Source organism: Excalfactoria chinensis, chromosome 18 (genome assembly GCF_039878825.1).
Source record: "Excalfactoria chinensis isolate bCotChi1 chromosome 18, bCotChi1.hap2, whole genome shotgun sequence".
In the NCBI taxonomy this organism is placed as follows: domain Eukaryota; kingdom Metazoa; phylum Chordata; class Aves; order Galliformes; family Phasianidae; genus Excalfactoria; species Excalfactoria chinensis.
In genome coordinates this window covers 6,403,804-6,682,087 of record NC_092842.1, presented here as the reverse complement: position 1 = coordinate 6,682,087, position 278,284 = coordinate 6,403,804, and the positions used below count along the sequence as shown (strand labels likewise).

The 278,284-nt window shown below is 49.2% G+C and overlaps 13 protein-coding genes across 30 annotated transcripts; 2 read left to right on the top strand and 11 right to left on the bottom strand.

Moving 5' to 3' along the window:
- Window positions 1-8,763: 8,763 nt before the first annotated feature.
- LHX3 (LIM homeobox 3) lies at window positions 8,764-15,451 on the bottom strand. Of its 2 annotated transcripts, XM_072352872.1 has the most exons (6): window positions 15,332-15,451; window positions 12,867-13,038; window positions 12,487-12,689; window positions 12,182-12,333; window positions 11,923-12,094; window positions 8,764-10,369 (listed from the first exon to the last, which is right to left on the bottom strand). In XM_072352872.1, the coding sequence occupies exons 1-6, from the start codon at window positions 15,399-15,401 to the stop codon at window positions 9,951-9,953; spliced, it is 1,188 nt and encodes a 395-aa protein (XP_072208973.1). In that variant the 5' UTR covers window positions 15,402-15,451; the 3' UTR covers window positions 8,764-9,950. The 2 variants fall into 2 exon arrangements, with proteins under 2 accessions (XP_072208973.1, XP_072208972.1); XM_072352871.1 differs by having other exon boundaries at window positions 9,951-10,369; window positions 12,182-12,689; window positions 15,332-15,425.
- Window positions 15,452-17,016: 1,565 nt separating this feature from the next.
- Window positions 17,017-37,963, bottom strand: QSOX2 (quiescin sulfhydryl oxidase 2). Of its 2 annotated transcripts, none has more exons than XM_072352806.1 (12): window positions 37,719-37,963; window positions 34,306-34,406; window positions 33,972-34,020; window positions 33,040-33,148; window positions 32,752-32,842; window positions 31,058-31,203; window positions 29,980-30,123; window positions 28,272-28,401; window positions 25,930-26,052; window positions 24,778-24,928; window positions 21,915-22,103; window positions 17,017-19,926 (listed from the first exon to the last, which is right to left on the bottom strand). In XM_072352806.1, the coding sequence occupies exons 1-12, from the start codon at window positions 37,948-37,950 to the stop codon at window positions 19,376-19,378; spliced, it is 2,016 nt and encodes a 671-aa protein (XP_072208907.1). In that variant the 5' UTR covers window positions 37,951-37,963; the 3' UTR covers window positions 17,017-19,375. The 2 variants fall into 2 exon arrangements, with proteins under 2 accessions (XP_072208907.1, XP_072208908.1); XM_072352807.1 differs by having other exon boundaries at window positions 33,040-33,145.
- A 2,146-nt stretch (window positions 37,964-40,109) lies between these two features.
- On the bottom strand, window positions 40,110-42,822 carry LOC140260485 (centrosome-associated protein 350-like). The gene is made up of 4 exons (XM_072352899.1): window positions 42,342-42,822; window positions 41,549-41,692; window positions 41,008-41,133; window positions 40,110-40,731 (listed from the first exon to the last, which is right to left on the bottom strand). The coding sequence occupies exons 1-4, from the start codon at window positions 42,717-42,719 to the stop codon at window positions 40,576-40,578; spliced, it is 804 nt and encodes a 267-aa protein (XP_072209000.1). The 5' UTR covers window positions 42,720-42,822; the 3' UTR covers window positions 40,110-40,575.
- Window positions 42,823-48,825: 6,003 nt separating this feature from the next.
- CCDC187 (coiled-coil domain containing 187) lies at window positions 48,826-67,290 on the bottom strand. Its single transcript, XM_072352805.1, has 14 exons — window positions 67,278-67,290; window positions 60,149-60,259; window positions 59,762-59,865; window positions 59,496-59,629; window positions 58,726-58,853; window positions 58,429-58,616; window positions 57,825-57,912; window positions 57,453-57,599; window positions 56,893-57,056; window positions 54,722-54,906; window positions 53,182-53,303; window positions 52,884-53,011; window positions 52,438-52,517; window positions 48,826-52,030 (listed from the first exon to the last, which is right to left on the bottom strand). The coding sequence occupies exons 4-14, from the start codon at window positions 59,617-59,619 to the stop codon at window positions 50,169-50,171; spliced, it is 3,216 nt and encodes a 1,071-aa protein (XP_072208906.1). The 5' UTR covers window positions 59,620-59,629; window positions 59,762-59,865; window positions 60,149-60,259; window positions 67,278-67,290; the 3' UTR covers window positions 48,826-50,168.
- A 30,435-nt stretch (window positions 67,291-97,725) lies between these two features.
- Window positions 97,726-146,284, top strand: GPSM1 (G protein signaling modulator 1). Of its 3 annotated transcripts, XM_072353043.1 has the most exons (15): window positions 97,726-98,099; window positions 112,809-113,030; window positions 113,470-113,605; window positions 113,907-114,049; window positions 114,915-115,038; window positions 115,897-116,012; window positions 116,252-116,407; window positions 117,514-117,622; window positions 120,157-120,283; window positions 130,218-130,288; window positions 131,877-132,056; window positions 143,926-144,097; window positions 145,189-145,397; window positions 145,504-145,714; window positions 146,154-146,284. In XM_072353043.1, exons 1-14 carry the CDS (start codon window positions 98,041-98,043, stop codon window positions 145,690-145,692), a joined length of 2,013 nt encoding a protein of 670 aa, XP_072209144.1. In that variant the 5' UTR covers window positions 97,726-98,040; the 3' UTR covers window positions 145,693-145,714; window positions 146,154-146,284. The 3 variants fall into 3 exon arrangements, with proteins under 3 accessions (XP_072209144.1, XP_072209145.1, XP_072209146.1); XM_072353044.1 differs by lacking the exon at window positions 146,154-146,284 and having other exon boundaries at window positions 143,926-144,085; window positions 145,504-145,702; XM_072353045.1 differs by lacking the exons at window positions 97,726-98,099; window positions 112,809-113,030; window positions 113,470-113,605; ... (5 more) ...; window positions 120,157-120,283; window positions 146,154-146,284 and adding an exon at window positions 127,977-128,429 and having other exon boundaries at window positions 143,926-144,085; window positions 145,504-145,702.
- On the bottom strand, window positions 146,019-153,370 carry DNLZ (DNL-type zinc finger). 3 transcript variants are annotated; one of them, XR_011905571.1, is made up of 6 exons: window positions 153,143-153,370; window positions 152,926-153,065; window positions 152,062-152,214; window positions 149,935-150,038; window positions 147,225-147,337; window positions 146,019-146,147 (listed from the first exon to the last, which is right to left on the bottom strand). XR_011905571.1 is itself a non-coding variant. In XM_072353051.1 (3 exons), exons 1-3 carry the CDS (start codon window positions 153,368-153,370, stop codon window positions 152,513-152,515), a joined length of 570 nt encoding a protein of 189 aa, XP_072209152.1. In that variant the 3' UTR covers window positions 152,423-152,512. The 3 variants fall into 3 exon arrangements, 2 of the variants coding, with proteins under 2 accessions (XP_072209152.1, XP_072209153.1); XM_072353051.1 differs by lacking the exons at window positions 146,019-146,147; window positions 147,225-147,337; window positions 149,935-150,038; window positions 152,062-152,214 and adding an exon at window positions 152,423-152,714; XM_072353052.1 differs by lacking the exons at window positions 146,019-146,147; window positions 147,225-147,337; window positions 149,935-150,038; window positions 152,062-152,214 and adding an exon at window positions 152,423-152,681.
- Window positions 153,371-153,409: 39 nt separating this feature from the next.
- CARD9 (caspase recruitment domain family member 9) lies at window positions 153,410-161,399 on the bottom strand. 4 transcript variants are annotated; one of them, XM_072353046.1, is made up of 13 exons: window positions 160,501-161,399; window positions 159,489-159,708; window positions 159,021-159,158; window positions 158,573-158,898; window positions 157,951-158,130; window positions 157,620-157,769; window positions 157,046-157,171; window positions 156,742-156,933; window positions 156,185-156,226; window positions 155,538-155,583; window positions 154,118-154,188; window positions 153,665-153,747; window positions 153,410-153,544 (listed from the first exon to the last, which is right to left on the bottom strand). In XM_072353046.1, exons 2-13 carry the CDS (start codon window positions 159,670-159,672, stop codon window positions 153,448-153,450), a joined length of 1,635 nt encoding a protein of 544 aa, XP_072209147.1. In that variant the 5' UTR covers window positions 159,673-159,708; window positions 160,501-161,399; the 3' UTR covers window positions 153,410-153,447. The 4 variants fall into 4 exon arrangements, with proteins under 4 accessions (XP_072209147.1, XP_072209150.1, XP_072209149.1 ...); XM_072353049.1 differs by having other exon boundaries at window positions 157,635-157,769; XM_072353048.1 differs by having other exon boundaries at window positions 157,620-157,766.
- Window positions 161,400-161,535: 136 nt separating this feature from the next.
- Window positions 161,536-176,790, bottom strand: SNAPC4 (small nuclear RNA activating complex polypeptide 4). 2 transcript variants are annotated; one of them, XM_072353040.1, is made up of 23 exons: window positions 176,635-176,790; window positions 176,279-176,319; window positions 175,645-175,803; window positions 174,980-175,105; window positions 174,438-174,516; window positions 173,793-173,874; window positions 172,876-172,980; window positions 172,193-172,265; window positions 171,714-171,878; window positions 171,343-171,490; window positions 170,539-170,645; window positions 170,171-170,265; window positions 169,334-169,428; window positions 168,220-168,305; window positions 167,311-167,700; window positions 166,770-166,859; window positions 166,322-166,565; window positions 166,145-166,215; window positions 165,762-165,836; window positions 165,492-165,519; window positions 163,036-165,059; window positions 162,572-162,704; window positions 161,536-162,015 (listed from the first exon to the last, which is right to left on the bottom strand). In XM_072353040.1, the coding sequence occupies exons 1-22, from the start codon at window positions 176,771-176,773 to the stop codon at window positions 162,576-162,578; spliced, it is 4,551 nt and encodes a 1,516-aa protein (XP_072209141.1). In that variant the 5' UTR covers window positions 176,774-176,790; the 3' UTR covers window positions 161,536-162,015; window positions 162,572-162,575. The 2 variants fall into 2 exon arrangements, with proteins under 2 accessions (XP_072209141.1, XP_072209143.1); XM_072353042.1 differs by having other exon boundaries at window positions 175,645-175,800.
- A 344-nt stretch (window positions 176,791-177,134) lies between these two features.
- Window positions 177,135-178,701, bottom strand: ENTR1 (endosome associated trafficking regulator 1). Its single transcript, XM_072353050.1, has 6 exons — window positions 178,335-178,701; window positions 178,090-178,163; window positions 177,821-177,932; window positions 177,649-177,711; window positions 177,399-177,538; window positions 177,135-177,261 (listed from the first exon to the last, which is right to left on the bottom strand). The coding sequence occupies exons 1-6, from the start codon at window positions 178,677-178,679 to the stop codon at window positions 177,168-177,170; spliced, it is 828 nt and encodes a 275-aa protein (XP_072209151.1). The 5' UTR covers window positions 178,680-178,701; the 3' UTR covers window positions 177,135-177,167.
- A 38-nt stretch (window positions 178,702-178,739) lies between these two features.
- PMPCA (peptidase, mitochondrial processing subunit alpha) lies at window positions 178,740-184,438 on the top strand. Its single transcript, XM_072353039.1, has 13 exons — window positions 178,740-178,885; window positions 178,965-179,167; window positions 179,251-179,330; window positions 179,576-179,658; window positions 179,923-180,017; window positions 180,158-180,258; window positions 180,443-180,706; window positions 180,876-180,968; window positions 181,177-181,295; window positions 181,741-181,831; window positions 182,075-182,137; window positions 182,425-182,569; window positions 182,891-184,438. The coding sequence occupies exons 1-13, from the start codon at window positions 178,833-178,835 to the stop codon at window positions 183,058-183,060; spliced, it is 1,560 nt and encodes a 519-aa protein (XP_072209140.1). The 5' UTR covers window positions 178,740-178,832; the 3' UTR covers window positions 183,061-184,438.
- A 111-nt stretch (window positions 184,439-184,549) lies between these two features.
- Window positions 184,550-193,740, bottom strand: INPP5E (inositol polyphosphate-5-phosphatase E). The gene is made up of 11 exons (XM_072353038.1): window positions 193,601-193,740; window positions 191,991-193,018; window positions 190,969-191,092; window positions 190,282-190,379; window positions 189,640-189,764; window positions 189,366-189,485; window positions 188,892-188,999; window positions 188,055-188,216; window positions 187,380-187,495; window positions 186,806-186,942; window positions 184,550-186,125 (listed from the first exon to the last, which is right to left on the bottom strand). Exons 2-11 carry the CDS (start codon window positions 192,836-192,838, stop codon window positions 185,993-185,995), a joined length of 1,971 nt encoding a protein of 656 aa, XP_072209139.1. The 5' UTR covers window positions 192,839-193,018; window positions 193,601-193,740; the 3' UTR covers window positions 184,550-185,992.
- An 81-nt stretch (window positions 193,741-193,821) lies between these two features.
- On the bottom strand, window positions 193,822-219,583 carry SEC16A (SEC16 homolog A, endoplasmic reticulum export factor). 7 transcript variants are annotated; one of them, XR_011905570.1, is made up of 33 exons: window positions 218,910-219,582; window positions 212,703-216,536; window positions 212,168-212,313; window positions 210,081-210,166; window positions 209,307-209,442; window positions 208,617-208,815; window positions 207,468-207,645; window positions 206,659-206,801; window positions 206,437-206,498; window positions 206,092-206,230; window positions 205,602-205,844; window positions 205,200-205,297; window positions 204,651-204,732; window positions 204,346-204,463; window positions 204,011-204,122; window positions 203,631-203,736; window positions 203,259-203,399; window positions 203,037-203,150; window positions 202,173-202,377; window positions 201,758-202,006; window positions 201,280-201,368; window positions 200,726-200,773; window positions 200,382-200,540; window positions 199,687-199,764; window positions 199,473-199,529; window positions 199,073-199,184; window positions 198,601-198,738; window positions 198,019-198,119; window positions 197,537-197,611; window positions 196,800-196,859; window positions 195,880-195,954; window positions 193,935-195,491; window positions 193,822-193,843 (listed from the first exon to the last, which is right to left on the bottom strand). XR_011905570.1 is itself a non-coding variant. In XM_072353037.1 (33 exons), the coding sequence occupies exons 2-33, from the start codon at window positions 216,459-216,461 to the stop codon at window positions 195,423-195,425; spliced, it is 6,609 nt and encodes a 2,202-aa protein (XP_072209138.1). In that variant the 5' UTR covers window positions 216,462-216,536; window positions 218,910-219,578; the 3' UTR covers window positions 193,882-195,422. The 7 variants fall into 7 exon arrangements, 6 of the variants coding, with proteins under 6 accessions (XP_072209136.1, XP_072209138.1, XP_072209134.1 ...); XM_072353037.1 differs by lacking the exon at window positions 193,822-193,843 and having other exon boundaries at window positions 193,882-195,491; window positions 212,703-213,185; window positions 213,954-216,536; window positions 218,910-219,578; XM_072353033.1 differs by lacking the exons at window positions 193,822-193,843; window positions 196,800-196,859 and adding an exon at window positions 196,670-196,708 and having other exon boundaries at window positions 193,882-195,491; window positions 218,910-219,583.
- A 4,754-nt stretch (window positions 219,584-224,337) lies between these two features.
- On the bottom strand, window positions 224,338-257,891 carry NOTCH1 (notch receptor 1). 2 transcript variants are annotated; one of them, XM_072352670.1, is made up of 34 exons: window positions 257,687-257,891; window positions 256,184-256,265; window positions 244,576-244,838; window positions 243,765-244,103; window positions 241,292-241,414; window positions 240,928-241,161; window positions 240,665-240,820; window positions 240,397-240,582; window positions 239,931-240,044; window positions 239,196-239,309; window positions 238,044-238,277; window positions 237,636-237,746; window positions 236,768-236,960; window positions 236,536-236,681; window positions 236,222-236,335; window positions 235,325-235,444; window positions 235,071-235,223; window positions 234,506-234,734; window positions 234,185-234,386; window positions 233,932-234,085; window positions 233,612-233,796; window positions 233,346-233,478; window positions 232,775-233,032; window positions 232,582-232,694; window positions 231,601-232,172; window positions 230,438-230,866; window positions 229,491-229,639; window positions 228,654-228,870; window positions 228,219-228,309; window positions 227,840-228,005; window positions 226,781-227,076; window positions 226,368-226,515; window positions 226,180-226,277; window positions 224,338-225,942 (listed from the first exon to the last, which is right to left on the bottom strand). In XM_072352670.1, exons 1-34 carry the CDS (start codon window positions 257,742-257,744, stop codon window positions 224,479-224,481), a joined length of 7,644 nt encoding a protein of 2,547 aa, XP_072208771.1. In that variant the 5' UTR covers window positions 257,745-257,891; the 3' UTR covers window positions 224,338-224,478. The 2 variants fall into 2 exon arrangements, with proteins under 2 accessions (XP_072208771.1, XP_072208772.1); XM_072352671.1 differs by having other exon boundaries at window positions 232,775-232,894; window positions 257,687-257,884.
- Window positions 257,892-278,284: the final 20,393 nt, after the last annotated feature.

The following is a 278,284-nucleotide window of genomic DNA, read 5'->3' as shown; positions in this document are numbered from 1 at the left end:
TACCATCACTATTAATGTTCCTATTGCAAATACCAGGAGATTCATACATCTCCTCATTTCAACCAGCAGAGTACTTAGTTCAGTGAAAAAAAAGTGAATGGCATAACAGAAGTTACTTCATTAAACCCTATATCCACCCCAAGGTACCCGCAGTTAGTGCCACCTTTTGCTGGAAATCCTAAAGATCTTTCAGCAAAAGATTACACAGAAGTTTATATCCATGTTCCAAGAGAGCAGGCTTACCATTCCTTACACTCAGCAGTTCCCATCTTCCTCACCCAGTTTTTGGAGGAGAAAGCAGACAAGCCTTCCTGTCTGAAAGGTGCAGAGCTACCCTGTGGGCAAGCAGCATCCCTGTAATTGCATCCCCTGTTTCCTCGGGCCCCAGTCTACTTGGTGCAGAAGCACACGCATATCTGCACATGAGCCTGCAGGACATCAGGGAGAGAGAAATCCTACATCCTCTCCATGCCCCCCCGTGACACATGGTAGGGGAGCAGACTCCTGGACCCTGACACCTCTGTGGGACCTGCAGCAAGGGGGAAGCCCAGTAATGGGAGCATCTCTGCTTGTTCCTGTGGGGTCACATCTCAGCACTGACTGAGAGTTCTGTCACCCCACACCAGATCAGAACCATCCCCAGCAGCCCAAGCATACAGGAACAGAATGCAAAAGTCTATGGAATTCAGAGCTGACAAACACCACAGCTGCATGTTTGCATGCAAACAACATGCCTGTTCGCATCCTCCTTAACATCATTACCAGATAGTTGCAGGTGTGCTTGGTGCTGCAGTACCTGAGAAGGAAATGGCGATTTCTACTTTCTGTTTTACCCATTGGCATCACCATTCTGTTTTTATATATCGGAAAGGTGCTGCTTTAACTGCCTCCTGGGCTTTCCAGAACCAACGTTGTTCACCCACCCATCTTGTTTCTCCCTTAAGAGCTGGCATTGCTGCTCCTGCCCCTAATTGCTAAGGGTGATGCTTTATTCCTGCTCCTGAATACAGGCGTCAGCCCCATCTGGGCACTAACACTGCTGCAGAGATGGAGCACGTCTTTTCACATCCTCTATTCTTCCTCCTTTCCCCCCTCCTCCTCATTTATCATCCCCTGCCCACACCCTTCCTGCAAGCAGAACCCCATCAGAGCAGGGCATGAGCCCACAGGGGCTTGCACAAAGACCTCCCTCAGCCCAGGCAATGGGAGCTTTGCCCATAGAACACGATTGTTTGCAGTCTGCTGTGGGCCAATAAATCAGTTTGAATTTTCGTGGTTTTTAAGTCCTTTTTCCTCTTTTTTTTTTTTTTTTTGGCAACCTCTCTTCGTCCTTTGGGATGTTCTGCCTTTGTTACCAACACCACCTTTTGTACTGCAACCAGTGAGAAGCAAAACTCACTTCACATTATTTCACCACTTTTAAATCCAATCTCCCGCACGCACTATTAATTTACATTTAATCAGAACTACTGCACGTGAAATAATTACCCATTGATTATAAGGGACATATTTATTGAAGACAAATCATACCTAGTGTATTACACGGCTGTTAATCCTCATCTGGCAGGCTTTAAGTAATTAGTTGGTGGTTACTGCAAAGAGGCAGCAAGGTGTTAGGCTGCAGGGTTGCTCTCAGGAGGAGATGCATCGAACCAAGCAAAGCAAAGCGCTCCATGACTCTCAGCAGCTGCTCCCTGCTGTGTCCCAGCAAAAAGCACAGCAGCACCAGGTAGAGCTGCCCTCAACAAAGCTCTGAGCTCACTGCCTGGAGGCTCCCCACAATGTTCCACATAGGAGCTGTGGGTCTGTGTGGCCAGGGCTGGCTGGGTCACCACTGCAGCCTGATGGACCACATGCACCACGTTCTGCAGCAGGGAGGGTTTGGCTTTGCTGCTGCAAATCAAAAGAATGCCATGGATTTGTGGCCTATCATCTTTGGCAGCCTCCTTTAAACTGCTTATTTTAAAACAGGATAAACAGGGGATTAATAACCTTGCAGAACACAGAGAGTCTGGTTCCCTCCAGGGCAAAGGGAGTAGGGAAGCCTCTGCAGCATCCCCACATCCATCCCACAGCTGGGTGTGGGCTTTGCCCCAGCCCCAGAGCCCTGCATACCCACCCCCGATATGCTGTGCCCCCCTCAGATCCCAAAATATTCCACATGCTCAGGATGTGCCCCATTCAGTTATAGCAGCTGAGCAGTGCTGACAGCTGACTGTCCCCTGCTCTGCAGGAATTGGGGGGGGAGATTTGGGGGAACCAATCTGAATATTTTATGAACCTTCAAAATAACTCATTTCAAGGTCAAGTCCTGCTTCAATACAGAGGTCTGAAGACTTTGTTCCCTGCACCCCCAATCTAAATGCACCCCCCCAATAGAAATGCTGGTTCAGAACACACTCCTGAGTTTGGTCTGTCATTAATAGCATCATTTCACCCACTAAGTGAGCACACGGGCGTTTGCTAACAAGTAACCACACTGCACAGCACAAGGGGGTCATGTAGTGCAAGTCCCCACATTGCTTACTTATTTCAGGGCAGATTTTCCACCTGCCATCAGCAGAGAGCCCCGCAGTGCTCATGGGCAGGGTGTGTGAGGAGGAGCAAGAAGAATCCTTTCACACTTCTCCTGCAAGACCTGGCTGACTCCAAAATGCCACATTTTCAGCAAAGCAGCAGCACACCTAATAAATCACATCTGCACGCTGCTTTATTCAAAGGCACTGACAGTTTAGGATTGACGACACCCAGGGCAACCTAGTGTCAAGCACTCCTAATGAAAACTATCCCATTTTGCTCCAGTAGTAGCAGCTGCCAACAGACATAATCTACTGGCATATGGAGAAGGCCATGCTAATCCCTGCAAGGTCATTAACAAGAGGGTGAAAATTACATGCAAAGCACCAGCTGTGGCATCCCCTGCTCCCTCACACTTGATGTAGCAGGGGCAACAGAGGTGAAAAATGCAAGCACATCTCTGCAGGCCAAGTGTTTCTATTAAGAGCACAGCTATTTTTCCCTGTCCCCAAACCAAGGTTCAGTGCTGCTGAAATTCTTCTTGTGCAGAAGAGCAGAAAGCCTTCAATAAGCCAAACTTGGGGTCCGGCCCACCTTCCCCCCAGCAGGAGAACTGCAGCCAAACAGCCCATCCCCGTGGGCTCACCTTGCACTGATGTTCTGTACCACTCACACACACAAGCTCTGCTTCCATCAATCCAAACTCCCTCCCAGGGAGCATTTCCCCCCTCATATTTACTTGGGAACTCAAGAGCTGGTCTTGTCTTTTTGTTAAATCACACCCACCTTTTTGTAAGCAATAAATCATAAAGTCTGTCAGCCACCTCCCAGCAAACAACAGCCTAAAACAAATCTTTTCCAATCTAAATCCCAGCCCGTGGAACGATCAATCCCATAAACCCCGTGATTGTTAACGTTACTTTGGGTAATGTTTAAAAACATTAATTTCAAAAAATGTAATAGGAAAAAAGCTCTTCAAATGGGCACAAAGATAAATGGTCGCCAGCAGCGTGACCTTTCTCCATACCACGGTGACATTGAAGCATTTTAAAGTTATTTACATTTTCATTCTTCCTTGGAAAAATGTTGACAGGGCTTTCACGGGCAGTAATGGATCCTCTGCAACATCTGTGGAAAGCACAACGGCATCGAGAGCCCTTCCTCAATTCCTCTTCCCTGCCTCGTGCAAAACAGCCTTAATTAATGAAGGAGAGGTGACTTCAGAGCACGGCTCCTCATTAGCACGGCGCTGATGGGTGGTGACGCAGCTCCCCAGAACACCGCTAATGCAGCCTGCAGCACTTCTCAGCACCAGCGCCTCCCTGCACCAAACACGTGTGCTTTCAGCCCCACTTCTCAGTGCTGGATTTGACCCCCAGGCTTGCAATCATCACAGCACTGTGGGTTTGTGAGAGCTGCGAAGTGCCCGAGGTAACCCCCAGCCTTGCAGAACTGTGGCTGTGTAACACGTCCATCCACAGCAGAGGAATCTGAGTGATGCTGCACAGCAGCGTGATGGTACACAGGTAGCACAGGGCAGGCACAGCATGCAGCTCACATCCCCCAGGATCCCACAACCACCTGTGCCCCAGACACACCTCCCTGCCCTCTCCACAGCCCTCAGCAAAGGAAGCACGGCCCCATCAAGGCACAGCAATGTGATCTCCACTTGCCTCAATGCAATATTCATGGTGAGAAGCGTGCCAGCCGTGCAGCACAGGAGTGATCGCCTTCCAGCTGTGCTGTGCCTGCAGGGCAACGCAGCCTCAGCCCAACTGCAGCACCTCAAAGCCCCATGAGCACACAGATGCAGCAGCACCTCACACCTGACCTCTGCCTTCTGCATGGAAGGGTAACAGAAATACCCCCATCTGATCACAGTGTATCCAATTAGTGCCCCTCTGAGTTAATGAGATGCTTCAATGAACACAAGGGATTCTTTTTCCTGAAAACGGTGATTTTCCTGCTGGCAAATCTACTGATAAAACCCTGCACAGATCTGTTTCAATGCATCTGGGCTTCTGCTGCCTCTCCATACCACCCCATTGTGGCAAGGCTGGCCCTGGTGTTGCAGTGCGGCTAACATTGGCATCCCACAATTAGCAGGCAGTATATTAACCCGTGCAAATAAATGAGCCTGGTCCTCCAGTCCAGAAAAACACTTGGGGGACCAATTCTTTATTTCTGAGTGTATGATTAGTACAAATTAAAACCAGAGTAAGTTTTAATTTTGCCATATTGCTCAGCTTCATCAAAATGCCCTCGATCCCCAGAGCCAAATCCCAGCAAGAACACAACGAGGGGATGCTTCAGCTACAATCATCAGGGTAGGCCAGGAAAATTAATTCTGGAGCTCATGGCAGGAACTAACACAGCAAGGAGGGTGCAGGCAGAAAACAAAACTGAAAAGGCTGAGCAGCAAGGAATAGAGAAGGAGATGTTCACGTTAAATATTGGGCCTATTCTAAATAATAAACTCAACAGCTGCTGCCCTACCACCAGCCCTGAGGTCACCCAAGTTTTGGTTGGTTGGGTTTCAGTTAGGAAAAGCTGCATGTTGGAACTCAGCCCCATCCATCCCCCTTATCCATCCCCACAAACAGTCCATGTACAGCTCACGACCCACACAAATACCAGGGCAGCCTCTTTGGGAGCCCAAGCATTGCATCTCGGAGGTGAAATCGGTCCCATCCCAAGGATATGGGACAACCCCAAACCAGCCCCACAGCACTGACCTGCAGCACAGGGGAGATCTCAACCCTGAGTCCACCAAGGTTGAGCCTAGGGGAGCAGGAGCAGTACGTGAGAGCAGCAAGGATGTGGTCCTGGAGAAAGGGCCTGCAGCTCTGCACCAGCAGCCAGCAAATGCTCCCTCAGGCCCCTCCTGGGAGCACAGGTGGCTCTGGTTGAGGCTGCTCCCTCTTTGCAGCCCTCACAGGTGGCAATAAGCCACACACCCTGAGCAGGATGTGGGCTGGGGTCTCATTGCTCTGTGCTGCCTTGTGCCTCTGTGCAGTGCCCATGATCCACAGAGGGGATCCTGGCACTGCTGGCAAGCATTCTCCCAGTGTGTCATTTCCATAGATTGAGAGCAGCATCCTCCTCCAACCAAACAGAAGGCATTCCTGAATTAATTTAGATTTCCCGCTGCCTTGTTAGGCCAGCTGGATACGGCACGCTTCATCTCCTCTGCAAACAGTGCCTCTGTCCCTATGGGACACTCAGCACTTTATAAACCTGTCAAGCCCTTAAAGCCAATGGCCGTGAGGCTCTGCAGTTCAACGCAGTGAGATGTGGGGCCGCACCAGCACCAGCCCACCCTGCAGAGGGGAAGCAGTACGGGTAGTTTGTGAGTGAGGGGATGCACTTTTGTGCCGCGGTTTCATCGGAGAGCAAAAAGATTAATAATATGCAACGCATGATTTATTTTGGAGCATCCAAGCTGCTGCAAACTGTGGTGCTTCGAGAGCATATGTATATACATGGGAAAGAGGAGATTGGTCCCAGAGCCATTTGCATTTGCTGCACTCCCTCCTGTTGTTCGAAGGACTCATCCTGGAGACAGCTGGAGTACCTGCAGCTCTGTGGAAATCAGAGCCTCCTGGTGCAGCACACCTGATCCAGCTGGGTTCCGTTTGCAAAATATGCTGTTCTGCCAATCCTGTACCCCCCCCCCCCCTCCAACACACCCAATTTATTTTTCCTTCTCTTCCTGCGTGCTCCTGAAGATATTTTTTTGCACCTCCTGTATCAGTTCAGCCCTTGGGGCTGAGTGCTCCCTGTGACCCTCATCACTCCCATGAGGGTCCCCATCACCCCCCATATCCCCAGGCTCTGTCCCTTCCCTGTGCCCACCCCAGGCACAAGGATGCAGTGATGGGGATGGAGCTGTGCTAGCTGTGTCCCAGCCGGGGCCGCACGCTCAGCCCAGCAGCCGGCATCTGATGGTGTCAATGCCTGTTGGGTCCCCAAGGGATGCTAATGTGACTGCAGCAGGTCCCGGCTATTCTCTGCAGCCCGGCATGTTGTTGCTTCATTAAATGCCAAATTGTTACATTAATTCTAACTGCCCTGTAGAGATGTAGCTGTCAGGAATGATTTACTCGCCTCCAGCTGACTTGGGGACTTTTCACAAGCTCCGGCAGAGGAACAGGAGGAGGGCAGGGGATGAGCAGCAGCGGGACGGCGTGCAGCCGGGCAGGGGTTGCAGTGCCTGCAGCATCGCTGGGGGGACAGAGATGCCCACGGCACAGTGGGAAAATAACAGAGCTAAAAACATTATAAAGGTCTGGAGACCCGCTGTGCCTGAGCTGGGGGCTGCTGGCAGCTGGAGCTGAGTGCTCAACCACAGAGTTATTTTGTGGACAGCACTGTGTCACAGCTGTGTTGGAGCTCTGTCATCACTGTTCCCGGTTCTGCTGCCGCTGCCCGAGGGATGGATTGTGCATATATGTCAAAAACTCTCCCTGGTTGGTCAGGATTAAGAGGGAGCCGCATGTCTGTGTTCTGCCACTCTTTGCCTGGGCTCAGAGCAAGAATCCCAGTGCTTCACACCCAGCACACCCACCGTGTAGGAAGAGACCAGGGACCTATGGGGTCGTTCCCTCTCCACCCCTAGTTGGAAGTGACCCAACCCCTCATTCAAAATGGAAAGAGAAAGAAGGTACGAAAGCTGGTTGTGTTGAAGTCCGTTTAAACCCAGAAGCCTCTTGTGTTTGAGTGTTGGATTACTTTCCATCGCTGGGCTGCAAAACATTGCGCACAAAAGCAGAGTGTCCTTCCCACACCCTAAATCAACACCAGCCCTGCAGACACACACCCCCATTTGGGAGGCTCAGCACAAAACGCACTCCCACATGGGGAGATAATAAAGATGTCAGAAAGAACAAAATAAGCATAATTTAAACTCCTTTGCTTATTATTATTTTTTTCCCCAGCATATTTGTGCTCGCTTGATTTTCCTGTCAGCTTTTAACAAAGCCATTTGTGCTGTAATGTTGTTTCGGGGTGTAAATCCTGCATGTCTGAGAGCTTCCTGCACAGGTTTGGGACACAAGGACCCATCAGAGGTGAACGTGCCATTTAAAAACAAGAATTCACACACTAGATTTTCCTCTCTGGCAGCACAAAAACTGCTTCCTCCTGCAATGCACTCACACCAACCAGCAGAGCTGCTGGAGCTCACCTGCAAAGTGAGCGATGCGAACCACTCTTCCTGATTCCAGTCGGGTTTTATGAGCTGTCACTCCATTCGTGCTGTTGCTTTTATTTCCTTCTTTCCAAATTGCTTTTCTTTTTAATGAGAAAAAAATAAAACTAGAAAGCCTTTCTCTTAATGGCATCTCTGAGTCTCAGCCTGGAGAGGGGAGGCTGAGATGCAGCGTGGCAGAACTGGCATCACTTCCCTTCCCCAATCCAGACATGCACGGGGAGCAGCAGCGCTCAGCCTTTGCTGTGAGGGAAAATACGAACAAGTCTTGGTCTTGTAATAACACCATTCCCCCCGAGGTAAACTCCATTTCTGCCTTTGCTTTCATTTCCTTCTTTCAATAATCACCCTTAATAGGAATTTGTTATTAATAATTGAATGGCCCAAATGTATTGCATTGAAACAATTGGCCCAGGTTGGAAGGGGTGCCTCTGAACCACAGGGCAATGGAACCGAAAGCAAAGAATTCTTGAAAATAAGAGCTCTTCTCTGCATGAGTGAGGTTTTGGCATCTGATTTACAAAGCTCCGTCATTTTCTAATTAATCCATGAGTTTCAGTGTGCCTTGTCCCTGCGGTGGCACTGTGAGTCGGCAGCAACAGTTGTCTGTGTGTTACTTGGCTCTGGTGCAGGAAGGGGAGAACCTCCGGGGTCCAGACCCAACTGGAGCCCAATGGGCCACGGGAGGCACTGCTCCCCACACCTGAAATGGCCCAGGAGTTGAGGCTCACGGGTATGGCACCAAGAGCTGAAACTCAGATGCTCGGGAACCTCATGGTGCTGCAGCCTGAGACAAAGCTGCCCTTGCCTTACACATTTCCACCTGTGCAACAAACACTGAAAGATAACAACAAGCCATCCAAACCAGCCTGAGCACAACCAAGGGCTGGGCATGCACTGAGCAGTGCTGCTCGGCTTTCCCAACCACTGCAGCCCCAAAGCTCCCAGTTCTGTTTCTGCTTCCCAGAGCATTTTTACACCAGTTGCATTGCAACTGAATCAAGACTTCAACTTTTGAGAGCTTTGATTTTTATTTTCAGGTATAGCATTTATTGATATAGATGTGTTGGATGTGAATTTAGCAAAAGACAATTTAAAGTTGAGCTGACAAATTTATTTGCAGCCTTGGAGTATTCGATCATCAGAGAGAATGCGAGAAGATAAATAAAAGACACGGGACAGTCACATCATCTACAGATAATTCCATCATTTGTACAGGTAACGATACACACATTGCTTTGCCTTTCCTCACGATCCGCTCATGCTCTGTCTGCAGAGATACACAGATGCCTCCAACAGAGAAGAGCTGCTGGGAAGGCGCGCACTCATTGCAAAGCACAGCTGGAGCCGACCCAGCGATGCGACCCCAAAGAGACCCAGAGGGCATTTGGCAACAGCAGGGGGAGCGGAGACACTGCAGAAAAAGGCTGCAAAGGGATCTTAAAGAAGAGCAAAAGATTCACAACCCAGAGCTGCCGGGCTTCCCGGGCCAGAAAACCACCTCTTGCCATCACGATTAAGGTGGAGGTATTTGGTAATAAATACATCTATTCACTGTTTAATGCTTACATGGAAGAATGAAACTAGCAGTCTATAAATCAAAAAGATGCGAAGCGGAATCAACGGGTGGTCTTCACTTTACAAAGGAAAAGGGTTGATGGTGAGTGATTGGCATATGAAAGAGCATCTTGTTTTAGAGAAGCGGAGGTGAATTGAAAAGAAAGCAGAACAAACCGCTTCAAAAAATCTGCTGGAAGAACAGAGATGTTTGCTACCATGGGGTTCTGAAGTGATTCTCTATTAACATTTCTCCTATAGAAATATAGACATGGTCACACCTTTCACCGCGGATGAGGACTTTATGTTCTCTTCAGGTTTTCGGTGTGGGTGGGTGGTGAAAGAAGTCCTCGCTTTGGAGGATGCACCGACAGCAGAAAGCAAAACACCTCCTATCGAATCTGTAAAGCACAACTCTCGGTGCTCAGTAAGGACACCATCACCAGGTTTGTGGGATGCTCCTCATGCTCACCTCTGTGCCACGTCTCCCTTTGCCCACTGTCCACTGCAGACCCACCACCAGCTCGCCCTCTGCAAGCACATCCACGCAGCCATGCCATCCTGCTCGCACAGCACTCAGCACGTCCGTCCTTTTTTCCCCATGGGCAGATGACATTTGCCAGTGATGAGTCCTTTCCCTTCCCACTGCACGGCGGTGGATCCTCTATCAAAACTGAGCGTGGTCGACTTCATCCAGCCAGGAAGCCGGGCTGGCAGGGAAATCCGGGTATCCCCCACTGCTGCCGGTGGAGAGGTCAGAGCTGGGCCCATTCCCAGCCAGGACCCTCATGGACTGGGGCACCCCCTGTCCGCCTTGTCCCATAATGCCCAAACCGCTGTCGGGGTAAACCAAGCTGGAGATTAAAGGCTGGTGGCCTGGCAGTGCTTGCAATGAAGCCGGTGACTGGGGAATCCCATAGGGGCTGTTGGATCGCAGGTCGTGGTACTGGTCCTGAGCCGGGATGCCGCTGTGATCCAGAGCAAAGCCCCCGTTGGTCCCAGCCTGCCTCCCCAGGGCCGGGGACGCCTCGCTGAGATTGCTGTAAATCCCATTGGAGTGGCTCATCTCAGACATGGAAGGCTCATCTGAAAGGGAAACGGACTGGTTTTACTGGGGGAGCGATGGCCGCAACTGGCAGCACACACAGGAGCTCCTGTGAGCCCTGGGTACACACAAGTGAGATGGATGGGAACCGAGCAGCCATGCACTTCCTAGTTGTAATTCCTTATTATTCCCTATTATTCCTACCCTTGTTGATGAGTCTCCAAAGAAAGCCAAGGGATTGTTTTTTCTGAGTACAAATGTCTAATACATTTTGGGTCTAAAAAAACAGGCACGAAAAGCAGACATTCAAATATAGGACTGATGTTTTAAAGCAATCCTTTACAGAGGAACATGAGTTTAAGATCTTTCCATCCTTTTGGTCCCTCCTTTCTATTTGAATTTCGCTCTCATTTCTAGGAGCTACCTGAGCATTCGATCCAAGGAAAAACTGTGCATTGCTCAGAAGACAATGAATTAGATCTCAGCAGTGTTTGTTTCCACGGGAATGGGATGAGGAGGAGGAAGGCTTAAAAACACTTCTGAAAAATGGAAGTATTTTGTAAATTACCAGCAAAAAAATGGTTTGCTTTCGTTTGGGGCCTTATGGGCAGCGAGAGCCGTTCCGTTGCCTTGGATACAAATCTGCTTTGGCACCGAGCTATCAATAATTGTTCGACAATTTTTAGTTATTATTTATAGTACATTCATATTTAATGACACCGAGGCGCAGTGTGTGTGCACAGGCTGGAAAATCAAACAGGTTTTAGGAACACGGCAGAGAGCAGAAACACAAAGCTGTGTGCCTATAAGCATCCGTGCATTGCGGGTAGATTTCTTTGTCAGTAGTTTTGTATTTCAGCTTCTCTCCCGTATCCCTACAAACGATGTCCACGCACACAAGTCTGAGCTCCGCGGGGATGCGGTGCAGGTGCCGTCAGTGCGGATGGTTTGGCGCTGCCGTCCCCGTGCACCCACCCCAGCTCAGGGCTGCGGCCCGGCAGTGAGCGGCCGCGGGGCTGAGGAGCACAAAGCTGCGAGCTCCGGGGTTTATCTGCAGAGACGACTGCCCCAAAAACGGGACCCTGTAATGCAGAAATCTCCCAACACGAAGCAGTTCCTTTTTCACAGCAGGGAGGTAACAGCTCCCACAAGACTGGGAAGTAATTAACAGCAACTACGCAAATCAAACGATTCTAAATAGGATAATGCAACAACGGCCAAACTAAGAGGAACCGATGTGCTTTCCCTCGTAGTTCAGTAAGACTCTGAGTCTTGTATTTCTAACAGTCCCTTGAGAAGGCTGCATGCAGGGGCTGCTCCTACAGCCCAGCGCTGCCCATGGAGCTTTCCCTGCTCCGTCTGGGATCTGTCACAGGATTTTCCCGTGCCATTTCTCAGCTCACGGCTGTCCCCGGCGCAGCGGCTCTGGCTGTGCCAGGGCGATCCCTCCCCTCCGCCCTCCTCCTCTCGCACTTGTTTTCCCTTATTATATTACAGCTAAAAATAATTAATGTGGCCCCGATGGGGCGAAGCGAGCCCTGCCGGGGCCGCAGCTCAGCCGGCAGCCCTCGGCACAGCCCCGCCGGGCACAGACCTGTGAAGGAGACCTCGGCGTCGCTGTCGGGCCCCTCCTCCTGGATGCTGTCCTTGTCGGACTTGGAGGTCCCCCGGGACCGCTTCATGTTCCTGAAGTACTGCCCCCAGCGCTGCCTCCCCGCGTCCTTCTTCAGCCGCTTCTCCTTGGCCCTGCGGTTCTGGAACCAGACCTGCAAGGAGAGCACGGGGCAGTTCGCAGTGAGCGGAGCCGACCCGATCCCAGCCGCCTCCCGGGGGTGGGAGCAGAGCGGTCTCACCTGCACCACTCTCATATCCAACCCCGTCTCTGACGAGAGCTGCTCCCGGACGTGCCGCGCCGGCTTGGGCGAGTTGTTGTAGGCATTTTTGAGGGTCTCCAGCTGCTTGGCCGTGATGGTGGTGCGGGGCCTCTTGGCCGTGGACTCGGCCTCTGCCGGCACGGTGCGGGTTAGCTCGGAGCTCCCCGTGGGGACCCGCGTCCCCCGCCCTCCCTCCTGCCCAACCCTAAGCACGAGCGGAGCCCTGAGGGCAGAGCGGCCCGGAGCCGCCTCTCTCTTCCCCGGGGGCGAAGGGCGCACGGTACCTCTCTGCTTGGCCGTCTCGTAGTCAGCCTTGCACACCAGCCTGCTGTCCTCCATCAGGTAGAACTCATCTCCGGTGGCCAGCTGCCGCTTGCAGACGATGCAGGCGAAGCAGTGCAGGTGGTACACGAAGTCCTGTGCCCGGCGCACCACCTGGGTCGGGGGGATGCCCTGCTGGCAGGCGGCACACTTCGTTCCGAAGCGCCTGAGTGGGGCGACAGGCGGCGGCCGCTGAGCGCGGAGAGCCCCGCGGGATGAGCCCGAGAGCGGCCGCTGTCCGCGGTGCTGAACCCCGGGACGGAGCCGCTGTCCGCGGTGCTGAACGTCCCCCCCGTTCCCCTCCACCCCCCGGTTCCCCTCCGCCGCCCCCCTACCCACGCACTTGAAGAAATCCTCCTTGCAGTACACGCCGTCCCCGCGGCTGAAGCACTTCTCGGCCAGCTGCGTCTGGCAGTCGGAACATTTCAAGCACTTGCTGTGCCAGTGTCTGTCCAGGACCTTGAGGATGAACCTGTCCACGATGTGCTGATTGCAGCCGGCGCACAGCGGGATCTCTGCGGGAAGCAGCCCCCCATCAGCTGCCGCTCCGACGGTCCCACTGCCACCCACCGGCGCCCGATCCCCCCCGGCCCGGCATTCCCGGCGCTGCCCCCGTCTGAAACCCCGGGGTTGTCCTGGGGAACAGCGTGGTAAACATTCTTTTTCATTCAAATTCGTTTGTGCGGCGTTGTGAGAGCCTCTCCCAGCGGCACGGAGCGCAGAGAACCCCACCCCGAGCTGCGCACAGCCCAGGAAAACACGAAGGGAAGCGATAGGAAGGGACTTCAGCCCCAGCCGAGCTGCCCGCACCAATTCTCGCGGTTATTCCATCTCTCTCTGGGGGAACAAACTGCCCAAAATAATGAAAATTCTACTGAAATAAAACCAAAAAGCCAAAAGCACAGCAGGAGTGTTTCATCATCCTGCAGGTATCAGAAGAGGTGATCTTTGGAAAGAGATGATACAGAGATAGGGAAACACAGAGAGACAAAAATGAACAAGTAAGTAGGTTAGAAAGTGAAAACCCACAGATATATGGACATAAATATACGGATATTGGCAGGTATAGAGAGAGAGGTAGAAATGTAGATGCAGAGACACAGAAATACGGATTTATCAGCACAGACACAGATGTAGAGATACACAGACACAGCTGCGTCAGATACGGATAAATACAGACATATGGGTAACTGTATGCGAAGGTAACTGTAGAGACATGGAGAGAAGTACGGCTGTGGGTAGGAGCGGAGGTTCAGGTGATATCGTTATGGCTAGAATCCTCTCCTCTACACTTATCCGCGTCCAAAATAACGACACCCGCAGCGGTAGCGATAACGGCAGCGGCGACAGCCGACCCCGAGTTGCCCCCAGAGCCGAGCACCGGCACCGGCACCGCGGCCCGGAGCAGACACGGGGCTGCGAGAGCCCGGCTGCTCTTACTCTGCATCGCGGCTCCGCTCGCTCAGATGGGACACCGCTCCGGCGGCTCAACCGCAGCTCTCCCTCCGCCTGCCCTCCCCGCGCCCTCAGCCCTCCGTTATCCCGCTGCCGCCCCGGGATTGAACCCCCCCGGGATGGTTATTTGCAGCCATCGGCCGTTCCCTCCCGCAGCGCGCAGCCTGGAAGGGGATTAAGTAGAGCGCCCCGCGATGCGCTGCACGGAGCTGCGGGTGGGAACGGCCGCCGTGCCCGGAAACGAAATCCGAGCGGGGCCGCCCCGACGGGGCTGAGGGATGGCGGGGACCGCGCTGGGCCCGGGGGTCGCATCGGGGGAGAACTGGAGAGGGGGGGAAGCGGCGATCGGTGCCCGGAATTCGTTGTGCGCTGCAAACGGCCGCGAGTTGCTGGGAAAAGGGATGGAGCAAAGGATAAAAAAGAAAAAAAAATAGGAAAGAAAACGAAAGTGAAAACAATTATTCAGTAATAAAAGCACGACGGACTCAGCCCCGCAGCTCCCCGCGCGGCCTCCCGGTGCCCCTCTCTCCCCGGAGCCGCGGGGCTATTTGCGGGCGCCGCGTCCTGCGGGGAATCGGCGTTTTGGTCTCATTGCTCCCATCGGGAATTCGCTCCGGGCTGTTTCTGTTCGTTAACTGCCGCTAAGAGGAGCCGCCTCCCGGGGTTTGGGGGTCAACGGCGCAATTCCCGAGGTGAGCAGAGCGCGGAGAGACGACGGGGAGAGGCGCAGAGACACGCGGGGCGCGGAGCGGGACGAGGGGCAGCGGATCGACGGCGGGGAGCTTCGGCAGCGCCGGCAACTCGAGCCCGTCCCCCTCCGCCTCGTCCCCTCCTCGCTTTCGTTTAAATCCCCCGCACCGACGGTTCTCTCCCGCACCGACAGCGCCGGCGTTTCGCCATTCGTTACATTGGGAAGAAAGGAAAAAAAAGGAATTACGGGGAGATTTTTCATAGGGGGAACGGAAAAGCTCGGAGCCAACGGGGGTGGCGCAGGGGGTGCCCGCAGCCGGGCAGCAGCTCCCCAACTCGCCCCGCCGTCGTTGAGAGCGGAGCGGCGGCGGCCTCGGGACAGAATCCGCCGCTCCGGGTCCTGGCCGCGCGCTCAGCCCGGCACGGCCGCGGAGTTTCTCCCTCGGCAGCGGGCGGAGGGATCCCGGCCACACCGACGGCATCGACGGACAGAAACGGGCAGCGGGAACGGGGCGCCAACGGGGTCGGACGGGAGAGGAAGGAGGCAGAGGCCGTCGGGCCGCCCGCCCTTCCCTCAGCCGGCTCCGAGCTCGGTGCCACGGGAGCACCCGGAACCATCGGCGGCGCCTCCGCCGGGGGACGCGGAGCTCCGCGCCGTCTCACCTGGGCTCCGCGGGAAGGGGCAGAGCTCCGCTGCCTTCTCCGAGCCGGCGCGGACCCTTTCCAGCAGCATCGCGGACGCGCCGTGGGTACGGGATGTCCGAGGTGCGCGGGTGGCTGCGGAGGAGTGGCGGAGCGCTGCGGGGAGCGGCGCGGGGCTGGACCGCGCCCGGGGCGGAGCGGGGCCGACGGGGGGGCGGGCCGGGGGCGGCACCGAGCCGTCGGGCCGGGCCGCAGCTGGGCCGCGGTTCAGCGAGGGGCGATTTAGCATCACAAAAGCGATGTGGAAAGCGGGGTAAGGATCGTTCCCCACGTCCCACGCGTGACTCGAGGCCCCGAAAAGCCCCCGCGGGGACACCGCGCTGCGGGTGGAGGTCAGCGGAGGCGCCGTCGGGGGGAAGTCCGGCCCCCCCAGCCCCGGTTCCGTTAGTTCCAGTGGCGCGGAGCCACCGGCACGGCCCGTGGGGAGCCGTCACTGTCCGCTAATTAGTTAATGAGCGTGAAGAAGTAGAAGGGAGAGCGTCCGACCCACAGCAGTCAGCGTCCTGCGGCTTGAAGAGGTTGACTGTGTTAAATGAGGATGAAGCAGCCGTGGACTTGGGCACGGACTGGTGTGTCCACACGTGTAAGGGCTGCACACAGCAGTGCAGGGATGTCAGTGGAGCCGAGTTATGTGGCTGTGAGTGCAGCCGTGTGCACACAGTTGTGCGCACTGTGTGCATCCGTGCAAGGCACGTGTTAGACAACATATCCTTTGGGTGTGCACCCGTGTGTCTGCATTGGTGTGGACGTGCTGCGTTCTGATAACACTTACGTGTGTAGGTGTGTGTCTGTCCCTGTTCCATGGTGTACAGCCCCACAACTGCACACACGCCGCCCGTCCCAGCTGATAATTGTGGTTGTTACTGTGAGACCACTAATCCCCCAAATCCCTTTACCTCCTGCTCGCAGGGGATTACAAATTAATAAAAGCAGCTTAGGGGCGGGAGCCTCCAAACACACACATATGTTCCTGGCCGAGGGCTGCACGGCGACTTTCACCTGCCCAACGGGGACAGCGGGCACCGGGCTCAGCCACACACCAACACCCAGCACTGCTGAGTGGGTGGGGATGGATCCCATCCCATGGGACAGCTCTGAGCTGTAGGGCTGGAAACTGCTGCAGGGAGATGCTGCAGAGAGCAGGAAGGAGCTCCTTGCACCGGTGGAGCTGTGCTGGGTTATAACAGTGCCCCCAGCACCAGAGCACTTTGGCTGTGCCCAGGGCCACGAGCAGCTCCCGGGGGCAGGCAGTGACCCACGCAGCCTCTCTTAAGCTCGGGTTTCTAAGTGGATTTTATGTCTGATCCTCTAAGGAAGCGGTTGAAAAGCCTGTGAGCTTGTGGGCGCTGTGAGGCAGCCGTTCTCCATATGTAAGGGCAGGGCAGCAGCCCACATCCCACCCATTTCAACACCCATCTGAAACAAGGGCAGCACAGCCATTAACTTTGGGCAGTGAGGAGGGGACAGCCCTACCCAGACCCAGAGGTGAACGTCTGCATCCATCCTTCGTAGGAGAAACAACAGACTAACATGATCCCAATTGATTGCCCACATAAAGCAACCGGCATGCATTGAAATGGATGCGCATCCAAGCTGTGTCTGCACTGGAGTTGAACTAAAGATCCCCCAAACAAGGACTGAAAGCTCCAACTGCAGCACTTTGCCCAAACGTTTGTATTTGTAACAAGCACATCAGCTTCAGTTTGGTACAAAAGAGTCACTTTTCCTTCTTAAGAGTTGAAAAACATCCCCCAGCAGAACAGACACGACAACGTCCAAGTTTCTGAATCGAAATAAATAGAACATTTAAATTACTGGATTGTTACATCCAATATACCCAACATCAGATATACAGCGCACAGATAGAAAATACACCTGGAAGCTTTTGTTCCACTCATAGAACCCAGTCAGCTCTGAGCAATAACAGGACGGAGAACAGAGCTGGAAACTGTAAACCCGAGAGCTCCCAAATAACGTCAGCAGGGCTCTTCAGCACTCGACCTTTTCCTTCTCTCTCTATGCAGGTCCAGTATTTCCTCTTCACAAACATTAGAGAGCAAAGAAGGCTCCATGAATTACGAAGGGCCAGAAATCCTGATGGGAAACGGCTGCTCCAAGGCTGGTGTGAAGCACAGCTGGAAATGGCCTTACACCAAGTTGGTACACAGCACAGAAATAGAAGCCCCACGAATAAGGAGGTAGTGGGGTGAAGCACTGCAAGCAAAGAGATGCTGTGTGACAGCAGCACCACGCACCCCCCAGATGTAACACGTGCATACAACCAAAGGGCACAGAGGGACAACTTCAGTCATAACAACGATAGCAAATAAGAACAAGTAAACCAAGGTTGACACAACTGAGCCCAAAACTCAACAAAACCTTTCCAGATGAGGGCAGTGAAAGCAGCTCAGGTGAAAGCCTGCATCAGTTTGCTGGTAAGACCAAGTGGGAGCACCAGCACAGGTAAGGAACGCCTCCATGTTGTGCTTCTATGCTAAGAAACAAAAAGCTCCACTGCAGATCTGTGTGTCTGTTCACTTTGTCATGAAAGTTACTGGTATGTGCCCAGCCCACCTCCTTCCAACAGCACTTTTGCTGCTGATCTGATGGCAGAAGTTGTTTTGACACCAAAAGGAGCCGTTCATCTGGCTCCATCCCATGGCTGGAGTTTGAAGCTGCATAAAAACCGGACTGAAAAGATCCAGTTCGTAAATAAGCAGATTGAGTTATGAAAAATTACCTCTTTAGTGCTGAGCTCGAAGCTTTTGATGCTGGGATGTACCATGGAAAGAGGCTGACACACACGGTACTAATACAGAATGAACTGGCCAGGGACTTCTCACCCCTCGTGTAACAGAAATGCTACTGAACACTCAATTAAATTGAAAGTTGGAAATGTAGAATTGAAAGGAAAAGCCTTTTTATATAACATAATTAATCTGTAGAACTCGCTGCCATGAGAAAACATTGAGGCCAAAACCTATTAGGATTAACTAAAGATTAGGTAATGGATAACTAGAACACGCTCAATTACATTGGATAGGATTATAAACTTCACTATCCTGAACATGAATTATCCTCCACAGATCAGAAAGGAACTCCTACTCTGAACAGTAATTTTATAACCATTTTCATGTCTTCTTCTCATAGCTGCCAGCCAGGATCCCTGTCAGATCTGTACAGGTTATCACCATACTCCATATCCAGCAATGGAAGAGCTCTTGGACTTGCCTACAGTAGAAACCCTCCCTGACACACACAGCAGAGCTCTCAGCACAAGAACAACAGAAGTATTTCTAGATGGAGGCATTTGCTCCGTCATGCTGACACAAACAGCCCGCTTCCTTCACTAAGAATGGTGTTTCCTTTCATTGCAATCCACCAGAACTGACACCTGGCTACCAGCACATTCAGTACCGAGCTGCTCCTCCAGCTCAGAAATGAGTCATCCAATGCTCTGTTCATACATCCAGACGTGGTGCACATAAAACATCGGGTCTCAGTTGGCTGCTGCTTATACCTGAACACCATTAAATGGATGATGGCATCAGTAAACACAATCAGGGAATGGAAGACTCAGTTGAAGGTGTAATACTTTCTACTCTTTGTATGCAGTGTGAGTAATACTTGAGGAAGTCATGGAGGCTTAGAATTGATTTAAAGTAGACCTCCTAACCTACCCCGGTACCTATGCTGGTTGCACAATGCCATGTTTCCTCTGCAAACGAGTAAATGATGGAAGTTGTGGAAAAGTCCTCACTGAAAAATGCAACACTTCCTTCATTGGGTATTTGATGGCAGCACTGGGTGTCTCAGAGTGAAAGATTGGGGTTCTTACAGCAAGCGCCATATATTAAGCTAGAACACTTGTGGAATGACTGGGGAAGAAAGGGCTTTAAAACAAGGAATATTGTATATAAAATCCCTGATCATAAATATTAAAGCTGTATCTGGTACTGAACAGCCACGTACAACAAAAAACAGCTTGGCTTCCAAGGTGAGTTTCTATACAGACGAGCGATAATACTTCACCTTCCAGCGTTTCGATCTCATTCGGAAAAAAAAGTACATGATCATCAAAAATAAGGACGACGCCACATAGAGGACGACACACAGACTCATGTCTATGTTGGAAAATCCGATCCCTAAGAAGATCACAGACTGCCTGCTCTCCTGATGGTTAACAGACTCAAATGCACTTTTACCGCTGGCCCTGGCAGGTCCGTGGTTCCCTATGAGCTTATTGAACAGCTTCGATTCTGAATCTCTTCTGTGCTCTTGGTTCAGGGCTGCATCTTCTCTATTTCCACCTGGTTTCTCCAGCAGGCTTTTGTCTTTCTCCTCCCTTGCATCTTTTAGTTCAGCGTCGCTGGACTCAGTCTGGCTCTCAGTGTATCTATAAAGGATGTTTTCACTGCTGTAGTGCTGCTTCATGAACTGCAGGACCTGAGCCTCGTTCCAGCTGTGTAACCCTTTGATTTCCTCGTGACACGCAGGACAGAGGTCTGGAGTTGGCCATTGAACTTTGGGAAATTTGGGGTCTTCTGTTAAATCACCTAATTGAGAGGAGGGAAAAAATACATCAGAAATGAATGAGCGAGGCAGGCTGAACTGCCAGACAGCTCAGCACAAACTGCAGTGTGTATTTCACCCTACGGGGAGGCTGGCAAACAGGCACCAAAAAACCCACCACAGCACACTAACGTTTGTATTAAACTAAAGGCAAACTAAGCAATTCATGGCTTTCCTGACGGGTGAATCCACTGATCCAAAGCACCGCTTCCTCCTTTTCCTCTTCTCTCAATAAAAGATGCACCATTCACATTCCAATACAACAGGATGCCACGAGTGCTGTGGTGTTGGAAGGCAGGAGAACATCCCCAGCTGGGCCTTTCGGGGTTAATTTGAGTTATGGTTTGAAACAAATGCTCTTTTGCACTGGATGCTCTTTAATCTTCCAGCCTGGTTTGCAGTAAGCTGTTACAAATATTCGTCTCTGCTATTCAAATGGGAGAGCACAGGTCTGCCTTTCTGATGCCTTACAGTATAAAAATCACCCCATAATCACTTGGTTTCAGTAGAGAAAACTAAACAAAAAACAACTTATGCTAAGATTACCAACACAAAACTCAGTGCATTTCGTGCTCCCCTGCCAAAAAGAAGGCGCACTGTACCAGGAATTCGGCAGGGCAGAGCTACATACAATCTCATAACACACACCTGAACTCCAGGCCAAGGTGCCTCCATTGACCATTCAAACATTGTTTCTCACTGAGAGCTACGTCTATTGCCAGAAATACAGGGGCAGCTTTTAGGGATTAGAAGAAGTTTCTGCCCCAAAGAGAAATTTTAGCAAACTTCGAATGCAGTATTTGACACTGTTGTTTATTCCAGTACATTTACACTTCTAAAAGGGTATTTCAACCAGCTGCTGCATCATTTAAATCGAAATCCATGTGGGTTCTCCAGTGACTGAATGCTCTAAAGAAGCACGTTGCTCCAAGTCAGCATGAAGTGGCTCCCCATGTTCTGCCTGGCAACAGTAGCAAACGTTAAGGGATGATTTCTTTTTAATACCTCCTCATATGTTTCTTTCTTCTTGGAGAAAGGAGACCAACCGCTTGGACTCACATCAGTATTTAATACTTTATAAATCTTGGGAATTCACCTAACCACGATATAAACACCAAGTAGCATATTTAAATTGTAACTAATGCTATATTACACAGATCCATAACAGTAGGCGAGGATTAAGTGCAAAGAGAAACTAATTTTCCTTAGTGCTTTAGCTATTTGATATCCCCACAACAGAACAGATTAAATACAACCCAGTATTTTAGCTGTATTTTCAGTCCAATTGAAAACAGCAATCGAGGTGGAGGTCGAAAACAGAAGAATATCAAATGGCAACGTTATTTTATTTGGTTGTTGATCTGATCATAGTTTAGGCTTCTCTTATCCTGAGAAAGCCTCCTCTTCAATTATCACCCTCTCCTCTATAGCACCTTTCCAGAACAAAATGAAGATGAGGTTTAACATCTGCTTAAACTGCAATGGAAAGGAAGTTAATTATTTTTATCCACTAAGTAGCTGAACTGCATTGCTCCTTTTGGGAAAGGCTTTGTTTTGTACTCAGCATCTCATCAAGCAACAGGTGACATCTCAGAAGGATCACTATCATTGCGTGTCATAAGAGATAAACTATTACTGGAGTGTATCTCAAGTGTATTTATTGCACAGTCATGAAAACGTTACCAGGCTGGTCTTTAGAGTTAAAGCTGACTGAGATGCTGTAAGTCTTATTCTGCACACAAACAGCTGTTAACCCTGTACACCAACACACCTACAGAGCTTGTCTTAAGTCAGTACTTAATAGAGGAACATTAAGCTGAGGCAACAGTTGCTGTAGGTTTGAACCCATGTTACAGAGTACTATTTGCACGCCTATTTGTACCCATACAAACCACACTGTATAAAATGCCACAGCCTTGCCTTCCAGACACAGCAACCTTGTGTGGATTTTCCTAAGCAAGGCCTTCCGTACCTGCAAGTCTGTTGTTGACTACATTGTGTTTCTCCCAGAGCCACAGAACAGCCTTGTCCAAGGTTTGCACCGAGTCCATGGATTCCTTCGCCATCTCCTCAAAGTGCTGAGCACAAGCCTTGCATCCGAAGAAGTGATGGATGTATCTCTGCATGACCTCAAGTACTACCCGAGGATTGTCTTCAAGACCTAGAAAGACAGATGAGAGAACATTTAGCACCACTGGGACAAACACAGCTTCAATGCATGCTATGCACAATGCACCTGAAAGGGAAGCACAGCAAAAGGCAACGCTGCTCCCTTCTCAGCCCACAGACACAAACACCTCCAGATGCACAGAACCAGCCACCTTTCTCATTCACACATGTTATCATCAGCACCAAAACTAAACGCCTGTCAGATGAAGCAGCAGGTGATGCAGCGTCACAGGTTGGGTGAGTACCGCCTGCTGCAGCTGAACACACACACCTGGAGGGGATTCACAGCTAAAGGTTTGTAGATGACATGGTAAAGGGTTCCAGTGCTTCTGTCCCATTCTGGCACTGAATAACAGAGGCTGACAGCACACGTGCTCTCTGTACATGCTCAGAAAGAAAAAATCCTTAGCAAAACCTGTTTGAAACTGTCAGAGTATTTATCTATTGCCTATGTAAGAGACGCATGGAGACTGCCATAGCACACCTTTACTTAGAGCAGAGCTGTCATTCAAACCAATGAAAAGCAAGCAATCTCTGCTCAGACATCCCATATCTGTGATTGAATAGGCACGTATAAATAAAAGCCAGGAGATTACAGCAGATTAAATTACAATATTACAAGAAAGGCTAAAAAGCGTTTTGGAGAGTCAAAGTGTTTTATCACACACATTGACTATGAATTTAGGAATACAATCATTAAGAAATAACTACTAGCAAACAATCTCTTCACATAAGACAGATTCAATTACAAACTTCATTGTATCTGTTTGCCTGTGTAACGTTACACTCTTGAAGTTTCCTTCAAAATTCATTTTCCAGAGAGGGCTTTCAAGTTTAACAGGAAATGAAAAGATTCAGACATATAGTTAATAGTCCACAAGCAAGTCTTATCCACACCAACAGATACATTCATTGAGAACTCCTCCATACAACGAAGGATGCCCAGGATGAGATTTCTGCGATGATTTTTATCCGCCTTCTGAAGTGAACAATTTTGCTACCAAAGCTCCTTTTGGGTTCCCTGATGTTCATCTCGTTGCAGCTTCAAATTACACAGTTCTACATTAAAACACACTGAATTTTAAGCAATAAAAGCATTCTATCAAGAAAACCACGGTAAGTTTATGCTGGCTGCTGCCAGAATCTGCAAGGAGCGGAAACTATCAAGAAAAACCCAGCTGGTTTAAAAAGGAAACAAACAATTGCAAAATGGCTCATTTTGGTTGTTTTTCTTTTATCAGCCCAGAGATGAATCTTCTATTAACATCTGCCATGTATCATCGTGTAATCCTCCTTTTCTCTTTCCTCCCAAACTACAGCAATTCAGGGTAACCCTAATCTTTAAAGTGGACAAGAACCATAAAACCCTACCTGTGGTGGGAAGGATTAGGGAGTACATCATGCTTTTTAGTAGATGGGATTTAAACAAGCAATAAGGAGAGGAAAACCTCCCAAGACATAATCCGACAGTCTCAGACTGACCCAATTCTTTTGCCATAAGAAGTGATCATCACATATCTGCCCCGATTTAAATCGATGGTTAAGTGTGCCTAAGAGTTCCCAGGTTCTGCAGTGTATTTTTAACTTCAGACTGCCCAGAGCTTGGAACATGAAAGCAATGCAAGACGTCATTTTGTAGATCTAGATATTAGGGATGTTTTTCAATTCAAACAGAACAGCTTCAGCAGTTCACCCCAGAAAGGGGCAATTCGACTTTTGCATGATGCTGCTGCGCAGCTAATACACCATGCGGCACAAAAAAGAGATTCAGCCTATTGTCCTACAAATAACAAACAAAACAAGGCAAAATGAGAAGGGAAAAAACACTCCAGGATGATGAGATTAGCTATTCAAAGTATGCCTGTTTTGCAGGGCATTCAACATTAAGCACTGAGTATTTCACTGTGATTGCAAGCTATGCTGGATAGACATGTGCATCCGTATTTAATGTACAACTGACAACTGGAAAACTGTAAACTATGGCTACCGTGGCCTGGCAGCCCTCCATCTAGTGCTCTTTACAGAAGACATTAAAAGCCTTGAAATTAAACAACAAAAACTAAATGGAACAATAAGCAAACAATGCACTGTCCTGACAAGAAGAGAATCAGATGAAGAGCAATATTTCAGCATTATTATCTTCTTCCATTGTGCTAAGAAGACAGCATCTATCTGTGCAGAACATTTCTTAAATAGGAACCAGCATCAGAACATTAACACTCTATGAAAGAAACTACAGCAGGTCTGGCTAATGGCTGTCCAGCTTTTATCGCTGCTAAGCTCATGGTTTCAACTCCTCAAATGTACAGTGCAACCTCATAGCCTGAATCGTCTTCCACCTTTTTCAGGTGCTTCAGAATTTCTTCCTTTGAAATGCTCCCCCTCCTTCCTGTTTGATTGCTCCCTTCCCCAGGGTCACAGATTTTTCTACTATATTTACCATATTTCTAAGCAAGGACAAACTGACACGCATTCTTTCAAAGCCTTCCCACTGCAAGAAAGCTACGCTCTGACCCCTGCTGGCAAAAGCCTGCAAACTGAGCCTGCAAAGATAACTGTCCACAGGAAGAAGATTGCTCGAATCCACCGCTTATTTTCTTGCCTAGCAGAACTGCTGTGTGTGTTTCTGTCTCACCCGTCAAGAACCTCACAGAACTGCTGCTTACCTGTGCTTATCAAAGCTGTTGGGCGCAGCGCAGCTTGCACGGTCAGGGTATGAAACAGCTTCCAAAGGGAACAAGTGTAGCCTCTGAGCTCTGGCCTGCTGCCCTGACAGCCAACCCACTCTGTTCTCTTAGTGAGAAATATCCCAGAAATCTGAAAAGAATCCATATTTAAGATATAAACAGCTCTGGGACCAAAGTTAACTTCAACATTTGTGGAAATGATACTGAACCCTGAAGCCCATTATTTAACTCACCCGTCTTGCAAACACATGACGTGACATACAGTACACAGTCAGTGATGTTAAACCTGCCAAGATGCACATCAGGGATGTCTGATTAGTCTGCCAGGATACCTTAAGCAGCTTAACTTCTAGAGACTTCTTTTTTTTTAAGCACAGTATGCAAACAACACACACATACTGTTGTCAGCTGTGTTACAGCTTCTGTGAGCACAATAAAAACGGCATCACTCACAGCAAGATCTATGGAATTTACAGCAGTAACATCTTAAGAGGATCAGACGTAAAATTAATGTTCATTTCTTCTTAAAATTACTATTAAATATGAAAGTCTTGCATGGGATTTCATTCCAGTGATTCATCTCTGATTCCTAAAACACGTCTGCTTTCCACATTCCAGACAGAAATGCCACTTTATAAGAAGAAAGGCTCAGATTAACTTCTATGCAAAGACAGCTCCACCACAGTGCTTTGCGTTATCAAACTGAGATGGGATTCCTGGCAAAGGCCGTAAGAAGTCAGGAAATTAAGTAGGAATAATGAAGAATAATTTACTCTTCAGTGGGTAAATTTCCCACCTTCTAAACTAAAGAGAACTCTGCTGATAGCAGGCATAGCAAGTACAGCCAGTTCAACAACGTCTGCTCTCCCATGGTTTGAAGCTGACACTGGGGAAGGTAGCAACTGCTTGCTCATAAAACCATGCCAGGATTGTCTGCTGCAATTCTCATTCCAATTTCTTCATCTGGATTTTTTTTTTTTCCCCTGGCAATGATTTCACTTTATTTCCATTTTAACCTTCTTATAACTCCATTACGGCTGAGGGACCATCAGTAAGCGATGCCTTAGATTTATATAGAATCTTATCCTTTACTAATGCTGTATTTTACACTGGAAACTAGTAACAGCTTACCCGCATTTTGTTGTTGACCAGATCTAGAATAGCATCATAAGGGATTTTGTCTAATGGAAGGCTCACCAGCCACTCCTGCAAGGTCTCTAACAACTTCACCACAGGCTGACGGCCAGGAAAAAGCTGAGGATATTAAAAAGAAACGAGAATATAATAATATTTTAAAGCACAACTTTCATTAGCAGCCTGACAGCTTTACGTCGGCCTAAATGTGTTTTTCTTGTCATCGAAATGCATCGATTAAGTTTAATAGGCAAGATTTTCTTTTGCTGCGTGCAAACACTTGTTCTGTTTATTAGTAAATCAGTTTGCCAGTTATCTCACAGTGACACAAAATTTAACACGTTGTGTCTGCAAGATGTTAACCAGCATGAGGATACTCCATTTCAAAGGGAACAACTTTGGACAGATTACACTGAATTTTCTATGATGATAATTCAGCTTAACATACAGCTTAGGGAGCATAAGACCTAGGAAAGGCCGAGATCCTTTCTCACCCTTTGAATATAAACTGCAGCAACTGGTTCTTATTCTGTTTTTTTAACTTTTGATGATGGCAGCTATCTAGAAAAATAACTTTCCTTTACATACATGCAAAAGTGATTTCCAAAATGGTTTGGAAATGGTGATTACCTTAACTTGCAAGTTAAAGTAGTCAAGCTCGAGGAACTGTAAATCAGTGGTCCTATCATTATTAGACACTAGAAATGCTTGATTGATTGTTGTATTTACTACAGAATTGAGTACCTTTCCAGAGGAAGGGGAAACAAAGTCCCTGTATCTGCTGTCTTAAACACATTTCATGTGTTTTATAGATGTCAGAAGGTGCTCTGCACATACAGGTCCTTTTGCAGCCACTGTCCAACTATACAACTAAAACAGCATACTTCTGTACTACAGACAGCATCTATAATCCCATTTACTCCAATAGGAATCCCAAAATATCACACATTACTATCTAAAAGGCAAAAGCTGCAGTCTCTGGTAGATATATTGCATGGAAGAAGAAAAAAATAAAATCTAATTCTACAATAATGAAGATTTCCCTTGGGGGGGGGGGGGGGGGGGGGGGGGGAACAACACAGAGATCATAATATCTCTGAGTTTACAATTTATCATCATTTTCAATGCTGTTAAACAGAAGGATAGGATAAAAAAAATGTTAGAAGTCCTGATTCACAAAGCTGTTGTTATGGATTGATTGCTGGGCACTTGGTCAAAAAGGAAAGCAAGACACAGAGTTTAACTTTGAAATCCAATGCTGTGAGCCTGCAGAAAGATGCACATAATTATGGTACCAATCCTGCAGACTTAGCATTCTGACTGCCTCAAATGTAAACAGCCCACCTGTAAACATGTGGGAATTGTGAATGAGAACCGAGAAAAAAGCTTTTCACAACAAAAGAATGCAAATAAAGGACAGGAGCCCCCACATATATAATGGCAATCTGGAGATGAGCATGCAACAGCATTCCCCATTTATGCACTAATAGCCAGGGAAGCAAATGACATAAGCTGGCCAGGAGCCATCAGGAAGAACAGAGGATGTTTTAGGGATAATATGATGGAAAGATTACCACCACACTTTCTTAAAGAAATGAGGCCAGCTAGAGATTTCTGACCTCTGATGGCCGCAGGGGGGCAAGAAACCGTCTGATTGATACACCCAGATAGCTGGAAATAGACCATACAGCCCTTATTATTCCCTTAAGCAGGAATTGGTTCAGGTATTTTAAATAAAGCTAAGTGTTAGCTGTTTAGTAAGTAGATGCAGAGAGAGTCTGCTCATTTCAAAAGGCTGATATTTACAAAGTGAAATTCCTTTCTTTTTATTTTCCAAGTTGCATTGCATACATTGCTTTTATTGCAGGTGTAATGCGTGAGCATCTTCAATTCTGAAGCACTCAACTTCAATCACATTCAAAATTTAGACTGAAGTTAGAAATCTCTAATAGAGCACTATTTGTCAAGCGTGGAATAACAACATTTAAAAATGGAAAATAATACTTTTACTGAGTTAAATTAGCTATTTATCCCAAAGATCTGAGAAACAGACTGCATTTATAGCACTCATTCAATATGCTGCAGACTGCTTAACCTTTATTCAAATTTGATCCTTCTGAGAGGAAATTAAAATGCATTTCAGCTCTTTAAGGATATCGGAACAGCGCAGAGTAACTCAAAAACAACATTTAAAGAAATTCACAAAGCTCGTTTTTAAGCTAGAGGGAAAGCACGTATTTAAATACATTCTGAAAGACATTTTGAGGGGCTTACATCACAATAAATTTTATGTTAGCCATTTTTTTTCCCTAAAATAATCAAGGGGAAGAAGCACATACCTTGGCAGAGATGGTAACAAAATCCTTGAAGGTCTTTAGCTCAGCTCCCTCAAGCATCTTGTGTGTAGCAAGCTCTACCCGGAACAGGTAATGCAATCCAGATTCAAGGTCAGCCATGTACAGCTTCGATCTGAAACACACATATAACATTATGACAGGGGTCTTTCACTCATTTTCTCATCAGTCACGAAGGTAAAACTGATATATAGTAGGTGACATTAAAACCTCTACATTTGCCACTTCAGTGATTGCAGCATATCCTGCAGCACGCACAGGGACATACAGCAGTTGCTTTGGGTGCTGGGAATGGTGAGCATCAAGTTCATTGAGACCCACTGCACTCTCATGAAGTAGTTCTATGTCACTCGGTTCTGAGATGAGACACGTGAAGCAAAACCACACTTAAGCTTTTTGTCTCCCAGCAGTGAAATTACAAACCTGACATTGTCAGCAAGGAAACAGCTGATATAAAGAAATTACAGCTTATGCATGGGGTAAAACACCCCATCTTCCAACGTTCTCAGAGCCCAACCTTTACACTGTATCCTGCAGAGCAATGTAACTGAACAAAGAGAAGTTCACATAGAATTCTTTTGTAAGAGCTCAACAAGATCATTATTTCCAAACCAAAAATGAACAATCATTCAAGAAATCATCTGCCTCCATCTAAAATTACACACATGAAATAACACCTATTAAAATACAAGACAGACTATATTCTTAACAACTCAAACTACAAACTTATTTTGACATATCTCCTTAGTTAATAATGTACTTACTTAAACTGGGGGGGCGGAGGGGAAAGAAAAGCTGCTGACTTGAAGTTTCTTAGAGATCCATATGTGGTTCTCCCAGAAAAAGCCCATTTGGAAGATACTTGAACTGGAGATTCATATCAACAGATTTTGGCTTGCTGGGAAGCAGCTACATTTAACTAAGCTGTTTTAATAACGCAATGTTTTATGTAAAATATTTTACGATAGTCATTGGAGGAAGATGACACTAATAGTGTCCAAAAAAGGAAAATAAGTACAAAATGAAAGCACTCAGTCCTGTATCTTTTCCATCTAAAGATGCTGAAGGATTATCTCTCTGTAAAGCCTTTGTATCCTTCTCTCAAGCAGAGAATGGGGCAAAGAGGGTAAAGATAAAACCTCATCAGATTTGGTTTGACAAACATCTTTCACAGTGACTTGAGCATTTTCAACTGTACTTGCATTTGTTGAGCATTTTCAGTGGGCACTGCTTAATTTCCAGTACACACAGAGAATAATTGTTTTTGTGCTATAGCCTGTTGCTTTACTGTTTTATTTTTTTCAGGGAATTGATTGAAACATTGCTCACAAGCAGAGAAACGTTACCTGCATTTAGCAGAAGCTGCAACCTTGGTGCTGAAAATGAACTAATTCAGTGTTGTCTCAACATACTGAGAAACAGATCAAGCTGAAGTGACGCACTGCTTTAGCTTTGGTGCCATTATTTTTCCAGTATTAAGCATAAATGCCTTAAATTGTATTCTGCAAAATAATGAATATTACGAAGTGTGATCAACCTATTCAAATCAAGCTACATCAGCCAGGATGGAAAGAAACACCATTTTCATCTGCACTAGAATTATATAATGAAAGGGCAGCCTCCTACGTGGCATAAAGAAACTGCAAGTGAGTTTTAATAATCAAACACTGATCTGGAAATCAGCATTGCTTACTTATCAAACTCCTTCCACGGCTTGATCTCTGCGCTCTCCTCTTTGTTTCCTTTAACAGGCAGCTCAAGTGGTGAAAGAAGTTTCTTTCTTACACCCGGCAACGACTTCAAATATGAAGAAAAGACTGACCGTAGGGGCTTCAGACTGTGTATAAATGGACAAAATTCAGATTATTTTTCATCTTGGATTAATCAAACATGCAAAGCAAATTAGTATACTTATAACATAGTCACTTTGTTTTCCTTTTTACAGCTCCGGTACGTGTTCTAATTTTGATAAATAGTGATCAATTTAGCAATTATTTTTTGTCACTATTCCTATTAGTGGTTTGAAATTCCACATGAAATAAGAACATCACGTTCATCAAAATATCAGCTTGCCTCACATAGACAATGTTCACACAAAGCAAGTATTCTGACTTAAAAGCAAGCTTGTCAGGCCTTTGATGCACTGCTAATTATTTTCATTCTCATTCCAAAGCGTTTTCCTTTCAGATACACCATAGTAATAGGCATAAAAACTACAAAGAGCCAACAATGGTAAGCAAGCTAATATCAAGTCTCTTATAATATTATATATAAATCAATATTAAATGTTTTATTAGGAACAGTGCACAACTATCAGCATATGCAACTCCAAATAACAAGCAGTTGCCTATTTTCAGTCAGAAACACCGTAAAACAGTCTATTTCAAAGTAAGTTTCACCAATGAATAACCCTGTTACTGCAGTCAAGCATCCCAAGGGTCATAATTAGCTGCCACAGAACTCTTTCATATCCCTTCATGTCATTTCTACTGGCATAATCCATCTCTGTGCATTATAAGCATTCATAAAGAGTGAACTGGTCAATGAGACCACTAAATACAATTACCCAACAACTGCTGAAGAGTGCTGAAGACTGACAACTTTCAAACACAAAGGAATCAAGTACAGTATACATGCCAAGACACAATGCCATTGTACATGTGCAAAAATGCTTATAAAATAATTTACTTTGTATAAAGGGAAGCTATAAAAAACAGTTGCTATAGCTTAAGTGAAACCTTTTATGTTCCCTTAAGACAGAAACTACTTACCTGTTAACTAACCCATGCGATCCATTAGGATGCATCAGGTAGCACGAAGGGACTGAGGTAATCCCAAGTTTCTCCAGGAAAGACTTATCAGAATTCAGTGCTCTCTTTACAACAATGTTTTCATACTGGATCAAATCTAAGATAACCTGGATAACAAAAAGATAACACAAATTAAATACATTGTTGGTGGAATCTTGTAGGGCAAGACAGGTAAGTAAGTAAAGTGCATCAACCCTTAAGCTGTTCACCAAGAAAGTGCATCTGTGAGTATTCTGTGGTCACCAACAATATCAGATGAAGATTTACCCTGGAAGTTATTTACTCTTACCCTCAGTTCTTTGTTTGGTCTATTCTGATATCTTTCTTGTCAATTCTAACATCTGAAGAACACATGAGAATGAACCATGAAATGTCCTCAAACCTCAAAACAGAGCAGGGAATATTCCAAAGGTAACAATAGATAAGTTTTGTGCTACACACGCAAGGTAAGTTTCCACTACATTTTTCCTTTTTGGGTGCATATTGTCTTTGCTACATTTCACCTCACTTTCAAACTTGTGATTTAAAAGACCTCTCTTTTAATCAGTGATAAAAGAATGGCCTTTATTTCTTTAGCTGTTGCAACTTCTATTAGGTTTGTCTATATTGTCTAACACTGAAAAACTGAGAGTAATGTTGCTTTCTATTTTATCAAGCTATTTTATAAATACGGATTTCTATAAAACATTAGCAAATATTTAGCCTTCTGAAATCAGATTCTATTCTCCTTACTCTCCAATCTGCTTTCCCTGCAAAGGGGAAATAGTGTTAAAAATCAGTGAGACCAAATACTGGAGAACTTCATAATAATTACCTCCTTTTTGGTACTGCCTACATAATTTAGCAATTATTTTTGTCACTATTCCTATTAGTGGTTTGAAATTCCACATGAAATAAGAACATCACGTTCATCAAAATATCAGAAACCAAGTGTCTGGAAGCAGTCTGCTTCTCCAAGTGATTCTTGTTTTTGGCAGTGCACCTTCCTCCACTTATACAACTCAGTCATCTTGGCATCAAATCTAATTAGAAACATTTCACAGACTCCGGATGTTTCTGCACAGATTATACCTAGATAATTATGTGGTTTATTTACTTATTCTAGATCTTGGCAGCAAGAGAAAAGTAACAGTTCTAGGCAAACAGCAGGCTCGTTAAGTGGTGAAATGATGCCAAATCAAATACTTTATTAGGGGGGAGGAAGGAAAGATCAAAAGACTTTCACTTCCTCAGAGCTGTGAAAACAATTGCATGCTATCATTTAAATTAGAACTACTAATATTATGGATGTGTTTTTTTTTTTTCTAGTAGTAACAAAAAACATCTAACAATATTTGTGTTGGGATTTTCCTACTCTTGAAACAAAAGAATTGTGCTAACAATGAAAGAGATAAATTAATCTTCCTCTCAAGTGGGAACAGAAGAAGTTAACATGACACAACACACTCATTTGTAAATGAGTTCTTTTGTATAATTAAATACAACAGCCTTATGTAATCACTTCACTTTATGATATCTCAAAAAACACGACCTGACTTTTACCCACCCTTCAATTCAGTCCTAGAATCACAAGTTTTCTTGCTTGACTAACATAAAACTCAGCTGTTTTATAACAACACTCTTTCACACTCACTATGTCATAAATCATGCATTACCTCTCGTCCAGTGTAGGAGTTATTACTTTCAACCACAACGGCAGTATAATGAGGGGTTTTCTTGTCAAAGAGAGAAGTAACATCACTGGACCTTGTAAGAAAAGACAAAGCATTTAGCACAGGAGAATGCAATAAGCTCACTGTTATCAACAGAAATTCCTTTTACTATCTTGCAGTAGTACTGATAACAACGATAAAAAGCTTACTCCATATTTAATAAGACTATCTATGTTATATTGGATTAACACAGCAGGCATACATTAGCTGCACTTTAAACAAGGCACTTACGAAACTGGATCCAATGGTGGGCAAGCAGGAGGTCTTGACTCTTGGGAATGGTTCTGCAAGAAGTCAATCATCATCTGGCGAACTGTTTGCAGCTCACGATCTGCTCCTGCTGAATCCAAAGGTACAAATACACACAGTGCTTCAGACAACTGAGAGCAAACACTTCATGTGCAGGCTTACATACGTTCTCATACTTTCCTGCAGTGTTTTTTTGTTTGTTTGTTTCACATTCAGACTGGGTAAAGGCAGCACTGTTTTCTGGCTGATGAACAGGTATTAAGGGTTTAATTATAAGATTGCAATTTCACGTTGAAATGAGAACTTAAGAACTGTAAACCCATCCCAAAATTCATAAAATGTCAAGACTTACAAACCTCTTTTCAATCAGGATATTCATGATGGATTACAAACTGCAAATGTGCAGCATTCATACCAAATGGGACAGGTGACCTTACAAAGCTACATAACATAAGGGAATAACTGTGAGATTATGTTATCAGCTTTAAAAGGAGCAAAGCAAAATGCAGGAGCTCTCACAAATGTCAGAAGTAACAGGTACAACTACAGTCTAATTCTACACAAAGGGTTAATGGTGCAGGTGGTCCTTCTTCTGACCTTTGGCCTTTTAAATGTTAATCCATTAGAAAAGACAACATTACTTTTGTCCTCAGACAAACCACCTCAAGCTGTGATCCTGTCAGACACAGGGATAAGCCTGCTTCCAGTTAGTTGACATCTGAGTAGGAGCTCCCCGAATGAAATTCAGGATGCCTGGAAATTGACTGACAGTTCAAAAGGCACCAAAGCCAGGACTGAGTAAACTGCATCTCAAACTGCAGAGATGTGGGCTGGTTTTGTCCTTTGGGACTTTCCTTCCCCCCCCCCCCCACCTCAAACAAGGGCAACTTACACTTACAGTAGGATATTCCCACCTTTGTAATTCTCTCCAGTTGTAAACTGCTTCGTAAACGCTTTGAAGAACTATGGGGGAAGAAGGGCAAAAAAAGACAAGTATTACTGACTTTAAAAGGTCACTATTAAAGACAAAAGCTCAGGATTCACACAATCGTTTTTAGTTTTTCTACTATTACAAAACATTTCTATCTCTGTTGGTGAAATAGCTTTTACTCCTAGCCTATGAGCTCCGAAGATGTGGGAAGAGCATCACAATTTCTAGTAAATACTCTTAGCAAACACGTTTATGGTTTTAATTAAAATAAAACACGCGTCATTTACCTGAGACAATAAATACATCATGGCACTTACCCTAAAAGTCGGGTAGAAGTGAATCCCATACTCCTTGCATGTCTCGTAGTTCTCTTCTTCCCCGCAATCCAGCACACCAATTCTAATTGCAGACTCCCAGTCTGAAAACAAAAATGAGAAGAATGAAAATCACCGATCATTGAAACAACTAAATCCTCCCTGGATGGCCAGGCTTCTGTTTGCATTGAGCAGTATTCTCAATACATCTGAACAAGAAGAATCTCAATGTGTAATGTGACAATTATAGGACTAAAGACTTTTTTCTAATTGAGTCCAAGAAGATGAAATAGGGTCCAACCCAACAGAAGGTACCAACTCAGTTCCACGGCTTTTCCTATCAGCTAAGCCCATAAGATAAGCATGTGGAGAACATTTAAATGAATAAAACAAATCCAATAGTTTATCACATTTGATGCTGGTATCACAGTTAATCTTCACACAGGCTTCACTGCTCACTGAACTCGCAGTGTTCTCAGAGGCCTCCAGATTTGCCCAACAGATTCACCCCAACACTCACATTTTGCCCCCTGAAAGCTGTCTTTACTTTTTAGTGTTCCTTGGGTATCCACTGGATATGCTTCTAAAATACCCGAGTTTTAACAGGAGTGCTACAGAGTTGGGTTGCCACATCACTAAATTTCCTAATTTCCTTTATAAATGTTTCATAGGAGTAACCACAAGAGTTGAAGTATTTCCATAAATGCACCTACATAACTTCAATAAAAGCTTTCAATTCATTCATAGCTTTTTCCTTCTCGTTTTGCCAGCTATGCTCTGCTGCAGCAATCACTTTAAAGAAGAACTGCTCCAAGAGACTCCTTATGCAGTTACTTTTTAAAGCTAAGCTGAATCAAAACAGCTGTGGGCAGAATTTGAAGACACACCATAACTCCCAAGGATCAATAACATATAAAATAAGCACTGAAATTAAATTTGCTTTTATAGCAAAGAGCCCAAAAGCTTCATCAAGTTCAAGATCTGATTGGATGCCTGGCTGGCTGTTGAAATTTAGCTTGACCTTTCCTTGTCTTTGAAGGAGGATGGGGCAGCTGAGTGGGAATTTCAGTTGTGCTGAACGTGCCAACAGCCCAACAGGCACCACAGTAACTACAAGCATCCTTGAGCAGATGGGCACATATTCACACCAACACAAAAGGCAACAGCAGTCCATTTTATCAAATAAAATGCAAAACAAACAACAACAACAAAAAGTTTGGCTTCTGGGTATCTATCTCATTCAACTTTCACCACTCCTCCTTTTTCCACCTGCCTTCTTCCTCCACCACATGATGAATAGAAGCACTATGAATCTAATGCAAATGGCTCACTTATAACAATGAAAATGCATCTCTGGCCAAACGCTTGGGTTAAAGAGCACCAGCTGGGGTGTGTGCTGCTCAGCATTTGCCTTTGCTTAGCAAGGAGCTCCTTGTTTCTAAGAGATGTGAAAACTGCTGCAGCACGCAGCCTATATTGGCAATGCAGCATAGATGTGCTTCAAAGAAAACGCTGCTGAGTTTGGGATCTCCAAGGGCTTGTTACTTCTGCACAGAAAACCACTACATGTAATTCCAGCCCGCAGACATCCCGGTGGGTAGACTCAACCATCTTTTAAGACACCAGAAGTAAACTGTAATAAGGCTAAATGTGTGGTTAGGGACGCAGCAGCGACAACTCTGAGCCTATACTGAGAGAAAGCATCGCCACAAAAACTGCAAACAAAGCAGTTCCTCATTTTCAGAAGCATCATCTTTAAGCTTGCAACGAGGTTGCTGAGGTTGAAGAGACGAGAAATGAAAAGCTCTCAGATGAAGCCACCAAGGGAAAGCATGAGTTTTCTCAGTCCTCCACTAAAACCCATCCATTCCCATTCTGAAGTGGAAACATTCTGCTGCCAAATAACGCCAGGCAGCAATTTGCATTTGCTGATATGGCCAACGTCCACAGACCTGAAAATCCACTTTTCAAATGGAAGTCTTTATGAAGACTTGGACCAAGTAACTTGGTCCTCGACTGGTTATAGCAATAAAGTACACATCATCATAACTGCAGAGAAGTAAGAAGTACCTGAAGTCATTAAAAATTGCAATTGTTGTCCACAAATGTATCACACAACTGCAGTGAAACACAAACATGCCTTCATTTTTGCCTTCGTGATCTCCACTGCAGTGCTTGCACACCTCCGGGCTCTTTCATGTCTTTAGCACAAGATCTAATACTATTTTGGCCACAAGGCAACGCAATTACAAGGTGAAAACATTATGCAAGCTTATGTAAAGAAACAAAAAATGAGCTACAGATTATACAAACAAGAAAAGCCATGAAAATGACAAGTGCCTGAATTGCTATGAAAGCAGGGCAGCTCTGTTTGTTGCTCTTTCAGTTGCTGATCAGTCCAACACACAACAAACTCCCCAGGGCCTTACTCTGGGCAGGTTCATTTCTGTGCATCTAAAACCATGCACATTTAACACTGACCTACGTTGTGTGTTCATCATTGCCAATGCTTCTCACATCCAAGGCTGCCAGAGAAGCCAGAGCTCCTCAATGCCTCTCAAACAGAAACCACATGCACGCACCTGAACCACTGCCTCCACCACGATATCTTGAGTAAAACACCACATTGGAGTTGGAAAGCCTTTAACACACCCACATTAAGAGCAATTTCTCCCCAAATTCTGCCTCAGGTCTCCTCCCCATCACAGCTACAAACACCTCCATGCTCTGTAAGCTCCTTGTATCAGACCCACAAACAGAACACTGCAGCACGTGCCAATAAACCCATGAGCAGATTTAGACACAGCAGTGTGAGTGTCCCTCTGCTGACACAGAGGCCAAGGATCCATTTAAAAGAACTGTACGATAACTACAAAAACATCTCTGTGTTATCTCCCGGCCATTCTTTTATCACTTCCAACCCGCTCCTGCTCTCTTGGCCTTCCATGATCCAACACTGAACGCACTCAGCATCTCCAGCACTGCAGCATTTATGTGCTTTCTGCTCAGAACAGATTGATTTCCTTAAAGCAACCAGAAGATCTCAGAGAGCTGACAGACAGAAGGCATCTCGGTGCACCCCCATCACCCAGCAGTGCCACCTGAGCAACCAAGGCAGGCTGTGGGTCGGAAGGGGCTGCACAGGGGGGCATTTAGGTGTTCAGTTCCTCCAGATCACTGACTCTGGATCCACACCGCTGCTCCCCGCAGCTCCTCACAGCTCACCCCCCCGGCGGGATGCGGTACGGGCAGTGCCCGCGGCCCTACAGCAGATGAGAGGCGCCCCACGTCCGGAGGCCCCTCCGTAACCCCGCAGCCCAACCCAGGCCCCGCAGCCCACGCCGGAGGAGACCCCGGCGGTCTGGCCTCACAACGGGTGCCCGTAGTGCAGACCCCGGGCAGGGCCGGGCCCTCACCTTTGACGTCCCCAGCCAGGGCCCGCCAGGTGGGTGCGAAGGCGATGCAGTGTCCGCAGGACGAGCTGTAGAACTGCACCACCCACGCGGCCGAGGAGTTGAGCAGCGCCCGCTTCACGGTACCGGCCGCCAACACGCTCAGCGGGTCCTCCCCGGCCCGGTACAGCCGCGCCGCCACCCCCGCCGCCAGCAGCGCCAGCAACGCCAGCGGCCCGCAGCCGCACGCCGCCATGTTGGGACGCCGGGCGAGGGGGGCGGGGCGGCGCGGGGCGGGGCGGCGCCATAGCAACGGACGGGCGGGGGGACGCGGCCTAGCGGAGGGCCCGACCTTCAGCCTGCCAAAGAGGAAAGAAATGGATCCAAATCCTCGTGTTTTAAGGTACACCGGGGCAGTTTCAGGGGTTAAAATCTAGGATAGGACCGTTGATGGCTGCCCACAGCAGAGGGATTGAAGGCAGATGATCTTTCAGGTCCTTTACAAGCCGTTCTGTGGCTCTATGGCTGTGCAGGAGGGGGAATCCCACACACCGTACAAATCATGTGAGAACCAGCAGATCGGGCCACATTTCCCTGTTTTTTTGCCCAATTCTCTGTCATTTTGCCCAATTCTCTGTCATTTTGCCCATCGCCATCTGAAGGAGTTCAGTCACATATCCTTCCCATCCACATGCACTGCTCTGAGTCATTTCTTTCCTTGCATCACACTCCGCTGTGGTTTTTTGTCTCTAAGCAGTAAGAGGAGATGGCTACAACAGTGCAACCCAGCGATATGAAAGGAAAGGAAAACCTCCTCATAGGATACAAAAGAAAAACCTCATAGGTGCTTAATTGGGATTTAAAAAGCTTCAGGTGCTTTAGGGCACTTTCTATTTAGAAATAACTTCCAAAAGTGCAAAGATGAAAGAGGTGGATTATGGCAAAATTAAACGTGGGGTTTAACTGAGAAATAATCATTTTCTATGAAAGATAATGACTCCTCTTGAGGCCAGTATCGAGATTTATTGACCCAGGAGGTTAATATCGATCAAAACCAAGGCAAACAAAATATTAGACCTTGAAGTAGAGTCATCTTGATATTGAAGTCTTGCCGCTGACTGAACGGGTCAATATATCTGGGTGCCAGAATCTAAGGCTTGGAACAGATAATGGCAGGGGATATTAAATATATCTGACATGTTCTGTGTGTACACTTTTTATTCTCATCAGCAGTTGTTACTTTATGGCTGTGTCCTTCTCTATATAGCTATCTTGCAAGGGTTCAAGCTTCACTCGCAAACCTAATTGCAAATAGAACGGTTATCTTTCTCAAGCGTAACATGTAGCAGTCTGAAATTAAACAGGCTCTCCATCTATTCATTCACACATATAAATGATATTTTTAATAGCTTTCATTCCCAGCACACAACAAGTGAGCCCAATGCTGCTGCTGCAAAACTATAGTGAAAATAAGCTGAAAAATTGTAGTGCTTCAATATATAGATCTGTCATTGTATCCAGTAATTTGCCTGCGAGTCCAGGGGGGAGAAGAAAAAAACAACACCATTGAATTAAATTATACCATAAACTGACAAGAAGAAAACACTAATCTTAGAACAAATAACTTATCTGGATTAATTAATCAATGAGGATAAGGGGAGGGGGGGAGGGGGCTGGGGAAATTCTCACCCAGGAAGGAAGATCTCATTTAGTTTTGCATCTCAGCAGTGTCATCAGCCCTAGGACTGCAAATCAGGAAAGTCAAGGGCCCAAATAGAGAGCCAAGCCTGGTTAAGAGATTCAGTGACCAAGTCTTTATCCTCACCAAGTACTGCAGGCTGTATTAAAGAGTTGGTTTGGTATGAATTTATATAGCAGACTGTTAGGAAAACGTACCACAGGGAACATGAAAATAGTTTACAGCTTAAGTTCAGAAGTTAATGTGCTTGGGACAGAAATAATCCTTTCTGTTGATAAGGCAACTGCCATTACTGTGCTTTTTAATGTCCTTAAGAGCTATTTGCAAAACAAGAAAACTACTCCCATTCACTAATGAGAGCAGCAGTTTATACAGCATAATCTGAAATCAAAGTAGAGCGTCAGTAAAAATGAGTTGCATTATTTTGTTTATTCAGAAAGCAATTCAGTGTGAATACAGTTAAACCATTGGTACTTGAAAACAGAAACAAAGTGCATTTCAATTGGACTGCAAATATCATGATTTTAAACATAAACCTTCACAGGATGTAAAAACTGGTGCACTCTCACCTCTGTAACAGTGCTGAGCCCACCAGGAAGAGTTTTAGACTCTTTCCCCTGTTAGAAAAGTTTATTGCAAGAGATCAACAACGATTTACTTCCTGTAAGATTTAATTCCATCCGCACCCTGATTTTCTGAAGGCAGACAGCATTGATTTTCTGAACATCTTTCTTAAAATGTGATTCATCCATCATCATTCACAACCAGAACACGATAGTAAAGATAAGATCATTTACACACAAATTGTTTTTGAACCCTGTCTGTATAATCATAGACTCCCATACAATTTTAAACCCACGAGGAGCTCTTAAAATGCATAGGTGAATAAAGTGCTACGTTGATCAAAAAAAGCCAGAAGAATACAATTGTCACCTAGATCGTGGATCACCTATCATCATAACACCACTCTAAGAAGATTATTGAGCTTAATCAGCATTCCCAAAGCTCAGAACTTAAGAAGAATATGTTAGGTAGTATTTTTTTACTTGCATCCTTTCATTGTAAATGTGAACCTGTAACTTAGGCCACGCTTATATTGTGTGAAATTGAAATGAAAATTATCAATCATGCATCTCTTGCCTTAAAAATCAGGGATTAAAACTCCACCATGAGGGCAAACTTCTAATCACTGGCTTTGCTCAAATAAATCTTGTTGAGAACTCTGACTGTATCAAGGATCAAGCTATCAAATATGTCTTCGGCCATGCTCATCTTCACAGTTAATTCATCATCACCGTAGTAAGTCCATTGAGATTCTTCTTTGTGGAGTTCCTGAACCTAAAATATAACATGGATATGAATGTTTACTGCAAGAACATGGTCAGTTCTGGGAGACACCAAGGAGCTGTGCCCGATCCAACAATTTTACATATACAATATCCACTTAAAACAGTCGCAAGAAATGAAAATACTGGATGATTATCACAGATGTAATGAAAAGGATGCCAACGACTTCTGTGAGCTCCAAAGTTGCTTTAAGTAAACACAACAAAACAACATTTCTGGTTTCAGTCCAGAGAAAATGAACAGGTCTTTGTTGAGAGGTCTGCTTACCAGAATGAGATCTACTCTGTCTCTCTTGCAGTTTCCATACTTAGTCATATTAAGGAATTTTCTTTTCCTTTCTAAGTTATTCCTTTCCAGGTTCATTATTTTAATGACTTCCCCCTGCACAAATGTCTGAAAGATAAGAAAGGAGTAAAAGAATTGTTCTCATGAGAGATCTATCACTATGAAATGTTGGAAACGCATGAAGGGCCAATGTGGAGATCCAGCATCGAATCTAGAAATGCCCCAGATTTCAAGGGGCTGATTTAGAAGCAGCTGATTGATACTGACCAAACAACACATCTTCAACATGAGATGACTTCAGAGGTTGCACCCAAGATTGTTGTAACCATGGACATTCAGAAGCCTGGCTGTCATTCCTCTCGAGAGCCCCACACACTTGGAAGATTTGGACTAGCTAATTAGCACAGTCTGTATTTATTGAGATATTTCAGTGGTGCTGCTGTAACTCTCCCAACTTTGCCACTGTGTCAACGTCTGCTCTCTTTACTCTCATTACTCTACAATTTACATTTCCAGAATTTACCTTAACCTCATCGACATCTGTGCTTCTGCAGCGACACCTCAAACAGCAAGATCTCAAGTTTTCTTTCAACCATGGAAAGGTATTTGGATGTGCAGCTACTCGATATTCCGCACGTAGGAGCTCGTGAGTCAAATCAAATATAACCTGTAACAATCAAAAACACAGAACCAAACTGAGTAGCAAATGATACTCTTTCCAAGATTTTCTTAGTGTCTGACAAAAGATAGAAGGCTGCTGACAGCTCAGTGCAAAGTTTGTGATGTCACTTACATCACAGATTTTCCTCTAGCTGTTATGATGATCTAACAAGTATGTAAGCCATTACAGTAGCAGGTCTCAGGCAGTAACGTGTGATCATTCACTAAGTACAGATGAGTTATACGTGAGGCCCTGATAGGACCCATCAATCTTGCATACAGACATAGGTCCACAATATTCAGTAATCCCAGAGTGCTAAGGAACATGAGGATCTGTCCAAACTCAGAACAGGACTTTAGAGGCAGTACTCTTGGACTCTAGATTGCAGCTTTCCAAGGAGTTTGTCTTGTCCTGACAGACCCAAATCTTATCCAGGGTCTTTACAACAGAAGAGCTCTTGCAAAAGGCTTGTATCACAGCAAGGAAGCCTATCCTGGAAGAATTACTTTGCAGTTCATTAACAGAAGCGATATATTTTGCAATAGCTTCATCAGTGTTCCTGTACTCTATTTAGTATTAGCAGCAAGAATAATAGCAGATACTAGCTAATACAATTCAGCCTACAGAACACTGGAAAAGATGCTTAATAAAATACCTGATTATACATCCTCTTGCTTTCTGTTTCCAAATCATTCCCTGGTAAGTCATTACACTCAAACTCCCTCGGCACATTGGTTCTTGTAAAATTTGAGTAAACGTTTTCTGGAGTCCATAGTTCTTCTACAGCACATGCAGACAAGTTTTTAACATATGAAGTATAGTGTGGTACCACAAGGGGAACTTCTATAGTTTTCTTCCAAGGAGCTGAGTGCCAGTGATCCAACAAGTACTGCTTTTGTGTTTGTCTTTCTGGAGCACGTTCATTAGAGTTTGACTGATCAAAGTCTTTAGAGCTTCCAAAAACACCAGCATCAAGGAGTCTTATAAGAAACTTTAGTGGGAAGAAAAAGAAAAACAAGGTGATGTACTCCATACTTTTCCACAGTTTTTAGAGGTATTGAAATCACTAGCAACTGATTTAGAGCTACACTTAGAACTCAGGAATCACATGCTCTTATGGGCTCAAATAAAGACTTACTGATTGTATTGGTTTTAAATGTACAGATGGAAACAAAATGTACAGAAGGTATATAAGTGAATGAGTAAAGGGAAAACTCACCAACGGTGGTGCCTTGACCGAAGCAGCTGAGGCAGTCCTCCCTGGTGAGCGATCTCCAAGAGATACTGCTCCAGTGGGAGTCAGCCCTTAAATGAAGTCTCAGAGGGGATGGAGTCAAGCTCCACCCCTTCCGGGAGCACAGCTACATCACTCTCACCTGTGCTCCCACAGCTGACCCCATACTTGCCTCAGCTGATTAATCAGAGGTTCAGGCTGTGATTACCAATCTCCCATACACTCCACCCCTTCACAGCGTGAACCAATGATTAGGTGAGTTTTCCCTTATCACAGAGACCCAACGCGACGCTGATACAATTTCCCGTCGCACCGAATGCTGATGTTATTCAAATGATGATTGGATGGGTATTCACGATCTTCCGTGGGCCAGTGCTTGATAGATGTTACTGGAGACAAGCCATCTCGAGGTGCAGGTCCATTTGCGTTTCATCAGTCCACACAAATTGTTCTCTGATGGTCCTAGAGGCTTAGAATCTTAGGGAGAGTAATACAGATGTTTCAAGGGTACCAGGAGAGGAAGGTCTGCCCTCCAGGGCAAGATACAGGCCGTATTCTTGTCTTGGGTCAATACTTCTGCTCGCACCGGATTATGTCCCGGCCTCCGATACCATACCCTCTGGCCAGATATCTGTGGCTGTATAACTATATCTGGCACCAGAGGAGGAGTCCTGATCTGCCATAGGGACATGATGGGTGTCCCTTTAGCAATAAAGACCGGAGTATTGACCACGATGTCAGTAGGCCATGTACCTATCACCGAGGGGGTAACTGAACCTCCCACCTCCAATAGTCTCCCCCAAGGTGCAAGTAGGCCACACCACTTAGGTCCTACTTGCACCTTCCAGGGCCAATTTATCTTATGGATTCCTGGTTTTAGATTCTCAGGGGCAGGGAGCAGAAGATTATTGTCATTACCAACCTGCGGTTTTACCTCATTATCAGCACCTGTAATTTGAATCCTAAGAGGGGAGGCCCATATAGTGTGTAACATTTTCAGAGCACTGGGTCTGCCATCCCGAGGTCTTTCGTTCAAGTCCCGCAGGGTTTCGTATAATCTTTTTGTCCACCCCTGCAGGGACTGAGAGTCTGTCTTCAGGGCAGCCTTAAGAATACCATTGTAGCGTTCAATAAGGCCTGCCCCTGTTGGATTATATGGCAGATGGAATCGCCATTCAATGTTGTTCTCTTCTGCCCAGCGCTGTATCATCGCTCCAGTAAAGTGAGTCCCTTGGTCGCTCTCGATGACTTGAGGTGTCCCATATGCAGACATCAGTTTAGTGAGTGCCTTAATTGTATATGCTTGATTTGCCTTTGGTACGGGATAGGCTTGCAGCAGTCCACTTACAGTATCAACGCAGGTCAGGGCATATCTCGCCCCCTCAGACCGAGGGAGGGGCCCAATGTAATCAACCTGCCATCTCTGAAGAGGACTATATCCTCTAGCAATGTGGGATGTTGTTTCAGGCAACGGCCTTGGTCTCATCTTCGAGCAAGCGTCACAGTCCTGACATGCTTGGACGATATCAGATAGCTGTACAGGCAGTCCCCATGCTTTAGCAGCTGCCCACATTATCTTTTGTCCAGCATGCCGTAGCTTCTGATGTAACCATCGGGCAATATTTTCGGATTGTGAATTCCCAATCCATCGAACTCGGGCCAGTGTGTCCGCTTCATCGTTTCCTGGTGACTGCAGGGGTTGATGACCAGAGACATGGTAGACACATACCGTCCTGTGTTTGACTGTATTCCAAATGTCTACCCACATGTCTTTCCCCCAGATCGGTCGGGCGTGGATAGTCCATTCCTGGGTAGCCCACTGCGTAATCCACAGAGTAAGCCCCCGGTACACGGCCCAACTATCCGTACAGATGTTCAGGATGCCATCACCAGGTTCTTTAGTTATAACCATCCACACGGCTCGTAATTCTGCCCATTGGCTGCTCTGACCATCCCCCTCATCAAACCAGATTGTCTCAGTAGAGGGATGGTATGCTATAGCTCGCCACTTGCTCGGGTTGCCTCTGCTGGACCCATCCGTATACCAGGCATCTTCAGGAATAGGATATCTTCCTTCCTGAACAGGGCTCTTCTCTGGTGGAGCGACAATTGGTTCTTTCGGCGTATCACTGCGATATGTCACTGGGCCTAGGATCTTCTGTAATTCCTCCTTGAGTGGAGACGAAGACAGGCTGCTTCTTTGACTTAGATAGGCGACCCATCGTGCTACCGTCTGTGCTTGGGCCACCCCTGTCTTAGGAAGGTGAGTTAGATCTCTTACCCACCCCTGGATCGGTAATGTAGTTTTAACTATAACCTCTGCTGTTTGCGTTATTGGCTCTACCGCTTGTAACGCTGAATAGGCAGCCAATAACTGTTTTTCAATCATGCTGTATCTTTCTTCTGCTCCGTGCCAAACCTGAGACCAGAATCCAATGGGGGTTCGAACAGAACTCTGGCGTTGCCACAGGCCCCAGCCAAAACCATCCTGGGTAACATGAACGTCTAGTTCAGCTGGGAGGGTCGGATCAAATATACCCAATGCCTGGGCTTGTTTAACTGCCAGCTTTGCCTGTTGGAAAGCATCTTGTTCTACCTTCCCCCAGTTCCACGATTGACCCTTCTTGGTAAGCTTATACAATGGCCTCAATAACTGAGCTAAGTGAGGTATAAAGGAGCGCCAATACCCCAATATACCTAAGAACTCTTGTAGCTGTTTCGATGTTGTAGGGACTGGGAACGCTTGGACTTTATCCACTACTGCACTGGGTAGTACTTTGGTTTTTCCGGACCAAATTACTCCCAGGAATTTTACAGATAGCCCCGGACCTTGCACCTTCTGTGGGTTTATAGCCCACCCTCTCTTTTGCAGATAAGCTATCAATAAATCTGCTGCTTGTCTCACCGCCTCTAATGAATCGGACGTTAACAGGAGGTCATCAATATAATGATATAAATTTACATTATGTGGCTTCTGCCACTTAGCCAGATCACGCGCCACCAAATTATGACAAAAAGTAGGTGAATGCACGTACCCTTGCGGCAGAACCTGAAAAGTCCACTGCCTGCCTTCCCATGTGAATGCAAACTGGTCTTGTGATTCTTCACTAATCGGAATACTGAAGAATGCATTCGCTAAGTCTAGGACACAGTGATACGTTTTAATTTCTCTACTTAGTGTGTCCATTAGGGAGGCAATATTGGGTACGGCTGCATGAACGGGCGGCGTGACCTTGTTTAATTCCCTGTAATCTACTGTCATCCTCCATGTTCCATCCGATTTTCGCACTGGCCATATTGGGGAGTTGTACGGGCTATGTGCAGGCCTTATAATACCCACTCTTTCTAATTCCTGCACTGTTTTTGTTATTTCATCCTGCCCACCTGGGAGTCTGTACTGTTTTACATTAGTAATCCGACGTGGCTTGGGCAGACAAATAGGCTCATGTTTTGCATGGCCTCTCAATATTGTCTGAATTGCCCGGATACTAATGCATCTCTGCCGCAACCGGAACTCTCCCACTGTTGTGTGGAGAGCCAGACCCCACAAGATATCAATTCCCAATATGTACTCCGGAATTGGGGCAATAGATACCTTGTACTCCCGTGGTGGGAGGCGCCCGACCCCCAATTTTACCCACGTTTGGGTGACTGGAACGGTCTGTCCCCCAAAGCCTCCAATCATTACTTTGTTCCCTCTGAATTTTGTTGGATCTCCATAAATTATAGATGTTTCCGCCCCCGTATCAACGAGGGCCATAACCTTCTGCACATTTTCTCGGGACCAATATATTGTCAATTCCACATAGGGCCTCCGGTCCCGTCTAGAGGCCCTAGGGTGACTGACGTCCCTCATCACGCCATAAACTGGGCCAGATTCAGGTCTTTTACCTCTGATGCCTCTGGTACTGTGACCCGAGGCACCTGAGGTGGCCTCTTTTTCCTATTTGGCACGATAAAGTCTTCTAGATTCCAAACTGTTGTTGGTCGTCGTTCTATAAGCCTTATCCCCGGTCTTTTGGGGCGGTTTTGAAATTTTTGTTCATCCTTCAGCTGTTTCCACAACTGAAGCAGAACGTGATTGGGCTGCCCATCAATTTTGGCAAATTGAACACCTGCTCGGAGTAGATCATTAAACATTTGTTTTCGGGACACCCTAATGGGTCCCGCCCGAGGGGTTCGTGGAGCCGATCTCCTGGCTCGGGCTATTGGAAAAACTTCAGGATCTTCAATTACTCTAATATTGCGCTTGGTTCTTAGGCGCTCCGTTTCCCCCAGGTCCGCTACCAATTGGGCAGCATGTTGGACTGCTGCCTCTGCGGCCACTAGAGGATTCAATATAGAAACCAATGTTCCATACATATGTGAGGGAGCCTGTTGTAAGATTAGGTCCCTCATTCCCGCGGAAAACTTCACCATGTCCGGACTAACAGATACATCTTCATAGACAGCCTCTCGCATGCCTAGTTCCCGGATATAATTTTGTAGGTCTTCCATAGAAGACCACATTCCTGTATGTATTGGCATGTCTGTTTTATTTGACCATACCATACGGCAGGCAGCCATTATCCAATCTACGATCGAATGATTCTCTTCAGGGAACTGGGACCCTGAGTACAATCTCTGCCTCAGGGCAGGATGGACTGTTATGGTTGCTAGTTTAGATACCTCGGAGCCGTTAACTATTACACTTTCTGCTCCCGAGTCCCATAATCGTAACAGCCAGGCTGGGACACTTTCCCTTGGTCTTTGCCTGAAGCGCTGTACTAGATCCATAAGTTCGGTGGGCGTATATGGACGTGCTGTTACGTGTAAATAGGAGTCAGCAGGGGTCCATTGATCAGGAGGCACCCCTGCTGGTCGCTCCTGGACTTTTTTTGTTTTTTGGGTTACCATAGGACGGACTTCTAATAAGTCCGTCTTAAGTGGCTCTTCTAGGTCAGATTTAGTGACCTTAGTTTGATCCGATGTTTCAGGATCCTTACTATCATCCATTGTAATGTATCTAATTTGGGGGGTGTTTGAAAAAAATGATGAATTTTTCCCCGTTAATAGATTAATTTCGCCCTCCAATTTTTCAATGCGGGCTTTTAATAATTGATTTTCATGTTCAATCTTATCTGATTTAACCTCTGCCTGATTTAAAGCATTCAATAAAGGCCAAGCAGCCATGGATGCAGCCATTTGCCTTTCTTTGGTTGTCAAAATATCTTTTTGCAACCCCTGAAAGTATTCAGTTAGATGGTAAGGGGACATATTGCCCGTTACCCGTAAGGGCCCCCATTGTTCGATAATCGTCGCTAATTGAAAATATGGGGATGCCTCAAACCCTGGTATTTGTCCAGGGAGGATTTTCCCTAAGGGGGTGATCTTCTCCCCCTTGAACCAACTAAACACATTCCACAGGAAAGACATTTTTTTTTTTCCGATATTCGCAGGCTCCTGCCTGGCTCGCCAAATGTATTGGTTTTAAATGTACAGATGGAAACAAAATGTACAGAAGGTATATAAGTGAATGAGTAAAGGGAAAACTCACCAACGGTGGTGCCTTGACCGAAGCAGCTGAGGCAGTCCTCCCTGGTGAGCGATCTCCAAGAGATACTGCTCCAGTGGGAGTCAGCCCTTAAATGAAGTCTCAGAGGGGATGGAGTCAAGCTCCACCCCTTCCGGGAGCACAGCTACATCACTCTCACCTGTGCTCCCACAGCTGACCCCATACTTGCCTCAGCTGATTAATCAGAGGTTCAGGCTGTGATTACCAATCTCCCATACACTGATGTGTCAGAGGAAAAAAATATATTTTAATGGTATCTGGTAGAATTCAGAATTAGATTTACGTATTTGAATTCTATGAAAGTTTTTGATGTATATATGTATACTCATTTAACACATTTTTGTCCTGAAGTGGGTCTGCTTTTCCTACCCACTCCTCAAACCAAGGCTTGATGTTTTTAAAGCTTTCTCTTATAGTGTTTCCTGATGAGCTACTTGGGAAGTGGAAAATAAACAGGCTGGAAACAGAAGCAGCAGGCATCCAAAGTGCCATTTCACTGGGGTTCCAGGTTACCCAGGAGGCTGAAGAAATGAAAGAATACTGCATATATGCCATCCACCACCCGCAAAGGTCTTTAAATGAGGAATGGTTCAGTTCCATATGTTGACATAATGAAACTTTTGACATAAAACAACCTGGCAACAGAAATGCTTGCAAGCATAGACCCAATTTCAGGTTCAACACTTCAGGCGACAAACTTTTCTGACTCTACTTACAGACAAAGTAGTTGGAGAAGCCTCTGAAGATGAAGGAAATCTCTTCTCAGTTTTTATTCCTTGTTTTCTTTTAAACTTCTTATATTCCTTAACTGCATCATCTACAAATTTATACACAATTCTTTCTGCTACTGTGTGACAGCCATGAGTGCTAAGCATATTGAAATTGTGCAGTAAAAGATCAGCAACCTCTGCTGATTGCTCAGTTAAGCTAGCAACTGGATTTTCTTTGATAAGAAATTGTTTCTGACTGTCTCCTTCTTTTAGGCCTTTGATATAATTCATCACATCGTCTTCAAAGGCACTTCTGTATTTGTGTTGAGCTGTTTCAGAGAATGCAATTAACGCATCAAATAGAAATTTCTTACTGAGTTCAGCTGCGATATCATCAGTGAGTTTATTTCTTTTCTGATCCTCTACCAAGCAGCAAACATTTTTGCTTGTGTTTATCCCATCTGCATGGGTAATCTTATTTTCCTTTGGAGGCACATCTGCAAGCATCCCTTCTTTTATTTGTATCTTATCTGTTTTTTCTTTATCTGATCCCCAGCACATTAAATTGTTTTGAGGATGATATTCATCACATTTACAGTGGTCAGAATGTGGAAATGTTTGACTTTTTCCAGACTGCAAGACTATATACAGCCTAGACTGCTTTCCTGACACTTCTGATCCTCCTGCACTTTTTGTATCTTCAGCTTTCTGCTCTGTTACCCCTGCACCCTGTTCATCAGCTTCAGGGTATTCATCGTCCCTTTTGAAGGATTCATCATCATAGGAGTCTGAGTCTTCATCCCCAGTGGAACTGGAACCACTTTTGTTAACCTCCAAGAGGTGTGAAATCTCACCAGGTCTGACAAAGATACCACAGTGCTGTGCACACTCAAAATACTTCACCCCTTTGTAAGTTCCAGCATGGTCACCTTCAGCTTTGTCCAGTGCAACACCAGCCCAATGGCCACTATCAAAATGAGTCCGTCATTTGAACATCAGAGTTCCAGGTTGGGTCTGCTTTACTAATACTCTATCTCCAATTTCAAATGCTGATAATGGGTCATCACTGTCCTCCTCAGCTGCAGGTAGCCTTACATATGTTTTGCATTGTTTCATCACAGAAGCAGGATTTTCACTGGCCTGACTAGAAGAAATGGAATTTGACACAGGCAGAAGCTCCAAAGACTGTAAAGGCGTCTCCTGCTCTCCTTCCTGGTATTCTGACAAGTGCTCCTTTGCACAGGAAATCTCTTCTTCAACTAAACTTAGTTCTGAAAGGTTACCTTCCTGAGTTGAAAACATATCAACTGGCTCTCTATTGAGCAAAGGATATTCTTCAGACACAGCGTTATCAGGTAATGGGGGGAATGCATCAATTTTCAGTGATATATCTTCATTCATACACTGTCCAGTCTCTGGGTCTGTCATTTGTTCTGGTGGAGATGGGAAATCATCTATACTGAAGCTAGAATCATCATTTTTCACTGTATCTACACCCAGAGGGGGAGGAGGAAGGTCTTCACTTGGAAATGACAAATCCTTTTTATTAGAGGATGGCAAGTCAGCACTTCCATAGGACAACACTTCATCAACAGGAGACAGTATTTCTGACAAGGTAGGCTCATCAGCTGGATGGAGACCCTCATCGCTAATAAAAACTGTATAATCTTCACTTCTGAAAGAATTCTCAGATTGAAACAGTTGCTTTTCTGAGGAAATGGAAGAAAACTCTCCATTCCCCAGTCCCTTTGTGGCTTGCCTGTTAGTTTTTGAGCTCTTGTGAGTTCCTGGCGCCAACCTCTGCAAAGACCCAAAGGAGGTGGTTTCTGTATGGACTTCCTCAGAAATTCCCTGTGTGGACAAGGGCAGAGATACAATCTTATTGAGTTTTTCAGATATGTCTCTCTCATTCAAAAGCTGTGCATGATCATTTTGCACTGTTGCATGTCTGAACGAAGAACATGCTGCTAATTTATCATCTGCATCATCTTTACCAGGTGGAAGAGAGACAGTGCTACCGAACTGGTTAGCAGCCACATCTAAAGGTTTCAAGGAATCCACTAGCGGAAGACTTTGATTCCCTAATAAATGGTTAATTCCATCATTCCTTTTGGATTTGTTAGCTATAGAATTAGGATTGTGCTGTTCGTAGATTTGAAATAGGTAAATATCATCACTGCAAAAAGAGCTGGCAGCTGCATTTTTTGAGTTTTCTGAGGCTTCCACGCGTGGCTTATCCATTCCCTTGGTGGGTTTATCAAACTGAAAGGAATCCAGTGATGGTGTTTTGGAGGTATTTGCTTTGTCTGTTGAAAGGAAAGAAAGCAAATGACCAGTGAGCCCATGAGCTGAAGCCTCTTCAGGGTGTTTCTGGAAGATCTGAAAGCACGATGAAATCTCTGTGCTGCTGTCATCCTTGGACACACCACGTTCATTATGTTTGTCACTATGTGATGTTTCCCTCCCAGAATCTATTGGTGTCTCTTTTGGAGCATTAGGAACAGCATCATAGACTAATTCTTCTGGAACACCGACATCAGTGTCCTCTGCATTTTGCTCCTCTAATTCAAACTCTGAAGTAGAGCTTTCTGAAACATCAATCCAAACTGCAGACACTTTCTGAAAGTCTGGGAGAGAACAGTCAGATCTGGCACTTTCAGAGCCTGGAGAGAAGCTGTTTGACTTGAACAGTGACTCAGTAGAACCTAATCCTTTGGGAAATGCTTTCCACTGTAGTTCTTCATCAGAGGTTTCTTGAGAATTATGGTCCAAAGGCTTCACACACTGACTGCCATCCACCTGGTGGATCTCACAAGGGGCAGGTGTTTCCACTTCATGTGGAGCATCTAAAAATAAATAAATAAAAATCAAGAAAACATTTTTATTTTATAGAAGAGGTTGCTGGATCCAAATCCATTTAATACCCAGCAGTAAATTGCATTCAAAAATCAACAGCATCACATTCTCAGTCAACCTGAGAATTATTTTAATATCATAAAGATAAGTCAGGAGTATCAAATAAAGATGAAGAAATCAGTAGCAAACAAGCAAATACAATAGTGTCCAAGGTACTTGATCAGACGAGTTGAATGCAAAGTTTTTGTTATGATCTCTATTATTTTAGCCCAAAGAGGAACTTCACTGCCTGGTACAAGAAGTAGACCATTGTTCTCTATGGACAACCTCAAGAAAGAACTGTTACGAAGATTATGATAAATAACCACGGAAGTCCTATGGGAGAAAAGGCACTTACCTTCTGAAAAAGGGATTTCAGAAGGTGCTTTTTCAGCTACACGCACAATCTGTGATTCTCTTTCAGAATCTGGGCTAACCCTGAAAATACAACATCATAACTGAATTAAAACTGAAATTATGAAGTGCGTGGCATTCAGATGTTCAACAATGTTAGTGTAATAACACTATGTTTCTTTGGGTGTATTTCCTACTCATACTCATCACAATGCTAAGTACGGCACCTTGTTTTCAATTGTTACTTCAGATGTTTCTGTGAAAACCAAAGCATTCTGTAGACACATTTTCTGAAGTTGTTTTCAACATTCATTCAATTGACTCAAGAAGAATTAAATGTTCAAAGAACAGAACCAACTATGAGCATCAAACCCAAACAAGGCAACATTCGACACATCAGTAATAAGTAGAAGGTAGAACAAGAGGTCTTGATATTGACAGAGACGGTACCTTTGCTCAGCTAATGAACTTTCTTTCCTTAACTCAGTTTCCATTACTGTAGATTCACTTGACATTGGTGCTGATCTTTTTTCACCATCTTGGTCATCAAAAGAAAGATCCTTCTTATTTGTCCCAGCCTGAAGAGGCAATGATAAAATAAGATAAAAGCACTGAATGTATGCAAGAAAACTGAAGCTGAGCTCCAAGTGGGACATCTCCATGACAGGGAATACTGTGGAATTCCTCTCTTGAAAAAATCATGCAAAGATAAAAAGACAGGTAAGAAAAACTTAAGCTTGACACGTGCCTGAAATGGACTACACAAGTCTTGTTCTTTTCTAGAAGTTCCGCCATTTCTCTGCTCCCTGGGTGCTTTCTCCACTGTCACAGAATCATTCTCTTGATCTTCTAAGAATGAGGCATCACCACCTGAAATTTACAGGTTACTCAGCACAGAAGGGTTCCTTCATCTCAACCACGCAAAGTAGCCATGGCTACAAGAGACTAAGGCTTGCTACTAGAGTTTATGTCGAAGCTTTCCCACTCAAATTCCATGTTGTAGAACAGCACAAGTCTCACACCAAATATGAAAATGAAGTCAAAACACTAATGATGAAGCTGCGATCTCTTCAAGTCCATGGAAAAGTCCTTACCTCAGGAACAGGATTTACTTCAATTGGTTTCCCACATGCTAAGAATCTAGCAACAATGCAACATCTGCAAAATCTCCGACATTAAGAGCACTGTTACTAATTCTTAGTTACACAAACCTATAGTCTCACTCACTACAATATCTACAAGGAAACGTAGAATACAGTTAATTAGAAACAAACTAACCAATTTTCTGTGCAATATTTCATATAATACAGAGACTACACATACCCAAACTCTATAAATTACAGAACTGACTCACGGAAATAAAACTGGTTGTTATATATATGTTGTACTGATAGAAGATATATGAACTGAGGATAAAACCTGGAAACAAAAATAACTCCACAACGTGCTGTCAAAGTCCATCTCCAACTGATCTATGTTCTTTTGAAATGAACATTCTTAAATCATTTTAAACGTGCCTCAATAGAAAGTAATTGTTAATGGCATAATCAGAATAAGTTATGATTTTGTTCGGAGGAAGCACTGTAACCATATCTCATGATAAACCTTAGAGAGATCTCCACCATCTTAGCCAGTAGTGATTTATGCATTGGGTACAGTGAGCAAGACGCTTAGGTAATAAAGGAGAAGATTCTCTCTCTGTCTCGAATAAAGTTTGATTGAAGTGTTTGAAACAGATGGGACATAATAGCATTAAGTATGATTTACCAGTTTCTTGAAGAACGTTTTCTGCCTGGACCCAGCATAAGGTACACAGAGCACAAAGCATCCCCAAGAGCCTTTCACAGTGAACATAGATTGTTTGCCTTATTTTTATTCTGGCCCTACACACTCCTTGTCACCCCCAACAGAAGCTGAAAGGGGCAATGACCTTATTCATCCAACCACCCCTTACTTATCTTCAAGTCACGTAGCAGAAACTTTAATTCTCACTTCCAGAAATTTTTACAGTCACTCTTTCTATGCACAACCATCACCCCAACAAGACTATTTACACCTTCATACACTTTCTTCTTGCTAATCCTTAACAGATCCTTGTACCAAAACCCACACTGGAGGCAATCAAGGAACAGATAAGCATTACAAGTTCTCTCTCATGGGCTACTCAGCTTTACAGTCCTCTTCTAAATAGATCATTTGAACCGCTCCAGGTTTCAACTTTTACCTTCCATAACTTAATTTGACTAAGTTTTCACAACTGGCTACAGAAGTCTTCTTTCATTGGGTACCTGTGTCTGCGGTATGCTTGATCGTACAGACCATGCCTGCAGTTTGACTGGTGGCATCGCACACTTTCTTGGCTTCTGTTCCAGACACATCAGGACCTCGTGCACCCACGGACTGCTGCAAACTCAGGGGCTCCTCTGTCTGTTCCTGGTATTGTAGCAGTGTTTTCTCATTCCTGGTAGAAAAGCTGAAAACAGTTAAACAAAGAATTCATGACTGGGTGTTGTTTTTGTGTTCCCAAGTTAATCACAATATGCCTATGCAAAGTTGATGAAGACATGCATAAGTATTTCTGATAGCCCGTGATGGTACCTGTACTGGTAGTATGCACTTGCACACATATGCTTATTTCTACTTCCCCCTCCCTCTCACAGTACTATATTTTATACATCATATGAGAACTGGAAAAGACTAGAAAAGAAATCATCAGCTCTGAAAATGCAAAAACATGACTATGAAGTATTTAAGGACATGAAAGCGAGTATCCTAATTTGGCAGATGCATTCTCAGTCCTTAGCCAAATGCTTGTCTGCTTACAATAATTCATAACTGTAAGCTCTGTATCCCTTGTTTCCAGTATTTCACACCCACTAATGAAAACCCCAAACTATCAGCTTTTCTGCAGGCTAGCAATTCATTTATAACTTTAGTTCACTTTATTTTTTAATAGCATTTCCCAACCCCTTCCGCTCCCTGACAGCCTTGCTTATTAACTATCTTCCTGGTCAGGATAAAATATTAACATACCTGTGGGCAGATAGCATCATTACCACTCTACACTCTAATGTGGGAAACAGATCTATACACAGTGATGCAGCAGACAGAGTTTGGGCACACTGAGCACTACCAGGCCCTGTCTGCCCCAGACTTATGCTAATATTCACTGTTCTCCTATGGGCAGGCTTGTCAGTAATAAGAAGTGAAAGCACAGCCAAGAAACCTTTTAAAGATCCCTGTGACTTGTAATCAATAACACCATGAGTTATGGATCAATTCCACGATGGGATTTATTTGAAAGCCTTTCCCTGTGGGCAGTGTAAGAAAATGCATAGCTCTGGCTTGCCAGTCCTTGCAGGGTCTGGGGAACACCAAACAAAAGGGTTTCCCTATTGTCTTCAGTCACTTCTCCTTCTGAAGCAGGCTATATGTTTATTCACCTGAAGCACATAGACAACAGCCATTCTGAGCAGTGTGAACACTGCTAAGTCCTAATCTGCTCTGCTCAGCACCTTCACTCAGGGCAAAGCAAACTGGGGTGTTGGGGTTATGGCACCTGGGGAACAGAAGGTCAGTGCTTTCTCAGAACAGCCTCCCTGAACTCCCAAATTATATGTGAATGTGGGTATTCTACTGACACCTCTAAGAGTCAGCTTATGAGCAGCAGTAAGCCCCATGTAGTACAAAAGCCTTCTGTAGTTAAATCCCAAGTGAAAGACAAACCTGCTCTGAGGGGTTAAGTGATACATAACCTTAGAGTGGATGACAAAGGAGTGATTTTCACCAATTAAATCAATACGCTTCTACTTACTTCACAGGGGTATTTTGAAGTTTAATTAATACATAGTTGCAAAGTGCTTTAAGCTTGTAGTTAGAAGTCATCATGAAAATGTGAGTTATCAGACACTGTGTGGCATCATTAAAAAATATCCAGGTTATTAATGCTACAGAAATTGACTGGCCTAGATCTGCTGTCAAAGCTGCAGTTGTTCCTGTCACTGCAGAGATGGGCCTCAGTCCCACAGAACTGCTTAGCAGTTCATAACACAGGTATTCCTAGGGAAAATACATCGTACCTGAAAAGCTTAGCAAGTGGTATATAGCCTTTATATCTCTCCAGATATGGATCCATACCTCAGTTTACTTGGAACTGTTCCTATACCTTACAGTAAGCTGGTACTTGCCCCAGTGAGCTTACCATTTTAGATACGAGATGGCAGACTGAACAAACAGAGGACACACAAAATAATCAATGAGGCAATATCGGTCAGAATGTTAAGCAGGGATATTGATGCATCAACTGCTCGACCACGGAGGTTTTCAAAACTTATCATTATAAAACGCCCTCCTGGGAGCATTTAAACCTCACACAATTATCTGGGCTATAACTGCTCCTGTCTTCCCCACTGGATTGGTTTTTGTCTTCAGCTATCACTGTGGGATGGGTTTTACTTACCCATCATATTTCTTGTTTTGTTTGTTCTTTAGCTGGACACAATCCTGTTTATCCCCAGGCACATCAGGCCTTGTATGTTCTGCCAAGGAGGAACCTAACATAGCATTAGAAATCTGACTCTTCTTTGGCTTAATTACTTCTTCAGTTTCTGAATGCCTGGAAAGCTGAAAGGAAAAGGACTGTATAAGTTTTCACCTCGATATTTGTTGCAGTGTCAGCTCTGACTTCAATATTATCCATCCACATAAAACAAGCAACCAAAAAGAGCACTGAGACTTCTATTAACAGCCTCATTAGGACTGCAAAAGTAATCAACAGGCTATGAATGAGTTTAATAGAGACAATCTCATGTGAGAACTGAATGGTCTGAAGATGCTGAAGTCCTGTTCAGATCCAGGTAGGAACCACTTATATGAGAATCTTTACTTTAGATTCAATTCTAATAATGAAGAACACCTGTTTATTAAGAGAATAAGCACGTGTCCGGCACACAAGTCCAAGCCTAGCACTACCTGCACCCTCACAATTTAAAGCTATCACTCATTAAGTGACTTGATAACCTTTTTCTTCCCAGTCAGATGATGCAGCTCTTTCTGGAGTTTTGCTGTTGACTGCTGTATCATTAAGATTTCTCTTTGCTGCTTTAATAAGAGCTTCCTTTCTTGATGGGCCGCCCTGTAGATATTTTGCAGGTGCTGTATTTCTACCTACATAAAGCAGAAAAAGAAAACAGCATGAGAGAGCTAAGGATAAGTTTTAAAAAGCACCATAACGTAGGAAACAAAACAGAACAAATGCACATGAAATAACACCAACAACCTTTTCCCTTTAATAATACAAAAAAGCAATATTAAATCTTGCTCTGATCACCTCCCAGTGTTGCATGAAGCAGAAGGGGATGCAATGAGCCCCAGCTGCTCTTGCAGCATTACCTGCTCCTGTTTCAGCTCCGTTAGGACTTTGCGCTGCTTCTCAGCCACAGCAGAGGCTCCTTCAGCATCTTGCAGGAGTTCCAGACAGCTGAGAGGACAGGTACCACGGTCAGATGGACAGTTTAATGCCATGAACGTAACAGTTTCAAGGCTGTCATACACAGAAGCAATATTCCTCTCCAAATAGCTGTGCAGCTGCAGTAGCCATGGAAGGCCCTGCAGAAGGTCCTGCTAGGCTGTGAGGGCACATCACCATGGATGGCCTGTCCACACAAGGAAACCAGACTGCCCTGGGGGTCAGAGGAGAGGGACACCCACACCAGAGGAGCTCACACCTGCAGCAGTGCCTCAAACTCAGCCTGGGCAGCACCGGGGACACCTCACACTGCTGGGAGGCTACAGCTGTCACTTCTGCCATGCTCTGAAGAGAATAAAACTGGGCAGGTCCTCTCCTGTTTCTTTACCACACTCAGTCCATAAGAAAGGGGTTTGATATTTGCTCTCCTTTCCCCAGAGGAGGAAGCATTCTGAGCTGCACCCCTACATGACAGCACAGGACCCTCCCTCAGGGCAGGCCCATAGCATGATGCCCAACTTCCCTCACCGCCTTTGGTGGCTCAGCCAGGCCAGTTCTGCTCTGGCTTTATCCCGCAGAGCTCTCCTGCGCAGCTCCAGAAGGGCAGCCTGGTGGCGGGCACGCAGCTCCTCTCCCCTCAAGCACTGCTCTGCCATGGCCAGGCTGAAGCAACAGAAAGAGCTGGAGCGTCCATAGTGCCGGCCAACATCACTCCACTGGGGACAGAGCAGAGCACCACGATTACAGAGGAAGTGCCATGTGGGGATTGAGCATACAACAAAACAAGACCTGAGCCCAGTAGGGTGGAAGCAGAGCTGGTGTTACCTGGCTGTCCTGGTCACTGCTCTCCCTGGAGCCATCTGCTGTGCAGGGCTCCCCAGGGGGCAGCTCTATTGGAGCTGACTGCAGGTTCAGGTCGTGCAATGGCTCCCCATCCTCTGCTGGCAGAGATCCTGAAGAGAGGAAGAATTCAAGTCATCATAAATAGAATATCTAACAAATAGAGAAATAGAGCCACGTGACTTGTTTCTAAACATGACACTTTGAGCACAGCAAACAAAGATTAGAGCTGTATGCTTCCACTACACTGCCTCACACCTGCATGAGGTAGCATCCACTCCTGAATTCAGGTTGTAAGGTAACCACCCCATCCTGCACTGCTGGGATCACCAAGCAGGCACTGGGACCTCTCTGCTCAGTTCCCTTTGCACTCTGACATTTGAGCATCAGTCCCCAAACAGTCTGTTGGGGATTACAGTGTCTGTCCATTCACAGGAGCAAACTCTGACCATTAACCTCACTTTCAACTGAAATCAGGGCAAAGAGGTAAAAAGAAAAGAGAGGCCTGTATGTAGGGTAAGTAACTGTAAGATCTCAAGATTATTTTCTTCAGGATGGCCAGGAGTACGCATGGAGATTGCTATGATTTAGATACATATAATGATACAAATATTTACACCCTCAGAATCAGCTGGGAAATTAGTGACATTTGTGATTAATGGCCCCAACTCTTGAATTCTACAGTATATTATAAGCCGTACTAGAAAAGATTGTTGTTTACACAATAGCACCAAATCCTTCAACTCAGAGCTCACCTCCATGAAGGGCTGAGCCATATGAACTCTTTCCTCCCAGAGATTTTCTTTGTCCCACAGCTTTGGAGCCCACTGGGTTGTGATCTCTCTCCATAGTCAATGGAAATTGTTTGATTGAGTTCATCTCTTCATTACTGAAGGCAGGAGAGGAAGGACATTTTTCCTTGTTGTGATTAAACAGAAAGTTTCAACCCCCAGCTTTCAACCCTCAGAGGAGGCACACGATGGCACCACCGCAGGGCTGCACTGCACACAGTGTCCCATACCTGCCAGCTGTGCTTCCACCTGCAGACTCACATCCCACCCATGTTTGCTCTGCGTGGTCCAGCTTTGGCACAGGGGAATCACTGCCTTTAGAACTACTGCACAGCTGCAGGAACAGAAAAGGTCCAGAGATATGGGTGATTCTATTTGGAAGGCAGAACTTTTTATCCTTCTCCCCTTCTCCTCTTGGATACAGGTATATGTATGTCAATAATAACTCCTGAAGAGCTGTAGGACCAATAAGATGGGTTCCACTGAAAGTGAAATAACTAAGTACGGAGGGTAGGGAGCATCACTCATCCTCACAGCTTATAAAACATAACAAAAATAACACAGAGATTTGTTTGGCTTAATCCAAAAGCAGCAGCACAGGAACTGGAATCACTCACCTTCAAGTCATTCTGAAGCAGGTCACTCAAAAACCTTTGACTTTCCCAAAGCTCCAGCTTGGCTTTCTTACTCAGCACCGTCAGCCACTGCTTCTGCTGGAGCTGATGTGCCTATGGTAGGAAATGTGTCATGGTTTTGTGCTGTCAATATTCTACATCATGACATCATGTGCGGTATGAACTGTTTTGGTGGTATAAGAAAGTGTAACAGAGGGTATGTGGAAGTGTAACAGAGGGTATGTGGAAGTGTAACAGAGGGTATGTGGAAGTGTAACAGAGGGTATGTGGAAGTGTAACAGAGGGTATGTGGAAGTGTAACAAAGGGTATGTGGAAGTGTAACAGAGGGTATGTGGAAGTGTAATAGAGGGTATGTGGAAGTGTAACAGAGGGTATGTGGAAGTGTAACAGAGGGTATGTGGAAGTGTAACAGAGGGTATGCGGAAGTGTGGAAAGTTCATGCTCCAGATCTGTGGAATGGCAGCATCCCGAGTACTCAGCCCTTGGAGGAAACTACATATCCCAGGGGACAACGCGGCCAGAGATGAATCACCAGAGGAGGAGGACACACATATAATCTCGCTCCCAGGCTGGAACGTCCCTCTTTTCGCCCTGTCTTTCGCTTTGGAGCGCTCCATCCCTGCCGTCTCGCTCTATCAGCAACGTTCCAGCCTGTCGCCTAGAGATTGCAGTAGGCCCCCGGTTCTCCGGGACTCTTTTTCTCTCTTTCTTTTTCTCTGCCTTGTTTGATATAGTAGTTGTAGTTATATTGTATCATATTGTGTCTCGTATTTAGTAAAATAATTTCTTTCCTTAGATTGCTGCCGTTGTTTTTGTTCATTTCTCCCCTTCTAGGGGCAGCAGCCTCTATCACGGATAAATCTAGATAACCCGATTACATTATCTTGGTGGAGAATGCGGGCAATCTGATTCGATTAGATCTGCTGCTTTTTTAGCTTCCACAACAACTCTCTTTTTGCTCTCTAAAAGCTTTGTTACAGGAGTGTTATTTTTTCATAGCTGCTCACTGAGAGCGTGACCTTGAAATTCCAGACGAACTGTCAACAGTCTGAGCTAGCTGCTCACTCTGAGCATTACTATCTTGCTTTTGTAAAGAAAACAAAGAGATTTCTTGCTCTCTCAGAGCACAGCTAGTTAGCTCTGACTTTCACAGGGCCTGCTAGCTACTATCAGCTATGAACCCACTCTTCATTCCAGTCGCTCTGTTTAGGGGATTGAAAGCAATCATGATCCTCTCAACATATTGTCCATACGTGCTTTCTTTTTGCGGAATTCTGTATCTATATAACCTAATAAGAACCGTGATGGAGACACCTGCCTGGTACTTATATGCAGTGTGGTATAATTTAATTGTCGGCACATACATTCCAGATGGAATAGCTAATTTAACAGACACCACGATGTTCAATCCAGTGTACAGGCTGTACTCTCAGATTGTCGTACGCTTTTCAACAGCCGAGGTAATATTAATTCTTGGTCTCATACTCATGTTCATGTTATCAATATCAGTGAATGTATATGTATTCCTATACATTCATTCTATGCAGAAGTCTCCTCCAAAACCAGAGAATGCTGACTGGCAGGGAATATGGAAAGGTTTAGGAAAGATCTTAGAAGCGTGGGGACCCGCAGTGTCGTGGGATTTCACTATTGAACACCTGAGGGACCCTGAGAAATTAAGTGAGTACTTGGGTCAGAAATCTAAGGAGGTAAACATTATTTGGGGTTTGGCTTACGCATACCGTGCTCTGTATAATACTATTCTGGAGAGAGAGAGTTTCCGATCTGAGATTCAGACCAACAAAGATAATATCCAGGTCGACTCTAATCAGTCACGGGAGGCATCAGTAGCAATATCAGTTGCCCCTGTGGAAGGCAAGAAATGGAGACGGGTGTCCACGCGTCTAGAACGAAGAGAAGGAGGAGCAGAAGAAGAGGAAGCAGAAGAAGGTACCTCGTCTGGATCGGCACCGAGAAAGGCAAAAAGAAAGACTAAGAGGTGTGAAGAAGAGGCTGATGAGGAGGAAATTGTTTATCGTCGACCTCTAAAGCTGACTGAGATCCAAGGCTCAAGAAAGGAGTTCATACGGCGTCAAAACGAAGGTATCCTTGCCTGGTTGCTTCGCTGCTGGGACAACGGGGCCCACAGCCTGTCACTAGATGGTAATGAGGCACGCCAGCTAGGAAACATTTCCGGAGACACAGCTATCGACAGAGAGATTAGCAGATGTTCAGATGAAGATGCCACCCTCTGGGAGCGACTCTTAGCAGCTGTGAAAGTAAGGCACCCCTACAAGGCAGCTTTGAAGCTTAACGTTATTAAATGGGATACAATCCAAAGTGGTATCCAGTACCTGAGGGAAATGGCCATGGTGGAACTGTTGTACAACCCTGCGAATTTAAACGAACGTGATCCTGAGAATGTGAAGACCGATCCTGACATATGGCAGAAACTTACAAGTACAGCACCAGAGAAATACGCGTCATCACTGGCAACAACGTGTAAAGAATATGTGGACCACAACAGAAGGCCCGAAGTTAGTGAACTGATTAGGACACTTCAATACTTCGAACATCAGTTGTCCCCACTGTACACCGCCACTATTTCTGCCATCTCACAAGTAAAAGACCGGCTGGATGAGATGCACGAGAAACTATTTCCATTGACCAATCGTGACAAACCCATACAGGTATCAGCAGTGTCCAATGAAGATCAGAACGATCAAGGAAGTCTACTAAAGGAACTGATCAAACTAATTAAAGGTGATGAACACTACTCCTCACCTGTAAGATCAGAAGTCTCGGCAATTAGACGCACACGCTTCCCAGCTCGAGCAAGGAATAACAGTACAATTCCACCACGTGTTTCCATGTGGCGCTACCTACGTGACTGTGGAGAGGACATGAGGAAGTGGCATAACCAGCCTACTTCTGTACTGCGAGCACGGGTGAGAGAACTACAGAATAGACCAACCACCAGTAGAGCTGCTCCGGTTATCACAGGTAACCAATAGAGGGGCCCTACCCTCAGTCAGGGGAGGGACAGGGATAATAGAATTTATTGGACTGTGTGGATTCGATGGCCTGACACATCGGAACCACAGGAATATAAGGCACTGGTGGATACTGGCGCACAGTGCACTCTAATGCCCTCCAGTCATGAAGGGACAGAACCAATCCATATTTCTGGAGTGACTGGGGGCTCTCAAGAGTTGACTGTGTTAGAAGCCGAAATAAGTCTCACTGGTAAAGACTGGCAGAAACATCCTATTGTGACTGGTCCAGGGGCTCCATGTATACTGGGTATTGATTACCTCAAAAGGGGGCATTTCAAGGATCCTAAGGGCTATCGATGGGCCTTTGGAATAGCTGCTGTAGATACAGACAATATTAAGCAGCTGTCTGTTTTGCCTGGCCTGTCAGAGGACCCGTCTGTTGTGGGGCTGCTACGAGTGAAAGAACAGCAAGTACCAATTGCTATAAAGACAGTACATAGACGGCAGTACCGCACTAACAGGGATTCCTTGCTCCCCATTCACGATTTGATTCGTCAGCTGGAGAATCAGGGAGTGATCAGTAGAACTCATTCCCCTTTTAACAGCCCCATATGGCCAGTGCGTAAAGCCAGTGGAGAATGGAGGCTAACTGTAGACTACCGTGGCCTGAATGAGGTAACACCTCCACTGAGTGCTGCTGTGCCAGACATGTTGGAACTCCAATACGAGCTGGAGTCAAAAGCAGCCAAATGGTATGCCACCATTGACATTGCTAATGCCTTCTTCTCCATTCCTTTGGCTGCAGAATGTAGGCCACAGTTTGCCTTCACCTGGAGGGGTATTCAGTATACTTGGAACCGTTTGCCCCAGGGGTGGAAACACAGTCCAACCATTTGCCATGGACTGGTCCAAACTGTGCTGGAACAAGGTGGTGCTCCCGAACACCTGCAGTATATTGATGACATTATTGTGTGGGGCAATACAGCAGAGGAAGTTTTTACAAAAGGAAAGCAAATAATTCACATTCTTCTACAAGCCGGCTTTGCTATTAAGCGAAGCAAAGTAAAAGGGCCTGCCCAGGAAATTCAGTTCCTAGGTATCAAGTGGCAGGATGGACGTCGTCACATCCCAGCAGATGTGATCGACAAAATCACTGCCATGTCTCCACCAACTAACAAGAAAGAGACACAGTCTTTCCTGGGTGTGGTGGGCTTTTGGAGGATGCACGTTCCAAACTACAGCCTCATTGTAAGCCCCCTTTATCACGTAACGCGGAAAAAGAACAATTTCACATGGGGCCCTGAACAACAGCAGGCTTTTGAGCAGATAAAACAAGAGATAGCCCGTGCCGTGGCCTTGGGGCCAGTACGGACGGGACAGGATGTAAAGAACATCCTCTACACTGCTGCTGGAGAGAAAGGTCCCACTTGGAGTTTGTGGCAAAGAGCCTCAGGAGAGACCCGAGGCCGACCCCTGGGATTTTGGAGTCGAGCGTATAAGGGGTCTGAAGAGTGCTACACTCCAACTGAGAAGGAGATCTTAGCCGCATATGAGGGGGTTCGGGCTGCTTCCGAAGTAGTTGGAACTGAAACACAACTCCTCCTGGCACCTCGACTGCCAGTGCTGAACTGGATGTTCAAAGGGGAGGTTCCTTCCACCCATCATGCTACCGATGTCACCTGGAGCAAGTGGATTACCTTGATTACACATCGAGCAAGAATGGGGAACCTCAATCGTCCAGGAATTTTAGAGGTAATCATGGACTGGCCTGAAGGTAAAAGGTTTGGAACATCACCAGCAGAAGAGGTGTCACGCGCCAAAGAGGCCCCACCATACAATGAACTTCCGGAAAACGAAAAGAATTTTGCCCTGTTCACTGATGGATCGTGCCGCCTTGTTGGGAAACATCGCAGATGGAAGGCTGCTGTGTGGAGCCCTACACGACAAGTTGCAGAGGCCACAGAAGGAAGAGGAGAATCGAGCCAATTCGCAGAGGTAAAGGCTGTCCAGCTGGCCCTAGACATTGCTGAGCGGGAGAGATGGCCAGTGCTTTACCTCTATACTGACTCATGGATGGTGGCCAATGCCTTATGGGGATGGCTGCAGCAATGGGAACGAAACAACTGGCAGCGGAAGGGTAAACCTGTTTGGGCCGCTGAACTATGGAAGGACATCGCTGCCCGAACAAAGAATATGGCCCTAAAGGTGCGTCATGTAGATGCCCACGTGCCCAAGAGTCGAGCAACAGAGGAACAACAAAATAACCACCAAGTAGATCAAGCAGCCAGAATTGAGGTGGCTCAAATTGACTTGGACTGGCAGAATAAGGGCGAACTATTTCTAGCTCGATGGGCCCATGAGACCTCGGGCCATCAAGGAAGAGACGCAACATATAAGTGGGCCAGAGACCGAGGGGTGGACTTAACTATGGACACTATTGCGCAAATTATTCATGATTGTGAAACGTGTGCTATAATCAAACAAGCCAAGAGGATGAAACCTCTCTGGGAGGAAGGGCGATGGCAGAAGTATAAATATGGGGAGGCGTGGCAGGTTGATTATATCACCTTGCCACGATCTCGCAGTGGTAAATGCTATGTGCTTACCATGGTAGAGGCAACCACTGGGTGGCTTGAAACATATCCAGTACCCCATGCCACCGCTCGAAACACCATATTGGGTCTTGAGAAACAAGTCCTGTGGCGGCATGGCACCCCAGAAAGAATTGAATCTGATAATGGGACACATTTCAAAAATTCACTTATAAATACTTGGGCTAAAGAGCACGGCATTGAATGGATTTATCATATTCCCTACCATGCACCAGCCTCTGGTAAAATTGAACGATATAATGGGTTATTAAAAACGATGTTGAAAGCAATGGGTGGTGGAACATTTAAGCACTGGGAGAAGCACCTGGCAGAAGCCACTTGGTTGGTCAATACTAGAGGATCTGTCAATCGCGATGGTCCTAGCCGATCTAGTCCCCTACACACCATAGAAGGAGATAAAGTCCCTGTTGTGCATGTGAAGAGCATGTTGGGAAAAGCTGTTTGGGTCCTTCCAGCCTCTGGAAATGGCAAACCTGTCCGTGGAACTGTTTTTGCCCAGGGACCTGGGTGCACCTGGTGGGTGATGCAGAAGGATGGGGATGTTCAGTGTGTACCACAGGGCAAATTGATGCTGGGGGAGTGCAGTCAGTAATTCCATGTATCTGTGTAACCATGATGTAATAATGTAGAATAAGGGGTGGAATGTCATGGTTTTGTGCTGTCAATATTCTACATCATGACATCATGTGCGGTATGAACTGTTTTGGTGGTATAAGAAAGTGTAACAGAGGCTATGTGGAAGTGTAACAGAGGGTATGTGGAAGTGTAACAGAGGGTATGTGGAAGTGTAACAGAGGGTATGTGGAAGTGTAACAAAGGGTATGTGGAAGTGTAACAGAGGGTATGTGGAAGTGTAATAGAGGGTATGTGGAAGTGTAACAGAGGGTATGTGGAAGTGTAACAGAGGGTATGTGGAAGTGTAACAGAGGGTATGCGGAAGTGTGGAAAGTTCATGCTCCAGATCTGTGGAATGGCAGCATCCCGAGTACTCAGCCCTTGGAGGAAACTACATATCCCAGGGGACAACGCGGCCAGAGATGAATCACCAGAGGAGGAGGACACACATATAATCTCGCTCCCAGGCTGGAACGTCCCTCTTTTCGCCCTGTCTTTCGCTTTGGAGCGCTCCATCCCTGCCGTCTCGCTCTATCAGCAACGTTCCAGCCTGTCGCCTAGAGATTGCAGTAGGCCCCCGGTTCTCCGGGACTCTTTTTCTCTCTTTCTTTTTCTCTGCCTTGTTTGATATAGTAGTTGTAGTTATATTGTATCATATTGTGTCTCGTATTTAGTAAAATAATTTCTTTCCTTAGATTGCTGCCGTTGTTTTTGTTCATTTCTCCCCTTCTAGGGGCAGCAGCCTCTATCACGGATAAATCTAGATAACCCGATTACAAAATGACACACCGTACATGATATTTTTGACTGAGTCACATGGCTCCTCAGAGCTGGGTGCCAAAGGGCAGCAAACTCCGAGAGAGCAGCACAGCTATCGTGCCACCAACCCCTGCTGTATCCTGCACACCCTTTGGAAGGCAGCCCAAACACTCCTCTTTGCCTCAGCTAGCACAAAGCAAGGCATTTGTGACCACCAGCACTGCTATATCATTATCAAACAGTGAATTAAGCTTTGCACATCCCTCTTTCAGCCACACAGGTTTTATAAACCTGCTGCAGAACCAGCTGATGCCCATTACAGCCTGAACGCACCTGGGTCTTTGGGTAGCCAGCAACTTTTATTCTATTCTTTAACCTCCTATAGCAGCACTGAAATTGTTTGGGTTGCTTACTGTACCTTCAGTTTGTGAGCCAGCAGGAGGGAAGTTTGTTTTAAGTTGTGCAGATGGTTCCCGTGTTTCTCTTTCAGTTCTGCACAGCCAGGGTCTGCCTCACCTGCAGAAACTTACACAGCAGACAGTAATGGTCACCATATTTTAATTGAAAATGAATACATAAATAAACAAAAATCCACGCTCTATTTAATAAGTGCCAGCAGAAGAAAGTATCAGAATTTAGGAGTGGGAGGCAGCAGAAGGAGATTGCTTTGGATTCCAATGGGATGCCGCCCTGAATATGCATTCCTATGCTCTCAAAGTCCATAGGGATTTGCCAGGTGCTCTGCCAGGAGGGGTGCCTTGCTGGGTCACAGCTGGGCACAGAACACCTTGTGAGCAGTCAGGATATGTTCAGCAGGGTGCCAAGGCATCGAACTCCCGGCTCCATTGTGTTTCAGGCACGGCTGTGCTTCTCAAAACATTCCTGAGTTGTAACGCATGGACATAAACAGGGCTGCTGAAAGGGAGAGGGTGATACGTACATTGTTCAGACCTGTGCTTTCCCTTTGAATCCTTCCTGGACCTATAATTGGAAGAATCCCAAACCTCACATCTGCCTTTATTCTCAGACCAGATTCTCTGCATATATTTAAGAAGGAGACCATCCGTACCTCCATCCTGTCAAGAAATCTGTTAGCAGACGGTCCTGCAAGCACAGGAAAGGGGGGAAGGGGTCTGATTCAGGGGGGTTGTGCCAGGAAGCAGAAGGACTGAGGCGCTGTTCCCATTCTAAACAACGCTCTGGTCTGAAGTCCAGAGGGTGTGTTTTTGCCACTCTGCTCCTTTGCTGCACCAACTGGTTAGACCCACTGGTTAGAAAAGAAGAAAAGCTTCCCAACCTGGTGATCTGTGAGGGAGCTCTAACAGCATCACGCGTGCCCTCCATCCTGCAGCCTCTCCCTGTGCAGGGCTGCAGCCTCGAAGTCTCTCGTTTGCCACGGGGGAGAAAAGCTTTTGCTTCTATGTGGGGAAAACAACCCTTGTTCCAGGTGCGCCTGTTTCCCTGCTGCTTCCTTATTGTGACTCTCTTGTCTGTCTTTTCCAGTATAGATGATGTAATGTTTACCAGTGATATGTTCTAGGCCGCCTTGGGCTTCTCAGATGAATTGTTAAGCTTATGCAAACAGGTTGAGTGTTTACTCTGAGCTGTGCCACTGTCACAGCAACCAGAGTCATAAATGAATTGAAGTGTGGGTCATAAATAGAAATAGGTTTGACTTGGAAACATCAGATAAAATCTGTATCCCTGTTCAGATTGCCTGAATCCAAATGACCCCATATCCAAGGATAAACCCACAACATGCAGGGTTCAGTTTTGATTCTGTGTATCTCCCAGTTCTGGGTGGTTATTTGAAAGGGCAAAATCACATAGTATGGTTCAGCAGCCACACGGCTAACAGAAGGTTTGTTCTTCAACAATGATTGGTTTTACTTCACACTTCCCATTCTGGGGGTCTGACTCACAGCTACCAAAGACAAAGCTCATCATGAGGGTGGCCCCTTCAATGCAGAGAAATAAGGTGATGTCATACCAAACCAAAGAAATAAGGGAAGGCACAGAGCGGATCTATCGGTGCAAACTTGTCTGAGTAGCTTTCAATCCCAGCGTGTGAAGGATGGGAATCTATTGGGGCACTGTTTAAAACTGGAAAGTATTCTCCATTGGTGCTTCAGTCTGAATGATGTTATCAATGTTCTGTTCACAGACTGACCACTGGGATCAATCTCAAGGTGAACACAAAGTATTTTCTGAGATGTTTTCACTCCTCTTGGACATCATTTTCCTAACAGAGGCTGTTGCCAGATGCATACATTGTGTTACAGAGTCCTGTGTTAAAGAAAATACCATCTGGCTAAACTTCACGTCCTCTTCCATTATGATGAATGGCATTTTACTGCATATCCAGATAGCTTCAATGTACATACACTCTGCCTTTAAAAAGGAGGGGGAAAAAAAAGCTATTTATTAAATCAATTTCCGCTGCACCTGCAGAATCTCAGCAAAGCCCTGTAGAATCTCTGTGACATGTAATTAGAAAAGCTGGGCTAAAAGTCTCATTTTTTCTAATCACTTGAAGCTGGGCAGAAGCACTTACTGCTGCGCTGCTCAAGGACAGCTTTTCCTCTTTCTGCCCATGTCAGCAATCAGTCCAAAACTGTTATTACCAAACTACTTCCATGCTACTTCAGATAGAAGCACAACTTTTACTTCATCGTTGCTGGATGTCTCTGGAGGTGGGATGACTGTGGTCCTGAAAGGGTGCTGTGTAATGGAGACACAGACCCAGCAGTAAGAGACCCACTTGCTACCCAAGGCAGGGCAATCTTTCTTTATCATCACTGCATTGACATATTATTTGATGGTCCCTTTGGGCATGGAGTGGGTGAAGTGCTGCCCAGGCTTTTCAATACTCCATTGCTGTGCAGAAACTGAGCTGTAGTCATAACAGGTGAGCAGAGATACGAAGGTTTTCAGACTCCTGCTCACAAATAAGACATGCAGCACCAAGTAGGACAGCTGTTCACCCTTCCTTTAGCAAGACCTGAGCCAAGAGCAATCCCTAAGTAAGAGACTCTAATCTTGAGAGCTACACTTATTTACCCAGGAAAATCAATGCACTCATCTGCATCCTTGAGTACCTTGGAGAATCTGTACTTTCACATCTGCAGTTTCTTCTCTCTTCTATAAATACGTCTGGTTTGCCACTTGTCCCTCAGGAGTTGCTGCTTGCTGGACTAAGGGATTAATGTGGCTGGTGCCACTCCTGTCCTCTGCACGTTTTGTGCTTAGATCTAAATCCTCTAGTGCATGGGGTTGGCCAGAGTTCAGCTTCCAGCCAGATGTTGCAGCACATGGCCATACGTCACCCTGCTATTGACCCATCCGTGTGTGGCATCTCACATACAGAGCAAGTGAGCAGCCCTGCCACAGGCTAGCAAGAGATGGGCCTGAACCTGGACCTAACCAGCACACTGCCTTTCTGTTAAATGCTCCTTCTACTTCTTATCTATTATATTAAATTCCCTTGACCTACTGCATGTCCAGCATGGGTAACAAAGCCCCAGACACAGGACCCTTAAAGCAAGAAACATACACACCCACATGCTTTGTGGCAACGTTTTACAGGTGGCTTTACAGGTGGAGCTCACCCAAGCTTCGTGAACCACAAAAAGCTGTGCATATTTTGAAGCAAAACACGGAGAGCTCTCTTATCTCTGAGCCATCAATCAGGGGACAATTGGCTGAAAGCACGCTGCGACACTTCTGTGCTGATGGCATTAACTTCATCCTGCCTCCCTCTCCCGCAAACAAGAAGGCAGCTCCCTCTAGTGATACGAGACAGCACTTGGATCAGCAGCTAAGGGGAAAAGATGGTACAGACGAACATAAACCTTTTGTGATCCGGGTTAAGATTATGCGTTTTAAGAACGATGGGCACCACTCCATTGGTTTCCCAGTGCCAACTGCTGTCAATCGGTAGCTATGAGGAAGATGGAGCACTCATAAAAGACTTGTTTAATGGCAATTCTCAGCTTATATCTTGCTTCTTGGATACGTAACAGAAAGAAATGAGGGCCTGGCGTGCTGAAGTGGGCTTTCCCATTCATAATCCATGTGCAGATGGCATTTATAGTTTTGGGTTTCATATTGGTCATGCTCAAAAAGAAAATGCAAGAGTTCAGGACAGGTTCACTGGCTCTGCTCAAGCAATGAACAGTTACTAATGTTTTGTGACCATCAGTTTCATGTATCCTATTATATCTGAAAATGCTAGTTGTCCTTTTACAGAACGTGTTCACAGCAGAGAAAAAGCAATGTCTTTGGCACAGCAATTAGTAGCTAGGTGATGCCCGTGCTTTTTAAATGTAAATATTGATACTCTGAGCTCAGTTGTATAATTACGCATCATTACGCTGCGTGTGCACGGCAACTTCTGTGTCCTGTGAGAGAGAACAGAAGCAACTGCTGTGTGATGCATGACAGCAGACAATGCAGCCCTGCGTCTGAATACCCTTTTCCAGATATGAGTGGGGATCAGACCCACCGGTGACCCATATTTCAGGAGGACATTGTTTGCAGAATGACAGTTCTGTGCCTCAGCTGTAGCAACACGGCCATCGTGGGGCTGTGGGCTCACGGTCAGACCTGGTGCTGAGCTCACTGTCAGCTCCTATGGACACCCGGAGAAGGTGGAGGTGTCTCCTGGCGCAGGCAGCAGGCAGCTGCTCCCATTGTGCAGGGGCAGCAGCAGGCAGAGGGCTGTCTGTCTGCCATAGCTTCCAGAACTGGGCCTTTCCTTATTAGTAGTAAATAAATACAATGTCTTTCGTTGACAAATACTTTGGACAATGCACTTCTGTCCAACCCTGTGAGGAACCCGTGTGGTCCCCAGAGACCAGAGAGAAGCGCAGCAAACAATGCTGGCTTCCCCACCAACCTCAAAATCCAATATTACTTATAAAATGTTGTGGGGAAAACAATGAAGAATCCTTAATAAGAGCAAAGGCTTTTTGTAAGTACCCTCTTTGAGGAAAGGTTATCTGATCTTGTTCTTTTGTCTCAGAAAAGCCCTTAAAACAATGCACCATCTGCTGCTGTTTGTTGCAAGCAAGCAGGGATCTCTCCAGCCAGAGCAGGCCTGCGTGCTGCTGTTTGCTGCTTAACCCTTTCAGCAACAAACTTCCCCTTGTTTCTATGCAAATATTTGCTGTGAGCAGAAGCGGCTCTTTGCACCCATCCTTCCCTTGGCCATCCTTGCATCACTCTTAAGCACACGTCCTCACCCAGCCTGCATCCTTTGCTAACCCCCTGTAAGTGCTCTGTGTTGCACAAGGCGGATAACACCCCATGCTTATCCAATGTATTAATTATGGAGCATTAATTGCAAAGCATCCTTCAGATGCAGCGGCAAGGGGATGGAGATGGCTCAGATATGAGGGAGGGGGGAGAGACAGCAAAGAATAACCACACACCCACCCCATGGGAAGCATCCCCTTACCACAGTGCTGCTCAGCGCTGCCTCGAGCTCTGCAGAGTAGCAGTGTGTGGCTGCCTGCTGTCCTCAGGCTCTCCATGCAGGGATGGTGTTGGGCAGCTGCCCCTGGATCCTGCAATCCTGGAACGGCCTCACACCTCTGAGCTGCAGGGTCTGCCTGCAGGCTGCGTGGAGGTAGCAGTTACTGAGAGAGTTTTTGAGGTCAGGCACGGGTATAAGCATCTGCTCAACCCAAGAATGGTTTATTTCATTGCAGCAAAGCTCCCATTTACCTCATTTTGTTAAACAGAAACAAAAGACCCACAGAAAAGTCACAGCTGCCCACGTGCACCACCACCCTTCTTGCACCTCGGTATTGTCAGGAAAGCCAGGAGCACTCATTGCCTGACCTAGGGACTGCTCTGCAAGAGATGGCTTTTCAGAACCAGCTTTGCAGTTCTGAAGCTTTATTTACTAGGGTTGCATTGTACGTCACACACCGTTGTTGGCACCTGGTTGCACAATCCAGCTCTGAAACTTGGCAGAGGTTTCCAAAATCTCTTCAGAAACTCAACATAATACTCTGATCCAGAGTGCATGGGACCAGTGCTGAGCATGGCATGGCCCACCTGAGACCTGCCAGTGCGACGTGTATCTCCATATTCCAGCACAGTGGTCCTGACCACACACTCAGCTGCCTGCCTTCATTTTTATCTGTATCTATCTGAGCTGAACTAAAAAGATTAGGAAGGAACGAAGGTGTGAAAACGGGCATTTATTGATCGAGCTTCAGCTTGAAAAGCAGGTGGGAGACACACTGAAATGGTGACAGATGTTTTCTTTTTTGATACAGAACAAAAATGATTGTGGAATATATATTTTTTTCTTTCTAATCAGCAATCAGCTTAGGGAAATCTCATTTCATTTTTCTTGTTAATAAGCTTTTCTTTGTTTGTCATGACCCAGAAACTGCTGAAACGATTAGTGCAGCCTCCACTAGCATGCCTTGGATGTGGTCTGTGGGAAGTGGGAGCAAAGGGGGGTGAGGGAGAAAGAGAAGAGGCAAAAGGGATTTCTTACAAAGCAGTTCTAGCATTGGTCGGGTAAATACGCTGAGTAGTGATTCTGCCTCTTTGTTGTGTTAGTTTTACAGTCAGTGCCACTTTTTCCTTTGGCTGTTGATAAACGTCTGCTTCTGTCTGGGAAGGCTGTTACTGGGCTCTGAACCCAGCCCTGCTGCACACCTCTGCTAACATCACTTTGTACAAGAAGAGACCACACACCCAACAGTCCCTTTCCTCTAAACACAACCAAGCTCTTCAGAGGGCATAAATCATCCATAAATCACCCCAGATCCCAGGTGAGGCTCTTTGGATCAACAGCACCCAAAGCAATGCAGGAGGAGCTGGCACCTGGCAGCCCCCCACCCTGGGACACAGCACCTCTGCCTGCCCCCTGCTTGCTCTGCCTCGGATCATGAGGCTGCCCACAGCACTACAATAAATGAACTTACAGCAAAAGTGCTACGATCTCTTTGGCTCCCCAAGAAAGAGACAAGAGATCCACTCCTATAGGTAACCGAATCAAACTAAGGCTGAAATCGCATCAGCATTTTGTGGCAGTTTGGAGAATTCCCATCAGTGAGTCATTTGCATCAGCAACAAATCTCCGTCAGCCGCCTCTGCAGACTGCAGAGCAGCCGTGCATGAAATGGGAACGTTTCTTATGGAAAGATGCACCTGTGGGACTGCTTGCATGAATATGAATCACTGTTTTCACAGCTCTAATGAAACATGTAAACACAAAACCGTGCTGTTGCAACCAGCTCTGGTAAGGTCATGTTCAGGAGCAGTGATTTTGTAACGCTGGATGTTTTGTATTTGTGAATGAGGCTGGCAAGCAGTTTTGAACAGGTGGCTTTGTTTAGCTGAACTCTTGAAGGGGAATATACATGCCAATCCACAGTGGCACATAACGTTAGGGCAGCGAGCAACAGCAGAAGTCAGAACACAGATCCAATTCAACTGCTGTTACTCTCACATTTCTAACCTAGCCCTTGGTGATGTGCACACAGGGATTTACCAGTGGTTAAGAAAACACCAGCTGAGTGAGGAGCACTGTGAATCACCTACTGGTGTCCCATTGTTCCTCTCCCTGGAGCCTCACATCATCACATACAGGGGTTCAGACCCGGCCATGGGCTGCTGCAATTGGCTCAGTCCCACCTGCAGGGAGCGATGTGCTGGGCAGAGCTGGGCCATCCCCACAGCACAGCACCTCCTCCTCCCCTCCCAGAGGGGAGATGGGATGCAGTGACCAGTCTGCTGCACAGATGTCCTTTTGGGTAATGCCTGTCCAGGTCATATTTAATCTCTGAGGGTTCGGGGGATTTATTCTCCAAGGAAGACCTCTCTGCAGGGGCTGTGTGGCCCTGCTGGGTCTCTGCCATTCTCTATCAGCCAGACAGGGCATGATCCGACCTGTGGGTAGCGATCACTCTGAGCTAACAGGTCCCATTCCTAAACCAGAGACACCCCACCTGGGGCAGCCACACAGCCAGCACTTCACTACCTAAGAATACCCAATACATCCCAGCAAAGCGTTCTGTGTCTACTGCCATTTACATTAAACATTTAATTAACGTCTGCCAACTAAAAATAGCCGCTGTTAATGTAGTCCTTCCTCCAAACTTCCTGCTTGGAAACACATTTTCCATAATTGCTATGCTTTGCCTTGTGCTCTGTTGGAGGAAACCCGGTGCGTGTGAGGAGGTGTTGCTGCACATACACACAAGCTGTGGAGCTGCTGCAAGCAGATTGTTTCGCCCACTTTTGGAGCAAAGTGAGGGAAAACAATTACTGTAAATGACTTTATAGTATTCAATTGATTAAATCACTCTTTAATCCCCTGCAAGAAGGAGATCAGTGAAGATTTAACTAGGTACTCATAAAGATAATCAATTTATTGTTCTGTCGATGCCATATGGTGAAATAGGGAGGTTTGCAGCTTACCGGGCTGTGGAGGGAGGTGAGATCTACGTGTTACCTTTCAGAAACCTTCCTGTTAAAAATCCTTTGTAATTACTCAGGAACATTCACAGAGCAGAGCTGTGCCATGTGCTCTGTGTGCTCTCTATGTTGCAACAGTATAAAGCAGTCAGAACTGTATTTAACCTACTTCAAGCATCACCCTCAGCATCAGCTCTGCGGAGGCATCTTATAGCATCACAGGGATCTTTCTGAGCTGTTCCCCTCTCCTGATGTACCACTTGGTTGAGGTAGGGGCTCTGCTGAGCTCAGCCAGCTTTACTGGGTGTAATAATGCAGGAGCACAATGCTGTGCTGCCAGGAGCTGGGAGCCCCAAGCCACTGGATGGGCTCAAGCCAAGTGCACTGCTGCACTTCTTGCAGCTTCACCTTCAGTGTCATAGAGAGCCAGGTGAGCACACAGAATAAAATCTGATGGGAGTGAGTGCCCAACATCTGCATCTGGGGGAAAACTTCTGTAAGGGAGATCCATCTCTTGGAGGAAAAAAAAGGAAAAAAGACTGAGACTTTCCTATCAATCTTCCAGCCCTCTGAAAACAGGTGGGTCCCTCTTTCAGTATATCTTGTGTCAAAATCTGCCTACTTGGCAATTCTCTGGGCGAGGAGGAAGGAGCAGTCTGGCTCCAAGCTGAATTGGTGCCATTCATTTTAGCTGTGTGTATGCATGGTGCATTTAGCAGAGAATAATACATCCAAATTTGTTTACCTTCTAGCAAGGAATCCGTGAGATGGAGAGGCTGGGCTGGATATTGGCTTTTCATGCAATAGGCTCATGTCCACTTTGGAGCTTTTATTCACTGGAAAACCTTTTAAAAAGACAAATGAAAGCATTTAATAAACATGCTCTTTGTAGAAATGAAATGTCTACACTTTGGCATCAATTCTCTGCCTGCTTACGTGGGAGCACTTAACTTCCATATAGCTCTTCTTATCCACAGATTTCTAAGTACATGGGTTAGGCTTCCAGTTCCTTTCTTAGTGCAGGGAAAGCCAGGCACCAGAAGGTGAAGTGACGTGTCCAAAATCAGTGGCAAAACCAGATGAAATAATGAGATGGCCATACAGGTGAAGCTATGAAGACCCACTTCCCAGGGGCTGTCCCAAAACTCAACACTATGATGAACGTTCACAGCCATGAGAGCTCTGGGCCATGGTGCCAAGAGTCTCCCTGGCTCATTTTACTGACATTATTTACCTTCCAGTGTGCTGCTCAAGCTCTTCCCAGCACTGGGATGTCTCTGCCTTATATCATGGGTGATCCACGGCCACTCTTTGCTCACAGCACTCCCACCAGATAAAGAAGCCATTTTCTTCTCTCTGTCCAAGTCTGCTGTTCCCTCAGTGCTATCCACAAGGCCAGCCCTGCCCGGTCCATGACATTCCCTGTCAGATGGCACATGTAACTTATCAAGGCCAGGGGCTCCCAGCAGCATCTGTACAGTCATTGTCCCATCCTGCTCATCTTTGGATGCCTCTGGCTCTGGGACAGAACATTCATTGAAAAGGTCCCAGGTTGTCTCTGCTGATACTTTACCAGCAGAATCTTTACCACTGCTTGTTGCACTCAGCCTCTTAGTTGCCATCTCAATCTTTTCTGCAAGCTCCTTGGATAGGTTGTGTATGGCTGTCACTCGGTCCCGTTTATTTCTGTATGGAGAAAGGCCAGAAGTTGAGTCCTTGAAGTCTGGTTTTGTGTCTTTCTGAGGAGGGGAAAAGCTTAGAGGAGTATCCAGAGCCGGGGGGGAGCAGTCCCTCAAGTCCTGACATTTCAGAGGACTGGGAAGCCAGGATTCAGACGCCAGCAGTGCTGCAGAAGGCAATGCCTCTCTGTTCTTAAGTGACTGAATGGTTTCTAGAAGCTGATTCCTGTTTAAAGAGAAAGGAGAAATGTCAGGACAAAAACCCCCCAAAAAACCCAAACAGAAACATCAGCTTTTTGCACTAAGCAGTATCCTCAGCTTCAAAAAAGAAAAAGAAACAGATTTCTCTGTCTATAGATACATCTGTCAAGAGACAGACTGAGAGCAAAGCACAAAGTGCTGACGAATAAGGGACAAGTTGGAGTCCTGCCTGGGGCTGACAAGGAATAGCAATGTAAGAACACAGATCATAGAAGCAGGCTGCAGTGTTTGCCTGGACCTGCAGAGCCTCAGCACCTGCCTGCCCTGGTGCCCAGAAGCCCTCCCTGCTGGCAGAAGCTGGTTGTGCATTGCTCAAACATTGCTGGTTAAACCTGAGCACGCAGAGCTCTGTAACCACTTTGGGCCTGGAGCAACAAGAATGAGAAGGTGAGATATGACATGGGGACTCGTCCATTGCCCTGCTTTTATAGTTTGCAGCAGAGCACTGTGGTCAGTGCACAGAGCTTGCTGGGCTGGCTTTCTGGAGTGCTGTCAGTGCTGAGTACCTGTCTCTGGGATCTCGATGTAGTGCAGTATGAGATGATTTTTCCACCCAGGCCATGAAACTGCGCTGCAGGGTTCCACCACTGGTTTGTTCCTGAAACAAGAGTGACTATTCCTGTAAGCACTGCATAGCCAGGCAACACCAGAGTAGCGGTTGGCTTTTGTTCCACTTAATAATAGGCTCATTTAACTAGAAAAGCACACAAGGCAAACAACAAACCTGCTCTTTTTTTGATGCAGCAGTGGAGATTTCCAGGCTTTTGACCCCAAAGTCACGGGTTCCAGCCTTGCTAATGAGCACAACAGCTCTTACCAGAATTAAAACTTAATTGCTCTGTTTTTCCAGATAAAATTTTATCTCCCTGACACTTCAAAGCACGTGCATGAAGTGCTTCACCTCCTACAAGGTGCTGCAGTGATCAGGGTTGAAGGGCTTTCAATCCACCACTCCTCCATGACTTACTTGCTCAAGGGTGCTCTGAGGACTTCCTTTGGCAGCAGCTGCTCCCCTGAAGAGCTTGCACATCTGCTCAGAGCACATTTTCTTTCCAAAAGCTTCTCTCTGTTTCCTGTACACTTCTTGCAGTCTCTTACTCCTCATTTCCATTGCCTGCCTTGCAGACTTTTTCTCTTCCAGCCTTTTTTTCTTTCTCTCCTCATTCTTCCTACACATAAACTCCTGAACAGCCTCACGGCTGTAGGGATGAGGGTTTTTAAGGTTTACCCTCCTCTTTGGAGGCTGTTGCAGGTTTTCTTTCTCAGACCCTTTCTGCACAGGGGTCTGCCTCTGAGGAGATGTGCTTTTCCCTCTGTGGATGCTTCCAGAGCTGCTGGCTTTGGCTTCAGCTGTTATTGATGCAGCTCTTCTCTTCCCTGCACTAGAGGCAGAGGGAGTCGTGTCCTGAGGTCCAGGTGAAGGCAGATGGTACCGCTGCAGAACCTTTCCCTTCATGGTATCTCCCAGGAGCCCACTCTGCCTGCAGTCATGGTGGGACTGGCTTTGCAAAGGGAGGCTCCTGAGTATTTGCTTTGCACCTTTGGTCGGTGCACTGCTGCTCCTTCCAGCAGGGCCGTGGTGGGGAGATGCACAGCTTTGGAATTCAGGGCTTTTCCCCACAGGTTCGTTGTTCTTTTCTCTGGAACTGTTCTCCATTGCTGGCATTGCAATGTCTGGCCCTGTGGATGATTTGGAAAGAGCAGCGGTTATTCCTTTGGTGGTGAGACAGCTCCTGCATCTGTGTGCATCTCACAGCACGCTTCCTACCATGGGGCTCAGGACTGCTGTAAAATCCTTGGTGTTGCAGAGAGAAAGCAAATCTCTGCTGATTTTGGCAGTGTCCAGTTATACAAATGATGTAGACTGCAGCCCTTGGAGTGTGTATAGAATATAATATACAAGGGCAATGAAACTCTCTCTTAAACCTCTTACACTTGCTTAGAATGACCTTGGAACCATTTATTCCACAACCAGCCAACCACATTTTTGTTTGTGTGCCAAAAAAACAAGCAGGGTAGCAGAGAGGACAACTGTACCGTAGGCATTTCCAGTGCTCTGCTCTTCAGCTTTGCTTCTCAGCTTTGGAAATGCAGGCGGTGGACCAAGCAGTTTCCTGGCTAACTTCTGACCTTCCCTCCATGCAGAAACACCAGGGAGCTTTGAACCTGAAACAGACATGAATGTTTGGGAGCATCGTTCTGTGCTGGTGGCCGCTGGTAGCTGCTGCATGCTGGGTTCTGGTGGACCCGAGAGCTGGAAGGATGTGATTGTCTGTAATTACATCCAAATCACTGGAGCAAACAAATTTGTTTTCAAACTGGTGAGAATCAGCAGGATGCAGCGTGGAGAATCAATGAATGACACGGGACAAGGGACCATGTAGATATAATGCAAAAATAAACGATGCAGCACGCAGCACAAACAAATTATTCTTGCCTAATAGGTGGTGTCACATAATAGGCAACATTTATCACCCCTTTACTTCATAATTTCAGGTTGCATTCACAGCATGCCAACACTCGCACTGCCACGATTATGTATTTATTGCAAACACTCCTCAAGCAGAAGGTGACTGAATGGAAAGCTATTTGATATCTGCATGGAAGCTCCCTCCCCCCTTAAGTTCTTCCCTGCTAAAATATTCGAGCCTCTTTATAAAGGAAAGATTTGACACTGAAACAGTTACCAGCCTCAGTTCAAAGATGCGGATCAGTACTCAGCAGGAGCCATAAAATCAATTGACTGAGTCTGCTCTCCTCAACACACACATCCATGTCTGGAGCTGTCAGAGCAGAGCACCTCTGAGAGCCATTTCCCAGACAGGAGGCACTCTTGGAGGCTGACTGCTTAGCAGGGCTGTCCTTCCTTACAGCTGTCAGGTGGGCACATGGCTGCAGTGATGGTGCTGAGCTCTGTGCTGTGGGCACTGACACAGTCACTGTCCAGCAGGTACCCACTGGGGCTCATCCCATTCTGCAGCCTGTGAGTGCAGCCCAAGACACAGGGATGATGTTTGCCATCTCCTCTGCGGGGCTGAAGGCACTTCCTATGAGCACATGGAGCCTCCTAGGGGGATTACCCAGCAGATCTGTGAAGTTCTGACAGCACAAAGCATGGGTGGAACTGCCAGAATCTGTTGGGCTTGGAGGGCTGAAATGCATCTGTATTTTTAAAGAAACACCTCTCTGTATTACTTTACTTTCTTGTGCAGCAGTATTAAAATGCAGGAGAGGCATTTATTTATTGCATCATCATAGTCCATGGAATCCTCAGAGTTGGAAGGGATCTTTAAAGATCACCCAGTCCCACTTCCCTGCAATGAACAGGGACATAGAATCATAGAATGGCCTGGGTTGCAAAGGCCCACAGTGCTCATCCAGTTCCAACCCCCTGCTGTGTGCAGGTCACCAACCAGCAGCCCAGGTGGCCCAGAGCCACATCCAGCCTGGCCTTGAATGCCTGCAGGGATGGGGCATCCACAGCCTCCTTGGGCAACCTGTTCCAGTGCGTCACCACCCTCTGGGTGGAAAACTTCCTCCTAAGATCCAACCTAAACCTCCCCTGTCTCAGTCTAAAGCCATCCCCCCTTGACCTATCACTTCCCACCCTCAGAAACAGCTGTACATGCACAGTTCAATCAGGTTGCCCAGCAGACAAATGCATTTATAGCTCTAACAGCACGCATTGCTCTTAACAACCTGCCCTGCACCTCAGTCTGAGATCTTCCTTATCTATGCAGTGTTTTACCAAAACTCACAGCAAAGTTTGAGACCGGCTTGACTTGCTGATGAGATCTCTTACCAGAAGGAAACCTTTTCATTTAAATATTCTCCAGCATTGGCTTTTTTTTCCCTCTCTACCTACGAACAGATGAATATTTTATAGCTGTTGTGACTTAATTTTTTGTTAACTACAGCAAATTTCTAATTCATCAGATTCCGGAGTACTTTGGCTCTGACCTCTGACCCCTCATTCATCTCCCGTCGCTCTGCCTTGGCTCTTCCACTGACAGAAACTAATAGCCAATAAAGGCACCGTGACACTGGCAGTTACAATGATGAATGTTTCACGTGGCACGGCCTTATTATGACCCACTCTCAGAGGAAGACCAAGCCATTTTTCAAACTATCCATTAAAACAAAAAAAAAAAAGAAAGGAGGGAGAAGGGAATTATTCTATATTTCATGCATTTTAAATAGGGCCTTGGTAGCAGAGTGCATGGTGCAGCCGTACTCGTCATTTCATCTATATGGCGTGAGATAACTTGGATCTTTTTGCCTTCTGGTTGCCAGAAGTTATATATCTGTCCACCCATGCAGCACCCACGGCACTTGTACTGTTTGCCCACCAAGCTGGGCCATTCCCACTGCAGGATGATAGCACTAAGGAGGGAGCATTGCACCAACAGCTCAAATCTGTGTTGGTAACACCCTTCAAGGTAAGCCATGAAGGAGCACGTGGTAACCTCACTCCTGCTGCTATTGTAGGAGGGCTGCGTTCCCTGTGTTCTCCCAGCCCCTGAGCTGCAGAATGTGCCTGTTAATGGCACTCTGAGTTCAGCTGGGAGCTCAGTGGGCGACAGACTGTTCTTCCCACCGAGGACACGCGGCTTATTTTCTATTTCTGGTTATTTTTAATCCTAGCAGGTCTGGAATTCAGCTGCGGCAGAGCAATGGTGTGACAGACACTTGAAGGTCACTAAGGCTGTTCTTAGATGACACCTGTGGGCATCGGTGAGACCAACAGAGAGCCTGGGGAGGGCACATGGCAGCGACTGCCAAACGTTACCCAAGAGCCAATGACAGAATGAGGCAGCAGACAGCCCTGTGTGATCCCCCCAAGGCCTCAGCATGCTTCATGTGCAGCCAACCCACAAACAAAGCCCTGCATCCCTGTGCTGCCTATAATCACCTTCTGCCTCCTTGGACTCACTTCTTTCTGTTCCATCTATGGTTCTGTTCCTTGCCTTCTATAACCAGGCTCTGCTCCTTGGCTGCTGCTTCCAGGACTTGTCACTGTTTTAGTAACCAGATCCGGACTTTGGCAGGTGTGCATGCAGGTGCTGTTATCTCTGCTCCATCAATCTGTGTCATTTCCTGTGTGTTTCTTTCTTACCTTCACGCACTGCTGTTCTCTCCAGAGAAGAGGACCTGGGCAAGGGCTGCTTCTGGCTCTGTGTTTGAGTCCCCCGTGCTGAGCCACTCTTTCTTTGGTCTTCAACCAGGAGGAAAAAAGGGAGACAAGAATTTGTGTGAAGCTTAAGTTAGAAGTCAGTCTGGCAAAGCAGCTGTGCCATTATTTTCAGTGGCAGGGCACAAACGGAGCAGCTGAACAAGCTGCATGTGAACTGATGCTCACACAGTGGGGCTGTGAATCTGCTGCCTCCAAGGCTGCTGCAGTTGGTCACGTTTAACCCTGCCCTGATACATCCCTGACAGTTACGTTCATGGATGTGGTTGAAAACAAAACAAACCTGCCTTCCTGCTGAGCACCCTGAGCAGGCTGAGCAGGGCTCAAAGCACCACTTCTGTCAGCTGGGAGACAGCACAGCATGAAGGTGTGCTCCCAAAGGTGAGCTCTGCTGAATGCTCCCATCCATCAATGGAAAAAGTGGGATGGAGCAGATCTGAGGGAAACACCCCTGGAAGCTGGTGCTGTGTGACAGGGATGGCAGTGCCCAATGAATTAACTCTAATGCTATTAGAGCAATAAGATTTATTATGCACAGCTTTTCAGCTCCTCTTCCCTAGTCTGGCAGAGCCTCAGTAATCCCATTGCCTGAAGCTTGCTGAGTGGGTGTGCAATGGGGTGGACTCCAGTACAGGGCCATGCTGGATCCCATCACTGCACACAGCACCCTGAGAGCTATGCTCACACTAACCCAACAAGACAGCTGCAGGTGAGTGATACTTCAGGCCCAAACTTAGCAGCAAAGCAGGATAAGGAATTCTAATGGTATCTGCTTTTAGATCCATGCTAGTTCCACTGAATGAACTGTTAAATCCTCGGTAATGCCTCTGAGCTACACAATTCCTGCTTTAAGTACCTGTGATGCCTCTCTGCACTGCTGTGCTATTATTTCCCATGTGCTTATGCCACTCACGTTGTGCTTTCAACCTGGCAAGACAGGAAGCTCAACGCAACCAGTTCAGATGAGAGCACAGCCTTCCATGGGCTGAGAACCACTAAAGGTTGGAAAAGACCTCTAAGTCCCACAGCCAGCCCATCCCCACTGTGCTCACTCAGCTTCTCCTGCAGTTTTGGCTGTGCCACCCCGTGCCTTGTGCCACTGACCTCTGGGACATGGAGCAGAACGGACAGGCACCCTGCACACCTTCCTCTTCAGGGGTCTGTCCTGAAGCAGCTCCCAAGCATGAGATGCAGTCAGGCACTTCTGGTCCTTAGAAGCTGCTCGCTGGTTTTGTTTCTGCTCCTGGATTTTCTTCTTGAGCTGCTCTAATTTCTTCCAGGATGACTTTCTCTGCAGCTCCTCCAGCTTTTGGTTGCAGGGGCTGCTGGCTGATGTGAGGTAGTGCACAGGGAGCAGGACAGCCATGGGCACAGGGGCTGAGATCTGACTGCTCCCTGCCAGCGGGCAATGCATGTGATGCAGGGAGCAGCGATGTTTCCCCTTTTGTAACTCACGATCTCCTGAATCTGCCCACTCTCCAAAATCCTCCCTCGGGATGTGCTCAATGGGCCATGTCTCATTTGCAGCCCCCATCCTGGCTGGTGCTGTGGGTGGGCATCCTTCAGGGGCCAGTGGGGCCATGGGTGAGCTGGGGCTGGCAGCACAGCTCCTATGGAAGCAGGGCTGGAACCTGCCAGGGGACAGAGCAGCACAGTTCCTCTTTCTTAAAGAAAAACAAGCCTGAATAGGCACAAAATCACACAGAATCACAAAGGAAGGATCTCCAAGATCATGCAGTCCAACCATCCACCTACCACCAATATCTCCCCATTAAACCATGTCCCTTAGTACAACCTGTAAACACGGGGTATTATTATGTGATACACATGGGTGGCAGTTGAGCTCCCAGAAGGCATTCTGCTGGTGATGTTGGATTGTTCATAGCAGCAGCATTTTGTCTGCTACCAGGAGTCTGGCAAATGAAGGTTAAATTGGGAAGTGCAAAGAGAACAGTGGTCTGTTGAGTTACTATGAGCATGAACTAAGGCAGACAGACTATTGCAGGGAGCTGATGGAAGGGCTGCTTCCACTGACAGAGTGCTCAGCATTTCTTGGGGTGGATGATCTGGTGACCTTTTTATTTCTTTAATAATAAATTGTAAGGTGCCAAACAAGTCCTGCACCCCGGGATTTTAAACCCATTTCTGTGTGCCTCTTGCCGCCCCATCCCCACATGCTGCTCACTGAGGTCATTACTCACCTGCAGCACACAGGAAGCTCACTGCTCTTTTCCTCCTTCAGGGCTGTTCCATCTCTGTTTCTCTCTTCACCTACAGTGTAACAGTGTTATGTCAATATTAGGAAATCAAAGCAGTTCACTTTCTTGGGAGGCTTCTCCCTTTGGATGCCTTCACTCATTCAAACAGTTTCAAAGGAAGAAACAGGATCCATGTGCAAACCAAACCCACAAGCCCCAGCCAAGCTCAGAGCGGATCAGCCCATCGTTTAGTTTTAAGAGTCTTTGTGGAATGTGGGTAAACTTCCTGCTTTTTTGTCTTATCCCATTTTGTCAATGGGGAAAAGAACCTTGGAGGTGCAAGCAGCTTTTGCTTTGCTGCAGCTGGTGGGCAGCTGCTCTGCATCCTTTGCTCAGCAAAGTGGGGCTCCTCGTGCCCTGTGCAGCTCTAGCAGACAGCAGGGAAGGCACCCTTCCCTCAGCACCTCCCTCCAGCCCCAAGCTGCCCCCAGACTCTCCGCTTTCCCAATAAGCCAGAACTCACCAAAGCTTTCTCCATGCCAAAGCTTTCTCCTGGCTGCCCGCGGGTTGGCACAGCTCCTCGTTTGATGACAAAATTTGTTTTCAATCCTTTGTAGCTGTGAAAAGACAGATTTTTGCCTTTGAAAGGAGACATATGTTTTTTGTTCGTGGTTGCCTTTTGCTGGCATACAATCCTCTGATTAATTTTGCAGCTCCTAGTTACTGGGTAAGCACTGGCATGCCCGTGCATGTTCCAAGTGGTGCTTCCTGCAGTTAGAAAGAATGCGGCTGATGGGGAAGGTAAGAGGTGAAATCACCTTTCTCTACATTGTCTTCCTGTGTGTCTGCCTCGGGTCTTTACCAGCAATCATCTGCTGAGTTTAAGAAGCAGCTTAAGCTCGAAGTCACTGCTGCCAACAGTGAATTCAACAGCATGATACCAGCGTCAGGTCTGGGCTGTGCAACCAGCACGGTGCTGGGATGATGTTATCTGCTCATCCACTCCGTGACTATGATTGCAGCCGATGGGAATGTTATGGTGATCCTTACTGAGAGGACAGCAGGGCAGGGAGAACACAGAGGATGTCGCAGCTCAGTGGGTGTCAGCTGCTGCTCTGCTCAGGGCTGCACCACAAGCAAAGCAAACCTTTCTCTGTTCTTGTCGTTCCTGTGACAGGGCTGTGTGAAATTTGGTAAGACGCCCCGCTTTGCTCCTTATCCCCTCACACGGCGGGTGACGGAAGAGGTTGTACACTCATTGCAAAGGGACAAACCAAGCAGCACATTTACATTGCTTTCAATTACACTACATGAGAACTGGGGTGCACAGGGATGTGGCAGAGAGCACCACAAACAACAGCTAATGTACCCTGGGCCACACTTACCACTGCTTTGGCTTTCCAAAGGCTGTTCCAAGCCAGGGTCACATCTGTGAAAACAAGATAAACCATGTTTTAGCATCCTTTTGCATCTGCCTTCACTATAGACAACCTCTCCTCATGCTCAGCTCCGTGTGGATTGCAGAGCTGCTCCTGGAGCGCCGTGTCTGGGCTGTGTGTGCATGTCATGTTCTCAGGGTGTGCTGAGCGCTGTCAGAGCTGATGCTCTTGAAGCCATGCTACACCTTATTCAGCAAAGCTGGTATTTGCTGGTAGTTCTTGTCTTCAGGATGAGGAGAGCTCCCAGAGCAGCTCTCACGGTTAGAAAGCAGCAGGAAATAAGGAGCTGTGTGTTGTTCCAAGAGATACAAGCACAGATTTATAACCGTCCAGCACTTGTGAACTGCAAAGCATTGCTCCCTTGTGTGTGCAGACATGCAGATTAAAGGAAAACCTTTCAATAAGCAAGAAATCCTTGGTATGAAATAAAGTTATCCAAGGCTGTGACTATGACTGTGGAACACAGAGGCGTGTTACCCACATACCAGACAGAGCAATGGAGCCTCCAGGTGCAGAGCTGCTGTCCATCCCTCAGCTGTGCTATAGTCCTGCTTGCTTGAGATCCACACCTGCAATAATCACCCCAAAGGACCAGTCAGTGCTCTCCTTTGAGGTCTTCATTACACCCGTATGTATTTTCACTCATCCTGCTTAACACTTACCTTTCGTAGCCTCGTCCATGCACAGAACAGTGTCCCCTTAGGAGCTGTGGAAACGCACCTAGAGGAGCACATCAGAGGGGATCTGTGGAAGAGCTGGAGCTGCTCTGCAGCACCAAATCCCCGCAGCCACTTCCAAAGGGAGTTGCGAGCCCAGCACCGAGCATCCCATCCTCTGCTGCTTCCCGGAGCTGAGACACAAGCGGGCACCTGCGGGGTCAGGCCGGCCCCTGCCTTGCCCACGAGCTCTGGGTGGCACAGGGCCGTCCTCAGGAGCTCCGCACCCTGCCGGCACCGCCGCACCTTTGTTTGGGCTCTGGGCACGCGGCCACAACGGCGGCAGCGCAGGGAGAGACCGCCGGGATCGGTGGGGAAAACAAAGAGCAACGCGGGGAGCCCTGGGCTGATTTCAGTTGGCAATTTGTGGAGAGAAGCCAGCGGCTTTCCTGGCACAGCCCTGCGTGCTCCCCGGGGCGATGCGACGGGGAAAGGTTCTGGTTCTTTAGTGTCACGGTTGTTAAAGTTTCAGCGCTTGGAATCCGAGGACGAGCGATGCGCTTGGAGCTGCTCTCTCCTCACGTTTCAGTTCGTGCAGCAAACAGCAGAGGGCAAACTCCGACCGCAGAAAGGAGACGCAGCTCAGAGCTGGGATGCTGCTGGGGGTTCGGGGTTGGGGTTATGCCAGGACAACCCAGGAGAGCAGCGCTGATACCTGGGCAAAGCCAGCCCGGGGTGGGTGGCAGCAGGAACGCCCTTTGCTCCTGCAGTGATCGCTCTGCTCTTCCTTCTGTATTCAGCCTTCATGCAGAACAGCTCCCGGCTCTACATGCTGTTGGTGCCGTGATAGAAGGCACATGGATGTGATAATGAAGACAAGCAAACAAGGGTAAAATCATTTCTTGTTTCTCTACAGCAGTAAGCATCGATTGCTGCTATCAGGGGTTGAATTTCCATCAGCACTCTGAGGAAAGAAGTCGTATCTTTGGGTCCTACCTCGCTGCAGAGCAGAGCAGACTGATGTTCTGTTCCATCAGCATGTTGGTTTGTATTGAATCTGACTCTTGTTTCTGGGTAATGCCCTCAGTTATTTCTCCGTGCTTTAGAATTGTACAGATGTGCTTGAAGCAGCAGTGTCGTATAGTAAGGGTTCATTATTACTGGAAAGTGCTCAGATGGTGAGGCAAGATACTGACACCACATCCTTTCATCTGCATGGATCTCTGTGGTCTCTAGAGAAGTTCTCTTGAAGAAGCAGACTGCTAATCTAATGAATGTCACTGCAGTCTGTGCTCAGATATTACCGACATTTCAGCTTTTCATGTCTAACCAAATGAGGAATTCCTGAGCTGCAGACTGGAGTCACAAAGCTCCCACTTTGAGCTGTTCCAAGCCAACATTTTGGCCTGATTAGAGGTTGCAGTGCTAGGAATGCAGAGCTTGTCCAACAGGGAGCCACAGCTACTCGGGTGTGCCGATAAGAGCCGTAATTGCAGGGTTCACGGGCAGACATCGTTCTGAGTATACGTGTGCAGGGAGAGCAGACAGAACAGCAACATGAAACCTTGGCAGCAGGAGGGCAGCTTTCAACAGAGGTTTGGGAAGAGGGGAAGCTGGCAGTGAGTGGGAAAGCCCTGAGTCTGCTTGGGTTGGGGGCCCTGTGTGGGGCAGCAGCACAGTGCTGGGCAGTGCTGTGTCTGAATTTGCTCAGGTCGGGCTGGCACTGCTTCTTCTCAGCAAGCTGTTGGAGCTGACAAGAGCCAGAAGAAGACAGATTGCCTGCGTGTTGTGCTGCACATCTTGGAGTGTTAGACCACAAATCTGCTGTGAGCTGAGGAAGTGAAACCTCCATACCCTCGGGCCAAATCCCACTTCTGCAGAGTGTGAAGCTCCGGGGCAGGAGCCAAGTAGGAGCCCAGGTGGAGAGGAGCAGATTGTCTTGGGTTTGTATTCCAGGTCTGTGTGAGCACAATGAATCGGTCCTGTATGGCTCTGTCCTGAGGACTGCACAGCTGCTGTCAGATGTAACGGAGGCAGAATTAGGCCCCGTGTTTTCACTCATGTGGCATTCATGATGCATCAGCCCTCAGACACCAAACTGCTCTTGCAGGTGTTCTCAGACTGTCACCCACCAGTTGCAGCGGACTGCAGGATGTCGTGAACCTGATGGGATTTCTACAGAGATCAGGAGAGGGTTTTGCAGGATGGGATATGGGGACGTTTCACATCACTATGAACCCAGCGAGGGAGATGCTGAACTCCCCCTGCGTGTTGTTGTCCCACAGAAGGCAGTCTTTGCACTTCCCCCATCACAGCTCACTCCTGCTCTCAACAGGTACATTGACAGGCACTGCTCAGGAAATACTTAAACCAATAACCCACAAGGCCAAGCAGAATTGAGGAAGTGAGCATTTCTGTGAACCAAAACCCAAAATTCCTCCCAAGTCTCTGTGGTTTAAACTGCTGCATATCACACACAAACAGTTTTGCCCACCAAAGATACCCCAGAGGTCCCATAACTTCATCCAGAGAAGAGGAAAGAAAACTGAACCTTTTTCTTTCCTGGCTCCTGACTGAAGAGCTCATATTGTCAACCACTTCTCACAGACATTCTCAGTTAGCAAACAATCACGGCTCAAATGTAGGCTTTGATTGCAAGCCGATGTGACATGAATGTTGCAGTAAGCATATGGTGGGAAGAGGCAGCTGATGGAAAACTGTGCGCTATCCTGAATCTGACAGCTATGGGCTGCATCCATTGAAGCCCATGACAAAACACTGGCCGGATTTAAATGGGACGTGGATAAAGGTGCTCAATAAATAGGGGTCTGATTTGAAGCTGCAAAGAACTCAGGCCTTACTACTGTGCACTGAAGTCATTTGTGAAGGTTATTTCTCAAACCAGCAGGAAAATAGGCCTGAGATAAGAGGGCTGCCCCATCGATGATGCCGTGCTGGCTCCTGAGATAAGATACACATTGTTTCTTCAGCAGGTGATGCCGTGGGATAGCAGCACTCATGCACAATGCTCAGAGATATTTGGGGATGAGCCCAAACCTGGCTGCAGAATTTCTGCTGATATCACTGAATCATCTCTTCCAATCCTCGCAGCTCGTTCTGCTTCCCATCTAGTTAGCAATAAGCAGATACGTTTCCCATGGGCTGTGCCATGCATTCAGGTCACACTGAGTGCTGTGCAGTCAAGTGCCAGATGCAGTGGGAGGTTACCATGGGGCTGTCCAAGCCCGGGGAGGAATGCACTGCAATAGAGACTCTGCCTTTCTTTGCAGTGATTACAGCCAGAAACACAAGGGAATGTCAAGCTCGTGTTTTCCTGCTGATGCCCTGAAATAATAAGTATAACACCTGTCAGCCAAGAACTGTGTCTTCAGAAAATCTGGGGTTTATGTTGCATGTCAAATGATGTCTGGAAAGGGGCAGGTGTTCTCTTGATGTGATTATATATAAATATATACACATCATACAGTTATCAGTGAGAAGTGTGCTAAGGTAGAAATAGGTATCATGGACTATTTTTTCTTCCTATCCATAGGAGATGTGAATGGAATCAGAAGCAGAGGATGGGAAGGCTGCCTGCACTGTGCAGCGGAATGTGGGAGACCACACGATTGCCTTGGAAACCAGCTATAGTAAATGGAGCTCTTCAGCTGCAGGGGAGGATTTCTACCACCAGGCTGGGAGCAGGCAATTGAAATCAACCATCCGCAGGTAAATTGGCACATTTCTCTGCACATCATTGTCTCCATGTGATTTAAAAGGGAAAAAAGAAGGGTGGGTGGTAGGGAAGAACTGCAGGATTAAGAAGTTAGAAAAACCCACAAAAGCTGATGCAGAGATTCTCATGGTTCAGGGCAGGGGCTGGTCCTGGTGTGAAGGGAGCAGGCATGCATTCCCTATGCAATGAAGAGGAGCAATTGATGCAAGGATGCTGCAGACCCGTCTCAGAATTGAACACTGCCTCTGTCTGATCCTGCTTCCACCTGAGGACAATGGTTAAATACAACTCACCTGGGGGATGCAGGGCTATCCAGCTGCTATGGAACTGCAGAGATGTAGGGCGTGTGTCTTGTTACCATCTCTAATAGTGACACTGAATCTCCTGACTCCCCGGGTGACCGGATTTGAGTATGCAGTTCAGTATGCAGCCAGGTGTATTTGTGGCATTAAACATCACATGCCAAAGATCGTACGCTCCATAATTGTGCTTTGCTGCACTCCACTTTTTGTTCTAAAGTTACTTTGTTCTGCTTCAGCCTTTCAGCAAAGTACTGAAGAGCCACCAAGAGCAGCAAGATTTCAGCCTCCTCCTTTGGGAGAAGCTTCATGCTGAAAACCCCAGCAGTCCAACCAAAACACAAAGCTGAGATCCAGGTCCTCCTGTCCCACATTTGTCACTGCCTGTGTCTTTGTGAGAGTGCTGCCCACACAGCAGATGCTGCCAACCAGAGCTCCTGTTTCCCTTTTGCAGGGTGTCCTTGTTGTACAACCACTGCCATGCAGCACAGCTGCTCTGCCATTGGGATGCCATGACAGTGGAGTGCAGGAAGCTGAAAAAGCAGAAGAGCTTTATATATCCCATTCATTACAATCCCTGAGGTCACTGACTCTGCTCATAAATTCACCAGGTTTCCCTTCGATTATGTTTGGTTTACTGCTAAGTGCCAATCCAAAATATTGCCAGCAGGGAAGCAAGCAGAGGGATAAGCTAACACAGCAGATTGCCTTTTGCTGCCTTCTGCTCCGCCAAGCCAGTTCGCCCACAGATTTGCCACTGTTTCATTGCTGCTATCCCCTGGGATGGTGCAGTCATTTAGCCCAACATCTTTTGTGACTGTGATCAGTTTTTGGGCATATCTTTTTCCTTCTCTTTGGGTAATAACGTAAATCAGCAAAAATGTAGCCTTATTGTTGAGAAGATTAATCTATGCAGAGATAAGTGCAAGGGAAAATAGATACAAGCTGCATACTCATCTCCAGTGGGAATCAAACATGGCATATTTGAAGGCTAAATTCACAGTAATAGATCTCTTTGTGCAGGTAGAGAAGCTGACCCCAAGGAATCACTGTTAGCACGCAGCAAAGTTGCTGGGTGTGTTACCATTGGTAATGGCCTTCTCTGATTCTCTGATTGCCTTCACTTAGAGGCTGAACCAATGCTGAACTCCTGCAAGTGATGGATTTGTATTGCTGAGCCGATGAGACCAAGGAGCACCATCACTGAGGGTTGGTGGGAACACTTGGACTTGTTTCATTGTGCTGTGTGGTAGAAAGGTGATGTGTTTCTAGGCACCTAACCTCAGGCAGGTGAAATGTGCTCTCCTGCATCAAACTTGGACTGGAAGAGCTCCTGGATGTGATGTGTGTGTTTCTATGACAACATTGTTTAACAGCTCTTGAGTGAAAACCAAAAGCAGCAGCCAGGAGGTGGGCACATGTCCTGAGGAGCAACACCATTCTCTTGGCTCCCATTGCTTTTCTGAGGACAGGTAAGGGAAGGGCTGCATTGCTCTCCACCACTCCCATTCTCTCACCCAGAATCACTGCTCTGCTCCTTTCCTGGCAGCCAGCACAGCCTCCAGGCTGCACTCTGCAGAGGGCAACTTGAACATTCATATTCATTTGGTCCCTTAGGCCACGCAGGCTGCTAATCACACTGTGTGATCAATACTTCAGTGCAAGACACAATAAAAACAAGAGCAGCATGTCAGCCACGGTGCTGAGATTTGCCAGCCTGGGAAAAATATCAGATATCAATAGATAGAACTAATTGATATGTCAAATGAAAGGAGTCGCTTTACAGATGACTGAGCCAGGTTGTCTAATTACAACCCTGACATGCAGCAAATGCTTTCACCCAGTGAATGCTGCATCAGACCCAAAAACTTGCGTCTAAACAGCAGCATATCTGAACTCTTGTTCTGGATACCAGCTAATAGAGAATGCAATGGGTTCCTGATAGGGTGGTGGTCTTATTTGATTACCTACATTTCAGCATCACACCTTATCACTAGTCTGTGGTGGCATCCCCAGCACGGAGAGCCTTATCACTGCCTCTTCATTTTAGCACATGCATCCTCATCTTTCTTCATCTGGGCTGTCCATGTGCTGATGTTGGGCTGTGGGCCACACATGCTCCAAAGTGTCCCTCTCTACAGAGCAAACCACCCCCATCTCTCCCATTGGTTCTTAACTGTTATCCGAAATTTCTTCAGGTAATGGATACAAGCAGTGGGTAATATTGCACTGAGCATAAATCTTTTAGAACGCAGCAGAAATTCCTCTGCTGGATAATTACTTTTGGATGCATGCTACCCAGTGTTCCATCCATTTAATACAAGCCACATTGATTTTGTTAAGCACTATTTTTAACAGAATGTCATGCAAGATTAAGCCATCTGCTTTGAAGAAGTCTACATTTATTATTTCAGCCAGATTACCTTTCTGAACTGAATTCATAGTCTCTTTTCTTGTTTGATGAGCAGCAGTTCTGTGGAGCAATGGATTGATGAATGGCCCTTCCTGTTGTGTCCTGTATCGTATCATAGAATGGGTTGGGTTGAAAAAGACCACAGTGCTCATCCAGTTCCAACCCCCTGCTGTGTGCAGGGTCACCAACCAGGCTGCCCAGAGCCACATCCAGCATGGACTTGAACGCCTGCAGGGATGGGGCATCCACAGCCTCCTTGGGCAACCTGTTTCTGTGTGAGTGGATCAGTATCAGGCTAACAGGCTAGGAGGGGAGATAGTGGTGGTAGATGGATGGCTGGACCAGATGATCTCGGATGTCTTTTCCAACCTTAATGATTCTGTGGTGTCAGTATCAGACTAAGAGGTTTAGTGGGGCAATACTGGCAGTGGATGGATGGCTGAGGAGGTCTTTTCCAACCCTGGTGATTCCATGATTCCATATGTGGGTCATCTGTCACCCTTCTAAAATACTTCAGTTCACATTTAGTCTCCTTTCAGGCCTTTGAATCCTCTCTTGTGCTTTGATTCACATGGAAATCAGCAATACTGGTGCAGAGAGTGTGCTGTGCACCAGTTATCATTCCTAAAATGGGAATGATTACTCCAAGAAATTGTTTCTTTAATAGCAGCATTAAGGCTGTGGCTTCAGCTCTGAGCACAGCGTGCTTCCTGCCATGAGATGCTACTCAGGGGCTGCAGTGGTTGGTGACACAGCACCATCAGCCATCCCCCTCCACTGCTTCCATCCCTTGTTACCACCCATTGGCTGCTTAAGCAGAAAGAAGCGCTGTCAGTTATGTGAGAAGGTTTGGAAGTTTGGCCAAGCAATGCAACTGAAGCACAAATACTGACAATCTGTTCTAAAAACAAACCCAAACACACTTGTACTTGATGCCACTGCCAGCTGTTACTGTTTAAAAAGGAAAGAAAGCCCCCATCAAAGGTGAAAATCTGGGCTTTCAAGCAGAACAAAAGATCACTTCTGATTTGGAATTACTTCCCAGCATTCCAGAGGGAGAAACTGTTTGTTGACAACTGGAAACTGGAACTGGTAAAACAATTCCTTTGCCATCACTGTAACCACCAGCCGATGGTAATAGGAGCCCTGGGTTATGTGCCCAAGCCATACAGCTCTGATCCAGTGCCTCCAAGAAAAGCCTCCTGCTGCTGTTGTTCAGGTTCTGTTGCCTCAAGGCCAGTTTCAGAGGAAGAAAGGAGTGCAAAGACCCTTGAAAACCATAATTCTTTTCCAGATCAGCTGTTCTTCCTTTTCTCTTCCCCCAGATTGGTAGCTGGGCATATGTTTCCATTACTTCTATTTCATACAAGGGTGATGCTGCACTGGAACTGCCCAACACTGCACTACCCATCAACTTCCAGCCCCACATCCTCATGGTGCTGCAGACATAAATGTTGATCTTAATGGAATCCTGTTCATTATACATTTGCCTCTCACCTCCCCCTACACTTCTGCTTGCATTAGGAGCCTGCTCACAGAAGGATGCTTCATCTGGGGCATGCTGGGGGGGTACAGCGATATTAAAGGTGCCGCTCATTAGTGTGTAAGTAATTGATGACCCTCCTCTTGATGCGATGACTGGGGTCTCTTTGCCCCAGTGCTTTTCTCATTGAGACCCTACATCTTCAGAACTACTGCCTCGCTGTCAAACCTGTTGAAGTGGAGTTAGGGGTTAGCAGTCTGGCCATGGGGAAAGAGGCAGAAAACTCCCACGTGCTGTGATCCACCTGTGCTTCCTTCACAAGGAGCCACCCCCAAAAGGGTGTGAGAAACAGAGAGCGCAGCCTGCTCTTCTTTGGAGGCAGCCTTTAAAGGAACCAAGAACATGACAAACTTTTTTTTTCTGGAAAAAGAAAAAAAAAAAAAGCTGAGTAATGGCAAAGTGCTCCCAGAATGTGCCCGTCTGAATTAGAAAGAAGAAAAGACATTTGGGGGTGATGGCATTTAATTACAGCTGTTGCTAACAAGAGCTGCCGATGAGGTTGCAGCAGTTCAGCAGTGACTTCAGCTTGGGTCTGCCTGCGTTGGGAGTATGAATCACGGTGCTCTTCTTACACATAAACCCCAGCAGAGGCCACCAGCAAGCTGCTTCCTGAGCAGCAGGAAAGCTGCCAGTTAATTAAGGGCGATGTGAGTGCCTCGGAGGAAAGGCTGGCTGAGCGGCGTGTCTGTGTGATGAAGACATCAAGGCGGTGTGGGGATGTTCCTGATGATCCATATATGCTCTGCACAGCCTGCTCGGTACCATCCCGCTGCCATTCCCTTTGCTTTCTGTGGCATGGCTGTCCCTGCCGAGCAGCAGAACAGAAGTTAGAGCTCCTCAGTGTTGGTATAGCTTTGGATATCAGTGATCTTCCCCATGATCTATCCTTCCTTTTTGCTGCTCTTGGCAGAAGCTCTGGTTTATATTTAAACGTTGTCACTCCGCTTCCTCTCCATCTCATCCAAACTGAACAAACCCATTTCTTCCACCTTTTTCTCATAGGTCACACATGTCATTCCCAACACACGGTGCCATGTGGATGCCATTCACCAGATGAATTATTGGCATCTATCTGCATGCAGGTAAGCTGTGTTGTGGCTTAGGCCCAAGAACTCCCAGTGAGCTTCTTGGCATGGCCACATTGGATTAACCAAACCCAACCCACAGCAAAGTGATTGAACTGCTTCATCAAATGAATTCAAACCTATAGTGACCCATCTGCTGCTTCTACTCAAAGAGAAAGAAATGGATGTTCAGATGATGAATTATCCATCCAAATCCATGAATGCTGAGGCCAAAGGGGACCATTATGCTCGTCTCAGTCTGACCTCCATCCCGACCCAGGCTGTGGAATCTGCCCCAGTGATCCCTGTGCCATTAACATGTGGGTGTTTGCTCAGAGCTCTGCAGAATGCCGTACATCTGACTCCAGCCCAAGCTGGCATCCACCCTCCTTTCTTTCTCTCCCCTCTCCAGCATTGTTTCTCACAAGGGCAATTGCTCCATCTGCCTACAGTCACTGACTGAGCAGTGCCGAGGCCATGCAACAAAGCACCCTCTGTCTCCTGCACTGCAGCCAGAGGCAAAAGCAGCTGCCTTTGGTTTTCATCTTTTGCATTGGTACTCTTTGCTGGAAGAGGGGAACGTGGGGAGGCACCAACAGCCCTCTGGAAATACCAAAGCCTTGGGTTTGTTCATTTGCATGGGCTCACAAGCAGCTGCTTGTGCCAGGAGGTGTCATCCTCCTGGGTAAGAACAGGCCAATGTGTGGCACAGAACCCCAGCCCGGCCTGCAGATTTGCCTGTGGCCCCTCCAGCAAGGTGTGTATCAGCTGCTTTCTTCCTTTTTGCTGAGGAGAATGGTGTGCATCATGGTGTCCATGAGGAGAGCACACTCAGCAGGGTGCTTGCAGACCTCACTGCTCTGCTTGGCCTGCAGAGTGAAGACCATCGCAAAGTTCAGGGCAGATGCAGGTTTGTTTACAAGGATTGTTTTGGATTTAAGCACCCAATTAATTAGCTCTCTTTGCTAGCAGGGTGTTATTGATGGCGCTATCCCCCAAGCAGGATGTTCGTGTGCTCTCAGAGGGGCTTTTGTGCAGGTCCCTGGGGTGGAACACTGCAGCACGCAGGATGTGGCTCTGACTTGCTTCTGACCACAGGGGCTGGTGGGGCTGCTGGGAATGGACAATAAGCTGCTGGAGCCAGCCAAAACCACAGTGTATGCCTGCACTTATTTAGGGAGCCCACAATGATAATGATATTTAATTTGGTGTTGCTGGATAAGCAGCACTAGTTTACAGACTGGCTCCTGCTGAGCAATTCACTCACTAAGTTTTATGGGAGTACTGCAGGCCTTAGAAAACAGAGAGAGCTGGATGTAGAGTTTGATGGTGACCTGCATCCTTCTCTGGGTACCTGAGTGACCGTAACCAGCAAAGGCCCCAGTGTTTAGCAGGACAGAGCCAAACAGAGCAGAGGACTCCAACTCCTTGCTCCACATCAGTTGCTCACAGCTTCCTGCTGCCAGCACCATGGGGCAGCTCCAGCTGAAGGCTCATTGGGAAGAGGCAGCTCTGCTCTGCCTGTCCTACCTGGTGGCCTCAGCGTGCAGCTCAGCCCAGGTGCTGCCTCTCAGCGTAACGACCTCCGGGTGTGGGCACTTACAGTGCTTAAACTGAGCAAGCCCAGATGTACTTCATCACGGAATTAAGTACACGGTGTAGATCATTAATGATGCTCTGTCCATCGAGAGGGGCTGGCTGTACCTCTGGACACCGCACCCATTAGCTGAGGGCGGTTCCGCACGCTGCTCTGCTCGGCCCGGTCCCACCGCTCCGCTCCCGGGGCAGAAGCAGCGTGGATCCCGCGGGCCGGAGGAAGGGGAGGAGGCGGCCGAGCCTCTGCCCGCCGCGGGCTGACATCAGCCGGAGGAGGGGCCTGCCCGCGAGTTTCTTGGCTCGGCGCATCACTTCCCGCTGCTGCCATACTCCGGTGCCCGGTGCCGGGCTGCGGCTCGGCGGGGCCGGCGCCCATGGCGGGTGCGCCCGGAGGGGACAGCCCGGGCTCCGCCGCCCGCCGGCTCTATTCGAGGTGAGCGGGGCTGGGTGTGGGGCTCGGGGAGGGGAGCGTGGCCCCGGCAGCCTCAATCCCACACCCACCGCTCCCTGAGCTCCGCGGCCGCAGGGACCGGAGAGGAGGGGGGGGGGGGGGGAGGACGGGAAGGAGGCAGTGGGTGTTCCGGGGCGTTGGGTGCGGGAAGGGAAGGAGCCCCGGCTGTGGGAAGCTGTTGCATGCTTGAGGAGGCTGACGGAACAGCGTGAAAGGCTTAAGGGAGAAAAGCCGCTTTGGGGTGTGGGGGTCGCTCGGTGTGAGGCGTGGTGGGGGCTGGGGCTCTGGGGAGGGGGCTGTGGGTTCCCATGGCACCAAAGCGCCGTGCTCTGTTCTAAGGGCAGTGATGCTCAGACCTTGCCCACGGTGGGCATTTGCACTGCAGGCTCTCGCAGGGACTCAGCTCCCAGCACTTTGGGTGCTGCCCGAATTCGCACAGCTTCGGGCTGTCTGCTGCTCATGTATAGGCCGTGTATCTCCTGTCCTTTTCATCCGGCCCAAGAATCAAGAAGTCTGAATGGAAGTCAGTTGGAGGCCCCCCAGCACTGCCTGCAGCATCACTTACCCTGCTTGTGCTCACCGTGTTTTATTTCTCCTCTCGTAGCCAGAAGCAGGGGCAATGCAATATCTGGACTATAGGGGGGAGGAAAGATCACTTGGGCTGCATGCAGCACTCCAGCACCTTGTCAGCTCTTTTCCCTGCTTTGCAATAATTTTCAGCACAACTGTTGGCTTCTGCAGTGTTTACCAACTTCTCTTGATTGTGTTGTAAACAGTCTCCATCTCACTCATTAATGTCACTACAGCTGTATCTGACCTGAATACGCAGTGGGCAATTAGAGTGCTCTCTCAAAGCACTGGGGATCCTTCTGTTCAAGATGACGTTCTCAGAGGTGGAAGGATTGTTGGCTTCGTGGTGTGGAGGGCAGGGGGTTACAGCAGGGTGAGCCCAAGCTTGTAAGGCAAATCAGGGGGGAAGAATTCCACCTGTGGAATGGACTTTGCTCTGGAATGGCTCCTGTTCATTTTGCACAGGTGTCCAAAGAATCACATGGAATATTCACATTGTTTTCTGGCTGCTGAAACCTTGTGGAAACTTTGTGGAATCCATTCTTCTGTAGCGTTGAAAGCAAGGCTGCGTTCTGTTTATTCAAAGGAAAAGAAAGCGATACAAAACTTGCGGGCTTTGTCTTCAGATACAATTGGAGGCACTGCAAGACTGTCTGCAGGCCCTGGCAGTCTCTAGTGTTGGGAACAGCAGCATGGAAATGCTGGTTTTCTTTTGTCAACTTATGCAGTCAGTCTCAGAAGATGACCCCCCCCCAAACACCAGGATAGCATTTCTAAAATAGCTGTGCTGCATAATGGGTGACCTGAGCAAAAAAAAACCCATGTGATAGCTTAGCATGTGGTTTTGGTTTTGTTGATGTCTGCTTGGGGACACTGAACAACTCATAGCGTTGCTGTTTGTGAGCAGTGCTGTCATCCTGAGTTGGAGCTGTGCAGTATGCTTGTTCTCTGCTGCAGGGGGGGTTGTTGCTGCCCCAGCCTTGGGCAGGAAGTTGAGGCTTGGGTTTAATGCGTGTTCTTGCAAGACCTTGGCCATCCCATTGATTCTGCTGCCTCTCACCCTGCAGGACTCGGGGAGAGGAGCTCCTTCTGGTGCTACATGTTTTGGGAGAGGGATGTGCCTTCTGTCTGCACAGTGCCCAGCACAGTGTGATCTTCCTTTTATTCTGGCCTCTAGGTGCTGCTGTGATATGGACAGACATTGTCTTGGGGGGGAACGGAGATGGGACTTGACTCCACAGCTAAGCTTGCATTCCCTCTCTCAAGGCCAGCAATGGGAATGTCCCAGATGTTGGGTTTGTTCCTGATGTAGCATAAAACAGCACTGTTAGTGTGCTGCAGCTACGTGCTGTTTGTGCTATCCCTGGAACACATGCAAGCACATCTCAGGCCTTGTCTCCATGTATTCTGGCCTCCCAGCCCTGCTGCCCTCCCTCTCCAGCAGATCCAACCTTCTGCCACCAGAGAATAGAAAGTTCTGTTTTGTTCTGGTGTGGCTCAGGTTTGTTTCTGTGTACATTTTGCACTTTAGGGGACGTCCAAACTTGCATTCTGCTTTCCTGAAGAACAAGTTTGAAGTTGGGTCTTACAGCCAGAAGCCCTTGGCAGCAAGTTCCTTCAGGTGGAGGGATGTCTTATTTAACTCTTGATGCTGTCTTGCTTTAGGAACAGTTCTATCTACGAGCTGCCCTTTGGCTGTACCTTGTTCCCTGGTGCCATGTGCCACTGAGCAGCTCCCAGAGCTGCAAGCAACATCCGTGTGACAAGAACACACCAACCCAAGCAGTGAAACAAAAATGCCTCCTGTGTGGGCTGCAGGGCCCGGCCACAAAATGGGGCTTGCTGGGTCCTGAGCTATTGATACATACGTATATAGAGTCAGCAGGAAAGCTTTCCCACTTGCTGAGCTTTTCCCTCCTTTCGGATACTTTTAGTTAAATGTTACTCAGTAGAGCTGATTTTCAGAGCAGGCTTAGCAACAAAGTGGCGTAAGTGGGATCTTTTTCCCTTCCTGCAAAGTAAGCAGGCGTGATCCTGCAGGAAGGACACTGGCATCCAGAGCCAGCTCTGCCTGTCGTCCAGTGCAATGAACCAGTGTGTAACAAACACAGCCTGACAGGTACCCCCCCCCCACCCCCCTTTCAGTGCTGCTGTGGGTGAAGGAACAGGGAAAGGCACTGCAGCTGCTCTAACAATGCCCAGTAATGTTGTGCAACCACCTAGGGAAGGAAGTGAAAAATTATCATTACAATGCAGTTTCAAGGGCACTATTAAATGAGCAAGTCGTAGCCTTGTACTTAGCTGGCATGTCCAGGGGTGGAGTGATGGGGCAGTAATGGCCTGGCAGCAACTGCAGCCTTGACTCACCCCCAGGAGTAGGGTGAGATCTTAGAGATGCTGCTTTAAGTCACTGAGCCCCCAGAGGGTGGGTACCCAAACCCCAAAGCAGCATTGTGTCTGCATCCCATATGTGCCTGGTTGCTCCCTGCCTTGTGGAAGCCTGGGAATGAGGAGGTGCTGAAGTATCTCATTGGTACCCAATTGCTTTTATGAATTCAGGTGGAAATGATAATAGGACCCCTCTGCAAGGCCACAGGTGTTGGAGCAGTAGCACGAAGCCTGAATGAGCTACTTGGAAGGCAGTGCTGCTATCTGATCATCTTCAGGGTAGAAATCTGTAGCTTCAAGTCTTCCACACCAGTTTTCATCCAATGTGAGCAGTTTGCCCAGGGATGATGGGCTGTGCAGCCCCAGGCCTCTCCCTTCTTATGAGAGCGGGAAGGATGGAGCTCAAGTAGTTTCCTCTGCTGTGAGCTGGGAGGTCTGTACAGCTGCAGGAGCTGCTGGAATGTCTGACAGCTGATGGTCTCATCTCCTTTCCTGCTCCTCTCTACCCTTCATGTTCCTCTGGGACTTTGGGGCTGATGCATCAGCTCTGGATACTGTAGGAGAAAGGTTAAGGAAATAGGTATTTCCCCCATTTTTAAGCCTATGTTCATACTAATAACAGAACTCCATATAGGAGCCATTTCACATTGAGCCCTGGCTCCACATGAGAGCAGATGTTCTTACTTGGGAACTGCTTTTAAAAATGTATGGATGGAACGTGGTGCTGTCAGTCGATGCGCACAATTTGCTCCCTGAGCTGCAGCAAACGCCGGCTGCGCTGTGCCCATGGGAGATGTGCAGTGCTGCACACAGGGGCTGCTCCCGTGGGAGCAAACACTGCCTCGAGCTATGCAGGATTCTGCTGCTGAGCCAAGAGGGGAGCTGGGGCAGCTTGTTGATTTGTGGCCTTGCTTGTGCTGTGTGCCCTGGTCAGCCTGCAAAGGGATTTCTTTTGCAGTGGGACTAGATTGCAGCAGAGCTGGGGCAGTGAGATGGACTTGGCTGTGGGGTTTGTGAGTGCTGTGCCAACACAGGGAGCTGTGGCTCACAGCTGGGGCAGGTGAGCACCGTGTGTGTGCTTTGCTGACCATAGGGCTGCACCTGCTTGGTGCCCAGCAGCTCTGCTGTGATCCATGCTGCAGCATTGGAGAGCATGAAGAACAGCCTTATCTGTGAGTATCTATTTGTGTGAGAGGAGAGCTGGAAAATGACAATGTTCATCTCTCTGGGACTGTTAATTACTGTCATCTGTTGTATGGTAGTGGCCAATGTCCTGTGCTGCTGTACCGGAGTGAGTGGGCTCTGGGAGGGCTGCATCCATCCCAGGCTTTTGCAGTGCTTAGCAAACGTGAGTATTGCACTGAAGCCTTCCTAGGAAGTTCTGCTGCTGTTTGCAAGGGTGTGAATTTGCACATCCTTTGGGGTGAAGGAGAATGCAGGTGGCAAAGCTGGGAGCTGGGGAGCGTCCTGACTCCCACTCTTCCCCTCCAGTGCTTCCTCACCAAGGTCAGTGAACTTCATTGTGGGTTGGAAGCACTGGGTTGGTGTCTGAGCAAGCTGTGCAGTGCAGCCTTGTGCTGCACGATGTGACAATGGAGCTGCTGTTCTGCTTAATGCGGAGGGCAGAGCAGGATGTTGTGCAGGAGGAGGAGGTTGTGTGCCTGGAGCACTAAATATCAGGCTCTGCTCATGTGCAAGGTGTGCCCAGCAAATGTGCTGGGAATGCTGCACCCTATGAGCTGTACCAGAGGGAAGGAGCAGCAGGGTGTGGTCTGGTGGCCCTGGCTCTATGCACTGTGGAGGTGGAGGGAAAATGTGTGTTCTCAACACCCTGGGAAGGACTCTGTTGCTGCTGAGCTCTTGTGAAGTTATTACAGTTGATGCTGTGTTGGAAATCAACCCCTTCCAAAGCAGCCGTCTGCAGGGGCTGTAGTGTGCAAATGGCAATAGAGATCATATATTGCTGAAAGAACACTGATGCCATCAGAAGTGCCATGTTTACGGCCAGGCTTTCTGCAGTGTGAGAGCAGAAATATGTCTCATTGACTAAACAAATGAACATCTCTTTGAGTGTATTTCTCTCTTTTCCAACAAAGCAGTGCTCCTGGTTGCAGGGAGGAGCAGTGTACTTAGGGCAACCCTTGGGCTGGCTTCTCATGGCAAATGAATTGGGATTTGCACATTAAGTGCAGGTGGATGTCCTGGAACTGTAAGAACCATGTGAGCCTCAAGGCATTTCCTGGCCTGCTTGTCCCTCTGAGTATCCAAGCTCCTGCTCTGATCTAAATAATAAACCATATGAGCTCACAGTACCGTGCCCAGAATTTTAAGGCTGCAGCCCTTGGCCAGTGTTCATACTGACTGCTTCCATCAGGGCTGTGATCCAGGGCAAACCAGTGTGAAGAGGTGAGTGATTGGAAGCTGTGGTTTGGTGCTTTGCTGGAGAAACAGTCTGTTGTATCATCTGCACGTATCCCTTTTATGTGCGCTGCTGCAGAACGTGTGCTTCCTTCCATAACACTCTTCTTGGGTGAGAAGTTGTCCTCAGCTGTGGCACCAAGCCCTGATGTCCTGTCCTCATGTAGGGCTGTGCTCCTGCAGCTTTGGGAAGGGCAGTGAATGTGTGCAGCATCAGCAGCAGACAACTGAGTCATCCGCCGGGGTTGCTGGCTCTCCCTACGCCTGTTGCCTGAGGCGAACATGGCACAGAGACAGGAGATGTAAATATGCACACGTACACACACATTGCCTGCATGGGAGAGAAAAGTAACAGCTCAAAATGGGATTGGAATTTAAAATTGGAAATATAACTGAGCAAAGCTGTGTGTGCTGGAGGCTGTGGCTGTTCCTGAATGCTCCTGGAAGCTGCTCAGACCTGGTGCTGTTCCTACATGTGAACCTGATGCAGTGAGGTGAGGAGCTCTTGTCATACCTATGTCCTCCCATTGCTGCTGCCTGCATTCCTAGGGTGCGTTTCCTCATGCTGCCTGCTGCTGTGCCTTGTCTTTATCTCTCTGCCAGGTGAAGATGTCTCTGCAGAAGCAGATTCTGCTGAGAGCATTATTGAGAAGCCGGTATAAAATGAGCTCCCTTGTTTTGGGCAAGTGTGTAACCCTGGTGTTATCTCCCCTCTTTAGCAGCATAAGGGGAGAGAGGAGCAGTGAGTTCCTCAGCGCTACAGGGCAGACAGCATGCTGCATAGAGCCATTGCAGTACCTGGCAGGTTGCAAGAAAAGGCTTAACACAAAATAGGTCTGTGGAGGGGAATCTGCTGCCCATTCCTCCTTCTGGCTCCTCAGCTGTTTTCTTCTATCAGGCAGGTAATAAATGGTAGAATATTAAACCTATGGCTTTTTCCATTCTATGTACATGGTAAGAAATACTCGCCACGCATTGTGACTATGCGGCAGCAGGGAGGAAATATGGGAGAGGGAGAAAATGGAAATGGACGTTAAAGGCACGAGGAGCACAGCCTTAGGAAGGCTGGTTTGGAAAGGGGATTCTGCCTCTCACCCAGCAGGCATGGCTGTAGTGCACAGCAGAACAGCACAGTAAGTGGATCAGCTGCTTCTCTGAGCTGTTACTCTGAAGAACATCACTGGCAATTGACCTTTCAGAACACTGTTCCTTTAATTTGGATTCTTCTGCTGCTGGCAGCTTCTTGTCTGGGGTTCTGGCTGTGCTGAGCCCAAAGCAGCATCCCATCTCAGTGCTTTGGGCAGGGTGAGTGATGCTCATTATTTCGTGATAGTAAGGAGGAAATTATTGGGGGAAACTACTAATGGGCTTGCCACATCCAAGAAACAATGTGTTCGTACAAATCCCTGCTATGGAAAGGCAGTACCAAGGTCTATATCTTGGTTGTGAAGCTGAGCCGTGCTTTGATCTGTGAGGCAAACTCCCAGCATTATGTGCCCACACACTGTTAACACAAGGTTATTGGGTTGGCACCGGTACTGCTTTGCTGGAGCAGAACCTCATGCAGAGTCTGGCCATGAGCAGATAATTGCCTCTTGTTCCATACAGCTGTTCATTGCAGTGCTGCCAAGAGTTTCCAAGGCAGGTGCTATCTGTGAAGCTGTGCTAGGACAGAAGTGCTAGAAATCCTGGGGAATGCAGCAGAGAGTGATGCTGAAAGATGCTCTGGAAGGAGGAGCACCAGCTTGCAGAGTGCTGGAGCTGCAGAGTATCCCACAGAGCCAAGAGACACTGATGCACAGTGCTAGACAGTGGGTCTGTTCCGCTCGGGTTGGCAAAGCAGTGTGCAATTCTCACCCTGCGTGTGAGCTGTGCTGCTGTGAGGCTTGGCTGGCTGGAAGTGCTGCCATGCTTTGCCTTACGGGCATGTAGATTAAGCTGATGGTGCATGTGGGTTTTCCATAATGTCACCAAGAATCCCAAAGAGCTTTTGCTGTGGTTCTGCTGAGTCTGGGTTTGCACTGAGGGGCTGTAGGAGATGTCTAGGGATGCTGGTGGGGGCTGTGTGGCTCCCTGGTGGATATCAGAGCTCTCAGGTGAACTGCTTCCTTTCCAGACATGTGGATGTTGTGTTTAGGAAACCTAAGGGGTTCCCGTGATAGTAAAACAGCCATGGGGAGCAGCAACGTTGGGGTTGCTTCCTCTTTGGATGCACCATTCTCAGTTACTGTGCTTCTACTGATTGCTCTTTGGTAGGCTCTGCAGAGGAGGGCTGTGTCTGTGCTGTTCCTACCATTAAGGTCACATTAAACCCCTTCCTGTGGGAGTGCTGGTGCTCCTGAGGTCTCTGGATGAGCTCTGATTGCTCAGCATCAGCCTGGCTCACAGCCTGGTGGCTCTGGGATCCTTCCAAATGCAGCCTCCAAGGCCTTTCCTGGTGCAAAGTGCTTGGCCAGAGGCTGAAAGGAGCCAGAGAGACAGAGGGGAACAGAACCAGTTGGCTGTAGGTTGCTGAGGATTCAGTGGAAAAAGCACACTGTGAACTTTGCTATCATTACCTGTTACCCTGCACCACAATGCTCCATTTGCAGGCTGGCAGCTTACGTGGGTCTGCAGGCAGCTGTTGGAGCAGGGCAGGTGTAAGCAGGCTGAGGCTGCCTGTATGTGAGGGGCTGTGGGCTGCAGGCGGGGACTGGCAGGCAGGGGTTAAGCCACATGGTGATCCCTTTCCTTGCTGGCACTTGGCAGCATCTCTTCACTGTGCAGTGGTTTTCCTGGGGCTGTACTCCAAGGCAGGAGAGCTGGCAGCTGAGAGGAAGGAGAAGCCATTTTCAGTGCCAAACTTGGTGTGAACACAGCCTTGTGTGTCAGTGGGTGAAAGAAGTTGAGCAGCACAGGAAGAACAGAGTAAGCGGGTCAGCTGTCCTCATTGTATTGCTGCTGATGAGTCAACTGCTTGTAAACATAGTTGGTTTTGATGCATGCTGTAATTGGAACTCTGTGTTTTGTAGCAAGGAGCAGCATGCTGATTTAAATCACAGTGTATATTTTAGCGAGAGGAAGAGCTGACCCAACTGCCAAAGCAATGTTATAATGAAAAGCCATTCAGAATGCACGTCCTCTTTTGCCCTCTGGTTTCTGGAAGTGACTGAAGGAAGTAGCACTCTGCTTCTGGAGAAATCATCCCCTGAGTGTTGTTTTGTTGCTGCGTGACGGATTAATTTCAGTGATGGCACCAGTGCTGTGCAAGGGAGCTTCATGCTCGTGGAGAGCTCAGCCAGCCTCCCTGATTGTGCTGAGAGCAGTGAGCTTGTCTGATACACACAGTGACCACATTGCACATCCTGCTGCAGCAGGGCTCTTCCTGAGAGGGAGCTCTCCTACACTGTCCCCCTTCCAAGATGCTTTGCTTGGTCTGTGCCTTTCCACAGGCCTCTTTGGTTTGGGAGTTAAAACGTTTTTTAATGGATTGATGTCCCGCCTGGTGCCTCCTGAGCTGTAATTCCCTTAGTCCCTGTGAAGCTTTTACACCTTAAGTGTGTTGAGTCTGGGTAGCAGCGAAACCATTAACCAGGATTAACTGAAAAATCACATTTGCACCTCAATCCCAACTGAGCCATCTCCAGTGCCACCAGTTAATTACATTCCATTTTGATCCTTTGGATGCTTGAGTGATTTTTAGAGTACCAGAGCCTGAACTTGTGCCTATTGCTCAATAGGGATTTCAGTACTCGTGCTATGGAATGACTGCACTTTATTCAGTTCCTGCTGCAGGAGTCGCTGTGCTGGGCTATTCCATGTGGTCACCACCTGCAAATCCCTTTACTGCATTGAGCCTTGGACTCTGGACCTTGCATTCCTTTCTCCCCTGCCCATCCTCGTGGGTTTGATGTTGGATGGGCACTGCTGGGGTTGGGAGGTACTGGGAGCACTGGGCTTCTGAGCAGGCAGTGAGGGGGGTGGATGCAAATAGTTGCTGATGATGTGGCTTGTTGGAGCCACTATGAATTGAAATGGGGTTTTATTCAGCTCTACTAATCAGAGGGTGAATGCAGCTAAATACAGCTGTCTTCCTTGCTGTCATTTGGTATTTATTAGCAAATATGCAGTGGAATTGAATTCCTTGTAAGTACTTTGCAGCTAATGGTAGGTGGCAATTAACTGAAATGAGTACTGTTGAGCACGGATGCTACCATCAGCAAGTGGAAGAGGAGGTATGGAGCCAGCACATGGCCCCAGCAGCTTCCAGAGCACCCTGTTGTTTTCCCCTTTGGATTCCCTTTATTGAGACTGCAGTGAAAATAGCTTCTCATGTGCCTCAGTCTGCCTGCTTCTGCCATGGGTAGCTTGGGCCTGTGCTGTTCTGTGGGTGAGCAGGGAGAGAACAAATAGGAGTTATCCATGCAGTGTCTGGCAAGGGAAAAGCAAAGGTTTGGGAAGAGGGTGGTTGGGGTACTGCACTGTAGCTCCAAGAGTAGTGTTCCCCCATCTGGGGACGTGGATCATCACAGCAATCCTAAAGATAGAGCTGTTTTGACAGCAAAGGTGGTCACCGTTAATGGCACTGGTAGCACCTGATACTGTTCTGCTTTGCTTCTTGCTTGGCAGTGTTCTCAGCATTCCTTGGCCCCTTGCTGCCTCCTCTGTACTGAAGGTGTTGCTCTATGAGTCCTTCTGCCTTGCCTGTGCATCCCTTGTAAAGGAACATCTTTTGCTTTCTGTTCTTTCAGTATCTTGCCAGGCAGCCAGAAGGCAATCTGTTCTGTACTGTCATTAGCTGCTGTCTGGCAGTGATGGATGACCCTGTGAGATCTTGTTGTTAACAGCAATATCAGCCCTTCCTGTTCTTCTCATCTCTTCCTTCCTTCAGATCATAGCTGTCCTCCTGAGAAGAAGTTAAGGCAGAGGGAGGGGGCCCTTCTGCTTGCTGTGTGTGCCAGCCATGATGCCTGGTCCTATCATAGCAATGCACAGCTGTTGCAGTGATGGGGCTGAGCAGTGTGCAGTGCTGTGCCTTTTGTGTCCCCCTGCAGAATACAGTGCAGATGGCAAAACTCATCTGTGGCCAAACTGCATTATGTTTGGCCTCCCGTGGCTTCTGATAAGTGCAGTCATTTTGTAGTTGTTTCTTAGATGCCTGCGTTGCCCCATGTTAGATGTCTTTTGCATAAGGAGCCAGGCGCTCCCAGAGCTGCCCTGGCTGCAGCCCTGTGGCTGTGTGCATAGCCCACATGCAGTGCAGCTATAGGACCTGCTTGGTGCTGTTGGTGGGACCCTCCCCGGTGCACACAGCACTGTTCTGATCCCTACATTACAGTCAGGGTCTTTAAAACTCTCCTGACCTGTCTGGATTTGACATGTTCACTCAGCCCCATGCATTCAGGGAAAATCAAAGAGCTTGTGCTCTTGCTGTGAGCTGGGAAGGCTACCAGGCACTCCTGAATGCCCATGGACTGGGATGTGTTCTGTCACCAGGGAGTCCTGCCTGTCTGGAAGAAGGTATAGATCTCTGCATGTACTTTGTATTTAGTGCAGAGGCAAGGCTGCTCCTTTGGGCTTCATTGTCCTTCTGTTTTTCTCCCCCATACTGTGCTATTAGTAAAGAGTTTGCGTGCACTGGAATTGCATTTACAAGCCTTGACGTCTTAGCTGTGGAAGGAAGAAAAGCAGCTCGTGTTCTGCAGAGTCACCTCTGAACCACGCCATATGGCCCAGCCCAGCGCCTTCATCTTCTCAGCAGCAATTTGCTGGCTCAGGAAGGAGTGAATCTTCTTTGCTGGAATTAAGGATGAGCAGTAGGTGCTTGCTGAGGTGGTACAGGCCCAGGCACTCTGTCTGGGTGTCAGCACAGGGTGAGGGGATAGAGGGCTATGCCTTCTCGTATGGGGATGTTTAGGAGCCCAACCAACTGGACTGGTGTGTGGTGTATGGGATCTGCCTTCTGCTTGGTCTCAGCATCTGGGAGCTGCTCAGACCATTTCTGGAGCTGATGGACGAAGCATCTTCAGAGTCTAAGCTGAGTCGCACAGCAGCTCAACAGATGTCCCTGTCCTGGAGCAGCTCTGAGCTCCTCTCCTGACAAGCAGAGATGTGCAGCACCAGGAGCTCTGGCTGCAGCAGTGATATGGGCAGGAGGAGCTGATGCAGTCGCAGAGGCAAGGTGCTGTGGGAAGAAACCAGTTCCAAAAGGAGATGGGCGCTTGCCTTGGAGCTGATAATCTCTTGGGCTCATCCAGAGTCCTTCTTATGGCAGTGCTGAACATGTGAATAAGACAGGATTCTTTTGTTTCTGGATTTTTAGCTGTGGACTCACCTCTCTTATACATGAAACCAGCAGATGATGAAGGATGTTCTTCCTCTTAGAGAGAAGAGGACATTACTTTCTCTAGGTCTTCCATAGCAAAAGCAGCACTCTTTTTCCCCTCCCATTGAGGACAACATACAGGAGTGGGAAGAAATGAAGCATAAGTGAAGCTCTGGACTCCATCAGCTTGCTGGTAACACTGCCCAAGTGGACGGTGTGAAAACTGGAGTGCGGTGCATGTCGTGTGAATGTGAAGATGCCATCAGCATCTTCCAAACCCCAGCTTCCCCTGGTGAGATCTGCAGTGAGAGTTGTCTGCAGGACCGTGCCTGGAGGCCCTCAGCCCTGTTCCCTCCTCCTGCCTGTGGGTTTGGAGCTCTGGGTTTATGTCCAGAAAATGCGTAAGCTGCAGAAGAAGAGGTAGGAAAGGGCTTGGGGGCTTTGTGGGAGGAAATGGGGCTCCCATTCATCTCAGTTTATACAAGGCTGGTTCAGATTGGCTCACTTCAGTGGCAGATGCCCCTCTTCTACTGAAATTGCCCTTGTTGTTTCATACAGTTCAGCTTTGGCCGATGGAAGCTGCTGGGCATGCAGTGGTTGGATGTGTGAGGCTGTTTGTTGCTGAACCTTTAGTTGTTTCCTGTGCCCTTTATGTTGTGTTTCTGAGCGCTTTTAAAGCCTGCTGTGACCGAATTACACACCGCGTTGCTTCCTGGAATTAGCCCTGGCTGTGGGAAAGGCAGGCGTGTTGCAGGAGTGGGTTGTATTTCTGTTTAGCATTGCTGTCTTCAGCTCCTGTCCCTTCACATGGCAGCAGAGGCTTGGCTGAGCATGGAACAGCCTGCCATCCCTCCCTGATGTGCTGAGGTCCCGAACTGAGCAGTGATGCTAATTAGACAAGGCAGATATGCTGCTGAGCAGCCTGTTCAAGGGCAAACAGATTTCCATTAGGCTGCTTGCACTGGAGGGCTGTGTCACTGCAGTGTGCCTGAGCACCAGGGGAAGCTCCTGGTGAGTGTGAGTGTGCACAGGTGTGTGTGTGTGTGTGTCAGGGCAGGGTTAAAGCATTCTGTGTGCTTCTGCCAATGCTTCCACCTGCAAATGGAGGCTTAACAGGGTGCTGCTTTTGGAGTGCTCATCTGGGCTCTGTTGTTGTAGGGTGGGGAACCATCGTTGTTCAGATCACACAGCAGCTGTGCTTGGTCCATGACTGCAACGCCATGAATTAGGCAAGCTGTTCTCCAGCTCAGTTTTTAGACTATGTTGGGTGAACTCAAGCTGCTAAAGACAGCCTGGTTTTATTGGGACAAGCTCTGGTTGTTGAAATGTGAAACAAAATTATGCAGAGTCTGCTTCTGTCTGCAGCCTCCCAGCTGGAAGCCAACCTCAGTTCCTGTGACAGTGGCTCCATTCCCCCCATTTCAAGCCCTTTCAAGTTTCTTCTCTAAGTTGCCTGAATTTAGTTTTGCTCATTTATGTGTTCTTTTTCTTTCTCCAGTCCCAAACCTTCTTGGGGACTGTTGCCAGATGTCTGTCAGCTCCTGACAGGGACAACAGATGCCTGCTCTAGTGATCTGCAAACCACACAGCTTGCCACGATCCCGCAATGGGCCCCTTGAACTCAACACTCTGCAGCAGAAGCTCATTCTTACTAATTTTCTTGTGGCTTGGCTCAGTGTTCTGTGGAGAGGAGTTAAACATTTTTAGTACCAGCAGTCAAACATTTTCCTTTTTCCTGTATCAAACAGGGCTTCATGCATGGAGCAATGCTGTGCTGGCACTGTAAGCAGCCTTCTTGCACAAGCAAAATAGCCCCTTGGGTGCGGGCTGTAGAGCTGTATTGGCTGAGGTGGGAGCTCTCAGGGGTTGTGAAACAGCTTCTTTCTCCCCGCTGTTATTTGGTGGCTTTGGGGACCAAAGAGCAGTGAGATGGGAGGGGTTGCAGGGCTGGGCCTGGATGTGTTGTGAGTGTTATTTTGGGGGAGGCATCTCCCAGGGCTCCACTGGGCTGCAGCTGTACCATGCATGTTGTTCTCAATCATGACTGAACTCCCTGCAGTGCTGTTTTGCTGAGAATAGAAGTCTCCTTTGGGTGTTTATCATCTTCTGTCTGACTGTGGCTTTTCTGACTCGGGATGGGTGAGCTGTGATTTCTCAGAGCAGACACCTGCCTTTGACCCACGTGGCTCTGAGTTTCTAAAATACATGAAGCAGAAAGGGGAAAAAAAAGAAAGCCAAAAGGAGTGAAGAGAAGGCTCTGAGCAGAGACGCAGGAACACACTGCATCCATCCCCTTGTCATGGAGGGGCTGGCTTTCCAAACACAAGCTCTCATACTTGTGCCCTGTCCTGGTGGGCTCAAGGCTGCTCTGAGCTCCTGGGGGTGGCTGTGATGTAGGACTCAGTGGGGAGCAGGGCGTTCCTTCCCATTGAGGCAGTGGCAGCAGCCTTGCTCCTCTGTGCTCACAGCCCAATGTGCGCTGCTGCCAAAGGTGTTGAGAAACAGGAGGGAGAGCAGCTTGCCTGCAGGCTGATGTGCAGAGTGCTTGTGGAAAAAGTGACAGGCAGAGCTAATGGAAAGCAGCCCAGTTACTCAGCCAGGGAGCTCTGTGCAGCCCAGGATTGCTCTGGTATCCAATGAGGAGGTGTTGGGCTTTGGCTGCCCTTACTGTTCCCCTGGGGAAGCAGCACAGGCACGAACAGCCCAAGTGTGAGGCTTCTGTGCTGTGCATGCCCTGTGGAAGAAGAGCAGATGCCATGCTATGTTCAGGATGCCAGCACGCAATGTGGGCAACGGGAGGCGTGAGTTCCTTGTCCTGCTTCCAACCACGAACCCAAGGGCTGCTTGTGGTTGCTCACAGGTGCAGTCTGTAGCTCTGGGTGCTTCTGTCTCCCATGCAGGAGTTTTTCCTGATGTAGTGAGTAATTAAATGTATGCTGAGCTGCCTTTTTAATCACTGCATGGTGACGTGGGCACACTGGATCTAAAGGTGGGCATCTTGCTTTTGACAGAATGGAGGCATCCTGCCTGGAGTTGGCCCTGGAAGGAGAACGTCTGTGTAAGGCAGGGGACTTCAAAGCCGGGGCAGCGTTCTTTGAAGCAGCAGTGCAGGTGGGGACAGAGGACCTGAAGACTCTCAGTGCCATCTACAGTCAGCTGGGCAATGCCTATTTCTACCTAAAGGAGTACTCCAAGGCCCTGGAGTACCATAAGCATGACCTCACACTGGCCAGGTGAGTGTGTTGGCTGTTCATCCTTTGCTCATATGAACAAAGGAAAGTTCTGTGGCATCTGAGCCCAACAGGATGAGGGAATCTGCCCTAAAAATTGAGCATCCAAGGTAGCTCTGAGGTGTGGAGTTCACCATCACATAAAGAATGCAGGAGGCAGAGGAAGGGATATGGAGGAGGGTGGCTGGAGCAAAAGAACAGGGCAGTGTGTGGTTCTTCCCTCCCCAGGCACTCATGGGAAGCACACCTGGAGCCATTAGAAGTCTCCAACTGAGAAAGCAGAACAGTGAACAAGAGAGTCATGAGAAGCTGGGGACACCTGGATGTGGTGTCCATGCCATGTGGTGTTTGCTTGCTGTAACTTGAATTCTGCCTCCAGCAGTTGGTGAATAAATGAATGTCAGCTCTTTAATACCTTTCCCTTTGTTGGGTCATCTTGTAGGACCATTGGGGACCGCATTGGAGAAGCCAAGGCAAGTGGCAACCTTGGGAATACATTGAAAATACTTGGGCAGTTTGATGAAGCTGTTGTTTGTTGCCAGAGACACCTGGATATTTCTCAGGAGCAGGGAGACAAGGTAACTGCTCCATGGCATCCAGCAGGAAACTCTTCCTGTCATGAAACTTAATCCACCCTCAAGCCACAGTAAATGATGATGCAGTTGATGTGGGCCCTGGTAGGAGCTGGGATGTCAGGTTCTCCCTTCTGACCCCATCTGATGCTGCTGATGGGAAAAGCTGACACGGCAGTGAGGGTGGTAAAGGAGAATGTGGGCTCCCTGGTGGCTTTGGCTGAGCATCTCTGCCCAGCAATGGAAAGGGCCATTTTAGGGATGGGGAGGGTAATGCCTTGCTGCATCTTTCTCTTCCCTCTTTTAGATATGTGAAGCCAGAGCACTCTATAACATAGGAAACGTTTACCATGCAAAGGGAAAGCATTTATCTTGGAACATGGCCCAAGATCCGGGCTGCCTGCCTCAAGAAGTCAAGGAGACGCTACAGAAAGCTTCAGAATACTATGAGTAAGTATTCGAGTATGGCCACCCCTTTGTGCTGCAGGGAACTGGCATCAGTCACTGATAAAGTGCTGTTACCAAGTAGGAATGTTCCTCCAACTGTGAGGGGCCAAGTTATGCTAATGAATTCATCTCAAGGAAGGCAAGGGAAGGGCTGCATGCTTTTACAGAGCTTGAGCTAAACTTTTCCTACTACTGCCTCAATAAAAGCCTTTGCAGCTTGACTTTGCATGCATTGAAGTGCAATAGTCTGGGAGGAGAGCTCCTGCGGCCCCTGCTGCTCTCTGCTGGCCTTGGTGGGAATGGATCCCTGCGCATCTCTTGCTATGGCCACAAACAGAGCTGCTGCTCCCAGAGGATGAGGCTTTTCCTTTGAAGCAGTTTCCCCTTGGAAGGGATCTGTAGTTCATCCTGCTGTAACGACCTTCCCTTTCTTAAACAGTTGTAGAGTTCACTCTGATGTCCAGCACAGGAAGGTTATTGCCCAGCTTGCTTTTAGCCCAGTCGTTTTCTCTTACTACTCCAGCTTTGTTTCAGTAACACAGGTGTTTTTTTGAATAGCTTTTTTTTAATGAAGAGAACACCAAGATCTTGCATCAATCTCCTCACCTCTGAGGATGTGTTAATGCTGATGTGTGGCTCACTAGCCTTTCCCCAGTGAGTGATGCATGTTGCACAGGCAGTGATTAGATTTGTGCCAGCTGGGAGCTCTGTGTGCTGGGAGGAACCATAACAAGGGAATATGGATCTTTCCCTACCCCCAGGTTCATTCCTGCCCCGCTGGGGATAATATCTCTTCTCTGATGCTCGTAGCAACCCTTGTGCTGTGGGGTGACTGTGGGAGGACAAATATTGCTCTGCTTCCTTGCAGGAGGAACCTGTCCCTGGTGAAGGAGCTGGGGGACAGAGCTGCACAGGGCCGTGCTTATGGCAACCTTGGCAACACACAGTACCTGCTTGGCAACTTCAGCGAAGCCATTGCCTTCCACAAAGAGGTGGGAAAGCACGTGGGGATCTTCCTGGGGGAGGGGAGGGCCAATAGGGAGCAGCCTTTCTGCTCAGCTGTGGGGGGCACAGGACCCCCACGTGTGTCAGTCTCTGCCTTAATGTGCTGAGCCCTAATGTGTCTGTGCCCTAATGTGCAGAAATAATGCCTTTCTGCATTCCTCATTGGCACCTGATGATCGGTGTAAGGGAAGGGTGCTGTTGGCTTGGAAACCAAAGGAGATTTCTAAGGGCAATTAGCAGCTGGGCCGAGGAAAGGCTTTTCTGTGCTTAATTTGTGCCAGTCTAAACTTTAATAAATGCAAGCCATGAACTTAATTAAGCTGCTGAAAGAGCTGCTGATCAGGAGTAATTGTTGTTTGTAGAGCACAGCTACTTTCTGGGAAGCTTTTCAGAGGGGTGAGACCACAGTCCCTGCCCCGATTCAAATGCAATTCAGTTTCTTGTTGAGAGCTGACACTGTTTCTTTCTAAGTGAAGGGTGCTGAGGGGCAGTCAGGCCCTGCCAGAGCTACTCTGGTTTTGTTTGAGAAGGTGTTGGGGGCAGCAGTGCTGTGAGAGAATGTACATGAAAAGGCCTGAACAACTCCGTGCAGCCGCTTCTTGCAGCCAAAAAGAACATGCTGGGGAGGCAGTTGCAGGAGGATGCGTCTCTGCTCTGTGTCCTCCCTGATGCTGAGTTGCAGAAGACGGAGAGTTCCTGCTGCATCCAGCCCTGATATGCACATGCACCGCTGCATTTCTGGGTGTAAACTCTTACAAAACAAGAAGCTAATCTCCCAGCAAAGTTGCTGTGTAACAGAAGTCTGGCGGTGCCAGCCTGTACTCATTCATCTGTGTCTGCTGCAGCGCCTGGCTATTGCTAAGGAGTTTGGGGACAAAGCAGCTGAGAGGAGAGCATACAGCAACCTGGGCAATGCACACATCTTCCTTGGGAGATTTGACATCTCTGCTGAATACTACAAGTAAGTGCCAGGAGCTGAGGCAGACCCGGGGCAAATGCTCCCTGCAAAACCCCAAGGGAATCATAGGCCTATGGGGAGGTGATAGGACCTGGTGCCAACTGCTCGTGTGATGCTTGGCAGCAGCAAGAGATACCACCAGCTTCCAGCTCCAATGCCATGTACACCAAAGCTATGACTGTCCTGTCGCCCTGGGGAGCTGCCCTGCAATGACCAGCTCTCTTATCTCCCCACCTGTCCAGGAAGACACTCCAACTCTCCAGACAACTCAAAGACCAAGCAGTAGAAGCCCAGGCTTGCTACAGTCTTGGAAACACATACACGCTGCTCCAAGACTATGAGAAAGCAATTGAGTACCATCTAAAGCACCTGGTGATAGCACAGGAGCTGGGAGACAGGTAAGGGAATGCCCTCAGGGGTGGTTTCTCTGTTCTTGGGCTCTGAGCACTGTCCTGTCTCAGTTATCTATCACTGTGCATTGCTGGAGATGAGGAATAGCAATGTGTAATAATGAAGGCCTTCAGCAGTCTCTCAGGAAGTGATCTTTGGTCCTATCCATTGGTCAGGGGAGAAAGAATGATGTGAATGAGACCTTTACCCCACCCCACTGAAACCCAGAGATCGGGTCCTTATGGCTGTGCCTTCTTGCTCAGCATCACTTCCAGCAGCTCTGGGAAGTATCCTCCACTAGATGGAGCAGAGACACACGAATGGGAGCACTGTGGTAATGTCAGGGCTTTAATATCTGCCTGGGGAAGATCTAATCCCACCCAAGGGTGAATCATGCTGTGGGGGTGCAGCCTGTGGGCTCCTGCATTTCTGGGAACACGCCCCGTGAGCAGAAGGCATTGAACTGGGTGACAAGAGAAGTGTTTAAATGCTGATCAACCCGCCCCAACCTCTGAGGAGGGAGTTGCAGTCACGCTGAACCTCCCCCCGCGCCCCCATGTGCTTTTTTTATCCCTTCACCCCCCACATCTGCACGTTGGCAGAGCTGAGCAGGCTGTGCTGAGCAGTTGGGCTGTGCAAGCAGGTGCTGGAAACAGACACCTGTGTGCAGGGTGAGGGCTGCCCAGTGACATGCTGGTATCCAGCAGGGGGACGTTGCATCCCTGCAGCGTTTTCCCCTTGCTGGATGATGGCTGTCCTCTTGATGCCTTGTGTATCCCCAGAGAGGAATCCATGCAGAGCAGATGGGAGCTCTCACTTCTGCTCTGACTGATGCTTGCATGTGACATCAAACTGTTCTGGGTCCTTGCCACACCACCTAGCTTTTGGCTGCTATGGGTACAGCCCCATTTCTCAAACTATGGCTTATCCCCTGACCTTACTGCCTTTAGTGTAAGGGATTAAGCTGCACAGTGTGTTTCATTTTCTCAGGAGGATATTGTGTGGGTGAAAGCAGAGCTGGCTCAAGGTGCCCCTGAGGAGTCTGTGAAAGGGCTGCTGGGCTGGGCTGGGCTCTGCCCAGGATTTCTGTGGTCAACAGCTTCCTGTCTTGCAGGGTGGGAGAGGGAAGGGCCTGCTGGAGTCTCGGAAATGCCTACATCTCCCTGGGAAGCCATGAACAAGCTTTGCACTTTGCAAGGAAGCATCTTGAAATCTCCCAAGAGGTAAGAGAAGGTAGCTCAGGTCAGAGGGAACCAGTAATTCCTTGTGAGAGGAAGACCTCTTCTTCTATCTAAACTGATTTTGGGTGTAGTTCTTCTCTAGCTACAGCTGCTCTGCAAAGTGCCTCCCTATCTACTGCTTCAGTGCTGTCCTGCAGGGCTTGGTTGGAAAATATCCTTGCCATGGGAGGCACCCAGGCTTCTGTCTTGTTAGTGCTGGTACAGCTCCTGCACCTTGCTCTCACCTGATCCTCCTGGGGGAGGAAGGACCAGGGGAGCAGCTCTCCAACCTGCTGGCCGGGATGCTGAACACCCAGCCTGCTGGTGGGGCCGAGCAGCTGAGCTGTGAGATCCTGACTGCCAGGCATTTTGTGGTTGCAGCTCAGGTCTGTTTTCCTAGTGGGTTGCTACCTGGCTGAGCAATGCCAGCATCTCCCCAGAGGCTGCAGCAGGTGAGGGGGTTCCAGCTTTGCGTGGTGAACTTGAGGATTGTGCAGATGCAACTGACTGCTGATGCTGGATGAGTGCAGCCTCTTGCTAACCCTACACCACTGCCATACAGTGGGGCTCTGTGCATGCAGCTGATTTCCACAGGAGTGCCTGCACAGCTACAGCTCTCCTGGTACATAAACAGAAGGTGTTTGCAGAAACAAGAAGGCACTGTTTGCTTTCCAGTGTGTTACGTGGAAGTCAGCTGTGGCCTCTTTAGTGTTCCCCAGGTGAAAAAATTGACCTTTTGGAGCACTAATTGAAATTGCTGTATGTAAGTGCTCTGTGTGCACTCCTGTCTATGAGATTGGTTGAACAGTGGGGTAGGGCTGACATAGCAACCTAATGAAGTACTTAATTATACTTATCAGACCTGCAGGAGAAATACTGTTCTTTGGCCCTGAACATCTTAGGACAAATGAGCTCTTCCAGTTCCAGCCTGCCAGGACAGGCTGTGTGTGTGGGGGGGCTGAGGTTGTGTGGTGGTGGGAGGGAGAGGAGTCCTGGGAGAGCAGGAGGGCTGATGGTGCTGCTCTCATCCTAATGTGATGGCTGTATGGCAGGTGGCAATAAACCCCTCACATCTTTAATTATGGAGTAGGGCAGGGGCCATGGCTGTTTACAGGGAGGGCCTGCATTAGCTTCTAGCAGCGAGTGATGCTCTTGTAAAGCTGATTCATTTTTGCCTTGGGAACTGAGTTAGCTGCCTGTGCTGCTGTGTGGTGAGCATCAGCACTTTGCCCATAGAAAAAGGCAGGTTAAACTTCTACCTGCTAATACTTAAAACTCATTTCCCATCACCATTTTCCCCCTCCTGCCCTGAAATGGTGACATTTGAATCCAAAGGAGGTCTGTGCTGAATAACCACATGGGAAGCTGCTGCGAGGAGACCCGAGGTTGTGCAAAATTCCTTCTTAAGCAGCTGGAGAGGAAGATGAGAAGTCTTGGAAGCTGCCCCAGCTCTCAGGTGCTGCTCAGCAGTGCCCTCCTCACACCTGTCTGTGGTGGGGGTGATGGGGGAGCAAAGACAGCCAAGGTGAGGGCAGAGAGCTTCTGCTATGGCATGTGAGACAGCTGCCCTGACAGTCATACTGACAGTGATGGGGCCCTGGAGAGACTTTGGAGCAAGTGGAAATCAGGGAAGTACTTAATAGAGCATCAAGGACTGTGTGACCCAACCAGGACGTGGTAATTTCTCTGGAGATGATGTCAAGAGAAAATCTCTTGTAATTGGCAGGGGATTTATGCCTGATGATAAGCTGTTTGATCTGCCTCCCTTTAATGGTGCTCAGGGCTTTGTCATAAATAATGTGGGGATTTATGGTTCTGTTCTAAGACGATTCACACTGTGGTCTATCTCAGAGGACCACAAAAGAGCTGTTGCAAGGCATTTAATGGGGACTCGGGCTTCTCCAAGGAAGCGGCCAAAGGTTCTCTGTAACAGAGGCAGCTGTTTCTCTAAAGATTAGCAGCTGCTTCTGAGTGACCCCTCTGTGTTGGCTGCTGATACGCAGTGCAGTCGTTTTCATGCCTGGTTAACCTTTGAGGCATGCTCAGCTGCTTGTCCTGTGTGTCTCTGTATTAAGTAGCACAAGCCACTGGAAAGATCTATTCCTGAATATTCAACTTCAGCTCCTTCGTGCTGTTAAGAGATGGCAATCTGAACTGTCTCAATTTTAGTACTAAGCCAGTCTCAGTTTTCCTTCCTTCCCATCCCCGCCATCCACCCGAGCAGGTGGAAATTACCCAGTCACTTCAGAAGGGCACAAGCAGCATGGCACTGTGTGGACACATCCATGTCCTGGAGCTCTGTGTGGGTTGGATCCCTCCTGGATTCACATCCACAGGGCTCTGAGTGGAGGAGTTCTGTACCATCTCAGTGGACACCCAGTCCTTGAGTGTTTGGGGTTGAAAAGTGGCCTGGGATGGTGCCCCAGGATGCATCCTCTGTGTGTTTGCTGTGGTATGAGCCTGGCTGCACTCTGCTAGAGGCTACTGGCTTACAGCACGCTGCCTTTTAACCATTGCCTTGTTGGCTTCACCCACAGATTGGGGATCGGACCGGAGAGCTGACAGCACAGGTGAACATGGCCCAGCTCAGGGCAGCCCTCGGCTTGGGCCCTGGTGATGAGGATGTGGGCATGGCTCATCCTTACTCTGGCTACGAGGCACAAGGTGAGCATCTGGGCCACGTGAGGAGCGGGATGGTGCATGGGGAGCTGGGGATGTGTGCAAATGCATGACATAAGGGGAAATAGGAATACCAGAAAAGAGACTGCAGTATGTTTGCAGGATGAAGCAAGTGAAGAGCATGTTGTTTCACAGCAGAACCATTCATTATTACATATGGGTGGTGTGAAATCCTTGCTCTGACCGAGGCCCATGGGCAGCATCTTATTCCCCCACTCCTGCTCTGTGCCTGCCATAAGCTGTGAGGACAGGGAAGGATCCACCCCGAATTGTGCACAGAGTGAGTTAATGGAATTAATCTGCATTGGGAATGATCTTGCACACGCCAAGCAGCAAACCTCTTTTGTTTCTTGTAGAGCTCTGCAGAGCCCTTTTAGCTGATGTGACTGATAGAACAAGCTTTCAAAAGGTGACTGGCAGGGATTTTTGGCTGCTGTCATCCTGATTAGCACCCAAGGAATCAGACTACAGCAGGAGCTGAAGGCAGGTTGTGAGCGTTGGCATGCTGGGTGCTGCTCCCACCTGCAGGGATGCTGAAGCTGGAAGCTACAAGACTTGGGGATGGCACACAAAATGGCCTCTATTCACTGCTCTGGGCAATTCTGCCCCTGCTTCCCAGCGTGGATGAGTCTTCACTGTTAGCCTGACATGTCCCCAGCTTGGGGACCCTCTGTCTGTCCTGCAGCTGCCACCATAGGGTGTCTGGAGGTGCCTGGCACGGAAGCTGGTTGCTCTGTAACTGTGGACAGGTTTATTAATTCAGACAATCGAAGTGACACCCTGGGAGGTGCAGGCTGATTAAATATGACCTTGTTAGTGCAGATGCTTTCTGAGATGTTGTGTTCTATTTCCTGGTGGGAGAGCTGGCTCAGGGAAGGTGATGGGATGCTGCCTGTAAGCTTTTGCTTTGTGTATTGATCTTGAAGATGTAGCTGCTAAGCCGGCGCTAAAGCTTTTCCTGAGATATGGAACTGGGAGGAAAGGAGCCAGCGTGCCCTGCCATCCTCCAGCAGAGCAAGGCTGGAGTCAGAGGTGGGGAAAGCTGTGTGCTCCAGCCCAGGTGAGATATATGAGCTTCAGGTTGGCTTCTGAGCAGTCTCTGCCTTTGGATGTTGTGGTGAGGAGAGGCTGCTTTTTGTTTTTTTTTCCCTTCACGTTATTTTCACAGCTTAAGGATATAAAATGACTGCGTATTCATAAGGATGCTGAGTGGGTTGGGTAGGACGGGCACGCTGTGAAGTGCACAAATTTCATCGAACAGGTAGAATAAAGTTTTGTAGCAAGTCTCAGTTATGGGGAAATCTGTGCAGCTGAGAAGCCCTGAGCCAAACCATTGGGATGCTGTGTCCATCATGAGTTGCTTGCTTCCAAGCCTTGGGTCTGTGCTTTACTGGGGGCATGGCTGGGGGGTGGGGGAGAAGGAACGTTTAGTGTTTTCCTCTGCTGTTCTGGCTCCTCTTGTTGAGTTCATTGTGATTTAATTAATGTTCTGAGTGCAATTGGACATAGGAAGACAAAGCTGGAGGCCGGGGAAGTGGGACAGTGCTACAAAAGTCTTGTGAAAGCATCGACCTTGCGGAGAAATGCAAACACACAGAGCTTAAAGCAACAAACGGAGGGGAGCTGTGGAGTAGCTAAAACACGAGGCAAACAAACAGGGGTTGTCTGAGTCTGCAAATGCCAAATATGTGGCCATGAGAAGTGCTCTTGCCCTCTTTCACACGCTGCAAGTAAAGAATTGACTCCTGATAGGACTTTGCTGTTGCAGAGAAGGGAGCTTGCTGTGTCTGTGAGGGATTTGTGTTGTAGAGGTCAAGGTCAGTGTGAAGAGCGAGATGTGCTGCCTGGTGCTGGGAGGTGCCCTGTGGAGTTGGCTGCTTTCTCTGCCCCATACACTGCTGCTCTGCAGGGCATGAGCTGTGCCTGGTGAACCTGCAGCACTCCACCCAACCCTTTCCTTGAGCATCCTGCTGGCAGTGCCACCAGGGTTAGCTCATATCCCCTGTGTGCACTGCAACAAGCATGACCTGGCAGTGTTCCTTGGCAGCTCCCTGCTCTGGAGGCTGGCACCTGCTGGATGTAGGGAAGGGACTTGCTGTTGCAGAAGGGGTGAGAGCAGCCCTGGCCAGGCAGTGAGTGCAGGAGTGTTCTCAGTGCTGCTTCAAAGAGAAAACCAACTCGGGACCATTTTTTCCTCTGTGCTCAGCAGCATATCAGCATCAGCTGTCATCCGATGGCAGCAGCAGTGCTAGGAGACACTGAGCAACACCTCTGCTGGCAGCTGCTGTGGGTGGGAGGATGCGGGTGTTCCAGGAGGTGTTGGCATGTAGCTGCTTTCAGAGTTCCTGGCATGGTTGCTGTGCTGGTTGCAGTATGCAGCTGCTGCTGTCCAGCTGTGCATGGTGAGCTCTGAGGGCAGGGAAGAGCCCAGCTGTGAGCCAGGCTTCTCCTACTCTGCACATTCTCTGCTGAAAGAAAGGTTGGACACAAGGCTGCTCTGCTGGGTTGCGCTTGGGTTTCAGGAGCCTCTGTGCTGGGCTCTGCTCATCCCTGTCTGATGAGCTTCAGGTTGTATATAGATGAGCAGCTTGGGCAGGCACAAACCATCTCCTTCCTGGACAGTGACCAGATCTGTGTGGCTTTGAATGTGGGTCTTTTCATCCTCAGTGCAATTCTGAGCTTCTTCACAGGAATCTTTGAACCCTCAAATAAATTGGGGATAGGAAAAAAAAAATATCTGCTTTTATGTTTTCCCAGTCTTGTTTGCTTGCTTGCTTTAAATATCTTTGAAGGATCTAACAAGCATTTAGGGCTGCTGAGATGGGTTGGTCAGCCCAGGCTTGTGCTGATGCAGAGCAGGAAGGAGGCAATGCTGCTCTCCTGTGCCTCAGGCTGGGATGCTGTGCCACAGCCTTCCTTCTATGTGGCTTGCTCAGCCCTGCTGTCAGGCAGTGTGCTGGGGGACAGTCAGGTTTGGTCCTCAGAGGCAGAATGCAGTGTGGCCTGGGAGGTGTTTTTCTGTGCTCAGGCAACTAGCTGCTCTGTGGAGCCTTAGCTGGTGAGTTCAGGTTTGTACTTGGTCTGCTCCGGGATGTGGATGCTCACTCCCACCAAGGCAGCTGCAGGAAGGTGTCCAGAGGGCTCTGAGTGCTGCAGCAGTCCTTGGTTGGGGGGGAGAGGGGGGTGTTTAAGGGAGAAGGGACAGCAGGAGTGCTGCCTGAACAGGGAAGGGGGCTCTTGGATGGAGACTAAAGGATAATGATCCCTCAGATGTCTTGTGATGAGTCTTTTCTAATTTCTCTGAGTAACCTCTGCTGTTACAGCTGCTAAATCACTCCAGCAGCGCTGACGGGGGGTGATGAACCTCTGAGTCACTTGGATCTGAATCAAGTTATTTAGCACTCGACTCAGACCATCCCAGCATTAGTTTTATGGGGTTTAAAAATATATGTTCTTCTCAAAGTTTGAGTAGTGTTTAGTCCTGTAAATTTGCTTTGTACGTGAGCCTCCTTCCCAGTGTCAGTGTGAAGTGCAGCTTTGGTGTTAAGTTCAGTGCTCAGACTTCTCAGCTCAGAGCAGAGGAAATGCTCCAGGCTTGGAGGAAAGGATGTTGTGCTAATGGAACTCAGGTGCTTGTTTCATCTTGGTGCCAGGGGAGGCAGGGAAGGAGGAGCACGGAAGGAGCCTGTTCTGGAATCCTTTGGCAGAAGAGGTACAACGTGGCCTTTGGCAAAGCAGTCTGTTAAATCAAGGCACCTCTTGTGAGAGAGTGACTTCATGGAAGCAGTCTGCTCCTTTCTGCAGCCCCAATGGGAGCTGGGAGCCTGATGTCCCCTCTGGCTGCTGTTCCAGCCCTGCTGTGCCTGCTTCCAGCATCAAGGTTCCCCAGGCAGTTTTCTTTGGTAGCCAACACATAGGAAATAGCTATGGTTATGAGAACTCTAACAGTGCACTGTTACCCTTAGGATCATGATACCCCTGCTTGGTTCTACCCCTGCTTGCACTGCAAGCAAGTTCTTCCTCACCCAACTAAAATTACTTCTCATCTTTAACGGTCTTTGTGTGCTTGAATGTGGATTGCTTTACCACTTCACAGGGAAAGGCCAGAGCCTCTGGCCCCTCAGGCTGCAGAGCTTTGCATAGCACAGAGACTTGGGAGCTTATAGGAGACAACCAGAGCTCACAAATGTAAATTCCTCTGTGGCCGAATGTGTCCCAGTAGATAGAAAGCACTGCAGGCTGGTAGCTGATGCACGAGAGCAAACAGGAGGGAAGGATGAAGGATGTGGCCTCTTTTTCTGTAGGATTTTGTGGCCTTTGATCACTGCATGACTCCAGTGTATATCATTCTTTCTCTTGCCCTGTAGGACACAGCTACTGTAATTGGGCTTGTTTGGCTGCTGGAGGTGTTGCCTCTGTTAATTGCTGCATGTCGCTTTCTAGCTCAGACTAGGCTTCTTTCTGATCTCTGCTTGTTCAATGTGAGCTGGTAACTGAACATCAGAGGTTATGAGGCTCTGCTACATACTGGCAGAGAAGGTCTTGCACATAGAAGAACACCAGGTGTTCTTGCCAAGCCTATCCTGGCTGGTCTTGAATTGGCCCCAAGGTTACATGCCTCCTCCCATCCTGCCCTAGTGGGTTCAGTTTATCTCCCAGATAATCCTTCTGTCCTCACAATGCTTAATCTATGAAGCCTTGCCTGGGGGAGGCCATGGTTACACAAGGCCACCTCTAGCACAGCTCCAAGCTTCCCGCAAGCTCCAAAGCTTGTATTTGACTTCATTGGGTGCGCTGAGTATCCTGCATGTACAGGCAGAGATGCTTCATTATTTGGCCTGAACTGCCAATGCTTTCTTTGCAGAAAGCCAAGTTCCAGCCTCACTCAGAGAATAAACACCCATTGAGGATGGGTGTGAGGGGGGGAACTGGACTTGAGGATGTGATCAACGTGACAGCAATCAGTGAGAGTTTATAAGGCTGTGAGATGTAGGATGACCTTATCCTTATCCTGCAATGCCCACCCTGACTGCACTCCATGGAGCTCCTGGGTGCCACGTAGATATGCAGTGCTGCTGCCATACAGGGGTTCAGCTGTCAGATGGGATCCTGGAGGCTGTCAGGTTTGGATGCCACGTATGTCAAATGCCTTCCACCAAATGAGGAGGGTGAGCATCGTGATTCAAAAGTAACTTCTTGTTCGTGCCTATTGTGTGTACATATGCATTTTTATGATGGAAGAGTTTCCCCTTTTGGGGGTGGGGATGCTGCTGTAAAACTGTTATTCTGGAGAAGATTTTTGTTGTGCTCAGGATCTTGTGTGGAGGGTTGATATTTGCTCAGCTGTGTGCTGGTCCGAGTGCCAATGAACACAGCACTGCAGAGCAAACACCGGAGCCCAGTCTTCCCAGCAGAAGTTGTTTTGTTTCTGTCCTTTGGCTTCCAGCTTTGCTACTGAGGGCTGAGAATGCAGGATCTTGTGTGTGTCCAAAGCATTTCTGAGGAAGTCTGATGTGACAACGTGCTGTGACCTTCCTGCTGCTCTCCCTGGCCCTTAGATATGGGTTGGCTTTGTCCTTTTCGGGTCCTTTCTCTTACAAGCTGTACGTGTTCATGGCTGTTGTCAATCACAGAGCTAGTCGGCAGGGAGAGAAGGATTGTTTCAGCCATCTCACCATGTCTTCGGCCATAGAAGAAGCCATAAATGTTGGGATTTTCCTGGTCCTTTCCAATTCAGAAGGTGGGTGGATGAGCAGATTCTCCTCCTCCATACACAAAAGTGCCAGCATTTTATGGCCCAGTCATCGTAAATAACTGATACTACTTGCTTTCTCTATTTAGAGGAAAGCACTGTTCTATCCCAGTAACATCAACAGGGAAAACAAATGCCAGCATTTATCACGCAAGTGCTGGCACTAATAGAGGTCAAGTGGATTTATAGTACTAGAACCCATTATGTATTTGAAGACTAATTAAAGCCCTAAATGAGATGCCTGTTCTGCTGGATGCTTTTTGATTTTTTTCCCTTGCTGCTGTGGTTTTTATCCTCCTCTTTCCTCTATGGAGAGCACTGGCTGTAATAATGGAGCACTAGCTCAACGGAGATGTCAGATTAGGTGTCAGCAGTGTAAGATTTGAGATGCTCTGTACTCACTGAGATTGCTGGGTTGTATCCCTGCAGTTGTGGCTGAGGTTTACGGAGCTGTCTTTCTCCCCCAGCTGACTGCTTGGCTGGTCTAATTGAATCAGGTTTAACAATATTTGGAGCTGTCTGACAGAACCGAGGATTCTGAAATGCTGGGGTCTGTGCAAATGTGGGAGGGCAAACAGTCTGGTCTAGAGTTGGTATCTCAGTTGGTTTGAGCGTAGAGAGAAATGGCCTTTTCAAGTGCTCTGTGGGCTAACTGCTGCCCCTGAGCTGCCATGGGGCTACATCCCTGACCTGCTGTGTGCACTGCTCAGCCATGAGAGCCAGAGGAGGGGGGGGAGAGCAGAGCAGTGCTGGCCATGTAACCTTTCCCCAGCAGTTTTCTGTGGAGTTCACTGTCAGTTTTAATTCAGGTACAGTCACCCGGAGGGAGACAGTGTGTTCCAGGCCTACAAATAGAACTGTCGGTTGCTCTGTGCTTGGGAGCTTGCTTTGTCTATGGATCTCTCTCCAGGCTGGGGAGGGGGAAGAGCCTAGGAGTCCTCAAAGCACATGTCAACTTGATGAGAGCTCCTGGCAGGGCTCCTTGAGCTGCTGCTACACATGTTGTGCTCGATCTTGTCAATGCTGAGGTCTCAAGAGTGCCAGCAGGATGCAGAGACTGCCCATGCAGGAACAGAACTGCCCCCTCTGTCTGCCTAGTTTTACCCTAATGCAGTTCTGCATGGGGTGATCCATGGCTGTTCTATGATAAAACACTTCCTTGAGTTCTCTGTTGCTACATCCTGCATGGTAGCAAGGTACTGTGAGAGAGATTCTTGCTGTGTGAGCTTGTCCCCTTGGGAGGAACCCAGCTGGTCCTCCCAGTGCCTCATTGCCCTATGGGGACCGGAACCCCATGGAGCGATGTGCTGAGCCTATCAGAAGCTCTTGCAGAAGAGGCTGGTGTGATCTTTCCCCTACATGTGATGGTGAAGCCCTAGAAATCCTGAGAAGCAGAATTGCCCTATGCTGTTCAGCTTTATCAGCACAAGGACAGCAGGGGCTGTGCACTGCCCAGCTTCTGGCTCTGAAAAATGATTGGAAATAAAGTATGCTGCATCTGTGTCATCACAGGTAACACAAGGGTGGGGGTCCCTGCAGAGCATGGATGTGAAAAAGAAGTATCTGGAGGTGAATAAACTGGGTTAGAAAAGCAGGGAGTAGCTGTGAGATGAGGGATGTGAGGGAGCCAGGAGACACAAGGGTGTCTCAGTTGCATCCTTGTGCTCTCTTGCAGTCAGATTCCCCTGGGCTTCGTTGCTCCTTCCCAGGTTGGGGGGAGGCTGCTTCCAGTTTTAAAACAGAGGAATGTGGAAACGGTTGAACAGCCCAGGAACTGATCTGCAAGAGCAGAAAATGAGTGTGAAAAAAATAGAAACCCAACCTTCTTGCTGGACTGTTGAGATCACAGGAGGCTGGTGGGGGGGAAGGGTGAGATTTGGGAGGGGGAAATAAGAATTTAAAAAGCAACAACATCCCCTGAGTGCTGAGAAGGACAACATCTGAGGAGCTGCAGGGAAAACAAGCCATGAATGCAGGCAGTCAGCAGCTGTGCTCAGCTGATGTTCACAAGAAGGTTTCAGCTCGCTCTTATTAGAGACCTCAGCAAACCTTAAAGACAGAGAGAGCATTTAGAAATGCCCCTGAGGTTTTCAGTTACTCTGCAGTCGGCTTGGTAAACATGCCAATAAATACTGGAGAGAGAAAAGCTTACAGAGGAACAGACACGGGTTTTCAGCTGCTCAGTCTGCTGCGTCCACCAGTGTCGGTTGGTGCTGGAGAGGAGGATGGGGATGTCTGTATGGCAGTAGGGCTGTGGGCCCTGCTGGGAGAAGGGACTTTGGAGGAGGCTGGAGCAGCACATGCAATCTGGGGCTGTCTGGGGAACCATCCTGCCTGGGGACAGCAAGCTGATGGGACCACTTCTATTGCAGTATGCTTGTAAGTATGGGACTCCCTCTGCTCTGCTGGAAGGTGGGTGTGCGTGGGCTCTGGAGTGATAGGGAAAATGGAACTGGGTGCGTTTGGGGCCCCTCTTGGCCTCGTAGCTGGTTGTGTTTTGTTCAGGAAGCAGATAGTTGAGTTGGGATGCTTGGAGTTGGCTTTGTAGTTAGTTACTCTCTTGGCTCAGCTGGATACGAGGTCTGTGCAGTAGCAGAGGAACATCAGCATCGAAATAACTGGAAAAGATGAATTGTTTTGTGTGCCCTAATTGCTGGGCAGTCTGACTACGTATATTTAGTTAACAAAGGGGGAAGGCAGGTTTTCTCAGATCAGAGACTGATGGTTGCTATTGTGATTGATTGATGCTATTGTGAATTGTACCAAAGCACCTGAGGATGGAGGTGTATATTAACAACTCTTCAGGCCATTAGAAGGGACACGTGTTTATCTAATCAGGCACATGCTGCTTCTCCAGGGCTTTCCTGGAAGCAGTCATTAGAAGCTGCTCTGACGCACACTGGCTTCCAGGTGCCAACCTCACCTCTTGGGCATCACTATCAAACCTACGTGTGCCATCTGACTTAGCTTACTTTGCTCTCCTGGCAATACAGGAGGAGACCGCTCCATCCTGTTGGTGCCCATGGGTGAGGATGGGGTGTTGTGCATCCCACCGAGGACCTCAGCTTTAGCAAAGATGTGGGAAGCTTAGTTAACGTAAGCCAAGGGCTGAAACAAAAGCAGTAAGGTAGTTTTGTGTTCTTTACACACAGCAGGCTGGGCTGTTTAGACGTTGGTGGGAAACCAAGGGACCCTTGGGCTCGATGAATTTGCTGTTGCAGGAACTGCTTGCAGCTCAGTGGTTTCCGTTCTCAGGGCTCTGCACGAGGATGGCTTTCAACTCACGTGTGCTCCTCACCCTACTCCAGGACTTGGGACCCTCCCCAAGCTTGGGAGTTGTCGTGGGACCTCGAGTCCAGTGTTTCTCTTCCTGCTGTGCTTGTTGTTGCTGATGTGGGGCATCGCACGGCTCTCAGCTAAATCAAACCCTCAGCAAAGACTGGGGACAGAAGGCAGAGAGGGTAGAAGCTTTCCCAGCTGTGTTAAAAGCATCCCAGTGCTGCTCGCTTTGTGCTGGTGGTGAAGGGAGGGCAGCTGGGGGGAGCATGGAGGGAGACTTGCAGCTAATGGGAGTCTGAAGAACACAGGTCTGGTTTGAAGCCCCTCTGTTACCATTAGGGTATCGCAATTAAGGTAATTATATGAAATATCATGCATCACAAATGCTTTCAAATTCTACGACTTGTCGAGGCAAAGTTTTCATCTTCTTGATGACTAGGCCCACGAAAGGTTGCTCTTTCACTTAGTTTTCTAGCCCTTGTGACTGCAGAGGAAGGCTCTGAGCTGTGTCCCAGTCGCATTCTTTAAGCTGAAAACGTGAAGATAAGGCAACAATCCCACACATTATGTTTTTGGTATGATTTTTCTCAATGCCAGTCCCATGACTTCTCTGAGGTGGGGGCTGTAACTCTGGGGTTGCAGAGCTGGGACCCACGGTCACAGTGTGGCCCCGATGCAGGTTTGTACAGCTCTGGCTGTTGTTGACTTTGCTGTGATAGCACTTTGACCAAGATTCATAACAACAGGGAGAAAACACACTTGAATCTCAAGGACAATGCAGCTGCAGCATCCCATCTGTCCAACTTCAGAGCAGCAGGAGCTGAGGGGCTGCCCTGCTTTGAATCTTATCTGTGACACCTCCTGATGTGAGTGTGCGTTGTTTTGCAGGAGCCAGGCCCAAGAGAGTCCAAAGAAACAGCATGGACAGCTTAGACCTGCTGAAGTTCCCTTCTGAAAAGGTGAGCAAAGCATTCTGCCTGGCCCTGGGGACTGAGTGTGGGTAGCAATCCATGGTGGCTTGCTGAGGGAAGGACACAATTAGAGAGTGTTACTGGAATCAATGGGGTTAACCATTAAACCAAGGGGGTTTCTAGAGAGCTTGGAGGAGAGGCACTTCACAATCGAAAGCTGAAAAAGGCTGTTCTGAACTTTATTTATTAAAAAAAGTCCTCTATCAAAGAGGATAAGGGGAGCAGTTTGGCCCCTATAGTGGCTGGTGGCGCATCTCAGCATGTTATTAACCCAGCAGAGCGCTCTGCTCAGTGCAGGGAGGAAGGAGAGGTCAGAAGTGGGAGCTGTGCCTTGCAGGAGGCAGAGGATTTTGTTTAAAGGGGCTCTGAGGACTTTTCCTGCTCCAGTGCACTGCTGGAAATGTCAGCTTTGAGCAGAGCAGTGCTCTCTTTCTCTCCCCAGAGTCAAGGCTGCTTATACAGACAGCTGCGGGCACTGAGCCTTCCCACCTATGGGGCTCATTTACATCCCTCAGAAAATCCTGCACGGAGATGCTGGGGCTGCCCAGGGTTGCTGTTGGTTTGCTGTATGGCTTCATCAAGCTTGCCTTAGGGGAGGGGTCTAGGTGGGCTCTGTGCTCAGCCTTTGGGTTGAAGAGCATCACAAGGACAGCAGTGCCAGAGTGATGCTCAGTTGTGTGTCCCAACACAGCAGTTGGTTTTGCTGATGTGTGGTTTGCTGCTAATGCTGTAACAGCTGAGCATCCTTCAAGGCAGGGGGGTGGGTGGGCTTCAAGGGTCCTGGGGGGGAGCAAATGGGAGCTGTGGGTTGGAGCACAGGAGCCCAGAGCCCAATGGGCAGTGACAGTGTTGCTGTGTGCCCTGCTATAGCCAGCTCTGCTCCTTGTTTTGATCTTTGCTTTCGGCTCCCAGCCATCAGTCCTTATTTATTCCTCTTTTCACCAAGCTAAAAATCTCTTTATCACATGCTGGCTTTCACCCCGAAGGTGCTTACATGCTGTAATTGAGTCATTTATCCTTTTGGCATGAAGGAAGAGGTTTGAAGCCTCTATCCACGGTAGCAAAGCAGCTTCTGTGCTGCCACTTTAGTGCCTGCTTTTCAAGGTGTGGACACCAGCCAGGCTGCAGTCGGTCCTATTGATAACATCTAAAGAACTGAAACTCTCCTTACTCATTCTCACTATTCCTGTTTGTACTGTAAGGAGTGGAAAACTCCTTTTGGCTGCAGGACCCTGTGCTGACCCACTGGTGTGCTGTGTGACCTCAGGTCCTTTGGGGATCTCTGCCTTTCCAGTGTCCATGCCTTTATCCCCATCCCTGTTTTCTGGTTCTTTTTAAGGGGAGACTGCTTCTGTCTCAGCTCTCCCTGTGGAGGAGTTGACTGTTGTGTGTGGTTTGGGTGATGCTTCCCCTCTACTCATTAAAACCATCCTCTGTGACGATACAAAATATACCAGCTCACGCAGTCTAAATTACATTAACTCCTTGTTTCTGTCCATCTCCTGCGTTCTGAATCTTAGGGCAGCAGCTCTTGAGACGAGCAATTTGTACAATGACTATTTCTTGCTTTCCCAAGGACCAGAATGGGGACAGCCATCACGTGGGAGACCTGAAGATCTCAGGAAAAGAGCTCTTGTCTTTACCTGCGAGGTCAAAGAAATACCGGGAGCACCAGCTGGGTTTGGAGAGAAGGCCCCAGGGAACGTGCACATCAGCCCTGGATAGCAGTCAAGTCCGAGTGCAAGTGCCACAGTCGGTAGGAAGAAGTGCTTTTCTCCCTTAATACTCATTTAGGAGCTTCTTAGGACATTGTCATCCCTTCCTCCTTTCCATGTTAGGGTAGGGATGGTGGTGCGGCTATTAGGTGGGAAGCAGAGCCTCCATGGGTGTGCTTAGTGTGCACAGCATGCCTTAATTAGTCAGTGATTGGGGTGAGACGATGGCAGATCCTTGCCTAGGAGCTTCTGTCTGGAAAGAAGTTGATGGAAGCGTGCTTCCAAAAGGGCAGGAGCTGGTCATGATGATGATGATTTAGGGGTTATGGGCATGCAACAAGTCCTGTGGTTGGTGGTGAGCAGCTCTGACTCAGGCTGTGCTTGGTTCCCTGAAGCTGATGGGCATCTGAGTCCTGGAAAGCTCTTACTGTGCCTTTTCTGATGTCTTTAGCCCAAACAACTGAGCTGTTTGTTGGGCTGCTGTGTTCTGGTTGTGTTGGTGTTCATGCTGTGGTGCTGGCAAACGCAATGCACTGGGGAGGTTTCCTGCAGCTGTGTTGGTTTTGTTCTCAGTTTTGGAGATGGGAATCACACCCACAAACAGTGACACATTTCTGGGTCCCGGCAGGGGGCTCAGAGACGTTTGGACTTGGTGAGAAGCCCTGAGCCCTCAGCTCACTGCTGCTGGGGGTGTGTTGTCACAGCAAAGACTTGCTGGTGGGATGGGATCTCCTGCTTTATACTGAGGCTGTAATGCACCACTACAGATCCGTAATCGCTCCATTGAATCCAGGTGGAATCAACCCAAGCCAGGAGAGAGGTTCTTTCCTTGGTGCTTAAGAAAAGAACACAATGCAATATTTTTATCTTAGGTAAGAAAGGGTCTGAGCTTCAGAGCTTGGGATGAAGCCTGCCTGTAGACAGGGGATGTTTGAATACAGCTCCTTGTTCCCATACTGTGGGCTACAGGTAGAACATGTCCTGATCCGTGCAGTCACGCACATCCCTTTCTGGCCACAGACAGTCCTGGTTTTCTGTTCTGTTTTCTGACCACTGGAGACAGGTTTTTTTACACCAATTGCTTCTTTTAGGCTTCTCTGAGCTGCTGTTTCATTCCCAACAGTGTCGGTGGAAATGGTCTAATAGGAAAAGCATTTCCTGCTGCTCACCGGAGCAAACAACGATGGTTGGGAAGGAAAACAAAGCTCATCTGAGCCAGAAAGGAGACAGCAGCACGAGGGCATCCGAGGGAATACAAAGGCAGAAAAAAAGCAGCCTGCTTCTGCCAGAAATAGCCTTGTATTTTTAACTCGGACACTCAGCCAGAAAACAAACAAAAGCTGTGCTCCAGCAAGAGTAAAGCAAGGAGTGTTCCTGAAGTGTGTGGTGTGAGCACATAGGGCTCTGTGTGGAGGAAGGGCCCTCGGGATGCTGCCAGCCACCAGCAAGCTGTCACCATACTTGCAGGGGTTTGGTGAATGGCAAGGAGGGCAGGGAAGGGCTCACCGAGGTGCCCAGGCTTTGCAGTGCCTCAGCTCTCTGTGCTTGCCCTGGATTTGTGGGTTGAGTCCCCAGAAGTGTTTTTAGTTCAGCCTCCAAGCATTCCTGGTGGACAAACAGCAGGGGAGTGAACTGGAGATAGGCAGAGCAGCAGGGAATAACAGCATCTCCCTCCTCACAGACACTAAACGTTCCCATTTTGTTCCAGGAGAGAATAGATCAGGCACTCAGCCGTGCAGTTGGCTGGAGGTGATGGGCAACTGTCTGTCTTGTGCTTTGGAGAATGACCATCTTGGTAACTAACAGACCACAGCCTGTGTCCCATAAAAATAACAGTGTGTTGTGTTAGGCTGGGCTTGTTCTCAGGCGGTACCTGTACCAAAGGGGGAAAGTGGAGGTGTGCAAAACCCTTTTCCTGGTGGCTTCTGAAATGCCCTTGGACATCCAGGAGAACTGCATGGGGACAAGGAAGGGAAGAACACCGCATCCATATGTGCACAGCCCCAAAGGCCAGGCTGCAGGGCTGAGACTGCTGTTGGAGGGTTTATCCCACTTTGGGTGTTTGGGTTCTGGACTCTTCAGTGCCACATCTGTGCCATGTCCCCATCCCAACCCTACTAAAGCTTTGATGTGCAGAGCCCCACTGGGACACAGCTTGTGCCTCAGACCCTGCCCTGCCACACACACAGTGCCCTCCAGAAAGGATGGTGGCTGTGTAGTGTGCTCTGGGTTACTTGTCCTGTTTGGTTTCAGTGATGCCAGTCTGGCTTTGTAGTGCGGTCCAGACCTTCAAACCTTTCAAGTCAACATCTTGCATTTGGCTTTTGTCCCATTGCTGGATGGGAGCGTGGGTGGGCTTTGTTGAAAAGCTGTTTCCACGTGTTGCCTTTTTAAATGAAATTGCAGCAAACCCCACCCAAGAGCAAAGAGAGGCCGGAACCAAACTCAGACCCTTTCTCTTGCTCTCCCTCCCACAGAGCTGGCTTTGGTCAGGCTGTTCAGACAGCAGTCCCCTCCTATTCCTCATTTTGTTGAATGCTCAAAGAAAAATGTCTTTAATCCATTGGTTAACAGCAAGTCCTCTATTAGCAGTGTGTCCCAATGGCCCATCTGGGTGTATGGGATGCAGCTGTACCTGCACTCAGAAGACAGGAGCTCAGAACAAACCTCCCAGGCCCTGAACAGTTCTCTCTATTGGTCCTGCTCACCTCCTCCTCCCCTACTGTAGGATGGAGCCCTGCTGCTCCCCTTGCCAACCCCAGGAGCTTACAGAGGCGTGATATGGCTGTGAAGTTGTTTGAGCTTTAGATGGCAGGAGCTGTGGTGTTGTTATTAGCATCAGTGATGATGATGCTAATTACTGAACTGCTGGGAAACTCCCCATGGGAGGAGGCAGGGAAAAGTGGAAGGGGAGGAGAGGCGTTTGGGATGGAGAGGAGCCTGGCCCCCACTGGCAGAACTGCCAGGCCCTGGGAGCAGGGCTCAGTCTGATGGCAGAGCTGTGGTGATGCTGGAATGGGTGGGAGAAGCCATGACCCAGGTGCTGCGTAAGGTAGGATGTGGGTGGGGGGGTCCCTCTGTGGGCTCACATCCTTCTGTTGGGGGTGGGAGGGTCCTGGGCACAGAGGGGCTTCATCACTATTGGGAAGTGATGCAAGGACCCTGCTTGCCTGTCTGCATCAGGGCTGATGTGGGGTCTGATAGGATACCTGGAGCTGTAGGTCTCTGCAGGCTGTGGTGTGGGAGCAGCTGTGGGGTGAGCCTCACATGGTTGTGTTTTCCCTCTGTTGCAGCAGCAGTCTGTGTATCAGGGTTCGGTCCTTGTGCCCGTAGCTGGGTGGCCAGGCTTGAGATTTTCTGTTGGGTTTCGCTGTGCTTAAAGCAACATCAAAGCAGAGGGTTTTGCACAACGTGAAGCTTGCAGACATCAAAGGCTTGGTCATAACATAACCCTTTCCTCCTCGGGGGAGAAGGTCCTAATGCACTGGTTCCCATTGGATCACCCCCACCCACTGCCCTCCTTGGGGATCAGTGGTTCAGAAATGGTGCTGCTCATCCTCCCCTGGTCTCCCCAGTGGAGTGCATTGGCCCTTCCTGGCTCCTAAACCACCCCAACCCTCCTCCATTTAGAGTCAATGACAGAGGAGCTGTGTGCGATGAGGGCTTGCAGAGATGGGCTGCTGCATTTAGACACAGAGCGCAGTATCTCCAAACGTTCCTCAGGACAAATGTTTTTATAAGACCTGCTTTCTGCTTACAGAGGGAAGCCACCATAAAAGAAGGGGGGAATGTTGAAGCTGACACCCCTGCAGGCAGGATGCCAGAGTTCCTCCACGTTGTTGTCTCTCTTGATATCCTGCTTGGTTGATGGATCATGGGAGTGATGCTCAGAGCAGGTGCTGTCTGTTGATCCTCCCTATGGACAGCAAGAGCTTGGTCCCTATGCTGCCCATCCAGAGCTTGATGTGGGTGCCCCATGCTTGGCTGCTGCTTGGCTCTCTGTGGATCTTCCCTCTCTTTTAAGATGATGTAATGATCTGATTGATGTGTAAACTACCTCCATGCCAACCCACGCCCTCCTTTATCTCCCAGCCTTTTGTTTAGCTGCGTGGTATAATTATGCCATTATGGCTGGTCAGACTTTCTGGTGTGAATGTGCTCCAAGAAAGCTGGAGCTGGGGAGGGGTGGGTGGCTGCTGTGATGTGTAGGGCTGTTCCTGTGGCACCCGAAGGCCGCTGTGCTGGTTTCAGTCCTGCTGGATCCCACCGAGCTGTGTCACCATCAGGCTGTTCCTGTTTGCTTAGTGAGATGTCCAGCAGCACTTGGTAAGGGTGCAGACCTGGGAGTGGTGTTTTGCAGGGCTGTGGCCTGGTGGGCACTGAGAGCCTTCCAGGGATGCAGGCTGCTCTGAGGAGCAGCAGCAATCGGGTTGCGTCATCTTAAAACATGAGTCCAACCCTTCCGACCACACGTCTGTGTGAGGCTCTTTGTTAAGCACTGGGGCCCTTCTTCTCCTCAGCTCCTTTTGTTGGGATGGTTGCACACAGAAGCCCCAAGTGCTGTCCTACATCAAGGGCTGCAGCAGGGACAGCAGAGCTGAAGCTGTGTGGGTTTTCCACTGCAGAGTCCTGAGGTGCTGCTCCTTGATGGGACTTTGGTGCAGAGAAATAAGCAGGCAGATACAAAACCACTGCAGAGGAGTTGCATGGGGTGGAGGGGGGGAGGCAGCAGTGTTTTCTGGCATGCTCTGCCTCTGCTGCATTCGTTGCCTCAGTGGTAAATTATCAGTTTCTTCCTTAAATACGAACAGCTGCCAGGTAACGAATTCCCCCTGTCTGTTTTATAATGGCACTAAAATTGGGAATTGCCTTGCTTTTCTCTGTAATTATCCAATGAGACCGTATGAGCGTGAGGGAGGCTGGGCAGGACTGGCAGCTCTGCAGCCCTGTGCTGTGCCCAGGGGTCAGGCTGCTCCTTTGGGTTGCTCCTCGGGGCAGGCAGTGCTGTGAGGTGCATGGCTGTAACGTTCTTCCTTCCCTTACTCTGTCTCATGCAGAAGGGCAGGTTTGGGAGCTGGGTTTGTGTGGATTTGAAGCAAGCCTGTGCTTGTGAGCAGAGAGGAGAGCACGCCCAAGTGCAGGAGGGCTGTGCAAGCCCTCAGCTGGGCAGAAGTCACACTGTGGACCCCAGGTTTGGGTTCTTCTCAGTTTCTTGGCCCAAGTATTAGGGGCTGTATGAAGGCATATGTGAGCCCTTGTATCCCAGCTGCAGCTGGAAAGGGGTGGCCTTGCAGCTGAAAACAGTGCAAAAGAGGCTCCAACCAGAGGAATGTGACCTGAAATGGTTGTCCCAGGTCCCACCGCAGCCATTTGCTGGAGGTGAGGACAGGAGCTCTGCAGCCTGGCCATGCTGGGGCTGCCTGACCCAGCTCCTGCAACTCATTTCTTTTTCCCCTGGCTCACCATAACCGGGTTTTCAGTTACTGGCACTTTGAAGCTGTGACTGAGGTCTGCTTTCCTCCTTGTGCAGCCCTCGAGTGGTACAAGGCAGTGAGAGGCACAATGAGCATTTCCTAGAAACTGTCACTTTAAAGAGTAGAATGCTGACAAAGAGGAACGACTGCAGGCAGACCAGAGCCATAAAACTCCAGTTGTTTGACTTCTCTTCCAATCTGGAACTCTCTTCTCTTTCCTGGGGGCTGTGCTGTGCCTGGGGCACTTTGTGTGTCTGAGCTTCCACCTTCTTGCATGCAATAAACTGCGTGTGCCAGAAGAGCTTAAAACGTCAGAGTCCAGGTTCTGTTTGGGTGTAAATCAGTGCAGCTCTGAGATCACTGGGCAGTGACACCGGATGACACAGAGGCCTCCAGTCGGGGGGGGATTTTGTTTGCTTGTCTTGCATGAACATCGTTGGTTGAGGCAGATGGGAATGCAAGAAGTGATGTGGCCGTGGATGTGCTTTGCAGGCTGCAGCCCTGTGTGGGAGAGCAGGGAGGTCTGGGTGCTGCTCCCTGGTGCTTTGTGCCCCCATAGCAGACTGAGTGTGGCTGCTGTGGGGCACACGTGTGCAGAACCCCAATGTGAGCTGCCAGCTGGGCAGGGCACAGCCCCAGTCTGGGGTTAATGTGGCAGTCACGAGGCTCTGCTCACCTTCATCCACATTTCCCATTAGCGGTGCTATTTTCAAACCTCCCCGAGGCAATTAACACCAATTAATCTAAAAAAGACCAAACAACGTTGGTTGGGGTTTTTTTTTCCAGCACCTTATTCCATGTGCAGACCCAGGAGGCTGCAGTTTGCACCTGGCAGGGAATGAGCCTGGAGCAGCGCTCCACGTGCAATTGGAGACCCAAAGGTCCCCATGACCCCCCACCTGCCTATCCCAGATCATAGGAGCTGTGCATCCTGCTGTGCTATGGGGTGGGGAAGCAGGTCTCTGCAGCACTCCCTATATGGATTTGCTTGTTGGGGGGTGCACTGCAAACCCACAGAGCTGCCCCAGGACTCACCCTGCCTGCAGCGGGGCTGGGATTTCATGTTCTGTGGGCTCCTTGCATGGCGAGAGCCCTTGATGTTGGGGGAGGCCTTCAGGCATTGCTGGGTATGTGTAAATAATAATTAGGAGTCAGGCTTTTGGTGTGGCGAGGGGTGTTTTGTAGGAGGCGAGGTGTGCACTGTGGGTGTGAGCACTGTTTGTTAACCTTCTGCTCTAGTGAATCGGGAACACGGGTTATATCACTTAAAGCAATGGAGTGTGTGTTGCTGCAATGAGCTCCACTTGGCTTCCTGGGGGGCTCTGCAGATCACCTGCTGGGAGCTTACTGTTATCAGCCCATAGCCCTGGTGGCTTGGGGCAGGGAGCTTGGATTCACTCCTGGTGGTTAATTGATCCTTTGGAGTTGGCCAGCCCCCCTCCCCATCCTGAAGGGGCTGACCTGGAGTGACAGCGCATCTGATCTGTGTCCTCAGGTAGTGGTTAAAAACGTGAGGGCTGAATTTGAGCTTCAGTGGTAACAGAGGGACCCAACCTGGTACAGTTACTGGTCAAGACCTACAGGGAAAACTCACTGCCTGAACTGCAGGGCGTTGTTGTAGGACTGTCTGTATACACCAGGGTCGGTTCCAGCAGAGGGGAGAAAATGTAAACCTGGGATTAACGAGGCCATTGCACAAAGTGGCCGCATCTGTGCATGTTGGCACAGCGAACAGCGGGGGTGTCAGTGATTCTCGGGCCACACTCTGCCATGGGCACTGAGCTCCAAGGGAAGGCAGAGCTGGGGCTGTGCTGAGCTGCTGCTCTCAAGGTGTGGGTTTGCACCACGTGCAGCAGCAGGGCACGCTCCCAGCAGGTCAGTGGTTAAAGCAGGAGGGAGGGAGGGAGTGTGGGTGAGCTATTTTGATTTTGTTTGAAACAATAAAGCCCGAGCTATTTGCAATCCTAACAACAGAACCAGCTTTTAGCACCGGCGTTTATAGGGATGAGTGGGCGAGTTGTTTAAAGGGGGGGAGAAAAAAAAGTCTTTGAAAACAGTCCAAGGAAGGGTGATAATTTCATCCTGGAAGGGAAAAGCGTTGGGCACGTCTGTGTTTGCAGAGTGTGTGTATGGGGCTGCTGGGACCACAGAGCCCAGAGCACACAGGGGGCTGCAGGGGGAGGTTCAGGTGGTGACTCTGCCGGTCAGGGATGCTCTGCTTGCTCTCCTTCTCTGTGTCCCGTGCCCACATGCAAAAAGTGCTCTTTGCTCTTCTGAGGGTCTGCCCCACCTTCTGCATGCCGCCCTCTGTGCCTGCTCCATGTACCCTGATGGAGCTGTCTCCAGCTTTGGCTCTTCAGTTACAGGATAAGGGCTCAGCTGTGGTTCACAGCCCCACTTCTCTCTGCCCCCAAAGCGTCCCCTCAGCCCAGCAGTGCAGAGGCAGCAGCTGTGGTGCAGCTGTGCAGCTCATATGAGGTGTGGCAGTGCCTGTACTGCTGTGCAGCGGTGTTTTGCACTGAACAGGGCTGTGCCCTGCCCGTTTCCCATCCCTGCCCTCTTCTTTCCTCCTTCATTTGCTGCAGCATTCTTTACAATTAAATCATGAACAGAATGGTAGCTTAGTAGCGAGCTCCCCAGGCAGCAGCTTTGGTTTAGAGGCTGTTTCCCAGTCCTGTCTCTTCCACAGCCCATGGCCCCAGACCCACACACTAATTGGCTTTTGCCTGCTGTCCTGAAGCTCAGGCTGTGCAGGGTAAGGGAGAACCTGGTTTTGTTTGGGGTTAACGGCATTCCCTGCCTCTGCAACAAAAGGTGGGCAGGGAGGGTCAGAGGGTGGTGTGGAAGGAGAGCCGATGGGGGCACTGCAGTGTTTTGCTGGCTGCTCCTCTTCCTGGTGCCCCATCCCACAGTCCCAAACCCACGTTTGTTTGCATTTCACAAATGTAAAGCCTCTCCTCGGGCTGTTGCACGGCGTTCCCATCCCTTCTGTGCATAGAACCTCGTTATGATCGCAGCGTTCCCTCTGTTCAACAGGGCTACGTTTCAATTCAGATTCAATTCATGGCTGAGTATCTCCTGCGGTAGGGCCGAAAAATCACATCCCTGGCAGCACGTGGAGCAGGAGGGCTCTCGGGAGCAGACGCAGGTCCCTGGGTATTTCAGTGCTTTAAATCTGAGCCATCAGATCGTGCCTGCAGGCTCGCGGTGCGTTCCGCTGCCCGCGGAGCTGAGCGCGTTTTGCAGATGTCGTTCGGTAAAATCGATCCCGATCTATTTTTAAGGCGAAGTGTGCGCGGCGGGTGGGAGGCGAGGAGGTGGAGGGAAAGCTAAATATTCACATAGCTCCGCGCTGCGTCGGAGAGCATCGGAGAACAGCGCTGGGATCGCGGCTGCGAGGTGAGGGCGAAGCGAGAGCGGGGACGCGGCTGCAGGGGGAGCGCGGCGGGGCTGCGGCTTTACGATGGGGCTGGCGGAACTCTGCTCTGTTAATCTGGGCTCTGGTGCTGAGCGGAGCCGCTGGGGAGCGCAGGACAAACGGAGCTGCCTGTGAGCGGAGCTGAGAGCGCGGCTGGCCGGGTGGGTGAGCGCAGAGCGGCTTCCTTTGGGCTCTGCTTTTTTTTCCTCCTGAAATGAGGGGTTATGCACGGAGAGACAGAAGGGGGGGGGGTTCCTCGGGTCGGGGCTTGGATAGAGCTTGTGGGTGCTGGAAAAATCAGCTGCTTTTAGAGTTGGCTGCTTTTGAGTACCAGCATCCATACTACTCCCTGGGAAGTGGATGCACTGTCCCGTGGAGCACTTGAGCCCCGAGGAGCTTGACTCCAACGAGGAGCCAAGGCAGCAGCCAGCTGCTGGGAGTGGGGCAGCCCCACTGCTGTGCTGGGAGCAGAGGTGGCAGGCGCTTCACCTCCACATCAAATTGAGGCATCCAACCTGTTTCCTCCTGCCTATCCTTTGCGTTTTGGATGCTCATCCCAGCACCCCTCAGGTGCTGGAGCAGTGAGGTTGAGCGTGATGCCCTGCATGGTGCTGGACTTTGGGGTGCGTGGCAGTGCTGCTGTTGGCTCCTCCAAGGGGTGCTGGGGTGATGGAGCAGATGGCGGTGCCGTGTGCATGGTGTGAAGTGCTCCTGCCTGGTGATTTTGGGTCAGCTGCCTGCAGAAAGAGTGGGTAAGTGCTTGGGATGCATCTGGTTGGTAGGGGAGAGACAGATAAGAGGTGACACACGGGCACGGATGTGTCGGGGTAAATATCTGCTGGGCACAGAGCATGGTTTGTCTGGGAAGTGTCTGCAGTCAAAAGGCTGGTTCTGGGGATGGGGTGCTGGGATGAGGTGGAGGGTCCTGCCCCTGCTCCATCACTTGGTGAATCCCTTCATCTCTGTGTTGACTACTCACCAAAATGGGATGAGGAGGAACTGTTGCTGGACAGGTTGCTGAGGAAGCGCTCTCCGAGGGGTGGCTGTGGGAGCAGTGCTGAAACCTGCTGTGTTATCCCCTGACCTGCTCCATGGGGACACTGAGAGGAGAAGCCAGTCTGGCAGAGCAGTGGAGTTTGGCCCCTATGAGATGCTGCTTTGTGGCCAGGGGACAGAGCAGGGCAGAGGCTGAGAGGTTCTTGAGCACTGGTGAGTGCCCAGCAGTGCAGATATTGGGCTGCTCCCTGTGTTCCCAGCACTGCAGCTGTGTTTGACACATCCTGGATCCCACCTGGCAGGCTGAACAACCTGCTCCTTGCACCAGCATGCAGCATCCCTGCTGCCTTCCAGCGAGGGAGGTGTGTTTCAGGTAAGCGAGTACTGCTCCTAGGCTGTCATTAGCCAGGCTGCTGGGTGCTCTGTTCCCTTGTAGAGAACAGCAAGGCTGCAGTGCTGTATACACGGCCTTTCTGTGGGCAGGGAGCGGAGGCTTTGTGCAGGGTGTGGAGTGAGCTGTGGGGCTGGAGCCCATGGCAACACTGTGTGCTGTTGTAGGACTGTTGCTCAGTGCTCTTAGGGGATGCCCAGGCTCTCAGGAAGCCACAGCTCGGCAGCAGACGGTGCACCCCAGGGCGCAGCCCGTCCATCTGCTCACAGATCTTCAGGCAGAGCTCCGTGCAGTGTCATATTGGGGCATTTTAATTAGAGGTGTGGGGCTCTGGGTGTGCCAGGCAGAGCATCCTTCCCTCAGGTGTGTGTGGAGCAAAGATACTGACACGGTAAATGGATGGGATCACTGGTGAGATGTGCTATGGGGAACGTGGTCTCCACATGAGCTCTATGGGTTGTGCTGCTGCCCCTGCTGACTGTGCCACCACAAGGAGCTGTGATGTGAATGAACAGGCTCCCTCCTTCAGCTTCAAATTTGGGTCGTGTGAGCCAGCATGGCAGGGCTGTGGTAGATGCTGTTCATCCTTGGCTGAAGCTCATTCAGGTTGTGGTTTCAGAGGCTGATGGTTGGGAGGGTCTGTCCGTGCTGCTGCTCCGTTGGTGGGTCAGCACCTGGGAGGAGGTGAGAGGGGATTCTTCCTCCCCTCTCTGCTCCCACATTGCCAGTGTTCCTCTCTGGCCCGCTGCTAATTTTGATGCTGCCCTAAATAGAAGCTGAGTGCATCTCATCTGCTTCGCTTGGCATACAGGAAAATTGTTTTCCTTCGTTTACTGACACCGACTCGCAGCTTTAACCCTGTCAGCACACAGCTCTCCCCAGCACAGGGCTCCATGGAAGCACTCTGCATGCTGGTGTCCAGGCAGCAGCCCTGTGCTGGGATCAGCTCTGCACACCCTCACCAGAGGCCCTCCAAAGAGCTCTGCTGTGCAGCAGTGAGCACAAGACCTGGGTTCACCCTCCTGGTACTGCAGCACCCTCTGGCATGGCACAACAATTAGAGGCTGCTGTGAGTGCTATCCCTTCAGCAGCACAAATATATCGCTGTCTGGTGCAAGGTGCTTATTTGGGGCTCTCATGCAAGAACCATTTTCCTGAAGAACTGTAATTTTGTGGCATTTGCAGCTTGGTGATGGCTGGAACAAGCAGGGCGCAACAGTGCGTCAGAAGGAAGCAGGGGGGCTGTGGTCTGCAGAGGTTACGTTTAGCAGCTTGGGAAGGAGGGAAGGGCAATGTGCCTCAGCGTGGCACATGGCAGCACTCTACAGAGGCACCTGCTGGGCTCCCCCAGCCCCTTGCATCCCCCACCACTCTGCTTGTGGCCTCTTCTTGGAGGCTGGTTTTCTTTGAATCATCCAAACCAAAGGGTGGTGAGGAAAAGGAGAGACTTTTTCTGAGCCAGGAGCACAGAGGTTAAAAGGCAGCGACCCTGGGCAGGTGCAGTGCATGGAGAAGGACAGGCATAGTGTGGAGCTCAGCTCTGGGCAGGGCAGGGTGGGAGCGTTGCTGAGGCCACACGGTGAGAGGCAGTTGGGGCGTGCTGAGTCTTATGTGTTCTATTGTCTTTGCAGAAGATCAATCGGACCCCTTCGGATGAGGAATGCTTCTTTGACCTGCTGAGCAAGTTCCAGAGCAACCGGATGGACGATCAGCGCTGCCCGTTGGAGGAATGCCCATCAGAGGCTGCAGAGGCAGCAGCCACACCAGTCCCAGCCCTGGAAGAACGGATACGTAAGCATGGAGGTGTTGAGAAGTCGCTATGACTCCGGGTCATGCTGCTCCTATGGCATGGCTGGCTGTGTGGTGTTGGCTGTGCAATGGCCTGGGTGGGCTCTGGCAGGAGGGGAAGGTACTGCTGGGTGTTCTTAGTGTGACCACAGTGGAAAAACTTCTGGGTTTTGTACAGTTGTTGGATGCTGCGGCGATAGGTGTTGCGTAAGGATGGAGAAGGCAGCAGGATGGATAAACAGGAGGAAGCTCCAGGTGCACAGACAGCAAGCTTTGCTTGTAGGAAGAACATGGATAAATGGAGGAAACCATCTGACAAATAGATGGGATGGGAGAGGCAGGTCAGGGCTGTGTTTGTGCTTTGGGTTTGTGTCCTTTGATTTGCTTTGATTGGACCAAAGAGGAGCGAAGCACTGGGCTGTGCAGGTCCCACTGTGTGCTCACAGGGACGCAGGTCACTCCCAGGTGAGTGACTTCTTCTGTGCTAAAAATAAGGTGGAAGTGAACATCGCTTTCCCAAGGTGTGTTTGTGATGCAGAAGTGCATCTGGCTGTAACAGCTGCGTAACGTATGAGTGTGAAGCTTCATTAAGAGCGTTGAGGCAGGCATACTTTCTGTTCATCCATCACTTGGTCTCTGAGCTTTTTGGACACGTTGTTTGAAGTTTCTTTGTGAGCTGAAGGGTCAGTGCTGCAGTTATTGTGCGTTCCTACAGCTCCAGGAGTTGGGGCTGTCAGAGCAGCAGCATCAGGATCTTGGGGCACCACCAAGTGCTTTGTGCTCCCTGAGGCAATGCCCACCAGGCTGGATTTCTTCCTTGTCCCCATCCCAAGTGCAGTGCCTGCTGTGTGTTTTGCTTTGCTCTCTGCTTTGATGGTAGGCTTTTGCTTGCTTGCTTGTGTTGCTGGCAGTGGGGTTGTTCCTGTTTGCCACACAGGGTAGAAGGGAATGGTGCTGGTCACAGAAGCTGGTGTCCTACCCAGCTCAGCCCAGGGAGGCTTCTCAAACAGAGGCTTAAATCTGTTGGTTGAACAGCATGAAAGTGAGAAAAGGGACCCTGCAATGAGCAGGGATGTGACCCCGCTGTGCTCCTCTCCCCCTCCCAGCACACTCCTCCCTGATGGCATCCCCACAGACAGAGGAGTTCTTCGATCTCATCGCCAGCTCACAGAGCAGACGGTTGGATGACCAGCGTGCCAATGTGGGCAACCTGCCAGGCCTCCGGATAACACACAACAACCTGGGGCACCTGTGTATGGAGGGGGATGCCCAGGAGCCGGGGGATGAGTTCTTCAACATGCTGATGAAGTGTCAGGTACAGCAAGCAATGCCCCCCTGCTCTCACTGGGCTGGCTGTGGGCAGCAGCTGCCCACCTGCAGGCTATCAGCATGCAGCCCTAACCCCTGCTCTTCCCCTGTAGTCCTCCAGGATAGACGACCAGCGCTGTGCACCACCAGACTCCATCCCCCGTGGTCCCACCATGCCAGATGAGGATTTCTTCAGCCTCATCCAGCGGGTTCAGGCCAAACGTATGGATGAGCAGAGGGTAGATCTGGCCTCAGCACAAGAGGATGCAGAAGAGGAGCAGCAAAGGCCTGGTTCCAGCTAAGAACTGGGGCTGGGTTTGGGGGGTTTGTTTTGGTTTCATTTGTTTATTCAAAAAGAACTTAAGTGTAGGTGGTTCCAAACCGGAGTGCTCTGCACCACCAGGCTTCTCCCGGGCTCTGCACCTCAACTGCATTGCACTTGGTGTTCAGAGGGGACAGTTTTGAAACAAGGGTTTTTTAGGAGATGCAGCCTCTGTAATAATGGGCACAGCTCAAGGGAAGATGACCTTGGCAGCCCCTTTGCTTGTCAACTAAAACTCCAGGAACTCACACTGTCAGCTGAAGGAGGAGCCCAGAGCAGGTAGTTAAATGCAGCCTTGATCTTCTTTATTTCTAAAATACTTTTAATAGTGGAAGGGAAGAGGACCTTTTTCATTTTGCAATCACATCTGCGTCATGAGATGACACAAATTGTTCTGGATCCTTTCCTGGAACATCTTCATCGGTGTTGTTCTTTCTGCAGACGGAAACGAGCCCAAATCAGAAGCTACACAGGACCTTTTAAAGCTCACCCCTTCCCCCTGGCTGCAGCTGTGGTCCCCCACCCTCTGAAGTTTGTTCTGGAGTTGCAATGAACTCTGCAGTGAGAGCTTTATGCTTGTCCCTTCTGCTTCCTCAGCTGCTCCTGTACAGAGTTGTGCCAGAAGCTCCAAAGCAGAAGTTGGGGCTCTCCCACTTTAACCTTTAGTGGGATCTGGAGACCTCCAGAGAGCAAGCATGTACAAAGCCCTGAAAGGTAAGTGCCAGCTATGCAGCCTGTACTGCAGCCACAAGACAGAAGAGATGGTACGTTGGAAAGAAGGAAGAAAGGCTCCTGCCCATCTATTCAACACAGAAATCAAACTTAGCTGAACTAACTGTTTCTGGTGCGGCTGAGCCAGAAGATTCACATGGGACTGTCCAGCATGCCTAAGACAGAAACCTGCATCTGGCACTGACCTGTTCTGTGAGCCAGCAAAGTTTTCTGGCCATGGCTTGTCATGAAAGCAAGCAGAACTATTCCCCGCATCCAGCAGTGGAGGACAATAGCACTTCCCTCCCCTTGTTTCACCTGAAAGAAACCAGTGCTGTGCTGCTCAGTGCCCCAGCAGAGCTGCTCTCAGCACAGCAGTCTTTATTCTGCACAGTCTGGTCCCACACCAGTAAGAAATGGAGCCTTGGTGACAGCTCCGGGCTGGAATTGTTACTGGGAAGTCAGTTTCACCCTGCACACAAATGTAAGGGTCTAAGTTCACTTTCATTCCTTTTGGTAAAGTTGGAAATGCAAGTTCAGAGAAGAGGGCAGCAGAGATCAAACTGCAGGAGGTGGAATGCTTGACCAGAGAGGTGATCCTGGACTTCAGAAACTCCAGTACTGAGTTCTGCCAAAGCAGATGTGTTTCCTACAGGGAACAAATCAGCACTTTCTAATCGAAATGCATTTTATAGAAACATTTCCAACCTGACCAGTGCCGCTGCTCACCAGGCACTGAACCTGCCTGTACTGACCATGGGAGGGGTAGCTGCATTTTGGTTGCCACCAGGGAGCACTCACCTGCTGCACAGAGCGCTGGGCTGAACCTCTGCCCCCTTCCTGGGCCAGGTCAGAGAGCTGGAGGTCAAGCAGGAGGATGTGCACAGCCACGTATATACCCAACTAGCTTGTACCTGTAAAGAGGACAACATTGGAGATGAGAACGACTTGACCAGCTCCAGGCTTGGCCCTGGTGCAGCTCTCAGCCAGGTGGTGAACTGGAATCTGACCATTAAGCTTTCAGAGGTGTTAATTATTTGCCATATACTTGAATGTATGAGCTTATTTATTTTTTACATGTGCATTTGCTAATGTCATTTTAATGGGGAATTTCCAACCCACAGGTACTTCTTTTCTAAGAAAAATAATCTGCCAGATGAATTAATATATTAGAAACAAATACAGCTCAAGGGAAAGGGAGGGTTGTGCTTAATAAATATTTGTGTCTAAGCTTCAGTGGCAAAATAATCTTTTCCCTTATGTTTTTTGGCCCACCTTCCTGCTTTGCTGTCAGCAGAGCTAATGGTAGCTCTTGGGGCTGGGAGTGGGGATTTGTGGTGGGTTTTTGTGGCAGCTGTCACCATATGCAAGTGTTGAACAAGCACACAGGTCTGTTTGGAAGCAGCCACCATCGTCCCAGGTCTGCCTGCCTTAACTCACTTCAGGTGTTGTGGAGAAAGTTATAAAGCTCTGAGCAGCCTCTACCCCTGACCACCAGTCAAAGCCCAAAAGTACAGGGGCAAAAGGGCATCCAAAGCAGCCTGTGACTGTCAAGGATCTGCTTCTCCCCTACCTCAAGGAAGAGCTCAATCCCTCCTCACAGGAATGGGGATGAGCCCTTCTTTTCAGGCAAGGTGCTTTGGTACCTGCTCCCAAAAAACAGGCCTTGTTTCCCTGGATGGCAGCTGCTGCAAGAAAAGGGCAGCAATTTCTGCACAATGCCCTGGCATAAGCCCCTTAGTGAAGATACTCACAAAGCAGCAGGCAGCAGTGCAAGCTCATTCTAACACAGCAGGCCATTAGACTTTGCTAGAGAATGAGCTGGAGAGCAGCAGATTTTGGATCCTGAGGCTTGTGAGAATAAAGCCAAGTCTCAGCTGGTCTTCCTATGCCTGGCTACCTTGCGTAGGCTCCTGCCAGTCCCAATCAAAGATTAACAAAGAGCCACCAGCTTGCTCTCATCAGGCATTCTTAAGCTTCCCAATATCCAGACACATGAAACTCTGTACTGCCAAAGGCTTTGTGGGTGACTTGAGGACAGAACCAGATATGCAAAATCTTGAGGTTTAGATTCCCTGGAATCTAAACAGATGATGGTTCCTATAAGTGAGTGATGGGGGGCCTAGCTCACTTGCTGTCTCACTGTCCTTAGCAGCTATGGAAGGGATCATGTATTCTCTACTACTGTCTGTTGCAGAGCACCTTCCGAACAGAAAGATACCCACAGTGAGCAAGAGCAATGGCTCACAGCCTGCAGTGATTGCTGCTCTGCTGTACGCTGAAGTAAGAGAGAACAACACAGCATTGCCCGGCAGCAGTCACACTGGGTGCAGCTCAGCCAACCCCTTCCCGTTCAACCCTGCCAGGCCAGCTCGGTTCTGTGCAGAGAACAGCTCGCTGCTGCCACCCAGCGGACACAAGGGGGATTGCCGGGGCTGCCTTGAATCTCAAAGGGCAGCTGCTGCAGCAGCTGTGAAATACAGAGCAGGGTGCTGGCCCCAGTGTGGGGCTGTCATGGGGAGAAAACCTATTAAAAACATCAGAAACAGGAGACAGATAGACATTGCTCCTTCCTACCTCGCTGTGTAAATGGCCTGAGAGACACTTGAGAGCTCGTGCTGACCGTGTGCCTGCTGGGAGTTTTCGCATTGCTCATCTGCCAAGTTACACCAGGCCTGAGCCTCAGCACTTACCTCAACCCTCTCCTGAGCCTCGTGGTCCTGCCTCAGCCATGACTTCCAGTGGGCTGGAAGGGCGCGCAGCCCATGGGGGAGGGGGCTGCTGGCTCCGAGCATCCCATCACTGTAAATTCCAGGCTGGAGCCAGCAGCAGCTTTCAGAAGCTCTCCACAGAGGTTTCCTGACTGCTGCTAGGCCAGGCCAGAACCATGGGTTAACTCCTGCATGGTTCTGCAGCAACGAGCTCAGTATTCAGCAGCACTGAAGATCACAGCCCAGGGATATGCATAGAGGTATCAGCCACACACCTGCAGGGGTTTGGCAGAAGGCTTTCTCACCTTGCTGTACCTCTCTGCCTCTATTACAGCAGGACCTGGCAGCCCAGAAGACTACGTGAGGCCCTGTGCAAGCAGCACACTTCACAGCCCCAAGTTCTCTTGCACAGGCACACAAAATCACTTCCTCTCCATATAGGGTCCCCATCTTTATGCCCTCTAACAATCACCTGGGGGGACAATAAGAACACCAGCATCTGCTGCAGCCAACAGCTGCAACCCATCAGAGTCCCCCAGCAGCTGGATGAACTCTGGAATTGAATGCAATAAAACAGGAGAGGCAGAAAGCCAGAGGCAAAGTTATTTCCTATTTCACAGCAAAGCCCTTGCAGGATACGATGGGGGAAAAGAATGCAGCTCTCATTAACAGCAGTGAAACAGCTTCGAGGAACACAGCAAAGGTTTTATGCCAGCAAGGCATCCTGTAAATGCTAATCTGCCCCTGCCTCAAAATCACTTCTCTGTGCCTCAGACACCCATCAGTGCACTGTCACTCACCGTGCTCTGCTGCTCCAGCTTTGGGCATCACGGGTCCCCATCACACTGCAGCTCCAGCAGCTCCAGCTGGCTTTTTCCCTTCTTCCCAGGAAGATACTCTTCCCCTTTTCCAGAAAGAAAGAACCTCTTCAAAATGAAGCACAATGTTCTTTTAAATTCAAGCTCTTAGCAACAAACGCTCCTGTTCTGTACACAAAGCCCATCAGAGAAGCGCAACCCTCTCCCCTTCCAGCTGTAAAACCCAGCATGCTTGTCATTAAAAGCACCCGCTTCCTGCCCTGTTGCACAGCAGTCTGCGTTTGCTTCTGAGGAGCCCCATGGGCTGCATCCTGCCTGCTGCAGCTGTTTCACAGCATTTTGAGCTCCCTGTGTCCCATTCCAGGACCTTGCCCTGAAGATTCATCCACTTTGTGCAGCCTACTGCTTTGCGCTCCACCCAAGCTGCTGGCCTAAGCTTTCAGAGCTGCCTCCAGCAGCAGGAGCAGCAAAACAGGCCTCTCTCCATCCTCGTAACTGGAAAACAGGTACCCATGTGTGAGCAGCAGCGGCTCAGCCTCCACTCTGCCTCCAGGCAGCACCAAGCGCCAAGGACCAGAGAGGCTGCAATGACACTTCTTAGCTACAATTCCTACTGTAAGAGAGCAACAGCGAGCACTGCCTGTCTGTAGCCAGGGGCACAGAAAGGTGAGGAAAAGAGCATTACAAAAGTTAGGTTATAAATGAACTGTTTCCAAGACAACACAGATCCTGTAACAGCAGCTCCATTCCACTCCATCAAAGGCATTAACAGCAATGGCAGCACAGTGCTGCTGTCAGGAACAACACCAGAACCACTTTTCCAGCAGTGCTAACAGGAACCAGCAGCTGACAACAGGGTGAGCACACAGCAGAGTTCCACTCCTATTTCTTAATGAATACATGGATTGCTCCCCATCTAACTGCCTCGGAGGGAGAGAACTGTGTTTCACGGGGATGTGAACACACACAAAACCCAGCTGATGGATGCCCTGCCCCTCAAAGCTGTTTCATCACCCTGAATTCACCTATCACCACAGAAATGTGATTGTTTTCCTGTCACTCTGATCCATACTTACAATGCAACATATGGAAAACACTTCAGATGAATGAACTACGCTCGTTAATGCATGTAATGCTCTTAATGAATACTTGAATGATGAAGCCATGGGCACCATGCTTGGCTGAAGGAATTGGGTTTGTTCAGCTTTGGAAACACAAAGACTAAGAGGAGTTTGTATTGCTCTTTAAGGGAAAGGTGACATAGAGAAGGCTTTCCTCATAAATCCAGCATTTAGAAAGGTAATGGGCACAGGATGAAACACAGGAAATTTCTGTTAGGTATTGGGACCTGTTTTATTCTCATACTACAGGATAGATCAAATACCAGACCTAAAGAGTCTACAGAGCTTCCATCCTCAGAGTAACTCAAGCCAAGACCCTGCATGCTCTTATCTAATTGAACCTCCTTTAAGCAGGGTGGCTGGGCTCCTCCAATCTTCATTACTCTCTGATACCAAGTTTAAAAACACAAGAAAGCAAATACTTGGTTGTACTAAGAGTGTTAACAGGCCTCATATCATAGAAATTATGCAAGCAAATGAACCCAAAGAAACTGCAGTTATGATCACCTTACTGCCTGATTCATCACTACCAGCACACAGCGCTGGGGTAAACACCTACATTTCTCATTTATCAAGTTATTATTTTCTCTTCTAGCTGATCTTAACATGCAGCAGTGGCGTTAATAAGCACCTCAATGTCTGTCAAATAAGACACATTTCTAGGTGCTCCACTTATCTCCAACGTGCTTTACAAATACTAATTGTTCCTTCACGCCCATCCTCCCCCTCACCAGTGAGGAAGTTGCATAACCCCAACCACAGGGCTGCTCACTGCACCACCACCCCACCAGGAAACACGAAGCAGGGGCAGCCATGGGGCAGAGCAGGAGTGGTGTAACCCCAAATGAAGATGTTCAACTCCATGACATATGGGGCAGAGCCTGAACTCTGGAAGATACCACAGGAAAGAATAAGGCAGCATTGAAGTGACTGCAGCACAAGCTGGTTGTCCAGTGCTCTTGCAGCTTGTTTGGCTTTGCAAACTCACCTATGGTCAGGGCCATGTCCTCTGGTGGTCCCAAATGCTTCTTCTGTTCAGCTGCCACCCTGTGCACCTCCAGGAGCACTGCAATCAGCTGCTAATGGGCAACACCTGGGCAAGGCCAGAGGACACAGCCAGGACCTCCAGTTAGTGCCACACCTGCCTAAGTCAAAGCACACGGTCAGAAATGATTTGCTCCATTCTCACCTTAGAACAAAGCAGGTTTCTCAGTGCTGCTGTGACACCTAAAACTGCTTTAACAACAGCAAAAGTACCGGGAAAAAAAAGACCCACAGCCCAAGTCTGACATTATTAGCTCAGTCAAAAGCAAAACTACACCAACCAAAAACAAGGCAGAGAGAGGAGATAGACACCCATTTTTATTCCAAACATGGTCCATCGAGATCAAGAAACATGAAAGTCTCTCTTGCCATCAGAATGACACCAATCCCACTCGTCAGGTCCGTCCCTTGCCGTCAGTCTCTGGAGGGTCCCCACTTTCTCCCTCCGTAGGATGGCTCTGAGGGTCAGCATCTGCCACACCTTCTGGGAGCAGCTCCAGGGCTTCCTCACCAAGCACACGTCTCACCTTCTCCCCTTTGGCTGCCAGGATCTCCTCGATATTCCTTATAACAGCAATGCGGAAGCCAACAGTGATACTACAGCAAAGGCCAGAGGGAAGAGCCTGGCGTGGGGGCTTTTGGTGATTGACATCACACAGTGAGCTGACACAGGAACAGAACTACCCGAACCTCCTAGGGCTGTTCTTATCCCTTAGGACCAATAACTCAACAGCTACTGCAAAACCTCGTATTTAAAGGACGATGTGCCGATGGTGTGACGATGTGACACCCCCCCACACACACGCACCTCTTGCCCTGCAGGTCGGAGAACCAGCCCAGGTTGTCGGCGATGACATGATGGCTGTGACAGCCGGGACACGTGACGATGACGACGCCGCGGCTGTAGGCCAAGCGGGAGATGTTCTGCGCCGAGCGGCGCCGGCACACCTACAAGGCACGGAGCCGCGGCCTCCGTTAGCAGCTCAGCACCGACCCTCGGAGCCGCTCCCTCCCCATCCCCGCACCTTGCAGGTGTACACCAGGCGGTAGTGCGATGCCTGCAGCCGCCCCACGCCGTCCGGCGGTGCGGTGCACGCGTGGCGGGGCAACGGCCGCTGCTGTGGAGACGCTGAGGCGCCGAACGCGGCCCGCGCCGCCGCCCGCACCAAGCGCTGCAACATGGCGACCGCGCAGGCGCAGAAGAGGCGGCGCTGAGGCTGCGCGGTAGGCCCCACATAGGCCACCTCCCCCATCCCTACGGTAACGGCACCGCTTTGAGCGCTCAGTGCTGTTTATTAACGGATCCGATAACTGGAGGCTCGGCCGAGCTCTAGCTGCCCTCGGTGTCCGTGTTGTCGCTGCCCGTGCTGGGCTCCCAGTCGGCCTCATGGCGGCGGCCTGCGGGTGCTCTGCGGAGAGCGCGCTTCCTGGAAACGGGACCGAGTGGAACTGAGGCCTACGGGACGGGAACGGGGACGGGAACGGGGACGGGAACGGGGACGGGAACGGGGACGGGAACGGGGACGGGGACGGGGACGGGGCCCGACCTGCGGTAACGCTCGAAGCAATCCTTCATCCTCCTCCGCTCCTTCTCGGACAGTTCTTCGTGGGCCGAGCTGCACTCCTCGAACTGGAAAGAAACAAGGCAAAGAGATGAACCAAGTTGCTCTAAAGCCTTGGGGCAATGTTGTTATCCCGCTAGACACAGCTGCTGTGTAAAGATGGAGCCCTTCCAGGCTGAGGTGCTCTACATGATGAGCCATTTTTGGATTTGTTTGCACCCCCGAATCATTTTGCTTGGAAATGAAGGGGAGAAAATGGAAACTTGTGCCTTAAAATGACAAAGAAGAGCTGGTTGCTAACATAGCCCGGACCCTGGGATGTGTGTAGAGCCTGCATTTCATCTGCTTGGGCCTGGAGTCTGCTAACTCCATCATTAACAAGAACATGAGAAATGACAAACCTCACTCAGACCAAAGAGAATCATAGTGGGCTCTTACAGTGGGCAACTCTGCAGGCAGGTTGCTTTCTCCATTGCTGAACTGCTGGTTTTCTCCTTTACAGCAGTCTTCTGAGAGAAAACAGAAAAGCAAATCACAGTTTCAGTCACAGCTGCCATGCTGAAGCAACTTCTTCCAGCAGTTCACCGCACAGCAATAGCTGTTATGTAAGAGCTGCCCAACAGTAATACAGCATCCACAGCAAGCTGAATCCAGGCCTTGAAACATTTAGTATTCAATCTTGTGACCATTGCACAAGACCCTGCTCATTCTGCATGACCTCTGAATCTTGCTTAGGCTGATGGAATTCCCCATAGGATCACCAGACACCAACTGTCTAATTTCTGCTTGTGGAGAAGCAAAACGAACCAGTGCAGAGCAGCACCTCTGTCTAATGTCATCGAAAGAACAATGATGGAGATAACAAGAAGAAATCCCACTAAACATGAATCACAATTTGTTGGTGCTGGGCAACAGGGAAGATGTGCATATTCAGATACTCAACAGATCATATTTTAGCTCAGCTCTTAATGCAGTGATCAGACACTGCGGTATGTCATTGTGATTTGGCTGAGATAGGGTAAGAAAAGGCTTTCTGTTTCAGTGTAGCAGCTGCTGTGAAAGGTCTCCCATCTCAATGAATGACTGCTTAAATCTTTCAGGTGAGGATCTCTGCTTGTTTCCTTCCTTTCGCAACATGTTTCAAAGGAGAATCTCAAGTTTTAAAGGACCCTGTTTGCTCTTCTCCTCACTGCTGAGTCATTTCCACTGGGGCTGCCACGAGAACCAGGGACAGCGTTAATTACATGGTTCTGCTTTTGTGAAAATAGCCTGCAATGTAAGAGAGAGGAAAAGAAATGTCTCTGGAGAAAGACACGTGGTTGAGCTGGAGTGGAAGGATGCTTGTTCCATTCTCAGCTCAGCCACAAACACAAGAGGACTGTGTGAAGAAGAGGCACTGAGGAGCTGCTTCTCAAAGGCATTGTGTACCAGGTGATTTTGGCTGGCCCAGTTCAGAAGGCAGATGACTGAAAAAACACCACCCCTTCTGCCAAGTCATTCACCTATACGAAAGACCACCTCAGAGATCACACAGTAAACAACACGTGGAGGTTTTTCCCCTCCAAAAGGCTGTACAAAGCACTCACTGTTCCCAGATGCTGGGAACATGTTCTCCTTTTTTTTGTAGGTGAGAAGGATGGCAGAATACCTCGAGGTTCAAGTAACTTTGTAATTTACATGCACCCATTGTGAGTCATCTCAAGGAGGTGCCAGGCGTGCCCCACTGAGAAGCATTGCTCACAGACCAGATCCTCAGTCAGTGTACATCTTCTGCATTAGAAATGTGTTCCTGTCCCTCTGAACACTGGACAACCCCATCAAGAACCATACTGTATGTTTTCCCCAATAGAAGCCTTACTTTCAGTCAGGTGCGTATCTTCATCTAGGTGAGCGTGAAGAGTAAGCTATTGGGACACAAACAAATTAAGATCATGAGAAGTACTCCATATTCTTTCTCAGACAGTAGCTAGGAACAAATGCAGGAACACAGGACACAGGCATATAACCAACCTTTCCCCACTGCATCTTGCTGTAAGCAAAACAGGAACCATTCTGAACTAGAAGCTGTGTATCTACACAGACTTATCCTCCATGACCATGGCCTCATTCATTTTGTCTCCAGACAATGTGACAACCTCTACCACAGTTAAGTTATGAACTAAGCTGGAAAAAAACCAAAACCCTCTTTTCTACACATGTCCTCGGGATAATACTTATTTTGGCCCATTCTCTCACAAGAGAGACATTAGAAGCAATGCAAAATAATTTGAATCTTCTGGTCTGCTTGGACTTAACAAATCTTATCACAGCTGCATCCCCACCGTCAGAAGTCTCAGGACATAAGGAGAAGCCACCCTTAGCTGTTGGTCTGCTTTGCTACCTCAGGACTTGATGTCACTGCTGTGAGCCTGACCCATGAATGGAGCACTTTGGGAATTAAGAGTAACTGAGGAAGCTGAAACCATCCCAGAAGAAAATGAAATGTAAACAAGGCACCCTACTCACATCCTGAGAATCTCTGGAGGAGGTGTCATCCAGGTCTGAAGTCTGAAATAAAACCAGTAAGTTCATCATTCCTCATGAGCAAGTAAATGGCAGTAATGGAACATACAGGAGACCAAAGCTCCAAAAGATGAAAATGTGGACTTCCTTCCTCCTACACTCATCTGACCATTTGGAGAAAGCACATAAGATGCTACACTAATTACCAGTCCTCAGATGTCTCATTTAATTCCACGAACTCTCATACCCTGCTCCTATTTCACCCAAATGGTTTGTACAGACTCCAGAGTTCATTCTTGAGCGGGTGACAATGCTTTTATGATGTCTGGAAGCACTGCAAATGTGTAAGGCTTCAGCAGACCAGAGTGAGCTCCTAAGAACTGTCACGTCTTCCTGTTTTCTAAACAGCATGTGTGCACAGAAATAAATGGTTACCCAAGCAGGTAGCCACTGCTTGCTGAAACTGGACTGGTTAGATCTCAGTGTCTCAAAGCAGTCTTATTTGGATCCTAGACTCAACTTTCCAACTCATCACACACATGACAACCCCACAAACATACCAGTGCAGGTAGCTCCAGTTGCAGCCTTTTCAGCTTGGTTTCAGTAGCCAGTAGCTGACTCTCCTTTTGGAAGAGCTGCAGCTGCAGCTCATCGCATCGCTCCCCCAGCTCCCGAATCTGCTTCCGATAGGCATCCCTCTCAATCAGGTTCTTAGAGTACTGCATGTAGAACTGTTCTCTGGTCAGCAGTGCCTGGTGTAAGAGACAACATGTAGCACAACACCACATTCAGGGTTACGATATCTACCTGCTTCAAGCAGCAAGCCAGGGATTAACAGCAACTTCTGGAGGAATGTTTTATCACCTGGTCTCTTTCTGAAGCCACTTCCTCCATCTGCTGTAAGACAGCATCCATCCGTTTTCTATACATCTGGGAGTCCTTCCTCAGAGACGTGCACTGTAGTTCAAGTATCTCTTTTTCCTCAGCATACTGTTGAGACATGGCTTATGGGTGAGCCCAAGCTAGAATCTCACCACTTCTTCTCTATACCACAGACTGCTATAGCCAGACTTCCCCGCAACACCAAAGCCAGACTGCCCTGCTGGAGCAAAGCCAACCAGAAGACCAGGCGGTATGACTAGAAAGCCTGCTAATGACAGACTTTACATGTACCTGAGCTGTCAATCATGCTAAAAGCTCCCACCACCCTGCAGGCTGAGGCACAGGCATCAACAGGTAACACAGTTAATGTCACAGACCCAGACCACTAGAATATTAACATGCCTTTTCCCTCAAACTGCAACATAGACCCTAGAACAGAAGCATCAGCGAATGCTGCCGAGCAGCTTTGCTGCTTCACTGGTAAGACACTTTAAGTGCTTCATCTGCCCATCTGACCCCACTGAGCCCCAGCAGGGATTTGTACTGCACCACACACTTTGTCTCGGAGCACTTCTGCTTGGTGCAGCTCCTTGCGGAGGTGGTACAGGGTGTTCAGCAGGTCCCTGCGCTCCAGTATTTGGCTGCAGTCATTCTGCACAGTCTCACAGGAGAGATTCTTCTCCAAATTCTGTTCCCTGGTAACCTGCTGGACGAAGAAGATACAGCAACCATCTAACTCTGAAATCCAACATGCTCTCTGTATGACTTGGGAGAACAAGGCCATAGCTGACCCTCAAAGCACTCAGTACAGCTCCATCGCCGTGCTGGCTGCATAAAAGAATCATTTCTTTAGATTCCTGACCCAGTCACCCCCCACCACCACCAACCTGGAGAGTGTTCTCCAGCTCCTGATTCTTGGCCAAAAGCAACTCCTTCTCCTGCTGGATCTCCCACATCACTTCATGGCTCGGACGCTGCTCTATGGCATGCTTCAGTTTCATCGAGTGTTTACGCTCTAGTTTGCAGTCATCCTCAGCCTTCATGAGGCTATGCTTCAAGCTGTCAATCTACAAGGAGGTTCAGAGCTCATCAGTAACAGACACAAAAGCCTGGTTGCAAAAGCAATGCTCTCGTGGCAGAGCTCCCCCTTCCTCCGGCAAGCATGGTGCAAGCTTTTCCCCAACTCCATGTTCCTCAGGAAGTCTGGTGTTCTGGGGAGCTGAGACTTGCCTTTGTGCTAAATGGGTACAATGGGCTGGTTCTGTACAGCCCTTGTGAGAGGGCACAGTTTCAAACAAGGGAAGTCTTAATTCTTCAGAGCACAGCTTGTAATGCATGGGCCTACAGGGCTGAGCCAGGGACCATTAAGACATACCACCTACAAGGAATACGCACAATACCTCATAATAGACTAAGCCACACCATCCCAGGCAAAGATACACCCAATACACAGCACAGCACTTCAGGGATCAAGCGAGAAGGAGGAAGCTTAAGAACACGGTCACTCACCTCTAGGAGCAGGTCCCTGTTCTTCATGAGGGCATTGCTCTTCTCCTCGCTCTGTCTGGCATAGCTCATTGCCAGGTTATAGTTCTCATCCTTGCACTTCCGCAGCTCCTTGCTTAGACTGTCCCTTTCCTCCTTCATCTTCTGCACCCGCTCTTGGTGCTTGCGGAGCAGGCTGTCCCTCACCCACATCTCTCTGATCATGTTCTCTTTGGTGTGCAGCCACACGGTGAGCTCCTGGGCCTTCTGCCGCTCCTCCTGCACCGTTCTCTGCAGCTTCATAATCTCATTCATCAGGAGCTGGCTCAGGCCTGACTCCCCAGCTGTGTCTGTCAGGTGGACAAGTATCACTAACTGCTGTCCTGTCTGCAACACACACACACACACACACACACACCAGATTTCCACCCACTTACCACTAAGAAGTTTTATTCCAGAACTCAAACATTACCTATAATCAGAGAGAAAACCCTGCTCGGCTCCTTCCCAGTTATTTTCTTATACAGCTGTGGGTAATAAAGCTCGAGACTCTCCATGAATGCCTCAAAGCCCTTGTGCCCTGTTCGCTGAAGAATGTCCAGAAGAACACCTGGAACAGCAGCAACGTTCTATTAATTGCTTTCTCTCTTCACCTATTTCTAACAGAACAAAGAATTGCTCCAATCTCCCCACAATTCTAAACCAAATGCTGGACAATAATACTGGAGTATTTCAGCTGCAGGAACAGTTAACACTAAACCTTATATCTAGCTTCTACTACAGCGGGTGTTGTCTCAGAAGGGCACTTTATGTAACTTAAATGGAGCATCACCATTTTCCTTTCTGCAGGCTGAGGCTCTGCTCCCAAATACCAAAGGCAGAACAGTACACCGTCACAGAATGGGCTGAGTTGGAAGAGCCAAGGCTGCACTTCACCCACCTGCTTTACGTTTGCGCATGACCAGGCTGGGGTCATTGAGAACCTGTTCCTCATCATCATGGTTTATCACCTGGCACTGGCGAAGATAAGGTGTTATTCGAGAAGGATCTATCACAGAGATCAGCTTCACCCGGAAGTTTTCCAGGCTATTCCAACACGTCTCATCATTATCTTCTTCCAGCATGGTGGTGAGAAGTATCAGTGAGCTGCTTCACCCTCCCTTAAAAAGCAAAGGCAGGAAACAAAAAATGGAGACTCAAAGCCCAGGGGAAGTGTGGGTGGTGGTGGTGGTGTTGAAATCAAGTCAACAACGTTGAATTTAATTCCATTAATTCTGCTGCCTCTCATGGCCACCTCACGATTCTCATCTGTGCAGTATCAGCACAGCTTCAGCTCCTCCACAGGTAGGAAACAGGCGGGTAAAACAAAAGCAGGAAACCCAACTTTTCTGTGTTCAGACTTCTATCTAAAGTCAGTTTTTAGTCAATTCAAATAAGAAACTGGCATTATTTTTACCTCTTTGCCCCTCTGTGGTCAGAGTATTCCATAATGAACAACTCCTGAAATCCTGCTCATTAATTACTATGCTCATGTCACATGTATGAACTGGCTGCAGTAGCTGTGTCATTGTCAGTACCTGCCAGCAACCTCAGCATTCATGTTTCCAGCTGTTTTGTTTAATTGGGGTCGGAAGGGGAAGAGTTCTGACTACACAGGGGCTGAGATTTCACACAGATCTTACTGCATCTCCCCAAGAGCCCATTTCTCTGCTCCTGCATGGGACAGGACTCCAAAAGTGAGCTGAACTGACACGGGACTAACAGGTCAGTAATAATCATGGGGGGAAAAATAAACTACACCAAAAAGCCCACCTTGCTCTGCCTGACATTAAAGCAACCCCAGCAGATCATCAGCAGAAAAGCATTTCCGTTTGATGAGAAGCACACCCTCCCCTCAGAACAGCAGTAACAAAATCTGTCAATATAGATCATTCTGCATGATGTGGACCAACCTGGGCCTGTGCAGACAAAAGCCTTCACTCCTCTTCACCTGGTCTGAGAACCCTCACTCAGGCCCTGCCTCTGCAGAAACCCTCCTGGGCAGCAGCCTTCTTTTATACTATGGGAGAGCAGGCCATTCCAGGAGCCAATCTGTGAGAAAAGAGGAAACTACTCAGCTATGCTTTGAGATAAGAAAGGGAGAGAAGAAGAAAAAAGGAAGTCAGAAGGGATGATGGGGGAGGAGGATGAAAGCTGATGACACCGCGAATCACCAGCATTGCTTTTCTTTACACTCACTGTGCCTTTGTTGTCCAATCTGCACCACTGAAGTACCAGCTGTGGTCAGGAAAGTTTCTTCTTGTAGCCTAAGAGTGAAAATCACAGGCATGGATACAGCCAGCACAGATCACACACCAGCCCCTGATGGTACCAGTCCTGTGGTGAATGGCACACAGAGCAGTGGGCAGAGCTTCTGCTATGTGAACTTCTCGGAAAATAAAAGGCATTAGCTATAGTGGTTTGTGAAAGATAGAGCATGCTGCAAGAGGAAAGCCAGTTCAAGATACTTCCTCTCCTGCTCCACTCATTGCATAGTATCCAATTAGAGTGATTTTAATGCCCCTCTGTCGCAGCTCTGCCTAAAGGGACCTCACCAAAGTTGCACCTCACACCGAATGTACCGCTGTGACCCTGGGGAGGTTGGGCAATGCAGTGGGTGACGCTTCCAGCAGCACCATCCCACTGATCTCCACCAGCTCTGACTCAGCTAGCCTTGCACCTCTATGTAAGACCAATTGCTGTTTGGTGAATGAGGAAACAAGCTTTTATTAAGTGATCTGCTGTATGGGAAGGCTGTGGAAGAATCAGGGAAGAACCCAAGCCTGGTTCAGTCCTGCCTTTGTAGCTACTTGCGTATTCATTTTCCACATTCTCTCTGGCTTGCTTTCATGCAGCTTGCAAGCTTGGTTTCTCTCACTAGCAATCACACTCATCCACATATTACTACAAACACTATTTACCATAAAAAACACAGACGACATCAAGAGTTTAAGTGAAAAAAATAAACATCTGTATTTCAACCAGTACCCGAGACTCGTGTGATAAAAAATTAACCTGCTTCTTACTGAGCAGCATTCAAATAACACATCATTACAGCATTAAAAAACACAATGAACCACATATTCTGAACACAGATAAACATTCACATAAATAGGGGGGAGCACAACAAGGAAATAACTATCATTGCTGGCTTCCCCAGGTCCCCAGTAATTGTTACCCCATAGCACTCATGGTAAATGCTAGGCTGGAAGAGAACAGAATTGCTCTGTGCCTCAAAGGCAGTTCTGTTTCATTACTTGCAGCTTGTCTAAATGAGCAGAGTTGTTTAGGTGATGGGAAAACCAGCCTGGATGTTTCCCTCTCCTCTCCAGCTCTGCCTGGTCAGCTTGTTTCAAGTGTGAGAAGTGAACAGTGCAAAGAGCATCTCCTGCTGCCACATCGCAGGGCAGGTCTCCTTCCAGGGGCTCCTGTAACACAGCACAAACAGCTCTTTAGTTGCAGGACTTTTTAATAGGGGAGCAAATGTTTTTGGAGTTTCTACAACCGGTTTTAAAGGAGGAAAAAAGTAAAACCAATCTCATTCAACAAGCAAGCAAATCAAATGGCAGTCATGCTCATTTCACTACAGGCCTCAACACATTAAGACGTTGCACTTGTACACCTGAGAAGCTGCCCAGTTACATACACGAAGGATGTAACCATCCAGGACTTCGTTATACCAGACCTTCCATAAGGAAGCAGCAGGGTCCAAAAGGCTGTCGAATACTTAAACCTCATAGCTTTATAGGTCATTTTATAGTGTGAACACCAACTTCCCCTCCTCCTCATCACTGTATTACTCTTAATGTATGATTAACGGGCCAAGTGCAGACTCCATGTCCTCAGGGAACGGAAGTCAAAACCATTTCAATCTTCTCCTATGGTCATGACTCATTGTTTGGGCTTTGCCACGGGCAAAGGTACTTCAGGTTCTCTCTTTAGAAGAAAGAAATACAAGATCCACAGAACAGCTACTGACGTTACCTCCTCACACCCTCCTCCTCTTTCTGAACCTCCTCCTGATGCGCACACTTCTCCTGACTTGAGGAACATTGGCCGTCCCATCAGTGCAGGTGCCCTCAATGGATTCTGCAGCAATCTCTTCAGTTTCCATGCCCTGCAACATAAGGAGAACAGACTGTGTGAACAGCAGCACAAAACCGAGGAGAATCTGCAAGAAAACCCTTTCAATCATCATTTCATTTATGTTAGCACAGTATGATTTAAAAGTATACATGGGACACAACGCTCTATTACCACAATCCCAGCAAACACAAGCCATGCCAAACACATGCCACTTTCAGCCAACACCAGCACTTCTTCCTACAAGAGTAGGATTCTGTCACTGCTCTCCAGCCAGAACACACCTGATGTGGTTTCTCTTTGCCCAGACCTAACTCATTGCTAGAGAGGTTGCACCTACAAGTGAGACTTCAGTTTTCCTTTACCTTGTTTGGAAAATCAACATCTCTGTCTCCAGGCTCATCACCTCCTGTCCCATCCGACTGCGTGTCCAACTCATCCCCACAGCTCTCAGGATCCTCAGACGCCTCCTCCTCACTCTGCCACTCCTCTTCATCACTCTCTCCATATTCCCTCCTGCTGGCTGACAGAGTCGTTGCCACTTTTGGAGGAGGCAGAGTTGCTAGTACAGCAGGGAGTGTAAAGGCGGCTAGAAAGCGGGCTTTCAGCAGGAGAAAAGCAGGGTCGTTACCCAGTTTCTCATGCACCAATTCTGTGATAGCATTCAAGTCAACCTCACCCTCAGTTTGACTGCCATCAGGGGACAGAAAACGTGCTGCTTGCTTTTCCAGAGCCGCCTTCTGCAGAAGTAGCTTTGAAAGGGTTTTTAAGTTGCCCAAAAAAGGTGGGAAATAAGGCAACCTGGTTTGCAGTGGTGGTACCTGGACGCCTTGCTTTCCACTCAGCCATTCCTTCACTAGCTCCTCATCTTCAAGGGAAATCAGGCTGTAGTCAAGCAGAGTCTTTTCTGCACTTGAAGTGGTTGGCTGGGGTGGAGCACTCGCAGGCTGTTCAGGGGGTGCTTTGGAAGCAATGGGTCTGTATTTCAATGCCTGGACAGCTGAGCCTTCGGAATTCCCTGTGACACTGTTATGAGGAATTGAAGCTCTTGGCTGGAGCACAGCCCCTTTATTAAGGACATCTGAGTTGGAAGATGATCCATTTGCTGTAGATGAGTCCTGGTTTGCTCCCAAGCTAACAACACCTGTCACACAGCAGGAATCAGACCCCTGAGTGCTTGCAGGTAGCTGCACCTGGGGCAGCAGCTGAGCATGCGTGGTTGGTGCACCACCTGGAAGAGCATTCTGAGCTGCAGAAGAATCAACAGTCTTGGAGGAACTATCTGAATGTGCAGATGTAGCAGAAGAAACGCTGGATACGCTGCACACAGGATCAGCCGAGCTCACAGGGAGGACACTTGCAGAATGGCTTGCACCAGCTGTCTTTCCTTCTGAGCCCCCTGCAGCTAACTGGGGACTTGTTTTTGTCTCTGCATGGCTTGGGTGAGGCATACTGATTCCAGAGGATACAGGAGGTGCTCCTAAACCAGAGACATTGCCACTGGACACACTTGCCTGACTTTGAGTCCCCACAGCAGCAGCTTGCAGACCTTGGGGAACACCCACAACAGCCTGCACAGCACTGGAGAGCAAAGCCTGTTGTGTTACAATCCATGTGAGAGGCAGCATCCTGTCAGGAGTCAAATGGGAGCCAGGCTGTGGAGCTAGAAGAGCAGGCAATAGATTGACCGGCCCAGGACAATTTAGTTCATAGGTAACTGGTGCAGGAAGAGACAGTTTGCTGTTGCCAGACTCTACGCCAAAAGGCAGCACTGTAACTTGATGTGGCACAAAAGCTTGATTTTGCAACACTACTGGAGCTGAGCTACCAGCCAGAACCTGACTGTTGGACCCTCCTTGATCTGCAGCCTTTCCTGCTGCAGTTGGATTCAGGCTTGGAAAAACTCCTCTTTCAGGGGTATTTTGTGGAGCCTGCTCATTTAATTCCTTATTAGATTGCACTTTTGTCTCTTGCGAGGAACCAGGGCTCTCCCCAACTTTTGGTATTGATGGAGATTGGTTTTCAAGCATAACAGGGGTAGAAGCAGAACCTGCAACAGAAGTAAACGCCAATGGGGGAGCTGGCACACGTTGTACTTGGCTGTCCGTAGAACCAACTGCTCCAGGTTTGCTCCCCACTTGTGCAGAAGGAGTCATTTGCTGTGGTGGGTGCTGGATTATCAAAGGCCCTGAAAGCATCACCTGTGGGGCAACAAAGACTTTTGTCTGCATAGCTTTCTCTCTTAGCTGCTTCTCTAACTGCCGCTTCTCTCTCAGCAGTTCTGAGACAGTTTTAGGCTTCTGCCTTTGAGCTTGGGCTGGAGGAGCTGGAAGAGATGGGAGAGCTGGAAGAGCTGTCCGCGTGTTGGGAGCAGGCTGCGATGTGTTGCCTATAAGATGAATAAGAAGGAAGAAAAACAAGTCTTCAAAAAGGAAGAAAGGTTTCAGATGTTATTTTGTAGCTATTAGATATCAATTACCCTGCATAGGAAGCAAAAAAAACTCCTGACTGTGGGAGTTCTTACAACACTGCAGTGTTGTTGTAAATGAGTGCACTGCTAGAGAGAAGTCTAACAGTACAGCCTACAGACCATCAGGCAGGCACAACGACAGCGAGCCCACAGCACTTCAGTACTGCTGCCAGTCATTACCAAGGTTAATGTATTAAGCCCATAACTGAAAAATCCAAGAGCTACCAGAAAGCAGCAAGGCAATGCATCTCATTTCAAAGTTCTCCTTCAGTTCAGTTGGTTATTAATATAATGATGATGAATTAAGTGAAGGTTCCTGTGCATCATAGAAACAAACGCTCTGGTAGGTACCTGAAGATGACTCCGAGCTCTGGGAAGCCTGCAAAAAAAATTTATATTAAATTACACTTGAGACATATAAAGATCATTAGAACAGCACAGACAAAGCATCACCTGTCAGCATCCCATGCAAATGGCCACACGGGCAGCACTTTACTGTGCTTCTGATCCCAAATCAACCGGTAGCACACAAACAATACCAACACACCACAGACATCAAAGAGTCTCTGTTTTAGTCAAGATTCCAGTGGGAAGAGCTCAGAAATAGCTGGTGTGCAATACCTGCTGAGGCCTCACCGCATCGGCCCTTCTCTCCCGAATGATCTTCATGCAGCCATTGGTGTCAATCCGAAAGAGCTGCAAGATAAGCATTTCATTACAACCTGGTTCAGAAAAAGAACGTGTTGGTAGAGCCAGCAACACGACAAGGCGGATGGGAGAGGCTTCACATGAAAGTCTCTGGGTACAAATTCACACTTGCAGAAAACTGTGACAGCATTCGAATGGATGCAAGGTTTACTAAATAGAATAAGCAATCCAAGAGAACAGGTTAGTCTAGTAATTAGATTAATTTAAATGAAAGATTTGCAATTGTTTTTAAGTATCAAGTATAAAGATTACTGCTCCTTTAAAGCGGTTAATGCTGTTAAGACAAAAAAGCCTACCTGAATGAAAAGTGTGAAGAGGGGAGTGCTGGAGAGACTGACTGACTTGAGCTTCTGTTGAATAGAATAAGCTAGAAAAAAAAGGCCCAGCATCAAAAAAATCAGCTGAATATTCACTTGAAAGGTGCCAGAAAACAGGGACACAAAGGAGTACCATCTCTGATGGGTTACCACTACCTTTTGTATGATCAAAAGCCATCTTCCCAGTGCGCAAGGTGCAAGGCAACAGCACGTCGCCCACCCAAGGTGTCACCGCCATGAGGAGCTTTCTGTCAAGGTTCATCTTTCTCCATCGTGATCTCTCTTGACGACGAGTTTTCCTCACACTGTTCCACAGCCCCCGGTGCTTCTCAGCAGCAGATGCACCAACCTCAGACATCTTTGTTATAGCGGCAGCAGAAGATGTTATTAGCTTTGATTGCTGCACGTGAACAAACACATAATTAGAGTTCCAAATAGGAAGGTTCTAACAAAGTTAGTCCCCATTTATTCCCATAATTGCCCTATGATCTTTTCCTCTCGGGACTATAGTAAAATAAGATTTATGACTCCACGTTTACTTGCCTTAAATCCAGTTTGGCAGCGCCCATCCCACTAAAGCAGATGAGACAAAAGAGGCACTTACAAGTTTCCTCTGATAGCACGTGTTTTCTCTCAACACTCTTCTCACATCCTCCAGGGTAACCCGCAGCACTTGCTTCCCACACCTGGAAGCCTTAAAAAGAAATCACAAGAGAAGATATAAGGGAAAGCGTACCATAGAAAGTCACTCGTGCTGCTGCTATTCACAAAAGGTGCAAAAGATCTCACCAGTCCCATTACTGGGATTATCTACACACTCTGGCCATCAGAGGAAAGGGAGTTATTTCAGCAGCCAATCCTGCTTGATGAAGATACGGAAAAGCTTTTGTCTTGGTGACACCGTGGGTAGGAGAGAAGTTCTTTTTGAGGTATTATGTGGCAGCACCAGGAATTTCTGTTTATTCACACAGCTCAGTTTCCAATAGCTCCCCCCAATGGTACAGTGAGAAAACAGCTAACAGGTCTGAAAAATCATCATCTACTTACCTCAGCAATTGCTCTTTACAGCAGCAAATGCTCTTTTTGGAAGGTTCTAATCTAAGCCCAAATTCCATCCAAAACAGACTGAGAAACCCAGGACTCACCTTGTTAATTTCTTCTGTGGGGTTCTTCACAGTGATGTCTGTTGAATGGGGACGTGCCATGCCCCTCAGGATGGTGCTCAGTTCTGTTGCTTTATTAGTAACTCCTTCACCTCCTTCATGCCTTGCATTTGGAATTTTACTGCTGCTGGTCCTCACACCAGCGCTCCCAAAAGAGAAAGGAGATGAAGTTTGGTGCCTTCCTTGGCAGGACTCCGGCACATCAGTCTGCGTTGGGATCCACAGATCAATGCTGGGAAAGGCACATTCCTCCTTACTGGTCTTCTCCTCCTCAGAAGTGTCTGATAAGTCCAGTTCTACATCTTCACTGCTGCTCTCTGAACAGCTGGAACTCTCCTCTGTATGTTGGCGTTTCACTGACCTGGACCGTTTCTTTTTAGCCAAGAAAAAAAACCACACAGATAAGCTGCAGCCAGCACTCAGCCTTGACTTGCAAAATATCTCAGACCAGTAAATTAAAGAGTCTCATGGGGCTGTATTCTACCAGAGAAAAGTGGTTTCAAAATGGATGGTGCAGCAGCACCTGCTTGTGCTTCACCAATGGAACCACAACAGTATTTTTAAGGTGGTTCAAAGCAGCCAGGATTTATGGAGTACTTTGTATCACAACTGGCAGCTCAAAAGATATTTACAAGAAAACAGGAGTGTATGCTTATATAACATCCTTCAAAGCCTTTCAAGGCAATAAAGAAGTTATGGATAACATACAAATACATAACAATTTTAACTTTATTCCTTCAGGAAAAAAAAGGCTGCTTTAACACTAATTAGACCACAAACATCCATGACAAAATATTGTGTGAAATTGAGGGCAATTGTGGCACTGATTCCATAGGATTTCACTTTCGGGTTAGAGATGGGACTGTGACACAGGACAGTTCTGTACAATACCTTCGACCCAATCATGATTTTCCATTTGCTCAGGCACTGGGAACGAGTCCGATGTGGCAACTCAGAAGCTATTTTACTCCAGTGACCTAAAAAGGAAGGAGAGTAGAGCAACCTATTGATGTAACAAACTGAAGGCACAGGATTTCTCTTCAACAAAACCAGTCAGATGTCAGCACTCAGACTGAAACAAGGATACAGTTGCAATGCTGTATCCTCACATAGAATCTAAGACACTTCATTAGGAAATATCTGATTTACACTTTACTGAAACATTGTAGAGCTTACATATATACCTGTTCACAAAAACACTTGAACAAGATTTCTGTGCTTCAGTAGCACCACAATCCGTAAGCAAAGGTAATACAGTCTGATGGAGGCAGTGCAAGCGTGACAGTTACATAAGAGAGCCTCATCTCTAGAAAGGTTTGGAGTAGTTCTCAGCCTAACGAGCATTCTGCTACTTCAGAGTTGTTAATGAGAACCTAAGAAGATCCAGCAGGAGAACTGCTCACCCACCCCAATAAGCCCATCACTCACAAAGAGAGGAGAGCTGTGAAATTCAGAGTGTAAAAGAGTAGGGGGTGGGAAAGGAGATTTGCTTTTCAGGGCAGAACACCATACACACTTACAGTAACTGACTCTTATACAGGGAAATGCATACAAATGGATGATAAAATCCTAATCCTCACCTTTGATTTAGCAAAGATTTCTTTAGACTTTGCTCTGCCATACACTCAGCCAACACCAGAAACTAAAATGACCAAAACCCTGTCAGCATTACATCCCCCCCTTCCTCACAGCAGTAACAGCACGCTCAGGTGGAGGCTGAATGGTTAAAGCCTAACGCTGAGAAACAGTATTGGAGAAAGTAAGAACTCTTTCACACACTGTGTGAGTTCTGTGGAGCTGTGAGCAAAGCGGCCACGCAGCCCTTTGCTACGCAACTCTTTCATAAGTGAACTACCAGGAAAAGGCTGCTCCACGTAAGGAAGCTCAAAACCATCAGCATGAAACTGAGCCTGCCAATGCTAAAAATAAAAGAGGAAGAAATTCAAAGAATCCATTAGCAAATAATACTTTTCTAAGCTAAAAATTAAGCCACAGGAAGACTCACCCAGGCCGTGTTTCTGCACCAGATCAATTAGTTGTTCCTCTTCCTTTAAACTCCATTTGCCTTTCTTTACATCACGGTGCAATGCTTTTAAGTACCTTCAAACAAAGAATATTAAAGTAAGGAACATTTCACTTCATTTATATGGTACTAATCAGTGCTGCATAATCTGAGGCTGAACACAACCAGCAGTCTTAGTGGATCTTCCCCTTTTCCAAGGCACCTATTGCTATTCCCGTAACACAGCACAGTTACAATCTCTGTGTTCTCAGAAATATCAGGCTACGTGGTTAAAAACTACAATGAGCAGTTGTAAAATGGATCACTGAAATCAGAACACTCTGCAGTTGGTCTCCTGAAGCTGGGTTCAGTGCTGAAGATGGCTCAGCACCTCCCACAACACCAATATCAGCTGCAGGAACCAGGCTGTTTGTGCAGCAGCCCATACACAAATGGCCACCTTTTCTCCCTACATGCACTCACTCAGACTTCAGGATCCCTTTGCTCTGCTTAGAACAATGGCCCCTCCAACTTGTGCTACACCACCAGCAGCTATACCAAGGGAACGATGCACCACAGGCATTGCTCTCCCTGCTGGACTCAAGTGTCAGCTCCACCTTCTCTAACTACAGAAGCAAAGTCAGATGGAAACAACAAAGGCTGTGCTTAGAGAACACCTGTAGAGATCAGCAGAGATTGTATTTAGACGTAACCACATTAATGACAGCCATCCCAGACAGATGACACTGTTGTAAGCAAAGCAAACATATGTAACACGAGTTGCATCCTGACACTGGACAATAGGCCTGAAGGCAGAGCTGTTCCACATGCTGTACTTACCGGTCACTGCACTGAGCATCACTTCTCCCTGGCACTTCTGTCCTAATTTTATACCAGTCACGCTCTCCATACTTCTCAACTGCAGCCAACAGCATCTGGGTTAATCACAGAAAGGAAGAGTCAAAACCCTTTGTCAGTAATAGTTCTAGACAGCCAGAAACAGAAGCAGCTCTGTATGTTTCCACAGCATTATCAGCCTCAGTTCAAAGATGTTTGGGAGCTGAGACCTCCCGACCTATAAACTGCCTACCTCAGTCTATTTTACTTTCCTTTGTGCAACATTAAAGCTCACATGCACATAACCATGCATGCTGCAAATCTAACCTCCCACACCCTATCATCCTAGGGAATTAGAGAGCAGAACTCACAGCATCCTCCTCTGGTGTCCAGGGCCCTTTCTTCAAACTGGGATCCACACTCTTTGTCCATCGATAAATCAGCTGGGCAGAATCTCTTCCTTCCATGTAATAGGCAACTAGAAACGAAAAGGTGTCTTTTAAACTCTGCTGCAAGCAATATTTCTTCACTTCTAACATTTGGAACTGCAATCTTTTCAAACGAACAGTAGATTGCCATGAGATGCATCTAAATGCCAGCTTTAATGCTTTGAAAATGGCACACTACAAGAACTGAAAGAGCACAGCATACACAAATTGCTACTATTTATGACATCACCAATATAGACACAGCAACCCAACAATTCATACTCCAACAGAACTCAGAAAGAAACACTTCAGCTCTAATACACACCCAACAGATTCAAGGCATCAGATGTTGTTGTACAAAGGCTGGGGTTTAGGACACCAGAAAACACTTTTTGTTATTTCTTTAATCTTCAGTCCTTGCTACTCACACTGTAATCCCACAGAGAGCTCACAAAGAGCTCTTCTAGAAACCAGTGTACGTACTGTAATGTGTGTACACACATCCTGGACCACAGCACTGTTGTACCCCCATACATACTGACAGACATACCCAGACTGGGCATCTCATCTAGGTACAAAACATAAAACTATCATGGAAATGGAAACACTCGTTGCAAATACAACATCAGTAATTCCTTCAAACAGAGCAGGCCGTGTTCCAGCACACAGAAGTATTAACACGTAAACCTGGAAATCAAGAAACCATCACATGTGAATGGAAAACAATTCCATTTGTAGGTTACTTACTTTTCTTGTATGGGATATGGCTTCCAACTCTCATCTCTTGAACAAGCTCTAAAAGCATCTTATCTTCATCTCTGGTCCATTCTTTCCTTTTCAAGTCTTTGTTATAGGTTTGGTATTTCTGTAAGCACTGAAAAGCCGTCCTGTTTGTCTTCATGGAAAGAAAACACAGCTGCTTAGATAGCTGGATATTTAGGAGGACAAAAGCAAAAGGGCAAAAGTTCCAATTGTTTTGGTACTGTTCACGAACACTCCTCACAAAGGCATTAATTAACAGTGAATTAATATTAGCTTTGGTTTCCAAAACTTTACACGAGGTACCATCAGAATTACCTGACTTTCCATCTCACGTTTCTGGCCTCAAAACTACTTACCCCCAATTCCTGGGCTACAGCCTGCCAGTCCAAATAACCATGTTTAGCTGCAATGTCCTTCAGTCTCTCCGTTTCCTCCTCCGTCCATTCATTTTTGTTGATGCTTGGATGCTCCCAGTTTTGCCAAAACTTCTTCAGTTCTTCTGAACTACGCCGTCCATCAAACTAAAAGAGATAGAGGAAAATCTACTTTGCCTTGACTCGGCATTCATTTGTGCCCAGATGTTTGTCCCAGCTACATGTAATACAGCCTGTGTTCCATGCACGCCTTGGTGCTAATTTGTTCAGAATTAAATGATCAGATTTAACCACTAAAGCAAATTTTAAATGCTTATGTGCTTACCTTATCGAAAACACACAAGTCAATTTACAGAAGGGTATGAAGGGATCAGCAGATAGAAATGAAAGCAGGTCAAATAATTCTCAAGAGAAAGAGGACAGATGTTAGAAGTCATACAACAGCTGATCTCCCAACTCACATGAACGTTTGAAATCTTCTCCCAGTCATGCTCATCAAATCTGTCTCCTAACAGGTCGCTTTCTGGAAGTTGGCTAGAGCAGAAGACACAAAGAGAAGGGAACCATCACATTAAACAGTTAATTAAACAGTCACTTTCTCAGCCTGCTCTTTCTTCATCATATTCCTCTCACCTGCTATTAACTTCCACCAGAACTTACTACTTCAAAGCACCAGCCTCTTTAACATTGATAACTTCAGTCACAAAGCTTGTTCCTTACTGGACTTATTAAAGCAATTTTACTTGAATATAATGAGTGTACCACTGGAAAACTACCCCCTGCAAGGTGATGCTGGTTTAGCAGGGGAAGCAGTACATCACTACAGATGCATCAACACAAAAAAGCTCAGAATTAGTAACAATTTCTGAGCACTCCATCTCCTCAATGCTAAAGCAACAACCATTCCAACACTATTTCTGTCCTGGCCATAGAAATACACAAAGCATGACTCTCAGTGAACAGCTACAGATATGAGAGCTCTGTAAAGTATGAATAGGACTTCATAGCTTCATTTGTGTTGGCCTGTATGAAAGCTTCTCGAAACATCACACCCGGAAGCAACCAAGGAAAGAGGGAAGTATAGAAGTCAGCCTCCCAGAACAGATCTGCATTTCATCAAGAACTTATAAAGAAGATTCCTCACTTAATTGCCTCTATTTCCCGTTCCACTTCTTTGATTTGCTTTTCCAAGATCTGTTTCTCCATTTCAGTCTTGACATTTTCCAGTTTCTGATTCGAGTAACTCAACCTGTTCAAAGACATTTTCAGCATTACTTCATAAGAGTAGATGGGAAGGAGGTCAATGGCATTAGAAGGCATCTGGCAAAATAGTCTTCCCCACAATAATAGTTCGTTCCTTCAGCTCATTGCCCACAATAAGCAAGACTGCCCCCCTAGGTTCTACCACGTGGCAAACTCATCTTATTTTGCTGCTTCTGTGCAAACAGTTGACCCAGAACAGGTCTCAGATTAATCATTTTGGTATTTACAGAGAGATTCAGTGATAGCTACAACAGCAACAAATTAAGTCTGCACCAGCTACAGGCACACACATCTCTCAAAGGACACGCTGTTATGACTCACTTGCAACACTTCAGTTTCAAGCCCTGAGGCTGTTTTAAGTTACACTACTGTGTGAGCAGGAGGAAACAGGGCTATAAAATGCCACAGTATCTTCAATACAAAACCTCCTCCCTTGCTGGTTACCTGCAAAATAATCACCAAGCCTTTGCAGTGCTACCTGAATGCTGTCACCTCTTGCTTATATTATTCATATTATTGCTTATGTACGTTATTAAAACCTTAGACTCTTCAACATCACACACACAAAAATACAGATATCAATAAAGAATGGAAATGCTGCTATGTACAACAGTGTCACACTGCACTGGGGATTTGGGGATTGCTATGCAGGTCTCCCAGGCCCAACAGTGACAAAGTATCTGTGCTGTGCTTTGTAACCTTACTGACATTGCAATGAATTAACATGAGAACTTGCTGCCGCTCATTTTCTCTCCTTACTTCAGCAGTAATGCTCTCATAAGATTGCACAGTACGTACTTTAGTAGCTTGGGCTGTAGCAGGCGCTGTAGGCGGTCACTTACAACTGACTTCTGCAGTAACACCTTCTCTTTGCTTTTCCCTAGGCAAAACAAAAATAATCAAGCATTCAGCCAGTGCAAAAACACTGCCAGAGCATCCCCCACATCTTCAGGAAGAGTTCATTTCCATTACCTACACAATTTTGTCCTGCAGAGAAGGATATAAGAAGCCAGTTGAACTGATTCTGTTGTCCGTCTAAACCACCAACATCACATCTGAGCTGCACAACTTGCAGCCTTCTGCTCAGCTTTACCCCCAAGGAGCCTCAATGAAACCACCACCCAGGTGGATGTGACTCCCTAGAGCTCAAAGCATCTCTCCTCTCATCTGAGCACTCCCCCTTGCACGATCCCATCTGGTTTTGGAGCACTCAAGGGAGACGTGGAATGATGCACCAAAACAAATGCGAATGAAAGAAGGAAGGAAGTCATTAAACCCTCGGTGAATAAATGCATAAATTCCCATTTACTTTGCAGTATTCTTTCAGTGAATTCAACTATGAAGTACTGTAAGTATTGATGTTTAAATACAGATATGGGGGAACGGATGATTATACACATTACATTTCCTGTAGAACACCAAACAGCACATACAGCTACTCACATTTTGTTGATAGCAGTTGTTCAAAGGATTTTATGCCCTGAGCTGCCTTTTCTTTGGCATCTTCATTGGAAGGAGGGCCCTAATAAAGATGAGAATGGATACATGGAAAACTTGCTTATTCTCCTTGGAACTCCATCATGAGCTGCTACCAAAAAGACTGAAACTCAAAACGCATGAAGACTGTCAGACCAGAACTGCTGCTCAGTCACCTTTACATCAGAAAACAAACCTAAAGATGACCAGAACTTCAAACAAAACAGAACCGGATGGTGGAGATGAAGCAGCACCATCAAAACTCCATTGAAAATAAAAAGAACATTCAATGGCCACATGGCTGGAAAGCCCCTTTATGGAACTCTCAGATGTCACAGTCAGACAGAGGTTGGACAAAGCCTCCAAAAGAGGGCAAGCAAGCAACATGTGAGGAAAAAAGATAAGAGGCTCCAGAGTGACATTCACAGTTAGAATGGAACACAGCTGCACTATGGTTATAATACATCACTGAAAAGAAATCAATCTGTAAGCCAGTTCTCTTCACTTACTATTCCTGTTGTCTTGTCCTTAAAGTACGGCTTCATAAAATGGCCCAGAAATATGTTTGATGGTAAATTTCTACCATCTCCTGTCTTTGCTGTTTTTCTGCCATCAAGCTCACACAAGATTTCCTTCTGCAATAGAAGAAATACAAAATGACAGCACCTCCTCTGAATTTTCTACTTTCAGTGAACAGCAGATGAGTCATTCAAACCACTTGCTGCACCAGACTGCACCTCAGTGCGTGTATGAAAGGCACCTCACACACTGGAACCTAACGCATTTGTGTAGTGCAATGAGAAATGTAAATATATAAATACATTGACTCGCTACAGTAAGCTGAAACATAAGATACTATATACTATAGTGACAGCATTTTGGGGGATAGGAAATCATGGAAACTGCACAAAAATAAGCCCTTCCAAAGGTCAGCATTCAAGCGACACTGGTTTGAACTGACACATGAACCTCTATATGCTGGTTCCCAGACAAGCAAGATGAATGCTACACCAGCAAATAAATAAGGGCTGCTACTGCTGCGGGTGATCCCTGCGCTGGTACCTCTCATACATTAAGAACATCCTACAAAGTCTCACTGTGGTTGACAGGCAAAGGATGAAAGCAAAAGCTAAGTCTGAAAAGTGCAGGACTGTTCTACATCTGTTCTGCTCACCTGCTGCTCTTTGTTTTGTGCAATCAGAAGCTCTACCTCCTCAATCTTTTCCTGGATAACTTCCTGATACACATAGTTCATCTGCAGACACGTTTCTGGATCTTCCAGCAGGCTGCTTTCAAGATCATCATCACTGCTGTCCTCCTCTTTTTCCACCTCCTCGAGGAAAACAAGGGGTTAAGGCTACAGGAGAGGGAGTGTTTGCTTTTAAAAGGAAGGACTGTCATCGTGTTGGAACCTGATTTCCAGAAGAGCTGGAAGCACTGAACTCCCTCCCTGACAGCTGCTCTGAACCCTCCCAAAGGTGGTTACCAGCCCTGCCCAGCTCCCCCCTTCCCGCTGTCTGACACAACATCTGACTCCCAGTCCTGCTAAAACCCTCCTGCTGCCACCAGCTGCAGAGCTGCAAGTAAACTGCACAACGCCTGCACTTACATTGGAGATCCCTCGCCTGGTGAGTGCACAGCTCAGAACCATCCCTTCAGATTCCCACCTCATTCATCCCACTGAAGCAATTCTCTGCTTTAACGGTGGAGACAAAAGAGCTGCTCCAACCTTCCTGACAATGAGGTGAGATTTCCCCCTTCCACCCAGCTCCATTCACTACGCAGGTACAAGGATTAAAGGCAGTTACCATTTCTGCAGGGGCATCTGAGCTGTCACCTTCAGCATCGTCTGTCGAACCACAAAAACACAAAAGATATCAATGGTAATGATGATGGAAAACCTTCCAACTAAGGGCTGTTCAATTATAGCATGCAGGATAAAGCAGCGCAGGGTATCACACACACAATTATTAGGGGTTTTTGGGTATTGCTGTTACTGCTGAGTAAGAAGAACGTTTAGTTCCACACCAGACACTTGTTCTTTGTTTCATAGTAAGTAAAACAAATCGCCTCCCATAGGGGCAGCTCCCGCCGACATGAGGTAGGCCGAAAGGGCCCAATGAAGCCCCTCATTCCCCGCCAGGCCCTCAGGGAGGCCCCGTACCCGAGCTGAGGCTGGAGTCCGACACGGCCACATCGTTCCCGTCGAGCTGCAGGCTGCGCTCCAGCTCCTCGATCTCACGGCGGATCTTCTCCCGTTCCTCGTTCAGGTTGGACCCGGTCGGGCCGCCCCGCCGGGACATGGCGCTGCCGCACACACCGGGCCCGATCCGAACCGTGCCGCCGCGGTCCCGCCCCCTTCTACCCACCGACCAATCGCCGAGGGGCGCATCGGTCAGCTGAATCCAAAAGCACGTGACATCAGACAGCCAATAAGAGTACAGGTTCACCAAGACCGCGACCCTTGCGTCGCTTCCGCCTTTAATGGCTCCGTTGTGAGGCGGGCAGCGCTGCCGGCCCGGTCCGACCGGGAGAGGCCTGGAGTCCCTGCCGGCCCCGCTACGGCACCATCACGGCAATGCGGGCACACTCGCTGTCGGCTCAGCGCTGCCCTTTATGGGCTGGGTCCCACCCCGTGCAGGCTCCAACCTCAGCCATGGATAGCAGAGCTGCTCCTGCAGCGCTTCCCGTTTGGTTTCATTGCCCATCAGCCGACAGCTCCGAAACTCTGTCTATGGATTTAAGGAGATCGGCGACCAGCTGCAGCGATTCTGCTCCAGAAACCAGCTGTCTGATGGAGAGAAAATGGCGTCAGAATGGAGAGGGTAAAGCAGGCGGGCACTGCTTTATGGAACAAAACACACTGCAACTAAACACCTATTGGGGATGTGCATCCTTTGGCCAGCAGAGTGCTTGGAAACAACTCACCTGATTGAAGATCGAGAGCTGCTGATAACAGCCATCAGGGTCTGTAAGGCCGTGTCTGCGTTCTGCCTCACCACAGCCAGGTTTGCTGACTGCCCCGACCTCAGAGCTTCGTTCTCCTGCTTGTAATTCTTCAGCTGAACCTTGGAGAGGGAAATAAGACGCTCCATCATGAGAACGTAACACACCACCGGCAGCACTGAGCGACGTGCAGCTACCAATGGGAGGCCTCGAGGGTCTCGCTGCTGTCTACCTGAAGCAATGCGTTCTCCTGCTTCAGTTTCGTAGCGTTGTTTTCTGCCTTAACAGCCCGTTTCTGAAAGGGAATAAAGGATGAGTGTGAGATGCTGGAAGGCTCGGTGGTAAAGCTGGAAGCGACGTGGTTTGTGTTGGATGCTGTGTGAGATGGGGATGGCAGCACTCACAGTCATCAGCTGGAGGTTCTGTTCCACGTGCTGCACCATCGCTTCCAAGTCCTGAGCTTCCTTCTCTTCTTTGATTTTGTTTTCCTCGAGTTTTCTTTCAAGCTTTTTCATCCTTGTAGGAAGAGAGAAAACAGAACTTGTCTCGGTAAAATAACCACAAGAAACTCCAGGGGAAGAAGTGAGAAACTCCATGTAATAACAAAGAGGAAAGGCATCTCATAGAGCTGCCCTTGTAGGCTGCAGCTCAAGGGATCCCTTTCCTCACTCACGTGTCTGCTTGAGCTCCAGCGATCTCCTGCAGCTCACGGATCCTCCTCCTCAACGCGGCATTCTCTGCTCTCAGCTATAAGGGAACAGACAGAAATCCTTGTTAGAGATGAGAGAGTGATTTAACGGCACCGCAAACAGCCCAGGGGCAGGACCAGGAGGCACACGAAGGCAGAGCTACTGCTGGTGCTGAGCGGCTGTTTCCCCCCCTTTCCCCACACCCCATCTCCATCTCCATCCCTCTCACCTCCTCGTAGCTGCGTTGCCGCGGAGCAGCGCCCGCCCCGCCGCCCCCACACGAGGCCGCCCCGAGGTGTTCCCGCTCGGCGGCCGCGGGCCGGTAACATCCGCTCCACTCCGCCTCATCTTCGTCCTCCTCCGCCTCAGCGGGAGGCGCCGGGCCGGGCAGCAGCAGGGAGCCGAGCAGGGGACCGGGCCGCCCCGGCTGTGGAGGGGTGTTGAAGAGGACGGGCTCCTCGGCGCGGTGGGGCGCAGCTCCGTCTCCGCTCCGTGCTTTGCTCCGCACGAACTCGCGGAAGGAGAAGGGGTTGTGCTCGGCCGTGCGATCCGCGGGCAGCTCCGCCGCCGCCATTACTCGGCGCTCCCGGCGCGCGCCCCGCCCCCCCCCCCCCCAGCGGCGCTCCGCCAATCCGGACGGCCCGACACGCCCCTTTCCCGCCCGCAGGCCGCGCGGCTCTCACGTGACCCGACGCCGGCCGGAAGCGACGCTCCGGGACAGGGCAAGATGGCGGCCGCCGTGGCGTGGTTGCGGCGAGGCGCGTGGGGCCCGGCCCGGCGGTGAGGATCAGCGGGAGGAGGAGCCCGTTCTCCTCGCTAACGGCAGCATCTCCCCTAACGGTGTCTGTGTGTCTCGTAGGTGCGGGCTGGCGGCCGCACGGAGCTACAGCGGAGGCGGTTCGTACCCCAACGTGTCGCTGACGTGCCCGCTGCCCGGCGTGCCCAAAGCCGTGTTCGCCGCGGCGGAGGGTCGGGAGCGCTTGGAGACGCGGGTGTCGGTGCTGCAGAACGGGCTGCGCGTGGCATCGCAGAACAAGTTCGGCCAGTTCTGCACCGTGGGCCGTGAGTGCTGCGGGGGGGGGCGGGGAGGTGAGGGGAGCCCTGCGCTGTGCTGCCAGCGCTGACCTCGAGCCTTCTGCTGCCAGTCCTCATCAACTCCGGATCGCGGCACGAGGCGAAGTACCTGAGCGGCATCGCGCACTTCCTGGAGAAGCTGGCGTTCTCCGTGAGTAGCGCCGGGTCGGCCGGGCTGTGCGACACACTGAGAGCACTGCCGGGATGTCCGGTCTGTGCTGACGGGTTCTGTGATGTCTGCGGTGTTCCCAGCTCTGAGCTTCGCGTTTAGCAAACGGTTGGACTTAAAGAGCTCAAAGGGAGGCTGCGCTGCTGGAGCAGGAGACGTTTGTTGCACAGAGTTGGTATTAATAGTTGTCTCTGCTGCTTTGTGATGCTGGTTTTCTTTGTTCTTAGTCCACAGCGCAGTTTAGCAGCAAAGATGAAATTCTCCTCACCTTAGAGAAGCACGGAGGCATCTGTGACTGCCAGGCATCCAGGTATGGGGGGGTTTCCTCTGTTCTCTTTGAGGTGACCACCCGTCACTGTCACACTAGAAGTTGCATTGTTGTTCTAAGCAGCAGAATCCTGCTCGTGTCAGCTGCTGACTTATCCTGCCAGCTCACTTTTGGGATTATGAAAGCCTGCAGCGTTGCGTTTTCAAAGCGTTTATTGCGTTGTGGGCAAACATAGGGCTGCGATGCCCTAAAGCACTGTTATTGAGTCTGTGTGATTCTCAATGCAGCTCTTTGCTTGCCTTGCAGGGACACCATCATGTATGCTGTTTCTGCTGAAGCCAAAGGCTTGGACACGGTGGTCAACTTGCTGGCTGACGTAGCCCTGCAGCCCAGGTTATCAGGTTTGGAAACATAATATCTGCCTCAGAACAGGAATCCCAAAGCATGACTTCAGAATTCTCCATTAGATCATGCTCATCAAGAAGAGTTCTCATGCAGCTAATGAGTATCTCACCTGGCAGTTCTTTCTCTCCTCTTATAGATGAAGAAATTGAGATGACTCGAATGGCGATACGGTTTGAGCTCGAGGACTTGAATATGAGACCTGATCCAGAACCTCTCCTCACAGAAATGATCCACGCGGTAAAACACTGACCAGTCTGTCCTGTGTGCAATACCCTGTATGAGACACGTTGCATCCTCTTCCTCAGTTTCCCCCTCTAACTGCAGGGCTAATCTTAGACTGTTCTTTAAGTCTCAAGCAGAAGGTGTAGATTGAGGAGGTGAACTAATATTTGCTACTTCAATCTATCTTATTTCCTTTTAGGCAGCCTACAGAGAAAATACAGTTGGACTGAAGAGGTTCTGCCCAGTGGAAAACACTGATAAAATCGATCAGAAAGTCTTGCATTCCTACCTGAGCAATTACTATACGCTGGACAGGATGGTGCTGGCAGGGGTGGGAATTGAGCACGAGCAGTTGGTGGAGTGTGCAAAGAAATACCTGCTTGGAGTGGAACCAGTGTGGGGTAGTGCACAGACCAAGGAGGTGGACAGGTCTGTGGCTCAGTACACAGGCGGCATTGTCAAGGTAAAAGGAAGGTGGAATGGCCTTTTCCTTTCTGTTGTTGATTTGAACATGATCCCAAACCAGCCGTGGCAGCTGTGATGTGGTTGATGTGTTAATTAATAGGAATTTATCGAGTCGGATAAAACAGATGTGAAAATCAATCCTAATAGTTTGTCTGCTTTTCACGCAGGTCGAAAAAGACATGTCAGATGTGAGCCTGGGTCCTACTCCAATCCCAGAGCTTACCCACATTATGATTGGGTTAGAAAGCTGCTCATTTTTAGTAAGTATCAACCTAAATGTCTCAATACCTGAACTCCAGCTGATGAAACCTGTACCTACAAGCAGCTTTTTCACTCACCAGTTGATAAGGGCGTTGATTTTTCATGTTCCTCTTGTTCTATGTTCTGAATTCTTTTGCTCTTCACTCATCCCTGAGGGTCCTCCTGGGTCTCTGCTGTTAAGTGACCAAATTTCTTCCTGAATTTCAGGAGGAAGACTTCATTCCCTTTGCAGTATTAAATATGATGATGGGAGGCGGTGGCTCTTTTTCAGCTGGAGGGCCTGGCAAGGGCATGTTCACCCGACTGTATCTCAATGTGCTCAACAGGTTTGTTTGTGTTTGCTAAATGGATAGCAGAAACTGTCTTGTATAGCAGGCTGTCAAGGAAGGCCTCATCCTGTGAAAGACAGCACTCCTAGGTTTTACATCAGCTTATTATGTTGGAAATACACGAGACTCATTTGTTAGTGAGCATTTTGAAAGGGTGAAAGGTCAGAAGTGAGCCAGAATCCCTTCTTCCATTAGCCCAATCCATTCCTTCAGGCAGGGAATTGGCTGTAGGTACTAGTAGTACTATTCCATTGTTTTCTATTTAGTCTCAAGGACTCAGAGGGTAAGAAGGAAAAACTCAGATGTGGGGACTGACAATTCCTTCTGGTACTGCTGAGGAGCCTGAAAACGAGCTCAGAGGGGACTCACTGTCCGTGTTGTTTTAATTTGGATATTTATATTCTATTTTCTAAACTTTAACGTTCTGTTTGTGTACTCACAGGCACCACTGGATGTATAATGCAACTTCTTACCACCACAGTTACGAGGACACAGGTCTCCTGTGTATACATGCCAGTGCAGATCCCAAACAGGTATACAGTCCTGTATTCAAAGACAGGTGTCCATAAACAGTCACTGCATCACTTATTACCAAACAGTGATATGAATTAGCTAAAGTAGTGGTAGCAACTATCTATAAACTTGTAACACTGCAGAATTATTGGAATCCAACAGAGCTGATTTCTGAAATCAAACTAGATGTTGAGCACATTATGCCATTTTAATAGAATATTCATCATGGTTGTAATTTTGTTTCAAATGCCTGTTTTTCTTAGGTCCGAGAGATGGTGGAAATCATCACAAGAGAATTCATTCTAATGGCAGGAGCGATAGGAGAGGTCAGCAACCTAACTTGCAGACTACGTAGATGGTCTTTGAGCTGAAGTATTGCATTGTATTGGCCTTGCTGGGGTGAAGTATTTCTTGTATTTCCATAAAAAGAACGTTGCAATTTTAGCAGCACGTTCACAGAGTTGGAAGGGCCTTTCTTTGCACAACTCGGAAGTGCTCCACAGCTCTTCACAACTATCTTTATAGAGCAAAAGAAAGGCCGCTTAGCACTAATCCAGACACTTGTGTTATCCAGTCATCTTAGAAGATGTTTGTATCTGCTGCTCATTTGCAGGTAGAACTTGAGCGAGCAAAAACACAACTCAAGTCAATGCTCATGATGAACCTCGAGTCAAGACCAGTTATCTTTGAAGATGTGGGAAGGCAAGTGTTGGCAACCAACACAAGGAAACTACCTCATGAGCTGTGTGCACTGATCAGTGAGTAAACCAGTTTTCCTCTCTGGATTGATCTGCGGGTACAATCTAAGGGTAGCAACTTAAAATAGGTATTCTGATAGCATAGATGAATCGCTCCAGTACGGGGACATAAATGTAGATACAGATTCCAAACTGATCTTCTCAGTTGCTTGGAAGTTAGCAATGTTTGTCCGAAGAAGGGCAAAAGCTGAAGCCTGTGTCTATGGCTAGCGATGATTTGGTTTTCTGAGCATCGTGAGGTCTGAGTTGGAACCACAATAAAGCTGGTTTGTGCTATGTAGAATGTGGCTGTTAGAGCGCTGGCTTTTTTTCCCATTGCAGGTAAGGTGAAATCCTCTGACATCAAGAGAGTGGTCACTAAGATGCTCCATAAGAAACCAGCTGTGGCTGCACTGGGTGACTTGACAGACCTGCCTACCTATGAACACATCCAAGAAGCACTTTCTAGTAAGGATGGTCGGCTTCCCCGGCTGTATCGGCTCTTTCGATAAAGCAGCACTTCCTGAATATATATCTGAGAGACTTGCTGCTGCTTTCGTATTGGTTTTGTGCGTTTATAATACTGCTACAGCTCCACTCCCTCCCAGATCTTTCCAGGCATACTGTGCAAACACAGAGTGACATTACAGCTGAGCAAAACTGCTTCAGAACACTGGGCTATGAAGAGCTCACTGTGTTGGATTTAGAGGCCCACCCTGGCTCCGAATGAGTACTTTGATCCTCAAGATGAGTGTATGCAGCCTTCTCTTGGTACTGGGGAGGGCACTGCAACCCCAAATATTTACCACTGCAACTCAAAGCAGTACCTAAGGAGTCACTGCTGTGTGTTACCACTAAGCCATATTGCAGCAGCAGCCTTTTCAGCAGCACTGTGGATGTTACATTAGAGGCCCCGCTGTGTGCCTTCAGGAAAGCAGTGGCCTGCCTGCCCCTGCAGGCACAGCACCCTCACAGGGCAGACACGTGGCAGAAAGCTGGGTGGGATTAAATAACAGAAGGCTTCAGGCTAATAATTAGACGTGTGTTCCTCTAATTAATAGCTTTCCTTCATAAGGGTGCTCACCACACTTGTTATAAAGGATTTCCTTTAGATTACACTTCAGTTTGACATGTTGTACTCTAACAAGAGCTGTATGGGTATAGGGAGACTGCTGAAAATGCTGCTAAAGAAATTATTCTTTCTTCAGAGAATATTACAGCTATTACCATAGTGAAGAAGTATTTGGTCAAAATGACTTGGGGAAAATATTGGTTATTACTCATGCAAAACAGGATCTGCAATCCAGGTTCTGTTCCAAGCATTGTGGATTATCTCACTGCTGTAATTTACCATCTGTAATACTCTTAGAATAAATCCTGTGTCTGGGAATAACTCAGTAATTATGTTAGAACCCAAGGGAAAGTAGGTTTTCACTTGAAAGTGAATTGTGCTCAAGAATAAAAGCTTCTCTTACTCCCAAACCAGTATTCAAAGGAGTTGCACCTTAAACTTGTACCCTATATTCCCTTGGAGTGTCAATCAGATTAATTTAAGGCCTGGCAAAAAGAAGGCAGAACTGTCAGCCTTACAGTGGAATGGAGCTCAGCAAGCAGTTCAATTCAATGAATCGACAGTGTTTAGAAAGCTCACGATACTGAAAGTGACAGACATGGGACTGTTTTGTGTTCCAGAAAGAGAAAAAAAAGGCAAATGTTTAACATACTGAAGGAACAGGGACCCAGAAGAGATGAAAAAGCACCTTGGTATGAATAATCCCTTGCCATAGGGGCTTAAAGATGGAGACAGCTGGATCTCAGCATGTCACTGGCTTGTTGTGTGTTGTAAGGAACAATCAAATCGGGAGCAGAGTACTACGAGGCAGCTATGATCTGCTTTATCACCGTACCTTACATAACTGGAACAAAACATGTTACATTGCTTCTTACAGAACTCACAGTATGGAAGTCATTTGATTGCTGTGCATGTTTATAAAGATAATAAAGAAATCTCTAAATGACTGAAGCAAGTAGCGAGAGTTCTGAAATGGAGCAGTTAAGCACGACCTTTCCTGAACTGGCAGGTGAAATGCCCGTTATTTGTTCAGTGCATAATGATATCAAAGGAGCCTGTCTTGCTTTTCCAGCTGAAGAAGAATGGCTAAGGTTACCCAAAGGGTTAGCAGGCATCACAGTCGAATGGCTATAGATCTGACAGCCCTGCAATAAGAGTGGCTCTCATTTAAGGTACCATATTGATTCATTTTTATTCCTTTAAAAAGAAAGGAAATCCAAATACCTGGTGGCTACAGACAGGTCAGTGCCAGAGATGTTTGTACCGCAGAACAGAAGCCCCGTCTTGGACAGGTTGCATAGTTAGCAGCACTTCCAAATTGTTTGCACGGTGTTACTATTGAGGTGATTAATAACCCAGCCAATCTGTGCCTATAAATATTAGCTGTACTTAACCTTTTACCAGTGCCGTACCAGTTCATATGTGTGCATTAGCCTTAGGGGAATACCACATCAAAAACAGCCAGTTACTCACAGTTCACTGAACTGGGAAAATCAAAACAAAGGGACTTTAACTGTCATCAGAGGTAACAGAATGGCACTGATCTGACTTGCTGCAGTTTTCCTGCTTGCTTCCTCAGTACTCAGTTCAAGATCCCAATCACTTTGGTGGAGCATTACACAGTAGCTGTGTTTAGATTGTTTTCAACTGGAGTGTCCTGCTGCAGAAGGGGGGGGGAGAGGAGGTGATTTAAAGACAAATGCGTGGTCTGAGAGATCGGTATTTACACACCTCCCCACTAACAAAAAGGCCTACAGAATAAGGACTGAAAGGCAATGTTCATACACCTCGAATGTACAATAGTACACTCATACAGATCCTGCTTGCAGAGGTCCAAAAAAAGCCCAACTCAGGAGTAACCATCCACAGACAAAACTGCCTAATTCCCTAAGTGGTCCCCATTATGCATTTTACAGATCACTGCATGTTTGGCTACAGGTAAGGAAAAAAAACAAACCCACAAGATACAAGGGGGTAACCTGACCAAATCAAACAGGCAAACCAACTTTTTCACCTTCCTGCAGGTTCTTCTTAGGTCCCTTGCCCCCAGTTGTGCCAACTTCCAGAGATGTGGACCCTGTATGGAGTCATCTTAGAAGAGACAGACTGCATCTGGTCAGTATGGTCAACAATATTGCGTCTGTTGGAATGGATGCCCTAAATAACCAACTCGTTTTTTTCTTCAGCAAAAGCATTTGAGCTGTATGGATTATTACCTCATGCAAATGAATCCAGGATGAGGTTTAAGACATTCTTCACAGGCCCCAGCAACTGCCAGAGGTGCTTAAGCAGACAGTTCCCTGCAGATTTTTGCCGTGGCTTGCAATGCTCTTTCCAGGCACCTCTAACACAAGCGCTGTGGAGTTCTTAGCTCAGGAAATGCTACATATGCTGCTGGATTTTTGGTCCTTTTGCTGTCGTCGATTCTGAAGTTCCCTTGTAATCCTTCTCTTTATTCCAATCAAGTAGAGTTCTCTGTCAAACTGCCCTGCAGCAAGTGGAATACTGCAATATAAAAACAAGCCATTAGATTAGGGCACAAATGCATTCTTGTTTGCCCAGTGTTTACTAACTCGTTCATAAAACAAAGGACCAGATTTATGTATTTGTAACCTGTTTTTTTTTAAACACCCCCCATCCAAATCCCAATTCTGATTGATGAAGTGCTCCAAGAAATTGTCCTTTTCCATCTACCTGATACTAGATGCTAAATTTCAGTGACTTAACTGCATTTTCTGAGGAGTTACACTAGCACAGCAGCTGACAGTGGAATATTAAGAAACATGGAGTTTCTGGCATACAGCTATGTTATAAAGCAGCCACCATGGGAAGTGCAAACAGTGCTGACCCCAAGAAAGGGAAAGAGGAACAGAGGAAGAAATCTGCCCATGCTTACAGGCAAACCAGAGAGCTGCATATCAGGTAGAACAGAGGCTCAGACAACTGCAACAGACTCCATTAATCTCCCTCAGGACGATTAAGAGACCTGTCAGCCAGAATTTCTGATGTCAGCTGTGAGGCTTAAGCACTATCACTGCTCAGCACCGGCAACATACATTGGGTAAAAAACAAACACAGGGAACTGTGGGGGATTAACTCCATTCCAGGAACTCTGAAAGGGAGCGCATCCTCAGGATCACTGCAGATATGTACAGTTGCACAGAACAGCACCAACGGGTACTTACTTATCCCTGCCAGGCCTCACTTTCACACGGAACAATGCAAACACAGGACGGTGGTCTGAAGTTTTGATCACAGGACAAGACGAGTATTTAACAGCTTGGATGTCATCTCTGTACCGACTGCGGAACACTACTCGATCCTGGGAGACAGAGAGGAAACTCACAGTAAGTCCCTTTGCATATCTATGCTGGAGAGAAGCACAGGTTCATTTATCAGAATCTACTCAGTGAAATTCTTGGACGGGTATGCAGTCATGAAGAATGTATGTCTGATCCCAATTGCCCTTTCGTGTCCAGTTCTGAGCACAGAGGATAATGCACTGGAACATGATGTGAGGCAGGAAAAAGTAAGACTGGCAGTTTGTGACAAACTCTCATGTATTCAACAATCCTTTCTTCAGGGTTCCACATGCCCCGCTGTCCTTGACAAATTTCAGCATGGCTGTTTCTCATGCAGAGCTACTATAGGAGGGAGCATATTTAAAGCAGTTTTTTAATGTAGGTGAGAATTCCCTCTGGAGATGGGTAAACGCCTAAACAGCCCTTCCAAGAGTGCTGCTCTGAAATCCTCTCTTACCGTGTAGGAAGGAGTCCTCTGTTTGGAAGTGGTGTCGTAGCTGTCCTTTCCTATGTCAAACTTGTAGGAAGGACGGAAATGAATGTCAGCCTCTTGGAATCCTTTGAAAATAGACCCTGTATTGGAGGGGGAGAACAACGTAAACAGCAAACTCCTTCCATCACCCTGGCACATGTTCTGCACTTATTCAGCACTGCTGGACTAACACTGGGTAGGAACAGCAAGCATGTACATACATGATAGTGGAAGACTAGGCTCTGGAAATGTAGGAAGTTCAGGTTCTTATATGGTGAAGACGAATAGCTAGACTGTGCCTATTTAAACAAACAACACTTGGTCTAGGCACTTCCCCTTCCACTGAAAGCTCACAATGCTTTGTGTATGCTGTCTGTTCAGTCTAAATGCTCTTGGTGCTGAGACAGTGATGTCAGTTTCAAAGAGGAGCCAGATGAAACAGAGCAATAAATAGCTTGGCAGATTACACGAGACACAAAGCAAAATGCAGAATTCTCTTTAATAGACTCCCACTAGATTCAACAACTGCCGAGTTCCCTCTTTAGCGATCTTAACAAGAGAAAGCAGTGAATATGTTTAGAAAACAGGGAGTTGGCAGTAATCATTTCTGTGTATAGAAAGCTTTGTCCCTGCAGGCTGGGGAGGGCAGCTGTTACTTACCTCTACCCATTTCACTGGTAAGCTGGTCATATGCCAGTAGTTTGGAGACACCTGTTTCTGGATTCTGGTTCAAGATGGAATCCACAGTTTCACGGTCTTTATTTAGTCGGAAGTTGAAGTCACCAAACCAGAATACTTCATCAAACCGAGTGGTGACATCACCTGCAGATTCAAGGCCGACGCATCAGCATGAAAGGAAACATCTGAAAAAGCTCCACGAGCAGACAAAAATCCCAGACTGCTCTTTCCCTCTGAGTCCCTGCATGTTCACTGAAACTCCATAGTTAGAAATGAGAATATATGAGTATATGAATCGAGAAACTAGTGCTACACTGCAGATAAAAGCTCTTTTTGCTAGAAGACCGAGTTCTACATGCAGACATCACGTTAACACCACAGTATCAAGAAACAATAATGGAATATGGCCAGCCATACAGCTGCAAACTGTCATGTTCTGTTTCAAAAGAAGGTAATTTTGGCCAGTTCTAAAAAACACCTGAAAAATGAAACATCATATTCGGTTTTAATGAGTCTGGCAGCAATTGTATTCAGGATTGCACAAAAATTATTGTACTGCCTTTCTAAGGATGAAAAATCTTAGTATGCTCTCCCTCCTCCTCCATTTCAACCTCAGCTCTCAAATAGACCCAAAATTATGATTCAACTGTAAAAAAAACCCATGTGAATAAGGGCCATACTCACACAAAAAGACACACAGCCCCTTTTTATATCAACTAATTCACAAACACCGTCCCATTCTCTCTTCCTTCGTGCACTCCCCTGTTCTGCACCATTCCTGCTCATTTGGGCTCATACATAAGAATGTTTCACACTTACCAGAGCTGGATCGATAGGGGTTTGTGTCCGGAACGACCTTAGGAAGGGTAAGTGCTTGAATGGTTTTATTGTAGTCCAGCTTCCTCTCATTCACTTTACTGTCTCCAGCTGAAATACAGAAATCCCACTACTGGCAAGGATGCACCATTTTCATTCAGCTCCATTTCTGATGATAAAAAGAGCTTTCAATTGGGAATCAGACATCCCTGTAAACAGGAACACTGCCCCAGGGAGCACACAGACTTATCAATAAGGGAAACAAATGCACAGAGCTCATTTTTGTTTTCTAACCAGTTCCTTTTCAACTTTGCTACCACACGTATTCCCCTCCCTCCCCTCTTCAGGTCAGCAGTGCTGAGATTTGACTTCAGTCTGTCCAGCTCTTGTGTTCCCCTGCAGCCTTCTTTCTTTCATAAATCAACCCCCTCCTTCCTCAAACAGGACACTGCTAACAAAACTATATAAGTGTCTCACATGTGAAATGGGAGGTAATGAAGAGAAAGGAGGTCCCAAAAAACGTGAAGCAGATTCCCAGAGCTCCCTTGGTTTTGATCTGAGATACGATTCGAGTTGTCACTGTGGCATATTCCACTTCTGGAAGGAGAAAGAGAAGCTGTTGTCAGAGAAAAGCTCCAGAGATAACGAGTATTAAAGGGAGGAGAGGGACAGCCCTGGAGAAGAGGACAAGACACCCGATAGCAGCAGCCCTTTCACCTCCCCACTCTCCAGCTCATACTGGACCACACACCTGAGCAGAACCAGATCAGGTCCCTTCGAATGAAGACAGACATGTAGAGCACTCCGTGAGCAGCAGAGTAGAGCATGACGTAGTGGGGACCCAGCGTCTCCTGGAGGCGGATTTCCCACTCTCTTCTGCAGGAGAGAACAACAGCTGGATCACAAAGACAGCACAAGAGACAACAACCAGGAAAGAAAATCAGCATTGTGAAAACACAGCAATCCTTCTAGGGATTTCTAAGGAAATACAATTCTCATTGGAAGGAAAATCTACAAAAAAAAACAAAGCAGGGACTGACACGAGGCTCTGACCCGCTCTTCTAGGACTAATCAATCTCACAGAGTATACTTCGGAGCAATGTAGTACTAACCAGCACTAGACTGCTAACACTAAGGGCCAGTGGGTTACAACTGGCTCAGATAACACTCTTACTGAACAGCAGTTCTGTTAGCTGGAAAAGGGCCACATTCTGTATTTATGGATTTTTGTGACATTTTCCTCTAGCACCCATTTCCCATGGTGCTCACACAATAAGAATTCACAGATGTTACAAGGTGGTTTATGAGGAATATGATTATTTCCAGACTAATTAAAACCAAAGCTACTAGTTAACAAGGAAAAAAGGATGGTTCATTACATTGTTTTTGCTACCTGTCTGGACAGCCTTCTTGAACCCCGATGACATACATGTCCTGGGCATAGTCGGGATCTGTTGGCAACAAGAAGTCATCCAGATTCTCTGGAAGTTCCTGTGATTAAAAACATGAATTATGACAAGACTTACTACAAAAGAAGTGCAGATAAAGCTACAAGATTTACAAACAACTCATGCTTCTCAAATAGGATACTACTGAGAATACTCCTTCCCAAAGGTAGATCTCAACTGCTGTCACTCCAGCAGTAATCAGCACTCTGCAGGTTGGTTGCTGCAGCTACACAGGCTGATAAGGTGACATTTCTAATTTCCCAGGATATATTTTGCCACCAAGCTCACAGGCTATTTACTGAACACCACAAGGGCTGATTGTGTTCTTCCAAGCACAGCTTCTCAATCATCTGCTTGAATCCATTGTAAATCCCTATGCTAAGTAAAGATGTAGGCAGGAGATGATATTCTTTAGGCACATTCTCTTACTGAACAATCAGACCTCTTCACAAGACCCTAACAGCAACAGGGCATCAAGGGGCTGCCGCAAAAAGCCAGAGAAGTGCTAGGAAGCTTCTTGCTGTTTCCATACCGAGTACCCGAGGCACTCCAACACTGAGACTTTATCTCTGTAATAAATACAGGTTAATTCTACTGCTGCCAAAAGTATCTGGAGAATTATGTGCACGTACCTTCTGGCCTTGCATGTTCCAGGTGGCCACAAAAATTCCAATATTCCTATCAGGGAAATATCTGCTGAGTTCTTCTGCTCCCAGTAAGGCACCACTCGCCAGAAGGCTGCCTTCCAAATAGCTTCTGTGAACAGAAGACCCACGAAAGAGCATCGTGATTGGAATACAGATCTAACACTCAAACCTTGAGTTAATCAAGAATAAACCTTTAGCTCATGAAAACAATGTCTTTATATACTGTTCTGCTACCTTAAAGTTTACCAGGACATCTGCAGTTTTTAGAAACTCAAAGATAAGAAGTAATAGACGTACAGAGAAACACAAAACAACTCAAAGCAGAATTACTTTCCCTTTTATTACTACCATCAACTCCTTGGATCACTGATCAGATTTATCCCCCGAGGTCCCGCAGAGCACCGTGTACCTACAGCACACCGTTTTAAGCTGAGCACTTGGTGTCCTTTACCTTTCAGCACGCTTCCCAACCTGTGCCACATCAGAGCATTTGTGCTGGGAGGTCTTTGCAGAGCGAGGATTCCAGACCTTAACAAGCAAAATCAGCCCCCCTTCAATCAATAATCTAAGCTTAACTAATCTGTGAAGACAGTCAAGTTGAATAAGAGGTCAGGGCCCCAGGAGGAGAAAGTGCTGTACTGAGACCCAAGACTATTCCTCAAGAGAATAGTGCAAGATCTGAGGCAGAGGGGAAATATTCCCAAGCATTAGCATGCACAGCTACTGCTCCTTATCTCTCAAAACAGCTCACTTAAATATTACAAGTAAACCAACAGTAAATCTTTCACTTATGAAAAACAATCAGCAGCCCAAAGGAGAACACGGACTGTTTGTACCAGTATCTGTACCAGTATTTTCACCTACAAACCATCTCCAGTCTCCTCAGTAAGTTAAACAACAGAGACCTTCAGTCACAAGTTCTCTGCCTCTGACCATCAGGGTTCCAACAAGGCAGCCAGCACTCACCACACACAGCAGGCTTTGCCAGGAGAAGCTGGGAGACGTACCTGCTTCGGACATCCTTGGAACGAATGGGAGTGAGCAGGCTGAACGTAGATTTCATGGAGTCTGTGGAGCAATTATCATAGACCGTCCCGTTGCCATGCAGCCTGGTGTCACTCAAGCTGTTGCTTACCCTCCCAAACTTGTGCTGAGAATAATGTCGATAATCCATTAGATCTGGGTCAATCTTATTAGCTGTCCTCAGCGTATGAGAGGCCACGTTGAGCTCCATGGGCGGCAGAGGTCGAGCAGGCGTTATTTGGGACAGCCGGGGTTTGCTGCCTGCAAATGCTTTCCCACGCAGAAGCCCACCAAAGGCACTGGAGATCTCAGAGGCTCGTTTCCCCAGGTCAGAAGTGCTTCCTTTGCTTTTCCCCATAGGACTTTCTTCCGAGGCATCTGGTGAACTGTGCAAGGAGTTTGGCTCGCAACACGGGGTTGCTCTACCCCTGATGGGAGAGGTGAGAGCTGCTTCCTGCAGAGAACCGTTGGAGGAACTCGTCTCATTGGGATCGGTCAGACTTTCCTGACTAGTTCGAAACCTCCTCCACCTCTTCCAGTTCTTCTCATCCAAAGATGCAGCACGTTCCAGCCGGGGTTTCCTGGGAGGCCTTGGGGTAATTGATTTAATCTTCATGTTAGTTTTGAGTTCATCTGGTAGAAGCTTTAAGGTTTCATTCAATAAGGTATCTACGCGTGGAGGAGATTCAAAGGTCAGAACGCCGTTGCTGCTGGCTTCCTTCTTTGCTGCTTTGCCTGCTTTTCTAGCTTGCAGGTCCTGCACTGCTCCACCTTCTGCCTTCTGTGTAATGCATGTCCCTGAGTGCTGCGAAAGCCCATTGAGAGAACTCATTCTCCTCCCAGCTACAGGCTGCTCCACATGTGCAGTTCCTCACAGCATAGCTTTCTTTCCCTTGCTTACTCCGTGGGCTTTAACAGAGCTTTAACCAAGCCAGAAAGATGTGGAGCCTGAAGATGGTTCAGTCTTTGGTTGAGAGCAAAGGGAAGGTGTAGATGTAGACAGCTGCATTGTCTGTAAAACGTTAAGAGGTAAAACACGTGAAAAAAACACCCAAAACAACCCAAAAGAAACACGTAGGAACGAGAACTTCCTGAGCTGCAAACTGTGGACTGCAGAAGTCATCAGCTCTTGGTAGGTCCACGTTACGGAACAGCTCAAACCTTAACGTGACCTTGCACCACCGTTATTCTCATCACCACAAGAGCAGGATAACGACTGATTTCCCAACCGCTGCAGGCACCGCTTCAAAGGTATTTCCCTAAGCAAAGAGCTCCGTGCTCCAGCAGCACGACAGCTACTTCAAACCGCCCCATCTATCTCTGCCGCTTCTAACGCCGCAGGCCGGCCCTGCCGCACAGTGAGTCACAGCGCTCAGCTCCAGCCAGCGCCACAGGCCAGGCCATTCCCAGCGGCCTCCCCAGCAGGGAGCGATGAGCTCAGTGCCGCCATTCCTCCCGCCCCCAACCCGGGCAATGCTGCTGACACTCAGCAGGAATCCCCCCCTCCCGCCTTAGGGACGCAGCGCTGGGTTCAAGCCGAGCTCCGCGCTCCCGTCCCCCCCCCCCACCACAACCCGGGGCCGCCCCCACTCACCGCTGTGAGGAACACGGCCGCGCTCCCTCGCGGGGTTCGCCGCCGCGCGGAGGAATCCTCGGAAGGACTCCGCCTCACCGCCGAGCGAGGCCCGGGCCCCGGCACTGCCAGGCGGGCCCGGAGCCGCCCCGCTCCCTCCCGGAGCCGCTGCCCGAGGCCCGGCGGAACAGCAGGCCCCGCGGCTCGGCCTTAGCAACGGCGGCGGGTTCGCCCCGCCCTCGGCGCCCCCTTGAGGCCGGAGGACTAAAGCAAGAAGCACAGGGAGGAGCGAAATGTGAAAGTGCTCCAGAGCGCAAAATACTTTATTTAAAGGATTTACAGTGTCAAATCTTACACTTAGGAAAGATAGCCGCTCCCAGCTCAAAGGAAGCCTTCTTGAATTAAGATGTCTGGCAGTCTCTACTGAAAGGAGAAAGCTAGAGGGAGCCCAGAGGCTTCAGCCATAGAAAAAAGTCACCACGCTGTGCCCGGACCACCATGCAAAAGGTTTGCACAGTTCCCCCCCACCAGCATTGTACAGAACCCCTTTGGAACGGATGTAAGGCTATCGAGATCTCACGTACAGGAATAAACCAACCAGGAACCAAACACAGGCAATTCCACATTCACATCGCTTCTATTCCTGGGCAGAAATTCAAGTAAATAATAATAATAATAATTAAAAAAAAAACAATCAAAAACCAATTTTGGTGGTAAATTCTAAATAAAATATGGCCTAAGGATTTAATAAATATTTAAAGTTTATTTCTCTCTCTTTGCGGATGATTCGGATTCGTCAGTCGATGTGGAAAGTTGCATATCATAGGTTGCGAGGTTTCCTACATTAAACCTAACCATTCTAAAGTCCAGCGGTAGAGGTCTAATCCACCTACATGTAGTACAACTGGGCTGTAAGCTACATAAGACCTTGGTTATCTTAGTAATGGAAAGTCAAGAACAGTTCTATGCTGATTCCGGCCTTGAAGAGAAACCAAACTTCCAGCTGTTACCACCTCAACCATTCAGCGCCAGAAGCTCGAGAGAAAGCAAAGTAACCGTATTGCACTTCAGTAACACTCACTCATCAAATAGTACAGCATCAGCTATTATACAGAGAGCTTCTTTCGGACTATACAATTTGCTTTACAAGTAGTCTAAAACCACAAACTACATACATACTAGATAAGAACCAAATCAAATTAGTATTAGATTACAGTCACAGTTTTCATTCAATATAGGTCAATTTATTTGGATGAGCTGTGGCCCCCCCTTCCCCTCCCCCCCCCCCCCCCTCAGAAAACAAACTAGCACATGAGGCGTTTCCCAGATGAACAACTTGAATTTCATACACTGATAAACCTGTTCCGTAAGCATTACAATTGTGCATGGTCCTCTTAAGGCCACAGAGTGTCATGTTACAATGTGGACGTGTTTTCCCCCCATGGGGAGGGGAACATCCTTCAGAAATCAAAGAATCCCTGAAACTATGTCTCCAAAAGTCCCATTAGAAGGGTTAAAATCATTTGAAGGAATAAAATTGCCCTTGCAATTTATGAATGGTTTTTGTAACAGACAACAACTATTTCCTCCCTCGTGTCTATTCTTTATCACTGCGAAGCTATTTCTAGCCAGATCTTTGAAAGGAAAAGTTACATATATTCCACGTTTGGTAATGATTTATGTAGATGAGGTGCAAGCAGGGAGACTCATAAAAACCCAAACCATCCATCATTCAATTACTGTCACGTCACCTGCAGCTAGCTCTGATACCACGTGCCATAAGACTGAACAGTTCTTCATATATCCAGGAGGTGAATGAGAACTCCATCAAAGCCACCACCTGCTACTTCAACGTCGGGTACTTTCTCTGCCCAATCCTTCCTGGCCTTGAACTTCCAGTGACTGCAGGAGGCTGAAAAAAGATGATGTGAATAAAAACAATGCTGTGTAAAATAGGTCACAGTGGAGACAAAACGCAGACGCTGTCAGTAAAGTTTTGATCCCAGAACTGTTAGTTTAAGGGCGCTAGACTGGTCAGTCTATGCACACATTCTACATGCAGCAGCCCAGATTAAACAGTACAAAAAAGAACAACTATCGAAGAGAAGATGGAATTTGTACAGATATTTAAGGCCACACCAAGTTGCTTAGTAAAGGCAGATGCAGACTGAGGTCACTGAAAACAGGAAGGATCGGCCTAACCGATTTGCTCGAGCAGCATTTATTTGTTTGAACTCCATGGAGTAACAAGTCAATGGCTTTGTTCAACAGTATGAAGCAACAAGAAGGCCTTTACTCACTTGTGCAAATTGAGAAGGATTGTAGAACTGTACTGTTCCTGCTGATGGCTCCCCTGAAGGCGGGACAGGGGCAGGCTAGAAAGGAGATGACACTGAAGTTAGAGAACCACTGAGCTCCACTGCCTCTCAGACTTGGTTTGCTCACAGAGAGAAAATATTCACAGTAATAATGCCAACAATGTGAACGGAGCAGCATATTGTAACAACTGCAACAAGTGCTGGGACAGCTTGCGTATCTTTAATATTGTTTGCTTAATGTAGGAATAGGCAAAACAATGTCACATGCACAAACTGTAAACAGCTCTGAGAATCCACGGCATGCAAAACCAAAACAAGACACCGGTGCAACTTCACTGCCTTAGAACCTCCTGCTTTTGTTAGTAGACCTCAGACCTGCCCCAAAATGAACGTTCTATGTCAAGTTTTGCTCTTCTAAGAAGTATCGGAAAGAGTTTGTGTCATTCCTTTTACAGTGAGCCCACAGCACTGAAACACATAGCAGAGATGAAGCATTCACTTAATTCCTGCAGGGGCTTTGGTAGATGAAAAAGGAATGGTATTATTAGCAACTTGAGACAAGCACTAACACAATGACAAGGATTTGTTTGCATGGGTCATTTAGGGAGGTGGTGTTTTGTTGTTATTAACTGATTGACTACTCTGGTATCCCAGGAAAGAGCTGATAAACATGAAGTGATTCTCTTAGGAATGACCAAGAAGCATGCCCAGGTTACGTGCATTCTCATTAACACAAAACAGTGTTAAAAGGAGCACTGCCATCATTAGTCACCTTTAATGTTATTTCAGCGAGATGAGAGGGGAAAAACGGCTAGAAGTAGCATTAGTACGTGAGCAAATGCAAAATAAAGAGGGGAAAAGTAAACATGTTAACATAAATGAGAACGGCCAGCCACATGTACCTGATTAAAATGCTGGCTTACTTCACGTGATAATGAACTCATTGAACTAGAGCGCGAAAGCTACAAAACAGCAAGAACACACAAATACAAAAAAAACACCAATAAAAAAAGTCGTCATGCACGTCACTGCCCCAAGCTTCCACTTGTTCTATTTAATCACTAAAGTCTCACTCTGCCAAAGGTTAAACCAAAAGTTAGTTTAAATCGAATGGATTTCTTGAAGCACAAAATTATACAGGTATAGAAAACATTTAGTAGGGATAAAGGTAAGGTTACTCTGCCTTTGCACACAGCAATCTATCCTCATCTCTGTGTCTCACATTTCATATTAGTGAAATTATATGCATGCACGGAGGCAAGATGAGATCCTCAAAGTGCTCTTGATATTGCACTCTGAAAAGGTATTTAGAAGTTTACTCATATAGAACAAATAGATCACCGTACAGATAAATACTGAGGCTGAACCTCTCCTATGGGCTTAATGAGTCTTTTGGAGGCAGTCGTATGATTCCAGCTTGGCTGGTCACCAGCCACTGAATCAATCATTTAATCATACAACAGCCCAGGTTGGAAGAGACCAGCATCTTCAGGTCCAACCTTTTGTAGGAAAACAGAACCTACATGAGATTATCTAGTATTCTGCTCAACTGCTGCGTTAGATGGCCCTTGTAAGACCACCACAAAAGAATTGTTGACATACACAAGTCAGTAACTAATTACTCTGAATCAAGTCTTACCTCGCCTGGCTGGAAGCTGTCAGGGTTGGAAACAGGAAGCCCAGATCCAGGTGGAACGACTGCAGGGTTTAAATACTAAAGAAAAACAACAGACTATTTGTTAATCTTTATTCCCCTAGCTGATCACTATCTTACTTCACATTTTTACTATATTAATCCCATTGAGGCAAAGCAGCATTGCGATCCACTGAGTCAGATGGAACACACAGTATGTGGCTATTCCTGCATTCCTGGTCCATTGCCTGACACATACTGCACACATGGAACTTGCAGCTCTGCCAAGTTAGGAGATGCAAGTCTTCATGCACTCCCTACCTCTGTTTTCACTTCCCTTCTCCAGCTCCTTAAGTAAACGTAGCAAATGTTTGTGTATAACAACAACATGTTTTATTTATTCTGCAGCTATGAAGCTTCTATTGGGAATCATGAGTTATTTACACAACGTTAGAATATCCTGTATATGCAATTCAGTCTAAACTCACCTCCTGATCAACAGCTGCAGAAGGATCTGCATTGGTTTGGTTTGCAGCTGGTGTGTGCTCTGCTGCACCGCTCCCTTCCACTGGCTGAGGGTCCCCTGGAACTATAAAGTGAATGAGATTTAACCAAACATACCAGCTCAGGATGTTTGACTTCACAGAATGAGCAGAAGGGTCAAAAGCACAACTGAATTTCTACAATACCAATCTTTTACCAGAGAAAAAGAGGTAATTTAAAAAGGGCAGCATCAGTCTTTTTAGATGCCTTAGTTCTGTTACATGTCTGCAAGCAGGAGTAGCACACAGTTCACAGAGATAGCCCTGGTGCAACACAGTGTGTAGTGAAAGTAGAAAGAAAGATTGTAAACAAGTAATGGAAGCAGTATGTTTAGCAAAATAGGAACACTAGACAACTCAGATTTTCCTATTATGATGGCTCTAAAAAGGTTAAAAACACACAGAAAACCCTACTTTGTTCAACCCCACTAACTCCAATTTCTCTTTTAAACATTCAGAGGCTACTTAATACACATTGGCAAAAGTGACTTGAAGACCTCATTGGAAGTTTATCTGCTCACGACGTACCTGCGTTTGGAACAAATACATTTGCAGGAATTGGCATTGGTGCCAGTGGTGCAAACAGGTCTGATGGTGCAGGAACAGCCCCACTTGACTTGGTTCCCCCTGGATTCAGAACATCAACATAACGGGCTCTGCTTCCTGCTAAAATAGAGAAATCCAGAAATAACAGAAATAAGCCTTGTGTTATTCATCCCTGTGTCTGTTTTCAACTGCCTGCTGGTTAAACTGTCTTTCAGAGTCAGCAAATAATACTGCAGGGATACAAACAACATCCAAGTCACAATGTTATTGTGACAGCAATGGTAAGGCAGAAGCTAGGCACAAGAGAAGCCAGCAAGAGCCAGAGCTCCATGACATCACTGAGGTGCCAGCTATCTTTTCTGCAGGTGTTTGGGAACAAGAGTTTTGTCTTCATATTTTATGCAATACAAAGTTTGAAGTCTTCCATACTTCAACCAGCAACACTGTCTGTTACCTGCTCTTCTAGAGAACATGTTGACAGGGGCACTGGGTGGGCCTCCAGGCCCAGATGGAGCAGCCTGAGGAGCTTTGGGAAACCCTGTTGGAGGTGGTGGTGGAGGCTTACTCTGCAGGGAGAACAAGAAGAAAAAAACTCAACTACATCATAGACTAAATGTATTATAATCTCCCTCCTAAACTCAGTTGTCATTAATGGATCCACACAAGCATCTGAGGATATTAATGGTTTTCTAAGTATGTAGACCACACATTCTGCATAACCTGCTTATTAGCTTTGAAGTGTTGCACATTTTAACTCAAATTCAGTAAAATACAGCTCATAAAACCCAATAACACGTTAAGGAACATTGTAAGCCAGTTGTCAGCACGAAGAATTAAACAGTTCGAGTTTTTACCTCTTCTTCTGGTTCATCCAAGTTAACCCAACGCTGCTTCTTTTCATCCCAAACAATCTACAAGGAAATCATAGTCAAAGATCAGGCCTTCAAACAAAGCTGGAATAAACATGGTTTTCATTCTTTACTTTATAAAACAAGCGCCACCTGACACCCAAGAAGCCATTTTGAACAAGCTCAAATTCACAAAAGCTTTGTGATTTAAAGGCCTTACTGATTTGTTCTTGTCATCAGGAAGGTGAGCTTCATTCTTTCCTTTTCCCATCAGCCAGCGAAACCAGTTTCCGCCAGTCTAAAATACAAACACAGCTATTCAGATAGGTCTCTCAATGCTGCCTTTACAGGGAATTTAAAAGAAAACTTCATGCAGTAATTCATTTTCTGTTAGGGACTTCAACTCTAACTTGAAAAAGAGAAAGCAAAGAAAGAAAAGATGTCCTCAGCTAAACCAGTTACAGGGGAGAAGGAATTCAGAGGTGATAAGCCACAGATGAAAACTAACGCTTGTAAATAGCAACCTGAGAAAGCAGGGAAAAAGGAACAACTCACAGATGGTTAGGAGATGGAGAAAATAAATACTGAGAACATAGAAGTGAATCTACAGTGGTGGTTGTATGGATTGGATGAAGGAAAAGGGTTTTAATTGTTTATAAATAAAGGGAAGTTGCTTTGAATTCATTCCCAATGAAAACAAGCAGCCAGTAGTGTAATGCTGAAGGGCTTGTAAAGGCAGGCAGTGGTAGCACAAACTACAACATGGGCATGTGATAATATCCAGAGGTTGCAACAGCCAAGACAAAAAACACCATCTGGCAGTTTATTCAGGTTCTCCAGAATCAGTGCTCCAGTCTGAGACTGACCAAGTATTGCAAGAACCTCCCCTCACTACCTCTTCCTTATCAAGTTTACCTTTCTAGATGCTGGCTCTTTTTTCACTTCTTTCTTAGTCTCTTTCCCTACAGGAACAGGTGGAGAAGGAGGTGGCTGTTTTGCTGCAGAGTTAGATCTCTCTCGTCCCACAGAATGAGCGGAAGACTCTGAAGTTGTCCGGGATCTTTGTCCATAGCCCTGTATTACAAATATACAGGAAAGCACAGAATTGTTCCTGCTGGAATGAACAGAACAGTCCATCTCGCTACGCAAATTCTGTCTTTGAAAAGTTAGTAATAGGAAGAATTACAAATACATCAGTAAAAAGCAAATACATGTAAGATTATAGAATCAGCAGAACAAACACCCTAATTGTGGCATACCATATATGCTGAAGACTGAGATGCAGATCTGGATCTTCGTTCTGGTGCCTGGTTAGATATAAAGCCAGGACATGCTTAATAAGCAAGCAGCTAAGTATCTGACACAGCATGCACTTTTCATTACAAATTCCCACAACATTCAAGCTGGTTATTTGGATATTTCTATGCCTTCTGGCAAACAGGAGGCACAGAAAAAGAGCTGAAGTCTGGCCCAGTAATTTCACTGCCATATAACTAGTCCATTGAAAAGTTAAATCAGGTCACTGCTATGTAGATGATCAGTTCAGAAGAGGCAAGACGCAGAACTGTTGCAGCAGACAGTGACTGATGTGCTTCCATCCCCACCTTCCTCACCTCCAACCCTTACAGATAGCAACTCTCCTACTAAAAGAACAAACCAGTTCTTGATATTTCACTGAAGGAGACGGGGAGCAAAGGAGAAAATTAAGCTTCAGTTCTAGCTGAAGTGCAAGCCAAACCCCCAATACATTCTGTGTTAGCAAAGACGTGTAACGCAGCTGGCATTTGCTAGAGATGTATAAAAATAAAAATACCATTCTAGCCATTCTGCTGTAGAAATCTTCCTCTCTCTGCTCAGGGAAGGAGTTCCGTGAAGGAGACTCCGAGGCAATTCTCTGCATTCCTTAAAGGCAAAATCAGACTGTTAGTTAGAGGAGGGGTGTAGAGCTTAACCAGATCCTAGAAGCTGATATCCAAGAAAGAAGCCCTGATGCTCTAGTCACACACCTTACAAACAGAACAGCCAGTTGCACTGCACTCAGCAGTTCCATAAAGCAGGCAATTTTCTGTACATCTCAATCTGATTCTGACCTTCCTTTGAAGTTAAGTCTAACAAGCAGGATGAATACTAAACCTTCCCACACATGTTTCTGTAACTTTACAGTATCTTTTTAAACTTCATTACCCAAGACCTTTCTTACTATTTTATAAACCTTGAGATGCTCTGTATTAATCCCTAAAATATTTTATTCCCCTTAGAAACAAAGAGAGGAATTTACAAAGATTCCAGACCTGTTTCCAGGTTCGTCTGCTCTTCCTCCCGTGGTTCAGATTCTTGTGGTGGCCCTCCTGGTGGTAACATTGCCCCTAAATACAGTGGTGATGGCTCAGCTCCATACTGACTTGAAAATCCTGGAGGTGCAAAGCCAGGTCCTGGACCAATAGGCTGGGAAGCCACAGGGTAGAAAGGGACACTTTGGACAGCTTCCTGGTCACTAGGTGGAATCCCAGCAGCTGACCCATCGAGTATAGCCTGAGGAGCTGGGGTACAAAAAGGTTAAGAATTACAACTAAACAGAACCTTTCAATGCGTGAATAGGATCATACAATGCAGAAGTGACGTCTCACTGTTTATACAGTCCTTTTAAGGAGCTCCTCCTATTAGAAACCCAAAATACCCATTTCATTCTTTGACATAAGAACTGACCTGAAGGCATCAGCTGCACGCTTTGCATCTGTTGAGCCATACTGGGCAATAAGGATGCTAACAACGCATTTTCAGGGCCTGGGCCCACATCGTGGCCAACTCCTGCTCCATCATATTGACTGGTATGGTCTAATTCAGAGCTTGGTGTGCTACATTGGTACTGCTGTGGCGTGGATCTGTCTGTGCTATAAGCTATGGCACCCTCCTGCAGACACACACACAAAAAATTAAGATCTCATTAGTTCTACCTGATGTTGAGTTCATAACCAAGGGGAACATATAGTAGAAGAAATCTTAGAAGCAACAGCTATACTGTTTACACTCTTAACTGTTGGGTCAAAAAACAGCTGTCATCCACTTGTAAATCAAGTTCAACCAAAACACCTAGGTCTTTGTTTTTAAGAAGCATAGTTAATTAGCTCAATTCTCATACTGCTGGTGGAACTCTTTACATAAATGTTTTCCACTTTAATTTTACCTATACTAATCCACAATAAACTTCTTTGTTCATTTATGTTTGTTTCATTGTTTTTCTAACCAATAAACAGATATTAGCTTATAGAAGGAGTTACTGCAATCTCATGAACTTTGCAATTTTCCTTCCATTACAGCACTAAAAAAGTCTATTTTATGTAACGTAATTACCTTTTAAGGTAGCCTGTACTAAATATTAAGGCACTGAAGTATATTAAATCCTCTTGGTTCAAGCTATAATACTTGTATTTTATGACATAATATTTCATTATGTCATCACACACAAACATGAAGTTTTTGTAGTTATCAGCATGAGCAAAATAACTTAAAATTGGTTTTCAATAATCTTTAGAAGGGAAAATCATTCATGTTAGAAAGTACATTTTGTACCTTGATCTGTCCATCCACATGTCGAAGCCTTACTAACCATGAAGGTTCAACAAAGGTTTCCTGGTCTGGTTTCTCTTTTATCTGGGGATCAAAGAGGCGCAGCTGCGATGACATCTAGAAAAAGGAAGCACTATAAAGTTAACCAGACAAACAAGGTAACCTTACCCACAGCTTACCACCTACAGTACAAAGCTACTAACATGTAATTCTTCCCTACGTTACCTGGATTAACTGGCCAATAAGTACAGGTGAATAGTATTGTGGATCTTTAAGGACAGTCCTGGAAATCACTTCACAGTAATGGAAAGCCTGAGCAGCAAGTCCCATTTCAGCCAGTCGGCAAGCATAGATGAATTTGAAAACCTACAGAACACAGGCAAAATAAACCAAGTGGTCAGAACATTCCTGGAAGCATCAGATGGAAAAACGCAGACTGATTGATGAAACGGGGAGAAAGCTATTCTTGCACTCTTGTTCATGAATATTTCATGTTGCAAGAGATAGAAAATATTTTGTATGTTGAATAAAGCATATATAAGAGATTAACGCATCACAAAAATCTGAGAAGATAAGATAGAATGAACAGGTCTTCACCTGGAAATTAGGCAGGCAGCCAGGCTGACTTCCTAGTGACTGTGCATATTCATAGGCTTCCGTTCTTTGAATAGCTTCATTGGTGGCAAACTTCAAAAATGGCAAGCTATTGAGGAATGGGAGAAGAAAAATATTACCCAGCTTTAGGAATATAAGTGTTCTCAATAGATTCAGATCTGTCTATTACAGATAAAGACAAATATAGTTCTATTAGACAGTACAAGCAACTTCAGGTCCTCAAAGAACTACAACAGGGCATCAGAGAGTTCTCAAAGCCAGCTGTTGCTAGTGATGATGAGGGGCGCAGTGCAACTCTCTCTGTCCATTAACCTTTCTGTTTTGCATCAAAGACGTGATGTTTTAAGAAGGGAAATCCAAACCTGTGATTTGATCCAATTAGAACAAGCTTTGTCGTCTTCCTCGTGTAAACTCCAAAACCAACTTGGGCCATAAGGTAACAAAAGTGAGCAGCATCCAGCAGGCCTTTAGAAGCTGCAGAAAAATAAGCAATAGAACTCAGAACATTCTGTCTTGATGGCATGTATTGCTTAGCCTTTGCATTCAAATAGCTTCACAATACAGACAAGCCCATACAGAACTGTCACACTTTGCATTTTACAAAGCAATTGTTAAAGGATTTTTAAAAAGCTGAGTAATTAAACTGTTTCAAAAGGCTTTTCCTTCAGTCATCCTCATTTAATCCCCAAAGAGTTACCAAGAGTGTCTCCCATGGTAGCCATGGTCCTGGATTCCAAGTCCACATTATTAGTCAAGTTGGATAACACCATTGCTAGATGTGGCCTCCAGTCTCCCCATTTCTCATCTCCACAGCACTAAAATTAGAAGAATTAATTAGAGAAATCAGCAGCAGGAGCTCTGCACATTTAAGTGTTAAAACCCAGAAAGGACTAAAAATGTATCTGACCTAAAGAAAGCACATGAAAGGTTTCCTGTTATTAACTATACTGCTCATTGCAGTATCTCTTTAAGACTCAATTGCAGCTCACACTGGAACCTTACCGTGGACGCAGCTGGCATCCTTCCAGACATGAGCTGGTAAACAGTCTGCAGAGGGTCATTAATGGGGAGACTGTTGGCGAATCTAGAGAGACATTATACAGAAAAACAAGAAATAAATGTTGGGTAAGGAATTAAAGCGCATTGAACATTCAGTCACTGGTAATCTTGCTTAGTTTAAGAAAAGGAAGTGCAGTTTGAAAATATACTAAACAAGCTATTGCCCAGAGGATAACGACCAAGAGAAAACCATTATTAGTTACTTGGATCTGCCAATGTGACATACATCAATTCCATGCTCATGGATGACAGGAATCAAATATCCCTTGAATTAACTTCTCAAATTTAATTTTACAACCTCAAGACCTCAGACAAGAGAAAGCAGCAGACTACATGCTTCAACTGAATACCCAGATAAAACTAAACCAACGACCTTGCATAAGGAAATATGGATAACTTGTGATTTTAACATCAAGGTTTCTGAAGCACTAGATCTCTTGTTGTCAGAACAGGTAACCATACCATACTAACAAACAACAAACAAAGCTGTACCTGGTCATAACTCTTGCATGCGTTCTGTTGTCCATCTTGCTGGCAAGTAGCAGAGCATGACCCCATAAGCCATGCTTCATGGCTGATTCCAAAGCATCCTAAGTTAATACAGAAATTAGTTTCCTGGGGATAGCTTAATATTTAACTCACATAATCAGTGATCATTTTACGGTAGTATTTCGACTCAAGAAATGTTTCTTTAGGTCACATGCTAACACAAGAATATAATTCCATTTTATAAACTGCAGAACACAGTATTTCTCCATCAGTATATTGCAGCATCATGATTTATTATATGCACTGCAAGCAGCAAAAAGAGTTTTCACTGATGCTCAGAGCTTTCAGATTTCTTGAAAAACAAATCATTCCCACAGGATTTGGCACAACAGCATCAACACTCACCTTCTTGCGTCCATAAAGCAGCAACTCTCTGAATCTCTCTGTTTCTTTCTCCAGACTGTCAATTGTGGTTATAAGACTATCAGTGAGAAATGAGAGCTGGGCTTCACCAGATTCCTCCTCTACTTGTTCCAAAGCCTCATTAGTGAAATCAATTAAATTTGCTTCATTAGGGGACTTCCCAGGAAGCCATACTGTTTTATGATCTCGGAGCAGAAGTTCAGCCAGGTCTGTTCCCACAACAGTCTATTGTGTGTGGCAGGGGGGAAACAAACAAACAAGAACTGTTAGTTCAACACTGCCTTCGTTTTGCTCATCAATTCAGCAAGTGTCTTTCAAAACCTCTGAGCACAAACAAGCAGCTTAACAGCTCCCATCAATCCATGAACTATTCCAGAGTAGGTGACTGTGTACACATTACAGTCTTTTATATAAATACCACCTTCGTGCATAAAATATTTTAGGGTAGATAAAGAATCAAAGTAAGACATACCCCATTCTGCCTGCACAGCAGTACAATGAAGTCCCAAAGCAGACTTGCAGATTCTTTATCGATTAAATTTTCATTTTTAAAACATTGTGCAGCTTTATTTTGTGCAAAATTAATAACATCCACTTTATGGGTGTCATCTCTGGAAAAAGAAAATGAGACAGAAGTAAAACATTCAGATCACTGTTGTGACCAGCGTGAGGAACAAACATATTTTTCCAAGTGAAAACAACAAATATTTTGAGTTAATTTAAGCCCTATAACTTACAATTACTGGACAATAGAATGTTAGATGAGGAAATGGAATCTAAAAAGTGAGAGAGTTTCTTGAAATCAATGAGGACATACTTAGCAAGAGGACCAGGAAAAGCTCTCATCTCTTCTTGCTCTGGAGAATGTTGCAACATAGTCTAAAACACAAACCATAAGACTTGTTAAAGACTTGTTAAAAGTTACCACTTACAGCTACAAATCACACACAACCGAAAAATAACATGCTTCCCCAATGCTTCCCCCCTTCCAAAAGAAAGGGGCAATATTCCATGCCCCTTTTCTTCTGTTAAAGGTTACCTCCATGCTGTGTATTTCAACCAGGGCTGGCTGTCCTTCTGAAGGCAGGTTTGGCAATACTTTTATTAAGAAGCCCCCAGGACCAAACCTGGCGCATAGATGAGGCACTGAAAATTTCTCAGGCGTTGAGGGCCTTAAGGGCACTGAAGGGAAAAGAGAACATGAAGTAAGAAAAACTGACCTGACCTGCAACTAAATTAAAGAAAAAAAAAATCTATTTAATCAAACATAAAAATAAATTAATTGGCTCCATCAAATTTCTAAAGAATATTCCATAGAAAGAACAAAAGAAAGGAATTCTAAGATCCATTTATTGTTTCAACACAGGGGCTTTGCTTGGCTGCCTTAGACATGTCTGTGAGATCTCTGTACCAAGGTCTGATGCCTTCAAAGAGCTAATGATGTACTTCAGGTTACTCTGGAAAACCCCTTCCAGAAATGGTGAAAAAAAATATATTGTGGATAAACCTGGAGTTTCATATCAATTTTAATCATCCCTTGGAAGCACAAGCAGTGGGTTTCAAGACATCCATCTACATAGATATATATAGATTCAAGTAAGATTTAACCACAACCACCATCTCACTACTGCCCTTCCATGAAAACAAGTTATCTTTATGCTAAAAACAGAACAGTTTTGTTCATGGGTACATACACAGCAGATAGCTGTATCTTCCTGTTAACTGACTCAGTGAATAAAGGAAAATAGAATCACGTGATATAAACATAAATAAAAGCACAAACGACCACCAGTAGGCAGCCTCATAAGCACAGTCCCTTCCCTCCTCCCTCCCCATTGGTGCCAATACCTTGATCTACAGCTGACCATCCAGTTTCAGTCGAGTAGCCATAATCTGTAAAAGGCTGTTGTCCATCAAAGTTAGGAGCATATCCACCATATGGGTAATCTGTGTGCAGTGACACTGCCTGTGCAGTAGTTTCATATGCATTAGCTGTTAAATCGTGGTTACTTCTATACAGCTGGCTCTAAACAGATCAGATTAGTAGCTGTTAGCAGCAAAGTTACACAAAGCAAGCAATACTGCAAGCATTCCCTCCCGCCCACCACCCACTTCAGTTCTTCAGATGGCTCGTAAACCAGGTTTACTACATCGTCTCATTCAATAACACTACCCTGCAAATCACCTGGTGCAATAGGCTACAGAAGACAGCACCTGGTAGTGCTCTCCCTCCCTCAGAGTTTTTACTACTATTTGATCTGTTCACATTCAACGCATTTAGTTCACTCACCACAGAACATCTACATGTTTGTGTCAGTAGTATCATTATGGCATTACTTCCAGGTTCAGGTGTTGCTGTATCAACAACTATGGATCAGAATTCATGTTCATTTCTGCTGTAAATCTTTTGACAGAAAATCTCACCTGATTAAATGTGATGGGTAAATAAATGGCACCCTGTGCCTAAAGATTAATGCCTAGATGATCATCAAAACCGCTTCCAGTACTACTAAAACAACTGGAATTCAGACAGAACAACCTAAAACTTGCAAGATGATGCAACAACACGTAATCTGCTAGTGAAGACTCTACTACATCAATGACGTGAATATTCCTTCTGTTTTTCAGGTATTTGTATTTATAGCACAAGTAGATGAGCAATCAGACAAATTTGGTTTTAAAGTCAGGATAGTGTGATACCAATGCTGAGTTAGACTTTTAACAGATCCTATGCAATGAGAAAGGTGACATAACACAAAGCCAGACATTATCACTTACAGCCAAGCACAGCAAGGGCAAAGTTCTCACAAACAGCAAACGCATGCATGGCAACTTGCACAGCTGAGTACTGATTTTGGTTAAAGTTCTCCTGACAACTGTGCTAAACTCTAAGTTCAAAACTACCTCACAGAACAGCCTTTACTTACAGAATCCCCACCCCTAATGGAAAGACCCAACTGAAAGAGCTAAATATTGATGCGACCCTTTGAAACTCACTTGCTGGGAACGAGAGCTGAAGCTGCTCCGGTGACTGTGTACACTGTGGGAGCTCCGGAGGCTGTGACCAGAATGTTCACTGTGAACACTGCGCCTATCAAACTCATCACCATAAGGATCTCTATGAGGCTCTGTTTCATCATCAAAGCTTCCAGTAAAACGAGGGTCGTATCTCCAACGATCTTCGTATCGGTCATGTCTAAAGAACAAAAAGAAATAAACATAGCTTACCATATCCCAAAGAAAAGTGACTCCACTGTATACCTACCGAGAAGGAAACCGGACCTAACTTCAGAAGGGCTTTTAGATTACTTCCTAGATTCAGGTTTTTATTACAGTAAACAAACTAATGCTGCTTATAAGAACTTCATCCAGAACACTCAAAACCAAGACCAACATCATGTTCCAAGGCTGTTCTAGGAAAACAAAGAATGCTTATCTTATCTGAAAAAAAACAAAATAATCCTTATTTGCCTTAAATCCTCGAGGCTGATATAACAGCTCATCTGTTGTTCCTAATTTATTTATGTTAAAGCAAAAGAATTAACAACAATAACTGTGAGATGCATAACATTACACTGTGTGCCTTCATTCACGTATAAACAGTAGCTCTCCAAATAATTAGCACCTAGGCCTTTCTCTGCCCCAGTTCTAGAAAGAGCACAGAGAGATCACATTGAATGGACAGACCTGTTGCCATATGGATATGCTTCTCTCTTCTGGTAAGGGTTGTGTTCACCATCATACAAATACCTCTGGTCATAACTTCTAGGATCTCTGTATCTGGGGTCATAAGCTGATGAGTAACGTTCCCAACGACTTGGATCTTTGGAAGATAAAAAGAAATGGTTTAGATACTGGACGTCATTACCTATGACTTCTCTTTTCCTTCTCTTTCATTACGTGCTGATTTGGTCAGCAGAAAAATGTGGTTATCTTGGCTAGGTTATTGGCAAGGTATTCTTGAGAGGACAGTGCTTACCATCAGATAGATCTTTTCTAACAACTTTCAAACTTAATCACAGCATGATAATCACAAATAGGAACAGAATCTTTGCTACCAGTCTTCAGTGAGCCTCAGCACATGGACAGATGCTGCTTATAATCCTCACTGGCACCATAACAAGCAATTGCCTTCAGACTATCAACACCATGAGGGCCCTGTGAGCATCCAGGTAATTACGGACAGAACCAACTTCTATTCATGAGTCAATTTCTGTTCACACTTCACCTAAATCTTACTCTAGAACACTGCCTGCGTACAGAAAAGGTGGCACGGTGTTAAGAACTAAAGCAGGCCCAAAGATCTGCTTCTAACAAATGTAGCTACTCTGATTGTGGAAAGGATATCGACTTTTTAAGACAGAAAAACCAACCAATGAAACAATAATCCTCCAATCTTTAAGTATATTTTCTCCATAAATTTCTTTCTGTAGCAAAATAGAGTTCACGTTGACACATTACCTCCATAATCATATGTGCCTGGGTAATAGCCTGGATAGTAATCAGCCCATCCAGTTTTTGCATAATAATCTTCAGGATATCCTTGTCTGAAAGAAAGTGCACAGGCATGAAAAGTCATTATTCCTCCTTCAAGTTCTTCTGAAGTCATCAGCAGATACAAAGAACTACAGAACTACTGGCTGACCAGATGAAGACAAAAAGCACAAGAACCTGACTAAAAACACAAAACAGATCCCTGAATATGCAACTACAAATAGTGTAGTAATCTTGCTTAAGAGTCATACCAGTTTTGATGGAAAAAGAAAAGTGGCCATTAAAAGCTTTTACTGTGTGCCATTTTTCAGACACTATCCCACAGTTCTTGAAACAAAGCCAGTAGAGCAATGTTAGATAATAACAATGAACTGTGGTGTGTACAGGTATGTTTGTACACATACGCATATATACATTTGTGTATAAATGCATGTATATGAAAGCACATACATGTGGATATAAACACTCACATGTGTATACATTCACAAAGACTCCTATGTATACACACATATATACACATATCTATATCCATGCACATAAGGGATCTGAAAACAGTGTGCAATGACAGGAACTTCCACGCTCTTCTACAACACTCTATTCATACTACAGTGCAAGCTCTCAAGTGGCCAAACAAGTCCTCACCAGAAAAACCTGTGGGAAGCTTGCTGACACAGCACCCATCTTTGCAGACAACTTTTGATCTTATCAGGTCAGGTTTATCCACCCAGCCAACCTTCTCAGCCCTCCTCAGAAAGATGCCATTCCCTTAACCTCACCAAACAGAACTTAAGAATCTGCTTCATCAATTAATGATGGAAATCAATGCATCACTGATATGCTGCAGCAAAGTCTCAGTGACATGGCCACTCTTTATCTCTGCTGTCCTGCAGTGCCAGACTACAGCCTACATCCATGTCACATCACACCAATGCTGACAGGTAACAGGCTTTGATCTGCTATTTTAACCTCTTAAAAACAGCACCCAAGAAAAGCGCAAATCAGCAAGGCTGGTATCTCAGTGCTACCATATGTTATCTCATTGCAGAGCACTTAAGATTCACTTCAGACAACAACAGAAGCTATCAGACATGGCTATGCTTATTTATTTTGTATTTCTCAGTGCCAAAGCTTCCTACAGTCTCACAGTAAGCAGGATTTGGTTTGCAATTTGAAATCTGCCCCACCAAAAACAACAGACAAATACTACTGCAGGTCTCATCATTTCCAGAAAGGGCTCTCTGGGAGCCCTGCAAACTTATTCACTAGAACAGTGATATTATATACAACAGTAATATTATACAACAGTAATACACCAATCACCTGTGCAATATTGATCAAGACCCAGCAATCCCTGGGAGGTCATTTGCTGCTTTCTAAGAAATACTAAACATCTCATTTCTGCTCTTCAAGCAGTAATTGCAAGCAGCGTTTGAGCACTGCTTCTCTCTGAAATTTCTTATTTCATACAACCAACCAGACAGATTACAGCTCTCAGTTTTTCATGTGTTGCCTCCATCAAAAGCCCATCCACAAAGCTGAAACAATCCCACAAATTACCTTAACACAACACCAGGTACGCTTTCACTGGATTCATCCCTGTCTCAGTGAGCCACACGTGCTGCTGTGCTTACCAAGCAAAGCCCACACTGGTTTGCCAAAGTGCCCTTTATGAACAGAACTAGAGAACCACTCTAAGCACTAGCAAGAAAAAACAAATCCTAGCATTGATTAACAAACCCATGACCTACACATACTGCTCTTCCACATGTGCATGGAGGTAACTTCAGCACCAAGTCTGCTGCAGTGACTTTCTGCCTGGCAGGAAAGCTAATAACCAGCTAAAGAGCTGAATGAAAGGAGTAATGAGCTTCAGCAACAGAAAAGACTGCTGGAATCCTATCAGTACCTTTTCAGGCATGGCATTTGATACCATACTTTCCTATGGCAACACACAATGAGTTTTTCAGCTTCCTCACTGCAGCTTACACTGAGGCATAATTACACTCACCACTTTAGAACATACCAGATCTTTATTCAATATAGGAATTGCATACCTAGAAGAGGGCCTATCAGAGCAGTGACTAGCTCTGGAACTAGGACGTTCACGTTCAGAGTATCGGTAACTCTCAGGCTCCACATATGCAGTGCTGCTGCTGTCGTAGTACCTGTACCGTGGGTCATACTGTCCATAGCTATCCTCCTAGAAAAGAGATTGACACGTAAGGTAAGAGGTTTCCCAACTTCAAGAACAAACAAATTGCCACAAACACCACAACCGTGATAGCCAAAGAGATGCAGACCAATAGCCTACAGGATAGATGTTGGTATCCCTCATGGTAAGGCATATCCAACTCTACTCATACTCAAAACTTAAGAAAGAAACGTTACTTGTAGACTACTTCAACCACTTTGATGGTCATGCTGCAAAACTGCCAAAAAAAACAGGCAGCAGATGAGAGTAATATCTGCCTGAAGTCAAATCTTGACACGAATGCTATAGTGAATGTTTACCCTTATATAACTATTAAAACTTGTAATTCAAAGATAAAAATGACTTAGGTGAAGAGAAAGGGGAAAATGAAAAATTACCATGTAATACAGATGAGCCGCTGCTCTGGGATCTGCAGGAGGATAAGGTGTTGGATACGGAGCCTGGTAAGCATCGTAAGGATGCCTGTAGTAGTAGTAAGGATTCTGATGTGGACCAAAGGCATCCTGAGGAGTTTGAGGCAGGGGAGGACGCTGCAGGTCTTGTTGTGCACTTGGCTGCACTGGCTGACTGGTGGTGGTAGGAGCTGTGGGAGCTGCAGCACCCGATGGCTGTCCAGAACCCGGCTGCTTATCAGAGCTCGGCAGCTGTGCTGAACATGCCTCTTGGTTCCTCAGCTCCTGGTTCTCACACTGCTGGGACATCTGCATGCCCTTCATCCCTGCTGCAATCTGGTAGTTTGAAGAAGCTGAGGACTGCCCAGAAGATGCTGGCATCTGAGCTGCCTGCATTTGTGGTTGGGATGGCAATGCTCCCTGTACAGCTCTGTCTGGCACAGCCTGATGCTGTACATCTTTTGTCACCTGTTGATAGAAATGTTGTTTGTCACGCACCTCGGGACTCACTTGACCAGCACCGCCAACTGGCTGTTGAGGATACACTGGACCACCAGAAAGCAACTGATTATGCACCTGCACAGAATTACTTGCACTGCTTTTCTCCAAGGTCCGTGACACTGTAAAATCAAGCACTCCAGCAGCTTCTTCTTTGCTATTTGCACGACTTACAGAATTTTTGGTCTGTACTACAGAATTAACAGGTGGAAGCAGAGCACTTGGATTTCCACTGGGAAGATTCATCCCAGGAGAGATGGATGAATTAGCCCCTGACTTGCTAGCAAATTCAGGAACAAAACCTTCAAAATTAACATTCTTTTGCCCTTCAGGAGCTAAATTTGATGGCGTTTTCATGAGCAAGTTTGCAGGCTGATTAGAAGCAATATCAGAGGAATTGACAGGGCTCTGTAATAAATTATGTTTTAATAGATTACTATTTGGAGGAGCATTAGCTAACAGAGATCCAGCTTGCATCACAGGCAACGCTGCATTCTCCCCAGAGATGATTCCACCAGCATGTGATGTTTGGGGACCAACAGAAGTCTTGTCCCCAACCCCGGAATCCTTCATTGGCTGACTGTTCTCATTGCTGCTTAGCTGATTAGATAGAGAAATAGGAAAATTAATTGGCTGAGCCAAGTTATAACTTTGATTAGGCTGAGCAATTAGGATAGGCTGATTTTGCAAAGACTCTGTAGGTGGAGAAGACAACAAACTTGCATAACCAGAACTTGCCTGAGACTGAAGTGCCTCTTCTTCTCCCATTTTGGGAGGATTCTCAAGATTTTCAGACGATATATTTCCATCTTGGGAAGGCTGCACAGCAATACTCCCTGGTTTGTTTGGCTGCTGATTGGATATGCCTTCTTCTGGTGGCTGAATGACTTCCACAGTTTGTTTGGCAGGTACATAAACTGCAGGAGCAGCAGGAGCTAGAAGAACATTTCCTCCAAAATTAGGTAACTCATTGTGAGCCCACAAAGTTGTTGCCGGGCTATCACACTTCTTAATTGCTCCCTGAGCTCTTGTGGAGGACCTTCTCTCAGACAACGATTGCATGTTTTCTGTAACAGGTCCAGAGTGCAATACACTTCCAGCTTCACCAGTGACTGCAAGAGGCAAAGGGTATACCTGAGGCATGAAAATAGTTTCTAGATTATCCGGTGGCTGTTCAAGATTGCCTGGTGATGCAGCAGGCATAGCTGTACTCTTCTTGGTGTTCTTCTGGTTTGGGTGGTTCTCCCTCAATTCAACCACCATTTTTGCTTGGTCAATCTCTGCAGGTTTTATACCAACCCCATGGGACCTCACGGGCTCAAAAGAACTATTTGCACTTGTCTGAAACACTCCTGTGGGCTTAGGAGGACTTGGAGTTGGAGGCTGGGACAGGTTACCATGGTAGCTTTTGTTTGGATTTATCTCACTTGAATCATCTCCCAAAGGAGAAGAGTCTATCTGTTTAAAGAAGCGAGCAGAAGATTCCTCATCGGGCTTCCCACTTTCTTGCTGAATAAACGTACCAATTTGCTCTTGAGGTCTTGCTGAGCTAGAAGTGCTCCTATGGCTAATGCTGCTATAGTTTGAAGACACGCTATCTGGTCGTACAGGATGAGCTAATGAATCAGGCGCTTCCAAATTTGGTCCTCCTTCAGCATGGCTCAAAACAGCATTCTTTGGAAGCATCTGACCTGGTAGGGATCCATATCTGTACAGATCAGGATGAGCAGAAGGGGATGAAGCATTCATGTTACGTGGCTCACTTGGCAGCACCTCTTGGTTCTGTATGCACTCCAGGTTCTCAACATTTTCATACTGTGACCCACAATTCAAAGGCGCATCACCCACACCTGCTTTGCCATCACTGGCAAACATGGACTGCTTAGCAGCCTGTGCCTCCTGCTGACTTCGAATTTTAGGAAAATACTGGACATCCATTCCTTTTTGTAGCATCTCGTTGGCTGAACCTGTACCAATCTGTGCCTGAGAGAGAGCGTTAGCTGGAACCCGCTGGGGATGCACTGGCTGGTGATATAAGGGTGATGAATGTGGTTGACAAGCAAACTCAGTTTTCTCAACCACGTAATTCTTTTCAGACGAAAGTATTTCTTCATTTTCTGCCTCATCCCCTTTGAAGAACATGGAAAGGCTTCCTGAGTCTTGGTCTGTGGGAATAGGTCTGTTTGATGCTTCAGACATACCTGGAGACTGTTTCTGGAGGTTATTTTCCTGAGCTGTAGGAATGACAGAACTGGAATCTTGCAATGGTGGCTGTGGGTAAAACTGCTCCTGGTAAGGTTGATTTAACCAAGCATTCGTCATTTCTGTGTTCTGTCTAAAGACATCTCCAGGCTGAACGCTGTTCATGTGATGACCACTATTTGCAGAGCCATTTTTCCCATTCTTTTCACAACCAACGGATAAAGGCGCTTGCACAGCATTTTGTGGAATCCCTTGATGTACAGGACCGTGCTGTAAATTTGTCTGCGGAGGAGGATGAGAAGTGCTAACAGAAGACTGGGAAACGTTATGAATGTCAGTCTGAGAAGGTGGTTCAGGATAGGGCACAAAGTTTCGAACTGGAGACTGCAGGTTACCTTGAACAGGTCTCCACTGAGACAAGGGCTGCTGAGGAGCTGGAGGGAAGAGTGCTGTTGCAGTGGGTCCAGAAGGAACGTCGCTGGGATCTCTGTTCACATCTTGCCTACCTCCAGGATTGTTTGACACAGACACCATTCCAGGATGCACACTGAAAGAATTTTCAAGTGCTGTTCCTGCATTATAATGTGATGCTACTGCAGACCCATGGAGTCCGAGATCTGCATTTGGATGCACTTCCGTAGTGCTATTTGTAACATATCCTGGGGACGGTGCAGGAACTGGAACATTAGAAAACATACTGCTGTTCATTCCTGGTTGAGATACAGGAGCTGACAGAGATGGATGCAGTCCATGAGGATTGTCCCCTGCGTGTGATGGCGAAGGATGCACAACGGCTGGCTGTGGAAACACCGCTGGGGAAGAACTTTGCATAACCAATGCATTGCCCTTGGATGGGTTATCTAACGGGGAAGCCTGTGGAGTTTGTCTGCCAAAGGCAAAAGGGTCTGTCACAGGCTGCACCGGGGCAGCTGTTGCATTTGCTCGTTTACTGAGCGACGTGTTTCTCCAGTACGTGTTCCGAGCAATGCCTGCAGGAGGTGGAGCTGCTGCTCCTGCTGGAACAGGCTGCGGAGGCTGCTGCATGGTGGCCTTCCAGCAGGGTCAGATAGCAGATGAAAAGCTAGCAGTAGACACTGGAGACAAATTCCTTCTTCCACTCTGTTAGGATAAAAACACGGCAAGTCATTTTCCTTTCTTGCAATACGAGTAACACTTCAGCAACTTTTATCTCAGAAACAAAACAAAACAACAGATGCCTCTGCACACTGGAATGTGTAAGAAATTCACACACAGCTTTGTAATTCTAAATCCCAGTACTGTGTTAATGAAGCTTAATGCTGAGTGAAACACCAAACACTCTAAGGGCAAAATGAAGGGATAGTCAGAATTGCAACAGCACCTGCAAGCACCACAGTATGCTGAGCATAATTAAAAGGCACTGAGAAAATGCTACTGTTAGAAACAACGTGTCTTAATCTCTGCTGCATTATTGCTCAGCCTGGATGGATCTTTTTATAGGTCACATAAGAAGCAGTCAAAGAGCTCATCAGATGTCACTTACTTGAACAGAAGGCGTTCCATTTTTGTTTAAATAAATAAAATATAGATCAGGACAGTGGTAGTGTCTATTTTGAGAAAGAAAACTGCTTTCATCAGAAATCTTCTCTCGCGCAGACAAACGCTGCTGCATAATAGCAGAACTGCATTACAAAATATTAAATGCAATCAACTCCCACCCACACCTATTAATTAATTGCTGCTCTCACTTTAACCTCAGCAGGACTTTGGCACATCGTCACAGAACCAAGTTACACTGCAGGACGGAAAGGACAAGTATAGAAGTAATCCAGATCTGCCAGCAAGAACCTCAGGGAAACAGAGACTGGTTTGGATGGGGATGGACCTTAAAACCCACCCAGCCCCTGCTATGAACTGGCTGCTCCCCAGCAGATCAGGCAGCCCAGGGCCCCATCCAGCCCAGCCTTGGCACGTCCAGGGATGGCTGGTTAGGAACTTGTATCAAAAAGCCACATGTTTGTATAATTCTAACAGCAACAGAAAAGTTTAAATGCAAACAAACAACCCTCTGGCTTAACAAAAAGACATGTGGAGTGAACGCTGCTTATCTGCATGTATTCCATAAAGATTTATATTGAAAACTTATTATGAAAAAAGTATACCATGCAGACAGCACGATTTGTACATCAGAATCTGAACTGCTCACCCTAGGGAACACCCCTCCTACTCATCACCAAAGAACCCAACATTCCAGTGTATGATCCAGGCCTCTCTTCCAAGGACACCGGTATCAGCAGACAGGGTCTCTCCATCTCTTCTCATTGTCCACACTTTGCATAGACCTGTTTGACTGCTTCAAATCTCAAGCTTAGTTTTTCTGTTCATAACAAGATCTACCTGTGAAGGAATTGAGCACAAAAGCAAACTGCTTTTTAACTCAGATACCCAACTCCAAACTACTAACACGGGCTTTGCTCCTTCCTGTCCTACCAGACGTACACACACATAAAACCCTAATACTTTCCCCACTGTCATAACAACCTGCACTAGTAATTAGCTAACTGAAATCCCCATAACAAGATCCCTATCCCTGCTTTACAGAGGTTCAACATGAGGGCATCAGATTCCTTGCAGAAGAAAAGTTAATATTAACAGACCGCACACAGTAGTAAAAGCGTGCAAGATCTGAAGAATTAAGTCCAAATGAAGCCAACGTGCCTGTGGCAGTTTAGTTCAAACAGAAGATATCAGCTTGGAGATACTGACCCTCTGTGCCTCCAATGCAGTAATAAGAGAAACGCTTATTAAGAAACTTCTAAATAACTACATAACCAAACCCTTTGCCTCATCTAGTTTGGTAATTCTACACTTTCTGATGGTTTATTAATGGATAATGCAAACCAGACTGATGAACGTTAATTACCAGCAACAACAATTGCAGAAGATGCTTCCAGATATGGCAAGAAAATATTACCAAAATGAAAGAAAAATGACCAAAACTGCTCTCTGGACAAGGCCATCATTAAATTCATCTGATCTCCCTACAGCCACTAATTCAAACTCCTCTGTGAAGCTTTATTGACACTAAGAAATAACTTGGGGGGAAACCATTTCATCCCATTCCCAAGTACATATGTTAGATAAACTGCTCTAAGACATCAGTGTGCTCACAGGGCAGGTTACTGAGCACCTTTATGACCAGTATTTGGGCCAGGGGTTGTTTTTTCAGTTCTTTTCAATGCAAAAGGCCGCATACAAGCAAGTCACGCAGGCTGGAGACATTCTACCTTAATACTGCTCATTGCTGCCTCATATATGGGAGCTACAGCTAAAAATGTGCCGGGCACCGCAACGCAGCGCAGCCCCATCACCGCCACTGCCGGGCCTGGGGGCTGCCGCCTCCCTGTGAGGCACGGAGCGCTCCCGGGCGCGGTGCCGGCAGCCAAGGCCTAGCGCTCGCCGCGCAGCCGTCCCGCCCCGCAATGCCTTTCCCGCAGAGGATCCCCGCCGTACCTGGCAGCCTTCTCCGGCCGAGCCCCTCAGCACCGAGCGCCGCCCCCCCTCGCGGTCGCAGCACCGGACCCCCCCGCCGCCGCCGCCGCCATCTTGGCACATCCGGCCTCAGTTCCGCCGCCGCCGACGTGTCACGTCGCGCGCGTGATGACGTCACGGCGCGCGCAGGGCCGGCGCCGCGCTCCCGGCGGTGTTTGATTTCCTTCTTCCTTCCGCGTTCCTTTAAAGGCGAACGGGGCCGGCGGAAATGGCGGCGGGCTGGAAGGTGAGAAAACACCGAGAAAACAACCGGCCAAAAGGCGGAAGCGGCTCTGACAGCGACCTCCCCTCAATGCCGTGGGTCCGGCGCAGGCGCAGTGCGGTTGCGTCCTTAAGAGTCGCAGGTTCGAATCCCGCCTGTGCGCTGTGTGTGTCAATGGCCGCGGGTTCGAATCCCGCCTGAGGTGGCTGCCGACATGAGTGCCCGTCAGCCTTCCTCCGGGCCTGCTGCGCCGCCTCAGCCCCCCGCTTCACTCTGGGTTTCACTGCAGGCAGCCCCGGTGTTTCTCGGCTTCGTGAGGAAGCCTCCCCGCCGCAGTCCCTTCTTCCCCCTCATTGGGTGCAATGGAGAAGATGGCCGCCAGGGCGGGACAGAGCACCGCGCTCCTTCCCATGCCCAGCGGGCAGGAGGCTGACGGTCCTTCCCATCGCCGAGGTCCCGGCCTCGCAGGGCTGCTTTATGAGGCCGCTTCATGGCGTGGAGGGGATCTGCATCACGTAGGGAGCGCAGAGGACGTGCAGGTGTCACAGCTCATCGATCCCTCTTGTGATGTATATTCGGATGGCAGCGTCATGTTAAACGGCCCTGCAAGTCTGAAGGTCCCTGTCCGTCCTGCTTTGTGTTCCTGGGGCTGTCCCATGAGAACACAGCACTCTGAGGGAGGTTCGTTGTTCTGACGGGCAGCGGTGACTCCCATCTGCCAGAGTTTGCACACAGCGTGTGATGGAACAACAGGAGGGGAAAACACAACTGACCTGAACAAACATCTTAATCAGGGGGTCATTATCAGTGCAAGAGCTGTTCCCGCACGTCTGGTCATTAAGGCAGGGTAATATCCTCAAAGCAGCACTTTGATGCTGGTGTGGGAACCAGAGGAGAGCTGTGCTGCAGAGCCTTTCATCTCCTCCTTTTGTAGGGACGTTCCATAAAGCAGCTCCTCAAACACCACCTCCCTACATGGGTGCAGATAAAGCCCTGCTGTCCCCTTGGTATTTTCTCCAGCAGGTGTAATCTGAGGAAATGTGGTTCTAATTAGCCTGATATAAGTAGCACCAACAGCTCACATCTGCAGCTATATGCTTTCATTACATATCTAACCCTCTTAAACTCATATGCTCACAATTCAAACACTAAGGATCTGACCTTTGCTTTGCTCCTTTTAATTATGTGATCATAAACAATTGTCACATTCGATCCCTTTTGAAGCTTTCTGATTTGCTTTGCTCCGTCCGCATTAATGGATGCATCATGAGAGAGAGGTCACACCTGTGATGAGTTTGGCTCCTTCTGTTTGTGATTGGAGCTGCAATTCAGCAATCGGGCTTCAAACAGCTGTTAGCAACCTGAGCAAACACCAATAGCCCGGAGGTAAAGGCAATACAGAGCAGTGATTACTACATGTCCCAAACAAAGAACAATTTAGAACCCCTGCCCTCCAGCATGTAAACAAATAGTTCCAATGCTCTGTTTCCTCATAGCACCAACATGAGTACCATCGGGACAGCTTTGAGGTGATAGGCTCCTCTATAGTGTGGGGTGTGATCATAGAATGGCCTTGGGTTGAAAAGGACCTCAAAGATCGTCTCGTTTTGACCCCCCTGCTATCATGGGCCAACCGCCAGAAGGGGCTGCCCAGAGCCACATCCAGCCTGGATCTCAATGCTTCTCAGCCTTTTCCACCTGCAATCCTAAAGCAAATATGCCTGCCGTGACCCACTCATCCCCTGGCATCTTCTGTTGGCATAAGGGCTCGAAATTCAACTCCCAGCATCTGAGGTGGTGAGAGGGCTTGGAGCTGAGGTCAAACAACACGACTTGGTTGGAGGGGACTGTAGGAAGGCAAAGCCTTGTACATAGGGTTTGTGGGGGAAGCGTGGAGGGACAGACACTTTCTCTGTTGAAAACCTTCAGTGACTTTGAATTCGTATTGATTTATGTCCCGTTTATTAGTATGTATCCATATACCAACGCACAGCTTTTCGTTTCTGGGGCTCTGTGGGACAAACAGCCGGGTTCTGGTGGGCACAGTGGTGAAGGGTCAGTCAGCAGTTGGTCTTTTCTTAATGACTCCCTGATTTTGCCCCTTTCCTCAGCATTCAGCCTTTTCCATGCTGTCTTCCTGACCTACTCACGTGGATCTAAAGGAAACTGCAGGCTTTGTGTGCCCCAGCTTCTGTAACTGAGCCACATATTTACTTATCACTTATAGTGGCATGTTTTACAAATCCTCTTAGCTCTTTTTGGACCTGTTCAGGCCAAATTCCTGCCTTGAACACAAGAGACTGGAGCGTTACACTCTAGGCTGGGTAGGAACGGGGGAGAAAGTCTTGCTAATGGCTCCCATTGACACAGATGTGCTCCAGACCCTGAGGCATGCCATGCTTATGGCCACAGGTTGGGTACGTGTGGGAGAAGCCAGAAATGATGGGCTGCATGGAAACAGGGCTGGGTGCTCCCAGGTAGACACCACATGTATAAGTGATGGTGGAGGCTGACAAATTGCCTCCCTTCAAGATTCAGTGGTGCTGGGAGGTGCTGCAGAGTGCCTGGGACCCAAGGATGGCTCACTTAAGCTTGCACTGAGCAATAAGGATAGAAGCTGGGGGCACGAGCACTCGCTACAGCAGCTGTGCAGCTTCTGGAGTCTGGACAAGTGCAAATAGTGCACTGCTGTGGCTGCTGACCTGATGTACAGCAGTGTCTGAGTGCCGGGCACCAGAGATGTGCACACACATGCCTGCTCCATGCCTGAATGGAAAATAGCAGCATTCCAGGAGGTACTGAGCTTATCTACTGCAGTGAGGAGGTCCACAGCGCAGCTATTTATATCAGCGTATTTAGGACTGTGCAGTTGCATTTAGAATACAGAGTCCCTGTGGGGAAGAGAAAGAATTGAGATGAATTACCTTACAGATCTGAGTGCAGCAGGGTGGGTGCTGGGTATGGAGCCTTTCCATCTATATCCATGTAAGCAACCACATCTGAGAGCCAGAGCTGCCATATGCTTGGCAGTGTGTGAAGCAGGAAGCACTCTACATAACTCTTATCACAGAGGGCTGTTTCTACAGACCCCAAACAATTAAAAGCATGCAGCCGCCTCATCAGCCGCAGTGTTCACCTAGAAATGTGGCACTGCTTATAGGTTTGGAATGCACAGGGGAGATTGCAGAGCACATTTTCACTGCTCCCCCTCTTGGGTCCCATCGTGACAGCAGAAATTGGGGCACCCAGAGTGCACTCCTCGCACCTGGGGGTTCTGATAAGGAGAAAGCATCACTGACCAGAGGACAGCCCTGCAGCATGAGTGGGTATCGAGCCCAGACTGCAGTCAATCCACACCAAAAACACCCGAGTTCCAGTTTTAGTAAAATCTAGATGCCCAGAAGCATCATTTATTGCAAATCAGTTAACAAAAAAATAAAATAAAATAAAATAAAATAAAACCAAAAAAAACAAAAAAATACATCATTTTTGCAAACTACAACTTTGCATCATGTAGATAACTTTATTACAGAAGATATCTTTTCTTAAACTACACTCTAGTTTATAAAACATAGGAAGATTCAACACCACGTGATGTTTTTTAATCACTCACTTTAGGGATGTCACGATAACGAATGGCCTGAAATGCTCACTGAGATGAGTGCTCAAAGCTCTGAGCTTTGAGAGATCCCTTTTATTTGGTGCTCTAATAGAAAGGAATGAGGAAGAAGAACCCTTTCCTTAGGTTTTGTGGATTAGCTGCTCTCTATCTGCCCGTCCCATAGCTCTAGTCATAGGGTGTCTGCTTGCCTTCGCACCCGAGTGAGATCCCGACACCTCTACAAGGCGATACATTTCTGATAGATTTAAGACTTGCTCATTTAGATTTTTGAAACAAAATCCACCTTCTCTTTAAAAAAACAAAACAAAACAAAACAAAACCCAAACCAAAAGGTTATTTACAAACATTAAATCTGCCACAGGCTTATACTCTATTTTACAGGATACACAGAACGAGTGTGCATCAATATAACAAAGGATGCAGCACTCCAAACTCCCAGGAATAAAACATCAGCGGCTCCAAGCACGGCTGGGCTGCCCCAGCTCCGGCTCCCTCACCTCCTCGGGCTGTCTGCCTTCAGACATTCCCTCTACCATAGGCAGCCATCCTTAAAATAAGGATGCGGTTTACAACTTGACATCGGCATTTCTTTCTTCAACAGTGACTCGAATGCAAACACACACAAAAATAACAGCGACTCAAAAGAGAGGATAAGGGATTCAAAGTAAAGTTAAGGCTCCTTTGCGTATGAGCTCCACAGCTGTGGGTTGGGTACGTAGCCCGTAGTTGTGGGTTTGCCCTCTTAGACAGTTTGGCAGATGCTCTTCTTGCTCTGTAGGGTGGCTGTTGGTTTTGCTTTTAAATCTCAGGACCTGTCACATTCCAGGTCTATAAACACGATTATTATTATTATTATTTTTTTTTCTTTTTAATCATAAAAATCATTTAAATATATATATTTATATATATATAAAAACGAGAGAAAAACAACGACAACAACAACAACAACAAAAAAAATTCCTATTACCAAAGCAAATATACAAACTCTATAATACTGAAATTGAAACAAGGACCGGTACCATAAAATGTCCTCTCGGATAGAACAGCAAAGGAAACATTTTAAAGTACATCTCACAAACCCACCCACACTGAACTGATCTCCCCTATGGAGTGGCACTGTTTTGTTAGCCCAGTCAATTCTGTTTTCTTCCTCTTTTCTTTCTCACGTCTCTTTCCGAATCGAAAAGAGCAAATAATAATTACAAAAAAAAAACCAACCCCAAAACAATAATAATAATAATAAAGAAATAAATTAAACGGCATTGCAGAATCCTGACTGGTCGCTTATAGCTTAACCCAAACGTCTCCTCCCAAACCAGCACAACGAACCCCCAAACGAAAGAGAACGTCCCATCATAACCTCAGTTTTATGGCTCCTCCAAACTGGTGCCTCGCATTGAGCTCGCAGCAATAGAAGATATAAATAACAAAAGGCAGTGTTCTCGTGTCAAATCAAACGTACATAAATAAATACTAAAAACCAAAAGGAAAATAAAAAAAGGAAAAAAAAAAAAAGAATTAATTTGTGGGTTTTTGTATTTTTTTGTGGGTTTTTTTTTTTTGTGTTTTTTTAAACTTTTGTATAAAAAAAAAAAAAAAAAAAAAAACGTATTTAAAAAAAGGATCCTTTAATAAAAGCATCCGGCGATCCTGTTTAACAACAACAAGTTGTCCCTCAGGCTGCAGTCCCTGAGTCCCACCGGGTCTCACTTGAAGGCCTCGGGGATGTGTCCCATCTGCGACTGCATGCTGGTGGGGGGGCTGGAAATACCCTCGGACCAGTCAGACACATTGGAATGGGGGGAGGAACTCGACCACTGGTCTGGAGACTCCGGAGAGGGAGTGAGGAAGGGGTGGTCGGGCACCTGGAGCTGGTGGCTGGGGGTGTTGTCCAATGGGGAGGAATAGCTGTGCTGGGAAGGGGGGGTCAGGAACTGCGTGGTGGTCATGGGCTGCGTGAGGGAGGACGGCAGAGAGGTGGGTAGCAGTTGAGAATCTTGGGGCAGGATGGTGTGCACCGCCATGGTGCTGCTGCTCACCGGCTGCATGTCGGGCTGGCTCAGCTCAGTACCGAGGAAATTTTGGCCCATGTGGCCGCTGGTGTTGGAGCCGGGGTTGTGGTGCTGCTGCGGCTGGGGCTGCTGCTGGGGCTGCTGTTGGGGCTGCTGCATGCCAGGCTGCGGCTGCATGCTGGGCTGCTGCATGCCGGGCTGCTGCATCTGCTGGTTCTGCAGCAAGTGGGGCTGGGAGGCCAGGCGGGTGCTGGGCATGGCCTGGTAGCTCATCATCTGCGACAGGCTGGTGCTGGGCAGCCCGTTGTGCAGGGAGCTCATCATGCCGTGCTGTAGGTTCTGTGCTTGCTGGTGGGTGCCCGGCTGCATGCCGCCCCGCATGGCGCTGTACTGGTTCTGCACCATGCCGCTCTGCAGCCGGCTCAGCCAGTCGCACTGCCCGCTCAGGCCAGTGGCTCCTCCAACAGAGAAATTCATCGGGGCGTTGCTCATTGCCGTGCTGGGGCTGGAGACAGGGAGGTGTGAGAGGCGCGGTGGCACCGCCTCAAAGGCCATCCTGCCAGAGCTGCCCAGGGCCATCTCCTGCTTCCCTGCCATGTTGAGGTGGTTGATGCTCATGTGGGCATCAGGCATGCCCGGCAGGTGGTTCAAAGGCATGGAAGGGGACTGCTGGAATGGAGAAGTCATCAGCGGAGGGGAGGCGACGTCAGACAGGTACCCATGGGGTGACTCCAGGGAGTCCACTGGGGACAGCACGCTGGAGTTGTCGAGCAGACAACCTTTTCCATCTTGTGATTTTTTCCTCCGGGCTTTCAGGTCTTTGGAATCCTTGCCGTTGCAGCTCAGGCCCTTGGTGCTCGGTTTCCTGGCTTTCTTGCCCTGCACGGCCGGCTTCAGGTTGCTGATGTAACTGCTGGGGGAGCAGAGTGGGGGCGACAGCGTGGGGGCCCCAAGAGGGCCGCTGTGCAGCGGGGGGCTCCGCACCAGGTTGTATTCATCCAGCAGCCGCACGATGTCGTGGTGCATGCGCTCCTGAGCGATGTCCCGCGGCAGCCGGTCCATGTGGTCCGTGATGTCACGGTTTGCAAAGTGGTCCAGCAGAACCTTGGCTGTTTCGTAGCTCCCTTCTCTGGCGGCGAGGAACAGCGGGGTCTCCTCCTAGAAACCCAGATGTGGTTAGGTCTGTGCTTGCTCATCTTCCAGGCAGCACCACATTGGACCCCTTAGCAAGCACTGCATACAGCATGACCCTTATCAACAAATCCCACACCTGGGGTCACAGCAGAACAACAGTCGCAGTGCCAGGCAGTGTTGTATTACAGGATCAAACTGCCCTTTAGCATAGTGCCCAATTACTTCTTTCCCTTGCCCACTGGTCAGCCCCTAAGACCATACCTTATTGTTCTGCATATCCTTATTGGCACCATTCTTCAGGAGGACGACTGCGGCTTCGACATTGTTCACAGCAGCTGCCCAGTGCAGTGCTGACTTGCCTACAGGGGAAGGCCAGGAAACAGCAAGAATTAGTGAGTGGGAAGGGGACTAGTAAAGCAGCCCTCCTCTTCTTTAGCCTCCCACTGTACCCAGATCATCCACAGCGTTGACGTCTGCATGGCAGTTGATGAGGTCCTCCAGCATCCCCTCCACAGCCAAGCGAGCAGCCAGGATCAGTGGGGTTGTCCCGTCGTGCATTCGGGCATCGAGATCAGTCGCCCTGTTCCTTATCAGGATCTGCCCCAGTCAGAGGAAACACAGATGTTAGGTGGGACAGACCTCAGAGACACGCAGAGCTTGCAAGCCCTTCCTGGGGGGTGTCACAGCACCATAACGGTTGGGTTGGAAGGGACCTCAAAGCCCATCCAGCCCCAAGTCCTGCTGTGGGCTGGTTGCCACCCACTGGATGAGGCTGCCCAGGGTCCCATCCAACCTGCACCGCTGACCCAGCAAGCAGGACAAATGCTTTCAGCACAAAAGCAGCGGTGCAAGGACCCATTACCTGGAAGACTCCTTGGGCATCAGCAGAGACAGCGGCGTGCAGAGGAGTCCTGCCCATGTTATCCTGAATGTTTGCATCAGCGCTGGCTTCCAGCAGGCGTTTGGCAGCGTCGGAGCGCGAGTAGCGGGCAGCCAGATGCAGCGCGGTCTCACCGGTGCGGTCGGTCTGGTTGTGCAAACTGGCACCTTGGTAGATGAAATCTGAGATGACCGCGGGAGCATCGTCCTCCTCCTCGCTGTTGCCAGTCTCCAGCCCTCCTCCGCTGCACGAGGCGATCATGAGAGGCGTGAAGCCATCTGAAAATCATGGGGGAAATCAGTGAGAAAAGGCTCGCTGCCTTCCCGTAACGCGGGCGGCTCAGCGAGATGCTCTGTCTGCAATAGATGCTTATTCCCGTGGGTGCCTACAGACTGATCTCCTGACTGCTTCTGCACATCAAACACAAATATCCTTCCTCTGATATGGATGTGAAATTCCTCCGTGGCTATCTCAGCACTCCCTGGTTTTCCTGCTTCGTCTGCTAGCTGGCACACTGACACGCAAGGTGCGATCAATATGAAGGGTTGCTCAGCACAGACTTCAGTGTGGTACAGCACAGCCTTAGCTGTTTTCATTATCTCAGCTGACAGCTTCAGAGAGATGGGGAAGACCAAATGTTTGAAATGGTTTAAGTGTCTACTAACTATGAATATAGCCAAAAGATTGGAAAGAAGATTGTGAAATGTGCATTTGGAGGTGGATGGCCCCTTCCAACCCAAGGTGGATGGCCCCTTCTCTAAGGCCCCTTCCAACCCAAGGGCAGGGGAGAAGTGGGATGATTTAATAGTTCTTCTGTATCCTCTGATTTCCCTCTCTGTGATTAAATAATCTTGTTGAAAGCAGCATTTGGCAGACTGTCTCATGCAGAACTGTGCCATGCAGAGGGATGAGCAGTAACTGTGACATGTGGCTGAGAGGGCAGGGACAGAGCGTTAAAAATGGAGATGGAGCTCTGGGACTGCCCACCCGCAGGCAGTGGGGATTTGAGATGAGCCAAAAAGAGAAGGCAAAGAGCCTTACCTGGCCCTCGTACATTGACATCCATGCAGTCTGCATCGATCTCGCCCTGTGGTGGGGTAGGGGCCATGGAGGAGATGCGGAGGTCGGCAGCATCCAGGTGCTGCTGAGTCCACTGCCTGTGGTCCGTCTGGTCATCCGTGTCGGGCAGCATCGCTTGCTCCTCGAACTGAGGGACAACAACAAATGCTGAGTGTGGGACGGGGGAGCTGAGCTGCAAGCTGCACAGGTGTGTTTGCATTGCTAGCAGGTTTAGAAAGCGGCCTTGGGAAGTCCCAGGGGACATCTTATGTGCTGCTTCCTGTGGAGCTCTGTTCATTCCATGCCACAGCCCAGAAAGCTGCTGTTGCAGCGCAGAAAGGGAACCCTGCAGGCAGCTTACCCTGAACTTCTTGGTGTCCAGGGTCTCCTCATCACCCCACTCATTCTGGTTGTCGTCCATCAGCGTGCCGTCAGAAGCATTTTTGAGGGGTCTTTGAAAATAAAACCACGCCAAGAATTAGTTCCTCTGCAGGGACTGATAGGTGATGGGCTGTGCTTTATACACGCACTGAAGAATCAACAAGGCTAATTTTCAGGACGTTCCCCCTCAAGGTGCCTTTTATACTCTCCCAAGAGCCAACAGACCAAGAAGCATTAAAAAAACCTCCAAACTGAAGTGTGCTTTTCCCAATGCAGAACAACACAAAACCCCACTTCTCTCCTCCCCACCACTCCGCTACGATGCCCTAGAGAACAAAACTGACAGGATGGTTCAGAAGAGCCTCCAAACAGCCCCACTCTGCTGTGCCTAACAGATAACAAACCCATTACTCACTTCAGTCCAACAGAATCTTCCCCAAGCGGCTCTCGGCGCTTTTTCTTGCTCGACTCCGTCACTTTGAAGCCCTCTGGGAACCAGAGCTGGCCATGCTCCCTACGCCGCTTGCGGGACACCAGCACTCCCACTCCAATGAAAGCAAGCAAGACCAGCGCAGCCACCACCACGTACATAGGATACAGCTGGGAGTTCCTCGCGGGCTCCGCCGTTTCACCTGGAAAGCAATGGGGCGCAGAGAGACTCTGAGACATGAAGCTGCATAGCAAACGAGTGACGGAGTGGAAATGAAACAAAATTAGTTAATAAAGAAACCCAAAGGCTGATCTAAATCAGCCCCCTCCCAAAATAAGGTCATTTTATACGCTATTAATCAGAATTGCAAACTATCGGCAAATTCTCCGCTGCACAAGGCAGCCTGCATCAGGAGACAGCTTTACTTTTTTCTCCTTTAAGGAAAAGGATTAGCAAACTTCAAATCATTGCGCTCGCATTGAGCTGTTAAGACAAAAGGATTTAGGGGGGATTTTCGAGATACAAACTTCAACTCCTCGCATGTCACTGATTGATCGGAGCTGGTTGGGCTGCCTGGGCTCCTTTTTTTGTTGTGTTTTTTTTTTTTTAAACTTTTATGGTGATAATGATTTTGAACTAAACCTGGCATAAGCAAACATAATAAACACTATTGGTACTGCTGAAAAAACGGACTGAAAGGAATAAAAAGATGCAGGGGTTACTAAAACCAGACAGTGCTCAAATGTGGCGCCTGAGCCAGCAGACCGATAAATGAGCATGGATGAGGTGGGGAAGATTCAGGCTCTCATCAGCTGCACTTACTCTTGACGGCCTCTATTTTGTAGGGAATGTTCAGGTTGCCCAGCGAGGCCAAGGCCCCCAGGAAGGCTGCCACGTCGGTTGCACTCTGGAAGCACTGGGAGGACGACTGGATGCACTGCCGGTTGTCAATTTCCAAGTAGACGATGGAACTGCAAGAGAAGAGTCAATGGGAAATGAGGGGCCACCATCAATCACCCTGCAGGGCACTGGGCAGCAGGGAGCCCATCTCATCTCTTCTCCCTGGCCCGAGCCCTGGGTTCACACTGGTGGTCTACTGGATCTGCCTACATGAACACCTCAAAGCCCGACTCCTTATCTATAGGAATGCAAGGGAACCTGCTGCACCATGCTCCGAAATTACCCAGACACTACAATAGTGTAAATAAGGCTGTTTGGGAGACTTAAGATCTTTCGTATCAGTTTCACTGCTTCAAACTCCTTTGGTTTCATTGACTTTTGATTGAGTCCACAGAGAGGGAAGGTCAGATCTATATGTTTATACAAAAGAGCTCCAAACACAGTCTGCAGTGATTGAGTTTCACAACAAAGCTCTCGGAAGCATTTCCCAGGGAGAACCTGAGGCTTAGCCCAACACTTTCCTGTGAGCAGACCTCGGCTGGGCCAGCCCCCTGCCCAACAACACCCAGTGTGGGATCCCCAAAGCACCATGCAGAGCTTCAGGTTGGGTATTAGGAAGGATTTCTTCTCCAAAAGAGTGGTAATATATTGGCACAGCTGCCCAGCAAAGTGGGGCAGTCACCACCCTTGAGGGTGTTCCAGAACTGTGGAGACGTGGCACTGAAAGATGTGGTCAGGGGGCACGATGGGACAGACTGGGGCTGGGGATATGAGAGGGCTGTCCTGGTCTTAATGGTTTTGTGATTCCATGTTATTATTATCAATGCAGAAAAACAACCCTGCTCTGTGACAGAGGCTGCTCCCCTTACCCTCTGATGTCCATCTGATCCAGCTCTCTCTTCTGCCTCCTGCCAGCCCGTGAGTAGAGGCTGCTCTTCACTTTGTTGATAACAGCACTGGACATATCTGCCCAGTCCTCTGTTGACCTCTTGATGTAGTGCTTTTTCAGCTCCTCCTCGTTGCCATAGTATGGGAAGATCATGTACTCTCCCTTGGCGTTCTTCTTGAAAACTACATTGGTGTGCAGCACGCGGCTCAGCTCCCTCAGGAAGTTGAAGGAGTTGTTCTTCAGGTTCTCGGGGGTGATGAGGACCACCACCACCAGTGTGCCATCCGCCAGCTTCTCGGGCATGTTGTTTGCACAGTCCAGCCCGTCCCACTCACACTCAAAGTTATTGCAGCCCTGGTCACAGTGACCATCTGAGAAGTGGTCCTTACAGTACTGGTCATACAGAGGGCTGGGCAGAAGGGAAGAAAGACAGAGGAATGAATTAGACCAGGCACTGCGCGTGCTATGGGTCAATGGTTGGACTAGATGATCTTAGTAGTCAAGCTGTAACAATTTTATGACTCTATGATTATTGCTAAGAAAATAGTTTGTGCTTCCCAAAGAGCTCTCCTTTGTGTAATGGATATGGGACTGGTTGACATGGAACGCAATTGTGCCATGCAGCACTGTGAAGTGCTCATGGAAGAGGTGAAAGATAGCAGCTGTTGTGTCCTAAGTCAAGTCTAGATGCCAGAGAACAGGGAAAAGTGCTTTGAGTTACATTTCAAGTCACATTTTAGATACAAGGGACCAAATTGCTGAGACTCAGAGAAGACACGAGGACACAAAATATTACTCAGATTAGAATTTGTCCAGGAATCTGTGAGCAAGTCCCCACTCATCACTGATAATACCTGCCACATGCCTGGATGCTCACTCACACCATCAAGCTTCCAGCTTGATCTATACTGAACCTCACTGTGCCACTGCTGCTGGCTGCAAGATCCACATCTGTGGCATGCTGCAGGTCAGGGCAGTGAAGCCAAGCAGAGAGAGCTACCAAGTGTGCACAGAACTCTATATAACCAGGGGGAACTATGGGGACTTGAGATGCAGCCCTACATGCAGGAGAAGGGAATGAAGACACAGCCAGAAGACTGCAGCACTCACGGCTTTAAAGCGAGAGGACCAAGAGCCACTTACTTGCACTGCCCCTCATACTTCTGGCAGTCAAAGCCATCATACAGGCAGCCCGCGTTGTTGCACTGTGAGTCACACTTGCCATCATTGAAGTACTTCCAGCACTGCAAGGACTGTGAGCAGTTCTTCCAGGGGTCATTGAAATTGAGCGAGCAGTCACCGCCATCCCAGCCGCAGGCGTGGTTGTTGCACTTCCCATCACAGATCTTATTGCCAGCATAGCTCGCACAAACGGCAATCTCACACTTCTCCTCAATTTTGGGTGGGATGATGTCCTGCCCGAAACCTCCTTGGAAATCAAAGTCGAGGATGTGGCAGTTGAGGCCGTTGAAGTTGGCGGGGCAGTTGCAGTGGTAGTAAGGGGAGGCGTCGCTGAGGAACTCGCAGGTACCCCCGTTGTAGCAGGGGTTGGAGATGCAGGGGCTGCTGGCCGGGTATTGGCACTCAGGGCCCGTGAAGGCCGCTGCACACACACACTTGGAGCTCTTGTGCATGGAGATGCAGGTGCCACCGTTCAGGCAGTGCAGGGTCCCGCAGGTGTGGGAGTCGTTCTCACAGGTGGCACCTACAAAGCCCTGGGGAGGGGACAGCAAGGAGGGATCAGTCATGATGATCTGTGTCCTGTTATACACGTGTGCATGCTGGGAAACTCAGCCCGAATGTGGTGAATCAGATCTCAGGGCACAGCTGTGGTGCCACCTCTGAAACTAGTGACGGGCAAAACCACCAACAGCACAAACCCCACTGAAGCATCCCCCTGAAAACAAAGGGAACTCTCCTCCATCTCTGCCTGTCCCCAGCTTTACGTGGCACAAATCATCATCCACCAGGCAGAAAGGAGCCTGCCCCAGAGCCAGGTGTCACACCGGCAGTGCCGCCCCTCCCTGACACAGCAGGTGGGGAAGGCTTGGATGCATGGACTCTCTTCCCAATGGAAGTGGCTGATTTCCCCATGCTCCAAGCAGGAGCACAGTGGGAACCTACCGGGGGGCACTTGCAGATGAAGCCACGGCCTGTGTTGCTGGCCACAGCGCACGTTCCCCCATTCCTGCAGGGTTTGCCCTTGCAGCCATCCACCACAGTGTCACAGCGACGCCCTGCAGAGGGACAGGAAGGTGTGAGGAGCAAAGCAGGGCACGTGAGATGCTCGGGTTGCACTGCAGGCAGCCGTGCTCACCTGCATAGCCGGGCCGGCACTCGCATTTGTAGTCATTGACCCGCTGCACGCAGTTCTGGGTGCCGCGTGCGTCGCAGGGGTTGGAGAGGCACTCGTTGACGTCTCCCTCGCAGCGCTCCCCTACAAAGCCAGGGGGGCAGATGCAGCTGTAGCCACCTACCCGATCCGTGCACTTGCCATTGTTAAAGCACTTGGGCCCCAGGGTGACGGGATCAAAGAAAGGGCTGCAGTCATCCACATTGATCTCACAGTGCACCCCTAAGAGAAATGGGGGAACAACCCACACAGCTCATCAAACAGTATCGGGGGGCTTGGAGGTCCCTCGTGCGAACCTTCCCTGTGAAGGGGCTGAGCCTGACCAACTCAATGGCAGTCTGAGCCACCGCTCAGTGGGAAGCACGCAGCCCATGCAGCTCGTGCCCAAGGCCACGTGGCCTTGATGGCTGAGCCCGCCAGCACACGCAATCCGCTACTGCTGCATTTGCTTCTGCAAGCCCGAGCAGCTAATGAGCAGATAGCAAGGATATCTGCATTCCACCCGCTAATGCCCCAGCCTGGGGAATTAATTTACCTTGAGTTCCTCTGGGGCAGGAGCATTTGTAGGTATTGATGAGATCGATGCAGGTTCCTCCATTCTGGCATGGGTGGGACAAGCACTCATTGATCTCCTCTGAGCAGTTAACTCCATGATAACCAGCCACGCACTGTGAGGAGAGGAGAGCTGTCAGAGACCTTCACCCAGCTGCTGCACGATGCACAGGACATACAAACACCCGATCTATTCCTGATCCACCTACTACCCTCAGAAAGAGCCCAACACAAGAGAGCAGCTCCCACCTCACAGGAATAGCCTCCCAGGTAGTCTGTGCAGGTGGCTCCGTTCTGGCAGGGGTTCGGGGAGCACTCATCCACCTGCTCCTCGCAGTAGCTGCCGGTGTAGCCAGCCTGGCAGCGGCAGAAGTGAGTGTTGCCACTGTCCACACAGAGCCCCGAGTTCCTGCAGAGATGAGCGACGTCGATACCTGCCAGGGAGAGCAGCAAGACGCGGGGATCTCAGCAACACCCAGAGAAATGGCACATCCCAACACAGCAACAGCAATCCTTGGGAGAACCGGGGAACCCCAGGCTATGCACAGGGAATGATGGCAGGGATGTACCTTGCTGCTTTGCAGCCACCTCGCAGGAGACGCTGGGGACATCGCAGTAGAGCCCCGTCCAGCCGCTGTTGCACTCACAGCGGTACAGATTGTTGGTTTGCCAGCACTTGCCCCCATTTTTGCAGGGTGAGGAGTCACACCAGCGCACCAAGTTCTGTGCAGGGAAAGCAAGGGAAGAGATCAGGCCCAGAGAAGCTTCTGTAGGATGAAGCCCCATCCCTGCATATGGGGACCCCTGGAATCTTCTCACTACCTGGCAGTTGAGCCCAGTGTATCCCTGGGGACAGGTGCACTTGTATGTCCCGTAGCTGTCCTGACATGTGCCTCCATTCAGGCAGGGCTTGGAGTCGCACTCGTTGATGTTGTGCTCACAGTAGCTGCCCGTGAAGCCAGATGGACAGAGGCAGGTGAAGGTGTTGATGCCATCTACGCAGGTCCCCCCATTGAAGCAGGAGCTGGGAGCACAAACACCACATCCTCATGAGTCACCCACGGCTGACACTCTTGGTACTGGATGCCAGCCCTGAAGCCCCTCCAAACCCATGCAGGGACCCCAATCCCAAACTGGCAGTACCTCTCAGTGCAGTCCGGCGTGTTGTTCTCACAGTGGATGCCACTGAAGCCAGAGGGGCAGGTGCAGGTGTAGCTGTTGACGCAGTCGGTGCAGTTGGCCCCGTTCTTGCAGGGGTTGCTGGCACACTCATTGATGTCCTCCTCACACTTGAGCCCACGGAAGCCAGCCAGGCACTCACAGAAGAACATGCCAATGCCATCCGAGCAGGAGCCACCATTGTGGCATGGATCTGGAAATGGGGCACGCATGTGTTAGGTGCAACAGGTCCAGCCCTGGCGTTATCCCACACACACAGGGATGGGACAGAGGCCAGCCCAGCCCCAGCTGGGAAAGCACAAGGCACATGGGACACACTTGCTCACTGCCTGCACGTCACCGTCCCCCCCAGCCTCCTTCCTGCCAGCCACCACCTGGCCTAGATTGACGCAGCCCCACAGGGATGGGGCTGGGACATTCCCAAAGCCCGACAGGCCTGGACCCACACAGAGACACAGCTTTCTGAGCACGGGGGAGGCTGATCCATCCCTAGGGACCCCACACAGCCCCAGGTGCCCCTGCTTCTTACTGGGCTGGCAGTCGTCGATGTCGGTGTCACAGTTGCGGCCCGCAAAGCCCACCCGGCACAGGCAGCGGTAGCTCCCGTTGGTGTTCTGGCACGTGGCCCCATTGCGGCAGGGGCTCTTTACACACTCATTGATGTCAATCTCACACGTCTGACCTGCAGGACAGCGGGATGGGAACCACGTGAGCTGGGGGGCACTGGCAGAAGCACTAGGGCTGGTTGTTGTGCCCTGGGCCCACTTGGCAGAGCAGGCTCACCTTGCCAGCCGGGCGGGCAGCTGCATGAGAACCTCTTGTAGTCTTCTGACTCCCGGCACTCGCCGCCGTTCTTGCAGGGGCCGCCAGCACAGGGGGCCAGCACGTCCTCACAGGTGGCTCCTGCACAGGGACAGGTGCCCGCTGACCACCTCCCAAGGGACAGTGGTGGCCACGCAGCCTCCACCTGCCCTCACAGCCTGCTTCCTGCAGGGCCTGGGCTGCCCATCCAACCCACAGCCCTCTCCTCCATCTCCATGACCCCTGGCCCCACAGATCTTTAAACTCCTGCAATCTGGGCCTCGTTAAATGGCTGCACATTTCCTCTGGACGGGAAGTGCTGCTCAGGGTGTCTTTTCCCCCCTCCCTCTCCGTTGCTTTTCCTGTTTACATCCAGCCAAGGGACACGTTCCCTCCTAACCCTTATCTTCCCTGTCAGCCAGTATCTCCCGAACTGCCCTTTGCTATTTTCCAGAGCCTTCCCCTCCGCTCCTGCCCTATCCCCATCCCTCCCCCCCAGGGGTTTCTATGGCCACTGCCGAAGGCAGGAAACAGCTCATGGCTTCCTGCTATTGTGCTCTGGCCGCTGCTCTGTGCGAGCGGAAGTGAGAGGATGGCAAACAGGAATCAGCTCAGCAGAATTGCCCGGCCCCGCAGCCTCAAACTGCTTTTTCCAACCCTGGGCACCACGGTGGGAGAACCAACAAGGGCCCTGTTGCAGTGGGGTGCGTTCCCAGTGCCTCTGCCCTCTCCAGTGGAGGAAGACACCAGCTGTTCCTCAGTGAGCCTCTCAGTTTCCTCCAGCTGTGCTGTAGCACAGGGGAAGCACAGGGGAAGACCTGGAGCAGAGGGACCCGTTTGCAGCCTTATGGGAGGGCTGAGGGGCTCCTGCCCCCTCACCTGTGTAGGGCAGGAGGCAGTTGCAGGTGTAGCCAGCCACGTCATCGATGCACGTGCCTTGGTTCAGGCAGGGGTTGGAAGCACATTCATTGATATTGGTCTGGCAGTTGGGTCCTGGGTTAGAAAAAAGGAAACAGAGCTTTAAAAACAGGGTGGGACGGAGTCAGGCTCAGAGAGAACCTCCTGCTGTCAGCTCAAGCCATGGGACCACAGACTACCAAAGGTCCTCAACTCCCTCCTGGAGTAGGAATCTCCATTGTGCCTCCAGTGACACTTCTGCTCAATGGGGACAGTATCCTCAGCCACATCCTTACCGCTGAACCCCTCCCTGCAGGTACAGATGTAACCGCTGGTCATGTCCTTGCAGGTGCCACCGTTCATGCAGGGGTTGGATTCACATTCATTATTGTTGATGTCACAATTTGTCCCGCTCCAGCCCGGGTCACAATCACAGCGATAACTTTGGGGAAAAACAAGAGCATAAAGCAGAGGTTTTGGTGCCACCTGACCACGCTTTGGTGCAAGCAGTGCTGTGCCCCAGCCTACCCGTTCAGCCCGTCGTGGCACCTCCCATGGATGCAGGGGTTGCTGTTGCACTCATTCACTTCAGACAGGCACTTGGGGTCGTGGAAGCCCTCGGGGCAGAGGCAGGTGAAGCCGTTAATGCCATCCTTGCACGTGCCCCCATTGTGGCATGGATTGCTGGCACACTCATCGATGTTGATGTTGCACATGCGCCCTGAGGAAGAGGTGAGCAGCAAAGCGTCAGTTCTAGTAGGGACACGGCACTGAGGGTGCATGGCCTCCTGGGGACACGTAGACTCCTTCAGACATTGGAAGCTCAGATCTCTAGGCACACACGTGTGCCAGGCCCGCCTCTGGGGTAAGGGGAGTTCACGCTGCTGCATTGCCCTCCTGGCTTAATTCAGTGCAATCGGGAGGGGAAATCAATGCAGTCAGGAGGGGGCCGTGCTGTGGGCTCCTGTGGTTCAGGAGGGACTATCAGAGGGAGCCAATTTCAGCCTGTAACCCTACCTGCTGAGGCTGACAAAGGACGGCTTTATGGAAGGCTCCTGGCAAGCAGGAGCACAAAGAGCCGCGTGGCCCCGCAGCCCTCACTGCCGTGAGCGGGGAGCCGGCGGGGTCTGCTGCTATCAAAGCTCTTTGCTTTTTGCAGCATTGATCAAACAAACCAGTTAGACAAGGCAGCAACCCGATACCCATGGGAGTGGATGCAATGGGAGTCAGATTCCCGGCACTGGAACGCCTTTGATTTTGACTCCAGCTGGAATCGCCCGCTCAGACAAGTGGGAGGTGTTGGGCTGGGGTGGCAGCCCTGCTGGGTGCCCAAGGCGGGGGCAGAGCCTCCCCACGACCTCAGCCCCCCTGGCTGCTCACAGTGCCCCACTCTCACCTGTGTACCCCGGCTCACAGGTGCACTCGTAGCCGTTGATCTTGTCGATGCACTTGCCATAGTCGCAGGGGTTGCTGGCGCAGTCGTCCAGGTTGATCTCGCAGTTGGGCCCTTGAGGAGGAAAGCGGGGGTGTCAGCAGGGTGCCCCCAGCCCTGCTGACGATGCACTACGAACCCCACGGGCGCTGCTCCTGCACCACAACAAAGCCTCCCTCGCAGACAGCTTCCAGCTGGGGTGCAGGTGCTAAACTGGGAAAACTCGCCCTGGCTGAGGACACCCCCCTCCCTCCCCAGGCCATCCCCAAAACCAGGGCAGCTGCTGGCAGTGCCCTCCCAGTACATCAATCCATCCCAGGACAAGCTGGGTGCCTTGCTGGCACCACCGCCCCCAGTGCTCCCCTTGCTTACCCGTGGTCCCCTTGAGGCACAGGCAGTTGTAGGCGTTGTCCCTGTCCTGGCAGGTCCCCCCGTTTCTGCAGGGCTGGCTCTGGCACTCATTGATGTTGATGTCACAGCGGTGACCCGTGTAGCCGGGCTGGCAGAGGCAGGTGAAGGCAGCGATGCTGTCCTTGCAGGTCCCGTAGTGGCATGGGTCAGGGTTGCACTCATCAATGTCGATCTCACAGTGTACACCCGAGAAACCTGGAGCCATTGGAAACACATGGTGAGGATGGAGCACGTTGGGGGGGCAGATGTTGGGGTGAGGATAGGGGATGTCATGACATGAGATGTTCCTGCACACCTGAGCTGGCATGTGGCAGCACCCACCCACTCCACCAGTGCAGCATGACCCCCCCAAGTGCAGGGCACAGGGCAGTGGAGCCCCCCCAGCCACGGGGCCTTTCAGTGCCCGGCTTGCAGGCTTTGTCCCAGGGCTCACAATGATCTGCATTAAGCTGCCTCAACTCAGGAGTGGGGCCCTGCATTCGCCCGCGTCTGGTCCTGGAGCGTGCGGTGTGGGGGGGGGTGGCCGCATGCACCCCCGAATAATCACCCCCCCCCACCCCCCAGTAGATCCTATTCTCCTGGCCAGCTCCCTCCCCAATGGGCTGGGGGTGGAGAGCTGAAGACAAAGTACAGCTTTGACTAGACCCCGCCAAGCCCACATAGCAGCTTTTCATCGGGGCTTGGCATTAGCAAGACACTAATTAGAGGCCATTCAGCTGGAAGATTTCTGGCGGGAGCTGCTCCACAAAAGAGCCACTGTTTGCCACCAGGGCTCAAGTCATCATTCTGTGCAGTCGCTCCTTGGGTTTCGGTGCGTTGAGCCCCCGCAGCCCCGCACCTTGCATCCCCATAGAGGCAGCTTTATTCCTTCCTTCCTTCCTTCCCCATCGCTGCTGGGGAGTGCAGTGGGATGGGCGCCGCAGGGCCACACCTCGTTAGCACCGGGCTCATTACAGGGCTGGCTGGAAGCGGGCATCTGGGGTGAGCTTTGGGAAGACTGGCACTTCCCTTGACTAATAACTCATTGATGTGATTTTATGGCACTTCACAGGGCAGAAGGTGACTCAATCCTGCACAGATGTACCCAAGCCCCTCAGGATATGGGGACCTCACCTTCGGTGCACTCGCAGCTGTAGGTGTTGGGGCCATCTATGCACTTGGCTCCATTCTTGCAGGGGGTGCTGGCGCACTCATCGATGTCGAACTGGCACAGGTGCCCATTGAACCCTGAAACAGAGGCAGACGTCACAGCCCTGCCAATGGCTGGAGCACCCCCTCCCCACCGCCCACAGGTCCTGCAGGGCCCCCCACATCCCAGCCGGGGCGCCAGGTTTCCATGGGGATGGCTGCGCAGGGCCCTGAATGCGAGGCTGCGACCCGCCATTGAGAGCATCTTATTTACATCTCTAGAGGAGCAAAGTCTCTGAACTTCAAAACCTCCTTTCACAGATTAACCGTCTCCCCATTCTCCGCTCCACCCCGTGACTTTGACACAGCATTCAAAGTGGCTGGCAAGCTCCCCCCCACCCCCCAACCCCCAGCCCTCCTTCCCAAAGAGGGGCCTTTTCAAGTGCAAAGCCGAGGGCTTTAATCCACCTTCCCCTCTCCCATGGGCTGGTGCAGCAATGGGGCTCAACCCATCACTGGAATGGCAGAAACATCCCAAAAGTGGTGGCTCTGCACCCCATATGGGGATGCCACTCATGGTAGTTCTGCTCTGAGCATCCCACACTGCTGCAGGGCTGCAGCTCTGCAATAGATGGAGCTAACTGTTGGGCTCTGCTCTGCCCAGGTAGGTACCCAGCACCAGGGATGCTGTAAGGGATACAAAGAAGGGATGCCACATACCAGTGGGGCACTCGCAGTGGAACTCGTTGATCTTATCCAGGCAGTTTCCATTGTGCAGGCAGGGGCTGCTGGCACACTCATCTGTGTTGATTTCACAGTAGACACCCTCGTATCCTGCAGACAGACCCAGCACCCCATCAGCTTGGTGCCATGGGACCAGCATGCAACACTGCAGTATGGACAGGTGGCACCAAGCAGGTGTTTGGCCTTTATGAGGACAGCCCGGCAGCCACGCTCCAGCTGATGGAGCATCCACCATGGATTTCACATCCTAAGCCAGCAAGAGGAAGAGCACAGAGGGCTGGTGGTATCCAGCTCCCTCTCCCAGATCCCATCTCTGCAAAGGCTTTTGGTGCTAGTCCCAGGCACAGCAGCCTCTCATAGCTACCAGCCCAAATCCATGTTCATGGGCACACAAAGCCCTTCCTGCCCACACCCAACATCAGGGCACGGTGCGCACACCCACCAGGCATACAGATGCACTGGAACTCCCCAATCTGGTCCAGGCAGGTGGCATCGTTCTGGCAGGGGTTGGAGAGGCACTCGTTGACATCGATCTCACAGCGAGGACCCGAGTAGCCCTGCAGACACTGGCACTGGAAGGACCCCTGGGTGTTGATGCATTTCCCTGCGTGCTCACAGGGGTTGGCTCCTGCAAGACACAAATGCTGCCTATAAGACGCTTCTCCCTTCTGTCTTGCACAAGCTGCTTAGTGCCAGGACACAACACTCACCCAGTGAGCACTCATCCACGTCCTGGTTGCACGCTGGCCCCATGTACCCCGAAGGACACGTGCAGATGGCTTTGCCATTGACGGGGTTGGTATCACAGTTGGAGCCCTCATTGCAGGGGTTGCTGATGCAGGCATCATCCAGGTGGCACAGCAACCCTGTGGGGAACAGCACAATGCTGGGCACACAGCTCACCATGCATGGAAACCCTGGGAGGGAAGGGGGACACGCAAAGAGCTGCAACCAGCACGAGATGGGGCCTCACCTGTGCGCCCATGGGGACACTCGCAGTAGAAGGAGGCCACCCGGTCATGGCAGGTGGCCCCTTGGAAGCAGGCAGCCATGGCACAATCATCAATGTTCTCACTGCAGTCCTCGCCCGTCCAGCCATTGACACAGACGCAGTTGTAGCCACCGTGGTTGTTGTGGCAGGTGCCCCCATTCTGGCAGGCATTGGGCATCAGCTGGCACTCATCCACATCCTCAGTGCAGTACTGACCTATGGGGGAACAGGGTACCATGAATTCCTTGTGCACAGATGGGCGTCTCCATGCTCTGCCCACCCAGCTATGCCTCCTCTGGGCAGGACGTGTCCCCCAGCACATCCTCCTGCTGCTCCCCAGCACTACCTGTCCACTCGGGTGGGCACTGGCAGTTGTAGGTGTTGACGCCATCCACGCAGGTGCCCCCATTCCTGCAGTTGTTCCCTGGACAGTCGTCGATGTTCTCCTCGCAGTTCTGCCCGGCGAACCCTGCACAGAACAGCCACTGGATCACCTCCCTGTGACCATGCCCCAACCGGTGTCACCATCCCCACAGCCCCGCAGGGCTCCCAGCACAGGGGGGTGACCTCCCTCAGCCAGGTGCTGTTAGCAGGCAGACAGCCCGCCGGCGCTCCCCGCCCCGCTCCTTTGAAGCCAGCGCCCGGTTTCATCCCCAACCCCATCCCGTCTCCTGTGGGGCCGATTCCTGACACGCACATTACCCCAGGAGGGAGCAATCTCCCAAGCCTGGCAAGCAGCCCCATCCTCAGTGCAGGGTGCCAATGCCCCCGGCCCCGCCACGCTCACCCCGAGCAGTGGAGGCTGTGCTGGGGACAGGATGAACCGGGGCTGCTCCCACTGCCGCTTACGGCACCCGGCGCTGAATCACCCTGCTTTAATTTCACGTTTAAAAAGCCTCAGCACCAGTGTTTCCCCCAGAGGGGAATTCTTTGTTTCCAAGCCTCTCACAGCGTGAATCATTGCACGGTGTAAATCTCAGCTCTGCTCTCGGCGCAGCCCGGCTGCTCTGGTTTGTGTTATCACATCCATCTGATAGCACAGCGCACATGGAAACCGTGCGACTCCTGACCTCACCGCACAGCATGTGCAGCAGAAATGAAACGGCCCTTACTGGGATATCTGCCACCTCAAACACCCAGTATGGCCACTGGTCCTTGCACTGGGGTTGGCACCAACACGTTGATGCTGCCCAGCAGTGGGGATGGGCAGGATGTGCTCCTGCAAGCATCAGCCACATTGGGACCACGCAGAGAAGGACACAGACCAACCCCAACACCAGTCCAACACAGCTGAGCAGGTAATTTTGTGCCTCATTTTTAAGCAGTTGGGCTGAGACTGATTAGCAATAACCAGCAATGTCCTGCTTACCAGCACTAATGCTCCGAATGAGTAATTTTGAACCCTCCGAATGAGTAATTAGTACTGCAATTACTCTAAACTCAAGGTTACACTCTGCAGCGATGGCACGATAAAGCAGACAAGATTAGTTTAACTTTCAGAAACCCACTGCAGTCAGGAAACAACAAGGGGACTTTGTTTTTGCTGCATACCAGCATATCAACCACTCTTATCACCAGCACCGGCCCCGGTTCCTGTACCTCTGCCAGAAGCCGATGCAGCCCTCACACAAGCCATGCCCTATGGCAGAGCTGCCGAAGAACCCCAGTGTCTCCCCCACAAAGACCCACCCTGCCCTATTGTAGGGCTGTGTCACTCTTGGGAGGTGAACCAGCCGGCACAGCATGCAAATTCCCTGGCAGCAGCCGCCAGCCGCAGCGGGGTGTGAGCGCCGAACCCCCACAGCAGTGATGCTCCCCGGGGCGATCCCTCACCCCGCTGTGCCCGACGCTGGGAGAAGTGCAGTGTCAGCAGTGCAGCAGGCAGGCCAGCACTGCTCCTTGCCACCCTCAGCCTGCCTGACCCTGAGGCAGTGCCGCTCCTGTTGAGCAGTGCCTGTGGGAGCTGCTGGCTCTGGGCTCACCGTGCCAGCTTTGTGGAGCTGGGCTGCCTTCCCTACATCAACCCCAGTGCTGTTGGTAGAGTAGATCTGCTCTAGGCAAGGTGAGCAGGTGCAGAGAAGAAGCTGGAGCTCCTACAGGGCCATGGTGACCATGGTGTGGGTATCTGGATGTGAGCACACGGTTTTGGGTCCCAAGATATGGATATCTGGATCTGGGCACCTGGATGCAAGCAGCTAGATACAGGTATCAGGATGTGGGCACCTGGGCATGGGTATCAGGATGCAGACACATCTCTGCCAGCTGGGAGAGCCCATCCCCATCTCAGAAGGATGGCAGCACAGGGATGCTCCATGGAGGTGCAATAGAAAGGAGGATGGAAACGCTGAGCTCCCGCAGGATTCCTTCATTCTGGAGGCTGCCCCTTATTCCTCTGCCCTACATGGCCGGAGGGAGCAGCACTGAGCACAGACAGGGTCTCCCTTCCCCGAGCCCATCTGCACTCGGAAACTTTCTAAAATAGCTATTCCGGGACAATAATTCCATTCTGGAAGTGGATTAAGCTGAAGCGGAAAAAGGCACTCTTATTCTGGAATATGAGCATCCGCAAAGGGGCCTCTGCTGAAACAGTTGTTTTGGAAGAGCTATTTCAGTGAATCACCACGTATGAAAAGCCCCTAGCTGACCTCTCTGCTTAAGGCACAGCTGCCCAACATCTTCCCACAGCCATCCAACACAGCGTGCTGCAATGCTTGCCTTTGTCACTCCCCAGGAGGTGATAAGCATGAAGCGCTGTGTGCTCAGGGAGGGGGGAAAATGACAGATAAAGAGCAGCAAATCAATCCCAACACCTCCCCTACCTGGCAGACAGGTGCAGTCGTAGGTGGTGTCCCCAGTCTGGCGGCACGTGCCCCCGTTCTGGCAGGGTGAGGGGTTGCAGGGCACATAGAGATGCTCGCAGTTCTGCCCAGTGTAGGCCGGCTTGCAGGAGCACTGGTAGGTGCCCACCTCGTTGGTGCAGCTGCCGCCGTTCTTGCAGACGGGAGGTGAGATGTTGCATTCGTTCACGTCCTGCTTGCAGTTGGCCCCGTGGAAGCCAGCCGTGCAGCGGCAGATGTAGTGGGCTTCAAAGGGGACACACTGACCCCCGTTGGCACAGGGGTTGGAGGCGCAGGGGTCGGCCTGCTGGCAGGTTTTACCTGGGGAGGGAGGGAAGTGGATGCAAAGAGCAGCTCTAAGTGCTGGGGTAAGGAGCCAACACAAGAGCTGTGTTCACAGGGAGGTGCAAATAACTCCCCCCAGCTGAGCATCTCCCAGGCTCAGCTATGCCCACCCTTTCCATTTGCCTTTAGTGCCAACACAGAAAAACCCAGTGCCCTTCTCCAGCAGTGGGGTGTTCAAGGAGCAACCCTCAGCAAGGGCTGCTCATCCCATCTCATCCTGACCCATCAAACTATAGAGTCATTCAGTTTGGAAAAGCCCTCTCAGATTCCCAAGCCCAACCCATTCCACCATGCCCACTAACCATGTCCCCAAGCACCACATCTCCCCCGTTACTGAACACTTCCAGGGATGCTGAGTCCCCCATGTCCTAATACCCAACCTGAACCTCTCCTGGCACAACTCTTGTCCCAACCCATCCCATCTTGATATTGCAGGGCCACCCCTCACCTGACCAGCCTGGCGGGCAGCGGCACTTGTACTCGCTGAGTGTCACCAGGTCACAGGTGCCCCCATTACGGCAGGGGTTGTTGAGACAGGCATTGTCCAGGGGTGTCAGGCAGAGCTCATCGGTGAAGCCCAGGCGGCAGATACAGGTGTAGTCAGCGGTGCTGCCACGCACCAGGGGGATGCAGGTGCCGGCGTTCTTGCAGGGGGAGCTGAGGCAAGGATTGGGCAGCTGGCACCGCTCACCCATATGGGCACTGCTGCACCTGGAGGTGAGAAATGCCATCAGTGGGACCCATTGTAGGGATCAGGGTGCCTGCTCGGGTATAAGCACCACGTGCACACCCAGCCCTGCGCTGAGCTGCACCTTGAGAGGAGAGGAAGATGAAAGAGGCGCCTACAAGAAAGGCTTCCCCCATCAAGGGGCCTGCACAGACTTGCAAAACCACAATGGCCAAGCCCGGCACCCTGCTTTTCATCCCAAAGCACTTCTTGCACTCCCCTTGCACTGAAGAGGAAACCCAGGCCCAGGGGGGGAACGCATGGCTCACCCCGCAGAACTGGGAGCACCAGCCCCACACACCCCCAAACCCGGTGCAAGGAGCCCTGCAGCAGCCCTGGGCTGAGCCCCTGCTGTCTACCCACAGCCCTGCTCTTCACCTTCTGCATCAACAGACCTCAGCCACATGGGAAGAAATACAGGCTTGGCGTTGGCTGGTAACAGGTGAGGCACGTTACAGCTCAGAAAAGCTGAGGTCCTCCCCCAAAATAAACCCTCACCAAACCTGGTATCTCTGTATGGGGGCTCTGAGAAAGGTCTTCACACGATGGCCATGGGCTCAGCCATCCGTCATAGGGATGTGCTGCATGGGGGCAAATGGTGCAGACATCCCATTCTGCACTGGCCATGCTGCAATGGGTGCTGCAGTAGAGAGGGAACAAGAGGAGCAATGCTGCAGCCCTGTCCTGCAGTGCCAGTGTGCAACACCCTGAGCAGCAAGCACGGAGAAAGCCACATCCCAGGAAGAGTGCCTGTCTGCAAACTGCAGCCCAAGGACCTCGAAGGCAGGACGCAGGGCTCCCATTGGCAGCAGAACCCCAATGCCGGGACACGGGGCTCCCACAGCCACCACAACCCCAAAGCTTGAACACAGAGTTCCTATGGGCACCACAACCCCAAAACTGGGACATGGGGCTCCCACGGCCACCACAACCCCAGCTGCAGGACACGGGACCCCCACAGTCACAACCCCAAAGCCTAGATATGGGGCTCCCATGGCCACAACCCCAAACCCTGGATATGGGGCTCCCATGGCCACAACCGCCATGCCGCTGCAGGAGCACATCCCTGCCCTGCTCCCCCTCTCCTCTTCCCCTACTTTTCTCCTTTCTTTCTTTCTTTCTTTCTTTTTTTTTTCTCTCCTTTTTAACCCAATTCTGATTTCATTGTCGGGGATTGTGTGAGAATTTGTCAGGATTCTGAGACATTTTGAGTTAATGAGACGGCATTATCCAGGCCAAATGAAAAAGAAAATGTGTATAATAATAAATCAGGGCATCTGCTCAGCACACAAAGGGCGGCGGGGAGCAGGTGTGCATCCTAATGAGGCAGAGCAGCTGCCTGTACCCGATGCCCGGCTCTGAGCACGGGGCGCCGGCGCTTCTGGGTGGCTGCATGGGGACAGCAAGGATCGGGGCCATCAGCCTGAGAGGGACCATTGTGCTGTGCAGGGTGAAGGCACGCCGCTGGCGGAGTGCTGAGTGTGTGCAGTCATCTGTTAAGCCCCCGCCTCTCTGCACCACACACACACACACACACACACACACACACTTTTTTTCTTAAAACAATCCTCTGGGCTCTGCTGGCGGCGGATGGGGAGGCGTCACGGGGTCCTGGGATGGGAGAAAGAAGGGGGGGGAGGGATGGAATAGAGGAGGGGGGGGGGGGTGGAGGAAAACGGTGTTGGACAAAGAGCTGCGGGGACAGCGCGGGAATTGGTGATGTGGTGCCGCTGTGCCTCCACCAAGACGGGGCACAGGGAGAGCCCTCCCTCCTAATTAGCGCTCGGATCGTTTCCAGTTTTGGTGTTTGGAGCTCACGGCCAAGAGCAGGGCATGGCCCCCCCAGCTGGGGCACGGCCATGAGCAGGGAGGTTCATTAGCAGGGTTAGGGACGTGGTCAGTACGCGTGGTGGGGATGGGGGGGGGAGCTTGGTGATCTTAGCATCTCTTCTGAACTTGTTCTGTGATTCAATTGGAGGAGCTCTCCTGGGATGGCTGGGGAACCAAAGGGTGCTTTGGGGCTTTCTGCAGTGCCAGGACTTGGGGCTGCATCAGTGTACATGCTCCTAAGACCAGCACAGCTCCCATCGCACCAAACGCATCAGAACGGCCCCCAGGGTCCCACCAGTGCACCAAGCTGCTGCCAGGAACCTCTGGAGTCACAGAGCAGCTGGGTTGGAAGGGACCTCAAAGATCACCGCCCTGGCTTTTTTATGGCTTTCTGCCTGTTTATAAGCTGAGTTACAGCCCAATTGGGACAAGGTGCTGGGGAGGGTGCGAAGGGGCAGGGAGGGCTGGGCACAGGGCTGCCTCGTGCATTGGCTCTGGCCTGACTGGTAATGTGCACGAGCACAGGCACTGCGTGGTGCTCACCTGTTGCATTTCTCCTCCATGCAAAGGAAGCACTGCCAGCTGCTGGAAGCGCTGGTTGAGCAGCAATTCAGAAATGAGCAATACAGTGCAAACACCATTAAAACCAGCACTGCCCTTGTGAGGGTCTGCAATGCACCAAGGGGTACAGGCAGCCCAGGGAATGTCACCACGTGGATTTTCCTCTGGCGATTCCCAAGCAATATCTGCCCAGACTGAACCCAAGCTGCCTCTGGGAATTAGCATGAGAGACATTAAAGCTACGCTTTAATTACAGAGATGAGTGTCAGCAAAGGACAGGGCGGGTGCTTCAGCACCAAAACACCTCCGAAGGGCCATTAGAAAGTGGCTTCAAAGTGCCCAGGCTACAAATACTGGTGCTTCTCTCTGCCCTGAGCAGCACCTGAGAAACATTCCTTCCCTTCAGCTGTTGCAAAAAGGAACACCCCCACAGCCCCCAGCTCTGAGCTGCTGCACCATCCCCGAGCTCACCGCTGTATCCCGGCACAACAACCACATTGCACAGACCCAGAAGTCCCCGGTGCAATTTGCAAGCAAAGAGCGACGCAGAAAGACCCAGCCAAGGTCAGACAGCAGATCCCAGGGGACAGCCTGGGAATGGGAACAGCGGCTCCATATTCCCAAACTCCCAGCACTGAGCCTGGGCCAAACACAGCTCTGCTGGGCGCAGGCACGTGCCCTTGTTGTGTCTGCTGCACATCCTCGGTGCATCCCCAACAGCAGCATCATACTGCAGTGGGGTTCTCAGAAAGCTTTGCAGAGCACCTGGCTAAAAGCATGACTGAACGGTGGGAATAGGGGAGAGCTGGGTGGGCTGCACATCCCAGCACCCCACGAGCAGAGCTGCAGGGCAGCACCCAGCCCCATCACCCCTCTGCTCAGCCACTCACAGCATGGATTTCCCCAGTCCGCCAGCAACAGGTTGTGTCCCTGCACAGCAATGCAGGCACTGAAAGCATCCCATCCCAAGGCAGATGTTCCTGTGACCTTTCACCCCTGCTCAATTCAGGAGCTTTGCTGCTTTCCTTTCGGCGTTAAGCTGCCATCTGCCACCAGCAGCACAGCTGACAGCCAGGCAGCCCAGCACAGCTCACGCACTGCTTTGTTCTGATTCAGGACACGACAGCCCTGCAGGAACCCATCCCCATGGGACTGGGGGGTGTTTAAAGGTGCTGGGCTCACGGGGACCGTCCCCATCCTTGCTCCTGCATAACACCTTCCTCATCTGCTGGGAGCACAAATGGCCGGCTTGTTTCCCCCAAGGCAACAGCACCGTGGGAAAGCTGAGGAGGGAAGGCTCAGGCCTTTACTTCAGCTCCATCTTGGGGTGACTGAGTTAATGGAGCCGGGTGCTTCCCCTGTTGGGGCTGAGCATACGCTGCCAGGATGGGAACACCTCCAGGGAAGGACCAGCAGAACCAGCAGGGCTGCAGCAAGCAGAGATGGCTCCGTGTCACAAAGCACAGCCACTGCCTGCACGGTGCACTGGGTCCCCACCGAGGGTCCCACTTTTGGCACAACCGAGCAGATGCCTTCTCCATCCAAGCAGCACGGAATGAACCAAGTGGCCAACGGGACAAACAGATCTCACTCATTTGCGAGGCACCGGCCAAGGGAAGGAGAAACAACCAGCAGGAGTCACTTTTCCAGTTGTGCCAGTGGCTTCTCTTGGCACAGCCTGCAAGCAACACCGCAGCTCCCAGCGTCACACCCTGCTCCTATGGCACGCTCATTGCCAACAGTGGAACCCTGTGCCACAGCGAGGAGGGATGTGGTCCCAGCATGGTGCTGCCCTTAGGGGCTGGCAGTGCCCACCCGAGCCCTGCATCCCCCCTGCATCATGCAGCACGGATCCTGGCACCCAGCAGGACTGCACTGCTCCGCGGTGCTCCCAGCCCTGCCTGCTCCTCTCACCACGTGGGACGCAATGCAGCCCAACACCCCAAACCAGCGCCAGGCGGAACCAGTGGTTTCTGTGCAAAGTCCCATCCTGGCCTCATGTTATTAAGCACACCGGGACACCGGCCTGGGAAAGAAAACAGTTTCACATAGGGAGGGTGGTTGGCAAAGCAACAGGTTCCTTCGAGTGACATCAGGTTAATAAAGCGAGAGCAGATCTACCGTCTCGTTTAATTAAATAAAGCATGCTGCAATCCCAGCACTTTGATGTGTTTTTTTGGGTTCCAGTTGGGTTTTGACCCAGCCCAAGCCATTTAATTGAGATTTTAAGACCCGGACTTTCACCTGGAGAGAAACACATGGGATTCCCAAAGCTGGACATGCTCGTGGACTGAGAGGTGCTGCAGCCATCGGTCCTGTGAGCAACACTGAGCAGAGAGCGAAACCATGGCTCTGTTCCTTCAGCAGGCGTCAGTCAGGACAGTTTGGGAATGGAAGTTCCCATTGTAATGAAAAACAATATAATCCCATTAGTAAGCAGAGTGGCTGGGCTATTCACCATGGTGGTACGCAGCTACCTGGGAAGGAGCTGCTTTTCTATGGAGCTTCATTCACAATGAACATGAAAGATGGCTAAGGAAGAGACCAAGACAAAACTCACTCCATTCCCACCCTCAACAATGGGCACTCAAGGTCTTTTTTTTCCCCCAGCTGATGCTTTTTATATCTTCTGCTGGTGTAAATCCACACAGCCCCATTGTTGGTGGGGCTGGGCTGCCTTAGCAGGGCACAGGGCTCTGCTCATCACGGTCACTCTTGGTGGGCACATCCAGTTCCTCCTCGGCAAGGAGCTCATTTATCACACAACCACTAAGGCTGGAAGAGCCTTCTCAGATCCCCAAGCCCACCCCACTGTGCTCACTGACACATCCCTCAGTGCCACATCACCTCCAGGGACGGTGACCCCACCACCCCCCTGTGTATCTGTACCAGTGCTGCCCACTCTTGGAGCAATGACAAAAGAACTCTAGCTTTTCTTTTTTCCCACCCCAAACCATGTTTTGGTTAAACACTGCTCTCCCTGATCCCCATATATGGAGAACTCCCCCAGGAACACACACGGGCCTTTCTATCTCGCTCTCCTAATCCTGAAAATAAAACCTGAGATTAGGATCTGAGCAGCTACCAAGAGTTTAAACAACCTATATTTAGCTTGGATATTTATAAATAGGAGGAGAGGGGCGTTTCGTGGAGCCCCTACAGCACAAAACTCACTGAAAGCCAAAGTCACAGCACTACAGCAGACAGGGAGGGGGAATGCACAGACAGCCACAGGTCCAACCCCCACAAACTAAAGCAAAGCAGAACCCTGTAACAGTCACCAGCAACAAACCCCTCTGGATGCGATGCCCCATAGGCTTGAAGGACCCCAAGCATGATGACAGGTCCCCAAGGCCGGCACTGCTGCTGAGCTCAGCCAGGGAGGCTGGGATGGTGCTGCCCCGACACCTTGCCCAGCAGAAATCCCTGTGTCAACACGCAGCCCCATGGAGTGGTGCAGACAATGGGGCCGGCGCTGCCCTCCACCCGGCGCCCGCATTCCTGCCCCGCATCCCCTAGAAACCCCTTTTCACAGGGAGCAGCAGGCCCTGTGAAAGGGCCGTCTGTCGCCCTGCCTTTTGACTCCCGGGCCTGTGTCTAACATTTTAATAGGGGCTGGGGGCTGGGGAAGGCCCCCCCCCTACTCACAGGACGCCCCACACTGGGTCACTCTCCCAGCTGCCCCGCAGGAGCATGCAGGGCTCTGCCGACTGATGGGTGCGAGCCGGAGCTGCATTCCTCCACCCACCCGAGGGCAGCGACCCGGTGCTCCAGCTGCTACAGAAACCTTTGGAAGAGCCTTATTTTTCCTTGCTCCCTCTATGCAAGGATGCACAGCACGGTGGGAGTGCCATAGTGCTGGGGATTCACACACACGTGGGTAATAACCACCTTAACATAAATCACCGCACCTTCAGAAAGGTGCAACCCCTGAACAGCGATACCATACGGCCCTTGGGGTCCCCACTGGGACATTCCATTGGCAAAGGGACATGGGACAGAGCAGCTGGAAGAGTTCCAGTGCCAAAGCCTTCCTTTGCTCCCTTGGGAACGGCTGTAGGTGGGCATAGAGCATCCCACGGGGCACAGAGCATCCCATGGGGCACAGAGCATCCCACACCATGCAGAGCCAAGGAGGAGAAGCAAGGCTCAACCCTGCAGCCCCAGCCTGACTCTGGTGGCCCACACATGGCCTGGTTGCCCTGCTGGCTCCCACCAAGCCCAAAGCAGGGGCTGCCCCACGCAGCATAGCAGTGGCTCCCAGCCCAACATCCCCTGGCTGCTCGCCTACAGCCTGCTCCGTCTGCGAAATAAGGGTGACGTTATGGCATCATTACAACTTAATAAATCCGTTTCCCATATAAATACCAGTAATTTCAGATCTCGGGGAAGGGAATGAGGGTGAAAACTTGTTAAAAGAAAACGACCCGCGTGCAAATAAATTTTTGCGACTTGACTGAGCGTGAAAGTTTCCCATTAAAATTCAACTCGGCTCCCTTTGCTGGAAATGCATGAGGGCCCAATAACCACAGCCTAAACTTTAACTGGCTTTTCCAATATTAACTCCAGCCTGCTGTGGGGGAAGGGGAAGAGGTGATGGGTGAAAGCAGATGTCACCAGGTGCCAACACTCACTGTCCTGGGCTGCTGCATAGACATCACACACTGCAGACCCACACAGTGTGTGCTCCTAGAAGCCTCAGTGCAAGAGAGCATTCTTGCTACTAAGCCCACATGCTGCTCAGCAGTGCCTCTGCTCAATACAAAGTGCAGCAGCTTTGCCCCAGACCAAAGCATGAGCTCAGCCCTGGCTGTGTGAGGACCCAACGCAGTGCCCGTAGCTCAGGGTCCTTGTGCTGGGGGTGGCACAGACCTGCTGCTGCCAGCAGCCATGAAGGCCAACCCCAAGGAGCTGACACACGAGCTCACACCTTTGCAGCCACGTAGCCTGCTTGGAGGATGGGAATTAAAGGATGTTAAAATGGCAGCCAGCCTTCTGTGGGCACAGATGGATGGATGGGGTGGGTGGGACCCCCCAAACCCAGTGAGGTGGCAGGACTCAAGCAAAACCCCTCTGCGTGGGCTTCCAAGGCACATCCCATGTCTCTCCCACTTCAATACACAGTATGAAACCTCAATGTCTGGAGCTATATTAGCCACAGAGAACTCTCCAACCGGTGCTTACCAGCTCCTGGTAACTGCACCTCGAGGCTACTCCCTCATTAAATACACTGATGCTCTATAAATTTCACATTCCACTCATGTACAGCACTCAGGACACCTACAAACACGAGCAAAACGAGGGTCACCACACCTCCAGGCCTGGAAAGAGCGAGTTGATTTCCAAACAATGTTATTTTAAACCTTGCTAACTGCCCTTAATTGAAGAACAGCTTGGCTGTATGGTCATAGATACGTGTCAGCTACATGCCGCATACAATAAACCATCAGCACACCCGGAGGTGGGACCTGGGCTGGAACTAATGGGTCCTGCAGGGAACAACCATACCGAATGCAGGGGATTGCAGCCAGCACAGAGACCCCATCCCCCTCCAGACCGACACGAAGTCTGTCACAAACACCCAAGCAGAAATCAGCCAACTACTCAGACCACAAAGCGAGTTACGGGGTTGGTGACACCACCTGAGCCAGCGATAACCACAGAGATGCCGTAGAGAGGAGAGATGCAGGCAGATCCTTCTAGAAGAGCCAAAACACAGCTGTCCCAGCAACGAGCTTCCTCCATTAGAAGTGCAGCAGGTGATGCTCCGTGCTCCTATCTCCCCTCTTACCCATTCCCAGGCTGCAGCCGCCATGGAGAGCTCTCCCTATGGCTGAATCACCGCTCCTCCGCTGCTCTCAGGGCTTCCTCTGCCTGATTGTTCAGCACTCCACCCTCTTCCTCTCCAGCACGGAGACGGCTGGGTTTTATTTTCTTGCTTATTATTTCATGGAAATAACGTCGGGTTTAAAGCACACGAAAAGAGGAAAAAAAAAACACACACACACACACAAAAACCCCAACAAAAAAAAAACCCCAAAGCAGAAGGAAACTTCCGCCCTTTGCAGTGAGATAACAATGACTGAGCAGTCAGTGACTCGGAGGGCACGGCGGGCTGTGGGGTTCGCATCACTCCTCAGCCTTCCTGCGTGGTTGCAGTGAGGGTTCAGAGCTCAATAAGTCATCTCTTGCTGCTGTGGTCCATTCTGAGTGCTTCTCTTGCTGCACCCAGCACGCTATCTGCCAGCAGAAGCAGCACTCTGGCAAACTCATTTTGCTCCTTTTCCAGTGCAAGCAACAGAGATGAATTCAACTTACTCTTTTCCTCTGCAGTTTTGCTCCTCTGAGCAACAGTGCTGACTGACCCCAGACCCTCTGCTGACTTGAACAGGGCAATGCTTGCAGGATACAGCAAGTGCAAAGAGATGCTGCTGGGGCAGGGCTGGAAAGGCAGCCCCCTCCCATGCCATCTGCTCCTACCTGCTGCAGCAAGGGAGGCCCTGGGAACGACAGTCATGTGGCACAGCAGCCTAAAATCAGCCCCATTCATTGTGGGGATACCGGGCAGAGACAGTGATCCAGCAGTGTAATTAGCAGCCACCGCTATAGATGTGGATGATTTCGTTTTGGAATACCTTCTCATTTTGTGTGGGAAAACGTCTCAGTCAGAACAGAGTGCCACCGTGCCAAGCAGCACCACAAACCCACGCTGGGAGCACTGTGGCTGCCAGGCCCATCCCCAAGGCCAGACCCCTGGAGGCTGTGGGTCTGTGCCAACGCTATGTGTGGGGTGAGGCACCCCAAAACTGCACCACTGCTACTGCCAAGGGGGAGCAGGCAGCTCCAAGGGGCTCAGTCACAGCCCTCCAATGCTCAAATCAGTGGGAGCCCCACACCCCAGCTGGGACAAGCAAGATAAGGGACCGAGAGCTGCACACCCCACACCACTGGGAAATAATAAAGGCTTAGAGAGCTCCACACTGCACACTGGTGGTTTCCTTTCCATAACAGGGCTGATAATGGGGTGTGCAGTTATCAGAGCCGGCTCTGCCCCGCGCAGCCACTCGAGCAGCGTCCCGCTCGGCCGCGATTCATTTCACTCTGCTTTCTAATTGGATTTGTGGGGACGGCACAATGGGGCTTTATGGCTGGAGTCGGTGAAGTGCCAGGCCGAGCAGAGAGGTGGGCCAGCAGCCAGCACAGGGCATTGCACGCCGGCGCCAGGGGCAGTGCCAGCCTTCCTGCAGTGCTATCTGCACCGCTGGCTGCGCTTTGTTTGAGGAGCTTGGAAGCGGAGCTCCTGGTGAAGAGATACTCAAAGCAAGTGGAAAAGAGCACTTTGCAGGCTGCTGGTGGGCACCTGGGAAAGCTGCACCTTGCCCAGGATGCCAGCGTCCTTAATATCCCCCCCATCCAACCCCTCAGCTTAGTGCAAAATGAGCTCACACAGACACGCAAAGCTGCCCTGGTGCCCGCAGCCAGGCTGTTCATAGTTCCCAGTGATAGAATTCCCCAAAGTTAACTTTATCTCCTGCAAACCCAGCAACCCGAGCTACTCTGGAGGCTTCACCCCCAAAAAGGAGCTCGCACGCATCAGACCTAATTAGATTCCATCACCATCTGCACATGAAATGTAAATCAGGAGTTGCAGAGACTTAAGAAGAGGGGGGGGGGAAAGAAGGAAAGAATGACCACAAGGAAAAGGAGGGGTGTAAGGTTGGGGAGGGGGCGGAGGGTTGGGCATTCTGGGAAGCCATACATGATTAGTCACACAGCATTAATCTGCCTCCCTTAACAATAGCTGCCGAATTTCGACCGAATCCCAGCTGTCGTTCTTTGAATGAAAGAAAACAAGATTTAGAGCGTCAAGCGTTGGTAAGGGCTTCTGTGCAGGGGAAAAAAAAAAGTGGCGTGCATTCATTAGTGGCTCACAAAGGGACCCAGCCTTTGTCCATTAAATTGCTCATGTGCCTGATTGATTTGCTGATTTATTTTCACCAAAGGCTTTGGGGGGCTCCGCTTGGAGAATGAGGGGGGGGCTGCCCAGGCGATGCGGGCAGAGTAACGGTACCCAGAGCCAGAGAAAAGCAGCAGGCATTGTCAAGGAGAAGTGCCATTCAACAGGTCGGGGTTGGAAATGCCTTTGGGTTCCTCCGCCGAGAACTTCCTATTGGGAAACTTGGGGTGGGTGGGAACGTCTCCCTGCCCGCTCTCAGCTCAAGCCATGTTTAACAGGCAGAAGGGAAATCTGGCCGGAAAGCAGAGCCTTGCCCATTCAGATTTCTTTTATGGAATAGTTTTAAAAAGGGAACTGCGCTCTTATTCATTTCTCTGGGTTATTGTTCCCTGGGAGCCCGGTCTGAATCGACCATCGCTGCGGTGGGTCGGGTGGTCCTTCAAAGGGACCCAAGGCTTTACACATCCGTTTCCCCACCATCAGCCTTGAGAACACCCCGTGCCAGGAGTGGGCATGGACGGCAGCGTGGCACTGCCCCACAGACAGACACCCACACAACGCAGCCACCCTTGGATGCTTATTGGAGATGCCCTGGAAACTACAGCACCAGCTGCCAGGGAATGAAGAACAACGCAATGGGGCCAGGAAGAGTGGGGGGAGGGGGGGGATTGGAAGACAGACAGACAGACAGCCCTCCCACCCCCCCGTTGTCCCTCCCGCCTGCTCCATCAGTGGGGCACTCTGATGGGTTAACACCAGCCAAACGTGGCCCTCTGCCCATGTTTTTCCACCCAGCCTGGAACAAAGCCTGATCCTGCCAAACCCGCGGCGACTCCTACACCGGAGCAGGTTATTCTTGCCACTCAAGGAAAGAAAACGCATTTCGCCCTATTAAATCCAAAGCCTTCAAAGCAAAGTCAAACAGGCACGTCAATGCTTCGGCTGAGAGAGATGGAAATCCTTCTGCTCCTCCATACTTACTGGCACACCTCCGTCCCATTGAGGAAAGTTTCACACTTGCCCCCGTTGAGGCAGGATTCGGCCAGCTGCGTGCACCGCACACCTGTGAACAGAAGGAGAGCATCAGGCACAGCACAGAGCCCAGGGGTCTGCACCCCACTGCGGGCATGGCCTCACGGGCACCGTGTTAATAGGCAGGACTACACTGCCCCAAGAGGAAAGGGGCGACCTAAAGTTAACCTGGGGTGGTCCTGGGGGTGGGCTCTGCCTGCTAAAACAGGAGGGTGGATGGGGAGAAGCACCGGGTTGGGTATCTTGAGTGACAAACACCATTTGGGAAAAACCATCTGCCTGCAGGGCCTGTGGGTTGCCACGAGCTCAGTCCCGAAATGAGTAGCTCGGCACAACTTGCTATGACTAAAGGTTTCATTGTCTGGCCCTCGGAGCCGGATTCTGCTCAGTTACTACAGCAACTCGCTGAAAAGTACTAGAATCGCTTCCGATTTCCACCCCACTTCACTCTTCCCCTTCTTCTGCCGCTCTCGTTGCAGCCAAAGCAGTTTCACACTGAGTGAACGCAGCGTCGCAGAGCCGCAACCCGAACCCCACCTCCCCCCGACGGCAGCGGAGCGTCCCCATCAGCCCCGGCGGACGGAGCGGGGAAAGGGCCGCGTTCTGTCCCTACAAACAGCGTCCCGAGAGGCTCCAGCTCTACCCGGTCCGTCGGGGCGGCCCCATTGCCCACCCCCCCCTCCGGCCCCTCCGGCCCCCGACGGCAGCTCTGCACGTTGCGGCTGTGCACACGGATCCGCCCCGGGGCCGATGCCGGGGAGGAAGGTGGAGGGAGGGAAGGGAGGGGAGGGGGTAGGGGGGGGAGTTAAGGAAGGGGGGCCGAGGGGCACCGGCTGACTTTCAAGAAACAGGAAACCGAGAAAAATTTGCAAAACGGTCAAAAAACTCTCGCGGAACAACAACACGAGCTCGGCCCGCTGCGTGAGCCTCCGTGGAGCCGAACCCGGTCCCGAGCTCCGGGACACACACAGCCCTCGGGGCCGAGCACAGGGACCCCCCCTCGGGGCCGAGCACAGGGACCCCCCCGCAGTCCTCAGCACGGAGCTCCGAGACCCCTCACAACCCTCAGAACCGAACACCGCGACCCCCACAGCCCTCAGTACCGAGTTCGGGGGACCCCCGACGGCCGCGACCCCGAGCTCTGCCCGCCCGCAGCGCCGCGCTCCGCTCCCCGACGGCTCCGCTCCCCGCTGGAAGCCCCGCAGCACCGACCCCGGTCCCGACCCGTCGGTTCCGGCCGCGCGTTCCCCGCGGTGCCGAACTCCAAAGTTCCGTCCCCGTTTCCCAGCCCGCTCCCCCCCGCGGCACTCCCGAGTTCCGGACCCTCCCGGCGGCTCCGCGCTTCTCTTCCCGCGGACCCCCCGCCGCCTCCGAGCGAAGCACCGCCTCGCCCCGCCGCTCCGCGCCGCGCTGCCGGCAAACTTCCTGCCGGAGCCGGGCCGGGGCCCTCACCTCGCGTCGGAGCGGGCAGCAGGGCCAGCAGGAGCCCGGTGGCCAAGAGCCGCTTCATCCCTCTGTGTTCCCGCCGCTCACAGCCGCATAGATCCGGAGGCCGCCGGCCGAGCCGGCTCGAACCGAGCGGAACCGAACGGAACCGGAGCCGTGCGGCGCGAGCCGGGAGCCCCGAACACACCGCGCCCCAAACGCCGAGAGAAGCGACTCCGAGCGCCGGCGCCTCCCGCGGCCGCTCAGCCCCCGCGGGCCGGGCCGGGCCGGGCGGAGGGCGGAGGGGGGGCGGGACGGCGCGGGGCGGGACGGCGCGGAGCGGCGCGGGATGGGACGGAGCGGGACGCCCCTCCCTGCACGGCGCGGGGGGCAGCGCTGGGAGCCCACCCTCCCCACGGCCACAAAGCGGCTCCGGACGCTCCAGTGCGGTCGTCCCCGCTGCTCCGGTGCGGTTCCGGATAGCCCTGTACAGACTTCCATGGCTCGTTGCGGCTCCCAGCAACGCTTTGCAGCCCCTGGGTAGTCCCAGTGCAGCTCCTGGCGCCCTTATGGAGCCCCTCCGTGTGCTCCTGAACCCGCTATACAGCCCCTTCGTGTAACTCTTGCATAGTCCCCAAACAGCTTCGGACTCTCCAAGCAGCCCCAGATACCCCTGTGCAACCCTCCATGTAGCTCCCCCCATGCAGTCCCTGCATACCCCCGGTGCAACCCATCCCCTCAGTCCCAGTAGAGCTCCCAGCCCCTGTGCAGCCCCATCCCAGGCCCTTACACAACCCCCCGCAGCTCCGGTTCAGCCCCCAGCCCCGTGGGTCGCAGCTGCTGCTCAGGACCCCAACTGGGGTGAGATTCCCCCCAGCACAGTGCACTGCACCACTGACCCAGTGCATGTGTATACAGGTCTGCAGAGCCATTTCCCACCCGTAGGCCAGGCAGAGTGCTGCTGTGTTGTCCTGTGAGCTCCTGAACTCAGGGCAGAGCCCAGTCCATGTGCTGCAGCAGCAAACAAACAAACAAATGCACGAGGGGAGACGTGCAGCCAACCCTGCCATGCAGCCCTGCAAGCTCCGGTTTGTATGCAGCTCCTGCACGTGGTGCAGGTCCCAGTGCCCCCACCTCCAGCATCCAGCACTGCCCTGGGTCCTGCAGGGTGGGAGCATGGGCACGTCCCACCCAAAACCCAATTGCGCTCTGGGCCTGGGGGCAGCCCCCCTGTGCTGCCAGCACTGCTCCCCCCAACGGGGTCACCCCATGCAGTGTGCACAGTTCCCATTGCATCTCAGCAGTGGCAGCAAATTGGAACCAGGTTTTGACTTGAGCAACCAGAATCGAGGCTTGAAACTCCTGTTTGTGTGTGGGGATGTGTGGGACTCCAAGTACTAGAAGAAGAAGCAGCAGTGGGGTCGGTGCTGGGCTGATGGAGAGGTGCTGTCCCACCTGTGCTCCCCCCCCCTCCCCCCATTGCAGGGCACCCCCACACCAGCACTGCATTCATCCCAACCCATACCATGGTGTTATCCCACTGCTTCCTGCTGTAAATTATTTCCAGAGCAAGTGTGAAACGATTAAACAAACCGAAGGGCAGAGTCTGCTCATTAGATCAAAGCCACAAGCCCTGCAGCATTCCCTCGTTCTGCTCCTTCCCCTTCTTCCCACATGAGAACAGGCCAGGCTTTGGGGTGCCCACTGGGGGCTTTGGGGGGGCGTGGGGCCATGGGGGGCTGGGTGATGATGCTGGGAGCTGTGCAGGACTTCAGAGCATCCCAGGGCCACGCACTTTGCTTTGCTGCACTGCTGCAGGATGGGGGCAGGGTAAGCAGATGCCAAACAGTGCAGGAATTTGCTGTAATGCCCACCTGCACGGAGCTTTTGCACCCTTGGGAAGTGGGTGCCCCCATCCCACCCCCTGCAGTAGCTGTGCAGTGGGATGCAGCCCTGCTCTAGCCAAGCGATATTTCTGTGCCACCAGACTGTGCCACCTCCATTGGCTATGTGAAGTAGCCCCTGGAGGTTCCACCACCCTTTGGTGATGGGGATCTGTGCCCTGCTCCCCCATCTCACCCCTTTCTCCCTCCTGCTGCCGTAACCTTGCTTTGCCCGGGCTTGTTCTCCTCGCACAGAACCTCTCACTGTGCTGTGCTGCCTTGCTCACACATACAGAAATGCCCACGGGCAGGTGGCCACTGTGGTCCTCACTGTGCCCTGTGCCAAACTGGGAACAGTGTGGAGGTGGCACTGGCCTCTGTGCATGGATGTGGTGGCAGCACGGGGCGCCTTGGGGTGATGGCACAGGACAGGACCCAACCCAGGCCATCACCCCAAGCTGCCCAGTGCTGCCACAAGGCAGGACTCAGTCTGGACACATGCAGGTTTGTGGCCCTGGTGCCCTTCTGTGCCAGCTCCAGCTGCACCCCGAGCCATCTCTATGCTGTCCCATTGCCAACCCACCGCTCCTGCATGGACTCCTGTAGCAGAGGGGAAGGATGAATGAAGGAGGGAGGCACCTCTTTTTGCACTGGGAGGTGGATGTGACATCAACCCAGAGCGAGTCTTTCAGTCGGAGCAGTTTCAGGGGTTAAATGCAATGGGGGGTTTTCAGGGCCCTTTTAAAACCAACGTTCATAAAAGGCTTTAATAGAAACCTTGGCTCTGGTCCATGTGATTAGTGATGTAAAAAAAAAAAAACCCGAAACCTCCGCACATGTTTCAAAGTTTTAATAAGTCCAAATTAAACGAGCGAAACTCTGGGAAGATTCTTTTTTTTTTTGTTACTGCAAGCTAAGAAAATTACATCCACGGAGCAAAACCGGCGTGCAAACACCAACAGGTAACGCACATCTGTACATCATTTTCATGTCTCCAGGGGCTGGAAAAAACAAACCCCGAGCGAGAGCAGCCTTTCTTATATATATATTTTGCCTTGACAGCTCAGGGAGAGAAAAAAAAGTATTGCCAAAAAGCAGAGTTAGAGAAGCTGGGCTGGCGTGGGAAAGTTGGTTTAGTGAGAAATGTGCCCGGGGCTATTTAAATAAAAACAGGCGTTTTTTTTTTTAATGGCAAATGCCTGTTAAACACAACCGACACGATACTGCCGACCGCCCCGGTAAGAGGTGTGAGGGATCCTCCGTGGTGCTTGAATCGCTTGATCGTCACCGTGGATGTTTTTGCTTCTGTGCTTGGTGCAAGGGATGCAGAGCACACTGGGGGAGGGGGTGGCAGAAGGGGCCCTGCACGGTGCGGCTGGGGGGAGAGGTGCATGGAGTGCTGCTGTCCTCGGGGAGAAGGAGAGCAATGATGTTAGGAATGAGGTGTGAATGGAAGTGGGTACATCGACCCGCAGTGCCGGCAGAGAAAGATGCTGCCGGCTGTAGGGATGGTGATGTATAAAACCCAAGCTGCCCCACATTGGGATTATGTTGCAGTTCCCTGGGGATCTGGAGAAAGGAGGGTTTGCAAGAATGGGATAAAGTGGTGTTTTTTCCCCCTCAAAGAGCTGTGTGAAGGAGCTGGAATGGGCAGTGCTGCAGCTGCACCAATATAGTGCTCCTCAAGGGCCCAGTGGTGGCACGTGGCACATGGGGACAGGGGGACAGTCCAGCTGGGTGCTGTGGGCACACCCTGCCTGGCTCATTGTGCTTGTGGCCACCGGGACCACTGCCATTGCAGTGCTGCTCCACCGTATCTCTGTGTGCAACGTGGGCACAGGAACAGACCCTGCAGGATTAATGACAGGCAAGGAGATGTCCCAGGGCAGCAGACCTCCCCGCACTGAGTGTACCCTGGTAAAAGGTGCTGCCGAGCTATTGCGCTGTAAAATCCGTGCTGTGTTTGGAATGAAATGCCTTTATGGGCCGGGAGGGAGGGCAGGTGTTGTGCACGAGCCTCAGCCCAGCCCTGGCCTCCTGTCCCCAGCACCGCTCTTATCCGCCTCCATAAAACAACTGAAACATTCTCTGTTGTGTAAACAGAGGCAGATTGGAAGAGGGTTTGTGGAGCTGTGGTGACGGAGTGTGCCCAGTGCCCAGCTCCACAGTGCCACCTCTGAAACACTCCTGCATCCCTCCCTCGTGCCTCTGACCCTCCTGCTAAAGCAAACTTTAAGTGCTGTACATCTTAGCCGAGACAGTGCTTGCCTCCATGGAGGAGCCAGGATTGGGCCTTCCATATTTGCCTTCCATAACTGAAAAGCATTCCTCACAGCAGTGAAAGCCTGAATGCAGCTCTGTGCACACATGCCCGGACATGAACCCAGTGTGATGCTCCTGGACCACCACGTGGTGCCGAGCAGCCCCGAGCCACGCTGGCATCACCCCAATAGCTTCCAACACCCTCTTTGTCCTTCCAGGTGGAAATGGGAAGATGTCAAGGTTTCGTTTTGCAGAGCGGCTGCAAAGCAGCCCATTTCCCCTTAAAACATGGATGGAAACGACCACGCATCCCCTGTGCTGCCACTACAACCAGGCACTGGGCATTGCTGCATGCAGCACGGCCACACGTGTGCTGGGCCACCGCCGGGGAACGCTTCCCACCCAGCTCTGACCTTGAGCACAAACACCTCCTGGACAGGGGCCAAGCACAATAGCCGGTTCCTTCTACTCCCTTCCTTCCCAGGCAGCCACACTATCACAGGGCTCTGCTGGCCACCAAAGCCCGGCACATGGGGATGGGTGCCATGAGGACACAGCCCTGTGATGCTGCTTCCACCCACCTCCACACCGGGTGCCCATCTGCGGGTGCCAAGGAGCTCATGGTGCTGCAGCCAGAGCTGAAGGGTTTGGAGGGGCCCCAGGCCCCTCTGCCACCATATGGGCAACTGTAGATGAGTGATTTATACCCTGGGAAATCGTTGTGGATTTACAAGAGGATTAGGCTGAAAAATAAAGAAACCAAGAAAAAACAAAACCCCTTTGCTCACTCAGCAGCCACGGGGCAGGATGGAGTCATCGCAGAGGAAAGCACACAGACACCACTGAGCGCACTCCGTGCTCTACCCTCCTGCTACCCCCCACCGCCCACCCCCCATTGCCCTTTGTCACTTCCCCATGATCTCCAGGTTGAGGTCTCTGTTCCACTCATGGGGCTTCTCCCTGTCCCCACAGCCAGGATGGTCCCCATGCCCTGAGGCAGTGGCACAGACCCCACTATGTGCTGCACCCTCTGGCACAGGCTGGGCAGACAGCAGCTGGGAATGGCCAGCACAGAGGTGTGAAACCTCCCCAGCGCCAGCGAGCTGTGGATCAAAGCCGTTCCCATGCAGCGGCTCTTCCCAGAGCAGTGACTCACAGCCTAGAGGAAACGCCTGTCCTGCAGGGCTGAAACATGGGGACTTTAAGAGGGGGACACTGCTGGCACCCCGCTGACCATCCAGCACAACACCCACCCCATGAACGGCTGAGCTGCGCTCCGAGATGCTCATGGACTTTGGAGCGTGCCAGCCGTGCCCATGCGCCGTGCAGGGCTGCAGGGTGCTGTGTGCATGTGCACACGTCTGGCCTCAGTGCAGGGCAAGCTGGGTGAGCAGCACAATGTCACCCCCCTCTGCTCCTCAACATGTTGTGTGTGCACAGGGGAAAGTGTCTTTGCCTTCCCACTGGGAGAGAATGCCTTCTCTCCCATGGATGTCCAGCAGCAAATATACATCAAAGCCCGTCTGATGGCAGCGAGTAAACAGGAAGGGAGAGAAAGACAAACAGGACTACTTGCAGCTGACGGGGAGAAAAACAACTCACTTTCCAGGCTGCAACCCTGGGGAGAAACGAAACAAATGAGCCCAATGAGCCATATGAGCCAAATGAGCCAAATGAGCCAAAAGGGCTTGGGAACACCTCACCAAATTCTGCTGGGGCTGTCGTGGTCAGGGCTCCTCATGTGGCTCCCACTGCCTGGGTGTGCTGATGTGTTGCCCCGACACATTGCAAGCACCAATGGAGAAGGATGGAGGCACAGTGGGGTTTTGCTGGAGAGACTGTGTCCTTGCCCAGTGCTACTGAGGTGCCCTGCAGGAGGTTGGTTCCCAGGGCAGGGGTGCACCAGGGTCTGGTTAATAGGATTAGGGGCTCCTCACCCGGTCATCCCATCCTAATCCCACCGGGAGGGGAAAAGTCAGCCTGGGACAAAAGGCAGCAACCTCCTGCATCAGGCTGTGCCTGCTGACCCCTGTGCAGGCGGCGGGGATGGGGCAGCAGTTGCAGAGAGTGCGGGTGGTCAGAGCCAGCACTGAGCTCCTTGTGTGCACTGCAGCTCTGAGGCTGTGTGCCTGCAGGATGCTGGGCATGGAGCACAGCGCTGGCACCGCTGTGCTGGGTGTCAGCAGCAGGATGAGGTGATTCCCCGCCTCGCAGCAGCTGCTGTCCTGCAAAGTTCCTGTTTTGCAGTGAAATCTCCAGCTCCATGCGTGGAAAAAACAAGTGAGAGTGGAGCAGGTGCCTGGCAAACAAAGCGCAGAGCAGAGCTGGTTTGCGTTCACCGAATGGTGAAAGAGAGCACAAAATGAAACAAAATGAAACAAACCCTGACATGAAGGGGTTGGGAGGGAGTCCAAACCTCTGCCTTGGAGCAGGAGCCAGACACAAGAGCTGGGAAGATGAAAAGGCAGCCTTCTATGGGCAGGGATGACCCTATGTGCCCCCTGGCCACAGGGCATTGCCGCCACCCATTGCACCGGAACGCATTGGTGTGATGGAGTGGAGGGACTGCGGTGTCACCCCAACCACCAGGGCTTGGTTTGAGCTCACGCAGCTTCACTTTGCTGAGCGGGGATGTTTTCAAACCTGTACTGGAGGGAGGAGGTTTTGCTAACGGAAATATGCAACTGACTGTAAATAATGGCTTTTATCTGCAGAAATACCGTGAAGCGTGCGGGTGGCGGATGGGGCAGGTGATGCAGAGGGGTTGGGTTACAGCTCCTGTCCCCACCACCCTGGGATGGGTTCATGCACTGAGTAGTGGGAGGTTTGGTGTGCAGGTTCCATTGCTGGGATCACGCATGAGAGCACAAGTTCAAACAACAACAACAACAATAAAAAAAAGCACCTGGGAAAAGGAGACCTGTTAAATAGAACCCGTTAATAACGAAATAATTGTTCCTCTGCATGTGATTCAGACGGCTGCCTAATTGTTAATTACCCCAATCTGAGAACAACAGGTAATAAGCAGAGCTGGCTCTCTCTGCCCACTGCTTGCTGCTGGTGGTGCCGGAGCTGCAGCGTGTCCCAGCAGGTTGGAATGGAGCAGGGCAGGGGAGCTCATGGCTCTGCAAAGGAGAGCTGTGCCATTGGAATCCCAGCACTGCCTTCTTCAGGAGACACTCAGTCTGTTCGATTGCTCTTTGCCTGTTGCTCTTTGTCTACGATCTCATGCACACCTGCATTCAGCCACCAACCAGGCACCCCCCAGCACACCCTTAAAGTTTTTGGGGCCAGGAAATGCTGCCGGGTTCCTTTCTCTTGCAGCAATCCGGCGCCAGTGAAGCTGATGCTGTTCCCCACGTGCGCAGGCCGGCAGCCAGCAGAGCTCTCTGCAGGATGCAGAGCTGATAGCAGCCCTGGGGAAGGTGACACTTTTTGCCCCTTAGCAGCCAGAGGGATCCGGGGGCTCAGGGCTTGTCCCTGGCTTTGCAATATCCTCCAAGCACAGATGGGGATGTATCATTTTTGAGTAGAGCTGCACACCTCCATGCTTTGCTTTAGGGAAGGTCTCATGCCCAAAGCCCATCCCCTCTGCTTCTGTCCCTGTCCCTTCCCACCCCAATGTGGTGCAAGGACCACGAGCAGCTGCTCCTTGCAGCCCTGGCCCTGGGCACGTCCCACTGCCAGCAACGTGCTGGGGAGTGAGGGATGCTCTGCTTGTCCCCAGCTTCCTGCAGGCAAAAATAGCAGCATAGGAAGCCCTGTGCTGCAGCCCCGTGTTATTGTAGGTCGGGTGTATTTATAGTGTGAATGGCCCCATAACACTCTGCCCTTCTGGCTCTCACCTGCGCTTTGGGGAGGAAATATTTTCCCCCTCCCATGCACTCGGTTCACAGCTTTCCCACCGGTGAAGCCTCGTGCTTCCCACCAGCACCGAGTCACTGGTGGGAGCCATGTGCCTGTGCCCTGCCATAGGGCATTGGGACAGCCCAACAACCCCCCTCCCCCTGTGCCATTCCAGGGCTGCTATGCCCATCCCTGAGGCTGCACAATGCCCACAAGCCCTTGGGCAGTGCTGGCACAAACCACCTCCCACCACACAGACAGCAGTTTATTTTTCTAAGCAAATCACCAAAGAGTTTAAATAGACATTTTCCATTCAGGTCCCCAAAGCAGCGATAGCCCGGAGCCTAAAAATAAATCCCTTTCGATTGTGCCTGGTCCAGAATTAGATTGCCTTTGGACCAAGGCCTCGTTCTGCCCCATCCCACGCTGAGATCTTGCTCTGCACTCCACACATGGGACAGGCTGTTCCCGTGTCCCCCACACTGCCCCCAACCCCACATTACTGCATGCCAGGGGAGCCTGCATGTCCTCCCCTCTGCTGCCAGAGCTGCAGCCTCTGTTACATCTCAGTGAAATAACTCATTTGAAGGAAAAGGGGAAAAAAAAAACCTGCCCCAGACCCTGTAAAACTGAAATTGTAGTTCTCCGGGGATGCAAGGTCTGAAATATTCCCACAACCTTTGCATAATGCATTGCTCATGTCAGACCTCGGGAGACAGGAATTAATGGCTAACAGCACCAGGCATGGCACACACGTGGGGGCTGAGTGCTGGGGATCCTTTTCCTTTCCGCTCGGCTCCAACTGTTCCCCTTTAAAAACACACGAGGAGAAAAGGAGCGCGGAGAAGTGAAGGAGCTTTGGTGCCAAACAGGAAACATTCAATAAATGTTTATCCCCCGGCACAATGGTGGGTTTTGAGAGCTTTCTATGGATATGCTTTCAGGTAGAAGGCACCGAGGTGTCCCTCTTGGCGTTGGGCTCAGGCTCTGCCCATTGCTCTGGGGATGGATCCACCCTCACTGCTATGGGTGCCCACAGCCCCTCACCCCACGCCTGGTTTCCCCACCAGCGCTGGGAGCATCCCACAGAAGCACAGTGCTGCTGAGCCCCCATTGCCGGCCCGTTCTTTCCCAATGCTTTCCCGATCCCATCGGCATTTTCCAAACCTTCCTTTCCCCTCCCCCAAGAAAATGTGAAAAAATAGCTCCATCTGGATGCTGTTTCCACCCAGGCGCAGGCCCTGGGGCCGGGAGCCAAGAGAGCGGCAGCGCCTGTGAACAGCCGACGTGGGAGCAGGGAGGATGTGACGGGGAAGTGTGAGAACAGCCCGGGGTCTGCAAACCTTCGGCCTCACGGCGGGACCCTCATTGCTTTGTGGGATGGGGTGATACGTGCCCCCGGTGTTCAGGGATGGGTGGTTGGAGGGGGACGTGGGGATGCTCTGCGCTGGGGGGGGCCCAGTTTCCCTCCTGCAGAGCATCTCGGGGAGCTGTGCTGCTCCTTCAGCGGGAGGGGATGGGCTGGCTTCCTGCTTCCCAGCCTTCCCATGCCAGCACGTGTTATTTATGACCCTCAGGTTTTCCAATGAAACAGAAATGATGGGAGGTTGGGGGCGAGCCGGGTCCCGAGCGAGCAAACCCAGAGCGGGAGGGGTTAACCCAACCCGGCGTGGGGAAGCCACCTCCATCCTCCAAAATACAATCAACCAGGAAATAAACAGGAGCTCGTGTTTGTTTCAGTTCACAAGTGAAAAATAAAAGGATTTCCTCCGAGCCGCAGCGCCCCGGGTCCTACAGCCTGGCTGGGAGCTGCCTGCTGCCCCGCGCCCATTGTTCACCCCTCCAAATGGGACATTGTTCCCTACAATGGGAGCTGGGAGTGCTCCCCCCCGAGCTGTGTGAGCCAAGCAGGGGCTGCCCATGGGGTTCAGCCATAGACCCATGGGCACCCAACATGCTGTCCCCAAGGACCGGGATGGCGGTGGCACCTTAGTGTGTCTGTGGTGACCCCCAGTGCCGGTGGGGATGTGGGGGACAGGGTGGTGCTCTGAGCCCTCTCTCAGGCAGGATGCTTTCATGCCCTTCTTATCAACTACATCTCCTTGCAACAGCAAAACCTCACGTTTCCTGCTGTTGGGTGATATTTGATGACTGCGGTGTCACAACAATAGTGCTGGATGAGTGGAAAGGAAATAAAGGTTCAAAAAGGAGCTCTGCGTGGGGGCACGCTGTGATCCTGAGCCCTGATGGTGTGGGGCTGCTGGAAAGCCTTCGGGCCCAAAGGGCAGCCTGCAGCAATGGGGCCCTGCTGGGCTCTGCACGGTGCCGGCATGGGCTGCACACCTTGGTGTGAAGTGCTCCAGGGCTGCAGCACGCTTTCACTGCCTGATGGATGTGTTAAGGCCATCTGAAAACAAGGGGAGTTTGCATTTCAAGCCTTTCCCCACCTGCGGGGTCAGAGCACGGGCAGGGAGCGGCCTGAGGCTGCTTATGAAAACCTGAGCCCAGGTAGGAGGCTTTGCAGCTGAAAGCCAAACCTGCTCCGATCTGCTCTCCGGAGCACCTCACCTCAAGCCTATGGAACACAAATGGGACATGCAGGAGCTGCATGCAGTGCCGGCCCAATGTGCAGCAGAGAAGGCACTGCAGTTTCTCCTGCAGAGCAAACACAGTTTGTCACTTTTTGTCTTCGTTTTCTTCTCTCTTGGTGCCATCCCCAGCCTGCCGGCCCTCCTGCCTTTGTTTTGCCTTTTGGCCTGTTTTTGTAACCAGCACTGGATGGCAACATCCCAGCATCGCACTCGGGCTGCTGGGAGCTTCATTGATGGCTCAGATCACTGGGCAGCCTCCGGGTTGGGAAAAGGCAACAATGCAACGACATTCAGAGCAAAAGTTGGCAAAATGGGGATGAAAAAAAACATAGTTGTTTTTTTTTCTTCTTTTGGTCTTTGACAACTGTAAACCAAAACCCCTCGGGCTCAGCTCAGCATCTCGGCTGCTGGGAGCTCTGCTGGGATGGCTCCATTGGTTCCAGCTCCATGAATTCAATGGCAAAACGTGTGATGGTTACCCAGAGCTCAGCTGGAAGTTTCAGAGGGGTTTTGCTTCGCACCAAACTGTCACATTGGAGCTGATAGTGCAGTGACACCTTGGTCCTAATGACATGGCAGGATGCAGGCAGCTGTCCCTGCCTGTGGCTTTCCCCTCCCCTATGCACCATCGGTGTCCCCACGGTGGGACTCGAAGGGGACTGCTGTCCTGGCAGCTCCTCACAGGCAGGTGGGACATCTCACAGCTACAGACAAAGTGGGAGTGCAGCATTAAAACCCAGGAGGGTGCCTGTGGGAACGCTGCCCTGCGAGCAGCCTCTTTCCACCTCTGCCCCAGCCAAAAGGAGGGGGGAACCGAAAACAGCCCCTCTGTCCCATGGGAACACACACAGACACCACCAGCCTGCATTTCCCTCACCACAGCTGTCCATGTTCCTAGAAAACCACCCCCCCGTCCTCCCCAGACCATCCCACAGGTTGGATTTTGCCCAGCTTTGCAGCTTTGCAAACAAATCTGGGAATGCTAACAGCGCAGCAGCCAGCGCTGCTTTGGTGTCCCTGTGGTTTATTTTTCTTGCGGCTACAGCCGGAGGGGCTGCATCATCCAGAGACCTCAAATCCGGGGGCAGAGAAAAGGATCCCACATTACAACCCCTCCTGCACCAAAGGGATGCTCAGCTCAGGGTGAAGCTCTCTCCCACCCTCCCAGGGCTGCTGCAGCCCATCAGCCGGGTGTCGAGCAGGCAGGACCCATCCCACGGTGCAGCCACGTGGCTCAAAGAGAAGCAGCCCAGCAAGGAGAGGGAGAAGTGGCTCAGGGAAGGAAAGAAACCTCCCGACCTTGGGGAGAAGGAGAGAGGAAGCGAGGGGGAACCCCATGGGAAAGCACATACATGTTTGGGCAGCGAGAACAGAAGTGCTCATTGCTCATGGAAACACACACAGAAGTTCTTTTCAGGCATCGACTTCCAGCAACAAAGCCAGATTGATGGAAAAAAAGCAAAAAAAAAAAAAAAACCCACACATACACACACATACAAAAAAGTGCTTTTATTTTTGCGTTTGCCAATGGAGAAAGCTAAGGAGGAACAACAAAAAAACCACACAAGTAACCGAAAAAGAAAGGGATGCAAAGAATAATCAGGGGAATGCAGAGAGGCAGCGGAGGGAGCGAGGGGTCCCAGGAGCCTGCAAACAATGCCTCCTGCCCCCGGGGCTTTTAATTCTTGTGCTCAGGAAATCAAACAAGCGTGCTATTATTTATTCGGAGTCGGCATCGCTTTCCGCGTGTTTCATAGGGTTGTGCCTGGGCGCCGGGTTCGGATTGTTCGGGGCTGAGCCTGGAGCTGCTATTGTGAGCCGAGATTCGGCCTCGTTGCCTCGCGGTTCGTGGATCAGGTGCTGATTTTGGGGTGGAGGGGTGAGCAGCGCCTTTTCCCGGTGCTATGGTCCCGCATTGGGTGCGGGCAAGGGGCGGGAGCCAAGCGATGCTCCCTCGGCCCGCGTCCTCCCCCCCATCCCCTCACCCTCATCCTTTAGTCCCGCTCCCCTCGCAGAGCCCCGAGAGGAGCCCTCGGGATGCCGCCGTGTGAGCTGCAGCTCAAGTGAGCGTTATTCAGCTCCGCTAACCTTGGCAGACAGACCCCAGGGAAAGGGACAAAAGGACAATTGTTTGCAGCAATTTTGCCCTCAATTGGTTTCCCCATCAGCTTTCAGAGCGGCGCAGCCCGCCAGTTACTGGCTGACTAACATCATTAAATTCAACTCGCGCCGCTGTGAACTGGGGGGGGGGGGGGGGGAGGGGAAGGGGGAGAGGGTGGTGGTTGGGGGCGGAGGAAATGGGGCCCCCTGTTGCGTTTCCATGCCCCAAATCCCAAATGGCAATGGGGAGCAGGGGGAAGCTGAGCTGTGCTCACGGCTTTGCTGCAGGAAGGTGTCCATGGGATCGGTGCTTCCATCCCAGCCCCAATAGCTGGCTGCAGCTCAGTGCCTGGGGCACGATGTCCACGCTCGTGGTTGGAGCCGTCCCAGTGCCCAGCTGGTGCCAGCACAGCCGTCCCGGTGCTGCCATCCCTGTCAGTGTGCACTGAGTCAGAGACATCACAGAACCAACCCCATGCTGGACAGCCCATCAGGACCCAACCCAAAAGGGTTCTCAGTGCTCCTACATGCAGCGCAATGAACCCCATGCATGGGTGACACATTCCAGGACACCCCTGTGCATCCAAACTCCATGTGAGTGAGTTTTGGGTATCTGTATGAGGCCTGTGCCTGGGCACATCCCTGCAGCACGGCAGCACACGAGCAGCTCATTCCCAGCCACCCTGCACTGCTCGACATGCTGCAGTGCTGTGGGGTATAGGAGCACCCACACCTGAGGTTGGTGTCTGCAAAGCTCCAGGGTGAGCAGCACAATGAGGGGCAACGATTATTATTAAAGCAGCCCTGGAGGCCAGTTCTCTTTGGGAGTGGGGTTGGGAGTGAGCGAGCAGGGGGCAGTGCTTGCAGCCCCAAATCCATCAGCAGAGGTGTGCCTGAGCTGCAGATCTGCAGGTAACCGTGTGCCCAACAGGCTTAAAGCGCCCAGGGAGCCTTGCCCTTGTTGTTTATCTCCTGTGTAATTAAGTCATTAACAAAGCAAATGAATTTTGGTTTCTGTCTTCAGGGCTGGATTTGGCCCTGTGTTCTCCCTGGTTTCAGGGCGCAGTGAGGAGCACAGGGTGTGCTGTCCTTCTGTCCCCCTCCCCGTGCATGGGGATGCTGAGGGGAGGGTTCAGCCCCCACCAGCAGCAGTGGGTTCCTCCATGAGCTCTGACTCCAGGACTTTGGGCAAGTCCCTGTGCCAGAACCTGAGCTCAGAGCTTCCAGCACGGAGCCCCCAATCCATTTGCTCAATGCCTCGGAGCCCAGGAGCCCTCCTGGCACTGCCACAGTCGAGTCTGCAAAAAATGTGTGCCAGAAACCTTTTGCAGAGTTGGAACTTCGTTGCTACAAAGCAGATTTTTAGCTTCCTGTTCATTCTCCCTTCCCATCCCATGCAGACAAGGAGAGGTGGGATGTTGAGCCCTGCTCTGTCCCAAGCGCTGATGGAGATTTGGGGGATTTTTTCTTGCCAAGCCACTTTGCATCCGCACTGATTGCTTTTTGCTGCAGGGACCTGCGAAGGGAGAGGCTGCCTAACAAAGGCAAAACTTCTCGGCACATACCACACACAAATATTTGCCATAGCAGCAGGAACAAAATAGCAAACTAACAGCCAACGAGACGATTCTGCTCCAAGTCACCAGGCAGGAAAGTCCCCCTGCAATTCTGTGCTGGGCTCTACAGGTGAAGTGCATCCCCGCAGCACTCCAGCAGCTGCCACCAGGTCAATGTATTCCTCCCTGTCGCTTCCTTCCCAACGGCTGCCGGCACAGAGAAAGGCTGCAGGGGAGGGAGCAGCCCCGGCACGGGCACGGAGGGGTTTGCAGGGAGGTGCCATGGTAACCCTGCGGCGTGATGCTGAGCGCCGCGCGTCCTCCCCGCGCTGGGAATGGGGGAAGGACAGGGGATAATGGGGCCGTGCTGCCTCCCCAAGCTGTCCTACTTTGTGCCCTGCCCCATCTGTGATGCTCCAGCACCAGCACCATGTGATTCCCTGGCTGGCACAATGCTGCTGGGAGCCCCAGCAACCCCAGCCAGGCTGCAGGGTGCTCGGGGATAACGTCTTCCATTAATACAATTGGCTCTTTGGCTGCTATGAAGACATTCAAACACCTCGTGTCGAGCAACACAGCTCCGTGGGGCTTCTCCCACGGCCGCCCCCGTGCCCGTGGGCGCTGGGTGCTCTTGTGCAGGAGGGGAGCAAAACTTGCACGCCCCAGCAGGAGCCACGCGGGGTGCAGGAGCACGCCCAAATCAAAGGGAGAATTTAATTAAGATTTCCGACAGAGAGAGATAGCGAAATGAGCAGAGCTGAGCCCTCACCTCCAGAGCCTCTCTCTGTCTGTGCCGGCACGCCAGCCTTCATTTGCATCTTTAAGTAGAATGTTTTTAATTGGTATTGTGCCGCAATAACACAATGAGGGAAAACCAAGGCGGCTTTTTTCATGTCTGGGCCTCAGCTCTCTTGCAGAGCCCCAGGTCTTGGGGAGCACAGCTGCATGCACGGGGCAGTGCATGGTGATGCTGCAGCCCCAATGGGGACAGAGTGGGCATGGAGAAGGGATGGAGTGGGGATGGAAAGGAGATTGGAATGGGGATAGAGAGGGGATGGAGAAGGGATGGAATAGGAATGAAATGAGATTGGAATGGGGATAGAGAGGGGATAGAGAGGGGATGGACTGGAGTTAGAGAGGGGATGGAGAAGGTATGAAGTGAGGGTGGAGAGGGGATGGAATGGGGTTGGAATGGGGATAGGGAGGGGATGGAGTGGTGATGGAGAGGAGGAGAAAGGATGGAGTAGGGATGGAGTGGGGGTGGAGCAGGCTCTGAATGCTCTGCATGCCCAGAACTCGTGCATGAGGAAGGTCGAGGGATGTCGGTGCCGAGAGTGGGAGAGGCGGCACGGCGCTCTCAGCAAAAGCCATTTGAGGAAACGGCGCCAGATAAATCAGGCAGCTTCATTCAGCTCCAGCTCTGCCCCGGAGAAAGGGCCGCCTCTGTGGGACGGCGAAGCAGCCGAGCCAGCCGCCCACCTGCCCGCATCCCTCACTGCAGCTCCTGCCCAGCAGGGCAGCTGTTCGTCCGCCCGCTGCTGCCAAGGGCCGCCCTGCAGCACGGAGCTCCCTCTGACGGCACCGGGCACGGGCCGGACTGACACGGGTTGTACGACGGCTCCTGGCGGCAGCGGCGGTGGCACAGGGACTGCGACGAAGCGTTTGGATGCGTTGACCCCCCCCCCACACTTCTCCATCCATCAGCACAGCTCGGGGCGTTGCACCCTAGCATGGCCCTGTCTTTTGCAACACGCTCCCGGTGCTGCCCACCCCCATCCCCACTGGGCTCTATCTTTAACCTGTGCATCCCCTTATACCATTTGCTCCAATTCTTGGGATGCTACGCATGTCACAGAGCCCTGACCCCCCCCCGGGTACTGCTGGAGAGGGGCTTTGATCCACCCCATGTCTCCCCCAGTTGCTCTGCACAAGTGTGGCCGGTGAGCAGCTGGAAGAGGGGGGGCCGGAATGGGAGAGCTCTGCCATTGCCATTATTTTCCATGTACTTGGGGTCCTGGGACACACTGGGGACATGTGCTGTGCCCACGGGGACACGGAACCTCCCCCTGCACCCCACCAGCTGTGAATGCTGCTCTGGAAGCACAGCCACGCTGGGAGCATTCGCTGTTTCCAGAGAGGAAAATGACATAATTCATACCCAGAATAATTCCCTCCTTAGAGTGAGCCCCGGCCGTATCTCCTGACTGACAACGAGGTCCAAAACACCCTCATTGTTCCCTGATCTGCAGCTCAGGGTGTGCGGGGTGGTGGAGCAGAGAGGTGGTGTAAGGGAGCTCAGCATCAGAGCTGGCCAGGGGGGATAACGGCCCCAAGGACAGCAGTCCCTCCTTTCACCAGGAGGTTTGGCAGCAGTTCCAGAAAGAGCTAAGGATGCCTAATTCCTGCTCACCCCAAAATAACTCCGAGCAGACATGACTTAAGTGGGAAAGTGGCGCGGGGGCAACGGCACTGGGGAAGCATTGCTGGAGAGCCTGCAGGGTCAGCAGTGGGGACATTGCTGGGGGATGCTGTGGTGACATTGCTTTGGTCCTTGTGCAGCCCCTCCCTGTGTCCCACTGTCCCAAAGGGCTCTGGGGTGGGGATTGGGGTTCTGCCCCCCCCCCCCCATGCTGTCTGCCACCAGCGGGATGTTTCCCACCAGGGTCAGGCTGGAGCTCAGTGCAGCAGAGGGGCTGTGCCTGGTTATCTATCTCCCCAACGAGGGGCCTGGAGCCATCAAGATCTGCTCCAAACAATCACTTCCTTTCCCAGGCACCTTCCAAAAAAGAAAAAAGAAAAAAGAAAAAAAAAAAAAAAGAACAAAACAAAGAAAAAAAAAAAAAGAACAAAAAACCTCAACAATAATAAAAGAAGCAGCAGAAAAAGAAAACAACAAAACCCTAACAACAAAAAAACCCGAGCAGACTTTTCCCACTGCCGCCACGTTTCCCTGCCTTGTGTTTTCCTGCCCCCACACATCTTTCTTCCTTGCTTGAAGATTGTCCCCAGCTGGCTCCAGCAGGGCTCTGCTCCGCTCCCTGGGGCCGCCTGGGATCCATCCTACTGGGATTGAACCCACTGGGATCGATCCTGCTGGGATTGAACCCACTGGGATCGATCCTGCTGGCAGCCAGGGGGGCTGGCTTGGTGCTGCAGAAGGGACATGAAGTGTGGGGCGGTGTGGGGATAAGGGCGCATGTAGGGATGCAAAGCAGGGACTCTGCAAAATAGAGATGGGTCTGACACTGTAGGATCCTGCACGGTGTATGTACTCTGTGGGGCTGTGGTGGCAGTGGGGGGAGCTGCTGGTTCCCATGCCCAGAAGCCCCTGGGGAGCGCTGGTGAGGCAGATGCGGGGGCTGAACCCAAGCAGTGCCTTCTGCCCAGTGAGGAGTGTCTGTAATTCATGGCAGCTGAACCCGGGCGGCTGTGGCTGACGGTTCCCAGGGCCTGGGTTTGTCACTGGGGACAGCACCAACTCCATCCCCTGCTCCTGCCCTGATCCACAGCGCTGCTCTCCTCTTGCCTGCACGTCCAGGGTGCTGCCAGCAGCTGCAATGCCCAAGTTGCGGTAAGATGCTCCCAAATCAGCAAGGAAGGGCTTCTCCCACTGCTTTCGGGTGGGGGGCTGTGTGCTGCCAGAGGAAGCCAGGGCGATATCTCCCTTCAGCTGCTATCTTTCTCTCTTGCACTCACAGTTTCCCCTGCTCAGAGCAGCTGGTTCTGTGCGATAGGGTTAGGGTGGACAAGAAGGAAAGAATCCCATTTCCCAAACGTGGGGGCTTTGGTGGGTGTGCTCCCCTCAGTCATGGGGGCTGCACGGCCTCGGGGCTCTCCTGGAGCATCCCTTGGTCCTGCTCCTGCTCCAGGGGTCTCCCATTGAGGAGAGCTGCCCCGTGATTCATCTCCTGGTGTGGGAGCCTGAACCCGTTCCTACAACAGATGTTCCTGTTTGTTTGTGGGTTTGCTTTGCTCTGTGTTTGCTCCTCACGGCTGCCAGGAGGATGTTTATTGCGGAAGATGGGATGGATGAGACCTCACCGCTGCAGCCAAAACTCCGGGTGCTTTTACACAGAGCTTTTCCCCACAACAGCAAATGGAATACGGTGGGAACGGAGCCCAGGCCTGAGTTTGGGCACTGAGTTTGGGCAGCCTGGGTTGTCCCTGGTGTGTGAGGACATCGTGTGCCCCATAGGGCAGCCCCACCACACCATGTCCTTGCAGGAAGCGTGGGCACGGAGCTGCTTCGTCACTGTCTGCTGTGCACGGGATTGCACAAACCAATGCGTTTCCCCTCTGGACTTTTGCTACTGGGTAATCAAAGCTGCTCTTCTCCCTGACTGCAGCCTGGGGCAGGAGGGCAGGGACCACAGTGACGCTTTTCCCATATCTTGGGGGGGGGTGTGCTCAGGAAGCAGAGCTGTGGGAGAGCTGTTTGCCATCAGCAGCAGGCAGGGATGGACCCACCGAGCTGAGCGGGAGCAATGGGTTCCTGTGCACCAGCGGTGATCCCAGAGCCTCCCATCACTTCCAACCTGTGGGTCCGTCTGGCAGCAGGGCCTTCCAGTTGGGAAGTGCCATGCAGGTGAGATCTGAGCACCTGCACGCTGCAGCAATTGGTGCTTTCCAATGATGCTAAGCAAGGATTGGCCTCCTCCAACCCATGGCCTCATTTGTCAGCAATATACCCAGGGGTTCAAGTCTGCAGCACAGGGTGGGTGAGAAGGATTTTGTGCCCCCCCTCAGGGCAGGGCTGGGCAGTAGCTGCAATAGCTGGGCATGGAGTAGCTGGGGGGGCCCAATGTGGGACACTGAGTCATGAGAGGCCCTCACTGTGGAAATTGGAGCCAGGTGCAAACCTGATACCTTAAGTAGGGACTTTTATTTGAAATTCCTTTCCTTTCCTTCTCAGATTTTGGCTTTTTTTTTGCACAATCTGGGAGCCCCACAGCTTTGCAAACAAGGGGGGAAGGGGGGGGAGGGGGTATCGTTTGTAAGAGGAGGGAGGGGGAAGTTTTGCAAGCCCAGAAAACCTGCACATGCCTTTTGAAAACAAGGCTGACCTCAGGGCGCAGCCACTGCTCCTCTGGCTGCTGCCTTCCCCTTTCTGCCCATGAAGCTGCAGCTGCAGTCTTGCAGGAAAGGTCAGCTGTGCCACGAGCTGCATGGGGACACACAATAGGGCATGGCTCCCCATCCCCTATGGGCACAGCTCTCAGAGCCACCCAAACCCATGCAGATATCTGCAGAACAGTGTCTGGGTCGTATCAGGATGTGTCCCACTGCTGGGCTGTGCTGCACTGCATCTGGCCCTGAGCTGCTTCTGCGGTCCGCACAGTCTCGGTTACCTAATAGGAAGGGGTGGGTGTGGGTGTGGGTGTGATAACTGCACGCAGATAATTTCACTTCAGGGTAAGTCAATAAATTACTAAAGAGCCTTTGATTGTGCTCTGGGTGATGCATGTTGATTCAAAAACCTAAGACATTTAGCCTCAATTATGTCTATTTGTATGTCTTTCCTGCCTCCCTTCTGCAGGGCGCAGGGGAAATAACCCTGCCTGTCTGTGTTCCCACACCTCTCCCACCTCGGCTGTGCTCCAGCTTTCACTCCTGTGCTGATAACGAGCAGCAGAGAATCAGTTCTTGGCATGATTCCGTGCTGCACCGGGAGGACACGGAGCAAATTCTGTGCTGTGGTGCTGGGATGGGGCTATGCAAACCCAGATCTGTGCTGCAGAGAATATTTCCTATGGCATGCATGGGGAAGACCCAAAGGGGTGAAGGTAAAGGCAACACTAAGGCTGAGGCACGGCCCCACTGTGTGCCCCCTGCCCTGGGGAACAGTGGGAGCTGTTGTGCTGCTCTGAGGACATCGCTGCTTTCCCTACACCAGGAGTGCAAAAATCCACTTCTGGAGTTGGAGCTTGTGGTCAAAACCCTTCTGCATGGGCTGAGGGCAGCCTGGTGCTGCTGGTGGGTAAGAGAGCATAAGAAACAGGCATTGCTCTGCAAACCAAAGGGCATCATTGCTGTTTCTGGACTGAGTACGTGCATGTTGTTGCATGCAAATCTGACCGTGGCTTTTCAAGTGCAAATCTTCCATTGAAACAAAGAGTCCCCAGACCGGAGCACACATCGCATGGAATTACACTTGTTGCAACACTTCCCCAGAAGCTGCACCAAGCTTTTCCTGCTCCCTCCCCCCCCAATGCCCTGTGCCTGCAGAGGTGCACTCAGCACTTTGTTTCTTCGCTCTCTGCTTTCTATTTTTAGCTTGCACAAAGGAAGTGCGCGTTACCCTGCGGTGAGCTCTCACCCTCAGCAGACACTTCTGCTCAGCAGAGCTGCCACATGACTCAGCCCAAGGAGACGAGCAGGGGGCTGAGC

What these genes read in the sequence shown, in the direction of transcription:
- LHX3 (XM_072352871.1), bottom strand. Translation starts at nt 15,401, where the DNA reads ATGCTGCTGGAAAGGGTCCGCGCCGGCTCGGAGAAGGCAGCGGAGCTC. An exon ending in TGCAAGGAGGATTTCTTCAA is followed by an intron (nt 12,690 to 12,866) that starts GTGCGTGGGTAG and finishes CGCCCCACTCAG; the next exon opens with GCGCTTCGGAACGAAGTGTG. An exon ending in TGGATATGAGAGTGGTGCAG is followed by an intron (nt 12,095 to 12,181) that starts GTGAGACCGCTC and finishes CTCTCCTTGCAG; the next exon opens with GTCTGGTTCCAGAACCGCAG.
- QSOX2 (XM_072352806.1), bottom strand. Translation starts at nt 37,950, where the DNA reads ATGGCGGCGTGCGGCTGCGGGCCGCTGGCGTTGCTGGCGCTGCTGGCG. An exon ending in AACTGGAGAGAATTACAAAG is followed by an intron (nt 33,149 to 33,971) that starts GTGGGAATATCC and finishes CTTTGGATTCAG; the next exon opens with CAGGAGCAGATCGTGAGCTG. An exon ending in TTGTTACCATCTCTGCCAAG is followed by an intron (nt 26,053 to 28,271) that starts GTATGTGCTTCT and finishes TAATATCCTCAG; the next exon opens with CTTTTTCCTGGCCGTCAGCC.
- LOC140260485 (XM_072352899.1), bottom strand. Translation starts at nt 42,719, where the DNA reads ATGGAGTACATCACCTTGTTTTTCTTTTTCTTCCCACTAAAGTTTCTT. An exon ending in GCAAGAGGATGTATAATCAG is followed by an intron (nt 41,693 to 42,341) that starts GTATTTTATTAA and finishes TGATTGTTACAG; the next exon opens with GTTATATTTGATTTGACTCA. An exon ending in ACAGAGTAGATCTCATTCTG is followed by an intron (nt 40,732 to 41,007) that starts GTAAGCAGACCT and finishes GTTATATTTTAG; the next exon opens with GTTCAGGAACTCCACAAAGA.
- CCDC187 (XM_072352805.1), bottom strand. Translation starts at nt 59,619, where the DNA reads ATGAACTCAATCAAACAATTTCCATTGACTATGGAGAGAGATCACAAC. An exon ending in TGGCTGAGCCACCAAAGGCG is followed by an intron (nt 57,913 to 58,428) that starts GTGAGGGAAGTT and finishes CTGTCCTCTCAG; the next exon opens with CTGTCTGGAACTCCTGCAAG. An exon ending in CAAAACAAGAAATATGATGG is followed by an intron (nt 54,907 to 56,892) that starts GTAAGTAAAACC and finishes AACTGTTTTCAG; the next exon opens with CTTTTCTACCAGGAATGAGA.
- GPSM1 (XM_072353043.1), top strand. Translation starts at nt 98,041, where the DNA reads ATGGCGGGTGCGCCCGGAGGGGACAGCCCGGGCTCCGCCGCCCGCCGG. An exon ending in GCCCGCCGGCTCTATTCGAG is followed by an intron (nt 98,100 to 112,808) that starts GTGAGCGGGGCT and finishes TGCTTTTGACAG; the next exon opens with AATGGAGGCATCCTGCCTGG. An exon ending in ACATGCTGATGAAGTGTCAG is followed by an intron (nt 145,398 to 145,503) that starts GTACAGCAAGCA and finishes CTTCCCCTGTAG; the next exon opens with TCCTCCAGGATAGACGACCA.
- DNLZ (XM_072353051.1), bottom strand. Translation starts at nt 153,370, where the DNA reads ATGGGGGAGGTGGCCTATGTGGGGCCTACCGCGCAGCCTCAGCGCCGC. An exon ending in GCCTGGTGTACACCTGCAAG is followed by an intron (nt 153,066 to 153,142) that starts GTGCGGGGATGG and finishes CGTGCCTTGTAG; the next exon opens with GTGTGCCGGCGCCGCTCGGC. An exon ending in TCCGACCTGCAGGGCAAGAG is followed by an intron (nt 152,715 to 152,925) that starts GTGCGTGTGTGT and finishes CCTTTGCTGTAG; the next exon opens with TATCACTGTTGGCTTCCGCA.
- CARD9 (XM_072353046.1), bottom strand. Translation starts at nt 159,672, where the DNA reads ATGCTGGAAGAAGATAATGATGAGACGTGTTGGAATAGCCTGGAAAAC. An exon ending in CAGAAGTGCTCCGAGACAAA is followed by an intron (nt 157,172 to 157,619) that starts GTGTGTGGTGCA and finishes ATGTCTCAACAG; the next exon opens with TATGCTGAGGAAAAAGAGAT. An exon ending in AGATACGCACCTGACTGAAA is followed by an intron (nt 154,189 to 155,537) that starts GTAAGGCTTCTA and finishes GTTTTCTCTCAG; the next exon opens with AAGACTGCTGTAAAGGAGAA.
- SNAPC4 (XM_072353040.1), bottom strand. Translation starts at nt 176,773, where the DNA reads ATGTCCCGGCGGGGCGGCCCGACCGGGTCCAACCTGAACGAGGAACGG. An exon ending in AGGACAAGACAACAGGAATA is followed by an intron (nt 174,517 to 174,979) that starts GTAAGTGAAGAG and finishes CATCTTTATTAG; the next exon opens with GGCCCTCCTTCCAATGAAGA. An exon ending in GATGCTCAGTGCAGTGACCG is followed by an intron (nt 169,429 to 170,170) that starts GTAAGTACAGCA and finishes CTTTGTTTGAAG; the next exon opens with GTACTTAAAAGCATTGCACC.
- ENTR1 (XM_072353050.1), bottom strand. Translation starts at nt 178,679, where the DNA reads ATGGCGGCGGCGGAGCTGCCCGCGGATCGCACGGCCGAGCACAACCCC. An exon ending in GGCAACGCAGCTACGAGGAG is followed by an intron (nt 178,164 to 178,334) that starts GTGAGAGGGATG and finishes GTTCCCTTATAG; the next exon opens with CTGAGAGCAGAGAATGCCGC. An exon ending in AGGAGAACGCATTGCTTCAG is followed by an intron (nt 177,539 to 177,648) that starts GTAGACAGCAGC and finishes TCCCTCTCCAAG; the next exon opens with GTTCAGCTGAAGAATTACAA.
- PMPCA (XM_072353039.1), top strand. Translation starts at nt 178,833, where the DNA reads ATGGCGGCCGCCGTGGCGTGGTTGCGGCGAGGCGCGTGGGGCCCGGCC. An exon ending in GCGTGGGGCCCGGCCCGGCG is followed by an intron (nt 178,886 to 178,964) that starts GTGAGGATCAGC and finishes TGTGTCTCGTAG; the next exon opens with GTGCGGGCTGGCGGCCGCAC. An exon ending in TGGCAGGAGCGATAGGAGAG is followed by an intron (nt 182,138 to 182,424) that starts GTCAGCAACCTA and finishes GCTCATTTGCAG; the next exon opens with GTAGAACTTGAGCGAGCAAA.
- INPP5E (XM_072353038.1), bottom strand. Translation starts at nt 192,838, where the DNA reads ATGAGTTCTCTCAATGGGCTTTCGCAGCACTCAGGGACATGCATTACA. An exon ending in CATTACCTCCCATTTCACAT is followed by an intron (nt 189,000 to 189,365) that starts GTGAGACACTTA and finishes TCTGTATTTCAG; the next exon opens with CTGGAGACAGTAAAGTGAAT. An exon ending in AGAGGACTCCTTCCTACACG is followed by an intron (nt 186,943 to 187,379) that starts GTAAGAGAGGAT and finishes TCTGTCTCCCAG; the next exon opens with GATCGAGTAGTGTTCCGCAG.
- SEC16A (XM_072353031.1), bottom strand. Translation starts at nt 216,461, where the DNA reads ATGCAGCAGCCTCCGCAGCCTGTTCCAGCAGGAGCAGCAGCTCCACCT. An exon ending in ACAGCAGAATGGCTAGAATG is followed by an intron (nt 200,774 to 201,279) that starts GTATTTTTATTT and finishes ATATCTAACCAG; the next exon opens with GCACCAGAACGAAGATCCAG. An exon ending in CATGTTCTCTAGAAGAGCAG is followed by an intron (nt 198,739 to 199,072) that starts GTAACAGACAGT and finishes TCTCTATTTTAG; the next exon opens with CAGGAAGCAGAGCCCGTTAT.
- NOTCH1 (XM_072352670.1), bottom strand. Translation starts at nt 257,744, where the DNA reads ATGAAGCGGCTCTTGGCCACCGGGCTCCTGCTGGCCCTGCTGCCCGCT. An exon ending in GTGCCTCAAGGGGACCACGG is followed by an intron (nt 237,747 to 238,043) that starts GTAAGCAAGGGG and finishes TTCCTCCTCAAG; the next exon opens with GGCCCAACTGCGAGATCAAC. An exon ending in CTGTGAGCCGGGGTACACAG is followed by an intron (nt 236,961 to 237,635) that starts GTGAGAGTGGGG and finishes CCTCTTCCTCAG; the next exon opens with GGCGCATGTGCAACATCAAC.